Raw genomic sequence first — 277,906 nt, 5'->3', positions numbered from 1 at the left:
GAGATCCCCCCTACTTAAAGCCATGGGGTTTAGGGGAAATCCTAGAATCAGTTAGGTTGGAAAAGACCTTTAAGATCATCAGGTCCAACTTCTACCCCAGGACTGCCAAGACCATCCACTAAAACATGTAACTGAGGGCCTCATCTACACGGTTTTGAACACTTCCAGGGACAGTGACTCCCTGGGCAGCCTGCTCCAATGCCTGATCACACTTTCTGTGAAGAAATCTTTCCTAATATCCAATCTAAATCTCCCCTGGGGCAGCTTGAGGCCGTTACCTCTTGTCCTGTCACTTGTCCTCTGAGAGACCGACCCCCACCTTGCTGCAACCTCCTTTCAGTAGTTGTAGAAAGAGGTAAGGCCCCCCCCCGAGCCTTCTCCAGACTAAACACCCCCAGTTCCCTCAGCCGCTGCTCATCACACTTGTGCTCCAGACCCTTCACCAGCTTCATTGCCTTTCTCTGGACCTGCTTCAGCACCTCAACGTCTATCTTGTAATAAGGGGCCCAGAACTGTGTTCGAGGTATGGCCTCACCAACACCAAGTCCAGAGCATGGTCACTTCCCCAGTCCTGCTGGCCACACTGTTGCTGATACAGGCCTGGATGCCGCCGGCTTTCTTGGCTGCCTGGGTTCAGTTCTGTCAATACCCCCATCAAGTGCTGCCAGAGGCCTGACACCTGCAAAGAACACCCCCACCCCGGGAGCTAGGCCCAGCGGCACGGCCCCGGGGGAGCCGGGTCGGTTTGGCGGTGCCGGGGGTGAGGGGTGACTCGGCTGCCCTCGTGTGCCGGGCTCGGAGAAGATCGGACTCCGGTACCGCAGCCCCTCGTCAACTCCTCCCCGGCAAAGGCGGGTCGGTGGCGGCCCTGCCCGGTGTCTCCGCCCCGTTTCCGGTGTCATGGCGGCCGGAACGCGGCGGCGGCTGGTGCCGGGGACGGTGGCGATCGCGCTTCAGCGGCGGGGCAGCGGGAGCGGCGGGGGGGCGATGTGAGGCGGGACCGCGCCATGTCGGGGTGCGTGTGGAGCACGGCGCCGCTGCTGGAGGCGCTGGGCCGGCTCTGGGAGGTGCAGGCGCCGCTGGGCAGCGGCTCCTCGGCCTCCGTGTACCGGGTGCGCTGCTGCGGAGACCCGCGGGCCCCCCCGGGCGCTGTCAAGGAGTTCGTGCCCCCCCCGCCGCGGCCCGCGCGCCGCCCCGGCGCCCGCCCGCCCGCCGCCGACTGCGCCGAGTACGGCTTCCGCAAGGAGCGCGCCGCGCTCGAGCACCTCCGCGGGCACCGCAACATCGGTAACGGCACCTCCGGTATCTCCTCCCCAAACCCCTTTCTCAGGGCACCCCGCGGGCACCCCTGTTCCCGGGGGTCCCCCCATTACAGTCTCCCTCAGGGCAAACTGGTGGCCCCAAGCCACCCCCAGTCCCTTGGGGAATATGAGTGCACTCGTCCTCAAGCTGGCCCCCACAGGTAGGGCTAGGGACCCCCAAACCAATGTCCCCTTTGGGTTGACACCCCTGGGCGAGCAGGTGTGAATGCCCCTCGCCTGGATACCCCAAAGCAGCATCCCTGCAGTGGGTGCTTCTTGGTGCATGCTCCTGGGTACATCCCCTTTCCCTGGGCTGGGGCCTGTGGGCCACCTCCACAGTGCAGGCAGGAGCAGGCAGGTGGATGGTGTCACCCTGTGGGCGGGCAGAGTAGGTCCTGCAGGCAGGGCACCCCAGAGTCCCACTTTGGGCAGGGCTGCCTGAGCTGCACTGCCTGCCTGGCAGTGGTGGGTGCTGTCTGCCTGCCGGCTCTGGCTGCTGTATGGGTAGGAAAGGGCCTGGCAAGGGAGAAAGTCTCCATATCAGAGTCGTCTGCTGGAAGTCCCGAGGTCCACCCACCACTGATTCTTTTTCTCAGTGTGATATGCTTTTTAATGCTGTAACATACCTAGACACCCAGACAGAGCTTAGGTTCCTATTATGCTAGGTTTGTTGCAGGAAGAGATTGACATATCCCCGAAAGAATGGTACTGCCTCCATTTTACCCACCGGGACATGATTATCCATGTCGCAGAGTTTGATCTGCTGAGCACTTGGCCCTGATGCTTTAGCAGAGCCTCCTGGCCTGTCCTCCAGAGCCCTTAGGGGTGACATGACAGGTTTTCCCTTGCTGTTTCCCTCTGAAGTCTGGTTCTACATCTCTCTGAACATCATGCTGCTCCCTGCAGCTTTTGTGGTGATCTGGGCAGTGGTGGAATGTGACTGTCTAATTGCTTGTTACCAATGCCAGTCACTGTGTCTGACTATAGTGACACTGTATGGTGTGTTCACCAACCACTACTCTGCAAATGGCCCATCTCGTTGTCTCCTGCTGGAGCTGCTGGACATCAGTGTGTCCGAGCTGCTGCTGCACTCCAGCAACCAGGGCTGCTCCATGTGGATGATCCAGCACTGCGCCCGAGACGTTCTCGAAGCCCTGGCTTTCCTGCACCACAAAGGCTACGTGCATGCAGACCTCAAGCCACGCAACATCCTGTGGAGCGCAGAGGAGGAGTGCTTTAAGCTCATTGACTTTGGACTTAGCTTCAAAGAGGGGAATCAGGTTTGGAACATGCTTCTGTCTAAGCGGTTGGCTCTGTGTTGAGTTCTGTGTGTCTGTGATGCCTTTAGCTCATTGAGTGTAGGAATTGACATGACCTGATCGATACAGTAGCTGAGCTGGTGCTGAGGGTTTCCTGGAAAAGGATGAAATGTGTTCCCATTCTCCTTGCCTGTCTTTGCGGATGTCTTAAGCCTTTGTGCTACATATGACCCTGAATTCCAAAGGTAATGATGCACTGAAAGAAGTGGTGTGTCAGCTTCCTGGAAGGTTTGCTAGTTTTAATGTGGTCAGACACATGGGAGCACCCAGATCTGTAGAACTTCCTTTTATCATCCCTTATCGCGTGTAGTAGTAATCCAGGTTTCACCATCAACCTCCCAGTCAACTGCATTATATCTGGCAGTATCCTTGTGCTTATCTTTACTTTCATCCTGTCTTCAGCAGCTTCCCTTTCTCGGAAAGTCTGGATGTTTCCCGTGTCATTGTGTTGACGAAAGCATATACTCAGGTTGTGGGTAGGCTAGTGCCCGTTCTTTACTGACACAGACAGATCTCTGCCTGTTCTGCTCTGCTTTTCCCTTTTGTTGGGCTTTCACTCCCTCTTCATGCTGTCACTTTTTTTGTTTTGGTAATTCTGGATTTTGTAAGTTTGTCTTTGCTCTTTTTATTCTCTTCTGTGGCCTCTTAATGAAAGCAGAGAGCCTCAGGAGGTTCTGCTGTTGGCTTGATAGAGCTGCCTTTTATCCCTCCCTCTCCCAGTAATAGCCTGCGAGGGGTGTCAGTAAAGCTTTTTCATCAGGTAGCTTCTTAGCAAATTCACCTTTAATGACTGGGTGATGGGCAGTAGGTTTAGTAAACGAATTATTTTTTCCATGCAGACATTGCCCTGGCTTGTCCCTGTTCCCTGCACTCTGCTCATTTAGAGGTTTCAGATTCATATACTTTTTCTACTGGTTTACGTGGTATTGACAGTACAGCCCACTGTGGATATCAGGACTGTGTGGGTGATCTGTCTGCATCCTTTGGTACAGGAGTTGTTTTTAATGTTTGCACTTCTTAACTCCTCCATGTTGTCTTCAGTTCTCCCACATTCTTGGCTGAATGCTGGCTTATGCTGGTAATCTGTTCAAGTCAATCAGCAAAAAACATTCTCCTGGTGTCCCATGTCTAATGGGACATATATATCGGGATATATATACTTTTTTTTTTAAATTCAGATCTGTGTTTTGCTGCTTGCTCTGAGACTTGCCTCACAATAGTTGACCAGGTGTTTTACTTGCTTCTGTGGTTCTTTCCTATCTGCTTTGTTTGGCTCAGTTTCCTTTTCCAGTTCTCAGAAATATGCTGGCTCTATGGGTGAACCTTCTCACCCTGCTTTGAATGTGCACTGGGTACAATGGGTGGGCTTCCCCTCACCACCCTTACCTTGGGCGGTAGCATATGTACGTGATTTCCTTATATGAGTCAAGACTATGCTACTTTTATTTGTGACAGCTCTGCCAAGCTTATCCTTGCATAACTTTTCCTGCTGTTACTGTTTAACTGAGAATGGCTGTACACAGATCAAGGTCTCAACGACTTGCATCTCTCAAAATGCCGTAGATGGTAGGAGTGAAATTCCATCTTGCCCTGTGGCAAATGATCAGTGTTTTCTCTATCTCTAAATGCTACTTGATGGGGTTGCTAAATTGCTGCTTTTGCCATGCTAGAGGTTCTGCTCTTTGCCCACAGGAGGAGGGACACTGGTTTGTATATCAATTTTTTTTAAGTTATAAACTTCTTTGGCAGCCTCTGTTGCCTGAAAGCATCTTCTGTAAACGTTGTTTGCAATCAGAGAATCAGATAATTTTTGGTTTGAATATATTCCCCTGGTAAGAATTCCCAATCTTGCACCTTACCCAGGAAGTAGGCTTGTCTGTTCTTGTTTCATTCTTTGAGTTGCAACAGCGTTTCTAAAATGAGCCCTCTTGCATTAAAAAGACAAAGCATGCGGTTTGTCTTTGGACACTTACAAAACTTGGCTACACAAAGCCACAGCTGACTGATCAGATATTTGGCTGTGAGCAGGAGACTGGATTGGAGACCTTCAGAGCAGCCACTCCAGCCAGCACTTTTGTGATTCTGGAATTTCCCTGTTTCTTTTAAGCAGGTGGTGTGTGGGCATTTTGGTTTAATGTGCCAGCCGCAGCAGCTGGGCAGGTATTCATTGCTACAGCACTTCTGGCTGCAAGGGGGAGAAGGAAAAGGAGCGTGGGAAGTGCCTTTGATAATTTTCTTGCCCGAGTGTTAGGTGCTTGCCTCATTCTTCTAATGTTTTGTTCCACAGAACATCAGTACTTGAATAATGGCAGCTGTAACTGATCCTCACTGTTCTGACTGGGCTGTTTGTGCTCTCATGCACCTGATGTGGGAGCATATTGTGGGTGTTCGAGCCTTATCCTGAAACTTCTAGCATCTTCTGTGCCAATGAGAGGCTAATGGGTCAGTCTGCAGTGACATCCAGCCTCTTCCTCCCAGCAGAGCTGTCTTTCAGAGAGATTAGATGTTACTAGGATGCCTGCTGTTTTGCTAGGAGATGTTCCCTCTTCCAGACAGTCTTGGGTTTTTTCCTAATCAACACAGCAGTATAGCAAGTTGAATTGCCAGCCTACAACACTCTGTCAATTTAGCAATATTTTGGTGATCTATTTGGAAAGATACCCGATTTAAGGATGGGGTGGAGAACCTGAATCTGAAAAAATAACTTTTTCTATGTGTTTGATCTTCTGTAGGATGTGAAGTATATTCAAACAGACGGGTATCGGGCTCCAGAGGCAGAACTGCAGAACTGCCTGGCACAGGCAGGGCTCCAGAGTGAGACGGAGTGTACCTCTGCTGTGGATCTATGGAGTCTGGGAATCGTTTTACTGGAAATGTTCTCAGGAATGAAACTGAAACATACAGTCCAATCTCAGGAATGGAAGGTAAGAGAGCTGCTGCAGGTGTACTTGCCTGCACCAGATGAGTCCTCCTGCTTCTTGTTTGTAATCTGGATTTGTGAGGTAGCACCTGGCAACTAGAGTATGTTTCCAGGACGTTTCTCTCATCCTATTGCCTTGAAAATGAAGGTTTCAGAGCCTTAAAGACCTCCCTGCCCTGTGGGACTGCAATGTCTGAATGCTGTGTATGTTCAGGTTACTGGAGTAACTGGTTACTGCTGGGGGTTTCAGGAGTCTCTGGAGCCTGTGTCTTGTCAAGATTTGGGTGGTCAGTTACACTGGCTGTAGTATGGCACAGAAGGAAGAACAAAATGACTGACTGATGTCTGCCAGCTAGTTCAGCAGCACAGTGACAGAGGAATTACTTGCTGGTTTTAGTCTAACATGAGCTCTAATGTGGGGTTCTTCTTGTAAGTGTATCCTGAGAGAACAAGAGGAAGACTGTATGTTGTGAGCCAGGAGCCTGCTGCTGTCCTCAGTTCTGTATGAAATAGTTTTGGTTTATGTTTCCCTTCCCAGTAAGAGTATTCTTTCAGCATCCTAACATCCACAGTAACTGCAAATTTGCCTATGTATGGAAATTTCTAGGTTTTGCATAGGCAAATGAGAAAAACTTCATCTGATGTGGGCCTGAGGGTTTAACATGTGAGGCTTCAGCATTGGGGATCTCTTACAGAATGCCACCAGAGCCCTCAGCATTCAGTCTAGAAGATGATGGGATATTATAAGCTTTGCACTGGTCTTTTTCCTTCTTAAGCACTGTTCCTTGTTCTTTCCAGACAAACAGTTCTGCCATCATTGATCGCATATTTGCCAGTGAAGGGGTGGTTAATTCAGCCATTCCAGCTTATCACCTCAGAGACCTTATCAAAAGGTATCTTGTCATATTGACTAACTTGCTTAAAGATGTGCTCTGTAAGTCTCCTGCCCTGCTCTTGGTAACTTAGAGCCCACACCTTTTACTTTCTTTTTCTTTTTTTTTTCTTTTTTCTTAAATTTTATTTCTAAAATCTCCCAGCCACTATGCTAGTAAGAAGTGCAAGTGTTAGCAGACATCCTTCAGCTCCTGATTTTGGCACAGTATGGAGTAAGCACATAAAGAATATCAGTCATGACATTAATCAATTGCTGTTACAGTGCTTTGTACTTCCTGCCAATGAGGTTATATTTGGAGAAAACTGGAAACTTTGCTGCTTTAGGGGAGTGTAGTCAGAAACGATGGAGGGGGGCAGACAGTGCTGCTTCTCCCTTGCTGTCAAGATTCAGGTGCACTTGTGTTGCTCCCTATTGAGAGGTCTGCCAAGGGGATTGTTTCTGCAGTCCTGTGACTCTGTTCTGAGGCTGCAGAGTGAATGAGGACGCAACTTGACAGAAGTAGCATTGGGAGCAACTGGTAAAGCTGAGTAAAGGAAGTTCTCAGGCAAGCACTGGTCTATTAGCTGCTTTGAGTCCCATTTGTGGAAAGATGCTGGAGCTGCTTGGAGTGTGATTAGATAAATACGGAAGTAAAATAAATCTTTTGTAAGACTTCATGTGTGCCTGAGACATGAGTTGAATGGTCTGGGAAAGTGGAGCTGGAACATGCCATGTTGAACTTCCCTGTGAACTTGTTAAGTGGGCAGCTTCCATCATTTGGTGCCAAGAGTCATCGAGAAGTAAAACTTACTGTTCTGTGTACCCAGAATGCTTTCAGGGGATGCTTTCAGGGGATACTTCCAGTGTGCTTCAGCTGTGAATTGAAAGACATGCTTCTCATTCTTCTCTTTGATCCATAAACAACCCAAAACATAGGGCATTTCTCAGTACTGGCTTCCAGCCTGTGTTTAATATGTCAATGCAGGAATGTTACATGAAAGAGCATAAGGGTGTCTTCTCTTCCAGCATGCTTCATTGTGACCAAGGAAAGCGAGCCTCTGCTGAGAAGGCTTTATGCAGCCCGTTCTTCAGCATTCCCTTTGGTAAGTTGTGCATGTCACCCCTGCTCATGGCTTTCTCAGCTCTGTGGTGGAAACACCACAGAGCACAGTTAAATTTTACTGTTTCTGGTTCTGGTCCCATTGCTGCTCCTTTGCTCATAGCAGCACTTGCCAGCCCTCCACAGTATCACAAGTAGGCAGGCCAGAGCGATGCCTGTGCTCTCATTGCTGCCGTGCCCCTCTAGCGCCCTGGGCTCTTGCTTTACCCTGGTTGGATTCCCATTAAATTCTGCCCTGATCAAACTGTGCATTAGCAGCAGCATTCATCTGAGAGGACAGAAATAACAAAGGTATTTACCTAATACTGTGCCTGGTAAGGTGCTTTTGAAGAGTACTGTGCTATTTATGATAGTGAATTGTTCTTCATATGCCAAGCATTTCCCATTTCAGAAGCCAGGGATGTGAGTGACTAGGGCAGTGGCTGGTGATTGCATCTGCTGCCTCTGCATCCTCTGAACAGGCCAAATAGTCCCAGTGTATTCTTGTGGTGAAAGCCTGTTTTTGCAGTGGCTAGCCTGCCTTTCCTGGTGCCAGTGTGGCAGGTCACAGCAGGTGTCAATGGCACTTTCATCTGTCAGTTTCTCTTCAATCTATTGAAAGTTTCCCCAGGACCACCCCCACCTTCCTTCCTCCTCATGTGGGTTGCAGGCTGTTAGCAAAAGATGGGCTGCTAACTAACTACCCTAAACACTACCCTTTTTAGGCTCATATCCCTCCCTGATTTCTGTTCCAAAATAATTGCAGCATCCTCCAAAGCTTGTCTGCTTTCAGGAACACCAGTGAAGAGCTCTGCATCCAGCTTTTCTGCAACATAAATTGATGCTTCAGGCATCCAGCTTCTGGCTGAACTAGCATTTTCCTTGAATCTTTGCCCTGCTTTTCTTAAGTTTCTTGGTGTACTTTGCAGTGAAGGTTACGTATTGCCTCTTGTGGTCATGTCAAGATACTGGCATTCCTGTGTATTAGGCAAAGGCAACAGACTCTTTCCTGTTTTCAAACTTCCCTTGCATTTCAGAAACTGGAACTGTGGTAATCCACTACAGTTCCACCTTCAATGGCTGAACTTTGTAGCCAGTATTGCTTTAGCACAGAGGGGATAATATATTGGCAGCTTTCAGTTCTAGTTTTAAACACAGACCTCTAACTGTAGCTAGGAAGGTGCTTCTGTGGGTAGTGCTACAAGCTTATATAACGGCTTCTTTTTCCCTAGTTGTGTTTGCCAAACTTGTACATATGCTTGTCTCCACAATGAGAGAGCATTTACCGTTGCTTTCCTAGGGAGTCAGAAAATGGTCTGTCATTGCCTTTCACTTGGACAGTTTTTCCTCTTTAGAGCAAAGACAGCTGAGAATAGCTTTCTTTGTCATTTACAGCCAAGTCTTGACTCTCCAGTTCATCAACTTCTTTCCTGAGCTGCTTGCATGCTCTGTATTGTCAGTGTTGTAGGTATCTCCTGGCACTCTGAAGAGGAGCAGAGGGACTGGGCAGAAAGTACCTCCTACAGCAGAAACATATTGCAAGAAATGCATTTGTGACTTGGTTATGAGAAGAGCAGATGGCTCTGAGTCCTAGGGTTTGGTTTGTTTCCGTCTCTGAAAAAAGCCATGTGAAATGAATTACAGACTTTCTTCAATAAAAGGGGCAACATATAAGAATGAGGTGACACTTAAATATTCTTTCAGTTTCTGATTCATCTGACATTGCCTCTTGGTTGCCAAGAATCCTGTGGAGGAATGGTCCCAGATGTTTGCTTAGAGCTGGAACATGCCTGGTTATCTGGATGCAGCACCTTTCTTCAAAGGGCTGTCCCTGAGTGCTGTCTGGGCATCGTCTACACTGATAAGACCTTTCATACTCTAAGCTTTTCATAAGGACGCTTCCATGTCAGGAAGGAGTTGATTTATAGCTGTGTGTTCGTTCTGTCATCTCCTCTTGCAATATGAAATCAACATCTGTCTGTGCATGGCAGAGATGTCAGCTCCCTCACACATGTTGTGTGCCTAGCTTGGAAAAGTATTTTGAAGAAAATAATAACCCACTACCTTTGCAAACGTATACAGAAGGGTAAGACTGGAGAACTGAGGCCGTTTCTTCCCTTTTTTCTCCTCTCTCGCTGTCAAGTGGGAGGACTGTGAGGTACTGCTATTGTGTTCGGCAACCGTAGCTGCCAGTACAGATAAAAACATTAATGCTCTCCATGTACTGCAAGTTGGGCTTCCAGATCTTAAATTCATGACTGGTCTGCCAGTTCCCTTGAGGAACATGAAATCAAGCTTTTGTCCCTGGAGAGCTGACAGTGTCGCTGCTGCTCTGAGTTTCTAGAAGACTGGGTGTCTTCTTGGATGTGACTCGGTTTGGCATTAGTCTGTCCCCCTGGGTGGTTTTCTTCTTCCACAGTAGTCTCTATGCTACTTGAGTCTCTATACTCCTGCTTCTTCCAGGCCATCCTGGAGCTGCTTGTTTTGTTGGAGCCAAGTGCCCCATAGCAGCAGGCTTTATTTCTATTCCTGTAAAGTTCACAGGATCATTGCTCACACACCTTGTGGTCACCCTCCTGTAGTCATGTCATATTCTATAGCGCTGCATTGCTGAAGTAGCTAAGTAGCTTTTCTCATTTCTTTGCAAGATTGTGTGGTGGTCTTAAACACAGTGCATTGCAGTTGGATTTTGAAAGAGGGAAGGTTTAAATGGTGTTTAGGGAAGAACTGAAAGACATCCTGGAGAATAGTGAGGCTTGTGCTGTAGTATAGCTTAAGAATTGGAATTACACAAGCTGGCTGGCCTGTTTTCAGCTTGTAGCCATAACAGGAGAGGCAGGTTGCAGAGTAGTTATTTCATCTTCCCATATCTCCAAACATGCAGGGCAGTTTGCTGAACTTAGCATAGCTCTTGAGGTCACATCAGTTTCTGCATGTGACCTAAGTAGATATAACTCCAGTCTTAATTTCTGCTAGCTTTGTAATTTTAAAAGCAATTTCAGGTGCTGGTCCCAGTATAATTGCAGAGTGCACTGAACCCTTTGGAAGAGTAAGTGCACAGGTGAAGATAAGTAGGAAACAGGGAAATACAGGCTGTAACTGCAAAACAGTCCTGCAAACAGCAGGAAGTGCTGTGTATGATAGTGTATTTTGAGTTAACTTCCTGTTTCCTTGATCCTTTGGACTTTGGTTTATTTTATTCTTTGGGTGTCAAACAGCTCCCCATATTGAAGATTTGGTGATGCTCCCCACGCCTGTGCTGAGGCTGCTAAATGTCCTAAGTGATGCTTCTCTGCAGTGCGAAGAAGAATATGAAGGTCAGTGCAAGCTGTGCAATTCGTATATAGCAATGTGGTCTCATGGACTCTTTTGTTTGGCTTTAGGCATGTGAGAACAAGCAGAAGTACAACTAATAGGCACTAGAACAACAAACAAATTGCTGCTCAGCTGAGATGTGGAACCAAATGGGTCAACCGCACCAACAGAGAATAGACCAAGAGGTTGAGACAGAAAGCAGAGCTTGTAGTGAGTTCTTGAAGAATCCCAAATTAAAAATTATAACAGATTTAGATTTTCTTCTTTGGTTAAATGCCCACAGACCTCATAATACATTTGTGGCTCTGAGCTTCTACTGAGCATGTGCAAGACTCTGGAACCCAGTAGCAGAGATCTGTAAAAGTTTGCTGATGAACTTATCAAAGATCTCAGCAGAGAACTGAAATATCTCTTTGGAGTTCTTAAACTGTAGCAAAAATTCTGTGTGGTAGGTGGCAGGGCATGTTGGTAGAATATATGTTTCTGTCCTCAAATCCACATGAGTGGCAAAATCTAGAGCACTTTGGGGATATGAGTTTAAAAGGTTGGGTTTTTTGGCCACAAAGGAGGGTTTGTGGCAGCTACTTTAGTTACTCTCCTCCAAGTGCCATAACAAAGAATAGGCACTTATAATTCCCAGTGTTTTGGGTACTGGAAGGCCAGGCTTTGTATGCAAGGAAAAGCACTGTCCGTTTACTCCAAGCCCTGCTATCAGGGATTCACTGCCTGCAGGTCTGTGAGCCTCAGTTCAGACATTTTGTCTCGTTATATGTGCATTATGCAGCGTCAACTTCTGCTGTGGCACATCTTGATTATTTATTTTAAATTGAGAGGAAAAGCCATTTGTTGGCTGTTCCTTATTGTGTTCATGTGGCCTTAATTTGCTTCTTTGCTCATCTAGTTTACAAAGTGAAAGGCAACCAGCTCTTTCCTTTCTCAGATATCCTGGAAGACATAAGGGAGGAGTGTCAGAAATATGGACCGGTGGTTTCCTTGCTTATTCCAAAGGAGAATCCTGGTAAAGGCCAAGTAAGTGTATGGTGGGAAGAGGCTGTATATTCCCATGTGTGCTCCATGTGCTGCAGGACTGCTGCTCAGCTCCTGGATGACAGTGCTAAAAATAGGTTATCTTGAAGGACGGCACAGGTTCCTTCTTGGTTATGTACAGTTGCCTAACCTGGGAGGTGTCCAAATAGCCTTAGCAGGGAAGCCAGGATATGTCAGGGAAGTGGAGAAGCCAATGGGCAGGAGAGGAAACACCGACAGTGTAGAGCATCACCGTACATTCTCCCACCTTACCAAACACGCTCCCCTTAGAAATGATCAAGAGATGAAGAAACTCCAGTTCAGGCATGAAGGTTCTTTCTTTTTAGCTCCACTGCTCTGGGCTCTACCAAGGCTAAAAGGGAAAAACATGCTCAGGAACTGTTTCTCTGGTTGGAGGGTCGGGGGGTGGGAGGGGCAGGCATGTGGCATGCTGCACTGGAAGTCCTATTTCTCCCTTCTCTCTTTCAGGTCTTTGTTGAATATGCAAATGCTGGTGATTCCAAAGCTGCCCAAAAAATGCTGACTGGAAAGATTTTTGATGGCAAGTTTGTTGTGGCTACGTTTTACCCACTGAGTGCCTATAAGAGAGGGTATCTGTACCAAAATCTGCTGTAGGCAGTAGCAACAGTCAGGAGAGGTGTCTTGCTCCTCTTCCTCACATGTTTTACAGTTGAATGTGCAAAAGAGCTTCCTAGCCCTGCTTTTGAGTCATCTGTGAAGGAGAGATGCAAAGGACTTAACTGGGCTTTGAAACCTTTACTGCTGCTTTGTGATGTGCAGAGGAGGCCGGGATGGCTTTCAGCGTGTGCTTGTGTGTGTATTGTGCTTGCTCGTTTACACTGGGTGTGTGGCTTTGCCCCAGCAGGCGCTTGGGTGGCAGGAGTGGTGCCTGAGGGAGAGCCTGGGGGACCGAGCAGACCTTGTGACCGCTTATACGTGATTTGTAGCAAGACCATGCAAAGTCTTGGCCGTAGCACTTGACTTTGCTCTAGGGAGAGGATTATCTATATAATAATGAAGCAGAAAGACCATCCTCTTTAAACCAGGCCAGGAGGGCTTTCAAGTCTTCACATCACGTAGAGCAGAGGAGGCAGTGAAATCAGATCTGCTGAACGTTACCCTGTCACCACCTTGTGACCTGAGAAGAGCTGTCTGTCTGACATAGCATGGATGGCATACTGGGCTTAGCAAGGTGTGGGTGATGTTGGTGGTAAGCTGAACTTGCTTGTATGCCCCGGGTGGGCAGGGACTGATGGTGAATACATGTCATCAGGACAGTGCCAGCCTCGTTCCTGGCACAGCCTGTAAGCACTCTGTAGCCTGAGGTGGTGTGAAAACCCTGTCAGTGTGGAGTCATCTTTTCTAGCATATGCCCTGTGCTGGCCCTGATGCTCCCTAGCTCTAATGCCAAATCATCTGTGACACATAGGCGTCTTTAGGTGATAGGTTTTGAAAGGAGTGCTACAGCACACAGCATTCCTTGTGTCTCAGCAGGACTGCTGCCTTGCAGGTCTTATAAGAACAAATATTTGTCTGTCGTAGGTCCCACACTTGGCTGCTCTGTGTTGAGCATTTTGGTTTTGCATTAATCCATTAGACTTGTAGATAGAAGCACTGACACTTTTGGTCCTTCATAGGTTACACAAAGGGACTGAGGCAATCTGAGATCCTGTATAGAAAGGGCTCGTTCAGTCCCAGACCTCACTAGCCAGAAGAAGGTCTTTCCCGGTACAGGGGACAATAGCCACATGCTTTTGGAGAAAGAAACCTGGGCAAGCAGGTTTCCCCCTGGAGCATGCTCTCTGCTCATGTTGCTTCAGTGCACAGGCAGAAACTCACCTGCACAGCTGCTGGCATTGGGTAGGTAGTGGTATTTTCCAAGGGGTGTGCAAGCCCATACATAGAGTATCATGACTTCTGGCATGCATAGTGTGAAACAACCCAAATTAGAGGAGGACCAGCATATTCTGGCTTGTGGCCCTCTGGTACCAGTTTTAGTGAGGAAGAGAGCCCGTGTGCATCCTTTTCTCCAGCTGAAATGCTTGTGGGCAGCTGCCTGAGCCATCCCTGACCTTCCCTGGAGTAATACCTGAATTACTTTGCAGTTTACTTTTTGCATCCTGCTGATGCTGGAATTGCTGGAATCCTGCACTTCAGCTCCTCTTTTTTCTTTTTTTTGCCCTGTGTGTGTGCCGTGTGTCAGGAGATCCAGTGTCTCTAGCATTTCACAAGTCAGAGTTCCTCTCTGTGCTGGTGTACTGTCATATCTTCTGTGCCCCTTCCCAAACTCCTTCAGAAAGGACCAATCTCTGAATGTTTCTGTTGCCTTTGAGGTGATAGGTTTTCCATGAGAACATCAAACAATATTAAAAAGCCCACAATGAGTTTTAAGGTGAGATTTGCTGATCAGACTTTTTCTGGGAATGATGCTATTTTGGTGTATGCAGCAGCTTTGCATAGATGGGGTGTGTGATTTGTTGCTTTTAATTTAATTGTCCTTGCAGTGAATCACCTTTAGTGTAGGGTAGGAACTGGATGATTAACTGGGTGAGGATTTTTCCTATGTGAAGAACAGTGTTTACAAGTACTCTATTGGTAGGTATTGAGTGACCTCCTCAGCTCTGAGTTGTTGCTATCTCTGGTGGGTTGAGCCAGGGGTGAAAATACTTTGGCCCCAAAGTTCACATGTTGAATGCCATTGTGCCAGCAGCTTTAAGCTGGCTGTGTGAGTGACAGATAGGGAGATACCAGGGTGCAGGTGCAGAACTTCAGTGCATTTAAGTTCTCACATGCAGTCGTCCAGGACTGTGAACTGCTCTGTCTTCTTTAAAGCATATCTCTTTTTTTGGTCAGAATTATGCTTTGGATTTGTAACTAAAGATAGAGACCCATGCCAGCATGAATCTGTAGAGAGGAGCTACAGCCTGTTCCTGCAGCATGGTAAAGCTGTTCCACCAGAGTTTGGCTGGGGTTTTGTTCAGCTGCTTTAATAGGAGCTAAATAAATCTTCAAGGTGCAAACTCCTGCTGCCACATTTTCTCTCTGGATGCATATTGACCAGGCTTGAGGATGGAGCTGGGAAAAAATCTCACAGCTGCTGCTTTAAATTTTATTCCTATTAAGAGTTGAAGATGCTGATCTCTGTATTGTCACTGGATCCAGCCCCTGGCTTCCCTCTGTAGGCTCTGTGGTACAGGGAGTTTTAGAAGCTCCTCGGAGCAGAAGCGTTTTATCATTATCATGAACTCTCTGCCTTCAAAACCTTTTCTATCAAACTGAAGCCCACTCTGGTGTCTCAGTGATCTGTTGGTGGCTTTGCATAAGTTTCAGCCCTGCTAAAACCTGTCACTATCTGAAGTGCATTGTGATTCAATCCAAGGCATCTGTCGTGGTATGTGCCTGTATGGGCCTGGCTTTCCCATCTCCAAATTACTGCTTGCTTTAGTTGCAGAAGTGTTGAGGCTTTCTGCTTGGAGGCTTGCTGGGTCTCTTGGTCCATGTTGCTGATGCAGCTCCCTCTCAATAGCCCTTGGTGTAGCACCAACCTGTGTAATCTTGGCTAGGTGACAGCTACATATGAAACCTGCAAGCTGCCTTTGTGGGAGAGGTCTGATTTGAGGGAGAAAGGGATGAAAGATGAAGTCTCAAGACAAGCCAGGGGAGGCTGGTGCTGCTCTGGTGGGATGTCTTGGACCTGGCCTTCCTACCTGGAAGGAGGCAGTCCAAAGGGCTGTCCCTTCTTGGAGCATGTGTGTAAATGGGAAACACGGTGGCGCTGTTATTTCTTGGTGATGGTTGGGTTTCGTGGCTGATCTGACATGAATTGTCACTGCCAGTCAAAGAAAAGTAGTCCTCTGCCACCAGTGTCTGTGGGAGCAGTGAGGGAGAAAGTTCTTTGCACTTCCACCTATTTACTATATGCAAGGAGGGCAACTGGTTTTTAAATCACTGGCCAAAGCACAAGTCAGCTCTGATCTTAGCTATATTCCTAATTCTATTCTTGCTGGTCTCCAGCCTCCTAACACCTTAGCCTGAGCACCCTCTTGCACCCAGATTGTCTTTCCAGAGGGTACACTTCTTCCTGCTGTGACGGGTACTGTAACCACGTGCCTCCCTTCGGGTTAGATGTCAGCTGTTGTGTCCCATCATGCACCATTGCTGAGCAGATGTGTGCTTGATACAGGTGATTAATAAATGATGCTTCAGTATGGAGCCGTTGTCCAGCATGCTTTTCTTGTGGGACCCCTGGTGAAGTGGGTGTGGGGACATGGTTGCCTGCCCTAGCCTGACCTTTGCCCAGTCAGACGCGGCCGTGTTCCCTCCCTGTCACTTGGGGCTCGGGCTCCTGCGGCAGCAGCGCTTACTCACGCCGCACGGGGCTGCTTTCTCACTTGCTCTGGCGTAACGGTTTCCACAGTGATATTATCCCCGGATGGTAGCAGCCAGCGGAAAACCGCCCCTGCTGACGCGGAATGATCCACAGGGCGTACCGGGAGTTGCACAATGCTCTGCAGCCGCCAGCAGTGCGCGGATCCGGATCCACGAGGCCTGAGCGCGGGGGAGTGTTTGGCTGCCCCCAGCGATGACTTCACACGGGCCAAGGGAACGCTGCAGCGATGGACACTGCGGCTGACCCCGGCAGGTTCCCGAGCACGGCTGACGGGGAGGGCTGCTCCCTGCGGAGAGCTCTGCTGCCCGCCTGGGGTGGATTTTGGTGTTTGTTTTTCCCCTGCGCTGCCCTCCTCTCCAGCTGCAGGACGGACAGGGGCTGCAGCAGCCCCACCAGCGTGCGCACCCTGCCCGTGGGCCCGGCGCGGGCTGGCACAGCGGGAAGGGGCGGCTCTTACACAGATTCCCGGCCGGCGCTGGGGCACCGGGACCGGCCCCGCCCCTGCTCGCTACCGGGGCCGCGCGCTGACGTGGCGGGCGTTGTCATGGCAGCCGCCGGCGCGCGCGCCGCCGCAACGGCAATTCCGATTGGCTCCGCTGGGCGCAGCCGCCGCTGTGACGCCATGAGCAGCAGCCAGTGAGGGCGCGGGGCGTGCGGCCGCCGCCTGCCATTGGCGGCTCCGCGGTGGCGGGGGGCTATAAAGGGGTGATTGGGGGGGCGCGGTGGCTCCGAGGGGTGGGCGGGATGGAGCCAGCGGAGGACGCGGCCGGTGTGTCGGTGCTGGAGCGGCGGCTGGCGGAGGGCGGCCAGGACCATGTGCTGAGTTTCTGGCCCGAGCTGAGCTCCGAGGCCCGCCGGGCGCTGGCGGCGGAGCTGCGTGACATGGACGTGGCCGAGATCAACCGCTTCTTCCGCCGCGCCCGCGGGGACGGTGGCGGTGCGGCGACGGCGGCCGGGCTGGACGCGCGGATGCAGCCGGTGCCGCGGGATGTGCTGGGCAGTGCCTCCCGCGACCGTGAGCTGCTGCCGCGCTGGGAGAGCCGCGGTAGGTGCGGGGGGCGGCGGGGCCCGGCCCGGTGCGGTGCCGCTGCCGGCGCGGCGGGCCCCACGCGTGTGTGCTCTCCTTCCCGGGCGCAGGGCTGGCGGAGATCGCGGGGAGCCGCGTAGCTGCGCTGCTGCTGGCCGGCGGGCAGGGCACCCGCCTCGGCGTCCCCTACCCCAAGGGCATGTGCGACGTGGGGCTGCCTTCCCGCAAGACCCTCTTCCACCTCCAGGCCCAGCGCCTGCGGCGGCTGCAACAGCTGGCGGAGGAGCAGTATGGCACCCCTTGCAGCATCCCCTGGTGAGCACCCTGCTTTCGGTGGTCAGCACCCCTGGGGTGGCCTTGGGATGAAATGCGGGGTGGTGTTAGCAGTGTTCTGATAGCATTGGTGGGATGAGCTCTTATGGTTTGGTTTGGGCTCTACTGGCTTTAGCATGCCAAAGTGTCACGAGCCCATGGGTTGGTGCAGACCCCTATGACAGCCCAAGTGCCCATAGGTTTGCACAGACTCTCCTGATGCTGTGCTGTTGCCATTGGTATGGCTTGTGGAGTCAGTGGATCCAGGACCAGCAGATGGTATTGGTAAGCTCCACTGTGGGACCACTGGTAGGTGCCACATGATAGGCGCAACCCAACAGCCCTTGGACAGCAGCCACATGAGTCAGGGCTCTGGGAGGTGAGGGGCTGTGGTGGTGTATGAGCTGTAGGTTGGTGTCATAGCTGCATCTGACAGCTGCAGTTGGGTGTCCCCTTCTGCACAGGGTGTGGTAGCGTTTTGGAGATGTATGTTGCAAGGAACGTGAAATGTGAAGTCCTTCATTTGCTTGACAAATAGGCAGGATCACCACAGGTCAGATCCCTCTAAATGTTTGCTGGGGGTAGAAGACTGTCATGAGTGTTACAAACTGAAGCAGTTCCCCACATTTGGGTTAAGGAGTATGAGACCATGTCTCTCCTCCGTGCTCATCCGGTCTTTTCTGCACTGCAACAGGTACATCATGACAAGTGGCCGGACTATGGAGTCAACCAAAGAATTCTTTGTGAAGCATCACTATTTTGGCTTGAAGAAGGAAAATGTCATTTTCTTCCAGCAGGGCATGCTGCCTGCTCTGGGTTTTGATGGGAAAATCCTGCTGGAGGAGAAGGGCAAGATTGCTATGGCACCAGGTCAGTGATCAGGAGCTGGCAGGAGAGGTGCAGGGGGGTGAGACACAGTGCTGAGGACAAGATTTCGGAGCTGGAGCCTGCACAGGGCAGTCTCACAGCATGATGTGGCCTGGGGATGACGCAGTCTGGGAGGTGTCTGCCTTGGCCGGGAGAACGAGGGTGGGGTATGGCTGGGCTGGTGACCCTCCATGCTGGCTCCATAGGGAAAAGAGGATGAGTGTGGCTGGCAGATGAGACAGCCGGGTGTTGCTGCAGCCCCCAGCAGTTTGTTCCCTCTGCAGATGGCAATGGGGGCCTGTACCGGGCCCTGGGAGCACATGGCATTGTGGAGGACATGGAGCGGAGAGGCGTGCAGAGTGTCCATGTCTACTGTGTGGATAACATCCTGGTGAAGGTGGCTGACCCCAGGTTCATCGGGTTCTGCTTGGAGAAGGGAGCAGACTGTGGGGCCAAGGTATGGTTTTGGGGGCAGGCACCCCAGAGAATGTGTCACTCACCTCTGCTTGGTGCTGCTTCCCTCCTGTCTTGCATGGGGATGTAGCGCTGACAGGCCCAAGGCTCACTCGTCCCTTAGTTCCTGAGGCCAAGAGCTGCTGCAGAGCCCTGTGGGGCTGATCAGTCCCTACCCAGATACTGGGCAGTTGTTTGGGAGGCTGCAGGGAGCATGGGCATCCAGGATCCCTGCCACAGGCTGCCAGCTGTCCTGGGATGTAACATCCTGTGCACCAGACCAGACACAGTAGGTGCAGTTGACTGCTGAGTCCAGCCCTGTGTCTCCTGGGTGAGAGATTGCCCCCCCCCCAAACTTTATTTAAAGGCTGGATTAGCAGACAAAGGGGCTATGTGATTGTGTTTGCATTAGGCTTAGCTCTGCCAAACAGGTGAGAGGGCTTGCTGACCTTTAAGCTTTCAGAGAGCAAACTAAGAAAGGGAAAGCAGCTCCTCCTTCTGACTTATGTAAGAGAAGGAGGAAATAACCTTAGTATGCAGAAAGGAGGAAGTAAGTGACCTTGCATGCTGCCCTGCTGTGGCAGCAGTGACAGGTAGGGATTTGCTGGGAGGGTCCCATTGTCCACAGGGAGTTGTGCAAGAAGAGGAGGGAGGTCAGATGTAGGGGGATGGCTCTGCTGAGCCAGCAGCCTCCTTCTTGTGCACAGCAAGCTGGCTGCTCACATGTGGGCTGGGTGCTAAAATTATCCATGCCCTCTGCTAAACACATAAGGGCTTGGTGCCAGATCCTGCCTGCACCCTCTGGGTGTCCCTGCCACCCTATCACCCATCCCTGCCATCTCACCCTTCTCCAGGGAGGAGGAGTTCCACTATGCCTGTCCCTGCATTACCCATGCTGTCCTGCACAGAAAAAAACCTCCATGGGGATGCTAGATATAGGGCAGTATATTTGAAGTACAGGTCTCTGGGAAGCCTTCCCCTGACAGTGCTTCCCTTGGGCAGGTGGTGGAAAAGACCAACCCCACGGAACCCGTCGGCGTGGTGTGCAGAGTGGATGGTGTCTACCAGGTGGTGGAGTACAGTGAGATCTCTCTGGCCACTGCCCAGAAACGGGGCCCGGATGGGCGGCTGCTCTTCAATGCAGGCAACATCGCCAATCACTACTTCACCACTGCCTTCCTGAAAGATGTAGTCAAGTAAGGGTCTGCTGGGGTGCTGGAGAAGGAGTGCTGGTGCTGAGCATAACTGACAACCTGGCTACCTACACCTTGCTTTCTGCTGGTTGAACTCCAACTGTTTGCAAGTGTGCTGGGATGAGGACCTCACAGTCTGGTCCCTGGCCTCTCCCTGCATGGCCTGACCCCTGCCTCTCTGCACAGTCCTTTCCTTGAGATGATGTTTCCCCCAGCCATTGCTGGCTGCTGGTGCCAGGGCATGCAGGGCTGTCCTGCCTTGGCTGCTGTGGGGATGAGCAGCCCCTGCTTGGGGCTGGGGGTCAGGGCAGAGCAGCTGTCCTGCTGCAGCAGTGTCCGAGCTGGGGAGCTGGAGACTTGCCTTGCTCAGTTGTGTGACATCTCTTTCTTGGCCCATTACAGCACTTATGAACCACAGCTGCAGCACCATGTAGCTGAGAAGAAGATTCCACATGTGGACATCACTACAGGGCAGCTGATCCAGCCCGAGAAGCCCAATGGGATAAAGATGGAAAAGTTTGTCTTTGACATCTTCCAGTTTTCCAAGTATGCCATTTTTTCTCTGCTGGGAGCAGGCTGCTGGTTCTCATTTGGGCAGCTCTGAGAGTCTCTGGAGGGGAGGGGTTGCACCCAGGGCTGTGCTTATTGGCAGTCCCCTAGGATCAGGATAGGATGTCAGCTCCAATGCTGTTCAGTGGCAATGGACCATTGTGCCCTGACATGAGCAGGAGGAGAGACAGGTGCTGTGTGCCCCTAGGTTGGCAGCACCCTGCGGCTGGGCCAGAGGAGCATCTACCAACCCTGCAGCCCAGGTCTTCCCCTCTCTCTTTGGTGGCTGTGAGGACAGCCAGTGGGTGTTGGGGGCCATAGCCTTGGTTCAGCTACTGAGGCCCCAGCTCAGCCACCCTGGCAGGGAAGAAGCCAAAGTGACAGGGAAGAACATTTCCCAAACCTGACCCTCCTACCCCTGTTCCTCCACCAGGAAGTTTGTAGTGTACGAGGTGCTGCGTGAGGATGAGTTTTCTCCCCTGAAGAATGCAGACAGCCAGAATGGCAAGGACAACCCCACAACAGCCCGACATGCCTTGATGTCCCTGCACCACTGCTGGGTTCTCAATGCAGGGGGACACTTTGTGGATGAAAATGGCACTCGCATCCCCGCCATCCCTCGGTGAGTTGCTTCTCCCAGCACTCCTGCATCCTTTTTGGGTTCAGTATCAAACACTGGACAGTCTGCAGCCCTTCTCCATTTCAGTGCTTCTGAAACCAGCATTGCTGGAACAACCAGCTGTGGGTTCCTTCTTGTGGGTAGGCCAGGTGGTGGCCACCAGAGGGGCGCTCACTTGTTCAGCAAGAGCTTTCCTTCTTGATTCAGTGTCTGTGAACCAAATCCTGCTGGTCTCTGTTGCACAGCCAAGGTTGCCCATGCAGGGACAAAGTGGCTTCCTAAAGCCCAACCACACCAGCAGATCCGTGCAGCAGGCAGTATGGGGTCACAGCATCCCTTGACCAAGAGACCTCCCACAGCCCCTGTTTGGAGAACAGCAAACCCTATCTGCTTTGTGGTTTCCCACCTTTGCTAACCCATGTTTATTCTCACATAGTGTCACAAATGGAAGGTCAGATGCCACCCCAGCAGATGTCAATGACAAGTAACTATACCGTGCAGCTTGCATGGTGGTGGGGCTGTGCTTAGGTACTAACAGGCTGTAGGTGAAGCAGTGTGCCAGGCTGTGATTGCTGCGATGGGTGTCTGCTGGTGAGCAGGTGCCCATAGTGACTAATGGGGCAGGGTGCTTGGGCTGCATGCTGGGAGCGGGGCATGTCTCACTGCAGGACTCCGTGGATGCTGCATCTCGTGGTGGCGGGTCTTAAGCGGGCAGTGTCTGCTCGCTCCTGGTCTCTTTTCCAGAGAGGCAGCAGGCGGGGATAACTGGAAGGAGCTTGTGCCATTGGTACGGATGCTGCTGTCTGTGTGCAGCCCCCAGAGGTCACTCTGCAGGAGGGATGCTGCTGGGAAACACGCTGGCCTGTCCTTTCGATGACGCTCCCTGTTCATCATGCCGTGGTGCAGCACAGCCCAGACTCATCCTGGCCAGTCCTGTAGCTACAGACGGCTGCCGTCTCCCGGTGCCCGCCAGTTTGACGCGGAATTAAGAACACCAAGTAAACATCAAGCAGGCTTTGACGTAGCGTGTGCAGACCTCAGCATAGGCAGCCAGCTGCACTTTGTGTGGCTGCAGCTCTTGAGTTTTGTAGATCCAGACCCTGGCTCCTGAAAGTTCCCTGACTCTTGGAAGTTTATAGAAGTAAATAGGGAAGTTGGCAGGTGTTAAAGCAACTTCTCTAATAGCAGTGTGTTCTTCTGTGCCACAGGGCACATCTGTGGGGCTGGGACTTCAAGCTGGTAAGTAAATGACTTCCAGACTAGGAAAGCCTGCTGCTTTTTCTTCCCCTTCAGAAGTTGTATCTTCTGGTATTTTCTGGTGGGATACACCTAAGGTCTCTGTTTTTAATTCAAGACTCCAAGTGCTTTTGTGCTTATAACTAGGCTATCACACTAGTTATAATGTAGGATAAAGGATGCATTTTATCCTACGTTTGTCCTTCATTTCCAGTTAATGGTATTATTTTTTATTTTTATTTTTTTTTTATCTTGAGAGGAATCTGACTCCAAGGCAAGCACAAGTGCAGGGGCTGGGTTAGGGTGGGTGAGTTTTATTTACTTACAGCTGGGACAGGAAGCAACTGAGTGAGCATGTGGCAGCAGGGACAAGCTTTGTCCTGGGCAAGGAAGAGTTGCCACAGAAGATGTCCTGTGTTCTCTCTGGCTGTGGTGGGGAGCAGGTGCAAAACAGTACCCTGGTGTTCTCTGTTTGCTCCCCCTGGCCAGGCTTAAACACTTGTTGGATCCAGGGAGCATTTGGGGATGCTTGTGGCATCTACAGATGCTAGTGCATCTGCAGATCTACAGATGTTTGTGCTAGCAGGAGCAGGATCAGGGACACCATGTAGGCTTCTGCCCAGCAGTGCTGCTGTGGTTGTTTTGGGCCTAGGCTGTGGCAGGCAGTGCTGGCATGGGTCTGTTGTCATCCTCACCAGCTCAGGCTCATGTGCAGAACAGAGGAACCTGGACAGTTGATCTAAGAGGCAAAAGCAGAAGGAGAAGCTGGTGCCACAGATAGTGTTTCTGAGCAAGCCTTACCCTGTGTCTTCAAGTTGTGCTTTAAACAAGAAGTACTTTTTAAATAAGAGCTGTTGTGACCAACCAAACAGGTGCTGCACATGCATCTCATCACCCAAGGATGCAAGAGGAAGAAGGAGAAAGGGGTAACTAGCTTGCATGTATCAAATACAGTGGGGCTGGGATCCAGGCCAGAGGTGTAGGTGCTGCTGTACCTGCACACTTGGGAAGCATGTAAACCCTCAGTAAAGCTGCATCTAAAGCTCTCTTTCCTTTCAGTCGCTGCTGATATCTAGACTTTAGCTTGCAGCTCCACGGAGAGCACTCGAGCCTTGACTAACCCTGGGTAGCTCTGCACTGGTGAGATCTGCATGGGCCAGCAGCCACTGGTGCCCCAGACAGCGCTGACCCCTGTGCCAGTGCCTGTAAGACCTCTGGGCCCTGTCTGCTCCCCTGGCAGGATGTAGTTAACCCTCCTGACATTACTTTTCTCTGCAGCTTGAAGGATGCAAATGACCTGTCAATCCAGTGTGAAATTTCTCCCCTGGTCTCCTATGGAGGAGAGGTGAGTACTGGCTCCCCAGAGCTTGGGCACCCTTGCAGATTAACCAGGGGTGGGGAGGCTGGCAGGGCACTCTGGAGAAGGGGGTAAGCCACAAAAGCATGACTTGAATTCACAGTGGAGATTTGCAAGGCAGAGTCCCCCAAGCTGCTAGCATGGAAGGGGGCCAGAGCCACCTGCGGAACAGCTCAGCAGGTCCACAGAGCAAGTGACGTGTGTTCTCACAAGCTGCTTTGTCCTCCCTTAGGGTCTGGAAAAGTACGTGAAAGGCCGAGAGTTCTGCGCACCTTTAATTATTGATGAGGATGGGATCCACGAGCTAGTGAAGAACGGGGTGTAGCAGCAACACAGTGCCCATGTCAGGCTGCCCGTCCCTCCTGGTGGGCTGGGAATTCGGACACATGAAGGTTTATAGCTGTAACTGGTAGGGGCTGATCCTGCTTGCCCTGGCCCTGTGCAGAGGAGGATGTAACCCACTTGGTTCTTGGCATGTTGTATGCTTCTATTTATATTTTAATTTAAAAACCAAACACTTTATGGATTCCCCTGCCACAAAGCACAGCTACAGTACTGATCTTTGCACTCCAGGCTGTGAGCATTTATTTTTAAACATGTATATAGTAATATTCATTGTACATGCAGAGGATTTTTATGGTACAGGGCTGGGGTTAATCTTGAATTTTTATTTTTCTCAAATCTACATGATTATTTTTTTTAATAGGGTCCTTGTCATTGCCCCAGTCCTCCCTTTTGGTCATCCTTTGTATATTGCATAACTGGAAGCACCTGATTAAACTCTTGAGTCCCTCCTGTCTGTCATCTGGTGGTGTTTTAATGATGGTGACTTTTCACAGAGGATCTTCTTGTAGAGTAGAGGTCTGACTGTGTCATGCCAAGTGCCCCGCTCTGCCCAGCACACCAGGGGTTGCTGCAGGCAGATTCTCTGGCCTGCAGTGCTTCTTCAGGGTGTCTGGAAGAAGCAGAGCTTCATTTGTATCTTGAATTTCTGCAAACAGTGGCAAGTCTTAAGCAGGTATGAACAGGCATGTGTGCTGTGCTGCTGGAGTGCTCAGGGTACAACCAGCCCAGCTTGGTGTCCTCCAGCAGCACCACCTGCTTGCCTGGGGAGTGCTCCTCAGCTCCTGCCCTAGAGCATGGTGTCCTGATGCCCTCAGGCAGAGCAGCTCTTACTGCCTCACCTCCTGTCTGGGAGAGGAGATGGTGCTTGGCCAGATCTCTCCTGCTGGAGTCCTACCATAGCCTCTGGTGGGAGGGTGTGCAGACACCCACTGCCCTGTGGCTGCCTGGGGAGGAATTTACCCTTGCAGGGCTGGAACTGGGGTTCAGACTGCTCCCTGGTGGAGAAGTTGTCAAGTTGCTGAGTGGCACGGTGGCTGTTGGGCACTCTGCTATGTACACAATGTGTGCCTGGGAAGCTGGGGCCATGTGGGGGGTCCTGGCCAGTGCAGGTGGCTGCTGGTGGCTTGCTGTGGGCCAGCTGGGCTGTGTGTGGCCAAAGTAGGCTGGCAGCTGTGAGTCCCGGGGGAGACAGCCCGGGATGGAGGCCAGACTGAGGAGCTGGAGCAGAGTGCTGCTGCGGGTGGTCTTGTGGTCTGCACCACCTCCCCCTGCCCACCCGCTCTGACAGGCCCTGGGAGCAGCTGCTGTGAGGAAGGGACATCTCTGCTCCTTGGGGAGCTGCTCCTTCTTGGCATGCAGCAGGCAGTAGCTGGAGCACAGCATGGTCCACACTGGGGGAATGCTGAGCAGGAGCAAAGGGCTGCATGGTGAACCAGGGGGGATCACCACTCCTTTGGCTTTTTGGCTCTGTTTGCACACCAGCACCTTTGCATCAGGATTTCCTGGGATAGAGCAATGAAATACTGGGTGTTGCCAAGTTATCAGAGTGCCAGTTCCAGGTAGCAGGGGTGGAGGAGAGCTGGCCGGTGTTTGTGCCAGCGTGCACATAGGGCAGCAAGGACTTGGTGCAGAGCCCTGCAGCAGGCGCTGCACTAACCTGCCCCTGCCTGCCTTCCCTGCCAGGCTAGAGGTGCTGTGCCTTGCCTGCTCTGCCCTGTTGCCATGCCTCTCGTTGCGCCCATGACTGGGCTGGCATCGCAGCTGCTCTCTGCTGACAGCAGCAGTGGCACCAGTGCCTTTTTTTATTGCCTGGAGAGCAGGCAGGCCAGGAGTCTGTCAAGGAGGTTGTTTTAGCAACAAGACTACAGCCTTGGGGCTGTGGGGTGCCCTGCTCACAAGAGCACTTACTGGGAGCCACTGGCCTGCTGCTGGGGTGCAGCTTCCCTCCCACAGCAGTGTGGGTGCTGGCATAAAGTACAGCCAAAACACTGATGTGAAAGAAAAATAACTACCTTTCTAATTTGTTTTTAATTGCATTTAGCTATTGCACAAAAATCAACATGAACTGATTATGATGATGTTTGTTTTCTCCCTTCCGTGTTGCATAGTCCGTGGCCACGCTGCCAAGCTAGTGCCTGGAAGTGATGTAAAACCACGAGCTCAGCGTGCAGCCCGGCTTGCCAGAGCGCTGCTTCTGTGCCACGTGCCGGGGCCGGCCGGCACTCTGGACAGTAGCCTCGCCACATGTGCCCATGCAGGAACCCAGCTTCCTTCCCACCTGGGGCCCTGAGTGGGATATCCCGTGCAAGACCCTCCAGGCTAGCAATGGGGCCTTATGGAGTACCCCATCACTGGCATTTTGGGGGTGTCCTGCCTGGCCCCTACACCCTGTGGTGCAAGGGGATGGTCCCGGATGTGTGTGCCATCCCGTGACTGCCAGAAAGCGAAACACTGCCTTTTGCTTTAAGTTCCCTCGCCGGCCATGGGGAGTTTTTTATTTTTTCTCTCGCACTATGAATGGGTTTTGCTGTAAATTATAGCTTTGCACACATTCCCTCGGGCTGAGGAAAATAACCTCTGCTGAAAAGCCAGCCTGGATTGGTGACTGGCTCCCCCTCTCCGCTCCCTAATTGAAACCAAATGTGCAAGATGTAGGATTGTGGGATTTCTGGCCGGCTCCCAGGAATCCGCAGAATGCAAGCGCGCTCCCAGAGGCATCTTGCATCAGCCCGGGGAAGTTTGCTCCTCGCCTGGCTCCCCCTGCCAGGGTGAGGGGCGAGGAGCCCGCCCGCCACCGCTCCGGTGAGTCCCTCTGAGGTGTCTGGGGAGGCGTTTGCTGCCCCACGCTTGGGATTTTGGGGGCACACGGGGTTGGCCATGAGCCGCGGCGGAGCCTGGGCACAGGGGCTGGGGTATGGGTCTGCCTGGGAAGGGGCGGGGGCAGTTGCAGGGCAGCATCCCCACCTGGGGAGGTGACATTAGCCCCTTCTGTCCAGTTTTCTCCCCACTGCCAATGTTTTCCCCCTTGCCCCGTGCCAAACCAGTGTTTCCTGGTGTCTGTCGTCGGCTCCTGCCTCTGTGTCTATTGGCAGAGCCAGTGGCAGTGCTTCCAGCCAGAGAGGCCCTGCTGTCCCCAGGGTCCCCCAGGCAGGCACTAAGTCACACTGGAGAGCAGATGCAGGGACACCTGTCTGGTGCTCCTGAGCATTCTGCCCCCAGTCCTGGTGCTGAGGACCCACTTGTAGCTTCCCATCCCTGCACTGCAGAGGAGCGATGCTCTCAGCCCCGCACTGTGGCGGGATGACACTGTGGCACAGAGTTGGGAGGAGGAAGGGATGCAAGTTTTCCTCTGGTGGGGAGTATTTGCTGGGTGCAGGACCCACAGGACTTTGTCCCCATGGCCATGGGCTGTGCTGCTGGCAGGTTTCCACAGGGCAGCTGGCAGCCACAAGGATGTGCCGACCACTTCTTGCACCCTGTACGGCTGCAATGCCCGTGGCTGAGCCAGCCAGCCTGTGGCTGGGAAGGTGCTTGCTGCTGCAGAAAATGGGGCTGCATCCAGCCCAGAGAAGGTCTAAAATGGCATTTTTGGAGTGAAAGATGACTACGGATCCCGGCATGCTGCTCTGTGCTCCTGCCGAGGCTGCGCCTCCGGCACAGCATGCTGGGGGCTGTAGTGCCAGCTGGGGTAGGGGTCCCAGACCCCCTTACTGAAATTCTGCGTGCTTCGGGTTATGAGCCAGGGTCAGGGGGAGCCTCTTGCCTCTCAGGGACATTCCCTTCAGCATGGCTTCTGTGTGTCCCACTTGCCCGCCATCCCAGCAGGAGGGGAGACCCCAGCCCTGTGCAAGGATATGGACTCTGCAACAGGAGCCTTGGGAGACCCACATGCAGGACCTGGGATGTTCAGGGTATCGACTGCTGCCATCCAGCCCCTTTCAGATGGATGGTACTCCTCCAGTGCCCGTGAGGATGGCAGTGCCCACTTGGGAAGTGAGCTGGGCACTTCACCATCCGGCATGGGATGGCAGTGAGAGGGACCACAGCTTGGGTGTGATTTGTCTCTAAACAAATGTGGATTTCACTTTTTTTCCTGCTAATTTTTCCCTGGTGATTTCAGTAGAATAAGAAAGGGGAAAATAAGAAGGGGGGGCGGAAATAAAAGTAGTGGCTGAGGGAAGCTCCCAAGGCCGTGCGACGCCAGGGAGGAGCTCCAGAAACTCTCTGTGCTAAAAATTTCCAGTGATTGAGAGTTTTCAGCAAACATTTTCAGACAAAGCATTGCAAAGCCATCCCTTGCGCGGGGCCGGTGGAACAAAAAGCATTTCCAGCCGGGTTTCCAATGCTGCTTGGCCAGTTTGACCATGCAACCTTGGGCCCCAACCTCAGTGCCCGAGTCACCGTCTTCCTGGTGTCCCCCAGCCCTGCTCCCCCGAGGAGCCACAGGAAAATTTTCCCTATATTAGACTAAATGTAAATGCATTCCCTGCGGGAGATTGTGGCATCTGGTATCCTGATGCTGAAAGAGTTTACTCAGCCTGAAAGAATAGTGGGAAAAAATATCCTTGGATATTTTTTTTGGAATGCAGAAGGAAATTGAGATTTTTAATGTAACTGGTCATCATCAAACGCAGAGCCTTGAGTGCGCCTCTCAGCGATGCAGTTGAAATTCCCAGTTGCAGCTGAGTTAGTTGCAATTAACTAAACTTTCCCAGTTGGGAATAGAAAAGAAGCAAACTGCTTGCGTGCTTTAAAAAAAATAGGGAAAAAATCACCGAAAATCACCATAAGTCAGAGTGTTCATTTGTACCTCCTGATGTTTAGCAGAGACCCCCGGTGAAGCCAGCAGCAGGATGCAGGAGGCAGCTCCCAGTGCTTTGCACTCACCTGGGTGCTGGCATGGTCAGAGCAAGCCTGCCTCACTCCTGCAATGGCAAGCCCCAGCTTTGCCAGCAAGCAGGACCATATCCAGCACTTCCCACCTGGGCTGCGCGGGATGGGGACATTTGAAGTGTGGCAACAGGTTCAGGGTGGGTTTGGGTTTTCTCTTGGCAGTGGAGACAAGACTGTATGTTCCCACAAGCAGGCACTAACCTGCAGAGTCTCTGGTGCTGGGCCAACCTGGGGACCTGCCAGCTCAGCATTGCTGGTGTGATGGGCCTCAGATGGGATTTATCCCACCACTCAAATGCATCCAGGTCCCATTTGGCCAGGTCCTATGGTCTTTTTAACCCCCAGGTTAGTAAATTGTTCCTGCAAAGGTTAATCTGCATGCAAACAAGATAAAAATATCCTTTTTTAATAAAAAGAGGTCTAATCTGCATCTGGTGTTTGTGTCAAAGGCTATCCCAGGAGAACAAATGTCCCCTTGGCAAATAAGGGATGACAGAATTAACAGAGCCTTGGGTGACAAGGTTTAGTGTGAGATGTCTCTGCCCATGGCAGGGGGGTTGGAACTTGATGAACTTTAGGTCCTTTCCAACCCTAACTATTCTATGATTCTATGGCCCGCAGGTCCTCACAAGCCCCATCCCACACTGCCCTAGAGGCACCAGGTGCAAGCTGGCTCCCATGCCCATCCTTTGTGTCATGCACGTCCTTGAGATCTGCTCTGCTGCAGAGATCAGTCACAATAAAACTGGTGTAAATCTTAGTGCTATTACCTCTCCCAAGCCAGAAGGCAGGAAAACTGAGTGTTGTAATGTGCTATTATTTTGTGTCATGACGGGGTTGTGCAACGTCTTGCTTTCAAAGCCATCCAAAAGCGGGTGGCCCAGCTGGAGCCTTTCTGCCCATCCATGGAGCCAGACGGTGCCAACCCCAAGCAGAGCCCTGGAAGGTTCATGCATGTCCTGCGCTCAATTCATGTGGCCAGCTCCAGGGGTACGGCATGCCATGGCCCTTGGGGAGCTGGTGGCAGAGGGGATGGCCACTGGGAGCCCTCTGACCATCATGACAGATGTGAGGGTTGGGGCTCTGCTCTCCTCCAAGGCTGAGGTGGGGCACTCATGCTGGGGAAGCCCTCCCATCCTCAGCTGGCCACCCCAAGCAGGACCGGCATTTCTTGTGGCTCAGCTGCCTCAGTGTGACAAGCCCTTCCCTGTCTCTGCAGGACTGCCGACATGCCAGCCTGCCCCAGACCAGCCCTGCTGCTGCTGTGTGTCCTGCAGGCTGCGAGAGCCCAGGTCAACCCAGGTAAGTGAGATGGGAACCAGGCTGCAGGAGCTGTGAGGTCTGTTTCCCTATGTTGTGCTCTTCCCAGGGTGTCTGAGCTTGGGCTCACATTATCTGCACCATCTCTGGGAGCAGTGTGTGACAGCCCCCAAGCCCATGCCTGCCTGGGCTCTCTGCTGTCCTGCATGCAGCTCAGTCACCACCTGTGACCAAGAAAGCATCCTCTGTGTGCCACAGGCCTCTGTTCTGCCACTGGCAGGATGGAGGGACATTGAGGTATGGGCAAAGCCCTGCATCTGGATCCCTGGGCTCTGCATGGGGCCCTTCTCCATTAGGGGCTCATCAGGCCTGCTCAGTTTTGAGGCTGCAGCATGCAGAAGGAAGGCACCAGGGTATTGTTTGCTGCCTGGGATGTGCTTTCTTTGGTGGTTTCCCAACAAACCAAGGTTGGCTTCAGTGAAGCAGCTTAACTAGGTGCCTGGCTTCTGCTCAGAAACCACAACACTGCTCCAGACGTCAGCAAGAGAAGTGTATTTAAATGGTTGTTTTGGAAGGGCTCAGCCCCATCCTGTGTTGCAGGGGTGGACACGCAGCCCAGGCTCCTCCAGTGCGTCAGGGTTTCCCTGGGGTATCCCTGTAACAAGTCCCTTCAAAGGTTTCTTCCATCTGTGGGAAGTTTGCTGGGCCTTCCCCAGAGATTGCATGGTGTTTAGGGAAGCAATCCTGTTTCTTCTGCAGCCATCCAGGGCTGGCAGTATTGCCTTTGCCTGGACAGGGTTATTTTATACCTAGGGCAAAGGAGCTGGGCTTGGCTCTATGTTTGTCAAGAATTAAATGGGAAAATAGAGCTGCACTCTGCAGAGCCTCAGAAGAGTGTTGAGAGTGGTGGGAGAGATGGAGACAAGAGAAGATGCTCCCCACTGTGCTCATGCTGAAGGTGTGCCCATCCTTCTGTTGGATGTAGGATGGTCCCTCTCTGTTGTAGTGGCACAGGCACCTTGGGATGAGAGCTGGCTGCCGTGTGGCACCGCACACTGGAGCTCATTGCTGGTGTGGCAGGGGCAGCCCCAAGCCCACACCCTGGCCTGGCCCTGCCACCTTGGTGTGGGTGTTTGCTCGGGGAGGCGTGCAGGGGCAAGCGCTGCGGGCTGGAGCCAGTGGCCAGATGGTAAACACGGCCAAACAAGCCAGCCTTTCAGCAGCGCTCCTGGCAGCCAGGAGTGAGAAAATAACTCCTGGGAAGTGGTGTGGATGCGGTGCCGGGGGAACTGGCTGCCGCTCGGGGCTGCAGCCCACTCAACACCCTGGGTACTTTTCCACTCACAGCTGGGCAGGGAGCAGGACTGATGATGGGAGCCATGGGACCAGCAGGAAGGGTGAGTGCCCGCCTTTGTCATCCCCTTGGCAGATGGAGGGAGCAGCGAGGCAGCGCGACCAAGAACACGTTGCTGCAGCTGGTTTTCTGGGGCAAGTGGCCTCTGTAATGAACCCTCTGGGTAGCACCAGAATGCGTGTGGGGACAGCAGTGCCAATCCACAGGCTCTCCCTCCACCGCAGCTGAATGCTTGCCAGCAAGGCTGAAGGGATCTCTGGGGACAGGGACCAGGTGTATCCAAGCAAACCTTGGAGCACTGCTTACTCGTGCTCCCAGCTTTGCTTCAAGCTGCACTGGCATTCACTTGTGACCCTTGGATCCATCTACTTGGGCAATACCTGACTGTCCGGGACCATCCCATAGTGCTTTGTCCCCACTCTGTAAGACTGAGGCATGGAGAGCACTGTGCCTGAGCTGCCTGGTCTGTGATGCTGCAGCATTGCGGATGTGCCCAGCCCTGGCAGTGCCGGACCATGTTTCAGCACTTGTCTCTGCCGGGGAGGCAAGAAGGGATGCCTGCTCAGCACCCCGATGGTCTCATTGCAGCTGTCTGCCGATATCCCTTGGGAATGTCAAGTGGGCACATCCCCGATGAAGACATCTCAGCATCCAGCCAGTGGTCTGAGTCCACAGCTGCCAAGTATGGACGGTGAGTATGGGACTCTCCTGTGACAGCCACAACAGGGTCTTCTGGTTTTCATGGAGGGGCAGAAAGGGGACATGAGGCTGGCTTTGGCCACCTGTGAATGGCTCCTCTGCTCTTGGTTTGTAGGCTGGACTCAGAGGATGGCGATGGAGCCTGGTGTCCCGAGGTCCCGGTGGAGCCCGATGACCTGAAGGAGTTCCTGCAGATTGACCTGCATGCCCTGCACTTCATCACACTGGTGGGCACCCAGGGACGCCACGCTGGGGGCCATGGCAATGAGTTTGCTCCCATGTATAAAATCAACTACAGCAGGGATGGCACTCGCTGGATCTCCTGGAGGAACCGGCATGGGAAGCAGGTGAGGAAGTAGGACAGGGCTGCACAGGGTGGAAGGTGGTGTCTGCACCTGCCCATGCCCACCATGCTCCTCTGCCCCAGGTGCTGGATGGAAACTCCAACCCCTATGACATCGTTCTCAAGGACTTGGAGCCACCCCTTATCGCCCGTTTCATCCGCTTCATCCCCGTCACTGACCACTCCATGAATGTCTGCCTGCGTGTGGAGGTGTACGGCTGCGTCTGGCTGGGTGTGTGGTGCGGTCCTGCGCCTATGTCCCCAGAGCCCAGCTGGGGGGCTGTCTGTCCCACCGGGGGCTGTCCACCCCACTAGGGGCTGGCCTGGGCTCACCAGCAACTGGGTGTCTGGCATGGGCACCACTTACCCTCCCCTCCCTGCAGATGGGTTGGTGTCCTACAATGCACCGGCTGGGCAGCAGCTCATCCTTCCTGGGGGCACTGTCATCTACCTGAACGACTCGGTGTATGATGGGGCATTTGGGTACAGGTGAGGCTTGAGTGAGATTGTGCATGTCGTGGGTGCTGCAGTGGGCAGGAGTGGATGGGAGTGTTTCTTCCCTGTGTTGGCAGGCTTATGTGCTGATCCTCAGCAGAGCAAATACTTGGGGTCTCCCTGAAGCAGGGGACATGGCCAGCTCTGGGAGGCTGCACATCATGATGGGTTCAGCATGATGGGGAAAGCACCCCCATCCCTTCTCTTGGATTTACACTAACTGCACTGCATGTTCAGCGTCCCATAGCCTTTCCCAGAGAGAACATCAAAAAGAACAAAACTGCCTCCAGAGTTTCCCAGGGGCTGTGAGGAGCTGCTGGGGGTGATGCTGGGTGGGGGCAGATTTGTGGGGTTGGCGAGAGTCATGCTACCTTTCCCCCCTCACACACACCAGCATGACGGAGGGCCTGGGCCAGCTGACAGACGGGGTGTCGGGGCTGGATGACTTCACGCAGACCCATGAGTATCACGTCTGGCCGGGCTACGACTATGTTGGTTGGCGCAATGAAAGCATGGCTGGTGGCTACGTGGAGATCACCTTTGAGTTCGACCGCATCAGGAACTTCACCACCATGAAGGTCCGCATGCCCCCCACCTGCCCCTGTCCCTGTCCCCTGCCATGGCCACACTGACGGGCTGCCCCACAGGTCCACTGCAACAACATGTTTGCCAAAGGGGTGAAGATCTTCAAGGAGGTGCAGTGTTACTTCCGTGCTGATGCCAGTGAGTGGGAGCCCAGTGCCGTCTCCTCAGTGCTGGTGCTGGATGACGTGAACCCCAGCGCCCGCTTTGTCACCGTGCCTCTGCTCCACCGCATGGCCAGTGCCATCAAGTGCCAGTACTATTTTGCTGACGCCTGGATGATGTTCAGCGAGATCACCTTCCAGTCGGGTACCCGCCACCATGAGCCCCACAGGGACTGTCCCCTCCAGGGGGGATGTTCATGGAGGGAGTGGGGCTGTGGGGCACCCATGCATACCTCCCACCCTGATACTCCCCTCTTTTTCCTTGCTAGATGCAGCCATGTACAACAACTCATTGGTCCCCCCTGAGATGCCCATGGTTCCCACCACTTATGGTAGGGCATTGAAAAGCACATCACCCTGAGCTCAGTAGGGAGATCCTTGAGCGGGGGGGCTCTGCCTCATTTGATGGAGGAAAGGGGCATGGGCTCTCCCCAAACCCCAGCATGACTGACTCTTGTTGTCCCCTTCTCCTGCCAGACCCCATGCTCAAGGTGGACGACAGCAACACGCGCATCCTGATTGGGTGCCTGGTGGCGATCATCTTCATCCTGGTGGCCATCATTGTCATCATACTGTGGAGGCAGTTCTGGCAGAAGATGCTGGAGAAGGTGGGCAAGGATGGGGGGGCTGTTGAGGTGCCTGGGGCAGTGGACTCATCCTGGGCAAGTTCTGCTGGGAGCTCAGCATGGGGAAAGAAGACTCCATGTAGGGTTTGATGCTTCCTTCTTGTCCTAGGGAAGGCTGTGGTTTGCACCCATCTCCCAAGCAAGGGATTTAGCTTAGCAAAGCAGGGACTTTGGGACCTGCATGCTTTTCCATCCCTCTGTCCTGAAGTTGGGCTGAGAAAGAGGAACCCATGGGGGTCTCACTGCAGCCCTGGCTAACTGAGGGCAGTCACAGAAGTGACGAAACCAAAGTCTTTGCTATAGAGGCAGACAATAAAAGGGGGGTACACCAGGACAAATGTCTTTCCCAGACTGGTGCTGCAGCCCTGGAACAGGGCACTAGAGAGTGGAGCTTTGGGCTGGGCATAGCCATGATGCCATGTAGCACAGAAGACCCCATCCCACCAGTGCTGCAGGGAGCCCCTGTCCCAGCTCTCTCCTCCCTTACCCCCTCTCGCAGGCATCACGAAGGATGCTGGATGATGAAATGACGGTCAGCCTCTCCCTGCCCAGCGAATCCAGCATGTTCAACCACAACCGTTCCTCCTCCTCCAGCGAGCAGGAGTCCAGCTCCACCTATGACCGTATATTCCCCCTGGGACCCGACTACCAGGAGCCCTCCCGCCTGATCCGCAAGCTGCCTGAGTTCACAACGGGGGAGGAGGACACAGGTGAGAGCTGGGGCACACTTGTGCTTAGAGCCTGCATCAAGCCTGCTCCCCAGCAGCTCCCCAGTCTCCAAACATTTTGGCACAGATAAGTGAGGGGGCAGGCCACACAAACTCCTGCATGTCCCCCTCTCAGATGTCATACAAAGCCTGTGGCTGAGAGCCAACATCAGTGCCAGGTTGTGCTGTGTCGCCACCACGATCCTTGGGATGCTCTGGCCTGTCTTTCTCAGTGACCTGGAGGTCGGGCAGTGATCCCTGTTCTTGGGGCTGGCTTGGTGCATTTGTCAGTCATGGGGAAGGATAAGAGCATCCTGTGGTGTCTGCAGCAGCCCAGGCATGCAGGGGCAGTGCAGGGGCTCTGGGGAGGACTGGGATGGAGAAGCCAGTGGCTGGAGCATGAGCAGAGGGTGCAGGGCAGGACACTGATGGCAGGGCTGGCCCTGCTGTACCTCCCAGGCTGCAGTGGCCCTGTGAAACCATCTCAAGCCAGTGTCACAGAGGGTGTCCCCCACTACGCCGAGGCCGACATCGTGAACCTACAGGGTGTGACAGGTGGCAACACCTACTCGGTGCCAGCCCTCACCATGGACCTGCTCTCTGGTAAGGATGTGGCTGTTGAGGAGTTCCCCAGGAAGCTGCTGACCTTCAAGGAGAAGCTGGGGGAAGGCCAGTTTGGGGAGGTGAGTGTGTGCTGGTCCTGCCCTGAGCAGGGCTTGGGCAAGGCTCTTCCCAGTTTGTGGGGGCTGGCGAGACTGTCAGTCAGCGGAGGTAATGGCTGCCCCTTGTCACCCTCCAGGTGCACCTCTGTGAAGTGGAAGGGATGGACAAGTTCACGGGCAAGGACTTCGCCCTGGAGGGCTTGGATGTGAGCTCCAACTGCCCTGTGCTAGTGGCTGTGAAGATGCTGCGAGCAGATGCAAACAAGAATGCCAGGTATGAGGCTGGGGGTGCACACACCCCAGCATTCCCCCCCACTTAAAGCCCTCCAGGAAAGCCATTCCCTGCCTTCAGTGGTCACGAGCTCAGTGCAACTGTCAGGGCTACATGTCTGAGCTCTCTGGGGCTGCTTTGCTGCTGCAGTTCAGGACTCTTGGTCCTTGCTGGTCCTAACCAGCTCCCCATTGCCCCATCTACCCATCCCACAGCTGTGTGTGCGGATCAGTCCAGGGTCCCTCTTATGGCCCCAGTCCCAGGGGAGGGGACCCGCGGGGTTCCCCACGAGGCTTGGGTGGGTGGGTAGCATGCTCGGCTGGTCCATGCACACCTCTGTGCCTCTCTGGGTCTGTCTATCCGATCTGTGTGGTTTCTGTTCCGGAAAGGAATGATTTTCTGAAGGAAATCAAGATCATGTCACGGCTGAAGGACCCCAACATCATCCGGCTGCTGGCAGTGTGCATCACGGACGACCCTCTCTGCATGATCACTGAGTACATGGAGAATGGAGACCTCAACCAGTTCCTGTCCCGACAGCAATCAGGCAGCCCCCTCACCAGCCAAGTGCCAACTGTCAGGTAGTGCTGCCTGGGACAGGCGGGGAGGACAGGGCTGCATGCTCCAGGCACCCCGTGGGGCACCCCGCTTGCCATCCTGCCCACCACCTCAGTCTTCCCTTGTCCCTGCCACCTACAGTGACCTGCGGTTCATGGCCACCCAGATCGCCTCAGGCATGAAATACCTCTCCTCCCTGAACTTCGTGCACCGAGACTTGGCCACTCGCAACTGCCTGGTGGGGAAGCGGTACACCATCAAGATAGCTGACTTCGGCATGAGCAGGAACCTCTACAGTGGCGACTACTACCGCATCCAGGGGAGGGCAGTGCTCCCTATCCGGTGGATGTCCTGGGAGAGCATCCTGCTGGTACGTGGGGACTTAGCTCCTCTGATGGACACTGGGGCTAATCTCAGCTTCTTCCTCAGGCTGGCGGGTGCAGAATGGATGGGGAAGTCTCTCCTTCCTGGAGTCCAGCTTTGGGGTGAAGCATGCAGAAAGCAGGATTGGTAGCAGCTTTTTCTAGGTGGGATGGGGGGACTACACTGATCTTGGGTGTCCTGGTGCTCAGCTTTTGAGCAGAATGCTTGACATTTTCTACTGGCCATGGTCAGACCTGGAAGAGAGAGCAGGGTTACTTTTTATCTTTGAAGGGAACTGGGTCCTTACCAAGCCTCAGCTCTTAGAGCAGTTACTGCAAGCCAGACCCAGATCTCTCCAGGCTCTGGCCCCAGGCAGGGAGCAGGTCTGCGGGACCAAGCTGGACCACTCTGGGCACAGATCTGGAAGCTGAAGCATGCAGAAAGAGGTTTCAAAACCTGTGCCTGTCAGGCCTATGGAGCAGGATGGGATAATGCCAATGCCCAACCCTGCTCTGCTCCCTCTGGCAGGGCAAGTTCACAACAGCTAGTGATGTGTGGGCATTCGGTGTGACACTGTGGGAGACCTTCACACTCTGCCGTGAGCAGCCCTACTCCCAGTTCTCCGATGAGCAGGTCATTGAGAACACCGGCGAATTCTTCCGGGACCAGGGCAGGCAGGTAGGGACAGGATGGGATGGGATGTGACAGGATGGGATGGGATGGGACAAGACAGGACAGGATGTGACAGGATGGGTTGGGATGGAATGGGACAGGATGGGACAGGACAGGTAGCAGTGCATCTGGGACACCAGGGACCTGGAGAAAGACTTCAAGGTGACCAGATACTGACCTTGGCTATGGGGGAATTATGGGACAAGAGCTCCTCTGGGAAGGGCCCCGCATGGCAAACCCTGCATTTCACACAGCCCAAAGCACTGTTTGCCTGCTGACCCCTATAGGCTGGGAGGCATGAGCAGGTGTCCCCAGGCCTCACTATGCCATCTGGGGGTTCCCTTTCCCCTGAAGACACAGCAGCACAGCCCTCTCACCCTGGTGCATGGGGAAATGGGGCTCCCCAGGAGCAGTTTGCTTTTCTGTTTCCATGTCAGTAACTCTCTCCTTTTGTCACCTTTGCCTCTTGTTTTGAAGACCTACCTTCCCCAGCCTGCACTTTGCCCTGACTCAGTCTATAAGCTAATGCTGAGCTGCTGGAGACGGGACACTAAAGACCGTCCCTCCTTCCAGGACATCCATCGCCTCCTCCAAGAGTCAGCCAGTGAAGAATGACCCTTTGCTCCCCACCAGCCTGGTCTCCATCCCTCCCCATCCCCAGAGGAGCCCAATATGCAAACTGAAGCCACTTCACTTGGACTTAGCAATAAAACCCGGGCAGCTGGTCTTGTTCTCATTGTACAGTGAAGCCTCAGAGGAAAACCCCAAGGGCAGCAAGGAAGGACACAGCATGGGACAACTTGGACTTCCTGCTCACTTGCTGAGCTGAGCCTGGGAGCAACGTGGGCTATAATGAGGGTTATTTATTGACACTGTGTTCTTGGTGACAGTGATCAGGACAGAATGGCTTCTCTTCCCTGGTCAGAGGGGAGGAACATCAGCTGGACTTTCTCTGTGTGGAAGCTCCCAGCCAATCTGTTAGGCCTGGAAAACGAATGCATGTGGGTATATGCCTGCTGGAGCAGGGACTGTGTAGCAGCCACTACCTGCTTGAGGAGGAGTGGGCATTGCCACTGGCTCACAGCAGGCTGTGCAATTATAGGGCAAAACCAAAAACTCTCTGGACATTTTGGGCTTTGAACATGTCACATAGAGGGGCAGGAAGCTCTGTCCCTGCCAGCCAGACCCTGGTTGCACAGATGGAAGCCTGACAGCACTCCCAGCTCCTTGCTGCCTGCCCAGCACAAGGCGAGCCAAGAGGACATCCTCTTACTGACCTCTCACCTGCTCCCACCTGTTTGATGAGGTCATCAAAAATACAGCACTCCAGAGCTGCTCAACTGCCCATGAAATGCGTTTTGGATGCCCCACAGGTGCTGCACAGCAGCTGGCAGCAGGATGTTAGCACCTTTCACCTCCAAGGGGAAATCTACTGGTCCTCCTCTCCTGCATCTTCACCTTCCAGGAGAGGAATGCACATAGCAGAGCTTTCACTGATGCCCAAGCCTGCAACAGCTCGTGTGCATGGAGCAGTGGGCACCCCATTCCTCCATGGCTCTGGGCCCAGAGGTCACAGCTCAGCTGAAGCACTGGGGCTGGACTTTGCTGTCCTGAGCATCCTGCAGCAGTCAGGCACAAGTCCATGATCCTGAATCCGGCAGCTCCATGAGCAAATTGGGCAGGTGCCAGAGCCATGTGCCCTACAGGAGCCCCAGCAGGTTACCTGCCATGACCCAGAACTGGACCCTCCTGTGATCAGACAGGAGAAACGTTGTACTTAGAGGGTACATGAACCCCTCCATACTTTTGTATGCATTAGTTCAGCACCATCAATTCATGCGTGGCACAGTTTCCAGTATACTATTGCTAAGGCATGTATATATTCAGTAGATGCACCTACATATAGGGGCAAACCCGCTGAAGAAACACTTGCTACGTGAATCTGGTTGCATGGTTTCCTTGCGGCACTTCAGAAGGCAGCTCTCCTCCTCTGTAGGGACCCCTGGGAACCTAGCCAGTACCCACCTGGCAGAGGGCTTGTGGGCTGCACTGTGTGGGGAGAGCCTGGGTAGGTTACCTGCATGCAGGTAACAGCGTAAGAGATGGAGGAAGAATGCTCAAGAGACCCTCAAATTGACCCATACCAGTTGCCCATCTCTTTGGGCAACAGGGAGGGCAGTCTGAGGCTCAGCATCCATATCATGGACTGAGGTGGGACAGTGGGTCTGGGAGGGGAGGGGGCTGTGCTCTGCAGAGGGGTTAATTGGCTCCTCACGCATGAGCCTGCCAGCTGTGGCTGAGGAGGTCTCCCTCTTCCTCTCCTCCTTGCTGAGTACATAGCATGTGGCAGAATGGTGCTCTGTGGCTGAAGCAAGAGCAAGGGCAGGCTTTGGTCATGGCACGGAATTGGTACCCATCTGCCTCTGCCCTCAATGCCCTCTCCCTGCTCAGGGTGCATCATGGCCTCTCCCAGCCTGTCTCAGCAAGCCATCAGCTGGGAGCACCAGGCTGGATAGGGGCACGTGTGCCCTGTGGGCACTGCAGCTCCCACTGACCTGAGCACTGGGGCTCTGTGCCTGGGTGTTCTGTGCCTGGGTTTTCTGTACCTGGTCTGCACGGACCTGGGGCTAAATAGCATGTTAGAGTGCCGGGGAGCAGCTGGGGCTGCTGTGTCTGTCCTCTGCTCCAACTGGGACACCAGCCCCTCCACAAGCACGGCTGCAGCTGAGACCTCTGGCAGGATGAGTGCGCTCAGGACTCCGCAGCACCAGGAAACAGTGACCTGGTGGCATTTCTGTTCCTCTGTGGAATGTCCCTCTGGGGCAAAGGATGGGAGGGCAGAGGGCCAGCTTGTGCCCAGGCAGACAAGGCCAACAGCATCCTGGCCTGTATCAGCAATAGCATAGCCTGAAGGGCCAGGACAGTGATCATGCCCCATGTACTTGGTGCTGGTGAGGCTGCACCTTGAAACCTGAGCTCAGTTCTGGAGCCCTCACAAGAGACATTGAGGTGCTGGAGCGGGTCCAGAGAAGGGCAACAGAGCTGGTGAAGGGCCTGGAGCACAAGTCCTGTGAGGAATGGCTGAGGGAATGGGGGTTCTTTAGTCTGGAGACGAGAAGGCTCGGGGAGATATTATTACTCTCCGCAGCTGCGGTGGGGTCGGTCTCTCCTCTCAAGTAACAAGTGACAGGACAAGAGGCAATGGCCTCAAATTGCACCAGGGGAGATTTAGATCGGATATTAGGAAAGATTTCTTCAGAGAGTGTGATCAGGCATTGGAACAGGCTGCCCAGGGAGTCACTGCCCCTGGAAGTGTTCAAAACCGTGTAGATGAGGCCTTTAGTGATATGGTTTAGTGATGGTCTCGGCAGTGCTGAGGTAACGGTTGGACTTGAGGATCTTAAAGGTCTTTTCCAACTAAATAACCCCGTGATCCTATGATGCGATGACTAAATGCGGCAGCTCAGAGAAGTGGGCGTGGCCTGCACTGGGAGGCGTGGCCTGACTGGCGAGGAGTGCCAGTACGTCAGGGATTGTATGGGGGCGTGTCCAATCGCGGCCCGCCCCCCTCCGCTCTTCCCACCATCACGCCACCGTGGCCGCTGGCCCCGCCCCCTTGCCGCGTACCGATTGGCAGGAACTGCGGGGTGAGGCGGGGCGTCACGGGCGGGCAGCGTTTAAAGCGCGGGGGGGCGGCGGTGGGACCGGTTACGGGAGGACGCGATGGAGCGGGTGGTGCTGGTTACCGGTGCCAGCAGGTGAGCGGCGGGCACCGGATGATGGAGGAGCCGTAACAGTGCGGGATGGGGCGGGCCGGAACAGGCTTGGTTTGACCGGGCCCGGCCCGCCCTCGGCTCGTCCCTGCCTGCCAGCGTTGTATCTGACACCGTACTCTGTTGCAGCGGCGTGGGGTTGGCGTTGTGCCGGCGGCTGCTGGAGGAGGATGGCCGTATCCATCTCTGTATCGCCTGCCGCAACTCCCAGAAGAGCGAGGCCACGCGAGATCTTATCCTGGAAACCCACCCTGCCGCACAGGTTTCCACCGTGGACGTGGACCTGGGTAGCCTGGCTTCCGTGCTGCGTGTTGCCCGTGAGCTCCGCTGCAGGTATTGGGTCTCCATCCTCTGCCCCACCGGACCCCCCTGTCCACTCTCTGCCCCTCACTCCTCTGTTCTTTCCCGCTTAGGTTTCAGCGGCTGGACTTCATCTACCTCAATGCTGGGATAATGCCCAATCCACACGTGAACTTCAAGGCACTCTGGCATGGTCTCCTTACCGGGTAGGAGGAGTTGGGGGGTCTAGTTCTGGCTTGTGGGTGGTATGTGGTGCTGGCAGCATCATAGCCAAGGCATGCCTGTGGGTCCAGGGCTGAAGATGATCCTATCTCCCTTTCCCAGTGTGACACAGAGCACATTGCTGTGGGATGCGTAGGTTTGGCAGCTGGGTGAAGTGCTGGGGTACCCTGAGGCACCCAGTGCTGTTTCTGATCCCTAGTGTGAGGCCTGGTGCATGGGGGGAACAAGAGTTCACCCAAAGCCTGTAGCTCCTGGCATTAAGTACTGAGTGAGAAATACAGGTGTGTTGCTGGGGAGGTGTAGGTTGCTCTTACTGTGTCTCTTTTCTTGTGTTTTGGTTCCACTGTAGGTTTTTGTTGTTCTCAGCTGTACATCATGGTGTTTTGTGAAGCTAATACTTGATGCTGTAATCAAAGTGGGGAGGTTGAGTTAGGGAGCAAAGTGACTTGCATTGTGTCCAGAGCAGTTGGGGGTGTTGAATTTGGGTGTTAGATTGCTTTCCTTACCTGAATTAAGCGTGGCCCTAGGGCATAGTTCCACGGTGGAACTTGACTGCATTACCTAACTGTGAAATGGTAGAGCAAGAATTTTTTTTTTTTTTTTGGTACTTTGCTGTGATGAATTGAAAGAAGGGACAAGACTTTTCTGGTCTAGTCAGTATTGAGACACTTGCAAATAAAGGGGCTGAGATAAGCTTTTCCAAGCTATTTTTTTCATGCCTTAATAGATCCCTTTAAGGTGAAACCAAAGAGTCTGGCTAGACCTGTGAGGTGAGGGTGAGGGATACTTCTGAAGGGCTGAAGTGGGAGAGCAGTAGATGCTTCCTAGCAATGCTTATCTCCTGTCCTTGGTTTCCAGGAGGTTACTTCACATGCTGACCACTGCAGAAGGTGTAATGACCCAGACGGACAGGTTGAATGGAGATGGACTTCAGGAGGTGTTTGCTACCAACCTCTTTGGACACTTTATTCTGGTGAGACTGCATATGAAGACTCAGCCCTTGGCCTGGTGGTTGATGTTGGTAGAGATGGGTCCAGGCAGTAGTAATCAATCAATTCTATCTTACAGGTTTGGCTGCTGATGCAAGCTATAGCCTGTAATGAATGACAGGGCAATGGTCTCAGGCTTTGTTTAAATAGCAATAAATGATGGTAGTCAATTCAAGGGTTACTATAAGCTTGAGGTTGCTGTAGTTAGCCAGTGGATAGAGGTAAACCACATATAGTTCTCTCTGTCTATGTCTAGGGTGAATACCAGGGCTTTCTTGTATTAAATTCTAAAGTGCTTAAATGAGCTGTGCAGGAGAATGGTGGCTGCTTGTAAATGTTCCTTAGGCTGGAGCTGTACCTGAGCAGTAGCTGCTTCTGGCTACTGTAAGGAAGCCTGTCCAAGAAAGCTTAGATAGCTCACAGCTTTTAAGAACTATAAAGCTATACTGTAACAGTTGAAAATCGTGTTAAAGTTCACAATTCTTTTGCAGGTTCGTCAACTTGAATCTCTACTCTGTGGTAATGAAAAGCCTTCACGACTCATCTGGACCTCTTCCAGCAATGCTAGGGAGTCTGCCTTCAGCCTCTCTGACTATCAGCATGCCAAGGGGCAGGAATCATACAGTTCCTCCAAATATGCTACTGACCTGACAAGTGTGGTTCTGAACAGGAAATTTAATAAGCAGGTGATGATGGGGTTTGCATGTTTGAAGAAACCTAATGCGCTCCTACGATTTATAATTATCATTACATTGTTGTTACCTGGTTACATTCATTCACAGAAAACTGATATATTCCTTAATGCACATTTAAGAACTAAATGGAGGCCAAAGTTGAACTTCTGTTGTGTGTAGTGAAGAATCATAGAATATTTAGGGTTGGAAAAGAGTCTAAAATCATGTAGTTCCAACCCTCCTGCCATGGGCAGGGATGTCTCACACTAAGCCATGTCACCCAAGGCTCTGTCCAAACTGGTATTGAACACTGCCAGAAATGGAGCATTTACCACCTCCTTGGGCAACCTGTTCCAGTGCCTCAGCACCCTCACAGCAAAGAACTTCTTCCTTATGTTGCTTCTGGGGCTTTTGTCAGAAACTTCTGAAAGCAGAAGAATTTTAAGAGCGGTTCCTACCTTGCAAGTTCTAGCTGACTTTTTAGACCAGATAATTGGTCTTAAAGAGCAAAGAGCTGCTGCTCTTTTCAGGTGTACCTGCCTGTGGGAACAAGGCTGCTTTGGCAGCTTTGCCTGCAAGCACTTGATGTGCTTGGCTCTGCTGTCTGTCCTGATGGCTCCATGTCGCTATTCAAGTTCATCACACTACCATGTGTGAGCAACCCCCCCTACCTGTCATAGGGCATTGATGGATTCTGCTGCCAAGCTGCAGCCCTAGTCCAGTGATAGTGATTGCACTCTTGAAATACTTTAGGAGAAAATGTTTTGGTCCTAGAAGGCTGAACCCTTCTCTTAAAGGTGAGGTAATCTTTGATCTGTGGGCTGTAATTTCTGGGATGACTGCTGTTGTTGCTGTTGAGCTGCATGGAGACTGCAGCGTGAGGTTGTGAAGGCATGGCCTCCCAACACATCAGTCTCGTGGTCTTGAAATGGGCACAGATTTAACATAAACATCTCCAATTTGAGCCTTTCAGAAATAGCTACATCTAATTACTCACTAATGACTTTGGGGTGTATCTACTATTAACTGGTTTCTATAGTCACCATCAGCTTCTTGGTGAGAAGTATTAGGAGGCAAGGAGTATGTTCCGTTCTTTAACTGTTATGTATTTACACACTTGCATTTCTTCTCTGCAGGGTCTGTATTCCAGTGTTGTTTGTCCTGGTCTTGTTATGTCTAACATGACATACAGAATTTTACCAGTTTTTCTGTGGAAGCTGCTAATGCCTATCATGTGGTTGGTGAGTGGATCTCCTGGCTGGTTTTAGTGTTGAGGTAGCTCTGCTGTCATATACTTCTGCAAGTAATGTGCAGTGTGCTTCTGGCTCCTTGCTACCCATGCTGCTATAAAGCTCTTCCTTCTGTTGGATTAGGCAGGCTGACCCCTCTGCAAACCTTTCCTTTTGGCACCTTCGTGCCTGAATTCCCAAGCTGAGTTTAGAGGTTTGGTGCTGGACAGCACTGTACATAGAGCCAGGGCTTGGCTCTTCAGCCATAGCAGCATTTGTCAAGGCTCCCCTTAGGTTTCCCAGCCTGCTCAGGCTTGTGAAACTCTTGTCATTTTGGTGGTAGCAGAGCTCAGGACAAAACTTGGCCCCTGTGCTTTGAAATGCCATTTGTTTCTAGAACACAGGGTATTTTTCCATATTCCTTTCATCCCTCTAGAAGGCAGCATCTCTTGCTCTCTGTCTCTCTGGAAACCAAAGCCTCCTGTTCTTTGTTGCTGTTTCCCCTGCTTTCTTAAAGCTTTCCTTCCCTTTCTTCCTCTGGACTTCACCTTTTCAGGTTCACTACAGTTCTGTTCCCAAAAGCTGTTTGCTCAGAGCCTTGATGCTCTTGCTGCAAGATTGGCCTTTCTGCTTAAGCTGATCCTCATGGATCATGTTTCTCCTGGCAGTGGAGAGGCAATGCCTTCTCAGTTGTCCTCAGCACTGACAGTATTATAGATCCTCTCTGCCTTCTGTCATTTGTGCTCTTGAAACCATTCAAGAGGATGTGCCTGCAATGTATATGTGTGGCCTGTTGCCTCTTGCTTTGGGGGTGAGCTCAATGTGGGAGCATGGAGTGAGGCTTGCTGGTCTGTTGGGTGGCTCCAGAAAATAGTTTGTGGTTATAGAGGGATGCTTTAGTCATAAGCGTGCGATATTACCTGTAGTCAGCTTTTAGAAGCATTGCTACCTCTGGTAGATTATCTGGTGTGGCTGGGCTGTGGAGGGCTAGCCAGAGAAACTTTGGGCCACAATGCAGATTCTGTCATGTGCTTCTTTTCCCCTCAGATCCGCTTTTTTGCCAAAACTTATACTTTGACCCCGTATAATGGAGCAGAAGCTCATGTAAGTAGTTCACAACTTGATTTTGATATTCCTTTCAGGGTCTACTGGCCTGAACAGTGAGCCCTTCAATAAGGCTGGTGGGTGGGTGACTTATTTCAGCCCTGAATAGCACGCAGCAGTGAGTGTTGGGGGACCAGCTATGAATGGGGCTGATCTGGCAGGTGACGTTTTATACCTTCATTAAAATTATTTTTTTTTTGAAAAAGGCTTTTCCTTCCATCTAGTAGGGAGGACACTGCTCTCCCTGCTGGCAGACATGCAGGCACAGGGAATGGAGGCAGGTAACAGTGTGCCTCAAGTACAGCAGTGAGCAAGTTTAGCCATGTTGAACTCCTTTAGTGGTTTAGCACTGGGCCATAAATATGTTTTACTGTTGGTTTGGGCTGGTCACAGCTGAGGGGAGACAGCTCAGAACTATTTCTCTAGATAGCAAATCTTCCTCTGTGTGGTGAAAGCAATTGAGGTGTGTTCTCCTGTGTCCATTGGCAGTTGGGTCCTTGGTTGCAGGCTTGGTTGGGACAGTGTGCACTGGACTTGTACATGTTTGGGCTGTTTCTCCTAGGTGTGGCTCTTCAAACAGAAGCCAGAGCACCTGGATGCACTTGTCAAGTACCACAGCTGTACTTCTGGACTGGGGAAGAGCTATGTGGAGCCCAGAAAGGTACATGGAGCAGCAGCTTTCTGTTTTGGGGGTTGGGGCTTGGCTAGGGGTCTACCATCTGCCTTGCATGGAAGGGTTAGTGCCAAGGGTGTCCTGTGGCTGGAGTGGAAACAAAATGTTGAATGCTGAGCAGTAAGGAGGGATGTGGGGTTATCTGCAAGGCTTTTTAGAGTAATTCCTGGCTCAGGCTGGGGTTTGGAAGACCGTGAAGTGTGTAATGATGCTTCCCCAGAACATGTTCTGGCTTGTGACAGATGCCTTTAGTTGCCTCACTGTGATTGTGGAAGCTCTGGAGATGTACCTTGCCTATTCCCAGAGCTGACCTCTGTGTCTCTGCTAGCTGCTACCAAAGTGATGTCTCACAGTGCTGTTCTTATTGTCTTCCAGTTTGATGTGGATGAAGAAACTGCTGAGAAACTGTATGAAAAGCTCTTGGAACTGGAAAAGCAGACTCTAGAGAAATACAGTGATCTCCTAGATTAAGTAAAGCCAATTTAAGTGGAATAACAGTCTCAGATGTGTAATATGGGCTTTTTTCATTCTGGTGCTGCTTGTGTTGCCTGCTGTTCTGCAGGCATGTGGCTTCAGACCCCATCTTCCTTCTCAACAGAAGGTGAACAATTCCTGAAAATGGAAATGTGAAAACTGAAGAGCAACACTTAATCTTTTTGGTATGGGATTTTTTTCTAGCATAAAACTGGAGACCTAGAGTAGATGGAGACTGTCTTAACACAGTTGCAAAGAAGTGTCTTGCAACAGCATGACTGAACTGCACAGTTTGAGAACAGCCTCAAAACATGTGGTTTAAATCTGGCTTAACACACAAAAGGCGGCAGTCTGGGGTTCTGTCCTGTGTTTTGGCTCTACATGCATTACCCATGGCTGATCCTGAAGTACTTGAAGGCTCATCTTCAGAAGAACTCCTTTTACACTTGTACACCAAACCTGGGCCCAGCTTTCCAGGTGTGCTCACCAAGATTGGACCTTACTGGAAGTCAGGCTCTGCACATCATGTGAAGCCAAGCTCCTGAAGGACTGGCCTGAGAAGGACACCACTTGCCTCAGCTGTGAGGATAGATGCCTTGCTCTCCCCTGGGTGTGGGGCTGTAAAGGTTCTAACCACAACTGACTTCAGAAACTGAAGCTGTTGATCTTAACCTGTGCTTAGGACTGGTCTGCTCTGTTTGTAGCAAGAGTGAGAGGTTATGTTATTTTACACATTTAACTCTTTTTCTAGAAATTTACTGTACCAAGTATTCTTCCTGTTGTCTATCCTGGGGAACTTCAGGTACCTGGTGTACTTCAAATTCTGCAATGAATAAATTATTGTAACTCACTTGTCCTGGCTGCAGTGGTGTTTTTACTCCAATAGTGGCTGCTTTTGACTTGGAGGGCTGGAAGGGAGGTTTGTTTGTTGCCTTGCACAAGAAGCCTGTGTATACCTGGGAAGTGTGAGCTCTCTTCCTCTGTAGGAAAGCTGTCAGCCACCTCTTTGGTCTTGCCTCTCTTGTTCCTTCTAGTTAATGAAAGACATGAGTGACTTCTGAAAACTTCAGTGTGGTTTTGTGTGTTGAGCACCTGTGTGGTGTTTGAGACTATTTCCCAGCCTTAGGCACTTGGGAGACATGGATGTCTCTGGTGCTTGCTCATCCTCATGTGTCACATAATGACTGGTATTGCAGTATTCCTGGGCACTTTCTTGGGACCTGGCAGAGGCCAGGTGAGGTTAGCAGGGAGGCTGTGCTTGCTTTTATTCTCACCCTTCACTGGTTTTGAGCAGCTCTGCAAAGCAGAGAAGTATTGCTGATATAGTGTAGTTTGTAGTAGAAATAGCTCAGTCTTGACTTTAGGCTGTGCAACACTTCTAGCTCAGCCCTCGTGTGAGTACCTGTGTTACCAGCATTAGTGCAGATGGGAATGTACTGTTTTGCCCTGACAGTGGAACAGAATGAGGAGTTGGCCATTGTAGAGTGGAACTTCTCCTGGCTACGGCTGTAGCTGTTCAGAGTTGTGAAGAAGATTGGGATGTGCTTATGTGGAACTTTATTAAGCCTGGAATGAAGTGGCAAAATTCTAGGGTGGGCAGAGACTGATGACCATGAGAAGAACCTTTGAGGTTTTCATTGGTAGTTGTTTTTTCCACACTCAGGTATGTGTCTGTGGGCTGAAGCTAGGCATTTATCAGGGAAGTTGTGCCTGATGGGATGGGGTGAGTGCTTTTTCCCTATGGAGCATACAGAAACTGGTGAGGGGAGAGATCCTGTGATGCACTAGAACCAATCTTTGAGTTAGTTGTGATGCTGGTGTTGAGTAGAGCTATGAATGGATTTCTGGGCTCATCTTAAAAGCACCCTGTACCCTCTCCCTTTGAGGATTTGGAGCTCAGGGTTAGAGACCATGTGTTTCTGTCCTGCTGTGCCTGAGCTCAGCCCACTGCATGGTTTAGTTTCACCTTACATGTTGTGAAGGCACCTGGTGCATTGTGATGTATGTCACATACTGGGAGATGCAAGTGGGGGATCTGCTGCAGCATATGGTTATGGTAGGTGCAGATGAAAAATAGCCTTTGGGGATCTCTAGCTCAGCTTCCCACTCAAACAGAGTTATATGAAGAAGGAAGAAGAGGTGACAAAGCACAGGTTAAGTCCATAAGAGATTGGGCAACTTGGAAAGATGGGGTAATGTTTATGGTTTCCTGTGGGTATGGTGCTGCATGGAACTAGAGATGCATGGTCAACCTGAATGTCTCCAGAAGACTGCCATTCTATCGGATGAGGTGCTCTAGTGTCCTACAGCATTTGTGATTGGATGCCATCTCTCTGTAGGGCTATCTGCCTGCTTTTGTGACCACAGCCACAGCTGCCCATGCCCTTCTATAGAAGAAAACCTGGCTGTGCTTGACTTCATCTTCTGCTCCTCTCCTCCATGTTGTGAGAAGCTGGATATCTCTACATCCAGAGTAGGGCTGTTCTGTGGGATGGGAACCTTAACAACCTCTCAGGTTTTGTCTTTCACCCTGAAAGCGCAGATAGAACCTGGTGCTTGAAATGGAGACTGTCCAAAGGGCAGGAGGTGGCTCAGTTGCTTGTTGCCCTCTGTGAATCTTGCCTGACCCAAGGGATGCTGTGCCACCTGGTATGGCCTCCCACCACCCAGGTGACTGTGAGCAGAGCTGGCCAACACCCTGGAGCTGCCAGTCTGCAGGGAGGGATAATCCTTGTGCCCTGCTCTTGGCTAACAGTTCTGGTGTCCTCAACAAAAAAAGGACATGGAACTGTTAGAACAAGTCCAGAGGAGGCCACGAGGATGATCAGGGGACTGGAGCACCTCCCATATGAAGACAGGCTGAGAAAGTTGGGGCTGTTCAGCCTGGAGAAGAGAAGGCTGCATGGAGGCCTCATAGCAGCCTTCCAGTATCCGAAGGGGGCCTGTAAGAATGCTGAGGATAGACTCTTCATTAGGGACTGTAGTGATAGGACAAGGGGTAACAGGTTAAATCTTAAACAGGGGAAGTTTAGATTGGATATAAGGAAGAAATTCTTCACTGTTAGGGTGGTGAGGTACTGGAATGGGTTGCCCAGGGAGGTTGTGAATGCTCCGTCCCTGGCAGTGTTCCAGGCCAGGTTGGATGAAGCCTTTGGTGACATGGTTTAGTGTGAGGTGTCCCTGCCCATGGCAGGGGTTGGAACTAGATGATCTTAAGGTCCTTTCCAACCCTAACTATTCTATTCGAAGGTAGTGTAGACACTGCTGATGCCTTTGCATGAATTGGGTGCTTCCACTGAGGTTGTGCATATGGAGCTTCTGAGCCCTTTGTGCAATGTAAACAGGTCCTGCCCAGAGCACAGGGCCCTGTGGCAGGGCAGGGTGATGAGAAATGCCAGGCATGGGACTGGGCTAGAGCCAGAAGTGGCAGCCATGAGTCAGATCTGAGGTAGGAGCTTTCTGTTTGCATCCTCAGGTACAGAGCTTTCCAGACATGCTCTAGGGCAGGTCTTGAATGTGAAAACTCCTTGTGGTTGCTTTACGAGGTCTTGTGCAATAACTGTATCTAATCATTGTGCCTCATCCCAGGTCTTCGGTTTCTTATCTTCCTGGGTAACTGTGTTGCCTTGCAGCCTGAGTCCTACACTGCTTTGCAGCTCAGCTGGTTTTTAGCTACTTCATGGCACTGACAACAAGAGCATGGGTGGGAACTGCATCCCAAGATATGACTGTGGGAGAAGAAAGCTTGGGGTTGGTGTGGCAGGGCTGAAATCCCCATGTCTGTGTGGCCTCTGCCTCTCCCAGAGGGAAAGGTGACAGGATTGAAGGAAACAACAAGGACTAGTGTGTGTTCCTGTAAACAGGGGTGGATGTAGTACACCCAGCTTGTTTTGAAACACCTTTGAGCAGCAGCTTTGATGTTGAAAGTGCTTGGAGGGGAGCTGCCCAGAGGTGGGGGAAAGGAGAGAAGTAGCTATGAAGAGCTGGGTGAGAAATCTGGAACAGAAACCACTCTGGGAGTGCCTGTGTGGCACATGGCTGAGGAAATGAGAAAGTCCAAAGAGCCAAGACTGCCCTTACAGGGTGAGGAAGGCTTTTCAATGCTGCTTTGCAAAACAGGGAGCTGTGCCCAAAGGTGAGACCTTGAAGGGAACAGGTGGATGGGTTCAGGAACAGCTTGTGAGAATAAGCAGAATGTGTAGTAAATCCTTTTTCTAGCTCATCAGTAGGTGCTCCTGTGTGAGAGCAGAGTTTGGAGAGGCTGTGGTGCTCTAATTAACATTTTTGGCATCAGTGAGAGGAGCCTGGGGAGGTTGCCTTGCCAGAAACCCTCTTGCAGATGCAAGGATTTGTACTATACCAAAGTGCTAATAGGGGAGACTACAAGGCAGGCAGATGAACAAGCAGGGCTGGATGATGTTCATCTTCAAGCTGAACTGAAAACTCTGCATTCATTTATCTCTTACAACTGCCTCAGGCAAAGCAAAGAGGGGCAGCTGGCTGGATACTCAGCCTGGGGTCAAGCTGTGCAAGGTCTTGCTGTAAGACAGCACAGATGCTAAACACACAGGATCCTCTTTCTTGAAAGAGAGGCTATTAAAGATGCAGGGTGCTCTGGGCAGGCATGTCTCTGGTCTTGCCCTGCTATTTGTTTCTGTCTGTCTCAGCAGAAGCTTTGGTTGGTTTGGTTTGTTTCAGTCTACATCTGCCACCCTGGCTAAGCATTGCCCACCCTCAAGGGGCATCAGTGACCACAGGGGTGGTGGGGATCTAGCCAGTCTCTACAAGTGGCTGTGTGGGTCACAGCTAAGAGGACATCCATGCTTTGGAGCAACATGTTCAGCTATGAAGACCTAGGCATCCTTGCCCACAGCTCAGCTACTCCTAAGGCTCATCTCTGAAGTAGCTCTGAGTCACTGTGGCCTGCACTTCTCTGGGAAGCACAAGGCAGGTGCAGTGATATCTCGTGTCCTTGTCATCTGAATAGGTGGTGGCTCATCCATGGTGAGCCAGCAAAAGCCAGACCTGTGGAGATGGTTTGCATATGTCATTTCCAAGCAGTGGCACGTGGAGGTTGCAGGGATGCTGCTCTGCTCCTGCCTGTGTCACAGGCCCCAAGGACATGTGCTACATTGTCTCTGGGCACCGGTAAATGGTTTGTTAATAGCCTTAAAATGCAATTATACTACTCAGGTGTGGAGCAGATCCTCATGCTACCTACCCACACTCTGCCTGCCAGCAGCTGCCACAAGTTGGGGGTCAGGAGAGCTGCGTCACATACCTGTCTTTAATTTCCTGTATACTTTAGAGCAGGTCATGGCTTCCTTGGCCTTGGGCAGCTCTTGGGTTGACTCAGGATCTTCCTGTAGTGCTCAATATCCCCAAACAACTCATGATGAGTATTCTTGTCTGGAGAGGGATGTGTTGTCACCTGGATCTGCTCCACATGTATGGAAGTGGGCAAAACATGCTCTCAGGGGACACCGCTTGGGTCCATGTGCTAACAGAAGTGTTGGAGAGCAGAAAGGGCTGGAGACCAGCTGTGAGGATGGCAGAAATTGAGGTCAGTGAAGCTAGGGAGAGGAAACTGTAGCATGCGCATTGCCTCATGTTTAGGCTGTAAGGGAGCACCAGATCTAAGGTCAGAGAAATTAGATTGGCAGGGCAATGGCAGTCTGGGCATTTCTCTGTATACAGGCAGTGGATCATGTCTCTAGATGTTTTATTACAGGCTCACTGGAGTGTTGGTGTCATGGTTTCTGGAGATCCCTTGCTGAATATGTCCCTCTTGGAGAAACAGGACTAACACCAGCACTAATAATCTATCTCCCTGCTCCCTGCAGGGCCTCATGGAACTGGTCATGTCCCTGGGCTCTCCTGCTGCTCTGTCATGTTCTGAGTCATGAGGCTTTTGGATCCAAGGTTCTTACATGTCTTGTATTTCACATCTGAGCTAAGAGGTGCATCCTTGTGCCCAAACACCTCCTGTAGTGTGAGCTCTCTCTAAGGGGGAAGATGTGTCAGGGTAAAGTAGCCCCTGGATGCTTAACCACAGGTACATCCTTGGTGGAGATGCCTGCTCTGCATGGGGTGGGTGCATTGGCAGCTGCCTCATTGCAAAGTGAGCCTTTTGGGGACCGTCCTGCCATTTCCAGTGGGACCAGACATCAACAGAGGTTCCTGTGGCTGTGTTAGGGGCAGCCACTCACATGAGCAGTGCCCAGTTCAGCTCCCATGGCAGACACGGGGGTTGAACTTTCACCTCTCTGCAATGTGGCCCTTCAGCTGGTGAACCTTCAGCAGTGTGCCAGCCCAGCCAGCAGCTCGCCGGATGCCTGCCTCAGTCCTGTGGGTGCCAGTGGCTTCCTCCCACCCACGTAGTGATGGCTTTTGGCACTTCCGTCATCAACAAAGCCCTTGGCAGGTTTGGTGACTCCTGCCAGACCTGCTGGTGTCATGGGACCAGTGTTTAATGAGAAGGGACCACGAGGGTGGGACATCTCCTGCAGGAAATGTCCTGTGTGTGCACAGTCATTCTCTGTGGAGGTAAAGAGCTGGGTCCAGCTTCTTTTGCCAAACTCGAGGACAATGCAGTTGGGGTGTAGAGCAGTAGCACTGGTAGAGGGTACAGGGGAGAAGGGTGAGAACGTAAAGGTGGTGGCATTAGAAGAATTGTCTTCCCAAAATCCTCTTGGATCCCCCATGAGCCCACAGGATCTTCACTGAGGCATGGACACAGACTGCAGTGAAGCCAGTTCCTGTTGTCCCAGGGCAAACAGGGAGTGTGCTGGGACAGATTTGGTGATGCAGGGGCTGGTTCCATCTCTGGTTGAGCTGCCTGGGACACCTCACAGCATGTGATGGCTGTGTCCTGGAGAGACATGCCCCAGCACATCACCCTACCTGTTCTATCACCCTCCCTGAATGCTGCAGATAGGGCTGATGCTCACTGATCACTGCCTGAGCTGAACGTCATAATTAATTGCAATAGGACCTACCAACACTCCTTGTGACCCACACCTCTGCCAGGGAGAGGTCATGTCGATTAGCCCTTGTTAATCCTCATTTTCTCCCCATCTTTTTCTCTTAGCTGAGTCCATGTCTCCCTCTCTGAGGTGCTCAGCTGGGACACAATTGTTACATGGCCAAGTCTGGCTTTTTGTGGTGTTTGGCAGAACACTGATATCTGTGCTGTGTGTCCAACCACAGTGTCCTGGACACCACGGAAGTGCTGCTTGGAACAGGACAGGCAGTCCATCCTGTTCCTTACCCATGTTTGCTTTGCCAGCATTGCTGAATGCTGACCACCAGCAGTTTCTGCAGGGGCTACCTGGGGTTTGCCTGCACAGTTCAGGTCCCCTGGCCTCTCAGGTCCGCGATTCAGCTCAGGGGAGAGCACAGCAGAGCATTAACTAGAGGGACATCCCCAGGCAGGGGTGAGGGCACCTCGGAGCTGTGAAGGAGAGCCAGGCTGCTTTTTCCTGGAGCCAAAAGGACTGAAGACAACCAGTCCTCAGAGACCTACTTTTGCCCAAGCTGGAGGTTTCCCCATAAAATTCTAGTGTCATTTTCTGTCTGGGAGATAGAAACAGAAGGTTTTGCTTCTCTTCTTTTCCTATACGTGAGCAGTTTTATGGCACCCTCAAGTCCCTGCTTCCCCTGTGGTCCCCAGCCCCTGCCTTTGCAGGGCTGCTCTGAGCACAGCTGGGTCAGCACAAAGCAGGGGAACTGGAGCTTAGGGGAGGGAGGAAGGTATGAATGCAAGGTGCTGCAGTCAGAGCTGCATGGGGAGATAGTTATCCTTCTGTAACAGCTTGTTATGTCATGGCTTTTTTCTAAAATTACTAATTTTATGTTTTCATCTGAAAGTTCATCTCTAGAGGTTCTGCTTTCTGTGCCTGTGCCAGGTTTCATTGACAGCTTGTGCGATAGACTCTGCAGAGGGTGATGTGAGCATATGAGTGTGGTGCCTGGGGATGCTGTTGTGGTGAATCTATGGGCATCCCTTTCCATCACTGCCTGCCACCAAAGGATGGGATGTGCAGATGTGAGAGGGACAGGAGGGATGTTCTGATCCTTCTGCAATGGCCCAGAAGCTGAGGGGTGGCTCACATCCATGTGTGTATGGGTACTGATGGAGCAGCCCCGTCACTGTGTGGGAGTGCTGGCAGCGAGCCAATGCAACAGGGCATTGGCATTGCCTATGCAGCCTCAAAACCCAGGGGCAGTCTTGCCCAGCCCCATGCAGTGGAGAGGGCACGTTGTGCTACTGTGGTGTGTGGGCTGAAGGAGATTTTGAAACACAGCGATGTGGAACCTTGCCTTGATCACAGGGGCTCAGCCAGGTTTAATTACAGTGTGCAGTGGGGATGGGTTCAATCAGCTGGCATCTCAGGGAGGCAGGATGTATACAGCTGCATCCTTGCACAGGGGAGGAAGACTGGGTATGAGCTGGGGTCAGGGGGCAGACACTCACACACTCACACCCATTACCCTCTGGGTGTTTTTTGTCATCTTTTGTGCCACTAAAAGCTGGGCTCCTAGCTGGACCTGTTTTCCCACCATACCACACATGGGGTAACTATGGGGCAGAGGTTCTCATGGATGAGATCAGGGCTGCAAGGTGTCCAAGGCTGCCCTCCACAGAAGGTAACAGCATCAGCAGAGGCACCTGCAGTGTGCAGGAAACCCAGGCAAGTCCAAAAAGTCTCTGATGCTGATGTGAAACTTCCTGGAACTGTTTGGTGGATGGGAATAGGAAGCCATGAATTTCAGCATAACATGATTATAAGCAAAACTTGTATGAAGTCCCACTTTTCTCATACTACAGTAGTCTGTCCTGAGCTTTGCACTCACTGCCCATGCAGCTCAGCTTGGTGCACATTCTCCTCAACCCAGCTTTAAGCTGCCCTCATAAGCTCTTACCAGATCAAATAGACCTGTCTAGGAAGCCTGGGCCTCATCTGAGCCAGCTAACCCATCTGATATAGCACAACTCTCCTGACCTGCTCCAGGTTTTAAAAACACTGTTTCAAAGGTTTATTATTATTAAGACATATTTTTAACTACATCTTCTATTCTGGCTTGGACAGACCTCCTCTCTCTGCCCAGAGCTTGCTGAAGGAGGGATGCTGAAAGGCTTGATGCAGTTGTGCCTCCTGCAGATGACATGGGCTAGACAACCTTAAAAAAACATGGATTCCAGAGCATATCATATGCCTGTTCTCCCAGGTCTCGTTTGACTCACAGGCATAAACACAAGTGTCACTGCTGAGGTCAGGAGGGAAACCTCTCAATTTGCTGTACAGCTCAGGGTCACGTCATGCACTTTCCTGTCTAGTCAGTTTGCTCCATGAGATGGATTTTCTCCTTCAGTGGATGTAGGTAGGAGTGAGCTTTCCTCAACCTGGGCACCTGCAGTAAAGCTGCGTGACGGAGCTGATGCACAAGGCACTGTCACTGCTTGCTACAGCCCCTTGGCAGGCTGCATGGCCTCCTGTCATCCAACCATGTGCTGTTCCCAGATGAGTGAAGTCTATTGCGTTCCTGTCACTTCAAATGCTCCCATATCTCTCTGCTGGCACCTCTTACACAGGTACAGAAACATTGCCATCGTGAGGCCCTGGCAGCTATTGACAGCTGGCATGGAGCTGTAGAGCCCAGGGACAGGATGGCATACTCCACCAGCCTCTTTCGATATGTAACCCCTGGCAGGCACAGCTGGACTAACTTATATTGCCTTGTAAAATCCAGTTTGGGAATGCTAACAAGGAGACCTGCTTCCTGCAGCTTTGGTCTCTCTCAACAGGAACTAATGTTGGCACCTGAGGCCATGGGACCAAAAGCCACAGGAGCTGAGGCCACAGGGAGCTGAGAACTACAGCAAGTACCAGGAGTGTGCAAGGATCAAGCACAGCTTCTAGCTCACCTTGTTAACCTCTGAGCCAGACAACAAGGAATACATTGTGTGCCACCAGGGCTGCTAGTTATCATAGGGTCATAGAATAGTCAGGGTTGGAAAGGACCTTAAGATCACATGGTTCCCACCTCCTGCCATGGGCAGGGACATCTCACACTAAACCATGCCACCCAAGCCTCTCTCCAATCTGGCCTTGAACACTGCCAGGGATGAAGCATTCACAACTTCTTTGGGCAACCTGTTCCTAAATTAGCTAGAGGGTGTACTGAGCAGGTGTGTGTCCTTCCCACTCACACCACTGACACCAGACAGGAGTGGCTGACAGGACAGAAGGTTGTGCTGCCATTCAGAGAGAGGCTGGAGAAATGGGCTGACAGGGACCTTATGCAGTTCTACACAGGACAGTGCACAGTCCTGCACCTGGCCAGGAACAAGCCCATACACTAGGAAATGCTGGGGGCCACCCACTGAGAAAGTAGCTTGGCAGCAAAAGGCCCCGGGGGTGCTGGTGGACACCAAGTTGAACATGAGCCAGAAACGTGCCTTTGCAGCAAAGGTGGTGAATGCCCTGGGGTGCATTAGGGGGGAATGCTGTGATACTTCCCCTCTGCTCAGCACTGGTGAGGCCACGCCTGTATCCAGCTCTGCACTGCTCAGTACAAGAGAGACCTGGGTATACTGGAGAGAAACCAGCGGAGGGACACTCATGATGAAGGGACTGGAGCATCTCTCCTGTGAGGACATGCTGAGCGGGCTGAGACTGCTCACCCGCGGGAGGCTCAGGGTGGTCTCGGGCAGGCCAGCGCTGGCTCTGCCCCGGATATGAGGCATTTTAATTGCAAAGAACTTTAACGAGTGGCAGCCCCAAGCCCCGGGCTGGCTCAGCCGGGCGCTGCGCGGGACTGCGGGGCCACGCGGTGGTGCTGCGGCCCTGCGGAGCGGGACGGCCTCGGCGGGGATAGTCCTGGAGCGGCGGCTGCGCCGGGGGCCTGAGCGGGGTCACCCAGCCCCGGCACCGAGCATCCCGCGGGGAGCGGTGGCCTCGAGCTGTCCTGGAGCGCTGCGTCTTTGCCTCCCTAGGTCCTGCCCAGCTCTGCAGCCCCTGACATCACACCGAAGGGCACCCCGTGTCCAGCATCCAGGTCAGCCCAGGTCTTAAGCCTCCCCCTATGGCCTGACTTGACGTCCCTTGTGACAACGGTGCTCTCAACATGCTGTCCAGTCCTTCTGGGGGCCCAGATCAGCACAGGGGTGTGGAAGATGCTTTCAGACCTCCTTTCAGGGGTCTGAGGACACAGGTTTTTTCATCCACAGCTCCTGGCATGGAGATGCTCTGCAGATCTGTTAGATAAAGAACTGTCTGGATGGCCACATGCAAAGAGTCGTGGTCAACGGCTCAATGTCCGGCTGGAGACCAGTAACAATTGGTGTCCCTCAGGGATCAGTGTTGGGACTGGTCTTGTTCAACATCTTTGTCAGTGACATGGACAGTGGGATTGAATGTGCCCTCAGCAAGTTTGCTGATGACACCAAGCTGTGTGGCTTGGTTTATAAGCTGGAGGGAAGGAATGGCATCCAGAGGGACCTTGACACACTTGTGAGGTGGGCTGATGCCAACCTCATGAAGTTTAACCATGCCAAGTGCAAGGTCCTACACCTGGGTTGGAGCAATCCCAGGCACAGGTACAGGTTGGGCAGAGAAGAGATTCAGAGCAGCCCTGTGGAGAAGGACTTGGGGGTGTTGGTCAATGAGAAAACAAACACAAGCTGGCTTCAGTGTGTGCTTGCAGCCCAGAAAGCCAACTGTATCCTGGGCTGCATCAAAAGAAGCGTGACCAGGAGGTCAAAAGAGGTGATCCTGCCCCTCTACTCTGCTCTCGTGAGACCTCACTTGGAGTATTGTGTTCAGTTCTGGTGTCCTGAACATCAAAAGGACATGGAACTGTTAGAACAAGTCCAGAGGAGGGCCACGAGGATGATCAGGGGACTGGAGCACCTCCTATATGAAGACAGGCTGAGAAAGTTGGGGCTGTTCAGCCTGGAGAAGAGAAGGCTGTGTGGAGACCTCATAGCAGCCTTCCAGTATCTGAAGGGGGCCTACAGGGATGCTGGGGAGGGACTATTCATTAGGGACTGTAGTGACAGGACAAGGGGTAATGGGTTGAAACTTAAACAGCAGAAGTTTAAATTGGATATAAGGAAGAAATTCTTTACTGTTAGGGTGGTGAGGCACTGGAATGGGTTGCCCAGGGAAGCTGTGAATGCTCCATCCCTGGCAGTGTTCCAGGCCAGGTTGGATGAAGCCTTTGGTGACATGGTTTAGTGTGAGGTGTCCCTGCCCATGGCAGGGGGGTTGGAACTAGATGATCTTAAGGTCCTTTCCAACCCTATTCTATTCGATTCTATTCTATTCTATAGATTTTTTCCGCCTGGCTCTGCACTAGACCAGCTGCACAGAATGGGGTCAGGCATGGGGACACTGGCACCTCCTACTCAGGCTAAGAGCTGAGCCATCCTTCTTCAGCAAGACAGAAAGCCAGAGCCACACTTGATTGCTCCACTGTCCTTTGTCTGTGGGTTTGTCTTGTTTTTCTTCTTGAAGGGGGAATGCTGAGAGTTAGAAATGACCACAGTGATCCCAAAGTTCCTGCCACTGTCTCCTCTTGCCCCCAAAGGACAGCCTTAAACTTGTCTTTAACCCAAGCTAAATACCACCAGAAAGGCTTTCTTTCCCTTATTAAAAAACAAAAACAAAAAATCGAGAAAGGATGTCAATGATATGTGAATTCCTTCATTTCCATTTTGAAATACTGTGGCAAATTTGTTTTTCTCCTTTTTCCATCCTTTAAAAGTTGGGAAAAGGCTTCAAAAGTTTTAGGTGCTGCTTGCAGTGTGACCTCTTGGAGCTGCTCTCAGCTGCTAACCCTGACAGTGACACGACTGCCTGGGGCCCGATGCTCAAAGCCAGCTGGAGGCCCCACTGTGCACAGGCTGGGGCTCCAAAAGCCCTCCTCTTGAAGACTCAGGGCAGTCTGTGCTGACAGATGGAGCAGCTACCCCCGAGGAAGCTCAGCTGTTGTCATCAGGGAGCAATGGAAACAGAAGTGAAGGAGCTGGTGCCCAAGGGGCTTTTTATCCTTAAGAGAGCTTGATGGGGGAGTCTTACGGAAATGCCTTTCTTCAACTGTTCTTCAGTTGCCTGAAGGTTCACTGTCCCTGTCCTCCCACCCTCTCCAGTTGCTTCCTCTCCTGCTCTGTTCTTTTCAGCCTTGCTGCAGGGACTCACACATTCCTGTCCCCTTCTCCACAGGCTTCAGTTCCCAGGGAGGCTGAAGGAGAGGAAGGCACTGTGCCATGCCATACACAGCCTGCAGTCTTGGCCCTGGAGTCAGCAGCTTCTGCTGCCCCCCATGCCACAGCAGCTTCTTCTCTTACACAAAATGTTTTCTTTGTGTCTGGCAGCTCCATCCCCACAGACCATCCCTGGGAGACAGCAATGGGATGGGAGAGGTGGAGCCCCCCTAGAGAGGTGCCTGGTCCCAGGACTGCAAGCACCAGTTTTGGGGCAGTTTGGGGACATGTGTGCATTAAGGACTGGGGGTGCTTTGTTCACGCACAGCCTTGCTTCATCGAGAGCTTCACGTGGCCCCTCTTGCCACCTGCTCTGTCTGTGGCTTCTTCCTCTGACCCATGATCAGGTTTTGAGACAACTGTGAGCCTGTGCCATAACTGGGGCATGGTGCTGGTGTGTGTTTGATCTCCATCAGTACATTTATAAGGGCATCTCAGGTTTCCTCATATGTCAGCGAGGCCCAGACATCCTGAGGGCAGTGCATACACCTACGCAGTGGAGGATGCTGTGACTGTGCTTTCTGCGGGAACAGTGCGTCCAAGACGTTTCCGTTTGGCAGGAGGCACAGGAGGATACAAGACTGCCAGAGTGGGGCCGCTTCTCAGCGGCATCAGCCTAAATGTCAGTAAACACATGGAGGTCTGCACTCATGACTAGCAGCCTGTGTTTGAAACATGAACTGCTTGCGTGACCCCAGCACATACAGTGTTACCACATACAGGCGTGCTGTGCCGTGCCCTGCCATCAGCGTGGCTTCCTTGCGACCCAAAGTACATGGAGGATGAGAGCCCGGCTCTTACTGGAGATGGAAAAGGAGCCAGGCAGGCTGTAAGGTTTTCTGTCCCCCCTGGCAAGCTGCAGGGGTGGGATGCGCAGGTTTGCTTGGTGCAGACAGGCAATGTGGGTTATTCTGGGGAAGAAGGGTTGCAGCCCTCCAGAGAAGCCCCATGTGAAGGAGCAGGACATGCCCACGTGACCAGCAGCCTCCTCCTGTCCGCAGCCTGCCCCACTGGGGCAGCTTGAGCACAGACCCTGTTCCCTCCGGCTCAGGACTAGGCTGCCGGCAGCCCCCGCCGCAGGTGGGAAGCACCGCCCGGGGCGGCCCCGGTCCCGCCCCGCGGCCCGCTCGGCCCCGCCCGGCCCCGCCCGGGGCCTATCCCGCCGCGGAGGGAGGACGGGAGGGAGGGAGAACCGACCGACAGGGAGGGAGCCTGGCCCGACCCTGCCCGGCCCCGCCCGCCGCGCCGCACCTGAGCCAGCAGCGGCGGCTCCGCGCTGGCCCCGGCCCCTCCGCCGCCCTTCCATGGCTCGGCCGCTGCCGCTGCTGCTCTGCTTGGCCGCGCTGGGCGCCGGCTGCCGGGCAGGGTCCCCCCCCGCCGGTACGGCCGGGCCCTCCGCCGAGCCGCTGCAGGACGAGGCGGACAACCAGGAGAACATCCTCTCCCAGGTACCTGCTGGCGAGGGAGCGGGGCACCACGGGGAGCGCTGCGCACCCGCGGAGTGGGGCTGGGGGATGCTGTGTGCATCCAGGGCCGTGCTGGATGTGCTGGGGGATGCTGGATGTGCGTGCTCGGCGGTGCTGGGGGATGCTGTGCGCACCCCGGCGCTCATCGGCGGTGCTAAGGTGGATGTCCCTGCAGGGAGTTTCATTGCCCCGGGGTGCAGTGAACTCCCTGAAGCCCAGAGGGGAGCAGTTCACAGCCCCTATCCTATCGTTTCTGTGGGGGGAGCTCAAAAACCGGGGAGCTCTTGAGGAGGGGAATTGGTGGAGCCTCTTTGTGTGCAGAGGGGAGAGATCCAGGCTCTTTCCCTGCCAGTGGGATGTGGTGGAGGTTTCTATTAGATTTGGCAGATCAGACTGTGTGTTATTATCTGCCCTCGGAAATGGCTAATGTGGAGTCTATTGGAAATGTACCGTCAAAGCTATTTTTGTGCTTGGGCTTTCAGAAGCTCTGTCTGCAAATCTCTGTAAAGGAAATTCCTGGCATTGTATGGGGCTAATCAGAAATACTGCTTCACCACCAGGTTACGCTGCTCATAGGGTGGCTTTCAGTAACCCTTCCAGTGCACCCTTACCCCATTTGCCCATGTAAAAAAACCTTGTTCAGGGCGACAGGTGACTTAATGGGTTTATTGGACACAGAGCATTAAAAGACATCAGGATGGGGTTCATATTTAAAATTCCTGTATTTAAGAGTCTAAATGGCTAGGTCCACTGCATGCCAAGTGGAATAAAAAATACCCTGTTGGGAGAAGCCAGTTTTTATTCCCCTTGTAGGCAGGGACCAGAAAGCTCTGCACTCTCTAGAAAACTCATTGGATGTTGGAAGAGCTGGCCAGTTTCCTTGAGGTTTAGGGTGCACAAAGTGTCCTTGTTTGGACTGTGAAGTCCAGGGTGCCCTTGTCCCTTGCTGGGCAAGCAGAGGAGAAGATGTTTACTTACTGCTGGTGACTTGTACTCAGCTGTTAGGTGACTATGACAAGGTGAAGGCGGTGTCCGAAGGCTCCGACTGTCGGTGCAAATGCTTGGTCAGGCCCCTGGGCCGTGGTGCCTGCCAAAGGATTAATGAAGGCGCCTTCAAAGCGGAGGATTTTTACACGGTGGAAACCATCACGTCAGGACCCAGCTGCAAGTGTGCGTGCGTGGCCCCCCCCTCAGCACTCAACCCCTGCGAGGGCGACTTCAGGCTGAAGAAGCTGCGGGAGGCGGACAGCAGTGACCTGAAGGTAGGAGAGCACCCTGAATTTGGGATTCTTCTGGGAGGGGGAGATCTTCTGAAGCCTTTTCTTTTGGGGCTTTTTTAAAAAACAACTTTTCTCCTAAACTTTCTTTTATAAAACCTCTCCTAGTTACCTTTATGTCTGCATGTTTGATATAAAAATCAAGCTCAGCTTAAGAGATTGATGTCAGCAGCTGCAGATTCACCTCATTCACCCCATGCTGCCTGGGGTCCACTGTGGCTGCCTGTGCGGGAAGCCCAGGAGGGACTGGGCTACTCCCTGCCCTTTGTCCAGCACTGCATGTCCCTGGGGCACAGCTCTGCAGCTGCCAGGCCCGTTTCCTGCCACAGAAAGGGGATCCTAAGGACCCACGCAAAAAGCTGTTCTGGCTTCAGGGACGGAAAGCTGCTGATGCGTCAGTGTGAGGGTGTGTTACACAGCTGGCTGATGGCTGCATGGGTTTTGTTGGTTTAAATGCTGATACTTCTGTGCTGTTCAGTATTTTGTCTCTTTAGTAATATCTCCCTCTTTTCCAAATGTGACAGTGTCTGTTCTAGGTACTTGTGGCTTTGCGTGGATGCTTACTTTTGCTGGTATAGTGGGTGGCAGCAGTCTCTGCTGGGTTTTCCAGTTTGTTACCTGCACAGGGCAGCAGAAATCCTCCCCAAAGGGCCACTGGTCTGGTCCAGCCCTGGGGAGTCCCCAGAGAAAAAAGTTGAGCTCTGGGATGTACCCTGGGGCAATGCTGCTCATCCCAGCTCAGGTGGGAAAGCAGGCAGCATGCAAGGTGCTGTGGGGCAGCCTCCCACTGGAGCCACCATGATGGGCTTGCTCTAATTAACTTGGAGCTCAAGGATGTGTTTCGTCTTGTCCAACTGCAGACAGTTAGCAGCTTCTTGTCCAAGCTTCCCTGCAGCTAGGGAAGATAAACAGGCACAGGCAGACAATCCATCATTTCAGAGAAGGAGACCCAGGCTGGAGTTGTTTGGTGGTCCCTCGTCTGCAGAAGAAGCCAGGATGTCCCACTTGGCCTTAGATGAAGATCTGGGAGCTCCCTGTGGTTAGGGGTGGGGACACCCTCCGAGGTGACAGAGCCACCCCTGTAGTCCCTCACCGGGAAGCAGGCTCCTTCACCAGCAGCTCACAGCCCTCTCCCTGTCCTCTCCACAGCTGGTCAGCCTCCAGGAGGAGCAGAGCCGCATGGCTAGCTGCACCCTTGGCTCCGGCTGCCTCTTCCCACCAGGGAGCAGCTCACAGCCAGCTGTGGTGTGAAAGCTTGTCCTCTAGGAACTGGCCAGGCTCCCCCGCTCATTTCGCAAGGATTCGCGGCCAAACGTTTTCACAAGGTTTATCCAAATACACACACGTGGGGTTTTTCTGTGCTGCAGGAGTCAAACCCCAGGAGCTGTGAAAACAGGCTTGCATCCTCGCCAGGCACAGAGCCCCTCCTGGGGTCGAGCTCGCCGGGAACAGGCATCTCCTGTAGGAGACGACGGGAAGCAGGAGGGGATACAGCCTCGGTTCTTGTGTGATTCATGAGGAGCAGCTCCCACGCTCATCGGCAGGGGGGCCGGGAAACCCAGGCCTCCTCATTGCTCCTAACAGCCCCAGGGCTGGTCTCATGAGCGTTGTTCCTGCCCCCTGCAGCAGCGGGAAGCATGTAGAGTCGTGCTCTATGTCTGTTGTGTTTTATGAGGCTTTCTTATGATCCGACTCAAAAGCCCTGGGTACTCCACATGTGGGAGAGCCACGAAAAGCTCCCTAAAATTAGAGCCCTCCTTTATGAGGGATGAGCTGGAGGGTTTCCCCCTGAGGGAACAGTGAGAAAGGGAGTACATAAGCCCAGGCAGCAGGAACATACCCCTGAGCAACCCCAGCTCAGCTAAATGGCTGCACTGAGCATCCCAGGTAAAGGTTTCAGTCCCATCTGCGCCTTTAATAAGGCCCCATAGGACTTTATGGACCATCACGCCAGTGAGAGCAAAGTCCACAGCTGGTGAAGGAAAGGAAATGTCAAGTTGGTGTGCATCAGCATGATCTTTCTGGGAGGCTCAGCTTGGTATTGGCAGGGGTAGCTAAATCTAAGATCTATTTTTGTGAAGTGGCAGCATGCTGCTTCTCTGCTTGCAAGGCACAGCGTGTGTTCTGGGGTGCAGAGTCTTGCAAAGAGTCTGTGCTCAGGAACATTTGGAAGGTGGTTAATAAAGTCTGCGGCCTTTGTGCATTGATGGAAACTATCCAGCCTGGAGGGAAAGCTCATGTCTCCAGTGGCTGTCTGGCAAGTTGAGTGCATTGTATTGGTCGTCTCCGTCCAGTTCTTGGTGGAAAGTGGATGCGTAGCCATAAAACAGTCCTTGTCTCTTAATACTGCCATTTTATCTGGCCCAAAAAACTCTTTCCTTTGCTGTCAGCTCCACAGGGAGACTGCAGAGGCTGGGGTGGAAACTCAGAGTGCTGCCAGCAGTGCTGCCTGCACTTCTTCCATGTTTGGGGAGCTCTGCTGACCAGTTTGTAACTGCTGGGAGAAAGTGCCACCACCTTGTAGTAGTTCCCATGCCCTGAAAACACTTCTCAGCTATTGGGGCTGTAGGGTCTGCAGCACCATGCTGGGCATGTGGGTACAGGAGGTGGGTGCGTATGGGAGCCAAGGCAGGGAATGGCCCAGGAGCCCTCCTCACCAGCCTATGCCTTGCTCAGCACCATCCTCTGCAGACTGAGCACTGTGAGATGCAGGACAAGGGTATTTCTGTCTGTATCCCCAGGCTTGGTGAGCAAGGGCTGATTCTGGCTGATTGGGAACACAACCCTTCCTGCTGCAGGAAGGGGGTGAGTTAATGCAGAGCCTCTCTGAAATGGGTGGTTGAAGGTGAAGGCAGCATCCCTGTGGCAGAGCTGATCTCCAGGGAAGCAAGCTGTTACCAGGCTGGCACTGGATTTCAGTTGCTTCACTCTTGCATTTGTGAATATTTTTAAGTTTTTAAACAAGTTTCTTCTTGTTCCAGGAAAAAAAAAGCACAGGATGGCACGAACTCAGAGTGATCTCAGACTCACTTTTATTTGAGCTGCTGTTCTCTTGTGCTGTGCTGGTCATGTCACTGGTGGAGTAGCTAATCCTTTGTGCCTGTGACAGAACCTCCCCTAGTGCTGCCAAGGAGAGCAGTTTTTCTCCCTGCTCTGCTTGCTAATCCCCAGCACCCAAAACATGCTCCTGAAGCCCTGCAGAGATGGTATGTGTTGCTCTGCTTGCTGTGCTCTGCTTGCTGTGTAAGGAAATACTTGCTTTCTCACAAGTCTTGCACTCAGAGGGGTGCATTGCTCTTGCCTCTTGAGTTGTACAAACCATGCAGGCTCATGTACAGACCAGCAAGAGCCTCTGACTGATGGTGTACTCCCTTTGCCTTGCAGCTGTCCTCCATTGTCGAGATGCTGGAAAGTGCCTTTTATGGTTTAGACCTTTTGAAGCTGCACTCAGTCACAACCAAGCTGGTGGGTCGTGTGGAAAAGCTCGAGGAGGTAAGATGAGTCCCGCTCTCTCCTTCAAGGCTGTTGCCTTCAGTAGGACTTGCCTCAAGTCAAGTTCTTGGCACCTTTGGTGCTTTCAGAGCCTTGTTTCTTTGGAAGAAATGTTAGTTAACTATTAGGCTGAAACTAAACTTGACCAGATGAGGCTGTTCAGGCCAGACCAGACTCTTCCCTGTGTTCCTCACAGGCAGTGCCCAGTGCTTCACCACTCAGTTAACCTTCCTTGCCCCTCTCCAGTGTTCCCCCATCCCTTGTGGCTCAAACTGAAAGTAGGATCGCAGCTGAGGCCTCATAGGAACCAGTACCCCTCTGGGGTCATATGGGCACACTGTTAAGTTTTTCTTCTTCCAAGTTTTACGTCTGTGCTGGTGTGATAGTTGCTCTGAAGTGGCTGCTTTTGTGCTGCGGGCTGGTGTTGGGGTATGCTCACCAGGACTGCTGGTAGCCAAGGAGGTCAGATTCCTTAAGGACCAAGTTATATCTTGGCCTGTGTTAAGAAAGAGCTGAACCCTCACACTCCAAAAAAGATACATAAAGTACCTTCCTTTTCTTTTCTTTTTTTTCAGAGCAGACTTCCAGTGAAATAAATACTCTTCACTCCCATGCAGTTTAATATTTCTTTGGCTAGCACAGCATAGGGTTTGCAGTGTGTTAAGCTGTGCTCAGCTATGTAGTGACAGGTTGCCAGATTAAATACTGGAGTTTTCTCCCGTGGTCCATATCTGGGACAGTAATTCCACATTCTTGTCAGAGTGGAGCAGTCCTGTTCGTCTGCAGCCAGGAGCCAAAAGGCGATGATTTATAAAGCCAAAATTCCACTTGCAAAGTGTTTCGGGAAGGCACGGCGTGCTTCATCCTGGGGTCAGGAAGGAGCCAGCCGAGAGGAGCATGTTTGCCTGGGTGGCTCTGTGTTTCCAAGCACAGCAATTGACCCAGAAGGAGAAAAAAGGTTTTGAGGTCTAAAACTAACAAAGCACCAATGTTTTTGTTTGCAATCCCACCCTGTTCCTGTGGTTTAGCATATTCTCCAGTTGTTTCTTGGGTTCCTAATTAGGGGAGAGGAGCGAGGGAAGTGGGAGCTGTGCTGCCAGCTCTGTGCCGCACATCCCCATTGGGGAGCTTCACCCCTGTGACACTGATGGCCACAGATCTAATGGTGTGACCTGCCCCATGGCATGGTGAGCTGGTCTCCCCCAGAGCAGGGGATAGGAAGGCCCCCATCAGGACAGATTGATGGTCTATTGCTATTTAACATCCACAGTTCACTGGATTAGGGATGATGAAGAGAACAGGCCTGTTTTGGTATCATTTGTGGATCTGTGGTCTGTGAATTTGTCTCCCCTGAAACCAGATGACTGCGCTCTTCTTTGACACCAGAGTGGCCCTGTGTACCAGCCAGTTCCTGCACCGGAAATTGGTACAAGCAGTGCTGGTGGCAGTTGCATGTCTAAGCACATCAGAATGACCTTGCAGTGTGGCTGCTCTGCTCGCAGCCTGTTGCAGCAGTGCAGACAGGCAGGGAGCTTGGTCTGGCAGATGTACTTTGGCCAGAGAGGGAGTAATGAAGGTGTAGGAGGGGGGAATTCACAGATTTGGGTCTTTAATTTCCCAAAAGTAGGACAGTGGGAGCATGTAACAAACAGTTGAAGCTGCCTGCACTCAGATGGGATGGAGCAGGACAAGAGAGGTCTGGGCTGATGGAGAATCATGATCTGGTACATGGAGATTCCCCTGGTGCTGCTGGGGCAGGGCAGAGCTGATGCAGGCAGCGCAGGCAACAGGTGTGAAATGCCTCCTGCTGCTGGCTTAGCATGTCAGTTCCTGTTGGGAAGGTGAGGATGACACACTGCATTGATCATGGGATCTGATATGGACAGCTGAGATGCTGAACAAGAGCCTGGCATGGCTTTAAAGCATCGGCTTCGCAGGCGGGTGCGCTTTTGGCAGCTGCTCCTGAGAAAGCAGCTGAGTGGCCTTAAGCAGCATCACAGGCCAGGCTTTGGTGGTGCCTCCCCACTCAAGGGGAGGCAGATTTTATCCCTAAACAAGTCATAAGCCAAGCATTACACAGAATAAGTGATAAGGACACAGGGCTGTCAGGATCAGTCATCCTCCTGAGAGGAGGATGTTACCAAAGCTGCTTCTGCTCCTGTGCTGCTCCTAGGAGAGCATCATGAAATCCTCTGTTCCCTTTCTTACTACAGCAAAATGCTTGCTGAGAAGCCCCTGTGTTGTTGGACTCAGCCTCAGAAATTGCATGATAAATGCGTGTCTCACAGTTCCTGGGTAAAGACTGGTAATAAAGACGCACATGGAGGGGGATTGGGGGTTAACTGAGCTCAGGATGGTGGTGTTGCAGAGGTAAGAGGTTATTGCGAGTTGCCTGTAGTATAACAAGCCGTTTTACACAAATGGTGTTGGTAAAGGGAAGGAACCCTCAATACTTGTTCCAAAGAGCTAGAGCCTTCTCTAGGGAGGCAGCTTCTCTGCTTTGTCTTTAGCTTGCAGCTGTTGTATCAGCTGGTGATGTTGAGGTTGCAGATGGAGGTCACGGTGGGGTTTAGGGGAAATTAATGGTGGAACAGATTGATAATGAAGAGCTGGGGGAACCACCCTCAGTCCCTGCAAAAATGCTGTGATTGATGCACCATCTATTCAAAGCAGTAAAATACTAAGGAGTGATGAGCAGAGACTGCAGCAACCTCTTGGATACCAGGCATGCATATGGTTGGATACTGAGAAGGGCAAAAGGTTTGTCTGCCCTAGGCTGCCTGATGAGCTGCAGCCAGCCCCAGTTTCCTCCTGGTCCCAGGACAGCTCTCTGAGGGTCCATGGCTCTCCTCTCCTCCCCACATTCTCCCTCGTTGTGGAGTGGATGGTGGTGGAGAGGAGCAATCCTCAAGTGCGGCACTAAGCAGCCAAGCAGTGACACAGGACTGGGAGAAGAGAAACCAGGCAAGTGGGATGCGGACCTCAGGGATTTGCCTCGGGGGTCAGGCAGGCAGCAGCCAGTCAGGATGGGACCTTGGACCATCCCTTGTCTTTACACAGGATAAAGTCTCCTCTCTTGCTTTTGTAGGGCATGTCCAGGAACTTCACACAGCAAGGCCACCGCGCAGGAGCCAGCGTGGAGGAGGGTCTGCAGGATCCCCACCGCAGGGACCGGGAGAACTGCTCCAGCCTGCTCACCAACAGCCTTGCTGACATCGAGGGCTCGCTGCAGCGGGACGCCGAGGCTGCCTACATGCATGCAGAGGTAGGACCGCCCAGGCGGGTTGCACGGCTCGAGATCGCTGCTGCAGCGCGAGCCAGACCTGAGGCTGTCTCTGGATGTGGCCCCTGGCCCAGGGTTATTTTCTCCTTGGCTCAGCCGACCCCACTTCCGTGCCTCCGGCTCCAGCCGGGATGTAGGAGGGAGCAGGAGCGGGCAGCTCCCCGGGCCGCCCCCTTCCCTTGGGGCTGCTGGTGTGCGAGGTCAGCGGCGGTGTTGCTTGGAAAGCATGATGTCATTGCGGGCGGCTGGGAAACTCGGAGCCTTTGACTAGCAGGGCCTGGGGCTCGGTGCAGGGCAGCCTGCTGCTCTCCATCCCTCCAGGGCCATTACCCCTTCCCAGCCAGCCTCTGCTCCTGGCAGGCTCCAGGCAGAGCTTCCAACATCTGAGTGGCTCCAGCCCCAGACTATGGGGATCCCTGTGGGGACTGCCCCAGTGCAGCAGCATTCTGTGCTGGGGCAGTGGTTTCTGTGCAGCCCCAGAGAGAGTGCTGGGAAAAGGCCTGCCCAGGGTGTCCTGACCCCCCCTTGCTGTTTTGCTTTGCTGCTCTGATCCATGCTGGGTGGCTGCTGGAGCATCCTGCCTTTTGCAGGGCAAAAGGAGGTGTCTGGGAATGGGGGGTCTGTTGCTGCATCATTTCCAGCTCAACAAGGGGTGTTCAGCTCCAGGGAGTGAGAGCATCCTGCACATGGCCCCTGCGGGTCCTACACAAGGCAATGTTCCCTGAGCCTTCACAAGAAGGATGGGCTCCCACTGTGCACTGTGGGGCACTGACCCCGATGTGCTGTGCGCACTGCTCCAGGCAGAGCTCTGTGTCCGCAGCACTCCCAGCACCTTTCCGCTGCTCCCCAGGCCATACCTGGAGCACGGGCTCTGCTGCCTGCTGGAGGGAAGCCAGCCCAGGCCAGGCAGGAGAAGGAAGTGTGGGTCTTTTATTACCCCAGGTGACCTCATTTCCCAATGTTCCTCTTTTCTCACTGTTAATTGCAGCAGGGCTGTGAAGGAGAAATGTGCCTGTCTGCTCAGCCAAATGGGCACTGCTTCAACCTTTCAGCTGTCTTTCCAATTTCCTTTAATGAGATGAAATCCATCAAGCATGAGCTGTGGCAGCTGGTGGCTGCCTCAGTGCAGAGCTCCCGCTTCCTGTCCTGGCTGGCGAGTTCCCTCTCCCTGCCCTGGGGATGGTTCCTAGTCCCTGCCTGTCAGGACCTTCAGCCTCTGCTCTGCCAAAGCTCAATACACATTGCATGCTCTCCATGGATCAGGTGCTGACAGAGCAGGGAGTGGATGTGTGAGCAGTTGCAATGAGGGCTCTGCCCTGTGAATGCTGCCCCGGGGTCCCGTCCCCCCCTGCCCTCACATCCTCCATCCCACAGCCTGTGCCTTACTGAGCACCGGGTCCCAGTTTTGCAGGGTGGTACCAATGTCATGCAGAGACAATACTGATCTGCAACCCCTGCTGCCTCCTGGAGGGTTTCTCACAGTGGAGAAAGGACTGAAGATTACTCTGAGAAGGGAAGGAGGGCTGTGTCTTACCCAGTGCTCAGCTGGCCAGCCTGATCTACCGCATCTGCCAAAACATGGCTATTCTGGCACATCCACTAACAACCTCCTGTGTCTCTTCCAGGGAAAATATGAAGAAAGGTTCTTGAAAGAGGAAACCATATCCCAGCAGATCAACTCTGTTGAGTCCCTGCCGGAGCTGCACATCTCTCCGGATGATGAGAAGCCCGAACAGCTCTTGCAGAGGAAGCTACATGTGAGGAGCCGTCCTCCTTCCAAGCCCACCATCGTCCGAGGGGTCACCTACTACAAAGCCCAGTCCACTGAGTCAGAAAACGACATCGAGGAGCAACGTGAGTTGGCTTTGCAGCCACGTCCAGTGGGATGGTTGTATCCTGCTGCAAAACCAGTGTCCATGCCTGAGTCCTGCCTCATTCCCTGGGAGGCACATGGGGTCACCATAGGAGGGCTTGGAGGTGGGATGATGGGTAACCTCACCCCTGTGCAGCCTTTGAGCCCTGCACGGGGGACCACTACAGCACTGTTATTCCATGGAAAATCCTGGTAGCTAAAGAAATAGGTCTCTGCTTTAGTTTAAAATACCCAACACCAACACCTTTCCAAAAGTAAATGCAAGTTTATTACACGTTAGTCCTGCAAATGTCTCCCCAATGGCATCCAGGGAGGTTTGTGCAGTGGTTGGGGTGCTGGAAGGCAGCTCAGAGCTGCTGCTGGCTGCCTGACAGCTCAGCAGGGTGCTGCTCACTGCCCTGGCCATGGTGAGAGGAGGAACTGAGCCTCCTGGGACCAGCAGCATGGGCAAAAAGGCAAGTGTCCTTTCTCTGCAAAACTGGCTCAGCAGCAAGGCTGGCAGCACAGCCATGTGTGGTTCATGAGGTCCCAGAGATGAGGAGCAGCAGAGGGTACCTGCGATGGCTGGTACCCAAGTGGTAGCCCAAATGGTCCCCGTGCCCTGGGTGAGGCACCTGGTTTGGCAGGCTGGGTTAGGAGGGTGGGGTCTGGCTGGGTGCTGCAGTTGTGTCTCTGTCCTGTCCCAGGCAGCATGGAGCCCCTGCTGCACCTCTGTGAATGCGCAGACTGAATCACTGTCCATCACCTCCTGCTCTGCCCAGCCTGAGGTGGTGGATGTGGCTGTGATGGGGTCTCACTTACCGTCAGCCCCTGCAGTTCACACAGCCCTTCTCCAGCTGGAAATTAAGAGGGAAACCAGATGGATTTAGTACAGCCTGGACAAGTGGGCAGAGGAGCAAGAGCAGTGGGGTGGGTGCAGAGGGGCTGTACAGGACTTACTCCTGCTCTCTGTGGGGCTGACGCCCATGCCTGTATTTGCCAGCGGACGAGCTGTTCAGCGGGGACAACACGGTGGACCTACTGATCGAGGACCAGCTCCTAAGGCCCAGCAGCAGGGCGGGTGAGGACACAAGGAAGCCCGCCCCGGTGGGATGGCCGCCCACCCCTGCCAGCGACCCTACCACCTCCCCAGTCACAGACACTGCCACGATGGCCACAGTGCCCCTGTCCCCTGCCATGTCCACAGAGCCCACACTGGATGCCACCCTGGAGACCATGACTGCCCTGCCAGAGCTGGTGGAAGAGGAAACTCCACAGCTACTGGCAGCCTTGGCCAGCACAGTGGTGGCCACGGCCACTGAAAGCCCATTTACAGCCACCACTGCTGTCCCCAGCCCTGCCATGGCCACCACCACTGGCACCTCAAGGGCCATGGGGATGAGCTCTGCCCCAGAGAGCAGCCCGGGAGTTTGGGGACCTGCAAGCACCCCTCCGACACCAATCAGTCCCACCATCCCTGCCACTCCAAAGCAAGCGCTGGAGGAGGAGGACATCAGGAACATAATTGGTGAGTGCCTGCACTGTTCCAGCTGTGAGCATGAGGGCTGACTTGTGGCCACAGCGTGTTCTGCTAAGCACAGGACACCTGAATTCGGTCACGGGTGGGAGGTGCCATGGAGATGGTGGCTGGACAGCACTTTACTGCAGTGCCAGGTTTACTTGCTTGTTAATTCTGGAACCTATTGCAGTCTCCTCTCAGCCTGAGGGGCCAGGCAGGGAAGAAAGAGGCCTCCCTGGAGATGGACCCAAAGCAGGCAGCAGCCTCAAGCTGGGGCAGGAACATGGCTGAGGCTGTTGGGAACTGTTTGCAGGATCTGGCCAATGCTGCTGGGTCTCATAAGGCTGAGCCCAGGCTGAGGCAGTGGGGGTACCCACTGCGTGGGCAAAGGGCTGGAGGAGGGTGATGCCTGCAGACCCCAGCAGGAGCAGGGGGAGCATGGCTGCACTGCCTCTGGCCTCGTGAGCTTTTCTCTGCCTGCACAGGGCACTGCAAGGACACGCTATCCACCATTTCGGGGCCCACCACCCAGAACACCTACGGGCGCAATGAGGGTGCCTGGATGAAGGACCCCCTGGCCCAGGAGGAACGTATCTATGTCACCAACTACTACTATGGGAACACGCTGGTGGAGTTCAGGAACCTCGACAACTTCAAGCAAGGTGAGTTTGCACCACTTCCAGTGCTGCTTGACTGGTCCAAATGGTGTCCTTGTCCCTGGGATACTGCACCATGGGGGGGTTGTCTGGAAGGGTCCCTCCCCTCTTGGGTGCTAGCTCCTGGTGTGTGTAGTTCAGAGCACAGCACAGGTCAGGCTGCCCCTTGTGACCCTGGACTTGCCTGTCACTACACCAGGTGGCTGCTGGTGCCTGGGGAGGGAGTACAGCAGGGCTGTGGGCAAAGGGTGCTGCTGATGGGGCCACCAACCCCAAAGCAAAGGGTCTCACAAGCAAGGTGTCTCTGCCACACAGGTCGCTGGAGCAACTCCTACAAGCTCCCATACAGCTGGATTGGGACGGGGCATGTGGTCTACAATGGGTCCTTCTACTACAACCGGGCCTTCACACGCAACATCATCAAATATGACCTGAAGCAGCGGTATGTGGCTGCCTGGGCCATGCTGCATGATGTGGCCTATGAGGAATCAACCCCATGGCGGTGGCGTGGCCACTCAGATGTGGACTTTGCTGTGGATGAGAATGGCCTGTGGGTCATCTACCCAGCCATCAACTATGAGGGCTTCAACCAAGAGGTGATAGTGCTGAGCAAGCTGAATGCGGCCGACCTCAGCACCCAGAAGGAGACCACGTGGCGGACGGGGCTGCGGAAGAACTTCTATGGGAACTGCTTTGTCATCTGTGGGGTCCTGTACGCAGTCGACAGCTACAACAAGAGGAACGCCAACATCTCCTATGCCTTTGACACACACACCAACACACAGATCATCCCCCGGCTGCTCTTTGAGAATGAGTACGCCTACACCACACAGATAGACTATAACCCCAAGGACCGCCTGCTCTACGCCTGGGACAATGGGCACCAAGTCACCTACCACGTCATCTTTGCCTACTGAGACCCCCCCAGCACAGTGGGGCACTGCGAGCCAGGGGCCACCAGCACCTTTTGTTATTATTTTTATTGTTATTATTTTGTACAAAGAGTAAATGATGGCTTTTTAAGTTGTTTTTTTATGGTGGATTGTAGATCGATCCCCAGGCCAGAACCACCCTGTTTCTCTTTGCTGTAACCTTGCTTCTGGCTTTCCTTCCTGCAGGGAGGTCTTCCTTCAGGAGAGCAAACCCAGCTCTTCTGCCTGGGAGAAGAGGGGGCCTGGATGCAGTCCTCCTCAGAGGTTTCATCTAATAATGCTCACTGAGAGACCCACAGCCAGTGCAAAGGTGGCCTTCCTGCTGCAGGCACCAGGTCTCAGTGGGATGCTGATGTATGCCTGTCCTTGTGGAGGACGTGCATGTCCCATGGGCCTGTCCTGGCTCCCATGACCATCTTCCCAGCTGACGGTCAGCAGGCCCTTTGGCGATCCTGCTGTACAATGTGGCTGCGAGTGCAGCTCCGGCAGCCCCTGGTGCTGGCACTTAGGCTGAGGACTGTCCCCTCCAGCCTGGGCTCTGCCCTTTGCAACCTGCTCTGGGGCCTGGGTGTACCCTGAGCCCTGACTCACATCTGGAGTGAGCTGGCAGTGGGGAGGGGGACACTGTAAATACGTGTAGATGGCTTTTGTTTGTTCAGTTTGTAACCCAAAATAGTCCCCATTGCTGGTTGTTGGGCAACGGCTTTGCTCGGCCAGGTGCTAGGCTGCCTGGGTGGGGAGCTGCGTGACTGGAGGAGCCCTGGCTCCCTATGCCACTGCCGCTTCACTTCCCATGTGCCCTCTCACTGCCATGCTCGCCCTGGTCCTGGCTGCTGGCCAGCAGGAGCCCCTGCCCTTCTGCCCAGCAACATCTCGTATTTACCTGCTCTCAACAATAAAACATCCATACCTTTGCAGCTGTTTGAGGCTTTCTTTGGGACCGGTTCACCCTCTGGGTACATGGAAATGGAGGGGGATGCGTAGTTTTGGGGAATGCCCATTTACACATTAAGAGGCTCTAGGCTTCTTATGCCTGGCACCTGGGCAGGGCAGCATGGCTGTGCGCAGCTGTGAGAAGTGCTTGGCTCTGTCATGCCTGCAGACTGCGGTGGGCCCATCTTCCCCAGGCTCTGGGTGAGCAGCTCATGCACAGTGCCCCCTCCTCAGGGGCAGGAGGAGGGGTCTGGGTGCATATGCCTCTGACAGCAGCAGTGCTGTGCAGCCCAAGACAATGCTGACCTAATCATTTGCTTAAGCAAAGCAGTGTCAACAAGCAGAATAGTAATAATAAATAAAATAACCATTTTATTGCCTTCAGTGCTAGGGACACAGAGAACAGAACTACATGGGCCAAGAGGTGCTCTCCACTGCTGGAGCTCTGGGTGCTGGCTCAGGATGTGGCGCCACAGCCGTGCCCAAGCCCCCATTCCCCCAAGCAGCCCTTTCCAACGGGCTGGGCTGGGCTGTGCCAAGCTCATTCACCACGCCAGGTCCCTGCCCCAGTCACACAGCAGCACCCCCCCCAGAGGGTCACCCCTGTGCAGGGCTGTGGGGAGCTGCATGCTGCTGCCTGGGGCACTGCTGGGGTTTGGTTTTGACTATTGTGTGAGCTGGCCCACAGTCAGGTGGGGCCGGGCCAGGAAAGGAACTGGTGCAAGGAGCACAGCCAAAGCCCTCACCGGGCCCGGCTGCTTCCCAGCAGCACTAGCGCCGAGGGGACTGGGGGCCTGTGCAGCTCACACTGACTACGTGGCAAAGGGCAAAGCTTTTCCATAGTGTTGCAAGGCACATACTTTACAGGGGTGTATTGCTCCTCACCCTCCTCCTGGCCTTCCCCAAGCTGTTTGTTTTGCTACAGGATCAACCTTTATTTCCTAACAGCTGCACACACAAATAATATTAATAACAATAATAATGATACTAAAAACAACCCACATCAGTCAGCAGTTCAGACAATGAAGGCAGTTGGCTGGCAAACTGAAGCCCGTGATTTTATATGCTAACTGTAAAGGGGAAAAATATAATGTAACATGCTGAAGTCATTAGGAAAGGCCGATGCTCTTGCTGGGGTCTCATCCCAGCTGAACACAGCAGTGCACTGCGTGCTGGAGCTCCACGGCCCAACTCCAGCCTGGCAAACTTGGGGCCAGTTAAGAGAGCTCTGCAGCAGGCTGTGTAACGGCAGCACTCGGCTGCAGCAAGAGCCATCTATGGTCCTTCAGTGCTCAGGGACAAGCAGCAGCTGCTTTGCTGCATGATGGGTGGCTGTCAGTGCAAGGCAGAGAAGGGGTGTGCAAGTGTCTGCGTGTCAGGAGGGAGGTGCTGTTGTGTCCCACCGAACTGAAGCAGCTCTTCTGCCCCAGCAGATCCAACACTGCTTCATAGGCTGTTTGTTAGCAGTGAAAAGCATTAAATATAAAACAAACGGAAACCAAAGCCCAAAACCAAAACCAACCAAACACCCCCCCAACAAACAAATGCAAGAAAACACAAACCAAGCAAGAAACAGAAGGAAAAAACCAAACCAACCAACCAACCAAAAAAAAGAATAGCAGTACACTCTCCGCAAATACACGTGCTCCACTGAATCACCACCCCTGGGGCAAGCTCCAGCCTTTTACCACTCTGCATGTGTACACACTGCCTCACCCCTACCACCGTGGTAAGCTGTTCTGCTTGTAGTGCTCTGGCTGTAAGGGGGGGTTCCCACCATCCCGCAGGGCAGCTGGGGCTGGGCTGCCCCATGGCACTGCTGCCATCCTGGGCAGCAGCCCAGAGCTTCCCAGCAAGGGAGGCTGCATGGGCAGGGATTTGGGCAGGCATGTGGGGTTGAAGGGGAGCACGACTATCTGTCCAGGCCAAGCACAGCCACTCTGGCAGATGAGGGATGCTCCTGTCCCTGGGGTGTAGGGCCAGGGCTGGAGTGGCAGGCTCGGTGTGGGGTGCAGGGCTGTGGCTCTCCCTGTACTTGCAGGGAGAGCTTACTGAAAGCTTCCTCCTGCTGCCCTGAGTGCACGGCAGGGAGGGAAGCCTGAACTTGAGGGAAGCCTCTGCAGTGGTGTCTCTGGGCAGGACCCCAGCACCCCACCTAAGGGGGAGTTTAATGGGGACAAAAACAGCCAACAAAAAACCAACAAACCAAACAACTCAGTTCTGGACAGTGTGTAAGTAGCAAGGACAGCCTGGGTCCTTTGTCCTCCCTGTGCCAGTCCTGGGCACCAGTGGCTGATGCCAACACCAGGACTGTGGCAGAGTGCCCCACCCACACCTCTGGGACCAGGCATTGCATGCGGCATGGGTCCCGCAGGCCTGTCCCTGCCAAGGAGCCAGCTGAGCAGTATAATCCCTGGGCAGGATACGGCTGTTGGGAAGGGTCAGGCACAGGAATGGGCTAAGTGGAGTCCACCCTTGTGCTGATGTGCCAGGAGCCCTAGAGACTTGCTGGCAAAGGGGCTCAGTCTGGCAACAGGACCTGCTGTGTGCTGGGTGCTTCTGCTGCAGGAGCTACTGCAGAGATTTGACAATAGCCCTCAGGGCATGGGGTGTCTCTGGGACAGAGGGAGATGCACTGTAGAAGGTGTCAGTGTGGTTTCTGCGCTGCTCCCGGAGGTATGGTGGGACAGATGAACTTTTGATGTGGAGGATCCTGGTGTCCATCACTTCACAGTCGATCTGCATCATCACCTCGTAGTCCTGCCCGTTGATCACATTCTCTGCAAACGTAAATAAAAAGCCAAAGTTGAGACTTAGCCCTGCAAACTAGTGATCCCACAGCACCAAAACCAGAGCTTTCTTGACCTCTTTCTGTCTGGAGCAGAAGATGGAGAGGAAGACCCTGCTCGTTTTTGCAGCTCCACACATGGAGCTCCATCTCACACAGTGCAGCCCCACCCTGCTTGTGACACCTCAAATGGCCCAGGCCTCGCCAGGCATGTGCAGGCACACACAGAAATTAATGCAAGTCTTTTCTTTCCCCCTTCGTCATCTGCACATAATTACTGACGGAGTTTGTATTGTATAAATTTATTACCTAACTGTTGTTCCTGAGCCACTAAAGCATAGGGGTGAGTGAAGATAAAGTTTATTTAAGCAAACTGAGTGTTTCACTTTCTTTTTATTGGTTTAAGAATACTGTAACCCCCTTGATACTGAAGATCTAGAAGAATTTCTTCACCAGAGTATTAATAAAAAAAGTTAAAATGCCATCACTTGAAAGAATTAACTGTGCCCCATTACCACCCTGACCCAGCTGTTGTCACTTGCATGATGTTATGGTGACACTGGGCAAGGCCATTATCCTGCGACACATCCGGACATAAGGAGACCCAGGGCAGCAGATGGGATCCTGGCACAAGGGCTGAATCATCCCAGTGCAGTCCCAGGACAGGCACGTCTGCTGTTGCAGAAGCTCCTGGGCTTACACGCAGAGGCTGTCCACATGGCTAGCATCTGCTGCCTAGATTTAAAGGTGGGAGACTATTCCCTGCATAGACAGTGTGTCCAGGAATGAGAAAGTCAAGATCAGATTTCCAGGCACGACCAATCCTTGCCTTTCAGAGTCAGAAGACTGCCATTGGCAGGGTTTTCTTTCTGTGCTAAGGAGGATGGAAGATCACCTAATGGAAAGCGTATGGATTGGAGGAATGCAATACACATTACTAATTTTTACTGTTTTCCTGGATTAACTCTGACTCTGGATGACAGCTGACTAGCATGGCTGGACCCTCTTGCACCCCATGCCACCTGTGGAAGCTATTAGATCTAGTAGGTCTGGTATAGTAATGAAAAGCAGGAGCAACCCCTTGCTAAGGGGGCTGAGAGCCTGTAAGTGAAATCAAAGCTCCCACCTGCAGAAATGGAATGGAAAAAGGTCTGTATGTGCCACCAAGTGACCAAGGCTAGAAGCAGCTGTTGCATGTCTCTGTGCTGCTGACCCAAACATCACAACAAACACCTTGTCCCTGCTGGTTCCCAGCTGGGACCCTTTTAGACACCATCCCTCCAGGTCACTCCTTCTCTCATCCTCACAGCTCCTCAGCTCTCACGTTGCAGACAGCAGCTCAACAGGACCCTGGCTATGTAGGAATATATGCTCCAAAGCCACAAGAGGGTGAGGTAGGATGGGATGGCAGCCAAGCCCAGGAAATCCTCTTGGTAAGGCAGTAAGACTTTCCCGAGTCTGCCCGCAGTAGTCAGCACAGTGGGCTATCATTATGTTCCCTGGCATTGCACAACATGGAGAACAGCAATCCCTGGAGCAGTCCATGGAGGAAGAGAGCTGCGCTGTGTGGGTGGCAGCAGGGAGCATGGGAACCGGATCAGCACATCTCAGCCAGCTGGGATCCCACTTCTCCCAGAACAGACACAGGCTCCCCCTGGGAGTAAGTGGACCGTGATTAAGTAAGCCACAGGTCTGCTACCCTGTGCAAGAGGTGCTGTGTCTTCTGAGGCCACCACAACTGAGATAGCTGGGGGGAATCATGCTCCCAGTGAGCCTCTGGCCAGCAGGCATGGAAGGGACTCACACCCAACTCCGGCACTTGCAAAGTGCTCAAATCCTGTCCTCTGTATGTGAATTAGCATAGGAGTGACACTCAGGTTTAAAGGTGGATATCTGATTCTTTCCCGTTTTAGGCTGAAGGCATTGCAGATGAAGAACAACTGCAGGGAACCTCTGCAAAGGGACTTGTCTCACAGGGATAAAGACAGTAGTGGGAATGCCTCAATTCCCACTACAGACATTTTTGGCAGCCTTTCTCATTGCCATTAGCACCAAACTGACTTAGCAGAGGAGGTGAGATTTGCCACAGACAGCAGTCACTGCTTGATGATGCTGCTGGGGCTTGGACCCGCTGTGCTGAAAAGAGCAGTCTGAAGGCTGTGACAGCCCCAGGATGCGTGGCCATTACCAGAGACCCTCTCCAGCCCACCCCAGCCTGGAGGGTGGAGTGGCTGATGTTCTGTGTAAGCCCATGTGATGCTCTCAGCAAAACACCAGGCAAACGTGACCTGAATGCAGCCAGTGCAATCCAACATTTGGAAAGATTAGCTCACTGTCAAAGGGGCAGGCATTGCAAAAATGATTCCACATGGCTCTGTCCTGACCTCGATGCCATTAAACTGTTTCATGATCTGGATGAGGAATAGAGAGCATACTTGTAAGATTTCTGGAAGATGCTGAACTGGAGAAATTTCAACCACCTTGGAGTACTGGATTAGACTGCAGTTTTGATAAGAGAGGCTGTCCAAAAATCTTCAGGATGCATTTCAACCAAGGCCAGAGTGAAGTACAATGCTCAGGAGAATTGGAAAACATGAGTACAAAATGGGGCTGGGCAGAAGCATTGCAGAAAAAGCTTGAGAACTGCAGATCACTGTGGATAAGCCAACAGCATGACAGGACTAGAAATTATCAGTTCAATCTTAAGAAAAACAGATTTATGTTTGTAAAATTTCTAATCATAATGAACTACAAGCACTGTCTGAAGCTACCTCAGGAGACCAGAAGGTATCTGCAACTCTCAGTTTTTAAGGAAAGGCTTGATGGCCACATCTCAGACAAGACCAGGGTACCTGACTCTTACTCCCCACAGGCACAGGCACTTGCATTTGTTCCTGGTCCTTCTGGCCCAGCCTTTCTGTGAGCTGCCTGTTCATGACTGGAGCCCCTTAGGGTAGACTGCAACCAGTCATTGAAGAGCCCAGGTTCACAGAGAAGCCAGCATAACTCACTGAGCTGTGATGACCCTCTCTACTCTTTGCTCATGACAAAGACAAGGCAGTGCAACTTGGGCAAAGCCCTTGCAGTGAGATTTGAGCTGATGTTTCCCACAGGGGAGAGATGCACACCTCCAGCGCCTATGGTTCAGGCAGCGGTGAGAACTGTGACAATTTTCCTTGATGGCCAGTTTAAATCCAGTGGCTACATAGCTGGACACACTCAGTTGTGCTATTCCTAATCCCTTGTCACCAAGTGGCCAATATCTGAAGTAGAGTTGTGGATTCCCCACAGGACCCCGTGGCCTGTTCTGTGGATGAGGCCACAGAACAGGCCAACAATTTTGCCTGGTGATTCCTGCATTAGAACTTTTAAGAGTAGCCTGATCAAGCTTTTTTTCTTTCCCCTTCCATGAGGACATCCAGCATGATCAACATCTGGGAGACGCCAGTGGAGCACCAAGGCAGAGAGACCCCTGACAAGTGTTGAGCTCACCAGTTGCATACAGCTGATCTCTGGAGGCACCAGAGTATGTAACTGGTGCTTTCTCTCAACATTCAGGTCAGCATGTACTGCCCTGCCTAAGCATGCACCCATCACACCTCACAGAGAAGCGAAGGCAGGCAGGGCTGACTGCCTGAAGTTGCTGCCTGCTGCCGCTGCTCATTTGCTAGCTGGAAGGTAGCACTGCCAACATGCATTGCCCAGGGTGGCTTAATAGCCCAGAGCAACGCTTGACATGGAGTTATTTCTAAAGTTTATTGTCTTTAGTTACCTATGACTGATGTATTGTAGGATTACATAAGTGAAAACTCAGGAACAGATCTCCTGTAGAGGTGTCTGGATTTATAAATAGATTTATTTCTCCTCTTTGAAGTTCAGAACACACAGCCTCTCACATGGTACAGCCTCAGGCTTAAGAAGCTATCCTTCCCAGGCCAAGCGGCTGCGTTGCAGTTAATTATTTGTTAACAGGTTTAAAAGCCATGCTTCATGACTTTTCATGACAGATGACTTCAAATCAACAGCACAGGTTAGTTGTGCCAACATTGCTGTTCTCTGACTGCACCTTCTCAAAGAGGCTCACTGGCTTTCACAGCCAGTACCACACTCCCAGAACAAGCTTGGTCTAAAGAACAGAAATCTAATTCTGCAGTACTGCTCTCCAGGGTTTATGGCACTTCCTCTAAAAACCAAACATGTTGCTAGATGCCACTGATGAAAGCTGAAGTCTGCAGTCCAAACCAAAAACATTTAGCAAATAAGGCTGAGGGTAATAACTACTGTTACAAATTACAGGAGATGATGGAAGATTGTCTTCATATTTGAAACACTAAATTTTCAAAACTGGCTTAACAGAGAGACCATAAAACCAAAGCTCTCCTTCTCCCCTTAGTAGTACTGACATGTATCAGTAAGTTGAATGTTCAAATGTCCATCTTTAAGATCAGGCATCTACTTATATAAGATACGCTGTCCTAGAGAAAGGCAGAAGACAGCCAGGGAACTTCAGAGGTGAGCAATGAAAATCTTAAGTGTCTGTTCTGTAGTAAGTCAGAACAAATGGTGATGTCAATTGTCTCTAGATTTAAACTCTACACGTCAGTCGGCTGTTTGGCCCTATGGATGCAGTCATAAGCCAGAACCACATTATTCTGGTATTTTACCCCTTCCCACTTACATATACCTTCCCCAAAAAGCTTTGCTGCAGGAAAATGCTTGCCTTGAAAACTGCACAGTTTGCAGAGAGGCTGAAACAGAGCTCCCCTGAAATGCCACCCAACCTTGCTGAACTGTTTCAGGGCTGTAACCAAATACCATCAAAGAGCTTTCCAGCTTTCTGAAGATGTGCTTATCCCTTAGGTAAGCTTAGGACAGAGCTTTGTTCTACCATATCAACTATGAATTTTACCTTACCCCAGGCAGTTCCACAGGGGACTACCCAAAACATATTCTGTGAGACCAATGCTGTATAATTCAAGGCCTGTGGCACTTAATTTGACATCCCCAATTCTCAGCCTCTTCTCAAAGGCCCCAGGTGCTTTCGCAGTAGATAACCCACACACCTACTTCCTGGTTTCTTAGTAGGTGATTTGTAAAAGTGGTCAGAACCTATCTGGCTCTACTCCCACTGTGCTCACTGAATACACAGTTAAGCTAGTGTCAAGCACATAGAGCTGGACTATGTCCTTACTCCTTCTGGTAAGATACAAAGGAAAATCACTTACACCATCTTTACTTTAACTACCTGTCTTAGTCACTAAGGCTAGAGAATCATCCCCTCTTCATGGACAACAGTGCAGAGTGAAGTTGCTATCCATGTAACTAGTTCAGTTGACATGAAAATAGGTGTCAGAGAATTATCTCTGTGCAAGGTGATACAAAACCACCAAATCTGTTAAACCCATCTTTGCTGAACTCATTCCTGCTACAATGCCATTCCCATATCACCTTCTAACAAGAAAGTTTGCTTTGCTGCACCAGATTCTAAAGACAGTCTGTGTCAGCATTGATTTATGCTTGGAGCCGCTTCTGCAGCCCCATCTATCACACCAGCAGGAACCAAGGCAGCTTTTAAAGAGCCACCAGATGTATTCCACTACCTGGTTGCTTTGTGCTAGCTGCGCCAAGCTGACAATGATAAAGTTTGTTTTAAAGAATTACTTAGCCCCAAATTACCCAAATAATTTATACTGCAACCTGCCCTGGCCCAAAACAGAGCTTATGTTTATGGCAGCACAGAGTTCGAAAAGCACAAGCTTTGTAAGAAGATGAGGGTGCACAGCTCTGGGGCTGGCCTGTTGAACGGCTGCAGATGTCCCCTGACATAATTCAGGGCCTTCCTTTGCACCATCACTCCTGCAATCTTCCATCTCATCTCTGCTGAGCAGCCTGAACTGTCTTACCCAGCACATCTGGACAATGTTTCCATCTGAAGGGCTGCTATACACTACCAAATAAGTATATAACCGAAGCAGTGTTACTGTAACAGCTACACAGACTAAAAATACACTCACTGCAACAATGCAGTAGGGTTCCTAAAGCATTCACAGATTTGCTTGTTAGACAGGATTATTGGAGGCAAGGGAATTATATGGTGACCCAAATTACTTCTCTTTTAAAAAAGTAAATTCTCACTTGGAACTATGTCCAAACAAACCAGTTGCAATGGTCTCACCTCCGTGGACTCAGCTGTCCTCGGACTGTGACACAGGATAAGTGAGATCTTGGGCATTTCAGTTCTGCAGGTCTCCTAGCAAACTGTGAGCCAGGCTGTTGGGTGTATACGCATACAGGAACAGGGGCCATGTTAGAAACACTGGATACACACAATAATGGTCACTTTGACAAACTACAAGCCGACAGCAAGGAGATGGGGTCTCTCCCAAGTCTAAGCTGTTAGAGCGCTGGAGCTATCTAAGGGGGATATTTACAGGCAAGAGGGATGAGCAAGAAAGCCAAAGGAAACAGTCTGTCGCCTCCTAAGTAAATAAAGGGGCCACAGGAGAGATCAGCACTGACTGTGGATGCCCTTAGCGTACACCACTATGTGATTTTTGGAAAAGGACAGCATCTGTGGGCAACACAGTCAGTAGCAGATCTGTGTCAGATGGTGTTTTGTAGTACCTGGTCCAGACTAGAATGTCTTGGAATCAGGGAAAGAAAGTTGGCTCTTCCCGGGAACCACTTCCTACCTATCTCCCACCTCCCCTCTTTCATACTGAACAGTCATTTCCCTCTACAAGAAAGAGCATGAGGAGAGGGGCCAGTGTGGATCTACTGTGATAGCTCTTACTTGTTTTGGAGGGAGCTCATGACCATCTCAAGAAGAAAGGCTCAGAATCAGCAGTGTTGACCCTCCCAGGCACATCATTTAAAGCTCCCTCAGGTAGAGTATTTCTTGGAAACAGACATTTTTGACAGCACTGGCTGTGCATGTGCATGTTATTGGCAGGGTATCATTGCTGCAGGATGGCCATATTTGAAACATAACCAGCTGTGGCAATACTAATGACAACGGATAAAAAATAGAAGATGAAACAAAGCCAAGGGGCAAAGCAGTTCTGCTGCACAGAAAACTCTTGGGAGTGAAGAGGCTGGAGGAAGATCAACTCTGTCTGCTTGGGAGGCATAAAAATTACAAACAAACTCGCCACACAGCCCACAAATCCAGACATACCCACTTACAAGACAAATAACTGTACACAGGAGAGTAAGCTAGAAGCACATTCCAGTAAAGGCTTCTTTCAAGAATAAGGGCTGGAGGGCTTGTCACTGACAGCACACAAGAGGACTGCTCCCTCTCAGTGTAGCAGAGAGGGACTGGGAGGCATGGGCACGGTCTCTTCTGTCCCTGTCATGGGCCTACCATTCCACAGAGGCTGTTAGAGCTGGAAAACCTTTCTGACCTAATGCTACATTTTGTTTTAAATACCAGCAAGATACTCTGTTTCCTGCTGTGTTGCTGGACTAGCTGTTCTCCTCTAACCCTGATACTGCCTAAGGATGGCTTTTGTGCACAGGCAGGAGAGCAAAGTCCTGGTAGCAAAGTCCCATCCAACCTGTGCCTTTGACAGTGATCAGCAGCACAAGCAAAATTTAGGGCAAGCACATACTTTTGGTGATACGTGAAATAGTAAGTAACTGCTTCCTACCTACCTTATCTACAACATTCACGGCTCTTAGGGTTCTGTGATAATCTTACCCTTAGCCATCGCTGTCAAATTCAATAGTCGTTGGAGTAGGGAAGCTGATACACTTAATGTTCTTTTGCTTTTTTACTAAACCTCTATGACCAGAAATGTATAGTATTGAAGACAGAGATTCAACAGGGCTGTAAAGATGGTTCATGTTTTGTTTTCTGCTCCCTCTCTAATGGATTATAGTGCTTTTCTTCCTCAGCTAAGCCAGCACTGCAGGGAAGGATTTGCAGTGGCTCCTCTGGGCAGTAACAGCTCAGTTAGAATCTGCCATTTTGTCCAGGAACACTTTTTCTATGTAAGTTCTTTTGCATTTTTTTCACACCAAGTTTCACCTGCTGAACAGAGCTTCACTCCCTCCCAGGATCTTCCAGCCTGTGCCTGGAGATGCGTGGGCATGTCCCCAGCACAGACCTGCATGGGAGTCTACTGGTAACATCCTCCTCATTGCAAAATGTGACCTTCTGATTCCACAAATATTTACACATTTTAGAGAGATACTAACCTGTAAGTGAGGATTCCCTCTTGTCTCCAAAAGCTTGCTTTCTTCTAGCAGTCTCTGAAGAACTACCTTTTTCCAAGCTTTTTTAACACTCAGGTACTGCGCTGATGAGACCACCCTTATCCTCACACTCACTATCCCTCTGAGACCTCCAATGGAGCACTATGGTAGAACTTTACTCTGCAGAAGCTGCAATAGCTTTTCCCAGTTATATGTAGCAGGGCATGCTCAACTCTCACAGATTCAGGTTGTGCGAAAGTGAGACTTCATTTTTTTACAGTTCCTAAGGCCATTTTTAAAACAACTTTGCCTTATTTGTCATTTGCCATTCTCTTGATACATATATAACCTCAGTGGTTAACACTAGAACTTTTTCCTTCAACAGTGCTGATGTAAACTTGAAATGCTCTTTTACACCTTGGTTCTCTATGGGCACTAGAGATTCTCTGGCAGGCTTCCTCTGAGAAATGTTTCTATTATTTTTTTAAGCCTCAGGCATGCTGTTCCTCAGTATCTCTTTCTGGCTTGGCTTCTTATGGTTTGACATTTAGTCTGCAGAAATTGCCTTTGTTTTTCTATTCCCTCATTTGGCTACAATGTCTATTGTTTAAAAGATACCTTCTTCTGTGAATTGACTTTAATGTGTTACTTAAGCCCCTTGGATTTCTAGGGTCCTTTTAAAGACTTCTGCAGTGAGCTTTTAATCTTTAATTAATCTTCATCACATTTGCCAGCACTTTTTCCTATTGTTTTTTCTTTTAATATTTTTTCCTATTCTTATGTAGCCCTTAGCTGTGAACTGTAGTATACACTTCACCATTTCAACTTGTAGCACTTACTGATAAAATGAACTCTTTGGCTTATTTTTTTTTTCCAAGAGGCAGCTTCACTTTTTCATTGACATGGACCTTTTCTGCCACCCAATATCATTTGCGTCTTTGTGTTAAAAGTGTCTCACTGATTTAAGAGTGAGGGCTGGTGAGAGCCTGTATTCACTTACAGCTGAAATGTCTTTATAGTTTGGATGGTATCCAAAGAGTGAGCTGAATTTTCCACCTGTCTCGCTTGGATACATAAAATTACCTCATTTATTTAGATACTGTGATCAGCTCTTGCTCATAGAAGAGTATTTTTAACACCATCTTTGTGAAGCTTCTGTCTGTGTGGAGCAAGCACTTCACACAAGCTTCTCTGGGGCTTCTATAGAAGAAGACAGGGTGGAGGTAGATGATTTACAATGATGTGGATGACCAGAAATGTTCTTCAGATGCTCAGGACATATTTTTCAAATGCTTTCCTACAGCAACCTTGCTACAAATGATTAAGCCCAGATGACGCCTAGGAAGCACCAGAGGTAAGGCGGACTGTATTATGAGGGTGAGCAAAGTTGCATGAAGGTTAGACCTGGAGTATGAGAAGGTAAAAGCCTCCTGGCCCCACTGGCAGCAGTCTCCTATTAGAGACTGCAACCCAAATACTGAAAATGACCCTCTTGGACTGCTGTGTTTTTACTGATCTCTAAGTTGAGTTCAGTGATGTTCTCAAGACAGAACTCATAAATGTGAACCTCCTCTACCAGCTCTGTTGCAGTTTTTTTATGTTTTTACAGGGTGAGCTCACTATGGATAATTATGTTTCACATCACTGTAGAAATAGTGAGCTACCAGAGTTAGCCTATGCATCACCAACATAAAACTGTGTTTGCCGCCTATAAATTAACACCAGGCAGAATTATGTAAGCTTGAATTTACAACACTTGAAAATGTACTAAGGCAGATCAGCTGGGCTTGAGGTTAGAATTACAATATGCTGTGCAAACAGTTCCATGGAGCAGAGATGGTGATGGTAACCTCACAGATGAAGATGAAAATTTTCTCTTTGCTTTTCAGCACAGCTCTCAACACAGTGCTCTCTGTGAAGCTTGGTGGGAGAGTGTACCTATAGAGCAGTATCAGCATCTAGGGTTAATGAAAGTCTAGAAGACAGGATCTCTGAAGTGAGATACATACATGTTTAGTCCTAAACTGAATCTGGCTCCTTCTGTAAGCCCATACTGGCATCTATACTGGCAGCTAATGCCATGGGTTTCTTTCTTCTTCTATTTTGTGGATTTTATAGAAGCGTGTCTTTTATATGGAAAAAATAATCTGGTGTAATAACACTGGTATTGGAAACACTAAGTACAAAAAGTCCAATTAATTTATGACTCATTCTCTACCCCCTTCAGGAAGAGTGTGTTCCCAAGAAAATGCCATCTGTAGTATTTATCCTGTCCATACAGGGAAGACCAGTCACACTGGGGCTTGGCCTGCTCTACCACACAAAACCCAAGAGATATTATTTTTGTATTAATGAAAGGACAAAAAGACACAGAAGATCCTACAAAATCATCTTCCTGTTCTTTTGAATACATAAAAATAGATTGCTTATTTAGCAATTTAGGTAAACAGCTTGTTATGAAAAGTCACTGGGGAATAAGCCTTTATGATTTCATTTCTTGATCGTTTCCTGTCTAACTAAATAAACATGAACTCAAGTGACACTGACTCCATTACTTTTGTGCGCAGATTCTTGAATGATTTCTTTCATAATTTTTTGAGTAATTTAATCTTTTCCTTCCTGTCAAAGACAACATATATTAACAGACAATGGCTGGGGAGAGCAAAGTCTCTCAAATATAATAAAATATGTGGAAAATATCTATTTAAGACTGCATCTAAGAAATGGCTGATTCTGATGTTCAAAGAAATGTATGAAAGTTTGGGAGGGTATTCTGTTTGGATAAACTGTGCTTTTACATCACTTTGAAAAGAGAACAAGAATGATAAAAGCACCATCTTACAATATGATTAAAATCTGTCATTAAAATTCCTTGATAAAGTATCTTATGGCATGATTTCAATCCTGATCTCTACAGCACAGCTTTGTATAACCACACGAGCTGAAGTAACTCTGTGACGTTAACAAACCACCCCTAATTACAGCAGAACCACAGTAATTTAACATAATGCTTGTCCACGACTGCACAGAGAGCATAGCAGACTCTCCCTGTTTCTTAGGGCAGGCTCAGTAATCAGCTGCTGCAGTAAGGTCTAACTGACAGCTAACCACGGCTTTGATTTTTCCTGTTCAGGCTTCACTAAACTACTGCTATTCCTCAACTGGCAGCCCAAGAAGCAGAAGGGTGGCATTTTCAAAATGTGTTGTAGACTTACAACATGTAGATATTCTACATCCTGGTTTATATCTCCGTGCTTTGAAGGATCCTCAATAACCTTCTCAAAAAACTTAAGCAGACATCGTTCTTTCATCTCACAGATAGGTTGTAATCCTACATACACAACCTGCAGAGCCTTCTGTTTATACACTATAGCTTATAAGTTGCTGAGTTCTCAATGATTTCTGCTAAATCCAGACATAAGAGCAGCAACAGTGAGAGAAGTATCTCTACAGATCATGCTTGTGTAGCCAGGAGATGTGTCCTCTGTACCAACTAGAGTGGCATGAGCTTCTCAGTCTGGGGCCAAGGGCAGCAGCTGTGAGAAGGAGCCACAGGGACTAAGACTTGGCTTGTAAGCATGATGAGAAGAATGAAATGCCCTTGGCAGGGGGTTGGAACAAGATGATTTTTAAGGTCCTTTCCATTACAAACTATTCTGTGATTCTGTGAGCCGGCAACAGGTAGAGATATCTGGGGCCATCAGCCACCTGGAAACCGTTCTGAAGCTATTCAAAGTGAGAGAGAAGGCTATCCAAATGTTAAGCAATGATCTTCAGGGAAGTCCTCTGCCATTAAATGGTATGTATGGTTTTAGACCTTCCTCTTTCAAAGACTGACTGGGAATTCTGCTTCTCTCTCCAAAAGATGGAAATGGCATCTTTTGTTTGCTTGACCCTGAAAGGCAGAGGAAGTTGGAGACTTTATTTGTTCAACCCCAAGACATGGGAACTCATAGAACATTGTTACTTCCCAAAGAGCTTTTGTTTTTATTTTTCTTCTCAGCCTGTGTGGGTTCTGTTTGCCTTATGGATTTTTCGCAGCTTGCCACCAGCCTTGGACATCTGTGAGTGGCTTACACAAGGCTGTCCGTTGAAAGATGATTCTTTGTAACTGCATGCAAATAATCATGATGCTTGATGGCAGAAATCACTCCAGTTTTGATCAAAAAGCCTTAACACTAGATTTGTTATTGACTTTTTTATTTAGAATATGTATTATTTCGTAGCACTTCTGAAGTCTGTTACATGAGTACGATGGTGGATGCTAGCAAGGAAGGCTGAGGGAAGTGGTTGTGATCAGGGGCTGGCCAATGTAACAGAGCACATGGATTTCGCAAAACTCAGCATCTTGTTCACAGTTCATTTCTGCCTCTAGGAGACTATTTCCATGTTGTGCTTCATGACAAAAAGCAACCCTTAGGAGAACAGGGCTCCTTAAGAGGTCAGAAACATGCAAGTTACAGAGGGTCAGGCACACAGCTGTGTCAAAGGCAGACTGAAGACAAGTCCCACTGTGTGACATTAGACCAAAAACCTACTCAGAATATCTGTAAAAAATTCAAAACTGTCATGGCTGCCAATTCCCAGATAATGAGCCTCAGATCTCACCATGGGCTTTCTCATCAGGCCTCTCACTGTTGCATAGATACCAGCCCTCAAATGAGAGCAAATGATGGAAGGACTTTCACATATGGGGAATTGTTCTGCACAGGGATCCTAAGAATAAAACAAGACTGTTTGATCTTTGTGCTACTGCTTAGGGCACCAATACTCATGGTGAGTACACATCTGCATAGATGTTTACAGCTGCTCCTATGAAGTGCAAGCTGCAAGAGTACCTAACCTAATCCTAGGGAGAAATCTGTTAACGAAAGTGGTTTCTTGAGCTAAATATTGAATGCTGTCTCCTATACTGAAGGACTGTACATATGTTCTCACTTCTGTGTGCTGCAAGGAGAGGACTACTGGTAGTGTGGTATGCTGTGGGCATTCTGTAGAGACAAAAGGCTTGTGCCTGGGGTAGGGAGACTGGCTTGGCTGTGCTGTACTCTATAGATTATTTTGATACAAAGACTGATGTTATAACCCATTTTGTACATGTAACTTGCATTTTTTACAGCAATTAAGTAAATAGAAGGCTAATGGCAGATGTTTTCACTTAAACTTCAAGAAAGGCACTGCCTATATGTCAATCTGGAACTAGAGTAATGAGCCAACAAGACTCCAAATTACAATAAAAGCAAATTTAGGAATGAAATCTACTGGAGACTTAACTGGTCTCAAGTGCATAGTTAGATTTCTAAAATAATAGCTGCAATCCAGCATAACAAACATGACTTGGTTAAAAACAAAAGCTGGAGTTTAACTGTAAATTGCAGTTGCCTTCCATTCCCATGAGAAACAGAAAGATATTTCTTCCTGGAATAACTTCTCAGTAAAGGCACACCAATGGTGCCTCCAAAACCATATACAGTGTAACCAGGACTATCCAGTTGTGCTTTTTTCCTTCCAGGCTCACCAGCCCTAAGGTCCTTAGGTATCATCAGGCAGATTTTCTGTGAGTGACACTTTTTTGTGCGCAAATGCTCGGCTTTGTTGTTGGGCAGAATCAGGTCAAGACATGGGCATGGGTGGCCGTGGGGGCAAAATGGAGAGTTGTACCGAGGGACAGTAACCAGCAGGGGAATGGGAGAAGGCTAAATGGCTGGGAGGGCATCAGGGGAGGCAGAGATGGAGGAGCTCACAGCATGTACTGGCTATCAATTGGCAGGCGGTAGGCAGCCCAGCAAGCTTGGAAAGAGGGTGCAGAAGAAGGAAAAGAGGGTAAAAGAGAGAGGATTAACACATACCAATGCGTAACAAGTTATTATACTTAAAAAACTTAAACATATATTTAACATGTTATCATATTAAATATATTTAAATATTTAAACCTATTTCTGTGCATCTGTGCATAAGCCCTCAATGGGGTTTTTGCTGGCTTATCCTCATGCTCACATTTGTATGATTCACAGTCAATTCAGTCTTACCAGAAGCAGCACACAGGAGGAAGCTGCAAGGTAATGGCCATTTTTACTCCTTTCCAACATACAGCAACTGAATAGTTTTTATTAAGCTTTTGCCTTGAAAATTAGTAATGTACTATTCTTGGTTTGTACAAAATTGTTCTCAAACTTTCATCTTATTGAATGCATACATGCTCACATACCCACACCTGTCTACTACAAAATTTTCCATTGAGATTTGCCATTATCTTCAAAACACTCGGACTGCCACTATCTAGACTTACCCCCACTCTTCCCTCCAAGAAAAACTCTTCAAAGTATAAATTTGATTCTACTTTGCACACTGGTGAAAACTGCCAGACCAGTCATGCAGAATCATGTCATAAACATCCATGCAGAGTCATGTAGGACAGTGACTGACAACTCTTTTTGCTTCCTCATATTTGTCTGTACCTGTCCTTCGTCCCTACAGTGGTGGTGGGAGCAGCTCAAGCCAGCTATAGGCAGAGTCTGTAACTAAGCTCAGAAGGCACTCAAGTAATCAAAGTGCAGTCAGACAGTTCTGCTGGAAAGACGACTATCCAAGCAGTTCAAAGGGTTCTCGACTGAACTGTAAGCTGTTTCATGTTTGGAAACAGTGTCATGGGTAAACTTTACTACACAGACAAATAAAGATCCTGAAGAAGAAAGAAAGTGATGAAGTTCCGAAAGAGTTTCAAAGAAAAGGACATTCACTTTCATTCCCTTCATCTCCTCTGCCAGGTTTGTGGCAACAAAAAGCAAAGGCAAGTAGGTGGCAGTGGAAAAGGTTTCTGTTCTTCCACAGAGACCTGGCTGAGACATAAGAAAAGGCAGGAGGTGACAAGTTCTTCCATTGAAAGTTTTGCCAAATCCTCCCAGGGAGACCAATCCTCTTCTAGCAGCCAGCTCTCCACAGGTGGACAAAGAATTAAGGTGGGCTTCAAAGAACAGCTGGGAGGAAAGCTTTGTTGTCAGCTAGCTTCCAGATGCTTATTCAGGACACGTGTAGTCCCCATGGAGGAGGCAGAATAGGGTGGAGGAGCAATGTTCTGAAAGAAAAGAAAATGGGACCTTCTCCAGGCAGAACTTTTTAGGGAATCATCTCTTCCAGGTAATCTACTAATAACGAAATTAAAAATCAAGCCAGGTTACCTACTGCCTCTTGTGTACCTTGCAATTTACTTCCTAATACCTGGCTGCATGTCATAGACAAAGCATTGTTTGATGTCATTGTTTACTCAATGCTATCCTTGTGTTTCATCTGTTTCAACATCTCTGCCCAAATCCCTGGACATTTTTTTATTTCCTGGATTATGCTGATGTTCTGAAGAAAATTCCCAAAGAACCCAAGTAACTAAAATTTCACAATGTTTCATTATAAATCAAGGATAAGATTTGTCACTGGCTTCTGATGTGTATTTTCCAAAATATATTTACTCCAACAACTGAAAAGTTACTTCAAGTAAAACAAGACTCAGTAAGATTTTAAGAGGAAATACTCTGTATTTTAGAAATAGCGTTTGTTCTTTAAGTGACAAAATGCCTATTTGCACGTGATAATTCATGGCTCAGCCAGAAAAGGATTTTTGTAATGGACATGAAGAGGGAGTTTCAGGCAGATAAATGCCAAAAATAATACTGATTCATCTAATAAAAATTCCCCTAAAATAGCTAGTTATAGATTATCACACTGAACTTACTGTACTGCATGGGAAAATGTAATTATCAAAATGTTGAAAGCCTAAACTGATTTCACTTTTTTTCCTTAGTTTATGGAAATTTGCATCATAAAATAATGTTTTCAGCATGCCTGAATTTAACAATAACATTTGCATTTATGATTTGCTTGCACTGTTAAACACATAAGTTTTCTAGAAGCACTATGTGCACAGGTATTCAGAAAGTAAAGTTTATGATGACTGTGACAGTGACCCTGTGCCACAAGTATGTCCTAACTTGGCAGTCCCTCAACACATGAATTAATATTACATTTATATAGGTCATGTCTCTCATGTGGGACTAAAACACATATCAAGAGCATTTCTCTTTGCTGAGAAGCGTGTGCCCCTACTGCAAAGCTGTTTTCTCTGCTGTCCTGCAGACTGTAACATGATTATTATTAATCCTGATGAAGCTGTGCTGAGAGGTCCCACTCACACTGAGTGTTGTATAACAGTGGTAAACAGCTAAGAAAGCTGACGGAAGGCAGTTGGTATCCTAACAAGCTAGTAAGGCCAAGGAATTTGGCCTGCTAAGCAGATGCAGGATGAACCCGAATGTGAGGATGAGAACAGTCTCCACACTCGATGGGTTCTTTGTAGCCATCAAGTTAGAGAAGATAGAACACATTCAGTAACCTTTAATCAGCTGTGTATAAATCACTGAGACTGTGTATAAATCAGAGCTAGAATGAGATACCGCAGAACTGCTGGCCAAGTCAGGCAGCCATTCATTACAGTCTCGGTGACCAGGCACTGGTGATTTTACCAGTACCCCAGCTCTAGCAGGGACCCTGGCAACTAAGGCCCAGTAACAACCAGTCTGACGTCTTTTTCAAAGCTGTAACTATAGACATTCAGTCTAAATTTGGTTTCCACATACAAGTCAGTCACATCTCTTTGAAATTATTTTTCCTATCATTCTCTTTCATATTTTGGACTTACCATTGATGTTTACAGCTGGCAACACTATAGACATCTTTGGTCTTCTGGTCTTGTTATGTGCCGTGGCTGGCAATAACAGGTGGTCCTGGAAAACATGGGAAAAGATGTGTTAAATCTACCCTAGAAGTACAGAGCTGGGAAAATTCCTTTCCATTCTATCTTAGAGGCATTCCACATAAAACTATTTATGACAGCTTAGCAAATTCAAATTGTTCAGGGAGTCTTCCAAGAGTCACAGCAGTTGCTCAGGCTGTGTAACTAAGAAGAAATCCCTATCACATACAGCATAATATGAAAAAGCCTTGATCATGTGGAAAGAGATGGAAACTGCTATTAGGCCCTCTTTCAACAGAGTACTTATGTATATGATTAAAGTAATTTAACTTGACTTCAGTGATATTTAAACATGTGGTTATAGGCTTTGCTGAACTGGAGCCTCTACTTGCAGTTCTGTCTGCTTTATAAATAAATGCCATCTTGCTATATCTATCTCAAGCCCTACACCACATGCTTTGTGCAGTAGGACTGTATCAGACAGGGTTGTGACACGGTGTGAATTGTGAGCTCTGCTGACAAAACCTACCAGGGAAGTTTGATGGCAAAGCTGTGCTTTAGTAGCTTATTTCATCTGTGAAGTGGCTGGGTACTGATGTATGACAGCAGTGTTAAAACTAACTAGCCTGGGTTTAAGCAGTGGAAGCTGCATCTGCAGGAGACACTCTGGATATGGACCTGACCTGCAAGGAAAAAAGCAGCCTTTTTTTTTTCTGTTGCTGAACTCAAACTGTTCAACTTGTGGCCTGGGAAATATGGTTCTTCCTTTATCAACAGAAGTAACATATTATAAAGCGCCAATCCGAGTATACCCTATGTTACCGTGCTATGCTGATCTGGATGAACCAAAGAGGCTACTAACAATGAGGGAAGCTTCCCATGCCCTTCAAAGCTTAGTTAACCTGACAGAAGGTTTCTTCACTCACCATCTCATTACACAGTGAGAGTTGTGAGGGAGGAATATTTGCTCCCTCTTATTAATTAGGAACAAAAGACTGCATTTATATAATTGACAAACTGAGTTTAAATTTCTAACTCATGCTTTAAGTGAAAAAAACCCAAACTTTCCAATCACTATCTTTTTCCAGGTCCCAAACAACCTGGAAAGTTATTCTGGGCTGCATCAAAAGAAGCGTGACCAGCAGGTTGAAAGAGGTGATCCTGCCCCTCTACTCTGCTCTCATCAGACTTCACTTGGAGTACTGTGTGCAGTTCTGGTGCTCTCAACATAAAAAGGACATGGAACTGTTAGAACACGTCCAGAGGAGGGCCACGAGAATGATCAGAGGACTGGAGCACCTCCCATATGAAGACAGGCTGAGAAAGTTGGGGCTGTTCAGCCTGGAGAAGAGAAAGCTGTGTGGAGACCTCATAGCAGCCTTCCAGTATCTGAAGGGGGCCTACAGGGATGGTGGTGAGGGACGATTCATTAGGGACTGTAGTGAAAGGACAAGGGGTAACGGGTTAAAACTTAAACAACAGAGGTTTAGATTGGATATAAGGAAGAAATTTTTTACTGTTAGGGTAGTGAGGCACTGGAATGGGTTGCCCAGGGAGGTTGTGAATGCTCCATCCCTGGCAGTGTTCAAGTCCAGGTTGGATGAAGCCTTGGGTGATACGGTTTAGTGTGAGGTGTCCCTGCCCATGGCAGGGGTGTTGGAACTAGATGATCTTGAGGTCCTTTCCAACCCTAAGTATTCTATGATTCTATGATTTTCCTAGCCCCTAAGTTTGTCTCTCTCCCAGTCCAAGCAATGCCAAATACACTCCCAGTGTCTCTGAGAAGAACAAGGGCTGGCAGGTGCCACCATGTCAAACATGTGGAGACCAGCTCATTAATAAGTTTTTACAGCTATCCAAAGCCAGATCCCGACATCTGTCTTTCACTTTTCAAGAGTCAGTATCCATCTCGTGTGGTTAAAAAGCAGAAGCAGGTTTGATGCTCTCATCTCATTTTGTGCTTTCCCATTTGTAAAACTCCCATGGTACTTTACAAACTCAGGACTTGGAAACTTCACATGCAGCTTTTCGGCTCCCTGCTTAAGGGCAAAGAATGAGCACACAAACAACTCATGGTTTTCTCCAAGGTTATCTTTTTGGCATACTGAAGTAAGACTTCTTCCAGGACACTGTTGTTAACATCTTAATGTCAGGGTAACTGTAATTTCTCCATTTTAGTACCTAAACACTACATTGTTATGTCTAAGATTCGGGGAACTGAGTTACACAAAAAATAGGTGTTAAATATACCAAGATATTCTGTAGATACATTGCAGAAATATCGCTCTTTCTTTTTCCCACCAAAAAATCCCCCAGAATAACAAAGAACTGACCATAAGCAGAAAACATTACTTCAATATAAGACTGTAATTAAAAACATCTTGGTACCAAAATTATAAAACCACTGCTATAATTCTCAGACCACATATGTAATTCCTATTTCATTTTTGAACCACTGACATTAAGACAACACTCAGGCAATGAACTTTACAGAAAAACTGCTCTTGAAATTCAATGTTCCCAAGGGAAGAGGCTAAAGGTAAGATGCCCATTAAAACTAGATTTTGTAACAATGTCCTTGTCATGATTTGATGACTATTTTTAACATTGCTTTAAAAATGCTTATCCTGTTTTTTTTTTAATACTTCTGAGTCCATAGTATCATAACCCAGCAAAACACAAATAATTATATATTATAAAATATATTATATTATATAATTATGTATACTATATATTATATAATTATCTTGAATGATAATTCAAGAGCTGCAAAGAAGAAACAAGCAGTCCATGATTACATGCTGTCTTCATAATACTGACTTTAACAAAAACAGCAAGTAAATTTCTGCCAGATCAGTCAATTGAAGTGGGCAACTCCAGCAGGTATTTTGCTCCACACCAAGACAGCACTAGAGAAAACGGGAGCTCCAGAGGAGTCTGCTGCTGTTCAGTGACTCACGAGAACAGTCTAGTTCAGACTGGTCAACCAACATCCAAACACCTCAAGCTGTATTTAATGAAACCCACCCAGACAGTCTCTTTCCCTGCCTCAGAGAAACAAAATGAGCATTGTTTTCTAGACCACAGTTACTGACATTCAAAACCAAAGGAATATAAGGAGGACAGACATATAAAATGCCAATATTATAATCCAGGCTAGCCTAGTGAAGTGACCTTTTTTACACAGATCATGGCAGACCCAGCATATCCTGCTCAGCCACACAAAATCCTGTTAGTGAAAGAAACTGGTAAGATACCTATTACCTGTGCACTGCTACTAGCAATCTCTCCACACAAAACCTGACAAGATCAACTCACTGGATCTGAAACAAAGTACATAGGGAACCACAGTTGATGAAGGTGCTCTGTTACCGAACACGAGAATTAACTTCCCCTTAGTTTCCAGATTCTGAAATGTCTCCCAAAACTACACAGCAAAGTGGTATGCTCATGTATCAATACACCTGCTGCTCCTCTGTTTTACCGAAGCAGTTTGAACAGTGTGAAAGGGAAGGCCGAGAGAGTTCTGCTCCCACAGCAGATAGTGAGACAATGAAGTAATTTCCACTTGCCTTTGTGTATTCAAATGTAATCTGGAGTTGCCACACAACTCTTCAGTGTTCCAACACCAACTTTAGACAAGACAGCCATATAAAAAGCCAGTCAGCTCTAAGTCCAAACAGCAACCAGGAACTAATGTGCAAGATGTACAAGTAATCTAGAAGGTGGACAGTGCCGATCTCTACTACAGAGATCCGTATTTTAAAATCTGGAATTCGGGAAATTTATCCATCTTCCTAATAATCTTTACCTTTTATATGCAGGAGTGTCCCTCTGACAATCAGTCTTAACTGGCAAAGTTTCATAACTACCCTTATTCTACATTGAAAGCAAAGGTAGCAGTGGATATGCTACAGAACATCATAAATATTTTGCCTACTATTTAGCTTCCTACAACAATCTTGATCCCACAAGTCTTCAAACTGTCCACAACTTTAATTTGAAAGCAATACACAACTATTCACATGCAAGATAAATGAGTGTATGAATTAGTGACTAGGAAGAAATTAGACATATAGTAACATTGAATGCATCTCTGAAATATAAAAATATTCTCTCCTGTCCGACCCCATTCTTAAATATGCTGAATTGTGTCCCAGAGGGATGTGTGATGCTATTACTCATCCCTAAATTTAAAAACTAGACAAAAAAAAATTCTAAAATTAAAGTGCTGCTTGTGATATTAACGCATGGTACAAAACTGAAAATGAATAAAAGCAAATCTTGCAAATCAACATCTGGTCCATGAGCATGAATGTAAACCAGAGGCAGAATAAATCACAACTATTACCCAGCAACAGATGGCCTTGGCCTGGACCACGATTTGCACTTAGATGAGATAATTTAAATACACGATACAGACCTGAGACTGCTGGCAGAATGACTGGAAAAATATCAGCCTGGAAAGACAATATTTCAAATGAGATCCTAGCTTCAGCATTCTCATTTTTGCTTTTGATCATCTCTACAGTTCAGTGATATTGAAGCTAGATGAAATGGACAGATAGATTAATACAGAGATACTAAAAATCCAGCCACAAATGCATTACCATAATTTAGCATTTTGGGATACAGAAACATGTTTTCCTGGGGATAAGATCTGAAGCTGTTACTTGTTAAGCTTCTGATTAATAATCATATGTATTGAGTCCTTGCCACCACAAAACATTCAGGACACTGTATTATTAGAACATAATTATCCAGAGCTATAAACACTTGAAAATTAGGCATCCCTATAGTATTAATTTCCTCACTGAATCTTTTTACTGTGCTGGCTAATTCAGTGCCTGCTGATCTGCTTTTGGACTCAACAACGCACAGAACTGCAATAAAGATTTTAAGGGTTTTACAAAAGATCACTCTTGTCAGGGCTCTAACAGGGATTAAGCTTTGGAGTCTTGCATATCTCTAACACTCACAATCAACTGGCAATTGAAATCTGTTCCACAGTGCTAGGATATTCCGAAACTGGCTGCTCAGCTTCAGGATATGTGGTTTGGTTTTCAAAGTCCCCTTTAAGTAACTTCTGGGCATCTTAGTTTTCATTTAAGAAAAATAATTGCTTCTAACTCTCACAGTGAAAGAACGTAAACAGAACATCATCACTGCATACCATGAATTTTCATTAAACATCCTTGCAACATGTACTGGAGGAAAATATTACCAGTGCTATGGGGAACATTTAGAGATGTGCATGCAGTTTGAGGGATACCCAAGTGGCACAGGACGCAAAAAAATGGGATTTCCAAGCCCACCAAGGCTCTGCACTTTCAGCATGAGCTCTTTCCTCCTATCCCTGAGGTTACTTATCTGTCAAATGAATTTGCTTAGATCTTTCTTTGTTGAGCTGTTGTGCTTAGGGTTTGGATAAGTATTTGTCAAAATCCTTTTCTGGTGTCTTGGGCTAAAGCATTTCCTATCAGAAAATAACTAATGAAACTTGATTCAAATGGGCTTTGTTACAGTGTATTTAGCACATCAGCCTAAGTAAACCTTGTTTGTCATACTACTGAAGGGCAAGCCATGCCTCTGACTCTTCCCAGTGGTTCGGAGCATGTACCTGGAAAAGTACAGATGTGATCACTCCAGCAAGACAAACCCTATCTCACTTCTTACAAAGACTTCATCAGGGCATCTGAATAACCCTTGCTCTTCATTAGGATATTCATCTCCGGTTAACTAAGGATAATATTTTAGAAAACAAGTGACATTTGTTACTTTACAGGAATAAAAGCTCCAAGGAGATTGGATTAAAATACCAAAGGAAAACCTCAATGTGCTGTTCTCATAATTTGCCTTGATGATGAGATTTGATCTTTACCATTGCCTTGGAAACCAGCTGTGTGCTAGAATATTGCAACTAAACAGAGTTGCCAGAGCAGAGAGGGCAAATAAAGCCAGGCGCTTTGGTATGCCAAAGGCTACAGTGTCCAGGCAGCTTCAGAAGACTTCTTACAGTAAACAAACACTGCAACTGGCATTTTTTCATCTCTGTTTATGACTAAGAAGTCTCACAGGGAGTCATGCCTCAATTTCTTCATGCTGTGATTCTAGGACCACATTACAACCTCTGCTGATAGAGGCTGAGAAGCTTCCCACATCCCACTGAAGTGCTGGCAGCTTCCCAAAGCTGCTGGGGTCCATTTTTCTTTAACAGCACTACTTTTGGTAGTGTTCAACATGTCCTGACATCTTAAAAAAATAGCTATTAACTATCTGACCACATCTAGTGATCTCAAGATGAAGCAGATTGAAAGCAGGTATTTTTTTTATCATAAAACATTGTTCATCAAATCCATGTATTGTTTTTCAAACCTATCTTTCTGAACATCTTCAGGGATTTCAGGTCAGTGAGATCATGCTGGGCCTTCTTTAGAGGTATGCTTTCAGCCATACAGAGTGTGAAACAAAAGTGTGCTTTTACAGGCCCAAAAAGCTGTGCACAACTTCGGAGACTGCCCTGTACAGTGCTCTGAGAAGCTGGACTTTTTAAAACCCTGGGCTGACAGAGCTAATGAACCAGCATTTCTTTCACAAACCCCAGATTTTACACTTTTTGAAAATTTCAAAATAATTGTTTCAGGCTGTCTGGCTGTTGCCAGAGCTGTGATGTTTCTGTCTTCATCTCCTACACAGGCCACCGGACCTGCATTGAGCAGTACTGCAGCCTTTGGCTTGTGACTCCTGACCAGGAAACGGTACCCGTGATGCCAGAATTTCATTCTTAAAACAGCCAGAGATGAACTTCAGCAGCTTTCTGGACACCAAAGGCTGTTCTCCTGGGAAGAGAGCTTACTGCAGTACACTCAGGGCCTAAGGGCTGATTCTCATTTACCATGGCAGGCCCTGACACTGCAAAGCACACAGCACAGATCACGGTGTAAATGAGAATCAGGTCTTGGCGTATGTTTCTGGTTTCCTCTGTCAGTTCAAAGAGGAGGTGTATGAAAGTTTACAAATTTGTAGAGGAAACGGCTGTATAATTTCACTATTGATTCAGTTGGGTGATGGCAACCATATGGTGTCCTGACCACACTAGATAGAGTACTGGTCCATCTGAAAATGCCAGAAGTTCCTGCAACATTGTTTTTACTGTAAGTGGACATTAAACAGGACAGTAACTACAGAGGGGAGGGTGCCTCTGAAACTGCTGATATCCTACCATTTCATTTGAACACTTACATCTGAAAAGCATGGGGATGCTTTTAAGAGCAGAAAAGAGAGACGAAAGCAGCTAAAACCTTTACCCAAACTGTGACTCAGCCACAATACTTGCTCATTATACCATGAACTGTAAACTTGTTCAACTTGTTAAAGTTGACATGTTTTTGTTGTTTTTTGTTTTTTAAGGTAGACCTTATAAATCCAAGTAGATTTACTCACCCCACCATGGATCATCACAGAGAATCAATGACACACAAAGATGAGTACAGGAGCAAGTTAAAGATGGGATAACAGCTGCAAGGAATCCACAGAAAACCCACAATAAAAATTCACAAGGTCTCAGCCTTTCTGCACTGGCTCTTGACAGCCCACCCTAGAAGGCTCCAGTAGTTTTACTACTTTGAGTTTAACAATAACAATTTAACTTAATTTGAAAGAGCACCAGTTCTGCATATATTAAACTTGAGGTTAGCTAGCATGTATTAACACAGTTTGATTTTGCAGCATACTTTAAAAAGAGAGTTTGCAATCCAGAATTCAACTCCCAACCCCTAATCACAGAATTTAATTACTTTTCTAAGTTTTAAGCTTATCTGGGGGTGGGGGAAGGGGGAGATTGTCCCATAAAAGGAAAGCTCCCAGAAGTGGTGGGAATAGAGCTTCTTTTTATGCTTGTATTTTTGCCAAAAGTGCTCCTATTCACACCGATGCTGTTCCAACCCCAGTGTTTCTGTGCACAGGTGGTTTTTATGGCCTATATTTTGCACACAGCAATGAAGTGATGAGATATGCTTTTTATTTAAGTGTTTTACCAGAAATAGCTCAATCCCACAGTCAATAAAATGCCCTGTAGTGTAAGATTACACCTTTCTGATATTCCCAAATTTCTATAAGCAACACCTAATGGCATTCTGGACTGCTTTCTGGTCACTGTCCCTGTAGAAAAGGGAGTTGCTATCCAGTTTAGTTCCCACATGAGAGGGAACTTTTAATGAATTATTTTTTAGTGCCTTTTATTGTCAACTGAGCTACTGCCAGATGTGATACGGCCTGGGCTCCAAAACTAAACTAACTGGAAAGCACCTCACTGTGAGTCAGAGAGCCTTGTGAAAATCCCAGAGACCTCAGAGGAATGGAAAATACACTCTGTCACCAGCCTCCTTTGGAAGAAGTTTCCTCCACTCCCCTCTATGGTAGCACTGCTGCTTGTTTACAAGCCAGGCTCAGCTTTGGAGCATTTTCTTGGTGTAAAGCAGAACCAGTGGCAAAGAATCTCTTCTGATTTGCGAAATCAAAGGGTTATGGAATCTAATACAAATACGGAAACCTGCTGTGAGGTGTGTCCATTTGTGCAGTTCACAAACAGAAGACAGCAAATACCAGTAAAGCAAAGACTACTTTTTGGCCCATTTCCTTTTGGATTGCAATTATATTACATTGCCTTAAAGACCAAAAAGAACCTAAAAATCAAAGGCCAAATTAAAGTGATCTAGTTTAGATTTTTTAAAGGACTGCAAGTGTCTCAGGCATAGACATTAATCCAGATCACCTCTCTTTGATGTTGAGCCTTGAATCCCAAAAGATCCAAGACACAACAGCAGTCACATATGATTCTATTTTACAACAAAAAAAAAATCTCTCCAGGTGTAGAAGACTGAGTTTCATAATGACTTGAGGCAAATTAAGCTTTCCTGATGCTGAAGCTGTTCCTGATTTCCTCTTCCTGCCTGTCCTGGGCTGGACATTCCTGCTGCTGCCCGAGAACTGATGCTGTCCTCCTCTGACTCCAAGGAAAGCCAACTTATCATGCTAAGATGGAAACAAGCGGTGTGTACAGATGTGACACTTTTCCCTACCTGCTTTCCAGCCACTGACCACTTTCAATTATTGTTCTAGGGATCTTACAACAAAGGTGTGACTTCCATATATTTCGTAGCTATTATAAGATTTCTCTTCCATGAACTTTCTCAGTCATCCCTGGAATACATGTAAGCTTATAGCATCTATAATGCATTTTGACAAGAAGCTCCACATTTCCTTTGCTTGGTTTGAACTCATGTCTTCCTGGCTTAATTTGCTCCCCTTTGTTTCATTTAGTATCTTACTCAGTTCCCTCTAGGTAGAAGATCAAGGTTACAATTGAGAAAGCAAGAATAAAAATGAAAGAGAATCTCATTACACCATCAAGGTTTGAGAAGAATAACGCAACAACTTTCTAATACACAACAGACCATAATGCAAAGTATTACTCTGACACACCAAAAGCAGCTGTAAAGCAGATGTCATATAAAGGTGGAAAATATTTATATACTATACAGTTTTTCTATCTTTCAGGGTTTACATTTCCTCTATTCAATTTCCAAGGCCAAAGAGGAAGAATTATGCCTTAAGATAACACTGAAATATGCTGGTAATTAGGTATCTATTAGTCAAGCAGTAAACTACCCAGTAGCCTCTGAGAAGGACTCCTGGTCTCCCTTCAGAAATCAGACTGCAAGCATACTTCAGAAGACAGGCCCGCTAACCTTCCATTCCATCTATCTTTACCCTGTTAACAAAGTAACACCAGCTGCGAATTACCCAAGATGAACTTGCCTCATTTCCATCCAAGCTTTCTGAATCTCATTTTTAACTTGCAACACATCCTAAATAAGAGGCACTAAATACCATCAGCCTTCCCCTGTGTATAAGAAATACTGCAGGAAATCAGTTTACTTGTGTGTACACATTAATCAGGAACACCATGAGGCACAGCAGAGCCAGTCCAATTGCAATGGAGAATGATGTGAAAGCACCCCATTTGGACTTTATTTCTATCGTAAACGTACTCTTCCTTCTAATTTTGTCTTTTACCTCTGTGTAGGAAAGAGAAAGAAAGGACATGTGAACAAGGAGGGCACAGGACAGAGACTGGACAGAAATCCAGCCAATTAAACTTGTCTGCAGAACTGCTTTGCAAGGCTCAGAAGTAAAGAACAATGCATGCATTTGCTATGATGTAATTTTGGTTTGGCAGCAGATAAAAAAAAAATTCCTAAAGGCAAAGTAAGAGGATGTGAAGAACAAAATTCTATGTTTAAATAAACAGTTTTGGTCAAAATCATATAGGAAGGTTTTTAAGGACTTGAAAATGTTTTCATAATTTGTGCATGTGTTATTTGTGGAAATTCATTGAATTTCAAGATAAACTAGAAAAGGTTTGTCTACATTAATAGTAGTTTAGTTCGGGGCTTTGGTGAAGACAAGAAAACATCCCAGCTTGTACTGGTGGAAAAGTTCTTCCTATAATGTTTGATAAGAATCAGATTTTCTTCTAAAGGCTCTTCCAATCAAATGAGCATCATAAAACTGAGACATGTTTGCTCCAAGTTATTTAAGAATAGTGTTTCTCTGACATTTTCCACCCTTCCCATAGGCTGTGTAAGCACAGAAATGCAGCTCACCTGTAACTCCAGTAGAGTCTGTCAATTATCCTTGTAGATTTTACAAAGTTTTAAGACCCAAAAGGAATTAATTGTTTTATTACTACTACCCATAAAAAGAAATTCCCCTCCTTCTCCAATTCACTGCAGCAGTCCTCTGCTTTTACATAGCATCTGCAGGCTATTAGTATTGCAACTGCAATCTGTAATTGCAAAAACATGTAATTTAGGTAGGGCTTGTGAATAAGGTCCAGTAAAACCAAAAAGGATATAATCCAGATTCTTTGCTTCTCTGACAAAACGTTAGCCCAGCGTTTCTATATTTGCTTGCAAGACCTCAGGTCTTCTACATAAGACAAATTTTTGATTCCCAGAATTACTGTGCAGCTGGAGATTGCCCCAAAAGAGCACACACAGCACAAACTGAATGAGGAATATTATGATCAATAAGCACCTTTTTCCACTTTTCTTTCCTGTCTCCCATCCTTTAGCCTCATACACTCAATGCACCTGAATATACCTCTTACCCTCTCTGATGGCAATTCAACTTCACTGAAATGGAGGTATCACCTCCCAGCAGTGGCAAGAAATGATGTTTTAGGTCACCCACAGAGGAGTGTTTTATAAATACAGGCAGTACTTTCACTGAACTGCTAGATCTTGTTTGCAATGTCAGTAGCTGAAGGGCAAAGTGGCTTTAGGAGCATCTCTCAAAGAAAACTGAAGAAATGGGTGCTCTTCCTCTGATTTCACTACAGAAAACAGTTTCCCCCACCTTCCACATTCTGCCACAGCTGAATAAAAGCAATGCTTTTATATAGCTTCCCACAATGCAAATGCCACTGTCAAAACTACAAAAATAAAGCAACATGAGAGATACAGAAAGAAACACAACCAGATAACAACGAAACAAACACTCTTCTCAGTCAGCATTAAGACTGCCTTTTTGCTTGAATCCCTGAAATTTACCCAGACCTCTGCAATGACTTCAGCTCAGACTTGGGTGGGTCTCTCTACGTCTTGGCAGCAGAAACAGGCAAAGTTCTCAGGCTGCCAATGGCTGGATGGTGGTCTGGCACACCTGGGCCAGGGCTGGTGCTCCAAATCCAAACTGCCTTTTGTTTTTCCCAAAATCTCACTTCAGAGACAACACGGTTTTAATATCAACATGTAGTGTGCTGAATCCAAATTTGACGGCAGCGCTTTAATCTGTGAAATGTGTATTGCATTACAGATGCCTGTTTGAAAGATGTTTCTCATTCTGCATATCCCAGGATATCTGTATGGCTGAGGATTTCATCAACTATTCAGTTTCTTCTAATTAAAGAGATATTCAATATAATAGTGTTAAAGAAACTGTTACCTCTGTTATTAATAATCTTACCTGAAACAAGATAGTGTGTAGATGAAGTTTCCTTTCATTTTTTTGTCTGTTGGTTCGCATAACTCATATTTACCCCAACCTGATGAGCTTCCTTCTCTTCACATTTGTAGCTAAGTTTCACTTCTAAATCTCAAGTCTGAGTACAGTTTTTTTGCCAAACATCTGCCCTATTTGAACTTCTAGTGTTGCTGAAGAAAATGCAAATCAGTTATAGAAACAGACTTCATTTTTTAAGGGAAAAAACATCTATAAACTTCTAATGTTTTCTTCCCCCCCAAAATAGAAAACCTCAAACCAAAATAAGGAAATATCTTGAGGAAAATGGTCTTCAAAGAAATAAATAAGTTACATGATTAACTCACATTTGGTGGTAAAAAGGATCCTGGATGCCTGGCATTGAGGATTTTTCCTTAATCACCGCTAACCTACCATACAGAAGTGCACTTCAGAATGGCTGGGCATATCCTACAGGTGGCTGAGAACAGCCACCAGAACAACAGGGTTCCTCCTCTGCCCCTCACCCTTCCGTGCCAGCCTCTGTGTCGTGGTTTAAACCGAGTCCACACACAGCTCGTTCACTCCTCCCCCCCTTGCTCCCCCAAATCCCAGAGAGTTAGGAAGGAGAATCCAAAGAATGTAGCCCCCATGGGTTGAGACAAGCACAGTTTAATAGCTAAGGTATAACATAAATCACTGCTGCTACTACTACTACAAATAATGATGATAAAGCAAATAACAAGTGAAGAGAATACAACACCTCACCAGGCACCGACCCATAACTCACTCCACCCTGCCCAACCGAGCACTGACCAATACCTCCTCCATCCCCCCAGAGCTCCAGCCCTTCCGGGTCTCTCCCAGTTACATCCTGGGTATGATGTGCTATGGTATGGAATGCCTCTTTGGCTAGCCTGGGTCAGGTGTCCTGTCTCTCCTTCCTCCCAGCCTCCCCTCCTCCCTGGCAGAGCATGAGCTCAGAAAAGGCCTTGGACAAACCAAACATTTGAGCAGTAACTCAAAACATACTTGCTATCAGCAACCGTTCTCAGCCCAAAAGTCAAAACACAGCACTGCACCAGCTACCAAGAAGGAGAAAAATGACTGCTACTGCTCAAACCAGGACACCTCTGGCAACTGCCAGACTCTCCTGCAAGTTCCCTGAACTTTAAGCTGTTTTTCTGCCAACATGATAAATTGCTCAAGGACAGATCTGACAAAGAGGCATAACCAAGGAACATACACTGATAACAGCAACTCTCCTTTTTGGTGGTGGTAAACTGTTTAATTACTCACTGGTTTATATCCTAAAAAAATCCTGGAAGCTGCTCATGTGTATCTAGGGAAGAGAAAAAATCATCCAATTTTGAACAGCATAAGAGCACAGCATTGTTTGATTTGTTTTTTTTTTTTACTGCAGTGTTGTGGGAATTCATACAAGCCATCAAAACTTACAGCACTGTGATGGAGGTGAGGCACTGTGCACTTTTCATGACCAAACCAGCAGTTTCCCTAGAAGAAAGCTTTCTCTCGTGACAACAGTTTACTTGGATCCTCGTCTGAAGCCTCACTGATGAAGGATAATCACAGGAGTATAAACTGGTGTAAAAACATCACACTCCTTGTCCATCTGTGTGTGTAACTGCCTGCCTGTCATAACAATTGAATTAGGAAGATCACAGGCACCAGATTAGATTAAAAAGAGTGTAAGATCAGCCTCAGGAAGATAAAAATGTAGAAAGATGCTTGCTTGCACGCTACTCAAAAGACAGATCAGAATACAGCTTTCAAGCTGGGACTGTCTTCCTGGAGAGCAATATGTTTTCTTCTATCAATACTTGCCAACTCTGAACCACATTTAAAACATAATGGCTGGAGCAAATAGAAGACTTTCATCTCCCCACTTAGGCTGAGATTAATTTTTTCCAGCTTTAGAAGTCTGATGAGCTGACTAGGCTTCCTTAATAGCTACAGAAGGAGAAAAGCACCTCCCGAAGGAAATTCATCCCATGCAATAGTAAGTGCTTTGAGATAGGTGGGAAAAATTTAAAGGAGCCTTGTGTGGTGCTTGAGAATTTGTGGTGCCTGGTAGTCCATAAAGCAGCAAAAGCAGTCTGTAAAACAATTTAAGAAATAAACCAGATGCAAAGAAGTTACAGAAGAAAACCAGAAGTATTAGAGGAACATGGCAAATCAAGCAAACCTAAGCCAAATTCAGGGAGTGTGGCCAGGGCACTGAGGAAAGTTTTGTGACCTTCTGCTCAGCACTTTGAAACTATAGCTGGAATACCATGTAAAGTCTGGGGTCCCCTTCTCCAAAGCAAAGACAGATGTGAGGAAACTGGAGTGGGGCTAGCAGAGGCTACCAAGATCAGGTTAGTGCCTGAGGGATGTGGTCTGTGAAGAGAGATGAAGGGAGCTAGGTTGGTTCAGTCTGCTTAAGAGGAGACAAAGCAGCCAATCTAGGAGCAACCTGCAACTACCTGAAGGTAGCTGCAGAGACAATGGAGCTAAGCTCCATAGTGGTGGATTTTTACAAAATCCTTTTCATTAATGATTATTTAGAAACTCTGGTGTACAGGGAGATGGTGCCAGTGACACCAAACAGAAATGCATGGGTGCAGTTCTGTGCCTTTATCTATGCACATCTCACCTGACATGTGCTGCTAACTTAAACATCTAGAACTACAATTAATGCTTTTTGCTTGTGAAAGAAAATTCAAGCTAATTTCAACATTTTCTGCCAATATTCTGCGAAGTATGATACAACCATATCACAGAACCACAGAAGCTGTGGATTTATGTGGATTTAAAAAATTAAATACCCCAATGCCAACATATCACCACGCCACTGGAGTTTCCAGGTTTTCTAACAATTTCAAAATACAGGGGACTTTCAGGTCAAAGAAAGGCTCTTTGGAAATCTAATCATAGAATAAAGATGTGAAGAATGATGTGTGAAGGTTTTTAGATAAGTAAGTACAACAGTGTACTCTTAAGACACTGAGACTATATAAATACTATAAAAAATCTGATTTCACCATATGGATAGCATCAATTGCATGAACACTTTTTTAATCATTTGAACTATACTCCCATATGAACCCTCCCCTCTTTTTCTTACTACTGCAGTGGTTTTAATTCTATGCAAGAAGATTAAACATCTTGGGCTCACTACAACTTCCACAAAACACAAGAGGTACTGAGCACCCTGATGGCCCTAACTCCTAATCTTCTCCTCCAACACAGCTGGAGGGCCACTCAGTTTGTCATCAACCAATTAATAGCTATATTCTTTATTTTTTCTATTAGCCAAAATCACCAATGCAAATACCTAAACAGGCCTTCAATGTGAGAGTATGCAGAAGAGCATGAGCCTGAGGCTACTTGAGCCTGGTGGATGCACTCCCTTTCATTGCCATTGCCTCTTGCTCTCTGAGCATCTCCTGGCTCTGTAGAAGCTACCCCTGACCTGCACAAAGCAATATGAACTCCAGGCAGTCCCTAAGCTGCAGATCATTTTCCTCTCCCCCTCTGATCACACAGAAATCTACTTCTAAGCATATCAAAAATGCACACAGCCCTGCAACAACTGCACATGCCGTTACTGGCAGGGAAACACACTAGCAGCACGACAGCACATTGTTTGATGGGTCATTCAATACTGTAACTTCATGCAAGCCCAAGCAGCTGTATCAAGGCTTTGTCAGAATGTTTTCAAACAGAAAAAGTACTGCAAGCAGATAAAGGTGATTTGAAACAGAATTGGATAAAAGGTGCCATAATTGAAATACAGGTTTCCAGGTTTATTTTCCTTCTTTTAGTCCAGACCAGTCTTGTTCTTCAACATCTACTTTCTATGAGAATTACGTTTCTGGAAGTGACTTCTATAACCAAACAGGTAAATTCTTAAATCAATTATTAAGATTTGGAGAGATTTATACAGTCCAATACAATTTGATCCATGTGAAGAGGTCTGCAGGAATAACCTGCAGGAAGATAATGCAGAGTGCTGGTTATAACTGCCAGGAAAACAGAGGAGGGACAGAAGTGCTGTAGAGAATCAAAAGCTAATTATTCGCAAACATACAGGACACCAGGCTGTTCTCTCTCACAAGGTCTGCAGTCGTACTCCCCTGTTTACTGACACACATGTGCCAGACAATGAGACTGAAGTACATACACACTTTTTACATGTATTTGTTATGTCCTTTTGACAAGTCACATGCTGTGGGTAAAATTCTCATCCTGAACTGCCATATGAAGCTGATACTAATCAATTCTACACTGAAACGGAAATATCATGTCATGACATTGCAACAGCTTACCCAGCTGGCTTAAAACTCCTTTTTTAGCGTTTATAGTATCACCTCTGTGCTTAGCCTGAAACTAAAGAGTTTCCTTCTGCTTGTGTAAATGTAGTTCTTTACAATTTTTCTTTATTTTCCTAGAGCCACAATTAAGTGTTTTTGTAAAAATTTTACATCAAGAAAACTGCTGCATCTGTCCTTTTTCTCGAAATGTTTATGCCCTGTTTTATTTTTGCCCACATTTCTCTACATGGGTGCTCAGGAAACTGAGCTTGAGAACTTAGGAAACTTCTTGCACCGTTGTTGCCTGCCGGAAACTTACAGCTTACAGCTGGTAAGCAAATTCCAACCAGATGGCTTAGCAAAAGCAAAGAGAAACCCAGTGTCCTTCCCTGATGCCAAAGAGATATCCTTCTGGAAATGCTGGCTCCAGACCACCTAAGGCAACACAATGGTTCCTTTTCAACCTTGTTTTCCAGTAGTCACCTGCCCAGTGACTACCTACTGAGTTCTTGATCTTGATGAAAAACTCCAGGTCCAAGCACTCAGGACTGTTCCTAGAAAGGAGGAAAGCTGCATGCTGATTTCCTGGAAAGGAGATTAAACAAGAGCCTCCCAGATGCTAACAAGTGATTCAATCCAGGGACTCCCACACTGGCCAAAGCTTCAGAGAAGGAACCAACATTGAAGAACAGCTTGGGAATGTCCACTTCTAGAGTCTCAGGGGAGAATATTGTTTAATGTGCAGGATCCTGACTGGACTAAGATCAAGAGAATAAGGCCTCTGTACCTTACTTACAGAGCGAGCTCTCAGTCTGAGCACAGCTTAAGACTGCTTTCCTCATACTGGGTATGACATCTCTTTGAGATAGCTGACACATCAAGCTTCATTTTGGATAGTCACAACACCAAGGAACGATAATGCAATGCTTAATGGAGCTTTGTCAACAGACCTCCAAGGGCAGTGGCCATATGGAATTTAACAGATAGGCCATTTCTACCTAGTACTCTCATGGTGTACCAGGCCGCTGAGTTGTTCACATGCCCCTCCCACATAGCTTTGCCTTCTGATCAGAAGTATTTACTAGTGCCAGCATGATTCATAGGCACATTTTAACATTTGCAATCAAAACACAAAGAGGATTTCCGGACCTGTGTTTCCAGCATGAAAGATCTCTCAGCTTAGCCCGAGATAGTCCAAATTCTTAATCACTGACCCAAAGACAGACAGTTTCTGTCAACTATGCTGGCAAAACTCCAATTTATCCAACTACATGGTGAGGAGCAAGCTATACCAGGCATGAAGCAAAATTATCTCATTCTTAGACCCATTTCTCTGCTTCAACTATCAGAAACAAAAGTCCACCCTACTGAGAGCTGGTATGGAAATACATTGTAAAAGAATTAAGCTGTGAGAAGCTGCTCTGGACACAGGCAGAACACACCTATATAGGAGTCTTTAAAAGAGCATTTAACCATACAGCATACACTTCAGCAGCAGACCCATCCTGATACTGTGATAAAGCACAGTGAAGAAAAAAAAAAAAGACTGCATTCTGGGGAAAAGGCCCCACTGCTTTCTAAGATTCATAGAGAGTAGATTTAGGTGCCAGAGAGTCTCCTAACATTTCTTAGCCCTTAATAAGGAGCAAGTGAATTTCTGCACCTACTGCATCCCAGTAAATAGGCCACAAGCAACCACGAGTCCCAGAGGTAGAAAACAAGTTTTAAGTTCCACTCTCAGTTTTAAAGTCAGTTACAAGTTTCAAATCCCAAAGTTCAACAGATGAAAATGTAGAGTTAATTTTATCACACTTCTTGTCCTAGGAGTGTGATTTAAAAATAAAACCTGGAAGCCACAAGTGTTCTGTTTGGTCCAATGGGAGGTGATGACGATCAGCACACAGTCGTAATAGCACCTGGGCTCTTACTTCATAAAACAAGCTTTGTATGCTGTCCAGCTAAAAACCTGGCAAAAGAACTAATTCAAACTGGAAGCAAATAACTTTCTCCGACCAGAATTAACTCTAAAAGCATGCCTAAGATTTTAAATGCCGTTCTCGATGCAATCGTATCGTAATTAACATTTGCTACAAGGTACGATTTCTATTGTGGCCACAAACACTACCTAATGAAACCAAGAGCATCTCAATTCTGCAAATTCTGCTTTTCTAAAGATTCTGTCTAGGGTTGTCAGAAATAAAATCTGGAAATTTAGTCTGAAAATCTAGTCTGAAGCTGTGAAGGTGTGAAGTGCAACTAAGAAAATAAACATGGGTATTTCAAAGTGTGCTCTGCATATACTTAATTCAAGGTAAATAAACTATCATGAAGGTCATTTTTTCGTTCAGAAGCTCATTCCTACCAAACACAAGTCAATGCCATAGTGGCTACTGCAGCTCCAGAGCTGAAGGTGTAATTTTTGTCTTTATACAGTTAGGGCTTGGTCAGCATCGGTTCCATAATTAAATATTGCTACAGATCACAAAGCAAGAGCCCATCATTCCCTTCTGGGAACTGTTCAGAATAATTAAAGCCAAATTTTCTTCAATGAATACTGTGCTATCACTAAATGAAAATGCATTATTACCTAGCATTATTAAAGTATTATGAATGCATTATTAAGCTTGTGTTATTTCCTGAAGGAAAGGAACTACTTCAGAGCTGCATTTCCACTGCCTGCTCTAATTGAATGCACATTACTTGTTTGTGGACAAACTTGTGTTTCTGTTCACTTTGATGTCAGCAGTTGTTTGTTCTCTACTCTTAATAAGTGAGATACCACTGTTACTTCCTTGCTGAGACAATTCCCATTTTATAATCACATCTTCCTCCCACACTTCCCAATTATACTTCTCTAGCCTATGTCCACACCAATTTCATAAGCAGTGGCTCTTTTACAGAGGCTTTCCAAAACCAACAATCTTCCTCTATTTCTTGCCCACAACTCTTTGTCTGTCAAGCATGCAACATATTTTAAATACATGTATACTATTACTGGTCACATCTGTCTGCAACCAGTTTGGGTTTTGGAGACATTTTTTGCAGTATGTTTTATTTTCACTATAATTATCTACAGTGTATGTTGTCCTTCCAAATACTAGTTTAAAAATAACAAAGTATTAGTTAGGCCTGGGACATATAAGGCTGAAAGTAGTTTAGTGACAGCATTAATATGATTCATGAAGTTCCAGCAACCATATAGAAGACAAACAAATCAAGACTATACACACAAATCCCAAGAGTATCTTTTGCTCCATGCCAGACATATTCAAAGAATTTTTCTGTCTGCTTATACATGTGTCCTCAACACCATACTCATTCTTGATTTTATTTGGAGGACAGTGGGGTTTAAAGGGATCCAAAGAGATAAAAATCAGAATGACTAAGACTTTGCTTCCAAAATCTCTTGGAGAGCTAGGAACAGACAAGACACTTCCAAAGGAAACAAAACCTCACTTGATGTGACAGGCATTACCTCCCTTCTCAGAAATGCGTTTTGCATTCTTGTTCAGGTCCGTCCTAATCACTGTTTGCATCAGGCTGAGCCAACCAGCTGCTGCCCGTGGAGACACTACACTGCAACTGGTACTTGCTGGCTGCTCCTCTTTGGTTCCACTCGCTGCACATCCAAGGCATCTCATTGCCTGGCTCCTTCTCTTTCTTCTTCACTCAGACTGCTTGCTAGAGCACATGCATAGCCCTTTGTTACTTCACTCTTGGAAGTATGTTCTTACATGGGAACACAACCTTTAGGCATTGCAGAGTAACAACAGAGAGAAATAATGAAGCAATCGGAGGTTTTGCTGGAAAATACTTGAAGACATTGATAGAAATTATTTTGAAGAACCAAGATCCTTTAGCCGAAAACCTACAAAAACTTCTTTGGAGCTTCCTATCAGTTAAACTTAGTGTTGTGTTGTTCTCGTACACATGTATTTTGATAATCCCAGGACTGTGGTAAAGCCATTTGTGCTCCACAGATCAACATAAATTTTCAGACTTAATTTTAGATTATTATATTTCTCTCTGGAGGTTTTTAGGCTAAGCTCTTAAGATGCTACCAAAAGCAACATCTTCCCCAGCTGAGTATCCAGAAGGCCATAGAGATACCTTCTCCACACCACTTCCCTTCAATAGTCATCTTTTCCTTCTCCTAACCTACCAGGAATATTCCACACGAGGAAGGACAACAGTTCAACAAAGATCAGAAAGCAAGCTTGCTTCACTGTTTTCATAGGAACAGCAAGGATTTGGGAGGAGAAAGTTCTCTCTGACACGGAAAAAATCCACAGTTTAGCCAGAAAAGAAGGAATTTGTAACAAAGAACGCAGCAGGCCAGACTTCATTTTTACTAGTGACATTTTGATGGAAACAGGAGGTTTTCATAACGGATTTTCAAATTTGAAAGTCAAATACATCCATAACTTGACAGAGGCTGGTTTGCAGAGCTTCAAGGCATGCTGAAGCACAATTACACACACCGTTTCTCAAATATTCCCAGGGAGGCAAGGGTTGGCCTCACAGAGAAGAGAGGCTAAAGGGTGACCTCTGCTCTGAAAAGGAGAGACAATCTTATCATAGATACTATGCCCTGAGCCTCAGTTCTTTCCACAAATATTATTCTCGGCATCTGTATACAATATAGGACAAGCTCTTACAATCTTGGGATAAAGTAATTTTTTCCTCTGAATAGCTAAGGTTAGGCTCCCCAGGAGAAAGGGGAGCTTGTAAAATCTTTAAAAAAAATGCATGTTAACTTGCAGCAGTTGCAAACCCACAGGACTCAAACGTATTAGATAGCTAACATGCCCTTCAGAGCAGTAGGACTGTGTGAGTCTAGTCAGTGCATTTTATCTGAATGAAAGACAAAATTATACATCCCAGTCCACAGAAATCCACAAACAAAATCAACAGCAGAAAACTTCATGTTCAGTGAAAACCACCCATTGTCAAGTGCAACAGAATAGGAGAAAAGTACATGTTAGGACTGAATTTCTGGCTATGAAACATCATCTGAAGCTAACTTCTTATAAAGCAGCTTTGCCTACAGGATGTAGATGGCATCAAGAGTGCAGTGAATGCGAACGTGTCTCACCCTTACTCTCTGAATCAATTCAGGCTATTGTCATTACTGTATGCACAGTACAGCAAACTACTGCAACACAAGCACGTCAAAGGTAGGCATTATAATTTTTTTGCTGCCTGAAAGTAATATATCATCCCAAATACAATTAATACAGCAAAGGCTTATTGCCAACAAAAGCAAACACAACGTAGGTATTTTTATTCCTAGCACACTGAGCATTCACACAAAGAAAGAACAAAAGTTCTGATTTAAATTTGGCTTAATCACTTCAGTGAAAAATTGTTTGTGGAACTTGAGAAATCCTTAAATGCTCACTGCAGATGCTGGCTTGTAGGACCAGAAATTCTCATCTATAATAATATGTTTCCCTGAAGCTCTATGGTTTATGGCACTGAAGCAGATATTTACAAAGTGGAATTCTGGTCCTAATTAAGTTGGTAAAGGCTTGCCATTGATTTTCATCGGGCCAGCATCACTCCTGCTCTAACCAGAATCACCTTTTAATATATTTTTTTTACTGCAATATACTGTAAGATACTGTATACGTGCTGCATTAACTGCAATTGGCAAACTTGGATATCAGGAGGTGTTGCACTTTGAAATCAATGAAGAAAGTAGCTAGAGGAAATGCTGGTAGCCTTCTAAATTTCCCAAGAGAATCAAACTTTAAACCACACTTTCTTTAAGAACAGTAATTACATTCTTAGTCTGAAAACGTCACTGTCCTTAATAAACCTGCAGAAATGTCATTACAGGGTCACTAACAGAATCTTCCAGGATGGGGAAATCTACTGTTTAATCACTGCAAGTTGTGGGGACTCTAATCCTAACCACACGAGTGGGATGATCTGGAGCAGCATACTTCAGGCCAAAATAAGTTGGAAAGGATTTGTTTTTTCCAATGATTTACTTTATTACCTTCTATTCAAGTAATTCTAGAAATAATCTCCAGGTCTGAATACTCCATGGCAAAACAGATGTGAGCTCTGAGAGAGAACTGTTTGGGTGCCAGGCTTGCAGGAGAACTGCAGGGGCAGCCAGGTGTCTATCTCCCTACTGACAGAGCACACTGTATCAACTAACTGGAATTTTGCAGCCATGCTCCACTGGAGTTTTGGAACATATCAAGCAGACTTGGTATCACAGACCTTAAAGGGGAGCAATCAAAGATGATGGCAGTGTAACAGACTCAGTTCTGCCTCTCACACCTGGGAGTAATGGAAGGAAGTTTCAGCACTCACTGTAGACTCCAGTGTGTTTCAGCAGAGCTTAAACTGCTGTACGCTTTTCACAGAAGCACTGTATCTTGGTTCCTGGTGCCCACTGCACAGACCTCTCAGCTCTGAATGTGCTCCCAAAGCCAATCCAAACCAGTACAATTTATAGACCCACTGGAAAGGCATAGCTTCTGAATGCTGGAGCACTTGGGGACAGCAGAGGGCTCAGTTGTGAACATATACAATGGGGAGTGCATATTTTTTACAGTGTTAGGTGCTGGTTTCTGCAATGCTATAAGACCACTGAAAAAATGGCTTCCTAAATGTAATGCAGCAAGAAAAGTTAACTTCCTAAAAGTTAAACATCTCAAGAAATAAATGGTGGTGAGCCCTGCCTACAAGAGATGCTGGCTGCTGCAGTCTGGCAGAGCTGGGAGATAGCATCATTGCTTTAGTTCAAGAATTCTTTTTTTTTTTTTTACACACTGTCAGCTACGTGTTTCTTGTTTAAAAATGGCATTACAGATTCCACTGGCAATAGCAGAAAATTAATTTCTCTAACGTCCTGGAGTGAAAGCTCTGCTTCTCATACAGACTCAGCTGATCCAAATACTACTTTATTTTCCTCTTTTCTCCTTATAAAAGAAAATAAAAGCAAACTCCAACTGTACATACGCAGACATGGAAGCCTTCTAAGGCAACAAGAGAGAGTAAAATTGATGAGATAATGAAAAATTCAGTCTTATAGGTAGATACAGGTACCAAGCATCATCAGAGAGAGGATGAGAAAGTGCATGGGAGATTTGCTCCCTTACCTTGCACCTTCTGAAGCCCTGGCTGAGTTCTATTAGATGAGAAGCATGGGCAGTCCTAGAAAATGCTGTTTTCTAGGAAGTCCAAGGAACTCAGGGCACAGCTTCTGTGGTGCAAGTGAAAACATGCAGAAAACACACAAAAATTGTGTCACATTTCATCACATGTACACAGGAGAGATGCTTGGTTATGTGACACTGCACAGAGCAGAAAGCATGCGGAATGAGGATCCCAGAGACATCAGGTGGAAGTGATCTCTGGGGATCCTCAGTCCCACCTCCCACTTGGAGCAGGACCATCATCATGCTCCATCCATTCCCTGGAAGTCTCAGCTGGATGATTCCTGGTTTTTTGTATATGGATTTTAACATCTTATTAAGTGCTTGGGAGTGTCTGTAGGGCAAACAGCCAGAAAGGAGAACAAAACAAGAAGAACATCTCCAGGCCTTGCCTTCCAGCTTGGACAACTGAGCAAGCAACAGGTGAGCAAGTTTCTATTCTGAAACACTGAGGAAGAAATCAGCCCCTCTCTCAGCTCCTAATCATCAGTGAAAAAGGAACTGTGGTGTGAAGAATATGAAGTTAGCAGTCCTAAGGGGAACATGAACAGGCGCTTCCCAGGCTGGGGCCCTGCTGATGGCAAGAATGCAATCCCTTGGGCTGCACAGGAGTCCCTTCTTCTGCACTCACAAAAGAACCCAAGCAAGGAATTTAAAAATGCCTCAGGGCAGAGCTTGTCGTTAGATTAGTTTCACCCTGCTGAAATAATAAATGAGGTAATGCATAAAACTGCCTTCGATTTGAAGATATTTCATTCATAAACAGACATGGCAGCAGCTTTGCTACAAAATAAATTTTCTATATGATTTTAAAAGTCCCCACACCTGTCCTTGCAAGAGAGCAGATCCAAGCAGTAGAGATTCTGTGGCACAGGACACTCTGTTTTGAGGGACAGCTCTGCAAGTGAAAATGAGAACTGGCAACTTTCAGGTCATTAATCTGACAGTATAAACAGAACCTATGTATCCAATGCATGCATTCACGTGGAGTAGAGCAACAGCTGCAGTTGAAGAACTAGACAAACACTACTTTGCTTTTTGTTTAGAGTTTCCAGAAAAAACTTTTATATCAATTCTCCACTCCCTTCTACTCATCCTCAGGATACGTGGAGCCTGGTGCTGGCTATATTTGTGTTGCTAGCTGAAAGAACAGCAGAACATGCCAAGCATTTAATAACAAAATTCCAACCTTGTGACACAACCCAGTAATCCCAAGACTAGAAACTAACCTCATATTTCTGCTCTGCATAAAACTCTAATCCTAACAAGAACACCACAATTTTATTTTGCCTGAACCTTTTCTAAAGAGGTGTATCTCACAAATTAAGACCAACTTGAACTGGGTTGTGCTACCTATATACATATGGCATCTACAGATTGCTAAAACTATGGCAACACAGAAACCACTAGAACTAGTTTTGAGTATCTGTGTGCTCTTACACAGATTTAGTTGCAGCTGTACAAGCTGTTGCAATGGCAACTACTGGCCCTCCACCACCATGGGACCCCTCTCAGGACACTCCTGTGATGAGGAAACAAATTGAATTACAGGGTCCTATGAAAACCATGGCTGGTCATGAGCACACATATAACAATTCCAATCTAATATTACAAATGCAAAATAGCAAGGCAGGAGACTTATCAAGTCAAGACTCCAGTTTCAGGCCAGGACAAAGATGCCTCATAGACATGTCTAAGGACTCATGAAGACCTCTGGAAAAGGGAGAGAATAAACCGTTACAACCACCAGCTGGCATTTCAACCACTGCTTGCCTTGATCATCTCCATCACCAGATTCCAAGAAGCTTCTCACTACTGCAGCTGTCCTGGCTTCAACATCACTCAGGCTTGCAGTACATAAAGTACCATCAAATACCTGGAATTCAATTTTAAACCAGCTTTTATGGTCACTAACTGAACTGCAATGTGAGGATGTGCCTGTGTGTGCAGCACAAACCTATGCTGTATCCCAGCATAGACAGCAGAATTGCTTATCTGTCTTGACTTGTAAGTCACAAAACAGCAGAAAAATGGTGCCACTGCATGCCATCCTGTACAGGTGCAACATGTGACACTCAAAACTGCAAATGTAGTTTTAGGGGAAGATAGATAGAAATAATATTCTGTTAAGCTAGCAGAAATAATATGTGCACAAGGTACATTTACTCCTATACCCAGAAGCACAAAAGATTTATACACCTAGGAATAAATATCTAGATAACTATTCCAATTTTTGAACTGCTAACATGTGTAAGTGTTTAACCACAGAGTTCATGCAATTTTGTGCTGTCTTGCCTTGGCACTACAATGTTTTCTGCAAAGCTCTATTTCCATCCCTAACTGTGACAGGCATATTTTGCAAAGACCATGATCTGGCCATACTACTGTAAAAGATATACAGAAGCATCACTTATGAAGAACCAAATTTAGATTCAACCTTGACTAGGTCATCATTTGTTAGAGGAAAATACACTCAGTGTGAGAAACAGTCTTATGGATACATATAAAAGGCCAACTACTACACTTACTCTGCGAAATGACACCACGTAGAATGTATCCTCCCTTCTACGAATAGCTTCGAAAAAATCTTGATAGCTCCTTGGAGAGGCATAATACACTTGCAGCTCATTCCCTGAGTTCCTGCTGAAATGAAGGAGGAGAGATGGTAATTACTTTAGGCAAGAAAGTTAACTTCAGTAAGACAATGACCTGCTTTTCAAAAGATCAATGGCTCTTCATCCATTGAGAAGCATGACAAACATCAAACACAGGTAAAGAAAGTTAAACTGATGGGTATTTTTTTAAAGTTAAAGGTGAATTAAAGGTCTTGCTGTGGGAAACTTTTCCCAGTTTTTCTTCATGTTTCTGAAACAATTTCAGCAAATTTTAGAACGAAATGTCATTCTGATATTATTTTTTTACTGTTGAAAATCCAAACCACTCAAAATGAAGGAAGTGCAAAGTTATGCATAAACAGAACTTTTCATTTACTGCCAAGTGACAAGATTTGCTCTTGATTTTCAATTTAGACAGTGGAGAAAAATAAGATATTTACATAATTCTGGATTATCTTTTTCACAGTTCTCATCTTACTATTATATTATAAACTATTCTAAGCAAAACACTGGCAAATCATACAATCATGGTACTTATCTACTGTTTATCTTGAAAAAGCAAGAAATCCCTAGCATATATTGCTATTATGTATATTTCCCCAATCCTATTAAAAAATAACATATTTCATTGAATCATGGAACTGACTAGGTTGGAAAAGACCTTTAAGATCATCAAGTCCAACCATTACCACAGGACTTCAAAGTCCACTATACCACTAAAGGCCTCATCTACATGGTTTTGAACACTTCCAGGGGCACTGACTCCCTGGGCAGCCTGTTCCTCTTTGTGAAGAATCTTTCCTAATATCCAATCTAAATCTCCCCTGGGGCAGCTTGAGGCCATTACCTCTTGTCCTATCGCTTGTTACTTGGGAGAAGAGACTGACCCCCACCTCACTCTATCCTCCTTTCAGGTAGTTGTAGAGAATGCTAAGGTTCCCCCTGAGCTTTCTCTTCTCCAGACTAAACAACCCCAGAATTTAATCAGATTGGAAAGTTGTACTTACACAAACTATTAGCTGGAACTTTAACCAGTCATTTTAATTTCTTCCCACTTTAATAACATACTGGTTGTTTGCAGTATTTGTGGCAAAAACACTGATCAGGCTATCCCTCCCAAGCTGTCTTCTGCTGACCCAGATTTTAAACCATGGTGGCTAATTTAGATTATTTTTGTATGTTTCTAAAATATATATAACTATGCACCCAAAACAAGGCACAAATCTATCATCAAGTGATTTTCTTTAGCAGCAGCAATAGCAGGCTGTCATTATCTCCTCTTCCACTGCTAATACAGTCCTGTTGTAACCAAAACACTGCAGCTGCCAAGCCAGTCACCCTTGAACAGGACTGGGGGTGTAAGTCCTGGGCAATCAAGAGCAGGCAGCTCTAACCTATGTACCCTCTTTAGCAGACCTATGCAAGTGAGGAATCAGATCATATCCTTCACACACAGGAAACAAAGACTGAAGCTAATTTGAGCTTGATGACTCTCTTCTAAAAACATGAAGGCCCACCAAACTGCCCCTGAGATTCAGCACTGAAATTTAACTGTGATAAAAGGCACTGCACCCACGCATTGCCCAGTAAAACACATCCTGAAAACTGAAACAGGTCCTGCAGATCCATTTGCTCACCCACATACAGCTAGACCTAAAAACCAGTCTTTTCATCTAGAAAAATGTTCCAAAACACTTGGAAACCACTGGGCCTTTACAAAGCTCTCCTGGCCTATGGAACAAATCTAACACTAGTCCCAGATTCCAAGTGATACTAGTAGATCACAGGCATTACACCACACCTACCATGGAGTATCTCAGGGTAACCACAATAGACTGCTCCGTGAAAGGAAGGAAGCAACTTAAGATCTAAAAATATGTGCAAAGCATCATGTTAAACTGTATAACCAAAACAATGATGCTGTGTCCCGCCATTTGTTGGGAAATAAACAAGCCTTATTTTGGTTTACATTTGAAGGGCACTCTGTTATGCATCACAGACATAGCTGTTTTAAGAAGGAATGTGGTTGTCAACACAGTACTTTATGCACCATGAAACACCATTTTAATAGTGGTAAATTCAGAAACAGGGAAATGGAGAGTCCCATTTTGATATGTGAAGCCACAAAAACACATTTGCAGAAAGTCTCATCAAAATCATCTCTGAAGAAAGCTAAAGAAACTATAAAGAGCTGAGGGGTTTTAATGATTTTCTTTGAAATCCCTTTAATTTTTATCTTCCTTCTTTGCTTTGATTACACTGCAATACTTCAATTCATCAACATTCTTCTGGAACCAAGGACCTCACAGTAAACCAGAAGTTAAACCTACTTTGGGTAGGAAGTTGGACCAGAGATCTCAGAGGTCCTTTAAAACATGAACTACTCTCTGATTCTATGAATTTAAGGAGCATCTAATACATGATGGCTCTGAGAGGAACTTGAAGTCTGTTCTATGCTCTTAGCAGTTCCAGGACAGTCACAGCATGCAGCTGCCATGACTCGCTGGTCTTTTTCATTTAAACATCAATCATCTGAAAAAAACACAACTTCCTTCTGAGTATGCAGAGCTGCATGATACTGCAGACTGTTTCTAATAAGAGTAATGCAAGCGTGTATAATAAACTACCTTATGCCATGAAGTCTGTTCATCCAGTCTTCAATTAAAACAGACATCCTTCATCAGTCTGTAGAACTAAAAAGCTTTATCTTTTTTTTTTTTTGTAAATCAAGATATCAAAATTTGGCAGGCTGGATTCCATAACATTTGTCTGCAACTCACTCCCTTCTGCAAGGGTGTTCCTGTTTTCAAAGCAGCAATACAAATAAAAAGCCATAGCTGCATTACTTTCAACAGTAATTATATCAGGTGTTCTCAACAGAAAGTCCCCTTCATACTCCAATCTGCTCTTATACTCCTCTTTGGTACCTCAAAGCAGAGAACCTTTTAAACAGTGTCACAGGAAATTCAGGAAATTTCATTTCCTTAAGTTTTTCTCTCCAGTTGTTCCTGTTGCCAGGGAAGAACAGCAGTATAGGTATGGTGGGGGGACAGGCAGAGAGCTTCAGAAAACTGTGAATTAGTGTGTTCTTATTATCAGCAGAGAAAATCAAGGAGATGGAGACAAACCATGCAAATAAAATGAAATGACTCTTTAACTTCATCATAATTTGGTGCTAGCTATAATGGCTCTACTCTTGAAGACAGTGAAAGAAACCTCCCTTTTACCTGACTTTGAAACTTTCATATAAACTAATGACATCCCAAGACAATTCTCCTTTCCCCCCTTACTCTCCCAAAGATTCAAATCTGTTTAGGAAGGGACTCTGCAGAGTAAAGAATTTCTTAACGCTCATTGATAGAAAGACCCTAGAAGAACAGAGCTGCGATACAAGGGTCCCTTCAAGTGTAGTTTAAATCATTAGAAGCATTTATTGCTAAGGAAGAGAAATTGGCCCAATAAAGGAATCTAGCCCCTTGCTTAAGAATCCTGATAAGGTGAAAATTAATTTTATTTATTTATTTTTTACAATCTGTTGGTGACAAATTAGGTCCTTAAAGTAGAAAAGAGTAGCAGGTGGTCTGTCTTACCTGAGGCTGGTGTCTGTGTAAGGCATAGCCATTAGCTGAGAATCTGCCTTCTTGCTGAGGGAGCTCTGAAAAGGGCCAGGGAGGAAGGCAGGGAATAAAAAGGTGACACAAAGTGAAAACAAAAAGCATTTTCTTGGTTTGGCACTACATACAATATGATGCACATCTGTAGCAAACAGTCAATATATAATGGGGTGCAGAGGTTAGTCAGTGTCCTCCACAACAAATGTACATTTTTCCCACTAGTGAAACATGAATAACTGAAATGGCCAGCAGTCAAGCTGTAACCACAAAAACCCCCAAGTGCTTTACTACAGCCAATCTGAAGTGACACACTCAGAGACAAGGAAGGAAAGCTGGCATCACACACAAGAGCTGCACATACTGTGTCATTCAACAGCAAAATTTGCTATCGCTGATGTCAGATTTGCAGAATTCTTCTGAGGTCAAATCACCTTTTACCACAGCCAAAATATACTGCACATAACACACTTCCTGGTGTTTGAAACACTAGAAGCACACAAACTTGGCCTATTTAATGTTCTACCATTCTCCTTTGGCCACCAGGGAGAAGAATGTGAAGTTTAATATTCAATACTTTCTCTCTAGAAAAGTATGGTATTTCCCACACTGTGAAGTTCAATTCTTTTTAAAGCTGTTTCTACCACTTAATCATACGAAACACTTTGAAAATTCATGGTCTTAATTTCAACCTCACTATTGATATACCATGTAGATTAAAAGAATCCTAAAAAATGGGAAGTATGAGCACAAATTTAATAATTCTGTAGTCTTACCAAAAAACGTATCCCTCTAGCAAAAAAATGAAAAAACAGAATAGAAATATTTCAACAAAACCAATCAGCTGCTCTCCTTAACAGTGAGCCAGACCAATGTGCTGTAGGTTGCATTTCTCTCTATTAACCAACTGTTATCATAGAATCATAGAATAGTTACGATTGGAAAGGACCTCAAGATCATCTAGTTCCAACCCCTCTGCCATGGGCAGGGACACCTCACACTAAACCATATCACCCAAGGCTTCAGCCAACCTGGTCTTGAACACTTCCCAGGAAACCCATTCCAGTACCTCACCATCCTAACAGGAAAGAATTTCTTCCTTATATCCAGTCTAAACCTCTGCTGTTTAAGTTTCAACCCGTTACCCCTTGTCCTATCACTACAGTCCCTAATGAATAGTCCCTCACCACCATCCCTGTAGGCCCCCTTCAGATACTGGAAGGCTGCTATGAGGTCTCCACACAGCCTTCTCTTCTCCAGGCTGAACAGCCCCAACTTTCTCAGCCTGTCTTCATATGGGAGGCGCTCCAGTCCCATGATCATCCTCGTGGCCCTCCTCTGGACTTGTTCTAACAGTTCCATGTCCTTTTTATGTTGAGGACACCAGAACTGCACACAATACTCCAAGTGAGGTCTCACGAGAGCAGAGTAGAGAGGCAGGATCACCTCCTTCAACCTGCTGGTCACGCTCCTATTGATGCAGCCCAGGATACAGTTGTTTTTCTGGGCTGCGAGTGCACACTGCTGGCTCATGTTCATTTTCTCATTGACCAACACCTCCAAGTCCTTCTCCGCAGGACTACCATGAATTTCCTTTTTGCCCAACCTGTAGCTGTGCCTGGGATTGCTCCAACCCAGGTGTAGGACCTTGCACTTGGCATGGTTAAACTTCATGAGGTTGGCATCAGCCCACCTCACAAGTGTGTCAAGGTCACTCTGAACGCCATTCCTTCCCTCTAGCATATCAACAGAACCACACAGCTTGGTGTCATTGGCAAACTTGCTGAGGGCACACTCAATTCCATTGTCCATGTCAGCAACAAAGATATTAAACAAGACCGGTCCCAACACCGATCCCTGAGGGACACCACTTGTTACTGGTCTCCAGCCGGACATTGAACTGTTGACCACAACTCTTTGAGTGCAACCATCCAGCCAGTTCTTTATCCACCAAGTGGTCCACCTATCAAATTGATGACACTCCAATTTAGAGACAAGGATGTCATGTGGGACAGTGTCGAACGTTTTGCACAAGTCCAGGTAGATGACGTCAACTACTCCACCCCCGTCCCTCACTTTTGTAGCCCCGTCATAGAAGGCCACCAAATTGGTCAGGCAGGATTTTCCCCTAGTAAAGCCATGCTGGCTGTCACCAAGCACCTTGTTGTTTTTCATGTGCCCTAGCATGCCTTCCAAGTGTTCATCCTTATACAGTCTTACAGAGAAGTCATGAAAAGGGTATTAATTTCATTTTAGACAACAACGAACATATTTTGATGACTGCTAAAAAAAATATAGAAACTTGTAGACTGAATCCAAGAGCAAGAATTAAAGAACTTTGACAACATAATAATCAACCAAATATAGCAATTCAAAATGGGAAGTGTAGGATACTCTATTTACAGGCACTATTTCTACTTTTATCTATAACAAGTGTGGACAAGTAAGAGAGAATATTTTGTTATGCAGTCTGAAATTATCTTGTCATGGTACTGAGTCACAAGTATAAACCTGCCTACCTGTGTAACTCGCGCTTTCTGCTGTTGGTTATTTGACAGTCTTCTAGATCTTGTTCGTTCCACTTCATGTCTATGAACCCATCCTCTAAGCTCATGATTCAGCCTAGAAAAACCCAGAGCATTAACAGACATTTTGAAGAACAGTGTCAGAATTGCTTAATTTTAGAAAACAGTTTAACTAGCTACTACAAGGTGCTGCAGATTACTACTCTTGTACCTTATAATAATTTATTTTTAATACCAGAATAAGAAAACTTAATTGTAAGATTAAATTTATGAGGGAATTCATAAGGGAATATCTGTGAAGTATTGGGATTACAGATGTTTCAACATAAAGCAGATACAATACTTTCTTTTGCCCAATGAACAGTAATTCTGAAATTACTGGAAGGACTACTGAAATTTAATATCAGAAGTTGATCCGTTCAAGACAAAAATATTAGCTAAGAAGGCAACAACATGGCAACTGAATTTGAGACAAGGAATGGACAAAGCAGAACAAGCAGAGCTAGCTGTTTTCTAACAGTGAATAAAGCACATCTGCCATGTCATGTTCAGTTTGCTTGCATCAGAAGCTGAGGAGCAGAAGACCATCTTTTATGTATTTCAGATGGAATAGGCTTTTAGATGGACTTGATTTTCATATTATGAACATTTCTACATACAAAATGATTTTTATTCTATTTCTATTGAGTCATGAAAAGACTCCAGGAAATCAGAAAATTGTTATCTGGTTATTACAAATGACCAGAATGAAAACTGAGTGAAAATCATCACCAAAACCATAAAAAGATTACAAAGATACAAGCTGATCTCCTGTCTCTATGGTAGTAGACATTGGACAGTGCAGGCACCTACAGAGGCACTGGTCACATACTAGATAAACACTGTGAATGGACAATAACATCATTCACAGTTGTCTACATAGTAGCACTCACTCCATTTATAACTAAACTCCTTATAAAAGCTTAAATGCTCAAAAAAGGCTGTTTGCTCACCTCAGTGACTCTGTCCGGTTAATCAAGGGCTGACAGGGGGGTGGGGGTGGTGAAATATATAACAGTGGTTCTTCTGAGACTATCATCAGTGCTTTGTTATCAGATACAGAACGACCAGACCTGGGGGAGAAGACACAAAGAAATCCCTTAAAATACTTTTTCCATGGACCTTTGACCAAATCCAGAGAGTATGCACTACCATCAGCAAACCCATAAAGGTTACAGCTGCTCAATGGGACCTTTGAAACAGGTGAATAACAATTCATAGCAAACATACAATGGACTCAGTCAGTTCCCCAAAGGGGTCTGATAGCACTCAACACAGGGAAGACAGATGAACATTAGCAGATGTTGGATCTCTTCCCAAACAGGCCAGATATTGACATAAAAAGTAGCCTGTAAAAATATTCCTCATAATATGAAAACCATAAGATCTCTGCAGAAGCAACTTTCTCTTTCATTTCAGGGCTGTGCACAATTTGCTACAGAAATACTAAATTTATTAGCCACTAAAGCCATACAGATGTAAAGACCATGAGCTATATGACAAGGTAACAGCCACAAACTGGATTACAACTGAGTGGAGAGGATTTACATAGAATAGAATCATAGAATAGTTACGATTGGAAAGGACCTCAAGATCATCTAGTTCCAACCCCTCTGCCATGGGCAGGGACACCTCACACTAAACCATATCACCCAAGGCTTCATCCAACCTGGTCTTGAACACTGCCACGGATGGAGCATTCACAACCTCTCCGAGCAACCCTTTCCAGTGCCTCACCACCCTCACAGTAAAGAATTTCTTCCTTATATCCAATCTAAACCTCTGCTGTTTAAGTTTCAACCTGTTACCCGTTGTCCTATCACTACAGTCCCTAATGAATAGTCCCTCACCACCATCCCTGTAGGCCCCCTTCAGATACTGGAAGGCTGCTATGAGGTCTCCACACAGCCTTCTCTTCTCCAGGCTGAACAGCCCCAACTTTCTCAGCCTGTCTTCATATGGGAGGCGCTCCAGTCCCATGATCATCCTCGTGGCCCTCCTCTGGACTTGTTCTAACAGTTCCATGTCCTTTTTATGTTGAGGACACCAGAACTGCACACAGTACTCCAAGTGAGGTCTCACTCCAGCAGTCTCCAGAAGCTAGCTTAGCTTTGATAAAAGGTGAAAAAGAGCATGTATTTCAACACAAAAATCCTCAGCACTTTCAGCAACAAATACTAATATTCCTTTTCCTGGTTATCTGTACCTCCTTAAGGGTTAATTACCTATCACCAAATACCTATTATAAGTTCCTTTCTTGATAGGGTATGAATATGACAGCCTTAGTCCTGGTTTTGACAAGAGACTTGTAGCTCCTAAACCTCAACTTCCTTCTGAAAAATCAAATATAAAAGCTTATGAAAACCTTACTCACATTCCCCTCCCTTTCCCAGCTTTCTCTCCATCTTTGTATCTGCTTCTCCTGTTTACTGCATCTAGAACTGATAAAGGAGAATATGTAGCAAAGAGCTCACAGCTTGCCAAAAAAAGGGAGAAAGAGCAAAAGAAAAGGAGGAGGTACACACACTAGAATATGTTCCTAAGAGAACCACCCTACTCCTATGTCACATAAGTCACGGTTTGAAAAGTGCCATGCAGGACGCAAAGCCCTCCCCATGGCTACAGCCTTAAAATGCTTTTGATTTATTGCCTTCTTTCTGCATGGTAAAATACATTAGAGCTTTCTGCACATCTGTGCCTGGCTTTGTTCAACCAGCCAAAACACTTTACTGGAAAGGGACAATCTGATAGGATAAATCTTGTAAGGGGAAAACATGAGCTGGATTAGCCAGACTTCAATCTGGAGACAATTATATGTTCACTGGTACACTGAATGCTAGAGACCTAGAAGCTTGAAAGCAACTATGCAATTAAATAATGGGTAATCATAAAGATGGACTCAGAGATTTCTAAAGAAGTAAAGTGCTAAGTTCAGAGTATATTCTTAATTGTGAATTTCCCCAGCCTTCTCCTGAACAACTAAGAAAATAAATACTCTGGCTTGAAAAGTAAGAAGAGATAGATAATATGACAAATGCCATAACTATGCAAGTTAAAATAAAGACCAGGGAAAAAAGTAGAGAGATGAAGAACTGAAGAAGGTCATTAAAATCTCCATGATATACACTTGTTTATATGCTCTCTTCCACCACACTGTTCCTAACACAATACAACACAGCCAGAAGTGTACGTTTCTAAGGTTGTATGTATTGAGTAATCTTGGAGATAAAATCATATTTGAAAAGCAACCCGGTAAGCTTTGTTAATAAAACAGTAAAAGAGACCAGCTTTCAAAATACTGTGTTTGTAAACCCAGTTGCTGCATAAGATCATAGAATCATAGAATAGTTAGGTTGGAAAGGACCTTAAGATCATCTAGTTCCAACCCCCCTGCTATGGGCAGGGACACCTCACACTAAACTATGTCACCAAAGGCTTTGACTAACCTGGCCTTGAACGCTGCCAGAGATGGAGCATTCACAACTTCCCTGGGCAACCCATTCCAGTGCCTCACCACCCTTACAGTAAAGAACTTCCTCCTTATATCTAATCTAAACTTTCCCTGTTTAAGTTTTAAGCCATCACCCCTTGTCCTATCACTACCGTCCCTAATGAAGAGTTTCTCCCCAGCATCCTTATCGGCCCCCTTCAGATACTGGAAGGCTGCTACGAGGTCTCCACGCAGCCTTCTCTTCTCCAGGCTGAACAGCCCAACTTTCTCAGCCCGTCTTCATACAGGAGGTACTCCAGTGATCATGCTCGTGCACAATACTCCAAATGAGGTCTCACAAGAGTGATAACACTGCCAAAAAGCTTACCAAATAGTAGAGTGATGAGGTCTGAAAGCACAGTTGTCCTCTACCACTAAAGATATGTTAAAAGTTTTCATCTTACCTATTACTCTTCTCGGGAATGATGTCCCCAGGTATTTTCTGAGCTGTGCTGAACTCCTGCCTAGCTGAGAACTCCAGAAGATTTCTGGTCCTGTGGTTGGAACTCGCAGTGGAATCAACTCCATTGGGATCCTTTTCAAATACACTGGAAGACATAATAACCATAGTAAAACATATCACATATATAAAGGGACTATAAGACACTTTACTGTAAGGTGTTAAATACTCAGGTGGGTAAGTTTCTGGCTGCTGCTATATTACAGGGATAAGCCTCATGCCATAGCTAATATAAAAATGCGAAGTGACATATTACTGTCATTCAAGCCATTAGTAGCAGAAAAGCTATTCTGTTGTCTTTCCCAGTTTTTTTTAAGGATTTTTATGCTCTTGTTTTCATGTTGCTCCATAAGCTTCACTTGATGAAACTGTGATCTGTTTGTATACTAGACCTGCAGGCATAAGAAAATTACTTACATTCAAATAACAGTACCTCTGAACTTTAACTTTCATGAGCCTCAAAGCTCAGCTGACATAGTTTATATGAATACAATATGCAAGAAAAATATAGCTACCAAATTCTGTGCAGCTGCAAGCCTGGAATATTAGGCCAGACAGCTAACAAAACTATACACAAACTTATATATGTTTAATTCTACTTAGATTTAGAAACATTGGCAGGTCCCACAACCTCATCTACATAGTGGCAGCAGGCCATGGTCCCAGATACCCTGTATGTGCTTGCACTGAATGATCTTCCCCTGGGGGATGCTCAGCCAGCCAGCACAAGAACGTCTGTGCTGCTCTCCATGCAAATCAAGGTAGCAGCATTTCCATGCAAGCTGAAAAAATGACCAGGTGACTGCTCTACAAGACTGACTGCATCTTTAGTTCAGAAGGGTGACTGAAATGAAAGATCTTAAAAGCACAAAAGCAAATCTTCAATATATTCTCTCTAGAGACTAGCTTTACTCTTTCATAAACATGGTTGCTTCCTGAAATATGTTCCTTTACAAAATCAAGCCCTAACCTTCTTAGCTGACAACAGCAGAGTATCACCAGCAGCAACACAGAGAAATATAAGCAACAAGACCCCAGCATGCTGATGAGATCTTTGTCATGCATGTTGATCACTGCCTACAGAGTACATTTTAATTCATGCCCCATCTCCCTTGTGTAGCAGAGCATAAACTCTGCAGGGAAAGACCTCATCTGTTACATGGCATCACTTTGCAGCAGGCAATGAATACAAATGGTAATAACAGAGAAAGGCAAGAACTACCACGAAGGTCAGATTAAATACTACACAACTAAGCAGAAGGCACACAGACATAGTTGCTTAGCAATCCCCTTGCTTTTGCCAAGATGGTTGTGCTCCTGTTAGGAGTAACACAGGTTTCCCCTCGAATAACTGTCACATTCTGCAGAACTGCTGGGGCCAGGGCAATCCCAGATCCAGGCTGACATCACTTTGACTGCCCCCTCTCCTTCAGGTTTTCAGACAGGAGCACAGAATCAGGGCAGCAGAAATGCTACAGGCTCTGTTTTCACTTAGTGACAGTGGGCAGAAAGGTACTTATAGTTTCCTTGCTGTATATGTACATTAGCATACAAATGTCTCATTGTTGTTGAACAACATGGAAAGCTGGATGGTTTCTTCACAGAGCAGGCAACACCAGGCTGTCCAATGTTACAGAAACAATGGCTACTATCTATTATATTTTATGAGATCATGTTTTGTCTCTTCCAATGAAAGCATCAGCACAGCTGACAGCATCTCAAGACCAGAACCAGAGCTCAAAACTAAGGCTGACGCTTAAACAAATGCTGTATGTTCCTGCTGGAAGTCACTTACCAGTGAAATGTCCCTGCTCTACCTAATTGGGAGCCATGACAGCTAAAAGTGGATGGAAGCTTACTGACGAAACCAAGAATATCCATCAAAAGATCTGAAAGTTGTAGCTCTCCTGCCAACCATTTCTACACAGCCTGAAGTGTATCAGCCTCCAGTGTGTTGATGAACCTACTGGGTCTGGCATTTCTTCCTATCCTACTTCTCTACTTTCTTGTTCAAAATGACACATCAAACCAGAGAAAATTTCCCTGTAATTATTTAGCTAAAGCTGACAAAAACTTAACCAGCAGAATTATAACAGATCTGAATTTTTCCATAATGACTTTTCCTTAACATTTGCTGTGTTCTGCAAAGGCAATTCTTGTTATTTCGGGTTCCAGCTTGCTGAAGCAACTAGTCTGAGGTGAACTGCTATATTCAATACATTACTATTCCAGTTAACCCTGAACTCTGAATAAAAGGAGAGAAATCCAAACCAAGTCCATCAGGGATAAAGATAAGCACCACTCTGCAATCACAGCTAATCCTCAGTTTTCGTAATTTAGTTGTTACAGCCACTCAAACCCACACACACTTCATTATATTTGCTTTAAATAGAAAGGAAATCATTATTTTTACTCTTCTCATGCTTAAAACACCTTAATCATGCAATCACAATTTAAATTTCACTTTTTGCAGCAGCTAAGTATGAGATGTTTTCAGATTGGATATAAGGAAGAAATTCTTTACTGATAAGAGTGATGAGGCACTAGAATGGGCTGCCCAAGGATGTTGTGAATGCTCCATCCCTGGCAGTGTTCAAGGCCAGGTTGAACAGAGCCTTGGGTGACATGGTTTAGTGTGAGGTGCCCCTGCCCATAGCAAGGGGGTTGGAACTAAATGATCTTAAGGCCTTTTCCAACCCTAACTATTCTATGATTCTATGTTTCAACCTGAGATATATTCAGCAGCAAAAAGACAAAGAAAGAGGTGAACAGATTACATTTTGCCACCCTTACAGGCAAAAACCATGGCTCCCACTTCTGAGAACATGGGCACCAATTTGAGGACAAAATTTATTTTGTAATATTTATTTATTTATTTATTTATTTATTGTATTTATTCCAATGCTCTTTCCTTTACCAGACTGTCATTTTCTACAGAATGTCTCCTTTGAAGCAGGGCCAGCAGCAATTTCTGCCTTAAGCTACACAGGCTACATTTGCCTTCCCTTTCCCATTATTTTTTAGGGCCCTGAGGAGGACCAAAAGCTTCCTTCTCAAATATGTCTTTAAAAAAATAACCAAAAAAAACCCTTCATTGCTCCTTTAGTTTGTGTCAATGACCCAAAACCAAATGAACTTTCATTCTGAATGAGGAAAAGCTCCACAACTTGAAATACTGCCTAATTCCACCTACTAGTTACTTAGGGAGTTTTGCCAGTTTCCCCCCATCTGAACAGATGACATTGTTGTTCTGTGGTATCATTTCTTCCCCTTCCTTACTCCCACAAGAGGTCACTTGTGGAGTTTGTCTGTAAATAGGGCTCCATCTTCAGGTAACAGATAGGAGAGGACATGTAGGTAACAACAGTCTATATCTTCTGACTTCTTATTCTCAAAGACCTTTCCTTGCCAAGTGAGTACATGAGGGTATGACACAGGGTATCAGATATATTACTCCGTTGACATCTCAAATTGACAAGGGGGAAAACCATGACTTTAGACCAAGAGAACCCTTAAGCAGGATGGACCCCTCCTGCAGAGGTGCATCTGGAAACACCTGCCCACCTGAGGCATACTGAGTTTTACAAGTGCTAGGCAGAACAGTTGCAATACAAGCTGGAACAGAAAGCATCTACAGAGCAGATCCTAACACAGTTACACTAAAGATTAAGTCAATATTGAGCATTTAAAAACATCAGGTAGAAGAGACTTCAGAAACAGCGACAAAGAAAGGTAGATGATCCCATTTTCCCATGGAGGGAAAAAAATCTTCAGAAGAACAGTATTTTCACCTAAGAGATCAACAGCTGCTTAGAAGAAGTTTTTATACGACAGATAGCAAAAGTATGGACAATATTTTCATTCTGCTAGGCTACAAGATGAGAATTTGGAAGAGAAAGAACATTTTGGTGTATCTGTCCCGAACAAGTCCTACTATTTGCAGGAACTGGAGTTGCTGTCCCGCATTAAAAGTCAGGAAAGACTGTAGCTGAGAAACAGCTCTACTTAACAAGATGCCCAGTTAGAAGTTGGAAGCTGTAAGCTTTTCTGTTTGGCCACACTTACACACCTGGGGCACCTACCGAGGCTTTGCAGTGTACATTTGGACATCCCAGATACGGCAAGCATTAAGGGTTTTCACAGAGCGACAAACACCCTGTCCAAGCTGGCTGAGCTATCAGCTTGTTTAAGATGCAAAACTTGATCCACGGAAAAAAGAAAGAACCACTAAATACTTCATGCAGATGTTTGTTCTAAAGTGTAGATAAATTTGATTATAGAAGGGAAAGAAAAGCAACACTCCTGTCATGGTTTCTCCAGGCGTTTAATGGCACCTGATATTTTAGCTGTATTTTTACTTCTTTGGTTTGAATGTCAGTGTGATAAATGTGAAAACAAGTCTTGCCAGGAGCCCAAACTAAATTTTATTTATACTTCTGGCTGAACAAACCCCATGCACTTCAAGTTTTTGAATACTGACATTTAAGTTGTACAGTAATTTGTAGATGAAAGCCAACAGTGATATCATAACAGAGTTTTCTGGGGATAGAACCATTTCTGAATACAAGCTGGGATGTTTCCAATGGGCTAAAAGTTGACATTGCAAGAAGACACCAACTAAGGACCTTGTCCTCATCTTAAGTGATTCCAGACAAGGTTGCCAGCATGCCAAACGCTCTCTGGAAAGTATTTCCGGTTTCTTATTCCCGGAGAGGGCACCATCTGCTGACAGCAAGGCACTACCTTTTCCTGCCAAGCTGCTCCAGACCTACCCTCTGTGAGTGCTCAGCTAGGAAAAGGAACCTGGCATCTCTCCTCTCCTGGGAAGATGAGGAAAGCAATCCACAGAGATTATCCCTCCAGTTTGGATTTTTGTGCTTTTCTTCCTTTAAAAAAGCAATTTATTTATCATAAAGCTGTTGGAAAAGAAAGGAAAAAAGCAAGTACTGGCACCCAGAGCATTTACTTTTGCTTAGAAAACTATATACAGTTATTTGGGAGTGAGTTCGATTTTACTGACAAAGCTTGGGCAGGCCTGATGCAAACTGTCTCAACTGCAATGTTCATTCAGGGCAAAAACTTTCTGCATTTTGCTCCCAGCCCAGCAGATGAACAGTGGAGCAGAGTAAGCTATCAAAGACTGCATCTGGCATTCTGTGCAGGCTCTGCAACAGCAGCAGCAGGACAAGGCAAGTGAGCACATCCAGGCGAGGCACAACTCTGCCAGGATGCACATGTGGCTGTGATCAGTAAAGGAAGGTGGAAGGAATCACTTCCAGCTCCTGCAGTTGTAGTTTGAAGAAAATCAAGGATATTCAATTTTATTCATGTACCAACCCATCAAAAGAGGTTCTGAAAGGTCTGGAACCTTAACCTAAATCAGAATTACTCAACCATTCTTTCCTCTCAATTTCTCTCTCCCCTCTCTCTTTCTTCAAGGAGAAACTACAGCAAAAGACCAAAGGTGTGCTGCAAAAACAGTTTTCCAGCTTTGAGACATCTTCAATAAAAATGTAAACTCAATTCAGCATTAAAACGTATTCTTTCAGTATCACAAACAACAAAGTTTCCCATATTAGAAGAGTTAAGAGCTACATATGTCTTTCAGAGAGAGCTTTTGCTAAAACACTCAGAGGGCTCTGTATTTCCTTGGCATCCAGAAGCAGCTGGCTAACATAGTACTGTTCTATCCCTTGTGCACTCATCTAATAATTTGCTGTTTACATTTCATCAGTTCCTCTTTATTAGTGTGTAAGACATTAGTAGCCCTTTGACTGTCATAATTAATATCTGTATGTATATTTGCATACTTTCAGGTTGCAAATACACAACATTTAAGTCTACTAACCTCTTAAAGATATATGAAAGGCTATCGAGGCTTGCAAAAAGCAGAGAAACAATCCTTTTCTATCCTTTACTGAGTGTAGGAAAGGATTGTATGAACTAACAGTAAGACACGCTATTGTATTGCCCATAATTTGTGAATCTCTATTCTCAGAACGTATTTCAGAGATGCTTAAAGCAATGAAAGTTTAGACAACACTATCCAGCCTACAGCTGAAGGAAATCGGGGGCCATGGTTAAAATGCTTAATGATCACCTGCTGATGAGCTCAAGTGCAAGATGAAGCATTGTCATGATGTGTTTGAAAATACCCCAAATGTCCTCTTGAATTAGGTGTGTGGACAAAGGAGCTAATCTTGTTACCGTAACACAGCAGCCAGTCCTGGGCCGAAGTCTCAGTATGGTCTGGATCTCAGTGCTGTGCTGCCCACACTGCTAATGCTCTTTCAAGGGAACTACAAAATTATTTCTTAAACCTTCTGACATACCACCATCACAGTACCCCTAAGCTCCTGCTTGCCATAAGATGAATCAGATTCTTTAATCAAGGAATTCAGCATTAAGGGTCAAACAATAGAAGACTTGTACAAAATCACTGCTAAATCCATCAAACTCCAAAATAAACCTGCTCTTCCACACACCAGTTCAAGATTGTTCAGCTTGAGTAAGGGCTCTAAACCATACTGACACCAACACAGGTATGCTCAATGGGTGGTGCCTTCAGCAGCTCAAATCACCCATGCTCCAAAAGCTCAGCAGGCTACATCAGTACTGATTTAGAAGACTGCAGACTAGATTGGATGCTAATCTGGGTGCTGGTGAAAGACTTATATTTTCTTACTTTATCCTTTAAGACCAGCAGATCATGGTAGCATGCAGCTGAACAATCCTTGAGCAATTTCATCATTTTTAGTAAAAGATGCTTAACCTTAGCACTTTGTGATTTTTATTCTAATATTTGTGCTACCAATCTAAGAAATGAATCACACACAGTCTTGCAGGAGTCAAAAAAGCACTGCTTCTTCATTTGTTGCAGTCTACAACAACAGTACACAAAGCCCACTTCTCAGCTACCCAGGCTGGTGTCTTTATTTGTAGATTGTTCAGCAGATGCAAATTTTTAATAGACCACTCAGTTTCCAAAGTAAAAGAAAACCTATCAGGATACTCTAGAGAGGAGCTGCAAGGAAGTCTCTACAGAAAAGCTAGCAATTCTAGTACAGCTGCTGTAGGTCAGCAGGACACAAGAGATTTTGAAGCAGCAGCTTAAGAATTTTTGGTTACATCATCAAGTCTGTTTTCTAGTTTGAAAGGGTTTCCAGCCATACAGAGGTGGCCAACTTGTAGAAAAAAAAAACAACACTCAAAATTAATTTAAAAAATCATACCACCTTCTCTTTGAAGATCTGCCTTTCCTCTCTACAACTTCATATTTTTCTGTTTTCTGTCCACTAAGTATCTGAAACAGTAGGACACATTCTGGCTGGCTGACATCTTTATAAATGCTTTAAGACTGTTGTTAGATGATGACCACCATGTAAGCTTGAACAGACTGATTAAAGGGGAAAATAACTGAACACTTTTCATAGCCATGAAAGTAACACTAGGACCACTAGCAAGTATGTGGCTTACATGCTTTGCTGCTGCTGCTTCAAGTACCAGAGATGCAGAAAAGTTACGCTTTGCATCTTCTGTGATCACTCTCCTTGCCTACTGTTTACACGTTAGGTTAGTTCCCTGAAAATACTTTACTACCACATATAGGACTTGCATTAAAAAAACCCCAAACACCCAAGAAAATTCATATTCAAATGGGAAAAAGGAAAAGAAACAAAAGGAAAAGAAACAAAAGGAAAATATTCCCAAAATAAATACATGGATTGTTTAGACTAGGACATGTTCTTAAGTTTCATTTGTTTCAGCACTGTTTGTGCTTGTTTAATCCATTTTCAGGTCTGGTTACTACCCAGGCACAGTCCAACACAAATGTGGAAATTAAACAAGAAAGAAAAAAAAAAGCATCTAGGAACTGTAATAGTTAGAAAATTTTCAGTTTGCGTGTTGAAAGCACTTAGAAATAAATAAATAAATGTACAGTTAATTGGATGTTTTTTAATACTACAAGTCAGCAATCTCAGGGGTACCACAACAGCTGAGAATGCAGCTGTGCTGACACACACTGGGTCTCACAGAAGGTAAGTCTGAAGGCAGGAGATGCTGCCTCCCAGATACCTGCCTCCAGACAGCATGGTTCCAGCTCCCAGCCCAGCTGCATGCTGAGGTTTGTGTTCACTGCCTTTTGTGCAAATACTGTGGGTTCTAATTTCTGTTCTATACCCCATGATATGCAAGACTGGAGCAAGGGGGTGACCTCTGCAAGGAACTGAATCAAAATGTTTTTAGCTTTTTCCTTTCATACACCTCACCAATCATTCTTAAATAATAATAAAAGGAAGCTTTTAAAGATGTTAAATCCAAATTCAAATAATTCACAAAGATTAGAGAATAGTTTGTGGACACACAGATGGGAAATTCCTTGGCACCTTTCTCCTTGTATAAAGCAAACAGATAAAATAGAAACTTAAACTAATGGAATTCCTGCTAAATTATTTTGGCTTTTCATAATTGAAAATTTCAGTTTTCTATACAAAATATCAACACACCCAGAAGAGTTTAGCACACAGGACAACATAATAAAGAGTTACCATTAATTTCATACAAGCCACTTTCACAACCAGAAAGTATTCAATTCATATTCATATTCCATTTATATTTCATTCAATCTACATTCCTTTCTCAGAGATAACATGGCACCATGTCTAACACTGCAAAATGTTCTTAAAAGCTTGTTGGCAATTAAACAGATGAGACTGGACTCTCCCTCCAATATTCTGAAACAGGTTTCTTAGGTCAATACACCAGCTTCCTTACCAGACTTTCAGCCCCATTCCCATAGTCACAAGTTCAATATTACAGGTTATCCACACACATAGCGTATTTGTCAGCATGAAAAAATGTGTCAGCAGAAATAGTTTTATCTGCTGTAGTTGTGTGCCAAGGGCTGCCACATCCTGAACTGCTTCCCATAACCTTAAAAAAGCAGAATAGCACAGCCTCAGTCCTCCATGAAATATTACAAACATCTCTCCACTTACATACACAGTCAGCAAGGCTTAAGACTAATGAACAAAATTATGTGTGAACCAGTGTTACTGCAATACACATCAAGGTAGAACAAAACATAGAACTAGCTACACAGCCAGCAATCCAGATGATTTTTTTCTTGTGGCATGCCAAGTGCTCCTCTACTGAAGTACTGAAGGCCACAGAGGGGTTTGCAGGACTCTCCATCCCTCAGCTTCACATCCCCATCCCAGAACAACACAGTCACTTTCCCTGCCTTCTGTGGTTTGAAGGAAATAAGCAAGTAAAGAGAAAACTCATGTATCTGCTCTTTCATATCACCTCTAGCCTTCAAAGAATCCTTTCATTTCTAATTAAGAATCAGAGAATCATCTCACAATACGGCCAGCTAAGGGAATTTCAAAGTCTGCTGCAGAATTTAGGGTGTGAATTTGCCATGATTTTGGTTTTTTTTGGATGTTATGCTCTCTCTGCAATGGTTAACTGGTTTTAAATAATAAAATATTCACTGCTAATATATTTTAATCAAAACATCCTATGCTTGAATGCTATCACACCTCCCTCCACACAGGTATGCAAGAGAAATTATTTCCTACATAGAAGAAATGGCAACACTGTCACAAAGTTTCAAATCATATTTATCTCCAGTTGACCACTGCATAGAAATTAGGTATTCCACAGTTAGCTGACTTGGGGGAGAAAGTACTTTTGCTGAACTGTAAGTTAGCATGGAAATTATAAAAAAAAAAAAAATTACTTATTTCTGTAAGAAGTTGCAGGGACTGAAAAACATCACGTACTGTAAGCTTCTGTTGTTAAAGTCTAAGCAGAACAAGAATTATGGCTATCACATTCATGGAGCTACCATTCAGTGACACCTCTACAAAAGGATGTAAATGCATATGAGAGTGAAATCTTAAGTAATGTTTTTCATATCCCATATTCTGGGCCATCCAAAGGGTATTGCACAACCAAGATTCACAGCACCTTGATACAGTCTGGTCTTTCAACTGAGTGTAAGCACTTACTCTGCTAAGGAAAAAAAAAGGCAAATCTGAAATTGCATTTCTCTTCACTCTCTAAAACCAGTACTGATGCAGACCACCTAGTTCAGGCACAGCAATTACACTGGCATGCTCAGCTACTACACCAGCCTGGAACAGCCAGACATCCAAGAATTTTCTTGCTTTATCTACTCTATTAAACACCAAATACATCAAGAAACTAACCCTGTCACATTTCTATAGTCACAAACTGTTCCAAAGATATGAACACAGTCCTTTCAGTCTAACAAGACAGCAGTTTCTTGCCATCAAGCTCAAAATCTTACTAATTCCTGGGGGTACTGAAGCTGACACAGGAGCTCTGGAGCACTGTGGTAAAATAATTCCACCACCTTCTCTATGTTTCCAAGCCTCTCAAAACTACAAAAGAGCTTTATACATTCCAACTCTTCACTGTAATGTGGAGGCAACTGAAATTTCTTTCAGCTTCAAAAAGATTAGTGGTTCTTATAGTTCTCATGAAGTGTCCCTCAAGTGAGTGGTAATGACTGCAAACGCAATTGGGATGTACAACTTAATCACTTAGTATCTGGAAGCTGATTTTTCTACCTGATAGCAAAAAATCCCAATACAAAACATGAATGCATTAATAAATAGTCTACCTTAAAAGCATTCACATCAAACTAAAATTATCAGCTGTATTTCACTGCCTGAGGTAAACAGTATGTGCAGTAAGTGCAAATACTTAAAAATTAATTTCAGCATTCTCAATTTTTCTAATATTATTAAAAATCCAAAACCAATATTGCAAAAAATTATTATAGTAATAAATAAAGTCTTCCTCCAGATTTATCCCACCCCATTCCTTTAGACTGACTGGGGTTTTGAGGACAAATGGAGACACTGCTGACTGGCAATATACTGAAATATCCTCCCCTTTTGAAAAAGTGAACAGCTTCCTATAAAAGTTTCTTCTTTATGTTCTAAATCCAGGTTAAATAGACAGATCTGTGCAAGGAGTATCCATCTTTAATCTCCTCTCTTCCATAGATTTCTTTATAAAGAGTCTGGGAAGAAATGCAGTATTTCCTCTCTGTTCTCTGGTTCCTATGCCATTCTGATACAGCTCAAACAAGAGAAGTTTTTGATTACCACTTCAACTAATTAAGGAGAGGGATCAACCTCTTCACCAGATCAAGAAGACAAGTAATACAGGGCTTACACTTTAATGAGGAAGATTGTGCCTAGACACATCTAATGGTCACAATTGCAAAGCACTGGAAAAAGAGTGGGATTTCCTGCACTGGGAGCTAGAAGCAGCTTAAGCTCATAGCTATTGGGAGTAGGATAGGTATAAACAAGCAGATGGGCTCTCAAAGTGTAGAATCCTCAGGCATAAATGGAGCAGACAAGCTGCTGTACACTGCATTGATTGACAAAATGCTGAGCCAGAAGAAATTAAAAGTACAAGATCTAGCTCTTTTTGCCAGAAGGATTCCAAAAGAGGAACCATTATACAGATGAGTCTTCCTCTGTGCAAGAGGAGAGTAAAGGACAGAAGCCAGGTTTTAAGCTCAAGGCTTTAAAACATAACACTTGCCTGTATTAAAGATTCAAGCAAAAATCACCAGACAGCAAACTTGCTATGTAAAGAGTAATTCCCAGGCAGCTCACCTCAATGGACCATAATTCAACATTATGAAAGCCAGTATAGCCATCACACACAGGGTCCTTCTCTTTGGAGATGATACTTTGAGTTTCTCATTCTAGATGAGAAAAAATAGAGAAGACATGCAATGAAAAAGGGGCACAAGCATGCAAACATATGTCAAAAGCTAAATACAGCAAAGTATGCTTGCTTTTTAGATTGATATTTGCCTAATTGTGTATGAATACACACCAGAACAACTTAAAAATAAAACTCTCTTGTTTGTACATTATACTCAACTTCCAGCCAGTCTACCTGTTCACTGAAATCTTCTGAAGAACCATGAAATAATGAATTAAAAGTCAACTAGATAGTGTGAGAGCTGTTCTGACCTGGAGTTGGTGAAAGTCCTGCTTGGAGTGGGAGGCTGGGCTAGAAATCCCCAAAGGTCTTCCAATCAACACTTCCATAATTCTTTTTACATGCAACTTCCATTAGAGCAACTTTCTATAAAGTCAGACCTTCACCACAGTCTCTTACCTCTGATACTATTTCATCCAGCTGCCTCTTCAGTGTGCTGTTTTCTTTCTTGAGTTTCTCGTTCTCCAACAAGGCTGCCTCCAGCCTCGCCTCCAGCCCCAACATGTATTCTTTCTTTTTTTTCCGTGACTGAAAGGCTGCCTCACGGTTTTTGATCATGCGCTGCTGCCGTCTCAAGACATTGACCTGGACAGAAAATACAGAAGCCTGGTAATGATCCACAAGTGCCTCTATTTCATGCATAATGTTTGCTCCTCTGCTTTGGCAAAAGTCTGCATAGATAGCTTTCTGCCCTCTGCTTTAAATGAGCTGAAATGTTCAGCACAGAAGCAACTAGGAATCACAGTACATCTCCAAAAGTTACAGTTCATAGAAAAAAACATGAAAAAACATGAAAAAACAGGTCCTACACTATCTGTTTTCTCCTGCATTTTTAAACACCTCTGTGTGGAGGACACAAAATGTATATTCAAGCAGCTGATCAAACAGGACAGAAAAATATGTATCTTCAGGTCTGCAAGGTAGCAAGAATGTCTTTCACATTCACTTTACCATTCATGAGTTTATAGGCTATATGAAGAAGTGAAAGATTTGTTGTAAAACCTTACTTCAAACAGTATTAACCACATTCAGATTGTCATCTGTCTTCAGTCTTCACAAACTCAGGCACTTTACAAATAAACTGCTACTTCACAGAATCACCTAGGTGGGACAAGACCTTTAAGACCATTGGTCCAACCATCACCCCAGGACTGCCAAGCCCACCACTAAGCCATGTCACTAAGGCCAAACTGATCTCCCCTCAAGAGCTCCCCTTATGGCTGCCCCGCATGACCTCCACGCAGCCGCTCCTCATCTGTGGCCCACACTGTGTAGGTACAGCTGCCACCCCTACTCCTCATGGCCACCCCTCACACCCCATGGCTGCCCCTTCTCTCCCATCATCATCTTCCCTCACATCTTATGGTTGCCTTTGCTGCCCCCTCACAAATGCCACTCACCCTTTCTGCCACCCCTCTTCTCCCCTCACAATCTCCCCTCATGGCCACCATTCCTTTCCCCTTACTATCTCCCCTCATGGCCACCCTTCCTCTTCCCTCATGGTCTCTCCTCATGGCTGCCCCGTGACTCTTCTCATGATCTCCCCCTATGGCCACCCTTCCTCCCACCTATCTCCCTCACAATCTCCCCTCATGGCCGCCCTTCCCTCACAATCTCCCCTCATGAGTGCCCCTTGTCTCCCCTCATGATCTCCCTCACAGCCTCCCCTCATGGCCACCCTTCCTCTCCCCTCATGATCTTCCCTCATGGCTGCCCTTTGTCTCTCACAGTTCTGAGCAAAATCTAACTTCCATTGCAAAACAAGCTGCATTTCTGGCACTAGGTGGTAGGAAGGTCTTTCACACTCCACGGATATTGGCACACACTTTGGGAAAGTTAAGAAACAGCTGAAAGTACAAACTATTTCAACTTTACATTGGCTGGCTTCTTAGCTTACCAGAACTGACATCTTCTACTATGTGTCTTAAATGCAGGGATACAAAACCTATGCAGTGTTTTCTCTGTTCTCATGAAAGATGTGGGTTTTCCTGTCTCTAACTCAACGGAACATAACTCAACTAATGAGTTTTATTTCATGTGAAAATTACCCAATATCATGGCTTGGCTTCGCGAACGAAGATTTGGGAAGGGTTTTACCCACGCTTACTACAAGCGCACTGATGACTAAAAAGGCCAATGTGGGACAGGCAAATCAGGTTGCAAAAAGAACAACAAAAGGTCTCCTTGGGTGGTATAGGAGGGGCACGATTCTTTCTATGCTGTCTTTTCTCCTCGAGACTAGTTCTGCGTGTGCTCGCAAAGGAGACAACAGCATTATGTAAGGTGTTATGGAGGCCAAGGTGGACCACTGATGGTAGTCAATATGGCCAAGGCTAAGGTATTGTTTCAGGGAGTCCTTGTATCTCTTCTTTGGGGCACTTCTCTTGCAGCAACCGGTGGCAAGCTCACCATAAAACACAATCTTAGGGAGGCAATGATCCTAATCCTAGAGATGTGCCCTGCCCAGTGCAGCTGTGATTTCAGCACTATGGCCTCAATACTGGTGACCCGTGCCTGATCAAGGACAGTAACGTTTGACACATGGTCAGTCCAATGGATACTTAGAATTGTATGGAGGCAGCACTGATGAAAGCATTCGAAGAGTTGCAGATGATGGCAGTAGATAACCCATGATTCAGACCCATATAGAAGAGTAGACAGTACAATGGCTCTATAGACACTAATATTTGTATGTTTCTTCAGGTGTTTATTGCACCAGACTCTTTTATGGAGTTTTCTGAAGGCTCTATAGGCCTTTGCTATTGTTGTTTATCTCTGTCAATTGTGGCATCTGAGGAAATAATGCTTCTCAGATAGCTGAACTGCTGAACTGACTTAAGCTCTGACTCGCCAATGGTAATGTGAGGATGATGATAATCTTCTTGTGGTGCAAGTTGGTAGAGAGATACTGTCTTCCTCAAGCTGACTTCCAGCCCAAAAAGCTGCCTTGGCAAAGCAAGATGTTAAACGCTGCAGAGCTGCTTCTGTGTGTGCAACAAGGGCAGCATCATCAGCAACAAGCAGTTCACGGACAAAATGATTTAAGGTCTTAGTGTGGGCCTTCAGTCACCTTAGATTGAATAGGCTCCCATCAGTAAGATATCAAATATAAATGCCATTTCGTTCGTTGAGGTCTGCCATGAATAAAGTTTGTGAGAGAATGCAACCTTGTTTCACACCACTGGTTATTGGGAAGGGTTCAGAGAGTGCATTGCCCTATCTGACATGGCCTTGCTGATGCTCATGTAACAGAATAATCATTTTTAAGAACTTGAGGGGAACAACCTAATTGTTCCAAGATCAGCCACACGCCTTTTTTACTCACAGTGTCAAAAGCTTTGGTGAGGTCAAGGAAAGTTACATAGAGCCCCTTATTCTGTTCTCTACACTTCTCTTGCAGTTGTCGGAGAACAAATACCGTGTCTGTGTTACTTCTATTAGATCTGAAACCACACTGACTTTCAGGTAGAAGTTATTCTGTGATAGCAGGTACTAATCTGTTCAATAGTATTGCAAGAATTTTTCCAGCACTGGAGAGCAATGTTGTACCTCGGTAACTTGAGCAGTCTGACTTCACACCTTTTTTCTTATAGAGAGTGATGATTGCATTCCAAAAAACTGATGGTAATTTACCTTGTTCCAAACAGCACACAACTAGCTCGTGAAATTTAGCATGAAGTGCTTGGCCTCCGTGCTCCCAGATTTCGGGTGGGATTCTGTTGACCCCAGCTGCCTTGCCAGTTTTCACCTGCTGTATAGCCTTGAGTCTCTCCCATGGTAGGGGCTATATCCATTTTTCACTGGATGTTGTAAAAAGTGATGGATTCTTTTGTCTTGGACTACATGGTTAGCACTAAAGAGTGTTTGAAAAATGTTCAGACCAACGATTCAGGATGGAGATTTTATCTGTAAGAAGCGTTTGGCCAACTGCACTAAGTAAAGGGCTTTGAACCTGGTATGTGGGTCCATACACTGCTTTCAGAGCCTCATAGAATCCTCTGTGGTCACCCAAATCCGCACATAATTGAGTCTTTTCTGCTAGGCTGAGCCACCACTTGTTCTGGATGTGTCAAAGTTTCTGCTGGAGTTTACAACATGCAAGATGAAAGGCTGCTTTTCTTACGTGGCAAAGTGGCTGAGCAAGGTTTGCTTGATGGGCAGATCTCTTCTTTGTCAGCAATTCCTGGACCTCCTGATTGTTATCGTCAAACCAGTCTTTGTTTTTCTTTAAGGAGAACCCAAAGGATTCTAAGGAGGACTGCAGGATGCCATTTTTAATATGGTGCCAAAGTGCGTCAGGAGAAGAATCTATAAGTTGGTCTTCAAGCCTAGTTTGAAGGTTAGCCTGAAAGCTGTCCCTCACTGCAGCTATTTGAAGATTATTAACATTGAGCCTCCTCCTCGGAATGCCGCCCCTCTTAGGTTTGAGCTTGAAGTGGAAGTTTGCAATGCACAAGGCAGTGGTCTGTTTGACATTCTGCACTAGGCACCACTCGGGTGTGACAGACATCATGAACATCTCTCTGGCGCACTAAGACATAATCAATAAGGTGCTAATGTTTAGATCGAGGATGTATCCAGGTTGTCTTCCAGCTGTCTTTCTGCTGGAAAATAGTGTTGGTGATGGTAAGTTGCTGCTCTGCATAAAACTCTACAAGAGGTGACCATTATCATTGCAGCTACCAATACTGTGCTTGCCTAGTACTCCTTTCCAAGCTTCAAAATTCTTATCTACTCAGGCTTTGAAGTCACCAAGGATTATGATCTTATTATCTATAGGAACCTTTTGAGTGAGGTGACACAGATCGGAGTAGAATTTGTCTTTTTCTGCAGTCAGCTTGCAGAGTTGGAGCATATATGCTGAAAAGAACACCACGTTGCTTATTGTGTAGTGGAAGACGGAAGGAGATAATACGATCGGAATGACCTGTTGGCAAATTTTCAAGTTTAGAGACGATGGAATTTTTAATCATGAAGCCAACTCCAGAAAGATGACTTTCAGTTTTGGATTTGCCTGACCAGTAAGTGTATAGCCAGCACCATGTTCTTTAAGGCTACCTTCCTCAAGAAGCTGAACTTCACTGAGAGCAGCAATATCGATGTTGAGTCGTGACAGTTTGTGGGCTATTAGTGCAGAATGGCACTCAGGAAGCCCACTGTTCGCTGTATCAAGCATGGTTCTGATGTTCCAACATGTGAGTGTCAATCTGGAAGCACCTTTGGAGGCAGGTGTATGCCTTTGTATCTTTGTCTTTAATCGACTGCAACAGAAGATGCCCGTTGGCCATGGCTAGCCAACCAGGTGGAGGGGGAGATGAGCTTTGTTTAGGCGACCTTTTCTAGGCCTCTCTCCATATGGAGCAAGCAGTGCTCTCCTTGAGAAAAAGGCTGCTTGGTCATTCAGGATGCTGCCAAACAAGACTGTCATCTCTTGGGTCAGTCTCAAGCGACCATGTCCTGAACCACCTGCATGCAGGGTTGGGTCTGTGACTTCCAGTGCACCTTATCACCTGCCGTTTCGTCCCTTGTCTGTTGCTACAGGGCTTTGCAAGTGTGAGTAAACACTTTGGGCCTGCACAGTGGATTTTTTAGGTGAGGCACAGCATGCACAGAACTGGCCCCACCCTTTACACCTGAGGTTTATCTTCCAGGGCTAGCAAGCTCGGATGGTTACAGCAAAGTACCTTGTACCAAAGTACTTTGCTGTCACCCGATGTACTGCAACAGAAAACAGGATTCTTTAATAGAAATCCACACCTATGTTGAAGTAATTTCCTATAATCCAATTTTTACCACATTTTCAGTATCTTTTTATCACCAGAACTGGGGGACAGAATTAAATCCTTCCTCCATGAGTGAGATCCATGAGTGGAAACATGACAGAAAGGCCCTATAATGACAGAGATAAACTGAATTCCCTCACACACCTACTGTTTATACCCTCATTATCACTCAATCACAATAGAAAGGCAGTCTGCTTTTTCAGTTAAGTGCCTCTTTCCTTCTACAGGAAGCATGGCTTGCTTAGGCAGCTTTTTATTTTTTTTTCCCAGTTTCTTAGTGAAAAGCTCTTAACCAGTTTCTTAGTGAAGAGTGACCCCACTGAAAGCCTGGCAATTCCCCACAGCTGGCAAGCTGCATAAACGTGTACCATCAGGATATGCAACACACAGGGCCTCACAGCTTGCTATCAGCCAATCTCAGCCTAATCCACTGGAAGGGCTGAGTGTTAAGATACCAGATCCCTCCTAAGCCCAAAAGAAAGTCCTGCAGTGTTTCTTCTTATCCTGCAATATCTGCTTAGATTAGCAAACAAAACCACATGTTATAGAGCTCAAATGACAGCTACATCTGTGCAGCTCTGACAGACACACATGGCATCTAAGACAGTCACAAGATGTTTTAACCCTGCTGGCACCATCTGTATCCCAAAACATTTGTTCCTTATCAAAGTGCTATTTGTCAGTATGTGCCAAAGAGCAGTCACAACTGTTCGTTCTGTTTCAATAAACACAGGTAAGATGTGCAGCATTTAGGCTAATACTAAGTCTGAAAACGGCCTCCCTAAAACAGCTTCATGATACATTACCATCACTCAAAACAAACAGCTATTCAGTATCCCAGCTACCCATTTTACTGCTGTCACAGATGTCTATATGAAGTGTGATGACAAGAAGGGGGTTTTGTCAATTAAACCTTATACCTCAGACAGTGGCAGGGTGCCATGCTAGTCTTGATAATGGGAGTCACAAACCTAATGACTATTGATGGGTCTCTAGTTTGGCTTTGCATGGCAGGCGATTATCATTTAAAACCGCAGCACTCTTACCTGGTCCATCTACTGATGGACACTTCTTAGTTTCTTGCAAATTCAAGATTAGGTTTCCATTGCAGTCTGGCTACTGAATTACTTGTAGCAAATATTTTTTCACTCAAAAATGCAGCACACAAACACGAATAGTGAAGAAAAATTAACATCCAAGCATTAATGGCAATTCTCAGACACCAGGAAACCATAGAACCACATCCCTCCAAAGAAGCCAGAAAGCACATGCCTTTGAGAAATCTAATAAGCAGGTGACTATACTGCAAAATTTCATGTGAATGGGCACCAGCATTTTCTCCCTTACAGAGAGATGTGTTAGGACCCTCAACTCATGACAACTGTGCTTGGATTACCACACTGAGGAACCCTGAGAACTTAAAAGCCTTAAAGAAGCTTCAGTACTTTCCACAACCATGCCTTCTTTTGGACAACAAAATCCAAACAAACCAGCTCCATATCTCTGTGGACTAAGTCAAGTTTAACACCCAGCTTGCTAGCTAGTTAAGACATCAAAGTTGAAGGGTGAAAAAAAGCCCATATATCTCAAAAGCTGTTTCTGTTTACATCTATTGCTTACTGTGAGCTACTGTGGAAAAACTTACCTGCACAGTGACTATTGAAATATTACCCTTTTTCTACTCAGTTCAGGATATGATCAAAAGGCAGCCTGAACAAATTAGGATCATATGAAACTCAATACCTGAATTTTCTTAAAACTGTGAGTAAACTCTGGGAAGGGGATGGAAAAAGAATCAAAGCTACTGCTGACATTCCCAATTCATCTACTTCCAAAAAAGTTGTTTTATTATATGCATTAGAAAATTAGTTTAGCACTAATCAAAAAACAGATACATCAAATCTTCCTCTATGTAAGAGAGCTCCAGTCACTGAGAGCTTGTTGAGAAAACAAGTGAAGGAAAAAATGTATCAGCACTGCCTCCTGCTACAATGCTTGCATACCTTATCTGCAACTCCAGACCGGCCAGCAAATATCAAATGATTCCTTCCCATCCTTTGCCAAGCTGCTGAACTCCCTGTTTACCGTTAGAAATATTAACAAGCCCAACCATAGCTAAGTCTTCCTAAGACTCTAAAGTGACCTGGTTTTCCCATTATATCCCACATGCAGGTAACTGAAAACTGCTTCCGAGCTTTGGTTATTAGCTATCTCATCCAGTCAGAACTTACATCCAGCCCCATTGTTGGTGTGGTGCTTTGAAGCAAGGGCTTTGTCACTGTTACTTTGCCAGTTGTTGAGCCATTTCCAGCAGCTGAAGGCAATGCATTCACAGTATGTTTGTGAAGTGGTGTGGTCCCTCCGGTGACAGCAATGACTGGCTGGGAGGCAGGAAGCACCCCAGAAGCTTGGAGCTGTACAACAGTGGGCTGGGGAAGCACCACAGATTGACCTAGAACACAAGAACAAACAGGAGTGCTCAGCATATGAAATGGATTTGTATGTGAATAATTTGTAGGGGAATACTTTATATATATATACATATAAAATATGAGTATAAAATATATGATAGATGAGTAGAAAGCTTTGCTTCCTCTCCTGCCCTGCACAAGTTCAATTCTATCATGTTAGTATATTCCACAGGCTAGGAGAAAAACAAAACAAAACAAACAAACAACACCACCACCCCACCCCCCAAAAAAAAAAACAAAACTAAAAAAAAAACCCCAAACACAACCCCCCATATCCATCCAAAACAAACCCCCCCCCAAAAAACCCAAAACCCACCAAAAGCTCAAACGTTTGTAGGGCTCTTTATCCATCCTGTAAACCAAAACCACGTATTAAGGAGATAAAAAAAAAAAAAATCAGGCTCTCTCCCAAAAGCTCTTCAAAGTTAATAAAACATGACACATGCAAGAAACATTACTCATTTCAGTATTGCTAACACTTGATGCACTTTGAGCCACTTTTTCAAAGAATTTAGTCAGCTTACCTCAATCCTCCTTCTCCCTTTTGTTTATCCTTAACTTATTGCTGTATTGAATTGAAACCTTAGTACACAGAAGTAAGTGTACATACTTACAAAGCAATTCAGAAATGGCATGGAGAAAGAAGATGAACAAGAACAAACAATGGAAGTTACACTTTCAAAAGACAAGTTACAGCCCCAATTCACACCAAGACAAGACTAATTTTTTAAAAATTGTCTTATGTAAGAAATTTTATACACAAACTGAACAGAGCTTAAAGAAAAGCAAGCGGAAAAAAATACGTAATTTTAAGAGTTTGAAATAGAATTAGAAATTCAATTCCAGAAAATTTCAGTCCAACAACTACATTTAACTCAAGCAGGTGCTTGAGTAGTATTTTGTTATCTGACAACACATGGACATGTCTCTAATCCTTTGAAACAGGATGACCTCGCCAGCTTTCAGAAACAGTACGTTCCAGCTGAGCATTCCAACCAAAATGCATAATGTATTACAGCATTTACCCAGCTTTCTGGAAGGTGACAAATGAAGTAATTCGCCTAGCACCAAGATCTTTTACATATGAGGTGTAGGATAAGATCTCTTTTTTTTTTTTTTGCAGAGATAATCTCAAAGACATCCTAAGTCAGTACCACCCTATTAAGAACATCAAATAGCGAATTTTAGATTTCAACATTCTTTTTTAGGCACAAAGTATGTAATGCTCTAAGATCATGCCTTCTTCTTTCAGCTTTTACAAAAGTGACTATAAAAATACCATTCCACATGCTCCTTTGAAGATAATGGCATATTTCAAACTCGTAGCTCCAACCTTACGGTTTTTGTTATGGAAGCAGCACAACAGAACTTTTAAACACAGGAGCAGTTAAAGTAAATAGATATCATGGAAATACTTTCCCAAAAGTATCTCCTCTATAGTGCCTCACAGAAACTATGCTCCTGAGTTTTCTTCAGGAAAAAGGAGAAGCTAGTCTTTGCAGTACTATACTTATGTCCAAGAAATCCATATCCCCAACATTCCTTATTCTAGACAGTATTTTATCAGCTGGAACATCAGAAGGAATAAGAATTAGGTCATCATGACTATGTTGACCTGTGTTTTAAGCAGTCTAACAATCTTAGGCATGCTGTAACAAAATGTCTGCTGCTACAGCTTTGGCTTAACTCCTGCTTGATGAGCAATTAGTAATGAAGACAAATTTTTCACTATTTCACTAATTTCTAGATACAGGCTCTTAGGTATTTGTCTCCTTTCCATTTCGCGCCTCAGTGCCTGTATGTCAACCACAAGCCATCAGCTGGTGAAAACGAGCAACTGCATTTAACTATTTCAGCAACGCAACTGCCTTAGCTGAAGAGTAGAATAGTGCTTTAGATTCAGAAATGAGGCTCAAGCTACTTCAAAAATCTGTTACAGGGCAACAGGAGGAATGAAGAATTATCAGTGGACAGGAAATCACTTGCTTCTTGCTTCTTGTTAACATCAGCTTGCAGCTATAAACAACTCTTCTAATCTCTGACATGATTCTCAACTTTTAGCAGATTTCAAAACATCCTAGATAATGCTGTTTGGCGAGATAAAAAGCCATAAACTCATGTTCCTACCATTCTGTGGCAAAATTTCATGTGTGTAAAAAAAAAAAATTATCACACCTCCCCAACTTACAAGTTTTATTCAAGCCATCCTGATTCTGATAGATCTTCCTTTGATTACAACAGGATAGCACTGCAATCACCTTCTGCACCACTCGCCATCACAAGCAGAGAAAAGGGCCTATAGGGATCTTTCCAAATCAGCAGTTTTATCTCCACACGTACCAGTGCTCAGCATAGCCTGTTTTGCTATACTGTCTTCCATTCCACATAACGCCCACGTGAATGCTGTTTCTCATTGGACTATGTGAAATCCATCTTCTCTATGGACTCATCTTGGACTATGAAGAAGGCCATCTTCTCAGTTGAAGCTTTTTCAGCAAAGCATGTTAGGAGCCCTCTGTTTTACTCCTATCCCTCCTATTTCACCTGCCAAACTTAACCATTCTAACAACCATCCCAAACACAGTTAATGCCCCAAGACCAGACTCAAGACAATTCACCTACCTTTAGGAGGTGCTGGCTGGACATTAACAACTGGCTGATGTTTTGGCAGTGACACAAGTGTGGGAAGAGTCTGAATAATGATGGTTTTAGCTGGGATGCCAACATTAGCCTGAGCTTCAGGTACAGCAGGCAAAAGGGGTTTGGGTTGTATCAAAGGCCTGGACACTGTCTGAGTACACCTCTTCAGGGTCCTTGCAGAGTTATTTGCTAGGAAAGAAAAAGGGTCAGAGTTGGACCAGAAGATACATAGAACTCAAGCAGTAATAACATGACTTTTGGTATGTTCTTTTTTTTTTACATATCTATAATATTTCTTAAAACCAGACATATATGGTCATAAATTCAAGTCACAAATGACAAGATATACAGGATACGTAACAGGTCTGTCAGTTAAAGATTCACATGCATAACAATACACATAATATCTATGGAATAAAAGTAACTTAATCTCATACTAGACCGAGAAGTGATGCTGATAGCAGGCTTCTTCCCTCCATCACCTTCAGGTGATGCAGGGCTTCTGCAACTCTTGCTGTAGAGAGAAAGTGGAGACATCTGGGAGCTACTGCTGAAGTCCACATCATCCTGCAGATAGAAATTGTATGAAATTAATGCTTCAGAAAAATCTGAAAGTGTCTACTAGCAGTTCAGAACATAACTGCCTTTTATAACATCTGTACTGCTGCTGCAGCAAAGAGGAGAAAGCTTTGATCAGAATAAATTTCCAGAACAAGACCTAAGTACTACAGAAAAGCAAACAACTAGCTCTCCTTATCAGCAGAATGATGGGAAGCAAAGGTCAGCAACTGGTAGACTCAGAAGCCTTTAGAAGGCATATTGTTTGGCAACCAGGCCAATAAACACAGCTGAGGAAACAGACCTGAACGTGCTCTTTTTAGAATGGGTCACAACAAGAGAGGAAAAACAAAACATCACTGAAGGAAATTTGCTTTTGCAGAGGTTAGAAAAATAAGCTGTTTCCTCTTATGCCATGAAGTTGCTCAGACAGTTAAATCACTGGGCTTTTTGTCTGTCACAGCTGGTTCTGCATGACTGCTGCTATCTGTGTTACATGGAAGTTTCTGCATACAGGCACATTCTGCACTGGAGAGTCCACAGATGATGGAGAAGGGACTGAACAATTTGAAGTGGCTGGTGATAAGGGTTCTGTCTTGATGCTTGCATCTGCAAGAGGCAAATAAGGAAATTTTACCGTGCAAGTTTTTAGCAATGGGAGATCAGTGAAGAACACACTGCCCTAGATCAGGTATTTAATTCCTGAAGCAAGGCACAGCAGAAAACACAGCAAGATTAAAGATACTAAACAGCTTAGCTTGTAGGGCAGTCCTCACCAGTTGTACCCATCCTACATAAACACAGCATGATTTCTTATCACAGAGATAAATGCTGTAAGGTATCAAATAGTTTCAACAAGTTACCAATATTCTTAAATTGCAATAGCTCACCCTTGTGGGATAGAGGGGAATAGTCACACTTGGCAAAATACAGAGGTTAATTACCTGTAAAAGCATGGCCTGTAATATTCCAAAGGTCTGAGTCCCAAGACATCAAATCCAAATCAAATTGAAAGTTATAGAGATCATTTTCCTGGAATGACAGTTCAGAAAAAGAAAGAATACAAAAAGGCAATACAAACTGAAGCTACCATCCATTATGTTCACATTCTCACAGCTCTGGAAAACAACACAACCATCACTTTAGTTGCCTTAACACACACAGAGATAAAAGCCCTTAAGGAGGCAATTCTCAACTGGAATACACAAGACAAGGCCATCGTAGATACATAAGAAAGAAGAATGTAATTTTAAGACTATCACTAATTATTGTACTGTTATCAGTAACTTGTAAAGCAAAAGTTCCAAGTCTAGTCATTGAATCATCTCTTACATAGCACAAGTTTTAGCCACTTGTTCCCATACTTCCCATCATCTGCATCCAATCACATCTCAACGCACTTCATAAGCAAAAGCATCAGCAACAGCAGGAAAAGCCACAAGGATGTATTTGCTCAGCATCTAATGAACAGCATATATAAGGTCTCCCTATACTTGAATAAACTGATGTCATAAACTTCTAAAGGCAGGGACACCGGTTTCATTTTCCATCAGAAGGTGGTGGGGGAAACACTAAAATCACTTTATACATATTATTTATTGAATGACCTTTAAGACAATGATCAGAAATGCTCCATCAGCATTTCTTCTGCTGATCCATCTGTAAGCCTCAGTTCCCTACTCAAATGTGACATTTTTATGAGCTCTTGCATGAAAAATACAAATATCACATACCCAACTTATACCAATATACAGCAAACATTTTATCTCTAAAAACTCTTCTGCAAATGTACCTTTCCTTACACTCTCAACCTGCCTTGTAAAGGGAGGCTCAGAAGGCGCTGACTGCATGGATATTAGTTTCATGCTAACGTGAAGAGAAAGCTCATCAGGCGCATTTAGAGGAAGAATGACCAAAAGCCATAGCCCAAGCTGTGCAATAAAAGGACATGGGTAACTGAAGCTGACTTGTTGATAGGAAATATCTATCCCTTGTACAGTCAAGCAGTTCTCACATTTTCTCTAGCACCTAGCTTTAGAACCTGTAAGAATGATCTTAGCACCTAAGGTTTATGTTGGATAACCCATGGGTTGTGCTGGAGGTGGGTTAGGACACAGCGAGCAAAGGCAAGGCAGTAGAACACAGAGAGGAGAGAATCCTTGCTCTGGGACAGAAAAAGCAGTAGGTACAATCAGACAGTGAAAAACATGGGGATAAATGCATAAGGTTGCAAACAAAGGTTTTAGGAGAAAACCCTACAATAGACAAGAAAACAAGAAGCTGTCATACAAGCAAGGTGATAAAGCACAGCACTGCTAGATGCAGGTGTAGTGTTTTCATGCTTCTCCATATGTCTCCTTTCACACAACCCAGAAACGTTCTCCCCACTAGCCCTGCCCTCATTACCTTCATTAGGTCAGCGACAATACAGCTCTTCCAGCTCTCTCACAACTCAGCACCTCAAACTTTCACCTTTAAACCTGGCTTTTAGATCTCTAGCATTGACACCGACAGTTTATTAAGGCACTGACAACTCAGCACCTCCACATCTAATGCACGGGTGAACGGCCTGCCCGCCACCTGCAGAGAGCAAGTGTCACCTGCCGACAGGCTCCGTGACACCCGCACCGCTGCTCCTCCGCACCCCGCAGTCCGCAGCCGGCAGTGCGGGTAGCCCGGCCTCCTGACACCCCCGTCCGATACTCACGTCGGGCTCGTCCCTCAGGGCCCGCCGTGGCTCCGCGGGGCCCAGTAGTTCACTCAGCTCCTCGCCCAGCACCGCCTCTGCGGGAGAGACAACAGCCTCAGCGCCGACCCGGCCAGGAACTCCCCACCTCCCGGCCCCCTACCCCGACAGCCGCGCTCACCCCAATCGAGACCGCTCCCCGGAGCCGACAGCAACCCCGCAGGCTCCCACTCGGCCTCAGCCGCCGCCATCGCTTCCGCCTTCCTCCCGAAACACACGTCTGCTTCCGGCAGCGCCGCGCCCCGCCCCTCGCCCCCTCTCCCCTCCAACGGCGGCCGCCGAAGGACATGCGGCTGCGGTACCGCCCCACCGCGCACAAGCACACAGACGGTTCCTTAGACACAGCAGTTTATTCAGGCCCCGCTCGCACGAGCCCGTCGCCAGAACCACGAACGGCGGGAGCACGGAGGCAACTCCGTGAGGGGACGGACCCGGCCCCAGAGGGCGGGCAGGGGCCCGGGTGCTGGTGCGCGGCGTTGCGGGAAGACAGCGCCGCTCTCTGGATATGTGTGTGTGTGTGTGCACGCAACGTGGGTGCTGCTTCCACGGGCAGCGCAGGTCGGAACTGCAGGCAAAGATGTAGGCCCTGGCAGCAGCTCCTGCTGGGTCTGCAGAACTGGGGAACACGGTGGGGTTTGGTCCAGGCCGGGCTGGAAGACAGAAAAGGGGGCCCGTGGTACAGCACCAAAAGCACCGGGTCTCCCCCTTCACCTTCTAAGGGATGTCCACACCTGGGAGCACCGCAGCCAGGAGGATAGCTGCCCAGGTGGAGTTTCCACAAGTGACTCCGCAGAAGCAGGTAGCAGCACTTCCAGCCCACTGCAGGAGCACGGGGTGCTATTAGCATCTCGCTGGTGCACGCCTTACAGGTTGGCATCATAGGCTGCATTGGTGAAGATGCCAGGCGAGCCTAGGTCACTGGAAGACAAATACAAGGATGTCACCGTTGAGGAGGGTGCAGGAGTGTGAAGGGCAGGGGTTTGCACAGGCCCATCAGCCCTGTATATAAAACCAGCCTCACACAGGCAGTGTATGATGGGGTGACTGCAGGGCTATGATGGGCACAGAGCAGAGGCATCCTCCTCCAGAACACAACTCTCACCTGGTAGGGTTCAAGAGCTTCTTCTTCTCTTCTGATAGTGGTGTTGAAATGTCCACAGGGATAGAGCAGATGGAAAAGAAATAACCAGATCTGTTTAGTGAAGGACATGAGAAGCTGCAGCAGCAGCAGCATCATCTGAAATTGAACTTTTTCATGTACAGGTTGAAGCAAGGGTGGGGTGCTGAAGCATTTCCCTTCTTTCCCTTCATAGTGAAGGTGTTTTTCTGGCTCTCCCTTCTAGACCTGGTTGCTGATGCTTTCAGTTGAACAAACTGCTAAGAACCCAACCAACTTGAAGCAAGTAAGACAAGTGGATTGAGGCAGTCACACTGTTAAACTCTTCTGATCATGCCACCCTCCCCTGGGACTCTGTAACCACCTTCCCTGGGAACCCCCACCCAAACTGACTGTGGGCTGCAGGTGTTTCTTTACCTCTGTCACTGAGCCGCTTGGCAATGAGGGCAATGAGCATCCCAGAGAGCATGACGCCAGCTACTGCCAGAGCTGTGCCACTGCTGTAAGCCAGGACTTGCTTTAAGAAGAGGGCACCATCCTCTGAAACAGATCCACAGACCCAGAGGTTAGAAAGTTGTTGGAAGGATTTCACAGTACCCAAGCTGCTAGAGTGCCCCCAACAATATTTAAGGTGTGCTTCAGGAAGCTGAACCCCCCACACTGCTTGAGGAGCATGGAGTCCCACCGTACCTGCACAGACAGGGGGTTGCCTAGTCCAGTTCCCTGTGGCTGCACACCAGAGCACCTCTTCTCCCATCCGAATAAACCCCTCCTCACAGGAAAAGGTGCATGTGGAATTGTATGTGAAGTTCCCATACATGTGAGAGCAGCTCAGGTGACTTCTGCTGGGGGGGTCCAGCTCTGGGCAGCTGATGGCTGGAGATAGAGCACAGCAGCAACATCAGTAGGACAGGACAGATATTGGTGGGATAAGGACATGTGTTCTGGGGAGCTGCCATGGACTGGGGTACTAAGGGGAATTTGATGCTGAGGAAAGTCTGCTACAACGAGATCTACCTTTGCATTGTGGAGTTTCGCTGGTCCAGGTCCCCATGGCCGTGCACTTGTGGCTCTCCAGCCCCATCAGTGCAAACCCTGTCTGGCAGGAGAAGACACATGTGGAGCCAAAGGCGAAGTCCCCGTGGAGGTGGGTGCAGTTCAACTCTCCCCAGTCTGGAGCACTGAGTGCTGGGCAGGTGATGGCTGCAGGGATAGAGGTGCATTTCAAGCAGGAGCCTGGGAACTACAAGGCTAAACTATTGGGATGAGAGGACCAAGATATCCAAGAACATCTTAGGATCAACCCAAGGCCTGTGATACCTTGAGCAGCAACTCTACCTTCACAGCGTGGGGAGTCCCCAGTCCAGGTCCCCGTGGCCATGCATTCAAGGCTTTCTGGCCCTATCAGTGTAAACCCCATCTGGCAGGAGAAGGCACAGGTAGAGCCAAAAGTGAAGTTTCCATGGAGGTGGGAGCAGTTCAGCTTTCCTTGGTCTGGAGCACTGAGCACTGGGCAGGCAACAGCTGCAGGGATAGAGATAAACTTCAAGCAGGAGCTTGGGAACAATGACACTAAACTGTTAGAATGACAGGACCAAGATACCCTAGAACATTCTAGGGTCAACCCAGGACATGTGACGCCTTGAGCACTAACTGTACCTTCACAGTGTGGGGAGTCCCCAGTCCAGGTCCCCATGGCTGTGCACTCACGGCTCTCTGGCCCCATCAGTGCAAACCCCGTCTTGCAGGAGAAGACACAAGTGGAGCCAAAAGCGAAGTCCTCATGGAGGTGGGAGCAGTTCAGCTTTCCCTGGTCTGGAGCACTGAGCACTGGGCAGGTGATGGCTGCAGGGTAAATAGGCACACTTCAAGTAGGAGCCTGTGGACTGTGATGCTAAACTGTTGGAATAAGATATCCAAGACACCAAAGAACATCCTATGATTACCCCAAGGCCTGTGACACATTGAGTAGCAACACTACCTTTGCACTGTGGGGTGTTCCCAGTCCAGGTTCCCATGGCTGTGCACTCACGGCTCTCTGACCCCATCAGTGCAAATCCCATCTGGCAGGAGAAGAGACATATGGAGCCAAAGGCGAAGTCTCCGTGGATGTGGGAGCAGTTCAGCTCTCCCTGGTCTGAAGCACTGAGCACTGGGCAGGTGATGGCTGCAGGGACAGAGATTCATTCCAAGCAGGAGCTTAGGGACTGGGAGACTAAACAGCTGGGAGAAAGAGGCTGGGGTGACACTAGAATGTTTCCCAAGATTAGTGACACCCTGAGCCCTAGCAGTGGCAATACCTGCACATCTTGGAGCATTCCCAGTCCAGGTCCCTGTAGCTGTGCAGTTACGGGTCTCTGGCCCCATCAGTGCAAACCCTGTCTGGCAGGAGAAGGCACATGTGGAGCTGAAGGCAAAGTCCCCGTGGAGGTGGGAGCAGTTCAGCTTTCCTTGGTCTGGAGCACTGAGTGCTGTACAGGTGATGGCTGCAGGGATAGATGCATTTTAGGCAGGAGCCTGGGGACTACAAGGCTCAACTATTTGGACAAGAGGACCAAGATACCTAAGAACATCCTAGGATAAACCCAAGGTCTGTGACACCTTACTTTTACCTTCACAGCGTGGGGCATCCCCAGTCCAGGTCCCCATGGCCGTGCACTCAAGGCTTTCTGGCCCCATCAGTGCAAACCCTGTCTGGCAGGAGAAGGCACATGTAGAGCCGAAGGTAAAGTCCCCATGGAGGTGGGAGCAGTTCAGCTCTCCCTGGTCTGGAGCACTGAGCACTGGGCAGGTGATAGCTGCAAGGTAAAGATGCACACTTCAAGGAGGAGCTTGGGGACTGGAAGACTAAACTGAAGGGATCAAGAGACTGGGAAATATCCTAGTGTCACCCCAAGACCAATCACATCCTGAGCTCTAGCAGCAACTCTACCTTCACAGTGTGGGGTATCCCCAGTCCAGGTTCCCATGGCCATACACTCACGGCTTTCCGACCCCATCAGTGCAAATCCTGTCTGGCAGGAGAAGGCACACGTAGAGCCAAAGGTGAAGTCCCCATGGAGGTGGGAGCAGTTCAGCTCTCCCCAGTCTGGAGAACTGAGCACTGGGCAGGTGATGGCTGCAATGGGAAAGCAGGTCTCAGAGACAGGATAGATGAGGTTAAGTCTAGGGATTAGGGCTAATTCCCAATCAAACAAAACCAAATCTATGTTGAAATGTCTTTGATTAACCTTTCTAACCCAGACAAGTCTCACCTCTTTAAAAACAGTAGTGATGTAGCTGGTACTGTGATTTTTCTGGCATATGATTTCCTAGGGGAAAAATTGTCTGCCCTGCCAGTGACCTGTTTATCCCATGCACTATCCCTGGTCACAGCCCCCAGGATGAAGGCCTGCAGCTGCTGCAGTCCTACTCGTTGACACAGGAAGTTGGAGCAGGGCTCTCACAGTTTCCCAAAAAGCCCAGCACCTCTGTGTGACACTTGGCTGCAAACCCTCAAGCCACTGGCATGAAGACTTTCCCTACCCCTGAAGCATAACATAACACAACTTTGTGTCCTTTGTGGCTTCCTGCTTGCTCTGTCCCTCCCACCTTATATCTAACCTCATCTCACAGATCCTCACCCCTACTCAATGTGGCCCAGCCCTGCCCTTTCCCTGGCAGCGGGACAGCAGCCCCTCTTCATTCCTCTCTGAGGACTCCCAAGATGCAGAGCACCTTCCAAGGTGGATTGGAGGGGCTTGGCAAGATGGAAATAGTACCAGCAGAGTGATGGAGGTGCCAAGACGCTGTTCTGCCCCTGAGTGTGGTGCACACAGGGTGCTGGCACCCGGGTAGGATTGAGGACAGTGAGTAAGAGCACTGGAACAGCCAGGGAGAGCAGGGGGCTTATCCAGAGCTCACAGCCACTCTGCCTATCACAGCTTCATTGGGAAACTGCTTCCCACATGTATCACCAGAAGCTACTTCCTTGACGGGTAAGGGGCCCAGTGAGCCCCTGCTTGCCATTGGGCATGCAGGGCTGGCCCTCTGAAAGTATCAATGCCACATCCCTGAGACCCCCAGCTGCTGACAGGCCATACCTGTGCACATGGGGGTGTCTGCTGACCACTGCTGGGAAGGCAGGCACCGCAGTGTGCTTGCCCCTTGCCGCTCAAACCCTTCCTGGCATGCAAACACACAGGTGGAGTTGTAGCTGAAGTGTCCATAGGGATGGCTGCAGTCCATTTGCACTCCCTTGGACTCAAGCTCAGTGCACTGCACAGCTGGGAGACACAAAGCACCACCAGCCCATTAGGAGCACAAATGAACTGGCCCACTTTGCTGCCAGGCTCAGGCTCTCTGGCAGGGAGGGAGGGACGGGAATGGATGGCTCACCATGCTCACACTCAGGGCCATGGAAGCCAGGGTAGCAGTCGCAGCGGTAGCTCCCGATGGTCTCCACACACTCGCCATGCTGGCTGCACGGGAAGGGCTGGCAGGAGGCTGTGCACACAGAGGACAGTCATCAGAAGCCACTGGCCACCCTGCTGAGGTCCCCAGCCAACCTGATCTGTGATCCCCCCAGCTCACCCCGGTAGCACAGTGCTTTTTTCCTCCGGTTGCAGGGCTCATCATTCCACTTGCCCGACTCAAACGGCCTCTTGATGTACATCTCCACACAGTCCTGGTTGGAGCGGCGATTGTTGGGCTCCCCAGCTGCCCAGTTCTCTGCCTCCTTTGTCAGCGCCTTCTTAGTGCCCACCCAGGTCCAGGTGCCTCTCAGTTTGCGGATGCCAATCCAGTAGTAGCGCCCATAGAAGGGCAGGCTCTTGTTGAGGTACTCAATCTCCTGCTTGTTCTGGATTGCCACCAGGTCAGTGAAGAAGGTCTGGCAGTAGTTCCTGGCCTGCTCCCATGTGTAGTCCCCTTGGTCACTGTAGTGGTAGGTCCAGGCACTCACCTCCAGTTGTGTTATCATGCCTGTGAGAGTGGATGAGGTCCAGGACTGACACAGAAAGGATGGAAACTAGGTCGGGGTCTGGGTCCCTTGGCATATGAGGGTGGGCTGGGCCAAGAGATGCCGATGACCAGCTGGGTGAGGGGATGTGGCAAAGGAGCGAGTGTGGGTGAGAATGGAAATGTGGGTGGATCAGGCATGGCAGAAGGAGCTGAGGTGGGACTGAGTGAGATGGCACAGAGATGAGGAAGGTGGGGAAGATGGGGTGAAGGCTGAGACAGAGGGCAGCATAGGATGGGGCAGGCAGAGCATGGGGAGCAGAAGAGCCCTGAGCAATGATGCCAACCTCTCCTCCAGCACAAGGGGTGAAAGCCCAACCCCACAGCCCTGCTCCCCTGCCCACAAAGGTTTCCCAAAGAGTAAAACCCAATATCAAGATGGTTCTTTAAACACAGTTCCTTCTTCAAGCACAGAGGTGTACCACTTCGATTTTCTTTCTTTACATTTCTACGCAAGAGTCAACTTGGAGCAAGGCAGAGCAACAAGCATGCCCTCACCCCCAAAAGCACTTGGATCCCAACCTACTCATCTGAGTCAGAGATGGTCTGAAGAGCCTTGTAAAATTCAGTATTGTAAAATAACATCTTGCGAAAGTCAAGTTCACATCCTGGTCATGCCCACCAGGCAAGACAAAACCAGAGATTAACTGGAACCCACACCCAGAAGTGAAGAGCACCCTGCTCTTGTTTACAGCATTTCACACTGCAACTTGATGCAATCAAAGGGTTTAGCCACAAAAAAAAGCTTCTTCCCTCCTCTCCAGAAGCAGGTATCTCCACGGTTGCAAAAAATCACATGGGAATCCTATCTCCATCTATGCAGAAAGTGAGATGGGGATCAGACTTTGCTCCAAACAACTGGCCTGGGGAACTCTGTGACTAGGAAAGCATATCAAACTGTGGTCGTGCATGCAGAGGTCTGGACATCGCAGATTAGATGTAAATCTAGGGCTTTTTGAGTCTAATTAGGGCTCTGGTTTGGTCAATAATTATGTTATTTTCTAAGTGAAATTTTTCTGTTTTTCCTTGTGACGAGCAAACTGTTCGCTTTGTTCAAGAAAACTGAAGCTGAGGAAATGGTGGCCTTCAGCTACAGCCCTCCACCACTTGGGAGTTTGGGGCTGCAGAAGAGAAGCCCAGGGCACCTCCTGAGAAACTGCTCCAACCTCAGCTCCCACCACCTACCTCCTGGCCCTTGCTGCCCTCCCGGCACAGCTTAGGGCAGCTGCCCTGCCACCCTCACACACCGCAGCCCCAAATGAAGAAGGACCAAGGGAGCCCATCTGCTGCATCTTCACGTGCTCTCCTACCTATTCCCTCCAGCTCCATCAGTAACACCCTCTCTGTAGCACAGCTCATCCCCACTCCTTCCACCCAGCCTTGTGTTACCTCTCCCTACTCACTTGGAGCTGAACCCCAGGTGGGTGCTGTTTGCCCCTCTAGCAGCCCCCAATGCCTACCCCCAGGGCAGGGTGTCAGCACCTGGGTGCCTTTGCACTTTGTTTTCCCCTCAGAGCTAAATCTCAGCCTCCTCCTGACACTTCTGCATTTGTCTCTCTTCCTTAGCTCAATAACAACAGGTCCTTTAGAAAATAACCCAGCTCATGGAGGATCCCTAGGGACAGAGCAGGCACCAGAAGGTTTTCCTCTGTGCAATCATGCAAAGGAAATATCCTACAGGCAACACAACCAAATTAGTTTCTGGTTTTATTTCTTCTCTTATGTCATTTAGCAGCTTTAGCTCTGCTTGGTTCTGCCCCAGCTGTGCTCCCAGCACTCGCACTTGTGGGTCCTGTGGCTACATCCATGCCCAGCTTTACAGCACAGGTATGGGCATAGGGGTGGAGCTGCTGCTGCCATTCTCCTGTCCATGGTACAACACACTGGCTGCCATGCTGCATTTGGAGAACCAGATGCCCTGCAGGGATCCCATGCATGTCCTGGCTCTCCCCAGGGGAGCACAGCCCTGCAATGGTCTGGCTGCAGGGAGGTAGCCCAGGCAGATGCAGCGCCCTCCCAGCCCAGAAAGATCAAGCCCTGGGCTGGCAGCTGTGGAGGTTGTGAGTGATAACCTCCCAAAATAACACTGCTGCCCTTCTTCAGTTTCCTGGGGCTGCAGGCTTCCTGGGAGCAGGGCCATACTGGGTGGCTGGAGAGTGGCTTACCCCATGCGATGGCAGCGATGCCCAGGTAGCAGATGCCATGAGGGCTCAGAGCCCACATCCTTCCAGCAGACCACAGTCCCGGAGCAGTGCCCTGTGTGCCAGGGAGAGAGGCATGAGCATGCATGGGGGCTTACAGGTGGGGCTGTGCACCCACATCACTGCCAGGTAGTCCTGGTAGCCACATGGGCACGTTGCTTACGCTGGCTCACACAGAGGCACACTGTGTGCAGGTACTGCTATGCTGTAGAATGGGCCTCTCTAGTGAGGCACAGTGTAGGGGCTGTGCCAATAGCACAGCTGGACAGTGGAGGAGCCCATGTGCAGTTCACTCCTGGGGAGCCCCCAGGTACAGGGCATGCCCTCCCCACAAACCAACGGCTGGCATCTGCCTTGGGCAGCAGCACCATTTCCTGGCATTACCTACCTATAGCCTTGTCCTCCCCTAATTCCGTTTTTTAAGCAGACCCCAACACATCCCCAAGGAAAAGAGAAGGACTTACCATGTCAGCACCACAGACACACCTTGCTGAGTGGCTGGCAGTGCCAGGCGCATCTGCCCCTCTGCATGCAGTGGTACTCGCACTTCCTCCAAGTGCGCAGAGCATTGCTCCCTGCTCTTGGCTTCTTCCCCTCCCACCCCAGCCCTGCTGCCAGCCCGCATCCTGCTCTGCACTCCCGCCTCCCCCAGCACAGGGCTCTCCCGTCTGCAGAGACCCCTCTCCCAGCCTGAAGCCAGAGGGGAGCAGTGGGGTCAGCCCTGGCTGCAGCCCTGGTAGGACTCAGCTCAATGTCTGCCCCATGGCACAGAAGCTGGGTGCATCCCCATGGGGACATGACAGCCACAGGAACAAACTGACAACAAGCTGGGCTTGCCAAGGCCCCCCAGGAGGTGGAGAAGGGTCCTGCAGGAGGGGTCCAGCCCATGGTGCCCAGGGCACGGAGACCTCTCTAACCCACCATGTCCATGTTCCTTCACTGGAGTTTGGAGGACAGAGGAGGGATGAGCTGTGATGAGCTCCCATGTGGGCTAAGTGGGAGCGTGGCTCACAGCCTGCCAGCTCCTGTGTTGGATGCTCTCCTTGCTTGCAGGCTTTTTGCTCTGGCTGTGAATCTTCATATACCATTTATAAATGGTTACTTGCACAATGAGTTTTCCCGTCTTTGCCTTTAAGTTTTTATGAGAAAGTTCCAAGAACATGCCAGAGGAATTTCCCCCGAGTTGTCAACATCCTTTAGGAACTTCCACTGGTGCTTCAGAAACATGCCTCATTGTGTTCACCTCCCATTGGATCACTCTTGAATCATCATAAATCTTTCCTTACCCCATTCTGCTTCTAAGTTAAATTGCCATGGCAGGGTTTTCTGCAGGAATTACTCTGCTCTCTTCCAGTTAAAGCCAAAGTGTGAGCCATGCAGGTCACATGCATTTTCCATTTCCAGAGAAATTGATGCTGCTCCACTGGGACTCATGCTAGACAAAAGCAGGAACCCATCCCACAAAATCTGTAACCCACTACCTGGCCAATGTAAATGAATCTTGGTTCCTGTCTCTGGGTATTTTCCTTGCAAAAATGTTCAATTTTACTGTAATTGTCTATTTTTATGGAATTGCTGAGGATGAGCTTGTGTGTCCAGTAATCCAGGAGCACTCACTTTCTAGCAGCTCATGTACAGAGGGTACAAATACAGCTAGGAAAGAAGCAGATGGGCAGGCAAAGAAGCTAAAGGGCAGCTGCTGGGGCAGGAGAGCAACTCCAAATGCTGAGGGTCACCTGGGGAGGGTTGGAGCTGTCTCTCCTAATGCTGTGAGACCTGCTGGGAGTCAGAGGGGTGCTCATAGGTGTATGGCCCTGGGAGGCAGCAGGCTATGCCCCTGCCAGTTTCACTTCTGCTGAAACTCAGCATGGTAGGGCAGAGCAGGAGAAAGAAAATACTCCCACCTTTATTTTTGTAGCTACAAATAGTTTCTGGTATTGTTTGAAAAACAGAATCAGAGTGGATGAGACCTAGAGGTTGCCAGCACAAAAACACAGCCAAGTTCAAAGTTCTTTGTGGGGACAGGTGCCCTGTGCCCACAGGTACCTGGGCTCAGAGAGGGCTAGTCGGAAAAGGTACACTTTGTGGGAGGGAGAGAAGACCTGAATTAGCTTTACAGCTCTGCTGGAGCTAGGTGATCACCAAGAACCCTTTCACATCTTGGGTGTTTTCCAAGGCTTGGCCCCCTAGGAAGGCTTCAGGATGCTGCAGGAATCTACAATGGAAATGTGCTTCCTTTGCTATGCCCCAGTCCTGAGCCATAGACAGAGGTGATCCTCCCTCTCATGTGAGAGCTCTGTTGTAGGTGGTATTTGTGGGGAGGGGGCATGGGTGCCCCCCTCCCACCTACAAACCACTGCCAGGGGTTGGGCAACCCACCTGCAGGCTGTGACCGCAGGGCTGGCCAGGGGAAAGTGGCTCAGCTGCTGCAGCCATTGCTGCCCGCCCAGGCTGATGCTCTGTGCCCTCTCAGCATGCTCAGCTGTGCTGCAGCAGGGTCTCACGGGCAGGCCAGGGTGCAATGCCTGCAGGAGTACCCAGACAGCACTGGGGACACCCAGATGTGGCTGGGACCAATGATGCCAGGGGTTTTATGTGCTATGTAGGGAGTGGCACTGGCAAAGGTGAGCAGATGGCCCAGGCCTTAGCTGCTGCAGAGCCCCAGGGCCAAGTCAAGGCTGTGCCACACAGCGTGTCCCCAAGGAGTGCCCAGAACCTGTAGCAGTGAGACCCCGGGGCACACATCACCACCATGCTACACACTCATACTCCCCATCTCCCCTCCCCCCCCCCCAGCACCCTCCCCCATGCAGAGGCTCTGGCCCCACTGTTCCCCTTCTTGTGCAATGTCCCCTGGCAAACCACAGAGGAACCGAGTCACCCTGACTAAGCCAGCCTGGTTCAGCTGCTGACCACGATATAGTGGGCATCTTCCTGGGAAGCCCCCCTCACTCCCAGGGAGGGATCAGCAACTCACCAGAGTGAGGAGGCACCCAATGGCACCCTGCAGGGTTGTGGTGTGGTACCAGCAGGGACCCAGACCATGCCAAGGTGTAGCCCTGCTGCTTCCATCACCAGCTCCACCATGGGGACAGAGGTGGCTCTCTCTGAGGCTTTAGAGGTACCTCCTGAGAGCGGGCAGGGGATGACTCTTTCCCACCTCAGGGTCAGCAGAGGGTGGTTGACCCAAAGAGTGTCCCTGAGCTGCAGGGTGTCTTTGGGCACATCTCCCAGTGCAAGACCTGGTTTGCAGCCTGAGTAGCCAGACTCTCTTCGCATGGCCCTGGAGGAAAGCAGTGCCTGATAAAATCTTTCTCATAATTTGAAAGCATTTGGCCACAGGAAGATATGTTATCCAAGTGCTGCCCTGGCTTGCAGTGGGGGAGATGGTTGCAAGCATTAGCTAGGGACAGAAGGACAGGGGTGCTTTAAGAAAGCCCAGGGGCTGTGGCACCCACAGGCACATCATGGTGCTGGGACAGCCCCAGCTACAGGATGCAGGGGTTGTTTTGGGCAAATTGCTCTTGCCCACTCCACCCAGTGCTTCTGAGAGACACTTCTTTGATCTCACACGTAGAATAGCTTTCTGCCTTGCACCTTCCCCTTCCATGCTGGTGATGGAGAGCCTTTTCATGAGGCACTACTGCCAGCTGGGTACCCCTGCCCATGCTGCCTGCTGGCTCCCTGGTGCCTGGCAGCAGCAACAAATTCATGGCACAGATAAGGGTTCATCAAACGGGATGCTGGGGGTGTAGAAAACACCTAAGTTACCTCACTGCTTGTGTGATAGGGAGGAAGCTAGTGGCTCTGCCCATTCTGCAAATGTACAGTGCCTCTACCCTGCCAGCGAATTGGGGCACAGGGTGGCTCCAGGGTGCTGGGGTGCAGCTCCACTGATGTGCCACAACTAGGGGCAGCCCCACACCCATGCAGGCAGCCCTTGCCATAAGTGACAGCAGAACCACCCAGCCTGCAGAGCTGCTTCTGGGAACAGCAATTGCTCTGCCTGCACCCTGCCCAGGCACCCTGCACCCTGCTCCCCACAACACTGTGGATTTCTGGAATGCCTGAACAGGCCAGCAACCCACATGGCCCTCCCTCAACACTTGTCTTCAGTCATGAGAGTGGTACCAAGAGCTGTCATGCCAGCTTGGCACAGCGGTGACCCAGGCAGAGGAGGTGCTGGCAGCAGATGGAGCAGGCAGCAGCACCCCAGACATCACCAATGCTTTAGTCACTTGTCTGGTTTAATGCAGAGATTTCAGTCTTTTTCTGTCTCACAAAGCAAGTCAAAAGACAGATTCCTCTGTCACCTCCACCACTTCCTGCATGCTATTGCCTGCTTCCCACCTGTGCGGCTCTTTGAAGCATGGGCTCTGTTGTCCCCTGCACCCTAAGGAGGGCTGTCAGGGACCAGCAGATGAACATATTCGCACCAAGGGCCATTTATCCAGCCAGGACCAGCCCCTTTGGAGCAAAAATGTTCTCTGCTCCAGCCAGGAAATCCTGCGGCATTCCCTCCGGCAGGCACTGTGCTCAGCTGTATTTTCCCCGAGGCAGGAGGATTCTTAAGGACGTTCTTCATCTTTTGTCAGGCTAGGGATGGGCTTTCCTCTTTCCCATCTCCCTGCTCCAGTGTCTTTCATCAGGCCAGGGATGAGCTTTTGTCTTTCTCACCTCCCTGCTTCAGTGCAGTCAGCAGTTTGATGCTTCTCCGCTGGGATCTCCACTGTCTTTCTGCTCCAAGAAGCTACTGTGTCCTGTGACTTGCCAATCTATTTAAATTGCTGATTTATTTTCTGCAGATAGGGCAGGCACTGGCATTATCTGCATTTCAAGGTCTTTTTTACATCTCGACCTCTTTATTTTTGTGGATCTGCAAACTGCCCTGTCCATGCTGCGCATGCTGTTGCAAACTGCTGGGCTTTGCCTTGTGCAGTGTCCCCCAGTTGTGTGTGACACCAGGGAAGAGGTAGCCCCATCCAAACTGCTACTATTGTGGCTGTCCAGCTTTCCATACACAGGGTCGGGTGGTGCTTGCTGAAGTTGCCTTTCTAAAAGTCCCGACTTCTGGGGCAAGCCCCTGAAAGAAAAAAATAACAGCTAAAATAATGAGGGGAAAGATAACCATTTGTTGTCACCTTTGAAGTGGAGTGACTTCCTCCTCCTCCCTCTTGCTGTTCTGCTTTCAGGGAAAGATGGTTACAAATGCCAATTAAACTGTGCTTGGGCCATGGGCAGAGTGGTACAGGCTTTTTCCCTATCTGAGCAGTAAAATCAAAAGGTATTTTCTGCACTTTTCTGCTTTGAAATGGCAAGGCAACATGGGGAGTGCTTTCCTAGGTTCTTTTTATTCACCCTTGAAAGGAAAAGGACTGTTTTGCAGAGAGGCATTTTGGGTAGACTCACCAGCCTGACAAGAGACAAGGCAGGGTCTGCTCCTTCCACTCATACCCGCTGCTCTGCCAGGGACTCAGCTGGCCAAGCCCTATGATGGGACTGTATCTGGCTCCTCTGCGGAGAGCTGCATGCAGGGGCAGCTCCCTGGGCTGCCCTCCTCCAACCACAGCTGCCAACCCTCCTCTTCTGCCTCTGGTAATCGAAGGCTTCCTGGTGCCCAACAGCTAGAAAACCCACTTCTGCTCTTAAAGGCACTCACTTCCTTCGGCAGAGGCGTGGGGCTGGGATCAGTGTCCATCCTGATGGGTACCGGTGTGGGCAGTGAGCGGAACTGTGCCGGCTGCTGTGCCTCTTCCCTCTGCTGTGGGGGTCCCACGAGGGTACTGTGGGGCTGCTGGGGGCCGCTGTAATGTGTCTGCTCGCCTGCAGACCATTGCTCTCCACAATGAGCCAGAGAAGGCCTGCCCCAGGAAAGTCCATGATGACCACCCCCCAGCACACAGGCTGTCCTCGCCGGTGCCACAGATACTGGTAGCAGCGTGGGTTAACAAAGCGGGCCACCTCCTCGGGGTAGGTGAAGAGCCCATTGCCAGAGCAGAAGGTGAGGTGCATGGTGGCAGGGTCCCCCCTGGCGGCCCTCTCCAGGTGCCGCCGTGCCTGCACCCACTTGCGCTCCAGAGAGAGCACATTCCAGGCATCACTGATGCTCAGCTGCTCATAGGGGATGCCCAGCACCTCCTGCGCTAGCGCCTCCAGCACCACAATCTTCCCTCGCACCTGGCCCAGCGTTGGCACCTTCTCCCGGCACCACACACAGCCCTGTGCCTCCTCCAGCAAGCAGCGCTTCAGCTGGGAGGCGAAGCCAGGCCGGGAGAAGATGGGCAGCTCCTCCTTGATGCGCATGAGCACAGTCTCGCCAGGGTGTGCGCGGAGGAAGCGCAGAGTGCGGCGCAGGACACCCCTCAGGCTGGCCCGCTGGAAGGTACAGAGGTGGTACACATGGAGCTCGCCCCGTGCCAGCTTGCACCGCACATCCAGGAAGCGGACACCGGCTGCCAGCTGAGCCTCCAGGCTCCAGCTCTGGCACCGCAGGCGCCGGCCACCGAACAGGCTGAGGGAGTCGTGGGTGCCAGGGATGGAGAGGCGGGAGAGGGGCAGGGAATCGGGGAGCCCCGCCATCCAGTCAGGGCAGCAGGCTGCTGGCTGGGGCGTGCAGTCAAATGCTGCGCTGCGCCAGCACTGTGCCTCCATGCCACTGGAAGAGTAGACACCCCAGTGCCTGTCCAGCTGTACAGAGGCCTGCTGTGGAGAAGCATAAGCAGTGGGAGCACCACATGGCTCCATGCATCCCAATCCCACTCCTCCCCAGAGGTGTCCCCACCATGCCATGAAACGCTATAGCATATCACGCAGCCCGTACATGTTGCTGCCAGTACTCTGCAGCATCACACTGTATAATTCCCAGTTCTCCCATTCTCAAGCACTCATCCCACTACTCTGGACCCCCACTACACCCCAGCCTTCCTGTACTGCACCTACCTGGGTTTGCCTGTGGCTGTGAGATGCAGGCCACCAGATGGGATGCACAGCCATGGGTGCCAGAGGCACACTGGCAGGTAGAGCGGGATGCCAGCCATTAACCCTGTGATGGTCATGACGTGCATCCTGCCTCACATGTGGCACGTGCGCCAGGGATTCATCCTCAGCCTTTGGCCAAGAGGAGCGCTCAGCAGACATGCTGGGCTGGAAAATCACCTGGCTAATCCCTAAAGCAGTCATTCAGGCCTTTGCACCTCCCTTCCCAGGAATCAGGATAAACAGGATTGGGATGGTGCAGGGCCCCTTAATGCTACCTGTGGGAGCAGCCATCTGTGCAGAGCCCCTGGGTGCCCACTGCAGAGCCATTTCCCAGGTTGGCTCTCAATGGCACCTGCTCTGCCCTGATGATGACTGCCATTGTACCTCTCATTGTCCCGGGAGCTGGTGCTTGGGGTGGGTAACTTGCCTGCTGCCTTGAGGACACAACTATGGGGCGCCCCGGCCAGCAGCGCCCTCTGAGCCAAATGGGTTTGAGGAGGTCACAGACGCCTCCAAGCATCCCACCAGGAACACATCCCCTCCGCCTGAGCAAGGAGGGCAGAGGACTCACAGGATCACAGACCTGTTAGGGTTGGAAGGAACCTCGGGAGATAACCCAGTCCAACCCCCCTGCTAAGGCAGGGACCCCCAGAGCAGGTTACACAGAAGGCATACAGGGAAGTTTAAAATGTCCCCAGAGACTCCATGACCCCCCGGCAGCCTGTTCCAGTGTTCTGCCACCCTCAGCATAAAGCGTTCTTCCTCATGTTGAGGTGAAACCTCCTGTGTTTTAGTTTTATTGTGCCTCCTCTCTGTCGCTAGGACCACTGAAAAGCATTTGGCACCATGCATCCTCCCAGGGCTGCTTTCTGCCATGGGCTCTGCCACTGCAAGGACACCAAGCGCAAGTACAGGAGGGGCAGCACTGGTATATATGTCCCTGCGCGCTGGGAGCAGCAGCAAGACTGAGGCGGGTTCGCTGGGGCAGCCCCTGCTCGGGAGCCCCGGCAGCCTCCCTGTGCTACCTCCCCTACGCGCCGAACACAGCCCCACGTTGAATTGCAGCAACTTGTGTCCGCCTCCCTGGCCCCGCTGCCAGCGCTGCCGGGAAGAGCCCGGCTCGCCGGCCGGTGAAGAGCGGGCAGGCGGAAGACGGCCCGCCCCACCTCGCTCGGCATGGCGGCGGAGGGCGGTAACGGCACCGACAGCGGCAGCGGCAGGTCCTGCTTCGTGCTGGGTGCCTCCGGCGAGACGGGCCGGGTGCTGCTAAGGGAGCTGCTGGCCCGGCAGCTCTTTGCCAGGGTGACGCTGATCGGGCGGCGCTGGCTGAGCCTGGGCGAGGAGACCGGTGCGGCCGTGGTGCGTTGGGCCGGGCGTCCCTGGGGGGTCCCGGGAGCCGGCACGGCCGCGCTGACCCTTGGGCCCCCCTCAGGAGCAGGTTGTGGTGGACTTCGAGCGTCTGAGCGAGCACGCTGCTGCCTTCCGCGGACACGACGTCGGCTTCTGCTGCCTGGGCACCACCAGGGCCAAGGCTGGCGTGGTGAGTGGGGCCCCGGGCTGAGCAGGGGTCCTGCCTGCCCTCTCCCTCCCATGCTGACCCTCCTCTGCCCTTTACCCACAGGATGGCTTCATCCGTGTGGACCGGGACTACGTTGGGCAGGCGGCAGAGCTGGCGCGGGCAGGGGGCTGCAAGCACTTCCTCCTGCAGTCCTCCCGAGGGGCAAACCAGCACAGCCGCTTTCTCTATCTCCGGGTGAAGGTGAGCAGGCGCATGGGGGGAGCTCCTGATGCCCTTGCAGGAGTCAGAAAATGCTGGGATGCTCAGGAATGAAGCAGGAGCTGAGGTCTCTAGAGATGAGAATGGGGGTCTTGCTAGGGGACAAGGGAACAAGGGAAGGGGGCTGGCTGGACAGCTGTGTCACTGGCTTTGTCCAAAACAGCACAACACTGGCATGCAGCACCTGTCTCCCTCTTCAAACCACAGAAAGACCTGCTTAGGTCTCCAGCCCAATCCTAGCTCCCCAAAGTGGGACAGCTTCACTGCGAGGTCAGGAGGCTCAGGGCTGTATCCAGGTGATATATGAACTATCCCAGGTTGTTGAACCCACAGGCTCCCCGTGTGGGACCATGATCATCATGAAGGTCTTTTGTGTGCTGCAGCCCCCAGCATCTACTGGACTTACTACTGTCTCCAGTGTCCTGTTCTGGGATCCCTGGGCTGGGCACTGTCCAGATGCTCTCAGGAGCATTCAGTTGCAGTTATCATGATGGTTGCAAGGGTGCACTGCTGATTAACAGTCCACCACCTTGAACACTCGCCCCCCACTGCCTTTTCCTGGGGAGCTGCTGGCTGCCCTGGCAGCGTCTGGCCTGTACCAGCTTTAAATTTGCTTTAGTGCAGTCCTGCACATGGCTTAGCAGCCCTTTCCTGCCAATTCACAGCATGGGGGGGATGGTGCTTGCAGTCATCCTTGTCTCCTTTCATCCTGCCCTGCTGCTGTGACAGGGAGAAGTGGAGAACCTGGTCCGAGCTGTTGGTTTTGATCGGTGTACCATTCTCCGGCCAGCGTGAGTAGCAGTGGAGGGAGGGTGGGCTCAGGACTTAGGTGGAGGGTTGCCAGGTCGGCGGGCTAGGAGGTGGAGAAAGAGAGAAAGGATGTGTAAGGAGAGGGCCGAGGAGAGAAATGGAAAAAGCCACCAGCTGCAGATGCAGCTCCTGGGCAAGCACACTGCTTCCCAATGCTGCAGAGAGCAAGCAAAGCAGTTTCCCATGGTGCCTATATACCAATGTCACTTGCCATGTAAGAAGAGGATTGGGTTGAAAGCAGAGGTTGGGGGACATAGATGCTTATCTCTGCACAGACCTTGACCTTCTGCAGGGGAGATACTTGCCTATATCTCTTCAGGTGTACTGTGCTCTTGCCACCTGGGAGTACTGGCATACTGGTTTTGACAGCACAGTGGGGAAAGCAGTTTTATGTCCCAGGACTCAGCATGGTCACGTTTTGGGACCCTGCCAAGGCTTCATGTGGGTTTAGCAAGCTGGGCTGGGCCTCTAGCACAGTTGGAAAACCCAGTCTCCAGCTTTCTCCTGAGGGATGGCTTCAGTCTGACCCACCTTACCTGCTCACTCTGCAGGGTGCTGCTGTGCAAACGCCAGGAGTCCCGGCCCATGGAGTGGATAGTCCAGCAGTTTCTGGGTGTTGTGGCTTGGGTCTTCCCAACTGCTTACTCAGTACCTGTGGAAATGGTTGCCAGGACTATGGTGTCCAGTGTGCTGCAGCCAGGCAAGGGGAAGGTGGAGGTGCTGGAGAATGAGGACATCCATAAGCTGGGAAAGGCGGTGCCACAGCAGGGCACATAGAGTAAAAGGGATGGGCAGGAAAGAGCTTGATTCACTGTTCAGATGCTCTTCTGGGCCAAGGATGAGTGCACATGCAGGAGAGGAGCAGGGTGCTTGCATGGCCAGTGTGGAGGTAGAGAAGCACTTCTTTGCATGTCAGCTGGTTCTGTCGACTGATAAAAAATGCAGGTGCTGGTTGGTGGGTGTCAAGAAACTATGTGCTCTTCTGCTGGGATCCAGCATGCAAACTTGGGTTAAAATGGTGTAATCTGAGCAAATTTTATTTCTTAAATAAAATCCTGTGACTGGTCTGTTTGTGCCATCTTTGGGTTGAAATTGTGTGTCACCTCATCAATTGAACTGTGTCTGTTCACAAATTGTGCCTTTGGTGACACTTCAAGGAGTACACACAGGCAGGAGGCCATGCTGTGGACAGCCACAGGAAAGCAGAGACAGTGCACAGCTGCCTGTGCTGAGGCTGCACTCCACAGAGCACATGGTGGCACCAGTGCCACTTGAATAGTGAAGCTCCTGGAAGCTCAACAATATTTGATGAGGTGCCTAGGGTGGTGGCTCTGCCTGCAGTAGGTCTCTTGACCTGCTTCTTTGTCCCCATTGATCTGCTGTGGGTGCAGAGGGACTGCTACAGGGATGCTGCTGTTCCAAACCAGGCTCTCACTTTAGTACCTGTAGGAGCATAAACACCATGCAAACACTTGCATTGACTTGAAAATGCCTGTACCCAGCAGGCTTCTCTGGGCTTTCCTTACAGACACAAGTGAACCAGAGCTCAGCCCTATGTTCCTGAGGGTGCTCTGCATGTGCCAGAGGTGAGGCCAGCCCCATGCACATCTTAGACTAGGTTTGCCCCTGCCCCATGCTGTCCTGCTGTCCCTGCTGTGGGCACAGAGCAGGCGCAAGGAACAGTGCCGTGTTCCAGCCTCATCCCTGACCGCTCTCAGGGTCGAGGAACTCAGTGGCTCTGCAGCTGGGACATGGGTCTTACGTGACTCCCGAATTCCCAGCTGGCCAGAGTCCCAGTGCTCTGGGTAGTGCTGCTTTCCAGGATTTTCTGTTCAACCTCACCCATGGCTCCTGTGTCAGTGACTTGGCTGTGGTGAGTGGAGTGAGCCTGACTCTCTTCTTGCTCTTACACAAGCACTTTACTCATTGAGCTGGGCCTCAGAAGCTTGGAGGCAGCTGGCTGGTATAGCCCCAAACTGTGTGTTAATGGGGAGTGCGTTAATGGACTCCTCAACAGGTGTAAGGCTTAGTCCAAAGGTAACAAATGAGGGGCCATGGAGCCATAATTACTGATGAGAGCAAACTCAATACTTTTAGAGTAATATTTAGTGTCAAAAGGGAAATACAAGGTAGGCTGATCAGGAGCATCACACAAGTATCTGAGGGTTGTTAAGCTTACACAGCACAAAGTCTGTGTAAGCATGCAGCACTGGATTACATAGGCATAAAAGCAAGCCAGCATTCAAAGAGATTCTTGAAAAAAGGTGATGTGCTTACACAGAGGAGTGAAAATGAATGCCTGAAGTGGCAGACCTTAAAGGAAGTGAAAAATGAAAGGCAAGCCACAGAAGATTTTAAGAAAGCATCCTAAAGGCATAAAAATTAATCATAACTATGTAAAAAGCACCAGGGATGGAACATCATCTGACTGTAAGAAGGAAAGAGACATCACAGAAAAGCTTGGTGAGTTACTTGCAGTGGCTTTTGCTTTGCGGGAGCTCACACCAGCATTATGCCTTAGGGGACAAAACACTTGGGGGGAAGGGGAAAGAATTGCTTTAAACCCCACTTTTAGAATACACGGTTAGAAATCTCCTGGAAGGAGTGCAGACAAACTGCCAAACACTTGCCTGGGTGGGAATTACAGCGATCCTTCAACCAGAGAGTCAGTGTTGTTACATATGATGCTAATTTTTAAGAAGTTCCAGTGGGAAGCAGGAAACCACAGAGCAGTGAGGCTGCCTTCTATAAAAGGCAAGTTGTTAGAAAGGATAATAAAGTTTTGAAATAGCATGGCCTAGGATAAATCTGGTGTAATGGGAGATTCCACATGGTTTTTTAGGGGGCAGTTGCACGGCACAAACCTAGATTGCGCTTGGGGGAAGCCAGCCATTGTGTACACAAGACAACTTGGTCCTCAGAGTGCACTCGGGTCTCCAAAAAGCTCTCCCAGAAGAGCTCTTAAAGAAATTCAGCTGTCGTGGGAAGAAAAGAAAGGTCTGGGTAGTTTCTTACTGGAAATATTTTCTTAGTGCTTTAAAGCCTTGAAACACACAAACCAAACATTTCGTACTAGACAAAGGTCCATGGAAAATACAAGCTATTTCTGTGTAACCCTTGTTTCTGCTCAGTGGTATACCGTTTCTTTTTCAGTGTTCCAGAAAAGTCTCTGCTAAAATGCACAACTGCAATCCCAGCACATTATATCCCAGTATAGCTTCTTTATCACCTTGCATGGAGTTTCATCAATCATTCTGGACCTCAGTTTCCACAGCTTGTTCTGTGCATTCATTAAACCCCCACCCTAGGGCTGTGGAAGAAATTACAGCACATCAGTCACAAGAGCAGGGGATTTGCCCATGCAGGGCTGAAAGAGGTATAAAGTAGGTAAAAGTCTTTAGGGGGTAGACCCAGTTCCTCTGTGGAGTCTGTCAGGGCAAAGCTCAGGGCTCCTCCGAGCAATGGGAGGTCTGCAGAGCTGGAGCCATGCCCCTGCACGCCTGGAGCAGCTGCCTGGTTTCCGAGGGCATGCAGCTCAGCCAGAGCTGGGAGGAGAGCACGTAGGAGTGTCTGTCTGCTGGACAGCATTTGCACAAACCGCCTAATCCCACAGATCCGAGCTCCCTTGGGATTTTGACACTGACTTTATTACTGAAGATAAATGAGAAAAAATAACTGTATTCCCAATGGCTCAGCAGCTGAGCGCGAGGCTGCGGGGGCTTCCCATGCGGTCCCATGGCCCTGCTGTCCTTCCCAGCCCTGGAGCTGTGAGAACCACCAGTACCTCTCACCCACCCGCCACTGCCACCCACTCCCCACACCAGGAGGTGCCCAGCCGGCTGGCAAAGCACCCTGCAAGCAGCACGTCTGTGTCAAAGGGGCTTTTCAGAGCAGCCATGGAGCTGGCAGGCACTGACCTGACACTCAGCAGAACACCCTGGTCACATCTCTGCTAGCAAATGAATGGTCTGGATGCACCCTCTGGCCCCGAGGGCAACTAGCACAGCCCACGAAAAGTGCTGAGCTTGCAAAGAGCAGGGCACTGCACCACATCTGCTGCGATATGGGGCAATCAGGCTCTGGGCTACCCCCAAATTCGGGTGAAGCATCTCCTTGCTAATTACAGAGCCTCCCCCCAGTTCCTTTGTGAAAAGCAGCCTGTGAAGGAGTAAAGTACCTCCATCCTCTGTGGCTGCTGCTGTTTCCTGCCCCCCTCAGTGGGGCTTCCAGGCAGTGGGAAGGAACCTGGCACCCATGCTCCCATCCATCCAGGAGTCTCTCATCAGCCCAAGTTCAGGCAAACATCATTCAATAATCTCATCCTTTGAAATTTTAGGCTGTACTTTCTTCATTCAATTTCTATTGCAAGCCAGTAAAAAACTAGCCCAAGCTTTGCAGGGATACACAGTTTCCAGCAGACTTGCAGCTTTCAGTTACTCACATGCTGAGATGCAGAAGCTGGTTTGCTGCATAATCCCAAGACAGGAGAAAACAGGTCAACAATACAAGCCCCAAGTGCATCTAGGAACAGGAACCAGAGCCAGGCACACCTCTGACATAGCTCAAGGGGGCAAGAAATAAGGCTCAGGGCTGAGCTTAAATGTAGCCCTGGGCTGAGGGAGCAGGTGGGGCTGGTCAGCACAGTTAAGGCCCTTGGGATGTGGACAGCCAGGAGAGGAGCAGGGTCTCCGATTCCCAGCTCTGAGCTGTGGGTGTTAAACAAGGCACCTAGATGCATATTTCCATAGTCACCCAGGCAGCCAAGATCAGGACAAGCAGGTGGCAGACTTTCAGGGTGAATCCTGAGCCTGCACCTCGGGCTGGATGCCCAGAGAATATCCCGGTTGGGGTGGAGCAGGAGGTGGGAGCAGAGTGGAGCCGCACACCTTCTGCACTGTACCTGTTCCAGCGTGGCTGTAATTGTACAGGCACCATTGTGGGGTGGCAGAGACCCATGCGGGTGCGAGCAAGTCATGCTACACAAACTGCGGAAGAGCTGGTGCTGAGGCTCTGCCTGTGTTTGAGGGTTTTCCCCTCATGCAGACCCAGGTGATGGGCCATGCCCCAGGTGACCCTGCTGAGGACAGGCTGTCACATTCCAGCTGACTGGCAGCAGGGAAAGACCCAGGGTGGCTGTGTTACTTTCTCCGCTCCAAGCACAGCTAAGGCGTGTTAAGAGTGACTCCATGATAGCTGCTGGTTGCAGCTCGTCGACCCCCTCAGTGGCACGGGAAGACACTGCGTGAGGGCTTTAACTATGGCATCACTCAGAGCCAGGCTGATCCCAGTGTTTGCCATGATTTGCTTGGCAGCAGGCAGCCTCACTTGCTGGGGTTCACTTACACTGTGCTGGGTGCCTGGCTGAGGCCGAAAGAAACTCATGCCACAGATGTCAGCACTATAAGGAGGCACTGGCTCTGTGGTTGCGAGTTAGTGGTGCAGTCAAAGAGATCTTACCCAAGCAAACAAATACCACAGCACTGTGCAGCACCCAAGCCTTAAGGAAGCAAGGGACTGCATCCAATGGGACAGTGATGGGACAGAGCCATACAGGGTGAGCCAGGGTCCCTGTTCAGGCCCTGCATCCCACAATGTGGCCACTCCAAGCTCTGGTGTCTGTTTTACTGCTCTGAAGTGGCATCAAAAAGGATCCAGATTTTGCACATAATAAAATTCTGGGTGTGATTTTTTTTTTTTGCCTTATCAAAGTGTCACTGTCAGATAAAACTGGAACATTTGCTACAATTAAAAGATTTTTTTTTAGGTTTATATTAAAATGAATTTGTTCTTGAACAACAGCCACTGTCACTCACCAGCTGATAACCACTGGTATTCTGATGTTAGCCACAGCCTTCAATTCAACAGCAAGACTTCTCATAAGCTGTTTTTTAGAAAGTGACATTTTGCACTGGAAAACACCCTTCTTGAATAACGTATCTCTGTCTGGCTTATCTAAATATTGGTATGTCATTAAAGAGAAACCCTATGGGCTTCTTGAAGTGCCCTAAGTAGCAGCCTGGCCCTTCCAGTTTGATAATCAGATCTAACCCCAGAAAAAACACATTTTTTTTCCCCTTGTGTGAGCTTAGGGAGGAGAAAACAGTATCCAGAAGCTGCTGTGCCGGGGCCAGCTGGGGAGGACAGACGGCATTGGTTACAGGGCTGGCGGGGGTCCAGCTCCCGGCACTATATAGGAGTGCGAGCAGGGAGCTAGGCTTCAGACTGAGCCACTGCCTGCTTTAGACATCGTTCACACCCTTCTCCTGGCCGAGGAAAGCTACAGCCTACCAAGATGTGCAAAGGACTAGCAGCGCTGCCCCACACATGCTTGGAGAGGTGAGAGTGGACAGCCCATGAGGAGATGTGGGGGGCCTGCCTCCCCACAGGGCTCTGCCACGGGTGGCTGTGGGCAGAGAGGCTCTTCCTATAGCACATCCCCATGATGGACATCTCCTGCTGGGGCTGGGGTGGCTCAGCTCTGAGGAGGGAGGGAAGGGAGGCTTGCTGGCAATTCCTCAGCAGGATGCTGCGAGTGGCTACAACCCCAGGGGGGTGAGTGCTGATACAGTCCAGAACTCACCCTCTCCAGCTTGGGAACCTTTCTGAGGGGTGAGTTTGGGCCCAGACCCACCCTCAACCTCAGCTGCTCCCCTGTGCGAGCCTGGAGCAGGAGTGTGTTGTCCTCAGATCCTAATTGCAAAACACAGGAGGCTGGGAAAGAGTAGGAAAGCATTTGCCTTTCTGAGGCACAAACAGCTTGGCTCCAAAGTGCCTCAAAATCCTCTTGACGTGCCTATGTCTCCCTCACAGACAGATCAGCCATCCCCAGCCCCTCTCAAGATGCTCTGCTCTGTGCAGAGCACCCACTCTGCCCCACTTGTGGCAATCATCCTCATCTTCGTACCCCTCCGCCCTGGCATCTGCCTCAACCTGCACTGGGTGGTGGTGGTGCTTCCCAGGCTGCTCTTGCCCCTTGGGAACCCAGGCAGGCTCCAGGCCCCAGCTATTTCCATGCTCAGCAAAAGCTGTGGAGCTGGAGGGGGTTTGGAGGGGCTCCGGGGAGAAGCAGAGATGCAAGGGAGGCCACTGCACAAGGCTGGGGTAAAACCTGATAAAAGAGTTTACATGTGAATTACCCAGTGAGGATTTCCTACAGCTACAGATGTGTTAGTACTGTTTTTAGATGAGAGTGAGGGTGGTGTTCCGTGTTCAGGAGGGAGCTTGGGAGAAGTCTCCATTTATCAGTGAAAGCTGTACCACTGGAAACTTGATGCGGCTTGCTCAAAAACAAGGCAAATTCCCATCACAGGCACAAACAGCAGCATAGGGCTGCCACAATTTCTTTGCTTGAAATGTGCTTTTTGGTCATCCTTCTGGTCCTGTGTGCACCTTGCTGGGTCTCCTGCAGCCTCTCACACCATGGGTGGCTCAGCAGCACTTCAAGATATGGGTGATCCACACATTTCTGACTCTGGTGTCATCTTTCTTGTCACTCTTCTGCTACTTTCTTATACTAAAATAAGTTTATTTCCACTGGTGCTAAGCTGATGCTTTCATTGACCTCCATTATATGCTCAGATCCCCACTCCTGAAGTCAGCTTCCCGTATGCTTTTATACATGGAGTTAGGACTGGGTTTATCCCATGTGCATCATTTTGTATTGCTCTACAGGCATTTCAACAGCTGCTTCATGAGACCCTCCTCCAGCTTCTCACAACTGCTCCCCAAGTGCTGCACCCGGGTACTCCAGTGTAATATCTGCTGCTTGGCCACTGTGTGTGGTGTGATATATTTAACAGCACAGTCCCAGCCTGCATTCCCCTAGGGCCATCCCCATGCAGGAAAACACACCATGTGCCCTGCATGTTTTGTACTACCTTTCCCATGCTGTTCCCCACAATGTCATCCACAGTCCCCTGCAGCTGCATGGGGTCTGGAGAGCCCATCCAGGGTCTCCTGCAGACCCAAGGGGCCAGTACCCCCTGACTCTTCACAAACCACGTGCTTGCTGGGCTCTTCAGAGAGGACCAATAAGTTTGGAGGAATCTCTTCCTACAGCCAGAGCTTCCTTGACTCCTCTCCAATAGACCATATTTGTCCATGTGTCCACCATGGCCCTCTGATACAGCTGCTGCTTACGTGCCTGTACAGCATCATGCTTGCAGCTTTATGGTTCCTCGAATCCCCCTGGCACCTTTTTCCACTCAAAGGGCATTCCCTCTGGCACCTCCCTGCAATAGCAGGAGCTTTAGTTTCCAGCTACAGCTTTAAGGTCTTTGAGCCTCTTTTTTTTCAGTTTGTGAAGCTGGAGTCTCTCCTGGCCCTCCCCAGCGCCCTTCGTGCCCTTGATGTGTTTGACAGAGCTGTTTTTTAAATAAAAAGATATTTTCTTTCAATGTTTCTTGGAAGCTGTTTCTCAGACTTTTTCTTGGCTTGCTCCCATATGTTCTCACACTTAACCTTCCACAGTTTACGGTTCTCCTGCTTTTTCTCACTTGGACATAACTGAGGGGGTTGAAGGATGCCTTTTTGTTTATAACTGCCTTTTTTACCCTGCTGTTTAGCCTTTGCTGAAGCCTTGCTTGAAAGCTTATGATACATCTGCTGGATGATGCCAGGATGATGTCTTTAAATAGTCCTTCCCTCCCCCCAGCCTGTAAGCACTCAGCTCCCTGCCTGTCCTTTTTCACTTCTTTTCAACAGGTTTCTTCATCTTTGCCATCTCCCTATATTTCACGAAGGTGCCATTGCCAAGGGCTTGCTCGTGGGCAGGAAGTTTCTTGTTGCTGTCCCCACACTAGGATCTGTGGGGCTTCAGCAGGGTGGGCAGCCACTGATGGTGCATCAACAGCACCATGGGATGGAGTGGGGATGGAGCCATCAAGGGAGCTCCACAGGGAGCAGCAGGGAGTGGGGCTACAGTAGAGGTCCAACACCAATCCAGCAGACCAGGCTGGGAAGAAGCCCGCCTACATGACAGCCCAAGGGAATGTGGCCCAGGGCTGAGCTGAAATGGAGTCCTCAGCCATTTGAAGGGTTTGGGGCTCAGGTGTCAGAGGGTGAGAACTGGAGAACAAGATTTTGAACCATGTGTAAGCATTATCCATTGCTGCTGCTTGAAGTCACCATCAATTACAGCCAAACCTTGTGTGTGCCCTGGCCTCAATGACACCAGGGTGTGGGGGTTACTGGATCTTGCTCAGGCAGTGGCAGAGTCCTGGTCTTGCCTTGCCACATCCTTAGGCTGTTGTACGTTAGATTCTGCTCCCAGTGCCCCTGCTCCCACACAGCCCATGTTTCCCTCCTGCCTGGGCCCCCCCGGCATGCACCATCCTTGCTTTGGAGGTGGGCAAGCCCCTTCCCCCTTGTTCTTCACCCCTGCTCCAGCCCCTGTGGTCAGGCACATGGTCTGATCACTTGAAGGGGACTGTCCCTGGTGCCCACACCAAGCACCACCAGTGGGTTGGCCATGGCAGCATTCCCAGCTCTGTCCTGAGCACTTCTGCTCAGCTGCTCTTTGATTGCTGCTCCCTGAGCCCATGTGTCCCCTTCATCAGGGGCCACAAACACAGCTGCCTGTGAAAGCAAAGCCAAAGGGATGGCCACCCTGCTCCATCAGCTTTCCTGTGGCACCTTCTGCACCAGCCCATTGCTTTGGTGCCAGTGGGGCTGTAGCTCCTGCTCACTTCACCTGCCCCCCTCGCTGCTGCTGTGTCATCCATGTGGGTCACAGCCATGACACAGGGGTCCTGGCACAGTAGTGTCAGTGGGATGCTGAGGAGCACCTGAGGCTCACAGGATAGCTTGCCTCAGCCTTTGTGTGTCAGGAGCCAGCTCCATCTTGGAGCATTTATTTGCATGTTATTTATTTATTAGAGGGGGTGGGATGAACAGTGCATAGCACCATCTCCATCCCAGAGACACCTTGGTGTGGGAGCTTGGGAACCTCATCACCCTTCACCCAATGTCCTGGTCCTTCCAGGCAACACTGAAGTTTTTTCAGAAGCACGAGCCATGGGATCTGTCCCTGCAGCTGCTGACATTTTCCATGAACACAGCCATGTTTCTGGGTCTGTGCTTACACCCACTGCAGGTGGTCCTTGCAGACCCCACTGAGCTGCTCGCCCCGCCACCTGCTCCCAGGCTAGGGTGGCTGTCAGAGCCAGGATTCTGCAGCAGAAGTGGGAGGCAGCTGATGGAGGAGAAGAGCCCATGTCGGGCCTCAAAAAGTCGCCTGTGGGGCTGATGTGTGGAAAACCAAAACACAGCATGAGCTTTAAAGGCAGGATAAAAGCTGAAGGAATGGAAATGAAATAGCAGACATAGCAAGGGAGTGAGCATCCACAGAGGACTTGTGAAAATAAACAGCAGAGAGAAGCACAGTGAGCCCTGAACCCAGGGAGCTGCAGCCCAGCTTCGACAGCCATGCCATGGAGAAGGCAACAAGCCCAGCTACCCTGTGGGGAAGCAGTGGGTCTCCTAGCTCTCATTCACCTCCTGTGCATATATAAGGCTTATTTATTATTTATATACACACTAGATATATATATTAGGGCACCCTGCTCTGAGTACTGATGGCAACGCAGGGCTGGCAGACCCAACATGGACAGGTGTGGGGCAGGCACTGCCATGCAGCCCAGCATGGCATCCTGCACAGCCTCCTCTCTGAAGACAGCTCCTGCATCTCCTCACCAGCATTTCCACTGGGCTCATCACTATAGAAACTAAGTGCTGCGCACATGTCCCCTAATTCATCCTCAGAGCAGCCAGCTCCACTGATGCAATTATCCTGGCCACAGATGGGGACAAAGCAAAGCCATCAAGATCAAGATCAAGCACTGATGCTAATTCAGAGTGAAATGCTTTAGCCAGGCACCTTTACAGCATTAGGGTCCATTTATTCATGTCTAGTTAATTACACAGCTTTGTACCTCACCAGTGGCTGTGCTAGGGTCCATGCAGGCGCAAGCAGGGACCATCCCCACTGTCCCATCCCTTCCACCTGACCTGTCTTTGCTCATCCCTTCTTGCAGGGCCAAGGAGATCAAGACCAAGCTGGGCACATTGCTCCAGAAACCTGACTCAGCCATTGACTTCATTATCCCCTATCCAGAGAAGCCGGAAAAGCCTTCCAAGGCCCAGAAGTGAGTACTGTGCTGAGGTGGGCTGTGGAGGCATTCATGCCTGGCTGGAGAGGTGGACAAGAAGGAGCTGAAGCCCCTGCTGCTAGTAGGCACAGCAGGCTTTACATGACAGGCAGCTCGTGATATGGTCCTCATGACCCATGCATTAGATGTGGGCTCAGACAGTTTTGTCAGGGCAACATGAGACGTGTCAGGCAATACAGCTTTATGAAAACCAGATTTCTCCTGGAAACTCAATTTACTTCTGATGAGATTTCACATTATTTGATAAGGGTTTGCCAGAGGCATTTGGCAATTGGACTTCTTTGAGTCACCCGCCTCAGCCCAGGGGTGCCAATTTTGCACAGTCTGCTGGCTTAAACATGGCAGTGTGTCCCTAACCTGTGTGCATGGCCCTGCAGTGTGATGCCTGGCTCTGGGCAGCTCTGTGATGATGGCACCTTCTCACTTACTGCCTTTGTCTCAAGCCTCTGCTCTCTGGCACTAAGCTGGGTTAATGACAAAGCAAAGAAGAAGAGAAGCTAGAGAACTGATGAGCTGTGTTGCAGGATTAACAGTTCAAAGGAGGCAAAAGAAACCTTGGAAAGAAATGTTAGCTTTAATCTAGAAGCAAGATGGCTTCCTGGCCATATGATGATGGCCTTGCCTGGGGTACCTCCAATACAGCCTCAGGTAGCTGAGCCAGGTGCCTGAGTTGCCCTGGCCACTTTTCTGGCACCCCTCAGCCCTGTCACCATCAGGTGTGTGTGACTGTCCTGGAGACCATAGCCCTGCCCTGGGGCTGCACAGACAGTGCTGGAGGACCCAGGTCTGACAGCACCCAGACTGACTTGCTGGAGGTAGGAGGCTGACTGGCCCAGCCAGCCTTGCTCTTGGCACCGGGAGCAAGAGCTCATCTTGAAGGGTCTGAGTGGCCATGTCACAATGAAAACCAGGAGAGGCTCGTGCCCACTCTTCATAAGGCCAGGTTTCTATTTCCTCCTTAAAATCACAACTTTTTGTTTTACACCTGTCCCCTTCAGCCCAGGTAATGTTACTCTAAACCAGTAACCCCCTGCCAAGGGATTGCTAAAAAACTCAAAACAAACCAAAAGGAACCCCCTAAACAACCCAAAGTGCAGATGAACAACCTGCTCACCCTGACAAGAGCCCACAAAGAACATGGGGACATTTGCCAGTGCTGTGCCTGTCTGCTGCAGCGCTGCCCAGTGAGAGCCGCCTGGGCCAGGCAGGTTAGGCAGAGCCCCGACAGACAGTGCACTTCACACTCTGTTGCTGGCATGCACTGGATGCCTGCAAAGGAGACACATTTGTCCCCATTAGCTGTCTGTGTAGAAAGCTGGAGCACATCTTCACTCCCCGCTGGCTGGAGGAGTTGTTTTCTCCTGCACTGTGGAGCCTCTATATCACTCATCCATCAGCATCTTGCTCAGAGTTAATTTCATCCCTGGGACATTCAGCTAATGGAAAAATGAATTTGGTAGTTTCCAGGAAATCTGGATTGTGTTGGATACCTGCAGTGATGCTCCCTCTCACGAGGGTGGGGAGGCGCCTGCCAGGAACACAGGGGTAGGAAGAGCTTTTCATCCTTGGTGGCAAGTGCAAATGCAATTTGAGGTGCAGAAAGTGAATGACCAGAGCCCCCGCCATGGTCTTTACTGTGGTTGCTGGTGGTTTGATGACGAGTGAGGGCTGGACACCCAACCCGAGAAAGTCTTGCATTTCTGCCACACTCCTCTCCCAGCTGAAGCCAGGGCAAGGTAGCTGAATGGGAGCATCTGCACTTACCCCAGAACCCCTGCCGAAGCACCAATGTCCCCAGGACCAGCAGGTTGTCCTGCCCACTGCTCCCTTCCAGCCTCAGGGTTGCTCTGCTCACCCAGAGGGGTTCAGCCCCAGTGCATAGCAAAACAAACAGCAAAACAAGCCTGAGTGCTGCATTGGCCGTGGGGAGTGGTGATGGCCTGTAGTGAATCCAGCACTCAGCAATTGTGGGGGTGGGTTCCCCTCCAACACTGGGCATCAGTGCACCCCAGGGCAGCGTGGTCAAACTCCTTGGGGCTTAAGAAAACCCCAACAAGACCCAGAACCACAAACAATCCCCCCCCCCCCCCCAAAGCTCTTTAGTCACACTGTCACATTTACATGAATTGCATCAAAAAAGAAGAAAAAAAAACAGAGGAAAACCCACGTACATGAAGAACACCGAAGGTTTTCACTGGGGAGGAAGGGAGCCAGGGCCGCATCCTTCCCTGCTGTGGGCCGTGGGAATGGGACAAGAGGGCTGTGGGAATTGAAGGCTGCTGACCCCCACCCGACAGTGCAGGGCTAGAATGATCCGGCCTTTCCACCCCCTCCAGCAGGAAGCATCCTTCCCCATCCCAGTGGAAAAACATAGCGACGCTTTCCAGCTGCCTGCAGAGACCCACTCTGCCCTCCCATCCATAGGTGCTGGGGAAAGGAAGGGAACCATGGCTGCTCGATTCGCAGTTCAACAGTATCTCTGCTCAGACACCAGGGAATTTGCCCATCCAGCCCCATCCTCACCTTCCCTGGCTCTTGGCTGGGCCTGGGAGGAGAGTACTATACTACAGCATAGTAGCATCCCTATTTCTCAACCATTGTTCTCACTCTGCAACAGTGTCCACAGCTTGTTACTTCTTTCCTCCTGATTTTTAAAAGAACTGTTTGAAAACCTGCAGCTCAGACCGGTGCTGTGCTGAGCATGGACCACCTGGGCTTTCTTTACTCCCTTCAGGCCATCACTGGAGGAGGCTCTGCAGTGGCGTGATTCCCTGGAGAAGCTCCTGCAAAACCCCTGTAAGTTCACATTCACCAGTGGTCATGTCCCCACCGGGTGCTCAACAAGGGATCAGTCCCTGGGACTACCAGTGCTCAGTCTGCTTGTCTCCCCCCACAGATGGGCTCGCCAGCTTCCACAGCTTCCTGCGCTCTGAGTTCAGTGAGGAGAACATTGAGTTCTGGATGGCCTGCGAGGACTACAAGAAAACCAAGTCCCCCATGAAGATGGCGGAGAAGGCCAAAAAGATCTATGAGGAGTTCATTCAGACTGAGGCACCCAAAGAGGTCAGTGGCCTTGGGGCAGGAGCTGGTACCAGAGGAATGAGGCTGCTGCCCCAGTTGCCTAATCCCAAGGAAAGCATTGGCTGCAGGGCACCTTGTACCATGGCTGACGGGCTTGGAGGGCAGTGCCCTCAGCCAAGGGCAGTCCTATCCCAATGTGCTGCCCTCCCACCCTTCACAGCCTCGGTGTCCCTGTTTGCATGCTCAGCCTCTGCTGGGCTGTTTCCTGCCATAGGCACCTCCAGCACATGCCTGTTCCCCTCTCCCCACAGAGGGCTTACATTGATCATAAGGGGTGAAAATTTACAGTCATCTCCCTCCCCGAGTTAGCTGTGCTGCTGGATAAACCTCATCCTTACAGATTTGCCACCAATAATCTTCCCAGATAAGTGAACCTACTTTGGTCCCTCCTCATAACCTTTGTATGGTTGTTGGTGGGAAAGAGCAGGGGATGGGAGATGCCATCACCCATCCCTTGCAAGGGCAGGGTCCCCATGTCTCTTACACTCAATCACAGGTGAACATCGACCACTTCACCAAGGCTGTGACCATGAAGAACCTGGTGGAGCCATCACCAAGCAGCTTTGACATGGCCCAGAAGAGGATTTTTGCCCTGATGGAGAAAGACTCACTACCCAGATTTGTGCGGTCGGAGTTCTATCAAGAGTTAATCAAGTAGCAATGTGGCAGGGCTGTGCGAGGCGTTCCCTGCGGGCGGCCCCTCTGCTTCTATCTAAACACCTGCCCCTTCTCCTCAGCCGCTTTACTTTCTTGATACCACCCTAGAGGAGCACCCAGGAGCATTGCTAAGCATCCCCGCCTGTGCTTTGGACTGTCAGATGTCCTGTTGTTTCCTCTCTTACAGTCTCTTTCCTCTCCCATGAAAGACCAGTTAGCAGAAACCCCTCTGATCCTCCCTGGGTTTGGGACCCAGAAGGGTGGGAGCAGCTCCAGCCCTGCAGTGACTGGGAGCTGGCAAGTTCCTAGCACTGTGGGTCTTGGCTTTAGTTGGAGGCTTAGAGGTTCCAGCTCTGCCTTCTCTAGGACATCTTAGGACGTGACAATTTTTCTTCCAGTTTTGCCAAAATCATTGGTCTAGCCCAGGCTTGCCCCCTTCTCCCAGCTTCCCAGGGTGTTGCTGTGGCTGCATAGGGTACCCTGTGGGTGCTGCCCTCCCTGGCTAAGTCCTGTAGTCCTGGGGTGCAGGCTGGGGCATGTCCATCAAGGGACTGGTGTCACCTGGTCTTCAGAAAGCAGATCATCAGCAGGAACAGTGACAGCTGTATGGCTGGGACAGCAGGGTGGCAGGGATGGTGGAATGGCAGGGCCAGCTGAGCCAGGAGCTGCATGGCCATGTGCTGCAGGGTGCACTGGGCTGGTATGAGGGGTGGCAGAGTGAGCCTGCACCACCACTTCCCCTGTGACTCCTCCTGGAGTCAGCTGTGAGGCAGTCTCTTTGCTTCACACTAAAGACAGTAAAGAGGAGAAAATGAGATCTGTTTGCTCAAAACACCAGGACTGTTTAGCAACCCAGACTTCCTGCTCGCTCCAACCACTTGCACGATGTACTGAGCTCATAGCCTGCAGCCTGTGGCCCTGTCCCCAGTGCCTGCGTGCAGCCCTATGCAGGACTGCAGCTTCAGGTGTTGCTGCAGTGATTTCTTGCTCCTGTTGCTTCTCTCTGCAGTAGGCATGCCGAAGCGATACTTCTGCACAAACCCAATTGAGGGGCATCGATTAGAGGAGGAAGGAAAATCATGTTGGGGCCGAAAAAGCTGCAATTGCAACCGTTTAGAGCTGATTAAAAAAACAACCCACCCCCCCTCCCCCACAAACACAAACACAATACCATTATTGGAGATATGAAAAATAAACCCCTGGCTTCTTGAACAGATGGCAAAATCTGCTGAGTTTGTGTAGCCTGCATCTCTCTCTTCTGCCTCCTCCAATCTGCCCAGGACATGTGTTTCTATAAGGCTGTCTCTTAAAAAGACCAGCTCTTTTGAAATGATTCAAAGCCAGCCCACTATTCACCACCACAAGAAATCACATATGAGGATAGGGCAAGGGCATATCTGAAAGGCAGCTGGGGTCTCATCTCAGCTTCGAGGCGAATGTGATGAACCCCTGGGCTCTGGGACATTTCATCCCCATGATGGTTTCCTGGTGAAGCATCCACAAGGCCATGGCTTGAAATGAGCTGCTTCAGCTGGCAACCTGACAAACGCCAGCAAAATAACAAGCACCCAAGCTCCCATCAGGCATCCCGGACCAGCCACCCCCTCAGGCCGCTCAACCTCAACTGCAGGTCATGAGACTCTGTATGAAATGCAGTAACATAAACAAGGGGTTTGCCAGCCTCTTCTAGACTTTCAAAATCTGATCAAATCCCCACCAGCCCCAAATATTTACACAGTGTCACTATGGTGATGAAGAAAAATACATCCCGAACTGCAGGAAGTGGGCCATGTTTTCCAGGCAGGGATGGGGAGGCAGGAGAAGAATGGAGGCCACACAAACGTGGTATTTTCTAACTCTGGAGCAAATGGCCTGGGAAAGTCAGTGCTGGAACTGCAGAGGGTGATGCTCACAGGGCATTCCCCTGGGGTGAGCGTGGGGAGCAGCTTGGGTGGCCCAAAGAGCCCAAGGGAACCCCAAGCAGCAGGAGGGATCCATCAAGAGGGTGCAGGTTCCCCCAGCAGTGCCCACTGCCCAGAGCTGGTGGGCAGCAAGGGGGAGGCAGGAGCAGAGCTGGGCACAGGCTGGGGACTTGGCCAACCTTTCTGCTGCAGGGTGCTCCCACCACCTCCTCCCATGTGTGCTCCCTGTACTCTCCTAATGCCTCCACAGACTGGTGTCAGTACAAGCAGGTTCAGCATGTTCAAGCTCCCTATTTACAGCATGACTCAGAAATGCAAATCCAGACAGGCTTCCCTGCATAAAGACCTAGATCATTCATTTTCACTTAAGCCTCTGGCTGCTATTTCCAGATACTGTTGCACATTTCGCAGTTTAAATGCCAACACCAGCGCCATAGAGGGTGGGATGCTGCTGGAGGCTGGCTTGCTGTATGCCATCAAAACCTGAGATGAGACCAGTTGCAACAGCGATGTGTGGGGCACGGAGAAGGTGTCTAGGTATGTTCTGCTGAAAAGAAGGGTGGAGGCTGGATTCAGGAGAGATGAAACAGCTCTATTGGAAATCCCTCCCCAGCTTGCTTTCTGCTGCAGTGCTGGAAGCCTTTTTTAGGGGGTGATTGAACAAGTGCCAGTGATCTGCTAGGTGGCCATAAAATGTGGCCCCTGAAGCATTTTGGAGCTCTCGGGAAGTTGTGTTTGTGTAGAAGGGTCATTTGGCTAATTACTCAAGCAGGCTCATCCCAGAAAGGCAACAATACCTGTACCTTTGCCACAGCAGAGCATTCCACAGGCCCAGTGGTATTTACTGTTGGGCTAATCCTAACCATCATATATCTTCATATATTTTATCACACTGGTCTTGTGATACTTGGCATATGTATGAGCACTATACACACAACATTGTGCATCTGTATCCATATACTCATATATAAATATACACACATACATATATGCAATACTCCTAACGTGGGCATCTGGATCCCTAGTGAGTCAGAGAGCCAAAAAGTAGTTTCTGGTTATTATGCTTGTGATCTGTCAGAGAGATGAGCATGGGCAGGTTGAGCACAGCCTCAGACCTTGTGCAGGGAAACCCTGGCCATCTGCCTGAGTGAACGCGAAGGTGCATCTTCCAAAACATCCTCCAGAATCACCCTGTGCTGTGGCTGCTGGTGCACCCTGGCACTGGAGCTGACACAGGAGGCAGGTCTTGTGCTCTCTGAAGGACCCCAACCCTGCTGTGGGGCAAGGTAACCCCATGCTGCAGCCAGGTCTTCAGACACCAGGTACTGCCTCAGTGCCTCCCTGGATCCCGCTTCCCACCATGGGGACATGTGGAGAAGGGCTCCCTGCAGCTGCATCACTTGGAATAATGCAAGGGGATCATTTGCTGTGTGTTTTCTGGTTGTTCCAGTGACCCAGACCTCACGCCCCCCCAGCCATGGTGTGATGCACCCAGCTCTCCCCCAACACAGTGACTGAGGACTGTGCTGGTGTTGCCTGGTCCCAACCTTGGGGACTGCCCAGGGGTGGCTGAGGGTGTCCCAGGGCTCGTCCAGGCTCCCCCCATTCCTTGGTCACTTCTTGGAGGGTGCTGAGTGCTGTGGCCAAGGGCTGAAATGAGATCAGGAGGGGCAATTGGCTCCTGACACAAGAAGCAGGTTTTCAGGCTGATGTTCTCTGTGTGCTTTCCACTACAGATCTTCATATGGGGAAGACATGGGCACAGGTGTGCACTGAGGAACTGATTGTGTTAACACATGTTCTTGTACTACTCGGTAATCCACACATAAACATGTTATTTCTGCTACTATCTTGATTGATGATTCATTTTATCTCTTTGCACTGAAGTTTCCTTACCCTCTACAGTGCTCTCCTGAAACTTGTGCCCAAAAGGCCTGGCAAGACCAAAGGCTTCTGAGAGCTTCTGCTGCAACAGATGTGTTGGTTTCTCAGGAAACTGAAAAAGCAAATAAAAACATCACCCCAGGAGGCTGGTCCAAAGGCAACTCACCAGCGTGGCACAGATACCCTCAGCCCCACTGCCTGGGTGCTTCCTCAGGCTTCAGCTCACACGCTCAGCTCAAACCCCGGGAGCTGCTGTGGTGCCTGTAGGGGCACAAGAGCCAGTCCTGCTCACTGCCAGCTGCACAGCCTTTGGGCAGCTCTGTGTCCACAAGGAACGGGGACAGGCTGAGCTCTGAGCTAAACATATGCCTCTCTAGAGCTGTGGGTGGGAAGACATCTTCAGTAAGGAGGTGTTCCTTTATGTTGCCCCCTCCAAGTCTGTCACAGGAGCCTCACACTCAGACCAGCCCCTCAGGAAGACAGGGTGGTCCCTGTGCTGTGCTCACTGTCAGGCACTGCACTGATCCCAAAAGCCCAGTACCCCCCACACTCATGATTCCAAAGGCATCTGAAGGATAAAATGGCTATTTCATCTTTCCGTAATTAAAACGTGTGTGAAGCCATTTGTAAAATGACTTCTTAGAGTAACCCTGGCAGTGAATTGGGTCTCTGTGCATTTTCTTTGGTTCACACAATGGCGTTTTAGAAAGGACTAGCACATTTTTTTAAATTCAGAATGAATTCATTATTATTTAAATATCAATACAGTTTTTATAATAGTTATCAAGAATTCCCAATACCAGGGGAAATAAACATAGCCACATGCTTGGCTATGTTCAGAGCTTTAGCAAGCCTCTCCATCTTTTAGCTGAACATGCTATGGTGGTATGTGTCAGTACAGGTGAATAAATACAAAATAAAGCAAATGCTAGAAGAGACGTTTCTCTGTGGGCCTGGAAGGGTCTACTGAAGAACCACAGCCTCCTCCTGCCATGTCAAAACCCCGGTGTGAGAACTGTTATCTGGGCTGGGATGCAGAGCAAGCAATACACGATTGTCAGAGTAGCGATATCCAACTAAGGAGAGACCAAGGGGCTGGGGGACAGTGCGATATGTGGTACTGCAGCCCAAGACAGCAAGCCCTGCTCTTATTTCTTGCCTTCAACTGCAGGTCAGTGTCAGTCCCAAAGCCCACAGTGAAGGCAATGTCTAACTGCAGTGACTAAAAATGAAGCTGCCTTCTTGCAAAGCCCAGGAGCAGTAATGAGCCTGACACATTCCTCCTACCATCTTCAGGAAAAAAAGTGAGCCATGCTACTACTGAAATATAAACTCACATAAATAACATTAAAAAAAGAAAAAAATTTTCAAGTACTCCCAAGCAGGGTCTTTCCTCCCCCAGCTGTTGTGACTGTGGTCCTATTCCCTCACAAACTGCTCCATACAAGCCAGGGCAAATAAACCTGAATCCAAATGGCACTCTCAGAGTCAGGAATATACACCTGTCAATCTGGGAGAGAAGGAACTTGTTTCTGTTCTGCTCTGCTACAGTGTTTTACCTGAGAGCATGAGGGACACAATAATATACAAAATAATGAACCATCTCCAAAACAGTAGCTCTGTACACCCCTAGGAAAGACCCTTGGCCAGAATAAACTAGATACTACAGAGGGAGAAGTGGCCAGAGGGAAGAGCTTCACATTGCTAAGGACCAGAGCAAGTCTTTTACATCTAATCTTTTGCCAATTAGAAAGGGGAGATCACAGTCCCCAACACTTCCCTTGGCTTCCTCATTCCCCTACTCTTTGCTAAGTGTCACACTGCAACATTGCAAGACTGGTCCCTTGGTAGGTAGTGCTGGGTCAGGATGAGTGCTCCCCAACACCCTTCTGGGCTTGCATGGCTCACCAGAAACACAGTGGACACACAATGACTGCACCCAGCTTTCCTGTCAGACACAGACTCCAGGGCTCCTACACCAACGGAGTCAGAGGAGGGTTTGCTACACAGACTGAGCCTGGCTTGGATTACAATGCTGGCTGTTGCATGACATGGGATACAACTGGGACATTAGATGGCTATTGGAGACAGCTCTGCTGCTTCATGCCAATGAATGCTTTTGCTGCCATATATTCTTGCAAGAGCCTTGCCTGCTCCTGCCTTGCTGCAGGTTCAGGCGCACTGGGAGATGATGTTAGAGTTACAGTCTAAGGTGTGAGTGTGGCTTCTTTTGCAGTTTTCGGGCGCACAGCCAGCAGCAGGTGGGCTGACCAAGTCCAGGTAGTAGGGGGACTTGAGGAAACGGCGGTACGAATCCTTTTCCATGAGGGTGAATATTTTTCTCTGAGCCTCATCAAAGCAGGACAGTGTAGGCTCCAGCATATTGTGGCTTGTCTTCTCCCGTGTGCATGAATCCAGGTTCACCTGTGGGCCAAAGGGACAGCGTAATTAGAATGTGTCCCAGAAGTGGCTAGCATAGGTAAGGGAAAATCCAAGCATCTCTCCACTAAATTGGTTTAGCTCTCCTTATTGGGCAGATGTCTGTAACGGCTGTTAGACACTCCACATCCTTGGCAGAATCTGCTCAGCTGAATACCAATGCATCCCTTCTGTCAGATGAACTGTCAGGGAGGACTGACACATACCCCTGTGGGATGTGACCAGCCAGGAAACTAAACTGCATGGGAGGAGCAGGAACACTGGGAATCAGAGTCCTCTTGGGCTTCTCCCATTTGAGTACGCCCACAGGGTGGTCACATGATTGTGACTAAATCCACTTTCTCTCTATCCAAGTTTAATATGGAAGCAATAAAAATGACACCATTTACTCGCTAACTAGCAGAGAAGCAGCACCCTTCAGCTCATGTGAAATTACCAATCTCTACCTCCCTGTGCTGCTGGCTAGTTCAGAATTCAGGCTGATACCTTTGCCCAATAAATGTTCCGTGCACATACCTCTTTTGTTGCCTGCACTGAGATGAACTCGTCATAGATCTTTCTGGCCTTGGGGCTGAGCTTGGCTGGTGACTTGGTTTTCTTGTAGTCCTCACAACTGACCCAGAACTCGATGTTTTCCTCACTGTACTCAGATTTGAGAAAGGCACGGAAAGCAGCCAGTCCTCCTATGGATTGTTTAGAGAAAGAACAGATCAGGCAAGAGTGTGGGTTCCTGGATAGTTGTACCTGTAAACCCTAGCAAACAGCAATTGTGGGATCTCCTTCCCAGAGCAGAATGAGCAGCTCCCCTGGGGCTAGCAGCAAGGATGGCTGCCTGCCTCCATGGCAGTTCCTCACGCAGCTTGTGCCTGTTGAGGGAGCCTGGAATTCAAACAGGCCCCATGGGGATGTCGCATATGGGTCCCCCAGCTGCCTGCTCCTCCACTGTGAGACTGCTCCAGTGTCTCAGCCAGGAGAACACAGGCAACTCACATGCTCCCAGGAGGCCCTGAGGAGACAGCCAACAGAAGTCTCAGGCCATGGGAACAGCACAAAGGAAACCTCAAGGACATCAGTGTAGCCCGGAACTGACAGGAAGTCTCCCATGGGCTCAGTTTCTCCACTTTTTGGTTCTTGTTTAATCCACTGTTAACTGTATGCTGTGGTCTTGCACTCCCCCTTGCAGAGGGGATAAACCAGTTGCATTTACAAAAAGGACAGCTCAGCAACAGGTCAAAGCCCCACTCTTGACATTTGTGATTGTCCCTGGGATTTCACCAAGGGGACACTTCACCACCTATCCCAGAGGCCTGTGTGGCCAAAAGAGGTACTGTGTGCTGCTAAGAGACATAAGATAACATCCCATGCTCACTCCAGGGACTGCTCACAGCACGCACACTCTGCAGGCAGCAGAAGGGCCCTCTTTACTTACTGTCATGATGGATCAAGTTTTCCAAAGAGTCTGCCCACTTTCTGACTTCTTCTTGGCTAACCCTAAAAGGAGACAAAGGGAGAAATATAGGGAAGATTTAAGGGCCATACAGAAGAGACAAATTTGTTCTTTTGCTCTGCACCATTAGAATATCTTTTTCTCTGATTGTTCTAAGAGCATACACAAAAGACCAAGAAGGAAATGTCAGGTTCCTTTAGAGAGACCCCTGAGTATCCCAGATACAATCTACAGAAATTCTGGTTTGCTATTCTGGCAATTATTGGAGATTTTGTGTTTATTTCGTGACTGGTTGCATCTCCTGCTGGAGCATGGAGCTGGGACCATTCTCACAGGTCACATCGGCAAACTCCAAAGAGCTGATTTCCTTAACCTGTCAGGGGAACAGCAGCTGGGTCTTGTGAAGGCGTTATTCCCCTGCACAAATCTTTCCTTGTGCATATGCATGTTGAATCACGGAAGTGCTGGCAGAAAGGGACATCTAGTTTAACTTTCCTCATGGAAAGGGACTATCAATACCTGAGAACTATTGCCCCACTAGATTCAAACACAGGTGTTCAGGAGTTATCAGGAGGCAGCAGCAGAAACACTAATGAAGTTCAGCTCAGTGAAGGAGTAAATAACTTGTTGCGGCCAGCCTGGCCTCAACTACATGGCAGCATCTGCTCTTACCTCTGGCTTGAAGATATTTTCTCCTTCTTGCCCTGAGAAGAGCCATAGTCACAGGAGTCTGACTTCTGCAGCAAGAAGCCCAGACGATGCTTCATGTCTTTGGCACTGAAAGAAACAATTCAAGAGCAAGATGAAGATAATGCATTACAATTCCTTCTGCAGTGTCCTCACCCACAACAAGCTCCTTTAGCTTCACTCATGACACAAATGCAAGTGGCTGCTAGTGACTCCAGTGCTGACTTTCCTCTCCCCACATAATGCACATTTCTGCTGCTGGACAAACACAACAAAGTCAAAGAAGTAATCTTTCGTGTTCAACAGCACCATTTTCTTGCTGAGAAGGTCATGTGCCTGGAGGTGGGCCTTGCAAAGGGGGAGAAGTTGCTGTTTTCCTACTGTTTACAATTACATTATTATGATAAAAAGGCATCACAGCACTGTAAATGCGTCACTTCTCCTTGACTGGTTTGCACAGCTACTAGTGTCTGGTTCTTACAACCTTACTAATCCTTTCTGGCAGCCCCTGCCATCTCCCTGCCTCATCATCAAGCTACAGAAACAGCAGGGCCATGCCAGGCCACACCATCAAGCAGCTGCCTGTGACACAGAGGGAAGTGAGGAAGCAAAGGGCTCAAAGCAGGACCAGGGGTGAAATCAGAAGCTGAGCCATGAGCTTCACCACAACCAGACCATACTAACTGCAGGCTAATCCCCTGCTCCACAGCAAGCTCCTCAAGGATTCATGTTTAATTTTGTTCTGCCTTCTAGCATGCTTAGGACAATCATTGCCTGATAGCAGATCTAGATATACAGCTGGTATTGCTCACAGCATCTCTCTGAATTTTCTTCCAATTTAAGAACTGAAGGAAGGGGTGGGTAAATCAGTCCTGCTTGCTCTGGGGCACAACCCCTGGCCTGCCGCAGGGTGCAATGATAGTGTAAGAAGAAAATTACTCTCCTGCTTCTCAGATCAGAGGCTGGAAAAGAGCAAGAGGCTGTGTAGGGGCTGAGCTCTGGTAGCTTCTCAGCCTCCCAGCAGTGCTCTTTGCACCCTGTCAGCACCCCCCCCCCCATCATAGATCATATCTTATCTCACTACTTTGCTGTGCTTGTAAATGTATCCTTAACAACCGCAGCCCTAGGGTGAGAGTGAAGGGACCTCAGAGCTTCCTTAGAGCAGGGTGTTTGTGATGAGGGCCAGCACCCAGGCCTTTCCTTGGCAGATATCGAGTACTCGGCACTGGCAGACTCGGCTGCCTCGTGCGGTCATGCTGCTTGCCCCCAGGAGACTGCTCAGGTCTGCGGGAAGGCGGCAGCAGCTGCTGCTTGCAGTGAGTGCCGCAGCTTTCTGGGAGAGAGGGATTTTCTTGGGAATCCTGAACAGAAAGGTTAAAAGATGTGAACTCTCTACTCCTCCTGTATTTTTTAATGTTCTTTTTTTTTTTTCCGATCACATGTTCCTGCAAACTCGGGGGGGGGGGGGGGGGGGGGGGGGGGGGGGTGTCAATATTTCTTCCGTGCATTTTCAGCACTTGTTTTCAAACCCACCATGAGTGGAAGCTTTTTTCTTCTAGATGGGAGCTGGCTGATTCTCAGTTTGTATTTTCCCAACCCTCTCCCACTGCACAGCCACTGGGAAGCAGCCTGAAGGCATGAGGGGCTGGAAAGCACTGCACCATCAGAGACCCATGCAAGTTTGCATGGGCTGGATGAGCAGGGACTTCTGTGGGACTGGTGCCATTCTGGGGACCTGGGCCACTCTGCTGGGGGTCTCAAGGCACCTGTAAGGGAGTAACACCTCTCCATGAGAGCTCATGGCCACCTTGTTCTCATAGAGACCCCTTCACACCGGGCTGCAGGGCAGGCTATGAAGCCAAGAGCGTGTCTGGGGGCACAGGGATGCCTGGCTGGCGCCGCACACAAGGGTGCAGCCAGATCATGCACCCATGGCAGGGGTACAGCTCAGCCCTTCCTGATCAGCACAGCACACTGGGAATGGCCAGCCCCACAGCACTGTGCACCAGGATACAGCCTGCCCTGGTCCCTCACCATCCCTACACACCCGGGGCTAACCCTGCACTGGCTGGTGCCGCATCCAGATCCCCGTTGCCCTGGGCTGGCTTGCAGCCCTTCCTTGTCCTGCCAGGCTGGTGTTCTGCATTTGGGATGCGTTTTGGAGAATGACTCTCAATTCTTTTTTTTTTTTTTTATATATTCTTCCTGCCTCCTTTTTCCCTCAAAAAATCAAGGAAAATTCAGCAGAGAAAGGATTCAAAGGAGAAAAGGGTGCAAAGCTTGTGGCAGAAACAGATGACAGGAATATCAATATGTAGCAGTGCTAAGAGCTGCTTGTTTTGCTGATGAGAGGGATGGCTTAGAGTTCGCACAGCTCAGTACAAAACCTTCATGTAATTCTGCTTCTGAATAACAGAAAAAGAAAAAATAGCCTGTAAGCAATCATTTATATCTCATCTTAGAAAAGCAGCAGAACCGAATCTGCCACTTGTACTTCAGACACCAAGTTCAATACATCAGCCTAACAAGACCATTAACAGACGCTCAGAAATAAACAGTACCTTTTTAAGCAAGTGGCTGGCAGCGCAGCGAGTCCCTTGCACATCTTGCTCTGGAGGTTGGTTCTGTATTCCAGGAAAAACAGCAACGCAGGAGGAGGCAGAGGCTGCGCGTGGGTCTCTCGCGTCTGCAGAATTCAGTCTGGTCTCTGAGCCAGCTGCGCTGCCTTGGCTCTGTTTTATAGCCTAGCCCAGACAGCCCAGCAGCACTGGGTGACCCAGTCAGGACTCAGCACAGCGGCAGCACCCATCCCCTTTTTGCCCACCCAAGAGGAACAGGCTGACGTATAAGCCAAGACAAAGGAGTGAGTGGGGTCGAAAACCTTAACAGAAATGAAGCTTGGTGTCTGGCTGCATAGGTGGATTCTTTTAAAAGGGCAGAAAGAGCTTCAGGGGCTTTCCTCTATTGCAAAAGGTGGAACGGTGTAGATAAAAGCTGTAGATTTTCAGAGGGGCACAGATGGTAAAAAGGTTCAGAGAATCAGTTCGGAGAAGTGAGATGAGCTTTGATGGTTCCTCAGTTTATTTTCTACTATTTAAAGTAACCTGGGGAAAACAAGGGACAAGAATTTTAAACACAAAAGGTTCCTATAATCCCAAAATATGCAGAAAACAGAGCTCTGAGGAAAGAAAATGTAAATTCAACAGGGAACAACCCAGGCAGAGAAGACTGTCCTGTTTTATTCTAGAGGCATGTGGATATATACTTTTGGTGGAGCTGAAAAAAAAGCTCTGAGGGGCATATCACTATTGGAACATAAAATGTGTGTGTCCTGGCACACATGCATTTGGGGACAGCTCATGCACATCTGTACAAATAAAGACAGGAGGAGGCTGGTCACACAGCTGCCTTAGATATACCATATTTGACCCTAATCAAAAGCTAGACCTTGGGAATCAGAACTCCCTGAATCTCCAAGGAAAGATGATTAATTAAAACAATAGGCATAACTGTGCCTGCCCAGAGAGGAATTTGCAGCAGTGTTGAGGCTGCTGTGTGCTAAAGGATGAAACCCCTGGCTGTGGAGATGTTTGGTGGTGACTACACTGCCTGTACTCACAAGGAAGAGCAGAATGAGCCTAGCTACATTACCTGTGCTCAGCCCATGGAGGGTGCAGAAAGCAGTTGTCTCTCTGGAGAGAGCTGGTTGATATTTATTGAGTTGCAGCTCAGCACAGCCTGTACCATCATTATGGAAGAGGGGAAAGCTCTGGGCAGACAGGCGTGCATATGGTCTCCCACACCTGAAGACTTGCTCCCGCTGTGAAATAAAGAAGGTTCATTTCAGGAGCAGGCTGTCTGCCCATGCCACCACTGCTGCACTTCCTCCTCCAGAAACCCTTAAATACTTTGCCCATGACCTGCAGAAGATGCAGGGTGAGATTTTCCTTCCTGCGTCTCTAGAGCCTACAGCCAGCAGCACAGACAGCCCAAACCCCAGGCTAGTTTACCTGCCTTGGCACACCGCATCCTCTCAGATTATTAACTGCTGAATTAACTATAAATGCTTTTGTAGGAATGTAACTATCCCGTTGCCAAACCTGAAGCAACACACCTGCAAGTTCTGCAGTGTCTGGACTGAAAATAAGTCCCAGCTCAGGGCAGTGTAAAACTTTAACTCAGTGAATCCCTTTTGGTTTTGGTGTTGCTTGCTGACAGCACCTGTACAGATCTGTAGGTAGCAGTTGAGCACTGGCAGAATTGATGCCAAAGCTCTGATATCTTCTGTTTGGGAAGGAGAGAAGCCAAAGGGCAGAATATGGCCTACATGAAAAAACTTAATTAACATGTATTTTTACTCTCAGACATGTGAAATGTGTTGCATGCATGTTAATCCCAAGGCACCATATATGCAGCACGTTTATTCAAGCAATTCAAGAGCTCAGCTGGCTGAAATGGCCAAGGTGTCTGTAAACTCTAACCCTGACCCTAATCTTGGCAGCCAGAGCCTGACCTCCCAGCTCAGGAGGGTCCCAAAGGCTGCTTGCTAAGGCAGGGAACCTCTGTGCAGAACACAAATCCTGCAGTTTCTCTGTAACTGGCATGTAATCAGATTTTGGAATGTCACACTTCTCTGTGGATTGTAAGCATGTTTGCTGCATGGCTCTAATCACATCCAAATGCTGTGTGGTGTTGCCAACATTAAGTCACCCTCTGCATTCCCCAACTTCTGTGTGAGAAGGCTGTACTAAGAAATTTCTAACACTGCCACCACAACAGCCAGCCCAGAGAGCTTTGCAACTAAGTCCATCCTCTCTGGACTAGGGCATGCAGACTCCTACAACTGCTGCAGTTGGAATTTCACTTTTTCCAGTTCATTAATACAGACTGGTTCAGTCAAGCCCCCATGAAATGAGTTTGGGTTTGCATACTGTTTCTCCTCTAAGCTGTGTTTCCCAGCTGTTGCGGTTTAATATTCTCTTAGCTGCTCCAGCTGGTCCCCAGTCAAAAGTACCCCCTTCCATCTCTCACCCTTCATAGTCAGCCTCTTCTCACAGGGCACAGACTGTGCTGTGCTCAACACCAGTCTCCTCCTTCTTGCCAGTTAGAAGCAGCAGCTCACGCCACTTATTACACCTATCATGTCACCTCTGGCTCACTTCATCTGCAGCGTAGAGAACTCAGTGATGAAGGCCTGGAGGTGCAAGGCTAGGGCTGGGGAATCCCTGGCCAAATGCATCTCTTGGCCATGTGGTGCTTTGGAGGCTCACAGGAGATGAAGGATAGCAAACACCTGCAATGCGCACTGTGGCATCCCTCATCCCCCATGCACTCATCCCTGCTGCATCCCCCACCCTGCCTCCCTAGGCAGCTAGAGACAAGGCTATGAAATGGAGGGAGCTTTCCCTCCCACCATCACTGCTGGGGAAAGACGTCACGCACACTGGCTCACCCCCATACACAAGCGTAAGTGGGATGCGTCCCTCGGCTCTGCTGCAGTCAAGCAGCAGGCCGTGGGAGGAGGCAGGGAGCACAGGAACGCTGCTTCCGCGGTTGTTGCCCAGAGCCAAGCTACTCCAGGCTGTTGCCCTCCTGACAGCATGGGGCTCTCCCACATCAGTCCCTTCCCATCTCAGAGCAGCATGCTGTGGGATGCATGAGCGCACAAGAAAGATGACTGCTTTGCGTCACTGAAACAGGGAAGGGCATGACATGGGAGCTGTGAGGACGTGCTGCTGGGCCACAGCCTCTCCTGTCACTGCAGCCTTCCTTCATGTGCCTTGCAGAGGCTAACAGTGTCCCACTCTTCCTCCTCTTCATGCCAGGCACCTTGGGATTGGGCTAGCAAATTGCCTGGGTGCACAGCAGGATGCTGGGCAGAACACTGTCCATCTTTCTCATGGGCACCCCCACCCCAATATGTGTCTGACTTCTGATCTGGTCTACAAGACAGCATTGGTGAAGAACCAGAGCAGCTTCCACACCCCTGAGAAATACTAACCAGGATGGCACTGGTGCCCAGGGCCCCAGAAGCCCTGGTGATGCTTAAACCCCTGTGAGCTGCCCCAGCACCAAACCCTGCTCTGGGGAGGGGGCCTGGAGCTGTGCTAAACTCCTGATTTGTTTCTCTCGTACCCCATCCCCAAGCACTCTTTGCACAAAATTCATTACAGCGAAGCCCCCAAGTAACCATTAACTTCTCTGGTACACCCATTAGCGGGTAAGATTTCCTTCCGGTCATGAAGGTTGTATCTTATCCACGTACCTGTGTGCTTTGATTGACTTACAGATAATGAGTTGGTAGGAGAGAGACCTGGAAGGACCATTTTGGTCTGAGTTTGGATGAATCATCTCAGCGTATGCCTGTGCCTGACACTGCATGCAGGCACGTTTCCAATCTCAGGGCCATGGCCTGACCTCTCTAAAAGACACATGGAGAGGACACACGTGTCCCCATAGAGTCCCCCAGCCAATGCTGGGATTCCCAGAAACGCTGTCCCACAACACAGTCTCAGGAAAATGTTCTTTTCCATGTCTCTCCAATGCACTGCCTGATTTCATGCATGACCACAGCCATGGCCCCCACAACCAGCCCCCAGAGGCATGCTTTGAGGAGGGGGCATCTCTTCCCAAACTAGCCCTGACCAGAGGCATAATTCACCATGCTATAACACTGCTTATTTCCCAATCACACAGAAACCTTCTCAAGTGGATGCACCTCCAGGCTGACCCAGTCACCTTTCTGCTTCTCTTGGATGAGGCAAAGATGAAAGGCAAAGCAGCCTTGCATGTTGCTGTAGTTTCTTTCTGAGCCTGCCCTTCTCTGACGTGATGCTCTGTAAATGTTAGCAAATTCATTCACATGTTCCTTAGCTCCAACTTCATACAATTCATACAACCAAACGTACAACCCATACAGTTTTCCCATGCTCTCAGCTTTTTTCTACTTATAGCTGCACCTGTAACATCAGTGGATTGTTATAATTTCTAAGTGCTTGGAAGTTCCTAATAATGGGGGGTGAGGGTGCTGGTTGGGTTTTTCTTTGCTTCAGCCCTCAGCTTTTGGGCTGCCTGCTTTTGCTGTTACTACCCAGAAGAAAACATTACTGGAAGGAAGAAATTTTTTCAGAGCAAATGGACTTTTTTATTCTGGTTTGGGTTTGCAAATGAAATAAGTGCTTGGTTTTGCGTTTTTGTTTTCCGTCTGGTCATTGTTGTTGTTTGTGAGCATCAGGCAACAGAAGAAGCTATAATTTGAGTAATTTGCCTTCCAATATTCAAAATCTCTGTCTCATCATTCATCTTGATTAACAGCCCTTAGACATTTCCTCTTAATCACTCAGAAAGTTTTGAATTACACTGAACCACAAATCAAGCCAACACAGGCCTGTCCACTAAAACCACTTTGAAATGTCTCAGCCACTTTTAGTCCATTTAATATGGATTTTATGACATTTTAAGCCAAATATTGATAGCAAGTCATATTCATTTATAAATCTATTTCACTACCATAAATCCCTCATAAAAGCACTATTAAGCTCATTAGAAAAGGTCTATTTTTCCATTAAATCACATCAGCTGATGCAAATTATATCACCACCTTTTCAAATGAGCCTGCTATCGTCCATACTAATAGTGGTTCTGCACTGATCAAAAGGTTAATTGCTCACCCCCTCTCAGAACATGGCTTGCTTCCAGTCTCCTTTTATTGTAAAATGTATGAAAAAGAACCACTCTTTGTTCTGAGAGATCTTTAGCCTGTTCCTCCAAGAATCTTAGTGCAAGGCAGTTGCACTTGGTTGATATAAAACTGTGCTGGTCTTTTGTAACGGACACTGAGCAGACCCTTGTGCTGTGCCCCAGCTCTGCCTGCAGCTCCTCTGGATGTCTCACAGTGCCAGATGCCAACACTGCCACTGCTTCTGTCCCTGGAACATGCCTGGGGGTGTGAAGCAGCTGTTTCTGTCCTGTCTGTGTGCTGCCACGCCCTCCTCAGCTCACACAGCCTGGCTAAAGCACAGCACCAAGAGCCAGGCACTGCTCCCACTGAGCAGAGGTGGCTCTGGCGAGACACGCATCATGGACTGCTCACAATGAGCAATTTCACCCTTCGCAGCAGTCCGGTCTAAGTATTTCCACTGTGTATTTTGACCAGATATAGTGTAATATGAATATAGTTGCTGTGATTTAAAGACACAGTTCTGTGTTCCTTCATGTTCTTTGTTTGAACTTGCTATTTGAAGCTTACAGAGAAATCCTCTGTTGAGACAGGAGCTGTGATGGGCGATGGTGGGACAGCTCAGATTGAGCCCTGTGGGCCCATCACCATGTTATCTTAAAGGCAGGGTTTCAGACACCTGGCCTGGGAACCTCTCATTCATGATTCACCTGAATGTGTCCTAAGGTACAAGAGACGAGGAGGAGGCGTGAAAGGAGGCAGGAAGAGAGTTGATGTGTCAGAAATGAAGACACCTTTATGTACAGTGTACAGCAAAACTACTGCACCTTAGCAACCCAGCTGTGCAGTCACTCCTTTTTCTACAGCTTTTAAAATTCCAGCTTTTTAATGTGATTGAGCTATCATCTGCCAGACAATTACTAGAGGATGTGAAGTACAGGCTACAAGGCTAAATCTTTTATTGCTAGTGGGATCTATTGTCTTAACCTTAGATGGACCTTTCTTCCTTCCTTTCCTCTTATCTTTCCAATGGCAGCTGAGCAGGATTAGAGCTGCCATACCACAAAGGCCCATGCCAGTGAACTGAGGCTAGAGCTTTATTCAGAAGTGCAAAGCCCATGGGACATTTTGTCAGTGGGGTCATGGCTCAGCATCCAAAGCACACTGCTTATTGCTCTGGTCACAGCTTAGCTGTTTAATTCTCTAAGCCTGCTTATAAAAGATAGCTAGGAAGCAGCAAGCATCTGTCAATGGTGTCTCAAGAGTATGCCAATTATTTAAAAGTGATGTTTGACAAGTCTGGAGTTGCAGAGCATCATGATTTCAGGCTAAATAAACACAAAAGCAAGCACAAGGACCTGCAGCAGAGAAACAGCATTCATTCAAAAGCTGTGATGACAGCCTGCTGCATATAATGGCTGAGTTGATTTGGGGTAGATGTAAGTGCTCTTGATGTGGCCTCAGCCTGAAGGGCAATTCTAAAGGGTGCCAAGTATTCAACAGATCAGTCAGCCCTGATGCACATGTAGCTTAGAAATCACAGAAAGGAAGCAGCAAAATGAAACTGCACTGAAAACAGTTGATCCTAGCCTGAAGTTCCTCAATCTGCGTGTTTGGGGTGAACTGGACAGAAAGAAACTGCAAGTGGCAAACATCCAATGTAGCAAAAACGTGGAATTGCTACACTGGGAAAAAGTCACTTGCTGCAGAAGCTGGTTTCATTGGAATTCATACAGTATATGATAGACATGCAAAGACTACTGGAAAACAATCACTGCTTGGTGAGCTCTGGTTTTGCACGATCTCTTGCTGTTTGAAAGTTACGTTGCTGCAATGCTGAAAATCAAGCAGAACTGAGCTTCACTGTGCCACAGAGGGAAAAGAAAAAGGCAGAAAGAGCTGTGAGTAAAATCTATGGCACATGGCCCATGGCTGTGCCCTGCAGCTGATGCTCACAGCATCATGCTGTGAGTGACAACATTTAACGCTTCATCATTTAGAAATTTCTCCTTTTTTCCAAAAAAGAAATAAATGCTCCATGTTGTTACATTTCATCCTTTTGAACTTCTCAGCAGGATGCACGTGGCTGAGATCTTACTGTCTCTTCTGAAACTGTGTTTGCCTGTCTTTCTGGTACTCTGGATGAAGGCTGGATGATAAAGACTGCAATTACCAGCTCAGCAGGCGGGACTCTCACAAGCTGCTATCCCAAAGCACATTTGTGCTTTGTTGTTCGAACTAGAAATAAGTTTCAACACAGAAGAAAAAAATATCGGCTTCTGCACCTGTTTTGAATCAAGCCTTCAGTTATGATCCATAACTGGCTCATCTAACACAGGATCACTTGGATCACACAGGAATCTGCCCAACACCTATTTTAACAGTCCTTGAACTGTCATCCACAGAGGATTTGTAGTCCCAACGATACAGTGCAAAAATCAAAGGAGATTCTGCCTTAGATAATCTCAGAGATGGAGGCGCAAAGTTACGTTATGGACCTGGACTTTCTCAGGTCAAGTGTTTTCACATCCAGGGTACTGTTTCTGATCAGTGGAGAGACAAGCTACCTCTAAACACAAGCATGGCTCTGAAAGGTGTTGTATTGTTTAGCATTATCATGGTATAAACTGACTGCCATCATGTACAAAGTGCTTTATATTCCATAAGTACAGCCCATTTATCTTACTTGTGCACCATAGGAAATTTCAGGCCTCTGATGTGACTAGTACTGACAAACTGCGTTTTCCCATTTTGTGAAATCATGCTGCAATCCCAGTTAGTCCTGCTAAACTTCACCCACGAAACCCCCACATGAGATTGCCACTCAGCCTGATTTCATGGGCTTGCCCCACCTGGAAAAGATTGCCAGGCACACACTCTTGTTTGTTACACAGAGCACTAGATGCCCCAAATAAACATGCCCAGTATTCTGTCAGCTAGCAAATCCTCCCCGGGCATTGCTTGTACAGCAAGGTGGATTCATGCCATGACCATGCTGCATTCTGTACTCACCTCTGCTCCGTGAGACATGTCCTACATCTTTGCTTTCTGCAGACCCCAGCTGTATTCCTCTCTTGCACCATGACCACCAGTGCCTTGGGGTGCCTGTGGAGAAAATGCCAGGCCAGGAAATAGGATGAAGCCATGGTGGACAGAAATAGGAATGGCTGGGGTCATGAGAGATGGAAAGGAAGAAAAGAGTGGTCAGTCATGTACAGAGGAGGCAGAAGCTATATAAGGAGAGTCCTCAGAGACGAGCCATGGGAGGGAGGAGTATATGACCTATGGCACCTAGACAACACAATCATTGGGAACACTATCCGGCAGCCAAGGGTCTACAGGGACACTCAGGTGTGCCTGGAGGGAGCTTGTGTGTGTGCTGAGTGGCCTTGCTTCGCTGCAAGGGAGGTCACTGAGAGCTGAAACCAGTGCCCCAGTGCTTTGGGACTGTGAGGTAGGACCTCTAGGGAAGCTGTGCAGGCACACTCAAAATTGATTTTGGAGTGAAAAGTTGGGAAAAATACCTTTTTACTTGTAAATGGAAGAACTTTTTCCTGTAGAAATTACAGTTCTGGAAATAGACAATGTCACAGCGCTGTCCTTACTGTCATTTTTAAACCTGCTGAATTCAAGCATGCAAATGCAGTGTATCTAACACTGCAGAAAAACAAAGACAAATGAGAAAATTTTGTAAATGGATACTCACCCTGGAAATGGTTTATTCTACAGCAGATCAATTTTAGAATTTCTGTATTTGCTTATATTAAAACAATGAATTCAGCATGAAGATGGCAAACAAAAATCATCAATCTGTGGTGTTTTTCAATCTAATAAGAAAATGCTTTATCCTGACTACTCTATACAGACTTCTCTTGCTCACAAGCTTGCCTTCTTTAAAACAATCCCTTTCCTTACATATTGATAAATAGCAAAAGCGTACACCATGAACAGGACAAAATGCACGCAGAATAATTTATTGCATAATCCCAAGAACGCAGTGTAAAAGAACTGAGGCAGGTTTATTTAAACTCCCTCTTCAGAGAGGGAAGGTAAATGTGTAAGTGTCCCAGTAGTCCTTCCCCAGCAATCCCCCAGCTTTACATTAACACATTTATGATAGCTACTGGCAGCACAAATTTCTTTTGGCTACCTTTTTAGCACGCGAATCAGCCCTTCAGCATGACCCTTCTGCTTGGCAACATCCCTGTCTTTATTGTTATCTTGTACTTGAGATTCCTAATGGAGAATCACTTCTGTTCTGAGTAAAAGCAGCTAAAAATAGTGCTGATATAACAAGGATAAGAGATGAATCTACAAAGTGGAGAAAGAAAGCCCAGAAGCCCCTCACAGTCATTATATCCTCCCACAGCTTTCAGATGTATTTTCAGCAGCAAATGCTCTTGCTGCTAGGCAAAGAAGAAAATTGCCCAAGACAGTGTTTGATGCCTAGAAGCCTTCATATTGGAGCGATTTCCTTTTGCCCCCTCTTCTGTCAACATACCTCACTGCTATCCACTGTGTAACCTTGCTTCCTTCAATTACCATATGAGGGGCTTAGCTGCCAGTAGAGGTGGAGAGCTTCTGGCAAACCACCATATCAAAACCTGCACTGGGAGAGAACAGACTGGGCATCTGTTATTTTCTAAGTCAGCATCAAGCTTCAGTGAAGAATTTCTTCCTTGTCAGAGACAGATGCTGCCAAAACCACATACGGCTTTTTTCAGTCTTACCCTCAGTTAGGGTGCTGCAATTTCTGCCCTGTGTGGAGTCTGCCCATTGTGGTGTGGCCTAGTACACCTGCAACTCAACCTTTGAATAAACACTATGGATTTGTAAAACTTTTAAGCACTCACTGATGAAAGACAAGCAGAAGACTCAAGAGGGGAAATAGCCAAGAGCTCAGACTACCACGATACCTGGGTCCCTGGTGTTCATCTCTTTGGATGGTGTGACAGGTATTGCTGGCTGCCCACTGGCCCAGCTTCAGAGGCATGGTGGGGCACAGAAAGAAACTTACTTTTACCACACCAGACTAGCTGCCTACACACCTCCCGGAAGGTGAAGGAGCTCTGACTGTAAGCCTTTTGTCAAGAACAAAAGCTATTTCCCTCTCAGTGATCAGCCATTTGAATCAAAGGGCCAGGGTGACAACCTGCCCTGCTGCTGTCTCTCACCTGTCTCTCAAACATGCTGGCTCTAGCCACACTGCTCAGCACAGAGCAATCCCTGTCTTGCTGTGAGGCTAATGCAGAGGAAGTGTCTCATTTAAACTCTTTGAATTGCTCGGGAGGCTTTTGGGGGTGCTTATTGTAATAGACAAGGGCTTGAGGGAAGCTACCTTTCTATCTGAGTGACAGGCATCTGAAGCAAAACAGGCTCAAAGGCAGTTTGGGAAAGATAAGTTAGGTAGAGAGAAGCCTGGCTTCCCCAAAGCCACAATAAAGCATTTGATGTGTCCCTTCTCTGCACTTGATCACGTTCCTGCTGCCTCTGTAATTCATATTATGCAACTGATTGACTTTACAAGATACAAGAACAAAGCGTCTTCTTGCTCTGCTCCCTGGTGCGCATTAACTGTACTAGATTGGAAGGCTGAGGCAAAAATCAAAACAAGCCCTCAAGCCCATTTTCTCTGCTAATCACTGGTGCTCACATCCTTGTTATGCTGAGGGACTCTGTGCTACAGTAATCTAAAGGCACCATCCCGGACATGCTTTCACCTGCCTGCAGAGCTTTTCTGATGCAGCTTCCCAGTGAAGACTGTGATGCTTTCTGTATCAAGCAAAAATTGTGTTCCAACAGGATTTTTTAATTTGAAGGTTAATGAGCAACTCCTGAAGTAGCCTCTGATCAATGAGAAGTGAAGGAAGCAAGCCAGGAGGCATAGGGATGAGCTGTCTTGCCAGCTGCACCCCAGTTACAAAAAGTAAAAGAAAAAATGAGGAGAAAGGACTGGGACTAAGGGCATCACCTGTTCAAGCAGTGCCACAGCCCAGTATGGCTCAAATATTTCTCATGAAAACTCGGGCTGCTCCCACTCAAGAACTCATTGCCCTAGGATCAGCATATTCAAGTTTAGCATCTTCAGCCTGGTGCCTGAAGATGCTAAGCTTCAGATGCTAAACTTTGACATCCCCAGGGCTGGTCTGTCAAAAGGACTTCACACATGATGGTCATACTAAGAGGGAACAGGCACTGTTGACAGATGACAACCACATCATGTACTCTCACAGCCAAGGTACATCAGCATGATAGTGCTGGGCTTAACAAAGCTACCGCACTAAGTGAAATCTAGTGTTAATAGGAGAGATTTTTGTTTCTTTTTTTCTCTATTTTCCAGCACCCAGCTGTGGATTACTTTTACATATGGCTCCCGGACAACAGAGGCTGAATCCTGCTGTGCTGTTTTATTGCTTTTAAAATTCTCTAACATAAACACATTTGTTCCAAAATCCATCAGTCTATTACGGGAGGCAGATTGGACCCTGCCAACGGCAGAGCCCAAAGTGTGCTCAAATTTTAAAGAAATTAGCTCAAAAATCCTGCTTGTCTCTGTTCTGTATGAGTCACACAAGGTAATGTGCTGCAGAGGATGGAAGAGGAATAAGGATACCTCTGAGAGTGGAAGGATTATTAATCTTTTTCCTCTTCAATTTCTTATGTTGCCTGATGCTGCTCATGAGAGAGCAGGGGGAGGATATGCTACACCCAGCCTGAGGTCAACAGCAAATCCTTCAATCTAATAGTATCTGCTTGATACCATAACAAAACAGTAACAGACCCTGAACCCCAAACTGCCCCATGGTACAAGATCAGGTGTTATTATATAGGGACATGGAAGGGATTTCTAGCCAAGAGTTCATCCATTTTTTATTCATCCCTATTCTCTGTTTTGCAGCTGCTAATGTATTTTCAGGAAACCTATTTTGGTACTGGTGCAGAAACATGACTATCTTAACCAGCCTCTACTGATGAGCTAGCTGGCCCAGTTACACAGAGTTTACAATTCAGTGAAGAAAATACTTTGTTTAGCTGAAAGTACATCAGATCAGACCTCTGAAGGGCTTCAGTAGAGACACCATTCCTCTTCTTAATCAGTCCAGAATCTCCAAATGTTCAGCTGTGGAAGAGCAGTACTGAACATAGCATGTAAGGGCTCAGAAGCAGTGTAAGTGCAAGACTTGGTAACGGGAAAAAGCATGGAGAATTAGAATGTGAGCCATCCTACACAGAAAATAAAGAGAAGGAGAGCAGAGTGTACTACACACACACAGTCTGCTGAAGGTCAGTACAGTGGATGAGATACAGCAGCTTTCCATCAACTACACAGCTAAGCAGATAAATGTTTTTCCCAGGAGGCAGAAGGCACCAGCCTGGGACTGCTGTGCACTGAGAAGCAAGACTAGGACTGTTCAAGCCAAAAGCACAAGACAGCTGGTAGCTGTGACCTTCTGACAGCTGGGGAGAAAACCAGGGGCAGCTGGGATACAGCAGCACAATGGAAGGTTTGCAAGACCAACAAGAAAGATGACAGGCTGCAGGGGAGGGAGAATGGAGACCAAAGAACAAATGACCTGAAAGTAGAGACAGGAGAACAGGAAAAGCTGAGACAGCCTACTGTTGCTGGAGGAATGGAAAGGAAAGGTTGCTGACAGCAGGGCAATATGTAGAAGGTGCAGAAAGCCAGGTATGCCAGCTTGAAGCTGTACACAGTGGCTTTCTTGCTACCAACAGCATGGGCTAAACTTTTCAGTTTTGAGAATGATCTGCTTCTCCTTGTCTGGACATGATTTTTTCCTCCTGGCCTCTCAGGGAAAGCAGTGGTATGTGAATTGCTGCAATCTCAATGTCGTTTTCCAGGCAGGATGCGAGGTCTTCTGCTGATGACTTGTTTGTGCTGTGACCTTGCCAGAGTGCAGGCCTTTTGGTCATGCCATAAACATATTCTTCAGTTTTACAACCAGGAATAGCACCCTAGGAACCCAGTTCTGGGGGCAGTGCTGATCATTCTTTTAACCCTAATTCTACTGTTTTTCTCCCATTGTTTACACACACATTTCAATTCAGACTTCACTTCAACCTTAGTATTTCTGTTATAAAAGTCTTACACATGAATACGTGGGATAATCAATATGCTCTGCCTCATTCAGACATTCAGTAAGAGGCTGGAAGATGGGTATTGCTCTTCAAGAAGGCTGTAGACCAACTGGAGAGAGTCCAGATCACAGACCTATAAGGCCAGATGGAAGAATGAGAGTTTGTTGAATCTAGAAGCGAGTAGACCAAAGGGACTCAGGGTAACAATACTTGAAGTACCTAAATGTCATATCCATAAAAGGCTGCAGTTTACAGAGAAGATGATGATAAACTGTTCAGTGTGCCCATGCTGGTTAAGGACAAGAAATGCTTGTCCTGAATTACAGCAAGTAAAGATTAGATTAGACAAACAGACAAGATTTTTTCCAGCTGTAAGATCATGAAATATTAGACTGTATCACCTGGGGAAGGGCTTATAACACCACTTGAAAAGCTCCTACTACAAATGTAATTTATTTGCCTTTTCTTGGGGAGGCTCTAAATGGCCTTTCTGCATTTCCTCAGTAGGAGCTTATTGAGGAGGTGATAAAACAGGTCCTAACAATCCTACCTGAGTGCCTCAGAGTCAAACATGAAACTGCTGTTCAACAGCAAGGATCCACTGATTCTATACAACCTGACTTCCAACACTTCAAGTGCAGTTGCCTTTCATAGTTCAGACTTTCCCATTCTTACTAAGATTTGCTACCCCTTGACCACTGCAGTAAAGCCAAGCCAGTCTGCACCATCAAACTCATAAGCTTTTTGGTTCTTTTGTTTTTGTAGCCGAATGGATTTCCACCTACTCTGGAACCCTAGGGAAAAGGAAGTTGATTTTCTGGCTGGAGAAAGCAGCTCACAGTGAAGAGTCCCAAGAGAAAAGATGATATCAGTGTTTCCGAGTTTCCAGTTAATTGTGTTTATTGAAGAATACATAACATTAGAGTGCCTTGAGCCCTGGCCAAGTTTGTAAAAGTAAATAAAGACAATTCCAGTCTAATGTTAGAAAGCTGACCCTTGGGTTATTTCTGAGCTCACTTCTTCCAGCAGCTAAAACAAACCCTGATGCATAGGATGCAAAATAGGGAGCATTGGACTCATACCTTATTATTTCAACAAATAAACTGTTCAACTGCTACAGCTAGAAGACATTTCTCCTGCAGAAGACAGGCCACAAGAAAGAAGATTGGCTTCTTCCTCATAGGGTTTATCTAGTGACCCCTCTGCAGCATATCAGACTTCCAGTCACCCATCTTCTCAGGAGGACCCACTTCAAAACATGCTTGTGTTAGGAAGCAGTAGGATTGGAGATGCTCCATAAAGGGGGACAAGCCAGAAGCTGGGGATGACCCCAGCATAGGCTATGCCCTTACTGAGAGGCACCATCCCACAGCACCCAAGCATGGCAGGGCAGGCTGCAGCACCATCCCACAGCACCCGAGCAGGGCAGGGCAGGCTGCACAGGGACCAACAAATGGTCCATCCACAGCCCTAGGATCAAGCAGGGCAGGGGACATGTAGGCAGCCTTGTAAGGTGCAGCAGGGAATAGGGTTGGGGATAGACCTACCTACAACACAGCTCAGAAGAGAGCTAAAGCCCCAGGCCTGAGTTTAAATAGAGTTCCTAGTCCATGAAGACTAGGGGTGTGGGACCAGGTGAGTATGATCAGGGTAGCTAAGGCCTATTAGTGCCCTTGGGGCTCTGACACCACGTCTGCCCTCTGAGCCTGCTCCTCAGATGGGCAGAGTCATCTTTGACCTCCCTGAGAAGAGCTGCACACCACATCCCAGAGACAAAGGCAACCATCAGGTGCTGCTCAGTTCATCTCTGACCCTTTCCAGCCTCACTCCTCTACCACCTTGCTTTCTGCCTGGCCACGTGGTGTTCAGCTGGGGTCCTGCTGACTCCTCCTGTGCTTTATGAGCACATCTTGCAAATTGCTCACAGCAATCTTAACACAGCCATTTCTGCTCAGTAGAGTCCCATTAGGCAGCAACTCTCATCAGTCTCCAATGATTCAAACCACAAAGCCATTTGTCATGCTATATCTTCTTTCCCAGTGAGTGAAAGTCAATTAGTGTTTTCAAATTTGCTCTGAAACAGCCCTGGCTCCCTCTTGCTGCTTTGTGCTACCAGGAAACCATCTACAATAATGACTTGTTTGGATGTCTAGTGCTGTGTTACAGTTCATTTCAAGCTATCTAAACTTTCCTCTCTGTGTACCAAACATCTTAAGCAGAAGGCATGTTTTGCTGCCAGAAATTCCGAGATTAATTAGGTTTTGAACCTGCCAAATGACCATCTAAAAATATGATTTTTTATGCTCAGTAAAATAATGGTGACTTTTGCTATGAGACCTTATTTCCTGCCTTAAACACCAAGATTTTCAGTAATCTTTCTCATTTTTTTAATCCTGTCTCAGTAAAGAAATAAACTCTTGAAAATCAAATGTTCTAACAGGTCTGCAGGATGAAACCTGGTGATCTCACAGTTGAAGCATGTGCAATGACCACAGGTGGTCAGTTAGTTCTGGTGGCCTGCTGTCCCCGGGGCCCCTGGCCAGCACCATGTGCTGTCACACTGCGCTGGGCCAGGCTCCCTGTTAAGTCACTGGCTGTAGTCATGCCCAGAGCCAGGTTTGCAAGGGACCTAAGCAAATCAGCTCCAAACACAAGCTGCTGAGAATCAAGGTGAATTTATTTTCCATTTGTCAGTGTTGGGATGTAATAAAGCATTAAAACTTGACTAATGTACATATTCACTCCTGGGCAGTTTGTATGCTATCAGCTGCCTCAAAGAACCCCTGGAATAATTCCTAGTCTGTGGCTCATCCACAAGCAGAGATGTGGGCTGGCCTTTGATTTCCATGGCATCTTCTTTGGTACCTTATGGGGTAAGCTGCAATGAATGCCAGGCTCCTGGTGCTCCAGTGAGTATCTACATCTCCTACTGTGTAGGGTTTGCTTTGGGAAGCAACACAGGGTTCACGGGTAAAAGCCTGAGTCAGTTTTTGGGGAGAACAGCTGCTGTTTAGATGCAACTGAACATGAATACAGTGAAGTGTTTGTGAGGGTTTTGCTCATCTCTGATTCAGCCTAGGAAGCAGCCATCAAAAGTCACCCAGCTTGGCTTCAGGCCCAGCTCACACAATTAGAAAAGTATTAGTTGAACTTAACAGGAAAATCAACATTAAGCAGATAGAAGCTGTTGCAGTTGTTAAAGACAATGCAGTGTTTTTCCTTGGCAGAAGCCCAGGCTAATGGAGGGCTTCCAGCATCCAGAGCTGCCTCCAAATGAAGGCTTAATTGCCCTCTGAAGCCACTCATATAATTACAAACACTTGTAATAAAGCATGAAAAATACAAGAGCCCAGGACTGTGACATGAAGAGAAGAAATAATCTCATCTATCTCAGAAAATAAATCAAAGCTGCTTTATTCTCTTTGTTATATTGAACCTTCTTCTCAGCTCCTCTCTGACCTGCAGACTCCATTCAGGTGCTAGTTTCCAGGGCACTGCTAAGACCAAGGGGAAATCTAGTTCCTAACAGAGGGCAAAACTGCCTTCCCCTGGCTGCTGGTGAGACCTCTCCAGCGCCCCACCCTGAGCGCAGGTTACTCTGGTTGGACTCTGGAATGGGCTTCGACTGCCCACTGCTGGTGTGCACAGCACAGCCCTGCCAGCAGCAAAACGTCTGCTATGGCGAAATGCTTTGTATTTTGATTCTGCTTTAACCGTAGCTGAATGACCCTGCGTGACTTCTGCTCCCTGGAACACGCGTCTCTCACACACAGTAGCAGCAGCAAACTGGTGAGGCATCCAAGGTACAACTCACCCAGTTACTATGATGGAGCCAAAAATCAGCAAAGATGTTTGTGCTGTTCATCGCCCTACAATTTTCTGGTTCAATGGAGACAATTTGGTGGCTTGTTTGTGTTGTGGGAAACTCTTGAGCTCCTTAGTGAGTTCAGAATCACAGAGTAACTGAGGCTGGAAGGGAGTCAGGGCCCATCTGGTCCAATACACAAAGCAAACCAAGGACAGCTTTGATGTCTTGTATTCTTTTTATGGACCAGGCAGCATGGGGTCCCACCAGAAGGAAATTGCAACCAGACATGTCAGGGAGGGCCTGGAACTAGTTTGACTTGGACCAAGAAGGCTTCATTCTAGCACATACTATCAAAACATCTGTACCAGCACCACACCCAGCCTTGTTCAACTAGCTGTGCCATCACTATTGCTAATTAGCCTACCCAGAGCTTTGCAAGGCCACAGCAATATTGCACATTCTTTCAAGGTCAGTCCAGATGAAACTGGACTGCTTCACCTTATACTTTTTCACAGTGTTGATCAGTAGGGACAGGAGCTGTGTGCATCCATCACTCACACCTCTATTCCCAAAGCTCACAGCAGGAAGTGAAAAATTTTAGGAGAAAAATTCCAGTGTCTCCTAAGGAAGTAGAAGGTAGGCACAGATAGACACGCCTGAGCATTGCTATCGTTCACACTGGTTTTCACCATACACTTATGATTTGAAGGCTCACTGCTCTACACACACCTTGGCTTTCTCTCTTGGACACTGCGTCCCTCCATCTGGGGAGCTCTGGTGCTCGTTTGTATGCCCACATGTGCCTGTACAGAGTCCATACAAAGCCATTAAGTTACTCCTACTGAGGACAAGAGATAAGAATTTTCCATCCTCTTCAAGAAACTAAGTTTGGCCGGACTTACTCAGCCTCCTGTTATCGCTGTAGCATTCAGCTGCAGTTAAACACTGAGCTGAACATCCGTCACTGGACAACCATTTTTTTTCATGTGACTAATGTCGTTTGTCAGCAGCTTCTGTCTAAAAGTTTGAGCCCTGCTTAGACGAGACTGTGTCAAGCAATACCGTAGGGTAGTCTCACTTCTAGCAATTGTGATCTTAGGGTGCACCAACTGGTCTGCTGAAACAGGGAGTATTCAAATAAAGGGAGAGCATCCTTTCCCATTCAAGATGGTGATTAACAAACTGTAGCTTCCCTGGCACAGCCTGGACAGACAGCCCCAAAGCCATGATTTTTTCCTTGCTTGTACTGAGTTTTGTATCATTTTACATCTGAAAAATGAACAGCTGAACAAAGCATGCATAGCTAGAGCAAAACCTAACATGAGCTTAGCTGCCCTCAAGTGATGACAAGCAGAATGTGCAGATAAAGAAGTCACCTGAAAAGAAGCACGTTTTGCAGGAGCCTGCGTGAGACTTCAAAGAGACTCTGTGCACAAGAGGCTTTCCCTCATGTGTCACAGGCTTGGGGCTGGGGTTTTATTTTGAATTGTCTGCTTTGGCTCTGCCCCAAGGGCTTGCTGGGGTTCCCTGTTTCCAGCTCAGCTCAGATAACCATCACAGTCACTCCAGCTAAATGAATACAGCACAGCAAGCACAGAGACAAAGCAGTCACAAATGGTTTTTCAGAAGCCAGAAAAGGTCCCCAGCTCACAGTCCACCTGTTTGTTGTGGGGTTTGTTTTGCAACTGAGATTATGCAGACTCCTGTGTGCACTTGGTTACTTAGATAATGACCCCAGGTGCAAACATCAAGAGAGCAGCTGTGTCATTTGCCACGTCTGCACAGCCCTGCTACGAAAATAGCAGAAAAAAAAACAACCAACCACCCAGGCAGGGTGTGTGCCCTCAACACAAACAGGGATTTCTTATTGATGGGGCTGTCACTGGAAGAGGGTGACCGGGAAACCAGCGCACGATGGCCCGTCTCTAGATACCAGATATCCATCAGAAGTGACAGTGTGTAGGTTGGGCAGGTGGTAAGAGCATCCTGGTCATTCTCAGCAGGGACAGAGTCAAGGGGGGAAAGTCTTTTGGCCCCCAGGCAGCTGACAGGTAAGTTCGCATGGTGGCATGCATCTGAGATGATTCCTTGTGAACCAGATAGCAAAAGCGAAGGCACACGAGAGGCCTGGCTTATATACAAGCTCTCCCATGGCTCACAGAGTAGGTCACCAGGGAACATGGGCTGTAAGCTCAAAGCTGAAGCCAGGCAAGAGTCTATGCACTCACATAGGCCACTCAACTATCCCACCAGGAGGCTCAGCAGGGCTCTGCTAGTGGAGTATCATGAACATACAGGCTGTACCTGCCTTGGCCATATGGAGACGTGGTTGTCTAGCTGCAGTATTCAGCCCTTCTGCTAGCTGCCGGTCTAGCTCTGCTCACAGAGTGAGCTCGAAATCTCGGGAAAACCTGACCAGGTCAGGATGTGCCTAAGTCACCTCCAGAAAAGGAGGTAACCAAACAGGGTAAACACGATGAGCAGTCAGGAAGCCCAGCTCACCTGCCCATGGCCACAGCCAGCCCAAGCCAGCACAACTGTGAACAGCAACATCTGATGGATCAGGGTTTCCACCACGCATTCGCCGTGGAAAACCCCGTGGGCAGAACAGTGCATATCCAGTGCATAACCCTGGTGCGACCCATGGCATCGCCACCCCCGAGGCGGGGTCTCCGCAGCCCGCGCTCCCCGCTGCCCCTTCAGTCTCCTCCGGGAGCCGAGAGCTGTGTGAGCCTGCCGGGTGTCCGCTCGCACCGACCGACGGCTGCGCCCCGCGGCTGGACCGGCAGCTCCGGCCGGCGACGGCTGCCCAGAGAGGTGCCGGGAGGTGTAGCCCCGGCGCCCACAAGCGGGGCGGAGCCGCCTGGTCGCCGTGTTGCGTCCGGGACACCGAGCCGATAACGTGACACCGAAGACCCTCCTAGGCAAAATTAAAGATAAAACTCTTTAACCGGTTCTTTTTTTTTTTTTAGTCCTCAAAAAATGTGTTGCTCTGTACAGTCTGACAGCAAACCGAACCGAACCGAGCCCCCTCAGCTAGGCCGTGTCAGACAAACCCCAGCGTTAGGTGGGAGGAAGGAAGAAGCCAGCGGCAGAGATGTGCACAGGTCTCACAGCTCTTCTGGATTTGACTGGAGAAACACCTGCGGCACTGATTTCCGAGCAGGGCCGCTCATGTCCCCTTTTCTGGAGAAGAGAAAGAGCATGTCAGAACTTTTCCAACAGAGGGAGCACTGGGACAGCTATGGCCATTGCGCGGTCAACCTGGGTTGCTTTATCTTGGCGCTGGAAGACCTGGGTGTTCGTACAGCTCTTCTCACCTTGCACCTTGGGAAGAAATACCAACACTGTCAGGATTGGGGTGTAATTTGGTCATCAGAAAGCAAAGATTTTAAACTTGGAGACCGTTCTGGGAAAACCCCCAACATAACAGAACCAACCCCCTCTTTCTTACCCTCAGTGATGATGTCTAAAGTTAGAATTTGGAGAGCACTTGTGAATCAAGCAAAGCAGTCTGCAGACCTTCCCTAGGAAGTGACTTGTGATCACTGCGAATTGGAATGGAAATTATTTCATACATGCCGCAAAGACATGTTTCAGACCAACACTTTTTATGCTCAATCTAGGCTGTTTGTTAACAGATTAAAAATTTGTATTAGGTTCGGTGACCATAGCAATATCAAAATTACTGCAAGTTTTATGTTTATTGAATTGACAGTGTAACCTGATAAACATCACTTGTTTTTACTCAACAGAGAGAGTAGAATAGCTTGCTTCCTGGTGTGCATACCAAAAGTGCAAATCTCACATTTCCTCCATACTGAGGAAGTATTTTTGGCAAACTTTGCAAAACTTAATTTTGTGATTCCAGTTATTCCATCAGAAACAAAAAATGTGGACAAGAAAGACAGGAGCAGCAGGTTGGATGAGAATCTGGTTTAGATGCTGGTATTAAAAACAGACATTGCCAAGGTCAAGATCTGCAAAAGCTGAGGACTGTGTAAAATGAAAACTGTAACAATAAAGCACACTGTGACTCGGGCTAAAAGCCGGAAAAGTTGAGAAATGGATAGTGCCCAAATGGCAAGGTCTTTTGTCAAAAACATGATGGCAGGGGTGACAGTGAGGAACCCATAAAATCCATACTGTTGCCTGGCGTCCAGAATGAAGAGTGAGTTTAATACTTTCTTAATTTGCTGCTGACTGAGGCTAATTTTTCAGGTTTTCGTACCAAGTTTTTTACTGCTCTGATGAGCTATCCACCATACTGCTTTGTAAACCCTACAACTATTTATGTCAGCTAAATCACAACATCAGGACAATGCACTATCAGGAGAATTAACAGTGAATAAATCATAGTATATAAGCTGAAGAAAGTATTATTGCAATAATCTTAGCTGTGCTTTAAGTAGGCAGAATTAGGTGTGTTCCTATCAGTGCAACTGAGGGAGCACATGATGCAGAACACTGCAGCCATCAAAGGTGGCTTTACAGTAGAACCTAAGCTTTTAAAGCCTGCCTTATCTAATCCTAACTACCTGGATGTGACATTCAAAACCTGTTTTGAGTGCTCCCCCAGCTCTGGGGTAGCCTTTTCCCCTGCAGAGCTCCCTTTAAATGTGAAACACTTGTTATGGCTTCTGCATTATAAAGGTTTGACAGTGCCTGCCCTTGTAGTTCAGCCTGTGCTGCAGCATCCCTGTGATATTCCTGAATCATTGACTGGAAAAGCAGAGTGAGGACATGCCTCACACCCAACATGAGGGCTCTGCTTAAACTACACAATAATCTGGTGATGGCAAACTCAGTTCTTATGTAAAACAGATTTTATCACCTTGTCTGCTGTAGGGACTTTGATTTTCTGACTCATATTTAGTGGGCCAGGAGTCACAGTCCTGTTGCATCATTAAGCAGTAGTCTTTCCATTCTGTCTCTCACATCTTTCACAGAAGGACCAGAGAGTGCTCAGCCAAATACTTGCTGTTGCTTGCACTGTTAGAATGGATTGATAAAATCTTTCTCTTTGAAAAATAAGCAGGGTGTCATGTGAGGAATCCTTCAGGGTTTCTGTAAGACAGAAATAAATCCAGTAGTGCGCAACTCCAGTAGGATATTTTGGTAAGGATTTAGAGTACATTCCTGCCTTCAGCATTTCCTGTGAATACTGGACTGAAAAAACACATTCTAAAGTGTGTGTGAGTGTCTTCCAGAGGCTGGTCATTAAAATGCAGTTTTCTAATGAGCACCCATGTCATTGCTGTACATTTATGGAGAGCTGGCTGTAAACACTAAGTGGTTCAACTAAGAAATCAGCTTCCTGTAGATTAATTGTGACAGTGATGTATGTAATATGTAAATAGAACTAATCAGAGATGCCAGCCCTATACCCATGGGACAGGCAGGAAATGAGTACAGCTGAGAACATTGCAGACTCACTTTCTTATTTTGACCTTTCAAAGACAAAATAAATGAATTTAGTTTAGCACAGATGTAAACATTTCCACAGCAGAAGTTCTGCTGGAACTACAAAGATTCCTAAGCCTGCAGCAAGCTTGAGTTTTCATCACAGGTGCCTTAACAAAACTGTTTTGAGATCTCTGTCTGACAGGACCTACAGACCCTGAGTGAGAAGTGTTACATTCTTCTTGTCAGTGATCCCTATCTGAAGCAATGCAATTTTGTTTCCTTCCCTCTAAACAGAAACAACAGAAGAAGGTTTTATAATGAGAACTATGTTTAGGCATTACAATATTTCTCTTCCACTAACTCTGAAGTATGCCACATGCCAAGTTGCTCTACTAGGATGAATCATGTAAATGCACCACTGAATTAGACTGCAAGCTCCTCTGCTTGAGATTTACAATAAAACTTTTCCCTTTGGTAGTCTTTGATGAAGCAAAAATGTTTTTTTTGTCTGAAGATAAGCAAAACAAACATATGTTGGATTATATGATTAAATTGTAGGTCCAATTGTGGTTCCCAATAAGGAATAAACAACATAAATATTGAGGAAGTGATAAATTGTTAGGGAGTTACTGAAGAATGGTAACAATTAAATTCATTAAAAACATGTAATTTTAATTTTCAACTCTTCAAGTCCTTTACAGGAAAAAGAAAAAAATGTGGAAATGCAGCTTTTCAGCCCATGCCTTCAGTAAAGTTTCTTTCCATGCTTGGTCTTCACAGCACAGTAGAGACTGTGTTGCTTTTTTTTTTATTCCTGCAAAGGTCAAAGCAGAAACAAACAAACATAACCCCACAAAAGTCATATCGGTAAAACTGGATTTGAATAAGAACAGTGGTGGAACTTGGTTGTGGAGGAGCCCAGGTAGTGCTAGAACATGAGCATGGACATGACACTTACCTGGCAAGTAACAAAAATAGCTTGGAGAGAGATGTTGCTGGATTGCCAACAAAGAATTTCTCATTGTGCTCTAGTTCTTTGTGCTGAGTTGAACACCTCAGTCAGGGCTTCACGTCAGTTGCACTGAAAGTCTGAATCTTTCAGTGCTAAACTTTAAAAAAGAAATTACATATTCAGTGTATAATACAACTTCCTTATTACTAATGGTATCAGCCAGTATTTCTTTCACAGGGTGCAGCTATTAGGTCTACACAAGTCAAGAATGACTTGATCGTCAACTTTATAGGACTTTATGAAACACTACAGAAGCCAGACACTTCTCACTTTTCACAAGAGGCCTAAAGAGATCAGGGCATCACCTCAAGGAACTTCATGATCTATCTCTCTTGCACTTCATGGTCAATTCAATTTTGCTTTTTTGTTGCATGAAGATTGTTTTGAAAACACATTTTCTATTCATCTATGAAAGCTCTAGAAGAAATATATTTATTCTTGTCTACAAGTAAAAAATCATTAAGTCAATATTGCTCTTGCTTTGCAGAGATGATCTTGATTTGAGGGCTTAAAAATCTCCCGAAAGAACTGTGAATACATTTCAGTGGTTAGAGAAGTGGTTGGGAATTAGAACATTTAGGTCTCATCCCAAATTTCTTTAGAACTTCCTAGGTCTCTAGTCATGTCATCAGCATAATATTTTGGGTCTGCTTTTTCTACCTTTAAATAACTTATGCATATTTCTATATCGTCATCTTGCAGTGTGCAAAATGGCTCAGAAGCATTTACAGGGTCATTAATACTGTTGCTATAACTACTGTAGCCTGCAGTGCAAACCAGAAATACTTATTAGCAGCAGCACCATTGCTGACAAAACACAGACTGACTGTGATGCAGTTTGGCTACTTCGGGGCTTGAATTTAAGATTAGCTTTCTATTAATGGGGCATGGGAAGTAGAAAATAGAAAAAGAGAGATTGTAATTATTCCAATTTCTGAATGAATTCTCAGGAGATGCACAGCACACTGCTGCATTTGGGACTGATGCTATTATCACAATATAGTACAGTAATATGTCAAGCATCTAAGACGTAACACCCATTGCTTTAGAGTCATTTAAGAGTGGATTGGACAAGCCATTCACACATATGCTGAGGAGAAGCCATCATTGGTGGGTGCTGAAAGAAATGACATAACAGGTCATTTTCATCTATAAGTTACATGATGCGGTGGCAAAGCCACAGTAACTCACTTCTGAGTGATCTTCCATGCTCCAAATCTTTCTTAAATAAGCTTATATGAAATACTGAGGCTACAATTAACAACATTTTTCAGAAACTGAAATCACCAGATAATAAAATTATGGTAAATGTAAACAGACAGTATTATAAACACATAATAGGAGGAAAAAAAAGCTCATGTGAATACCACTGTTGCAGAACAACAAAATAAAATCATTCATTCTATATTTACTTACTTATTAGTAAAAGGCAGAATACATTATTATAGACAGCTGTGGTTAAAGTCAGTTTAAAAGAAGCAGGATGTGATATATGTCTACTCTGAAACTGAAATTGAATGCTAAAACCATAACTCGGCTTCTTAAAGGTGCTTGGGTTACAAAATGCGGATTTGCACTGAGTATTTCCCACTTAGTCTGATTTTAAAATTTGTGTCACATATGTAATACATGTGAGTTTTCTTCATTTCTTTCTCTCTTAAAAATTTCACAATAGAGAACATCTTTTGTGTTATGTTTCTGGAATCTGTAATCCCAGCAGAGGTTTTTTCTGTAACTCATTTGAATGTTAATACCTCGTGTCCTTCTCATCTCTGGAAGCCACAAAGGCCATGGTGGGACAGTCACCTGAACTTACCCACCTTGCAGTAATTGTCAGAACTGAACAAAACCAACACAAATTGTACTTAAGAAACTTAACTGACACCAAGCTTGTATTTGAAGAGGTAATTTGTGCTGATCAGGCTAAAAAAATATACATTTTTGCATTATGCAAACCACAATGAGAAATTTTTGGTTATTTATTGTCAAAACAAACAAATGAAATTCCATTTTTTTAAATTTTTTTTGCTAAACTAAAGACTTTTTCTCTTATCTGGGAGACGGTAAATGAAAATAAAGCTGCAGATAGAAAAAGGAGGTGTTTGAAGTGGAGAAACTTGAAATTAGAGTAGGTGCCCATAATTTCTGAAAAATGGGGCAAAAATTTAATCTCTGCTTACAAAATATCTGCTCAACCACAGGTTCATTTGGCTTTTGCAGGAGACTCTGAGAAACCTTGAGTTGCAATTTTGCATGCTGCTGATAGAACTGAATTTATGTCTGGCATATGGCACTGCTGGAGGCTGTAGAGGGCAATTTAAGGTCAGTTAGAAGTTCTTCTAAGAGTTTAAGATAATGTTATATGTTGGTGGCATCCTAAGTCCAGTAAAATACCAGCTTCCGCAAGCAGAAACCTAGGAGGTGCTCCCTGCTGGTAGCCGTGTTTGTCTGGATGGTCAATGGCCATTTTGCAAAGTTGCAATCTCACTTCCCTATATGACGAGCGTAAAAGCAGAGCCCTACTTAAAATCCTGTGTACGTGCAGCTGCAGTGGCAGTGAAGGTGGAGAACCTTCTTCCTACTACCTGCTCTGGAAGCTGCTCAACGGCCAATTGGGGGCAACCAATAGAGCATGTGAGAGCCGTCCTGAGCACATCAGTCACGCCAGATGTAACTGCTGTGTGGAAGTAAAAGAAACATTTTCTGAAACTGGGAAGCCTTCTCAGAGGAAGATGGAGAATCCGCTTCTTTTATTCCCCCAACTAAATGTTTCTGCTTCAAAGGATAAATCCTATTACAAAGTCATGAAATCAACCATTAAGGAAGAGCCACATAAAGCAAACAAGCCTGGGTAAGTTTTAAGGCCATGCTGATTCTGAGTATTCTGTTTACATAGAGGTTTCTAACATAGCTTGTGGATATGAATTTAGGGCACAGATCTGGGTTTTTTTTTACATATTCATGAAAACTCAAGAACTGCAATCTTTGAAATCGTATACACAAAATACTCATCACAGATTTTTTTTTTCTTTTGTAAGAACAAGGAACAAATAATAAAGTAAGAAAATAGGGAAAGGAGGTTTCAGCACATTCTGAGAAATGCTTCTTCAAAGCCTGAATATGATCTGGTAAAGTTTCTTTTTAAAAATTTCAAATGACAGGAAATAATACTTCCTTTTTCTCTGCAAAACTTTAAAAGTGGAACAGCTGAGCCAGCTGTTTATGTTCTCTAATGTGAAATTTCACCCCTTCATTTCAAAATCAAGAGAGTGAAAATTAAAAGATTTCTATTTCTCTTTGCCAGTGCTTCCTATGTAAATCTGTGCTAAGCTATAATGAAAAAAACAGCTAATGTGAATAACATAAATAGGAGAAGTAACATCAACATTACTGGAAGTAAATATACGTGGATCTATGATGCAGAAAGAGATATTAGTCAAAGGAAATGTTTGAGAGGAAACCCCCCCTAATTGTCAGTAAAGTTGCTTGAAAAGCCACCCTAATTCTGTTGTAGAGCTAAGCAGAAGAGAAATAGGCTGAGCCTTCTCCTGCAGAAGCCTGAATTTCATGAAGGCGATCATCTCGCTAAACCTGAAAACTTGACAAAAGCAGCAAGGTAAGTGTTACAAAAGACTGAGTAGATGGGGATTCCTTTCAAGAAGTGCCTGTGTGAGTCAGAACATTTCCTGCATCTGTGTGTGTTCAGACTTGGCAGAGATAAGGCTTTCAAGTTCTATTTAATTTTAAAGCTAGCAGTCCAACTCAAGCATGCAAACTCTATAGAATTACCTGGTATGCACCAGGGTAGCTCACCACAAGTGTTTTTACAACACTAAGTGTAGACTGGTCCCCATACACTTGCAGATATGTTTAAACCCTTCCTCACGCCAACAGCATTTTTATTAGTCCACTGACTACATAAAGCAATAAGCAACTCAGAAATGTAGCCAACAAATTATTTCTTACAGGGAAATCATACAGCTACTTGGAAAGCACATTTCCCATAGAATTCTGTGGTGTACAAATGCCAGATAAATGTCAAATACTAAATGCATAGTTCCTCAATAATTCCAGTAATTATTGGAATGCATTTGTCTCCAAAATTCAGATACTGAAGTTTAAACACTGTTGTAATATTGTCCCTATTATACTATTTCTTATAAAGACGCAGGGTAAAATCTTGTTTTTGTTGGATTCAATAAGAGTTTAGTTTCTGACTTCAATGGGGTACCAAGATCTCACTGATACATAAGAATTGCATTTGTAGGTCATGACTGAAAAGAAGGAATTTGTGAAGTACTGCAACTCCATGGTCTAAACAAATTTGCTGCCCCTTTCTTTCCATTACAGATCACTTCAGAATATTTCAGTGCTTTCCATGCTCTTTTGTCTTGATAACGTGGTGAGCCTTCTTTAAGCAGTTACTGTCTTTGGGACCAAGATGGCTCTTTGACCAGAAAAAGGGCTTCTACAAGCCCTTACTAATTGTGAACACGTGGTAGAAATGGAATAGAGACTCATATGCTGTTTCCAGATCCCATGAAAAGGGGTCAAGAACATCTGCACCTATGCATCAGGGTAATTAGCCATTTGTTGCTCGTATGTCCAAATATCCTACCCATCCAAATGATAGGGTGCACTCAGAATCTGGAAGACTTTCCAGTCCACACCTGTGGGGTATTTCATTAATTTTTTTTTTCCTCTCTCCTTCTTGTTTTGCTGCTGGCAGAAGCCTTAATTCAGTGGTTTTACAGTTCACTCAGGAATACAAGACATTGCAATGACAAAGTTAAAGCAGTGCTGGGAACACCCTTTTTCCATTTCTCTTTTCCATACATGTAAAACTATGTGAGACTGCATCTAAAAACAGGAAGCACAGCCTCCATGCCAGCTATGTGCAGGCAGTGGTGGGTGTTTGATTATCCCAGGTATCTCAGAATACATGGCCATCAGTGCATTCTTATAATCTCTGAAAAGGCACTTTTAGAGCCAGATATTATAGCAATAAATAATTCTCTGAAGAATTTCCCCCTTTTAACAGACTATCACTTCCTTCTCAGCTGCCTTTTGCCATGTTATTCTCAGCTGGGTGCCTGACTAACAGGGATTCAACCCTTCTTGTGGTATAGAAGAGAAACTGGTAGATTTTTTGCTAATCTTTACATGTGGATTAGAGAGGGGTATTTTTTTATGAAAATAAAAGATAATTACTCTTTTTTGAATAGTAAAATGAGATGATAATTTGAGATTTATTACTTAAATAATTAACAGAGCTTTTATAATTTCCATTCTTCACACAGAGATACTGAATAACACAAGTATTAAAAAAATTAATGAAACACTGCAGTTGGCCAGTGGAAATGCCTCTCACCTATTAATTAGCTTTTTCTCATCTTCAGAAAGTGACATAGCTGAACAAATCTTGGTTTCCATCTATTGCAGCAACTCATTGCTGCACCCAAGTGTTGGGGATCTATGGCACTATTGGGTTGATGCAGTTTTTGAAGGAAAACCAGAAATCCACACCAAGTTTCCAAACCCAGCAAAGAACTTCTCACATTCTATGCAGTTGCAGATGACACAGGTTGTCTGAAGTCATCAGGGTTTTTCTTTCACTTTGACCAAATTAATTCCTGTAACCATATGAACCCACTGTTCCGAGACTTACAAGTCCACAGAGAACTGTGCTTTTTGTACTTTCATAACTAAAAACATCTGTAAGAGAGTGAGCTCTTGTTTTCTCTGACTCCAGAATCCCCCTACTTTATTGGTCTGTGCTCATTTCTTCAATTTCAGCTCTCCAGCATTTGTACCTCTGAAAAACTGTTTGTTTCTTTCTAGTTAAAAATTTCATACCTATAAACAATGATTAAGACACATGCATCACCTATTAAATAAATAAAAAATACTCCTTTTAGTTTTGTGCAAGACCAAGATTATTACTGGCTTAAATTCCTTCCCAAAATGAGTGGAATTTCTTTTCATCTAAACTTCACATGCCTACAGATTTTGCCAAGGCAACCCAAACTTCGTGAATCAGGCTATAGAACGTCAAGTTTCCATGAGGAAGGGGGAATCATATCCAAGAAATGTTCAGTCCATGAAGAGTTCTTCAAATCAACATCAGACAAGTCACCTACTGATACTTTCAGTGTACTGTGCTTTGCCTTTGAATGAAAATGGTTCTAAATATTAATATTCATAAAGCAGCTGATAAAAATTGACTTCAGCTTGAGGCTTGAAACTTAAGTCCTGCTCCTAGCATGATGAAATTAATCTCTGGGTTTACTCCATTTCTGGTCTGCTAAAAATCAAAGCACTGTTGAGGTGTGCATTTAGGGTTAATCTATGCAAAACAAAAAAAAGGGTTTCTCCAAAACTGTAATTGCATGAGTAATGTTGGCTGTTCTCCTTTATTTTCTTCATTGTTCTTTTAGGCAGAATATTTGAAATAGAAGTAAAATATGTGCAACTTGACATATTTGTTGGAGAATATGTTTTATAATTGGAGCATAATGTTGTGGAGAAAAAAACAGCCTATTTGTGCTATTACTCTGTAAGACTATCACCTAAACTATATTGCTACAACTTTGTCTTCAGGCTATAGAACTTCTCGTGGTAACACAGCCTCAGACCAAGTACATTCAAAACCAAACCTCTGCAAGAATGTTTTTTAAGTTTAAGTAGGTGACTGCCCTGCTTCCCTTATGAGTTTTACGGTACTGCATGATATCAATTTGCTTGATTAGTAGCACAACACAAAACACTGAAAGAAAAATCTCTGATTTTATGGATTTTTAGGCAGGGGAAAATGTGCAACTCTGCAGGAAAAGTGTCAGAAAAAATGAAACCAGATATTTCTGAAGTCCCTAAGAAAATTAGCTCCTTTAGTAATGCGATCTAATCAAAGACTTTGTGAAACAGTCTTAAGCAATAACAGTAACAGGTTACATAAGTTGCAGCAGTTTCATAAATACACAATATGCACAGTTCTTTAAAACCATTTTCTGTTTCTTAAGCAGTGTGTCTCCTGAGGAAGCAGTGAAATGGGGAGAGTCTTTTGACAAACTGCTTTCTGAGAAAGGTTTGTAGCTTTTCCCTCTCTGTGCAGACTGTTGGGATAGAAAAAATGGTAGAAAATCATAAAATCCAATGTGCACTTAAATGGGCCTGGCAGCTACCTAAACTAGATAGGATGGGTTATCTGTAGCGGCTTGTGTTTCTGCTCTCCTGTGCTTAGGCTATAGCATGCTGTCAACTATTGAAAATAGTTGAAAATAGCTTTTAAGTTTTGTATTTTATTGAACAAAGTAATGTAACAGACAGCAAGGAGTTCTTTCTATAAACAGTAGAATTTTATTTGAGTGTTGTTCAAATATTCCTGACCATAAGATCAAACCTTAAAAATGAAAACATGTTGTGTGTGTTTAAGAACAGACTTTGTCACTTCTGGTACAATTTGTTTCTAAAACAGTGATAGGATCAAAGCTGACCGTCACTTGAAAGGACTTGTTGCTTATGTAATTATCAAATGCACATATGCCCCTCCTTCCATTTTGGAGGGACACATGTATAACCCAGCTACAATGCTGGACCCTATGTGCTTTTCAGATCTGCCCCTTGAATAGCTGACATCAATACGATTGCATTACGTCTGCAGAGCAAGCATACTTGAAAATAAAATATCTTCAGCATGATAAAAATAAGATAAATCAAACAGTCAAGATGTTAAAAGACATTCATTTTAAATTGTTACTGGAGACAGACTACATAGGAACAACAATTCAAATAGTGTTTCAGTCAACCTAAGTTGACATTCAGCCAGAATAAAATCTGTCACTTCCACAAACTTCCACATGTTTTGATTATTTCTGTTTCTAAATTAACGAGATCTTCGTAGTGGAGTTTTACAGATGCTGAGGATTCTCTAACGGGAGTTACAGTAGTCAGGATCATAATGAATGAACTGCACTTATTTGAAAACCTTCATGTATTTTAAAGTAGTTATCTATAATGTGATGTAATTCAAAGGGAGCAGAACCTATTTTGTTGCCTTCCACAAACTGTGTGAAAAGAGTAACTGTTTGATAAGTATATATGTTGTTTTTTTTTTTTTTTTAACGCCATTCAACATTCCTTGCTGTAGCTGGACTGGATGCCTTTACAAAGTTTCTGAAAACTGAGTTCAGTGAGGAAAACATTGAGTTCTGGATAGCTTGTGAGGATTACAAGAAGAGCAAGACTGCACATGAACTTTTGCCAAAAGCTAAGACCATTTATGAAACATTCATACAGAAAGATGCTCCAAAAGAGGTACAGTAATAACATTCTTCATTGTATACAGTATTTGACACAACTGCATCTGATGAAATCCGCTTTTAAGAAGTGCGTGCATAGATGCAAAGGCAACAGTTAATCATGTAGTCACTGACATAAGAAGGCTGTACCTTAAATATCAAAGCTTTGGAAGAAAAAGTGAAAGCAACTGCATAGATTATTCTCACTGTCCCCCATATTCTTTTCAATACCCCATCCATGTTACTCTCTTAAGTGCAGAGCAAGAGTTTAAATGTTATATTATAGGACGCAGAGATTCCTAGTGGTCTGTAAAGCCAGCATGTGTATACACATATATGTGGTATATTTAAGAAAAAATAGTGATGTTAAATATTAAAGTTTCAATGAGACATACTAGCTAGAATTTGTGGAAGCATTGTCTGTCTATATTTAAAGCTACCTCCAGAACAACAGACCTATTGTCCCTTTCTTTTAAACCAGTAATCATCTATTGAATTATTACATAACTAAGGTATGAAGCTTTTATTTTAAATGAGCCAAAGGACTAAACGAGACTAGAATGAGCTATTAAAATTAAACATATCCTTTAAAAAATAACTGTTTTAAGCATTTACTTTTCTTGATTGATCCATCCCCCGACTGATCCTTCCACCCTTCTACTCCCCAGATCTAATTGTGTGTTCTTGGTACGTTACTGTCAGCTGGGAGTGGGGGAGGAAGAAGGGGGTGAGTGGCTGCATGGTTCTGGGTTACCAGTGGGGCTTAAACCACGACACACATACACAAAAATATGTTGGTACATCAATCCTCATCAACAGTAAGGCCTTTTTATTACTGTAATGGTGCAAGAAGTTTTCATATTTACAATTTCTTCATATTACTGAAACATGTAATGAAGAATTCAGAAATGAACAAAAGGAATATCTTTTGCCTGCTCTATGAAAGTGATGAACAGGTTGCAAAAAGATGAAGTCTCACTGAAATCACCATCAGCCTCTCCAATAGGTCTTTTGGACTTATATTTTCCTGTAATTCTATTGAGTTTGAGATCAAATTATGTTACTGGCCAATGCTCTTTTTTTCCTGTATTTCTTTCTTATTTGTCAGTATAGCAAAATTTACACACTAACTGCTGCTTCCCTGTAACAAGGGTGTAAAAAGTGTAATTCTTATTTTAAGAGAAAAATTGCAAAATGATGCATAGACTATATTTAAGATTCAGATCTGCTTTTCCTAGGAAATGCCCACTTTCAAAGGCTTATGTCCCATTTTATTTCCTTCCCTGCTGCATGTCTTTGGGGTGGACCTTATGTAAAAAGAGACTCCATAGCTGTTCAAGGTAAAACCTGTCACTGCCATTCGACCAGTCTCTGAGCAGTTATGGTGGGGTATCAAGTACAGGTACTGTCAGCACTTCCAAGGTTGACATAAGTGAAAAGGTGAGCAGTAGGAAAGCTAGGGAAAGGACAGGGTGTGGAAATCATACTTTAACTAACAGTAACACAACAATTTCTTTAACTGTCATACTTTTGATTTGGTACATGTGTGGATAGTGTTAGTGCTGTTCCCCTTAAGCAGTTGCCTATGGGGAGACTTCCTTCCTTGGGCTTAGCTGAGCAGCTGAGACCAGCCAACAGCATCTCATTTCACAACACACAGCTCTGGAACTTGCATTTTTTCTCTGACTTCCATCAGAGCAGAGCTCTTTTACACACACATTTCAGAGTGTACAGTTTTATGACAGGATCATAAAATTGTAGGTTTGATGAGTGGACTATTTTATAATCATTAACTGTCCTTCAGTTCTTGGATTTATTTTTTAACTAGCTTTATAGAAATGACAGATGTATCTTAGAGAGGAAAAAAAAGCATACTACAGAAGTTACTTTCTGACTGAATCAACAATTTTTAATATACATTCTACCTAATTTTTAAAAATATCTTGTTTAGGTAAGTGCCTGAGACTTTAATAAAATTCTCATGCTAATTAATTCTTTCCGGTAATTCTTTCTGGAATTAGTAATTAATTCTTTCCAGGATGAAGGCAATGACACATTTAATAAATGATCATTTTGATACCCCATTGAAAACTTCTAGAAACACATTTAAATAATTTTCATATGTTAATTATTAGAGTTTTCTCACCTTCCTACTACTAAAACTCTACACAGAAAACAGACATTTTAAATATCGACTAGCTGAGTCTAATGAGATGAAGTTCTACATGAATCCTAAATGAGAATGAAGTTCTGTATTAGTCCAGTGTTGCAAAGCTTGACAGCTGCAACTATACGAAGATTGCTATTAGAAAATTATTTTTAGTCAAACATCAAACTTTACCTTTCGTTTTGTCAGTTTTCCATTGTACCAATGACACATCTGTGCAGGCTTTCCGGCAGATGTTACATGAACATACTAACTATTTCTGTGATATAAATATCCCATTGTATCAGGGATTCAAGGTGCTTTAATCCGAAAAAACTCACCAAAATACAGTATCATTGCTATGGATAATTAACACAGGAAATGCATTAATATATATTAAAGAAATCCACTTTTCCTTATTCTCCAGGTGAATTTGGACTTTCAAACCAAAGAAGTCACAAGCCAGAATATTGGACAGCCCATCATCACCACCTTTGATAGAGCACAAAACACGGTCTACAGGCTGATGGAGCAAGACAGCTACCCACGGTTCCTGAGATCTGATCCTTATTTAAATTTGGTTAAGGGGAGAAGTCCCAGTCGTCCTACCTTTAGGAGACGGTCACGGTCTTTCACTGTCAATGATTTTAAAGGTGTACGACCAGACTTTACTGTTTGGTAACGGAAACAGAACCCTCATAAATTTTAGCTACTGCTGCAACTCATATGTATTTTACAGTCCAAATACTTAGCAGGTGTAAATGAGTGGAAAGCAAAGTTACATGCATTTACACCAGATCAGAGTTCTGTAGGCATTGATTAATCTCTTTTATTATAGAGAAGTAGGCAACATATTGTCAAGACATATCATGTAAAGCTTTCATACAGTATTTTTTTTTAACCCAGGTAAGAGCTGTAATCATATTTAGAAGAAAAACTTGAATTTCCTTCATAAAAACATTGTATAAGACGCCAGTTGATAATATCCACTGTGTATCATTGGCCTGTATTATTTAGGACAGAGTCTCATCACAGCTAGAATCTATATACCTAGCCTTTGCACATATTTATGATTTATGTTTCTGCAATATTTTCTACACTAAGCACAGAGTATTTGTGGTATTTTCTCATACTGCAAAACACATAGGAACTTTATTGGGTATAATGTAAAGTTGCAGGGATTTTTTTCTACAGCCACTGCATAATTAAAATTTAGCTATTGCATATTTTAAGAGGAACATATTATCTTCAATTTTTTGGGTACAATTTGTACTGTTTTGTTATTACATGTGTCTCTTCTCTGTATTTAAGTTATGCTGTATATATTAGTTTAGCCATCAAATACTTGTATTCTAGGTTTTTACACCCAAATGAGTAGAAACAGACACCCAAGAATGCTATTTTAACACAATGTGTGTCATTAAATATCAGGTCACATGGATGTGTATATGTATATATAATACTCCTATTTTTATTTGCAAATATTTATGGTATACCAACTTTGTTACTAAGCTTTGTTCTAAACTTTTTTCTGACTTTTATTTTGAAAAATAATAAAATTAACAGCTCTTGGACTCAGGCAGAATAACTTTCAATTCTACTGGTCATTACTGTACTCTCCATGGTTATAGAGGAGGAAGGAGAAATCTCCCTTTAACTTCAGTGGTAAACTGAAGTCAGATACATCATTTTCACAGTCAGTATACAGTGTCTTCTTTCAGAATTGATGCAGACATACTTTGAAGCATGGGAAAGCTTCTAAAATCTTAAACATTGCTTCAGTTTAACAAGTGGCTGTGGGATTTAGTTGTAACTATGACTTGTATATTCAGTTGCTTTTCATGGAGTTGAAGATTTTTCCCTTTTCTTCCCTCTTTGTAAGCTGTCAAAATGAAGAGGTGCAGTTCCTGAGGATGAAAAGTTATGTTCATTACTAATTCAGGGCATATACGAACTGCTTGATCTGAGGCTTTCCCTGTCTGCTTTACTAACTTTCAATAAATTCTAAGTGATCTACTTGAGAAGTTGTCAGGATTCAGTCTATCAACAGTACATTGATGAGTAAAACATGAAGACTTCACTTACAGTTCAATACCAGCTGTAATTGTTGCCATTTCAATCCAAAGTGTTATTGTGCACAGAGATTGAACTCACTAGGAAACATTGCTGAGCTGCAGTGTCCTGAGAACCATCTCCAAGCTCTCAGCTTTACCCTGGGAAGAAACAGGAAACACTTTTGCAGTTGTGAGGAGTATGATCCTTGCTGGTTTATTCCATTATCCTTCCCTGATCCCAAAACTCCAGACACATGCTATCTCTAACTGTTTAAGCAGTCAGAACCTGTGCACAGCGATTCAGGAATAGATCAAATGTTTTCAGTAACGTTGATAATGTGTTTCGGTCTCCGTATCAATATCAAATGCAGCTTTGGAGCTTCTCAGCACCAGTTTTTACAAACTGTCTGCACTCCTGTTGTCATATGTGTCACATGAATGAGTGAATACAGTGAAAAGCTAACAGAGTTTCATGACTTGAAGTCAGTATGTTCTTCTGCCACAAATGATCCTGTTTCAGATTAGGGAAATCTCTAATCATAGAATCGACTAGACTAATATGTCTGAATGCCAGGTTTTGTGGATATTTAAAATATGCATGTTCCTATATTCTATATTACTAACTTTGTTAGAGATAGGTTTGAAGATATCGGCAGCTAGATTCTCCCCTGGTGTGATTATGTTTCTTCATACCAGCTGAGAATCTGCACCTTTAACCTTGCTATTGATCAAATAATTAAAAAAAAAGTATATTTAATATTATTCTAAAACCCAAACAAATGACAAATCTAGTACCTTGAGTAAGACTTTTACTTCTTAGCAAAAAAACAGCTGTTATTCAAAAGGGTCTATAATGATAAATTTAGGTCAGCAGACACCCTTTGTTTCATTTCACTGACACATGGAAAGTTTTCTTTATCTCCAGGGAGGCCTTCCTCAAAACCATCAGTCTTGTGGTACTGACAGTGCTGGTCCCTCTTAGGAGTTCTATGTTGAAAACAAACAAGATATTCCTGGTAGCTATTTATGCATGTATGGTTTTCAAAGATAATTATGAACTGTAGCTGAATTTACAGCATACAAATGCCATGGGAACTGCTGTAAAAAGAAAGTCAAGATAAATTCAGAGAAAGGAAAGCAAAGGGCACAAAGATAAACTAAAATGACATATTTAGCTGGCAAAGGTTTTTTTCTAAAAGAGGGTCCTTTTAGTGGGAGAAAATGAGTGCTCTACTACTTAGTTCTCTACTGTAGTTCTGGAAGATGAACTAAGCATAGGTTTAGTACAAGTCTGTGATGCTTGTTGAGTTACATGGGATTGATCAGACTAAGGGCTACCCCTGCACAGGTGGCTTTATGGTATGAACCTTAGAGTAGTGCCAGAGGGCATAGTCAGGCTTCTCTAGTTTTGGCAGAATCAATGCCATAATTATGTAAATCTTGTTTAGCTGACCTAGTACAAATAGCACGTACACAAAACCAATCATCAAGAATTTTTATTGGGGATTATTTTTTGTAGCAGCTTTTTAAGATTTGTATGTGCCATTCAGCATCCAGTAAGAGTGCTCAAAATACTCAGTTCTCAAAATATTCTTCTTACCAACATAATAACTCACTGTACATACACACTTCACTTTACTCCTTATATACATGAAGCCACCATACCTAAAGTACAAGGGAAATAAGCTGCTTACTTGTATAACACAAAGGTTTGTCTCCTGCTTCAATACTTAAATCTTACTAGATGCTTTAAACCAGCTGAATTATTATCTGCTCTTCTGGTTTAACCGCAGAGAGATGGAAATTCACAGACACATTATCTTCTTTGGTTTTTGGAATTTAATATAGTGCAAAAGAAAACTTGAGTAATTTTTGATTTGACAAGAAACAAGAGGAATGCAATCTAAGATAAAGAATCTAAAAGAAACAGATTTCCATTGAAGTTGGCAATCAGTAATATGGCTCTTAGATGCCTTTACATGCTGCAGCTTACAAGAGGCTCACGAAAGTCAGATCATTTTTCTCTTTTTTCCCCAGCTGCTCAGCCTGCCTTAATTAGGTACTGCTTTGAATGCAGTTCCCTCTCTTTTCCACGCATACTGCCAAAAAACCTCAACTGAGAAAAAAAAAAGCATAAAATCATCATCCTCTCCTCAGTGATTCATATGCACATGAAGTTATGCCTGGCTTAGGTGCTTGTCCTGGATCCCGCTCTGTAATTTTCATTTTAGTCAAATACCTCAATCAAATGCCTGTGTGGCTCTATGCCAAAGATAAACATGTATTTCCTCTATACAGCATCCAGGTTGCTTCCATTCCTACTTTTTTCTTGCTAGTGTCTTGTTGTCATCTTCCACTTTTTGTATTCAGTTTGTTTAAGGTTGGACTTGAAAGCTCCCTCTGGTTTTATACTAAAGCTTTTCTCTCTCCTTTCCTAAATAGCATCTGTTTGCCTAACTTCCTCATAAATGCTACAACAAGTTATCTAGACACCAAGATTTACAGTCTAGCCTCTATCATTGCCTTCTCTATGAAAAGTAACTAAGATTAACTAGTATGAAATACAATTCCATGGAAGTCAATTTAGAGTTTTCAAACAGGACAGAAGATTAAGCTAAAGCCTAACGTAAGGACAACCCAGCTTTCCAGACTTGTTTTAGATTTCTGCAGTTAATGCTACTCCATATGAGCTTTCTGAGCATAGTGTCTACCTTTCACATATTCTTGCATTGATGCAATTTATACTTGTCTCATCATAAGGTCATAATATGATCCTATATGTTTGTGCTATATTGGCTTCTTGTATGAAGTTTTGGGAAGTGTGATGCTATGTGAAAACCAGTGTATTCATCCATAAACTGTGCCAAATAATCTGCTAGTTATTACTAAATGAGACTCTTCAAGGTTGTACATTTTCTTGAGAAATGTTTCCATTTCTTCTCTGATGTAGATTTGGGTTTGTATAGTGTTTGTATAGTATTTGGAAATCCAGTATATGAGGGGCCCATGATGCTGTAAAACATTTTGACAGATTGTTCTTGAAATCAAAACATTTTACCTGAAGGGCATACTTTGCTTGGGTGGAAAATAACAGCTCATTTTCTTACGCAAAACAACTCTGTGGCATACTGCAGACACAGTATGGAAGAAAAAATAGTGCTGTGATTAAAATGTATTTGCATCCCGTATGACAGGCTTTTCCATGTTACTTAGGATGCCAGCAGTGCTCAAATCATCTTGGCTTCTCCCAGCATAAGAAATGCAGCCAAGTCTCTGTGTACTTGAATTGCCCGAACTAGCAGAACGGTAACTTTATTTTTCTGCTGAGCTTGCGCTACACAAAACAACATTATCCAAGCAAACCTGGGTGTGGAATGGATTGAACAGAGACCACGTGCTGAAGGGCAGTAACATACTGAACGTGATCCAAGGGAAACACTAGCATACCACAACAGGTATTGGAGAGTGTGACCTTTTTTCTCATTTCAATCAGGTGAGTACGAGGCAACTGTTTTAGGAACATGTATAAATGAAAGTGATTTCGTAGGTTAATACACCAAGAATTTTAACATAAAGCATTTTATATGGTCTATTGACATTAATATCTAACTCCAATGTGGATCAGAGGAACAAAAAACATCACAACTTATTCCTCTAAACAGCCAATAGCTTTTCATACAGGAAGGTAACTCAGTGAAACTAGTGCCCAAAAATAGCTAAAGAATGAAAGATGACTATCAGTAAAAGGCCAAGCAGTAAGCTTAACAGTTGAGATTTAAATATTTAATGGATCTGTAGTCTTTAGCGAGTAATATTGGCAAAGGAGGCAATGTTCGATCAATAGATCCACGTTCCCTTTCCTACAGTTCTAACTCTCCTGTGGCCTGCCAAAGACAGGAGGCTCAAAACAGGAATCCATAGCACAGCTTTCAGAGTTTCAGAAATGTTAAGTCAGAGGCCTCATGGATAAAGTTTTTAAAATACACTGAAATCAGCTGAACAGATAAGGGTCTAAGCTACTTTGCAAGTCCAGTCTGAGTTATTATTTAACTGAGGATGCAGATATCAATGCTGTCAGCTGGATCCAGATTTCCAAAAACTTTACAAACAATTCTGCATGCAGTTTCTAGCCCATCTCTAGTACATATTCATATTTCTTTTTGTTTGTTGGATACTGTTCATTATGAACAGCCAATACATTTGCACAAGCAGCTGGTGCATTTGTTTTAATACTAAGATGACTTTTGCTCCTTATGAAATTTCAGTAAAATAATAATTTCTGGAAAGAAACTCTATTAAGTTTAAGCATCAGAAGTATATGACAATGCTATCAAATACTTTTTATGAGAAGAGATGCCTGACTTCTCTTACTGGACTTGTGGTATTTGTACTAAGATAATAATAACAGCCCTATTACCTGCTGTGTTCCTGGAATACAATCAGCTTACGTGCACTAAGTAGTCACTGAACAGCATGTTACATAGTGGTGAAAATCCCTCATAGTTTCTTTGTGGCTTTGTGAATTGTGATCAATACCCCATAATTGCATGAGCAATCAGATTGCATCATCCAGTTATTCTGTGTGCTGGTCAGAACACTCATAGGTTTTGGCACCTTTCTGTGACTGCTAGAATTGTCTTAAAAGTATCTGTCAGCACTGGAAATCTTCAAGAGACGCTTATGTCTGTGTCATTCGATATCAGGCAATTAGAAATATAAAAAAAAAAAGCATCTGTTGTAGTGTTTGGAACTGTTTTGTTGTTTTTTAAGTATACAACCACCTGATTATAAATAAAGTAGGGGCAGATTCTGCAGCCCTCCCTCTCATAAACAGTGTCACAGAAGTGAATGGGACTCTTTCATAATAAGAATGTTATTACCACTTCAAAAAATTAAAATAAGTTAATTTATGATCATAGTTCTAAGGTGAGTGAATAGTATAATCATTGGGACTAGACACAGGGTAAGCATCAAGAAATGAATGGAACTATCCAGGAATGTTGTGTTGCTCATAACTGTGTCATCTCTGTGCTTATAACTGCCCTGACTTTACTGGCATTGCAGCAAGAAATCTGGAGGAAACTTGCATCAGACATTTTATCTAGAATTTTGTCTCTTGGCTGAAATTCAATGCCTATTTTGAACTGCTCCTAAGTCTTTGCCAGTTTTCCCTGAGAACCTAGGGCACAGAAAAGCAAAGTCCTTTTTTTGTCTTTTTTCAAATAACAATACGTAGTAATACATGTAAATGCCTGCATGGATTTGCAGAAGAATCTCCTGATTGCTACATGAGAAATGTAGACCAGCAATCACAAAACATAACATTAGGAGAAAAAAATTACTATATCAGCATTAATTGAGAAAGAGGCAATCTCACTGTTAGAAAATTCAAGTTTTAGGTATTTACTGTCTACGAGGCCAGAAACTCTACAAATAAATATTGTTTCGATTTTATATCACATTTTTCCTCTTTACCAAATCTCAAACCTAGGACTGAATCAGTCACAAAGAATTCAAAGTACATGCAGATGTTGAGGGTTTTCTCTCCACCTTTAAGATGTTGAAATTAATCTAAATAGCGCAATGCATGGAAAGCTTTTGGTCCTGACAGTACGTACTCAGTGGAAATAAGAGAAAATAACTGATTATAGAAAATAAGAAACACTGCAAAGAATCAGGATGATAGTTCATATTTTTCTCCTTCTGTTATAAGTTTCAGAAGGAGGTGGATGCAAAGGTAAGAAACTGCAGAAAGGATTTGTATTTTGCTGCCAGGAGTCTTTTTCAGCATTATGTAGGAGGGGAAGGGGTACCTTGGATCATCATTTCTAGTTTCCTATTTCAAAGCCAACAATTTAAAATAATCTATTTCATAAATATGTGAAGCTCTACCTTTGAAGTACAGAGGAATAGAGAGGCCAAAAATTCTACTGGGAGACTTTAAAATTTTTTCTGAAGCCTTCTTGATTTTCAGTCTAAATTTATTTACTGGCAGTTTATATACGTTTTTTCTTTTGCCAATATGATCCTTAAGCTAAAATAATTTTTTTTTTCTCTCTGGGTTACCTCTCTACATTGACAGAGAGTGATCATAGCTCCTCTTTGCTTTCATTTTACAGGCAAGCTCAAGTCATTTATTCTTCTCCTGCAAGACAGTTCAGTTCTACCAATCATCACAGTACCACACTTCTTTTTTATCTGTTCCCATCTTATTTCAGTTTTCTGAAGCACCATTGACCAGATTCACTATTTTTTTGTCCCATGTGAAGTTCATCAAATAGTTGGCCTGAAACTTCTTTACAGATCCACAACAGGTGTGGATGAGGAATAACTCCATAACATTACTAAGGTCAAGATGTGGTGTGTGGTGGTGCTTGGGTTTTTCTTTCTCACCTTAGAAGACAGAAAAAAACTGAACACAGGATTTGAGGTGCAGCCTCACCAGTGCTGAGTACAGGGGGTTCATCACCCCGTACTCCTGCTGGCCACACTATTTCTAATATAAGGCAAGATGCCCTTGGCCTTCTCGGCTACCTGGGCACAAGCTGGCTTATGTTCAGCAGCTGTCAACCAGCACCCTCAGGTTCTTTTCCAGGCACTCTTCCCTAAGCCTATAGCATTGCGTAGGGCTGTTGTGACTCAAGTGCAGGACCCTGCACTTTTCCTTGTTCAGCCTCATACAGTTGGCCTTGGTCCATTGATCCAGCCTGTCCAGATTGTGCTGGAGAGGCTCTCGCTCAAGCAGATCACACTCCCTCCCAGCTTGGTGTCATCTGCAAACTTCTTGAGGATACAGTCTATCCTCTCATCCAAAACATTGAGAAATACATTAAACAGAACTGGCCCCAATACTGAGCCCTGGGGAGCACCGCTTTGCACTGGCTGCTGACTGGATTGCGCTCCATTCACCACCACACTTTGAACCTGGGCATACAGCCAGTTTTTTTGCCCAGCAAAGAGTACACATGTCCAAGCCCTGAGCAGCCAGTTTCTCCAGAATGCTGTGGGAAACAGTGTTAAAGGTTTTAGTAAAGTCTAGGTAGAGAACATCCACAGCCATTCCCCTATCCACTAATCAGAACACCTGCATTCATTTTACTAAAATAAAATAAAATAAAACCTACTAAGTCTGTTCCAAGTAGATAATGGGGTATCAGCTCATTGAAATTCTTCATCTTTTACTACCTGTCACTAGGGGTTACAAGAAGAACTGATTAACACTTGAAATTTCTAGCTCAAAAATCTTGGCTGAGGACATTTGTAAGAAAAAATTTCTTTAAAAAAACAAACTATTTAAAAAATGTAGCTACAAACCACTGAACCAGGGTTTATTGGTTTATTTTAAAACACATGAAAAATATGAGCTAGATGACCAACAAGATTTATTCCTAGTGTTTTGGTTTTGGGTTTATTTTAATTATAAGCATTACTACTGCCTCCTGGATGAAGAATCAAGTTGCCAATGTAAAAGAATGTATTTTATGAGTCTGTATGACTCTCCACACCCTAAAAAAACCGTGTTGTACTTTTTGTTGACTTTCTGTTATTCAGTGCATAGGGTAACAGGAATTACTCGCTCTGCTCCTTCAAGGAGATAGCCAAACAATAGACCAGCTGCCACAGACTGCACAAGCAAAAGATCCCAATGCTATTTTCAAGGATAGATGTTATTTCCACAGGTCAAACGCTGAGGAAATCATGGCGTGGTCTGAGTCTGTGGATACAATACTAGCTAATAAAGGTAAGCAGTGAAAAATATGTTTTTTTAAAACATGCATCAACCCAGTTCACAAACGTTCCCATAAGGTTTTCACACTGCTTTCCAACTGGACTCTCCACATGCTTTGAACTACAGCAATACTGGAGGCATGCAACCTGCCATGCTGAAAGGCAGACAGGGCATGTTTCTCCAAGCTGAAAACACGATATACCTCTGGTCAGTGCTAAAGGGACATTTAAGAAGGCAAAAGCCTCTGAAAGTGTTTTGGTTTAAGATACTGTGTTAACTCTCCATGCAATGGTTCTCTTTCTCCTCTTTCTTAATTAAAAAACACCCTCAAACCCCACCAAACCAAACATATAAACCTTTTCTTAGGTATTCCTGTTACAACAAAATATATATGCTGTGCACTGGCTTTCAGTCAAACAAAAAATAATTTTTAATTTATCCAAAGTCACTCCTCTAATAGATTACATTCCTACTGACCTGAAACCTCAAACCACATGTAACTTTAAAATTTCCTTGCCCCTGCCCCATTTTCTACAGTAAATTTGTGACCTGGACCCTGGGGTGCCTCCACACTGTATCTTAATAGCATTAACTTGACTAACAGAACTTAATTTGGGTGCTGTCAGCTTTCTTTTCTAAGAGGTTGCACCTTGGATTAAGTTTAAATCAATTTAGTCCAAACAAACCTTTTTTATTTCATTTTTTCCTGTTAAAAGTGTTAAAAATGCTGAACAAAGAAATAACAAATAGTCCATGTCTTTGTCCAAGTCTCTATCTGAAAGAAGATGGAAGGGCTATTCAAGCAGGGTAACCTCAGCTCTGAGAGGAGCACAGTACTGCTATATAACTTAGATTTCTCATTGCTTTGTAGAGCAGCAGTGAGCTTCAAATCCCTAATCTTGTAGTCACTAAAAACCCTCTTGAAGGCCAAGTTCTCTAGGATCCCCTTTTAACTAGTGTATCAGTGTTAGAGGCCAGACAGTAGCAGGGAGTTTTCCTCAGTTAGTAACTCTCTGAAAGAACTCTTAGTCATTTATCATTGCTATAGTTTCATCTCCTATTTATTTCTCCCACAACAACCTCTGAAGACTAATTGCTGGCTGACAGGCCAAACAACATCAGACACATAAGTTACACCATATAAAATGCACATATATGTATATGCACACGTGTGTGTATGTATGTATATATGATCTGTATTCGTCTTTCAGTTTTCCTCTACCCATCATGTCATGCATTTTTTCTCCAGATGGCCTGGCAGCTTTTAGGACATTTTTAAAGTCAGAGTTCAGTGAGGAGAATGTGGAGTTCTGGCTCGCCTGTGAGGACTTCAAGAAAACCAAGTCCTCTGCTAAGATCGCCTCAAAAGCCCAAAAGATTTATTCTGACTTTATACAAGCTGATGCTCCAAAGGAGGTAAATAGTTTTCTGTGTGTATTTTGAGTACTGAGGATGGGAATCAATTGGAAAGTTCAGATGTAGACTTCGAGGAATAACAGAAAATACAGTTCAATGTGGCTGTTTTGCATTTTCACATCAATTATTTACCAGGTAGGAAACACTGCATGGGACTCTGTAAAGCAAAATAAGACCTTTTATGGCATATATATTTTTCACAGAGGGCATGGGTTTATCTCACCTTCTGAAAATTCTACCTTAAAATTTAATGAAATATATACTTGGTATAGTTTGCTTTCTCTAACCTTTTAATAATACGATAAGCACCATTTCCTCCATATTTTAGGTACCAGTATATTGGAATATTAGTGGTTGTATTTGTCCTTTCATACAGGTATTTTGACATGATAAAAATTAAAATGGAAACTTGCAAAACATTTCCATCACAACATTTAATGTTATCATTACTTAAAAAATGCTTATGATAAAGGAAGAAATTACTACTTGATTATTGTTCACATTCTACTCCCTAACAAATTTTTACACTTGTGTTTTTTGCCTCTGACAGTGAGTGTGCTTTGAGTGTCTCCATGTCTTAATATGATTGAAATCCATTTTATTATGTTAAAAACAAAAAAAAATACTAATAAAATACATAAGGCCAAAACCTAAACTGGTGCTGAGTACCTTCATTGCTAATTTACCCATTGGTAATCGATACTTCAAAGGATTTGTATTGGCAAAAAATGAGATAAATAGAAGCAAGTTTTTCCCCTTCTTTTTTGCAGTGATGCCATCTCCTTAAGAGTAAAATAAAATTAAAAAATCAGTATATTAGAAAATTGATGGATAACCTTCCTGTTTATTTGCATCAGCCAGGATATTTGGGGGGAAATTCAGATGCAGACTGTTGTCCTTTACAGGAACAAACCTCAGCTTTCCAACCAAACTGACATTGGTTTTATGCTTCCTTTCTTCCTACAGATTAATATTGACTTCCAGACTAAAACCCACATCTCTCAGAACATCTCTGAACCCACTCTCAGCTGCTTTGATGATGCTCAGAGGTTAGTCTATAGTCTCATGGCAAAGGACTCTTTTCCCAGGTTTCTAAGGTCAGAAGTTTACAAGGAATTGGTAAAGAAGCAACAGAATGGAAATCAGAAGAGATGGTTCCCATTTCTGTGAGAAAATGCCCAGGGGATTATGAATTTGTAAATGTCTCCCATTGCAAGTCAGTACAATTAATATTTTATTAAACTGATTGTATAAACCAGATCTGAACTGCCTTTGCCAGCTTGTTTTTAAGTACAATAGGCACATGATACTTTCTAATAACAGTGGAGAAATTGTCAAGAAACAGGATGGAATATGCCAAGACATTTGAGCTTCCTTTTTAGGAAACAAGTTTGCCATTGATAATTTTGCCAGTGCTTGCTTTATCTGTCAAAGTGTTTTCACATTAAGCAGAATGTTTTGGGTTTTCTGATTTGTTATTGATTTTTCTGTAGAAATATGACCTCAAAAATAAATTTCAGGGGACTTGGATGCATTTATTAATTCATCATCTCATTTATAATATGTAAAAAAAAAATAAAAACATCTTCCCTTAAGCATATTTTATACCAACTCAAAACAGGAGAAGTAGAAATATGGTAGATAACACAGTATGATAATATTTAATAGGCAGATGCTTTATGACAAATGTCCCTGGCATTCAGAGCAAATTACTGTTTCATAATGCAGCTGTCTTCAATATGATTCTATCCAATTTTCTTTGTGTTTATTTAATTTGAATTTTTATTGAGAAGTCTCATTTATTAATTGTGTAGGCATTTGGAAAAAAGCCCCAAACCCTGAGTAAATATTCCTTTGTACATTTTCAATTAATACTTCCTTTTCTTTGCTTTTCCAAGTGTATCAGTGATACTGTCCCCATGCACTCATGAAATGAGTTATTAGAATTTTTCAATGAAATACAGGCAAGCAGAAAAGTAAACACCAGAGGAACAGTTCAGGCAAGTGAGCATGTAGCTCAGAATTTAGTCATGGTGTTATTTTTCAAGCAAGCAAGATGCAGTAGGATTCTAGTGCAGTTGTCATGTTTGCACACACTGGTCTCGTTCATTGCTGTTGGAGAGTTTATTGCATATATTTTGATGAAAGAAGGAGCTGTTCTATAGTACTGAAATAAAAATATTTAAACCATATTGGACCATGAAGAATCTTCACTATGGAAATAATACTAAATACAAGAGGCAGCAGTAAGATTTTTCTTAAAAAAAAAATAGAAAAATTCACCCCCAAAAAACTTTCATTTGATATTAATTTGATTGTTTTGATTCTTTTGCTTTTGAGCTGCTCTGAATCTCTAGGAATCTCTCATTCTCTGTTCATGCCTTCTACACACCATCACATATTCTATGCAAAAGATCCTCTCTGGTATCAAACTACATTAAAGAACTAATTCATATAGGAAATAAAGGATATTAAGTAGTTTGAAAGCCCCAGTACACTGTCTTGAGTTGCATACTTAGATTAAAGTCCTGCCACAGCTTGTGTATGTAGGTAGTTAGGTAGGGTGTAAAATACCTCTTCTTTGACACCCACCATCTTTCCTATCACCTACTTTTTCTTGCTGTCTGCATTTCATTTTCATTTCTTTCTTCCCCAGTACTAGTGGTTAACAGAGAAACAAACCCGGTCACTGAGGTTGAGCTGAAAAGAGGATGTGGGTCTGTTTTGCAGTTCCACAGCTACCATACATTTTGCAATGATATTTCTGTGGAAAACTGCAAGTTCTGCCTGCAGTGCAGCCTTGGTCTCATTTCTGCCCTGGGGGATTTCTGCTGCTTATGATCAGCGAAGGCTGCAGTCAGGATTGCTGAAATTTACTCAAAAATGCAGCAAGTAATTTTCTCTTCTTACAAATCCAGTTCTCATTTTCAGAAGAGAAACTTGCCACATGTTGGAAGAAGTGGGATCACATCAACTTTCTTATGTTAGGGAAATAGAAAAAAAAAAATTACCTTGAAAATAGTTGTGTGATCATGAAACCTCACAACTCACTCCTTTGAAACTTGCACACTTTTGACTTTACACCATCAGAGACAGAGCTAGAAGCTGGTAAAAAGATGGCTGCCAGGGGTCTCCAATTCCTGTCTGCTTGAAAACACAGCATAAGGAGAAGTTAAAAATATACATAAAACAGTCAGGTTGCGTGGAATCATATGAATGAAGCCACATAAGCCAGTGGGAGGGCCCGTGCTCACTTTTGTGTGAGTTAGATCAGATGTGAGATAATACAATCTGCTATCTGAACTAGAAATACAAAATTTCTAGAATTTCTGAAGCCTAGAGACTAAAAATAGCTGTTTTTTTACCATAAAGACTCTGAATTCTGGGGAAGACTACCTGTTATATCTGGACTTCACTGCTATGCCTAAGAAAGGGAAAGCTACCATATATAATTTGGCTCCTGCAAAGAAAACAAAGTGCAGGTAGATTAAATTAATAGCACCAGTATAAAATCATATTTCATTAATTAATTTTTATGTTCATTTTGAGAGAAAACACCTCCCAGAAAAGTTTCTTTTCCATTTTTTCCCAGCTTTTCAACTTCTATAATACTTGGCTATGGAAATTAGACTCTGTATTCTTACACATTTCAGAGGAGGTCCTGACTGCTTTGATCTTTAGTGAGAAAAATGAGACAGTACTAAAGCAAATGATTCCCTGTCTTATTTTTTTATATTGCTGCTGTGGTTTAGCTGTCCTAAGTAAGACATTAGCTTGCATTATTTTTTCTTCTATGGGTTTTCTTCTCATGCGTTTGGTTATTTGCATATAAAATGAGTAGAGCTGGATTTGTCTCTCAATCCATATCTGTTTCCATTCAGGTTTGCATGTAGGCTATTTTTAGTTCTATTAATATTTTGCCTACTATGCATAACAGTCCTGGAAAAGTAAACAAAGGCATATACTCAGTAAAAACTGTATGGAAACGGTGTTTTTCCTAATACAGTGGTTATAACTTAAAAGCTCATAAACCAGAGAAGAAAGGAAAAAATAAATCTTTAAATAAATTGTATTTTTTGAATAATTTCAAATGTAGTATGCTATCATATAAATATATTGTTTTAGCTGAGAGAAAAGGGCAGAAGAGAAGACATAAGAAAGATGTAGGATTTACTACTTTGGATAAAAGACTTACCTGTGTTGGCAGCAACATCTTCATGACTGCACAGCATAAAGAATGTCGCAAGGCAGAGAGATTACCTTACACTGGTCAATCACACCTAGGTTGGAGCTTCAGTTCTGCACCAAGTTCCAGTGGCAAAGAACTCCTCTTATTAATAATGTATTACTTTCCTCTCCCTCTGAAATGTAGAGTAATTGTGTGATGTTAACTTCAGGTTACAGGTTCTCTAGTCTTTAAACTACCACCACACATAAATAATATTATTAATAGTTCTTATGGTCTAATTACAGATAATTCTGCCACTAACCTAAGCAAATACCCAACATTCAGGGCTCAAGGGGCATTTGCTTCCAAATAAAAATTAAAGAATGCAAAGAAGTATAAACATCACAAACTCAGGAATGCTCATTCTTCACCTAATGTAACATGGGAAGCTGCCTTGAAAGGCTGAACTAGTTTGGTATTTAAAATACTATATTCAATAGTAAGATGCATAGGCAAATTCAGGCTAAAAGGGCCAACATTTCATCTTTGAAATGCTCTTGACACTGTAAAATGACACTACATAAACTAGGAGATAAGAGATAAAATGCCATGGACTGACACTGACACTACTGCTTGTACTGCTAATATTTTTGTAAGTTCTGCACTCTGTCCACCTGGTCTTTCATGCAAGCTCTTCACCACAAAGGAGCTTCTGCTTCAAGCTCCGTCTAAATTTGTACAGTGCTATCACTTGTCTTCTACTTGAACTTGCATTCATATTGTATAGTTGGACTATCAGCAACTATACAATATGAATAGTTTCAAATTGATCTGAATTTAATTTCCAGAACAAATTGACTGGATTTTGATCTAAATGCAATCATTTTGCCTGTCATAATGAGATAAAATGGCACAGTCGAAAGCCCTTGTATTTATTGAATTCCTTACCAGAGCCAAGCCTTTTAGAAGAAAAAAATTAAAAATGTGGCTTGTTAAATGGCATAAAAGGGGGGGCTTTGATATGATCTCTTTTCAAGTCAAATGCTAAATGCAACATATTCCAATCTAGAATATGACAGAGTCATTAATATTACACCTTTTACAGTCTCAATGTCTTTCACTGTTAATAGTGAGTCAGTACTGGAAATTCTATATTTTGAGACCAGAATTATTAGAACAACCTGTAGTTGGATCATACTTAATATTTTGTGATACTTATGCTGTATTGCAGTTACTCTCACCCTTTATGTAGCTCTCTGCAGTGACAATGACATACCCCATTGGAGCTGAATTCTGTTGCTGGGAGTACATGGGTTCTCTTAGCAAAACTGGGTTTCTGCATAAATTTTAAATCAGGAAAATTGGATATTTAAAAAATATGCCTAAGTTGGTTCTGTCAGTTTTAATGACAGATCTCCAAGCTGCGTCCAACATTTTTATTAGGAATATTTTTTTTTTCCATGCATAACTAGGTAGTACGTCTGTATTTTAAACTGAAATTAGAATTGGAGGAATGGTAAAAATTGGTAAGTGAAGGCCATCAGGCAATTCCTATAAGTTGTTGCTTACCAAAGTGCTTACAGAAGCATTGTGGTGTATGCTACAAAATTATCTGTTTTTTTTTTTTTTTTTTTAAGAAAATTGTATCTCACATCTTACTTTTGTAATACATTTCAATATGATTTTGGTGTTATTATTAATTTTTATGTTAATTGTGTATTTAAAATTATTCCAGGAATTGATCTTTTGTTGGAAGTCCATATGAAAAAAGAGAAATAACAAAAAGAATTACAGCTCATTAGAGATCTCCTTTCACTTCTCAATTATATAAAAGTGAGGGGAATTCATGTGCAAATGAAATCTGCAGGCATTAAAAGGGGGTGTAGTACAATGTAATTGAAGAGAAACTGCACAGAGGCAGCAGAATAATGACAAAAAAGTGATTAAATTCAGCTTCATAAATGTTAATCTAATACATTTAGGGGAAGACAGCTTGAAATGCAGCCTGCTGGGCAGGTGGTATCTAGCAGTATTGTTGAAGGGCATTCTGCACCCTTGGTTTAAGGGCTTGTTTATTCAGATGTATGCATTATCTCTTATAAAAAATATCTTTCAAAGATCTGAACTAGCAGATAATGTTTAAACAATGCCGCTTTTGGTTTTGGCTACCATGGGGAGTATGGAAATATAATTCCAAGTGTATAGCCTTGCATTAAGGACAACCTTTGCTTCAGGAATTGAAAGCAGCTCATATGGATCTGAATGTACTAGGTCCAAACGCAGTCCTAGAAGTCAATACGCATCTTGAATGTACACAGTCTTGAACTATTTAGGGTTCATTTCTTTTTCAAAATATTGTTGGTGTCACAGGGCAGAGAACTGCTGCTCTCCAAAATTTTCATACATTGACATTTTGAAATTGGAAGCACCTCATTTATCTGAAAGATATCCGTGGACCAGCAGGAATCCAGTGACTAGGAAATTAGGGCAACAGATGTTTATGAAAAACCATTATGACCAGAGGTGACCATAAATACAGTGTCTCAGCCAAGGAAATGTTAAGCAGGTCTGGTAAAGCAGCATAAAAGCCGAAAACATGGAACACGGTTCAAGGAACCAGAGTGATGGGACTACAGCTCCATGATACAGATGGAGGATTTTTTAGGAATTTTTCCTTCTTTTCCTGAGGGAAAGGGTAGAATTCCCAGGAGATAGGATACTCACTGGAATAATAAGTAGATAATGGACCACAGAAGAAATTCTCACTGGCACAGCAGATGGGCTTCACCACTAAATTATTTTCTGCCCATATTTCACTTCAGTTGGACACTGACTCCACCCCTACAGCAGGCAGTGAACACAAGGCTGGTGCTCAATTCCCATAGCACAAAACTACCCAGGTTTCTTGTTCCCTTGAATCCTAAGCATCCTGGTATTTTCCAGGAAACATCTTTATACAATTCAGGGACAGTTCTATTTACCTATTGACTACCTGAATCCATTGTGATATGCTCTTTCAGTCACTGATATTTAAGATAAAAAGAGCAATACAGTAAAAAGCAAGGTGTGGGAATAAAAAGGAATGGGTCAATGTTAAAATTTGAAAAGATACAGGAGAACAAGAAGTGTTACTAATGTGAGTTGTCTGTTAAATTCATGAATGTTGAAGAGAAAAATCCACCTGTGAATAACCCTTTTCACAGTCACATTTCTGCCCAGTGGTGCAATAGCATGTTTTCATATGTTTGTGTGAAAGCACTTCTGTATGTTTGAGTCTGACACACTGGTATGAATATATGCAGAAAATAAGCACATGGACTTCAGCCCATACCAGTTCATCGGCTACTCTGGGTGGAGAACACAAAAAATTCCAAGAGCTGTGGAAACTGTTTTGTCCAAAGTGGCTTTTTTTTTGTATACTTCTTCCTTCTTACCTTTTGTTTCCCTTGTATTTTCTATTGCCCACTGACAGCAGTCCCAGGTCTTTTGCAAATGGCCCTTTTATCTCAGCTACTTGAGTAATGACGTAGTACACACATGTGGCATAGCTCCCTTCATGAGGAAAAGGGGAAGAAACCAATCCACAAGGCAAGCTACCCAATTCCAAACCATCAAACTGACAAGGAACTAAGTCTGGTTTATAATTCCACATATAATAGGCTTTACTAACTTAAAAAATGGCTTTGCTGAAAAGACTAGGACTGAGTTTGGTACAGAGGATAGCAAAGCTGTAGTGACACCTATGTTCAATAATATGAACAACATACTTCAAAATAGCCATCATGGTTCTCATTATTATTCCTACTTCATAACATTTTAAGCATCTTCTACAAATAAACAACCATTCACTTAAACCAAGAATAAGGAGAACTCTTTGTCAGACTGCAGGATGAAAGCCATCTACAACTTAGCTGCTTTTAACTCTGCTTTTCCACAGTCCTGCAATTCAGAGCAAAAGCATTTCTCTTCCAGTTTAATTCAAACCAACACATTTGTGTATAACAGAAAACCACCACGAGAGGGCAGACCATTTCTTTCTTCAGATATCTCTGCATTTTCAAATAGAACCTTCTTTCTGTACTAATTTGTGCCCTGGTATTTTGATTTTGATACCGTCTCATTTTTTCCCAAGTAAACAAATGTTATATGAAACCTCAAATCAAGCAATTTGGCATTCATAATGTTCAAAGAGCATCTGAAACTAAAGCTGTTAGACCTACCAGAGCAGAAACAAATGCAGAAGGGTTGGGGGGGGAGGGGGGGGAGGAAGGGAAGGCAGAGACCCATCAGCACTGCACTGAAAAATAAGCTGTATTTTACGAGGAAACACTACACGCATTTCACTCATTGTAAAAATACTCAACACATTTAAACAAGTCAGCTTCATATTACTATGTTTATCACACAAACAAAGCATCCCAGTCCTACATCAATTTCAAGGCAACAAGATCTCAAACAGCATTCCTTAAAGCAGAACCTTTATTTCTGCTCTATCATTTGATTAAGCTGTGCAACTTCACAGATCAGTGTTTCGCAGTTGGTAGTTCTAATTCATTGATGCACCCCTATAGAACCCACCACATAAGGGCTGGAAAACGGGTGGATCTAGAATATGTGCCCAATACGCAGAGGTTCCTTCAGCACACATATGAACAGTCACCAAAATAAACAAGTAACAAGAAAACTTCATTTTCTTATCGTCATCAGGTCACTACAGATTCTGATGAGGTGTCCTCATTGTCTGACTCACTTTTCTGCACAGGCTTCACAGTCTTTGCTGGAATCCAATACGGTCCTGTTGGAAGAGACACACATGCAAACCCCTGTCCCCATCTAAACAAAGGGACAGGCCCTTCCCATTGCTTTGTCTGCAGTTCCTTCTAAAAAGCCTCAGGATACATTTCTGGAACCGACTTTGGTGAAAAATGCCTGTCCTTTGCAGTATAGTTCTGAGACCCTGACAAATTTAAAACATTTAACACACAGGTAGCTTTATCCAATTGCTCCTGCGGGCCCACACCCGGGGTATTCCCCCTTTTTGGTTTGTCAAGCATAGCTTTCAGGATGCCATGCGCACGTTCTACAATTGCTTGACCATTTGGAGAGTGAGGAGCACCAGTAAGGTGTGTGATGTCCCAGGTTTGTAAAAACAATTCCAGATGATGAGAACTATAAGCAGGACCACTGTCAGTTGTTAGTTGCAGAGGAACTCCCATGGTGGCAAAACAATGACGCAGATGCTTAATAATATCTTTGGTTTTCTCACCTGTATGAGCTGTGGCAACTAAAAATCCTGAAAGGTGTCAATTGAAACATGAACATATTTATGGTGGCCAAATGAAGGGATATGAGTAATAACCATTTGCCAGATTTCATTAGCTTTTAGTCCCTAAGTGTTTACCCCCGCAATAAGGGTAGAGGAGCTAAATGCTGACAGCCTGGACATGCACGGACGATGTCCTTTGCTTGTTCTAGGCTAAGAGGAAACTGCTTATGCAATGAATGGACATTTTGGTGAAAAAAGTGGTGGGATAATTTAGCCTGCTCGCACCACTGTGGCAAAACCACCGTCAAAGTCATCTTGTCAGCCACAGCATTGCCCTGTGTTATTGGGCCTGGTAAACGAGTGTGTGAACAAACATGCATTATAAAGTAAGGATGTTGTCACTGTTTAAGCAAATAGGCAAAATTTAATAACAGCTGAAAAAGTTGTTTGTTTGAAACTTCCTTGACAAAGACTGTTTGTAGATGCTGAACTATTCCTACCACATATGCAGAATCTGCAACAAAGAGGTTAAAGAATTAAGCAATTTTTGCCAAGGTAACGTGTGAGAAATGTCACTTACATAATCTGCCAAGGCACTCTGTAATGATGGGCTTTCTCTGAATGCAGCTGGATATTCAAGAGGTTGCAAAGGCAGATGGATAACATTAGGATCTTGTCCCAGCAGTTGCTGACAACACACCCTGCCCTGAGAAATTAGACAGATAATAATTTCTAATGCACTTACCAGGGTTTTTGCAAATGAATATGGTGAAAATAACCATTCAACTACGATACGTGTTTTCTTTTTGTCAGAGGAATTTGCATCCCATTGACCTATTAGTCTATAAGGCTGAAAATCATTAAACACAATAAAAAGGCATACTGACAAGGCAGGCTTTACACGATGTGCAAAGGCAGTGCTTATCTTAAATGTCACTTTAATGAGAGACACAGTTGCCTGAGGAGTGAGCTTTCGTGTGGATGCTAAGTCAGGATTGCCTTTTAACAGGTTAGACAAAGGAGACAGTTCTTCTATGGTGATGGCCAAAAGCGGATGAAGCCAATTAATTGTTCCAAGCCGCCTTTGCAGATTGTTTGAAGTAGCAATATTATTAACAATGCGCATTTGTTGCAGGAACACACAGGAATTGTACAGCTTCCAGCCAAGATATTGCCAAGGAGGAAGCCATTGTACCTTCTCTAGAGCAATTTGGAAACCATAATGTTGCAATTCCAGAGAAATACAAAAAGCTGCTTGTTTCAATGGCACTTCTGTCTCAGATGCCAGCAAAGTGTCATCCATGTAGTGATACAACTTGATCTGGTTATGAGAATTTTGCACATTAGGTAATGCTTCATCAACTACAAGTTGACATGTTGCAGAACTATTTTTCATGCTTTGTGGTAACACAGTCCAGTGATACCGTGACATTGGTCTATCCTTATTGATACTTGGTACTTGGGACCATCTGGATACATGGTACTTGGGACCATCATCTGGATGTAAATGAATGGTGAAAAAACAATCTTTCAAGTCAATAATTTTCAAAAACCAGCTGTCTGGTATACACATAGGGTTAGGGATGCCATGTTGCAGGGCACCCATAGGTGCCATAACAGCAATAACAGTTTGTATATCTTACAAAAGCTGCCACCTTCCTCACTTTTTAGGTATAACAAAAACAGGAGTGTTCCATGGACTGGCAGGTGGAACGATATGTCCCAGAGAAAGCTGTTCCTGAACCAATTCTTGAGCTTTGTGAAGCTGCTTTCCTTTTGAGGGCCATTGATCTACCCAGACCGGTTTTTCTGTCAACCAGGTTAATTTTAGGTGCAGCTGAGCATCAATGGCCCTTATTGAAATTTTGTCATAATTGCCATGTTAAACTGTTTCAACAAATCTTGTGTCCAAAGGGTATAAGGCAAATCCAGAACATATGGTTGCAAGATTGCTACCTTTTTCTCCGACCCTTCAACATATAACAATACAGCACTTTGCCCAGGGACTTGAGTTCCTTCAATTCCTGAGACTAAGGCTGTTGCATGTGTCAAAGACCACTCAGGGGGCCATATAGATTGATAATTGAAACATCTGCACCTGTGTTAATTAAACCAGTAAAAGGAGATCCCTGTATCTTGCTTGACTAGTAGTCACCTTCTGCATTCAGAAGACACACAGAGGTCTGGAGCTGCCAAACCCAGCTGATCCCCTGTAGGACAGTTACTGCTGCCCTGCATTAGATGTGCTGAGGGGAAGTAGAATTAATTGTGATATAGGCACTGTACAAGGAGGCATAGGTGTTCATGCCATAATTTTGATTTCCCCCATATAGTCTGAATCAATTACCCCTGGAAGTATAAAAAACCCCGCTCTGGAACTGGAGGTTCTACAGTTTAGCAAAGCAAACAGACCCATAGGCAATGGCCTGAACACTCCTGTGGGTATCAAATATACACTCTGGTCTATGACTGTGGTACATTGGCTTGTGGCCAAATCCAACCCGGCACTCGCTGCTGTGGTGGGCTGGAGTTGACCGACAGTGGTCCCTGGTTGCACCCCATCGTGGGTTTGTTGTTTTGCAAGGTGATCACCTAGACTGGGGGTTGTAAGCTTTGCCAACTGGCCCTGTTGGTAGCTTTTGGGGCACCGGACCTCGCGCCCCTTCAGCCGTTTCCTGGACTCTACAAAACATTACCAGATTTGTCCATTTTTGACTGACATCGATTGCCCCAGTGATAGCCCTTTTGACATTGAGGACAAAGCTGGGTAGAAGCCCTAATCTGGGCTCCCCCTCGTGATCCCTTGCCTCTTCCATTCTGATGGGGGCAATCCTTCTTAATGTGATCCTCTTGCCCACAAATAAAGCATTTCACTGCCGCCTTAGCAACAGTCAGCTGCTGAGATAAGGGTGCCACGAGAAGCACAGCTTTGTATTGATCCAATCTAACATTTTGACAAGCTGTTATGAGATCAGTTACTGTTTTAACGTGATTCCACAATGGGTATATCGCCCGTCTACAGTCAGTATTAGCAATTTCAATAGCAAGTTAAAAAAATAACAAGTCAGCTGCCTGTGGGGAATCAATCTGTCTCTGTATAGCTGTTTGCAACCAATCAGGGAACTGTACATAGGGTTCTTGCACTCCCTGCCAGATCATTGCAAAAGAAGTCTCCCTTTTACCCAGATCTGGTACTCTATGGAGTGTTCTGATGGTAAGGCTAGTGGCTTGAGTGAAAACATCATGGTTTAAAGCCGCTTGAGCTGCTCCTATTGCATACTGACCCTCCCCCATTAACTCCAGCAAGCAATAAAGGAGCCGATGAGGAGAGGTGCCCTGCTTGACCTCGTGCTCACCAACAGGGAAGGACCCGTTGGAAATGTGACTCTCCAGGGAAGTCTTGGATGCAGTGATCATGAGATGGTCGAATTCGAGGTCCTCAAGACAATGAGAAGAGCATGCAGCAAGCTCACTGCCCTGGACTTCAAGAGAGCAGACTTTGGCCTCTTCAGGAAGCTGCTTAGCAAGGTTCCATGGGAAACAGCCCTAGAGGGCAAGGGGGCCCAAGACTCTTGGTTAACATTCAAAGATCACATGCTACAAGCTCAGGAGTGTTGCATCCCAACTAGAAGGAAGTGCAGCAGGAGGGCCAGGAGACCTCCTTGGATGGATAAGGAGCTGCTGAGAAAAAATCACAAGAAAAAAGAGGCTTATAAAAGGTGGAAGCAAGGACAGGTGGCCTGGGATGAATACAGGGATGTTGTCTGGGAAGTTAGGGACCAAGTTAGGAAAGCTAAGGCCCAATTGGAGCTAAACTTGGCAAGGGATGTTAAAGAAGGGATTTTATAGGTATGTAGCGGCTAAAAAACAGACTAGGGACAATGTAGGCCCCTCCGGAAACTTTCGGGAGAACTGGCTACACAGGACTTGGAGAAGGCTGAGGTTCTGAATGGCTTCTTTGCCTCGGTCTTCACTGGCAAAGGCTCTGACCACACCACCCAAGTCTTCAAGGCGGACTCAGGGACTGTGAAAACCTAGACCTTGGGCCCACTGTACATGAGGATCTGGTTTCAGACCATCTTAAGAACCTGAATGTATACAAGTCCATGGGACCTGATGAAATCCATCCGCGGGTCCTGAAGGAGCTGGCAAATGAAGTTGCAAAGTCACTGGCTATCATATTTGAAAAATCATGGCAGTCAGGTGAAGTTCCCAATGACTGTGAAAAGGGAAATATAACCCCCGTTTTCAAGAAGGGGAAAATGGATGACGCGGGGAATTACAGACCAGTCAGTCTCACCTCTGTGCCTGGAAAAATCTGGGAGCAGATTCTCCTGGAAGGCATGCTAGGGCACATGAAAAACAACAAGGTGCTTGGTGACAGCCAGCATGGCTTTACTAGGAGGAAATCCTGCCTGACCGATTTGGTGGCCTTCTATGATGGGGCTACGGAAATGATGGACAGGGGTAGAGCAGTTGATGTCATCTACCTGGGACTGTCCAAAGCGTTCGACACTGTCCCACATGACATCCTTGTCTCTAAATTGGAGAGACATTAATTTGATAGGTGGACCACTCGGTGGATAAAGAACTGGCTGGATGGTTGCACTCAAAGAGTTGTGGTCAACGGTTCAATGTCTGGCTGGAGATCAGTAACGAGTGGTGTCCCTCAGGGATTGGTGTTGGGACCAGTCTTGTTCAACATCTTTGTCAGTGACATGGACAGTGGGATTGACTGTGGCCTCAGCAAGTTTGCCGATGACACCAAGCTGTGTGGTTCGGTTGATACGCTAGAGGGAAGGAATGCCATCCAGAGGGACCTTGACACACTTGTGAGGTGGGCTGATGCCAACCTCATGAAGTTTAACCATGCCAAGTGCAAGGTCCTACACCTGGGTCGGAGCAATCCCAGGCACAGCTGCAGGTTGGGCAAAAAGGAAATTCAGAGCAGCCCTGCAGAGAAGGACTTGGGGGTGTTGGTCAATGAGAAAATGAACATGAGCCAGCTGCAGTGTGTGCTTGCAGCCCAGAAAGCCAACCGTATCCTGGACTGCATCCAAAGAAGTGTGACCAGCAGGTCAAAGGAAGTGATCCTGCCCCTCTACTCTGCTCTCATTAGACCTCCCTTGGAGTATTGTGTTCAGTTCTGGTGTCCTCAACATAAAAAGGACATGGTGCTGTTAGAACATGTCCAGAGGAGGGCCACGAGGATGATCAAGGGACTGAAGCACCTCCCATATGAAGACAGGCTGAGAAAGTTGGGCTGTTCAGCCTGGAGAAGGCTGCATGGAGACCTCATAGCAGCCTTCCAGTATTTGAAGAGGGCTTACAGGGATGCTGGGGAGGGACTATTCATTAGGGACTGTAGTGATAGGACAAGGGGTAACAGGTTAAATCTTAAACAGGGGAAGTTTAGATTGGATATAAGGAAGAAATTCTTTACTGTAAGGGTGGTGAGGCACTGGAATGTGCTGGCCAGGGAGGTAGTGAATGCTCCATTCCTGGCAGTGTTCAAGGCCAGGTTGGATGAAGCCTTGGGTGATATGGTTTAGTGTGAGGTGTCCCTGCCCATGGCAGGGGGGTTGGAACTAGATGTTCTTAAGGTCCTTTCCAACCCTAACTATTTTATGGTTCTACATTGCATGTATGCCTTTGCTGGCCCTGCTACAACATGCTTAAACAGTATAAATCTCTGTTGACTATGAGGATTTTAATCTCTTTAGTTTTGATTCTAGTCTCTTTTTACAATAGTCCTTTGAAAAAGAAATTGTTTTTTTCCTCCCCTAGAAGTCTGTAACACTTGTGTGTCCTTTCAGCCAAGCACTCCCCAGAGGACTCTGGCCTTAATAATTATGTCACACTGCCTACTGGTTGCAATACTGGGCGTCCTCCCACTCTACCTGGGGCCTCCTGTTCCTCTGAGCAGAGTTTTGCCAGCTAGCTCTGCATTTGTATCTAAGTAGTTCAAAGCCTAAGGACTGTGTCCCTCCCACCCACTGAGTTATAATCAGATGGCATGGCTTAAGTTTGACTCATTAACTTCATGCATACATAGTTTCCAGGAAGAGTAAATGAACTTTCAATTTAAATGCTGTGCCTACAACAAATCCTAGGAATAACATTTTCAGTAGCATTATGTATGTTCCAGATCATGATTAAAATGTCCAAAACTAACTCCACCACTTAGATTTCAAACATGAGGAAAATCTGCAGAAAGCAATCTTCTGAAGTGAGAATCCCAAAACAAAGTATGTAATTTCTGAGCATGGTGCATAAAGACAACACTCTTAACCTCCAAGAGGTCTTTAAAGTAACAGAGATAAATTAATTATAAATCCTTGCATTACTATCATAGTTGATCTTATTTCTTCTTTGGGTTTCTGAGTTTTGCTTTTTCTTTTTATTCTAAATGACCCATATTAAACTTGCAAACTATTTCCCCATTTATTGTGGGACGTACTTCAAACGACTCAGAAATTCCTAGACCTAATGTCAAGCAGCCTGCTGAATACCAGTCATATAGGAGAAGTCTTCTGGCTGCTGAAGACTGTTGAACACCATGGACAGATTTCTCAGCCAGATCTAAAACAAATTTTTGCATATTGGGATAGGCAGATGGGCACTCTGTGAGATTCTCTGCTCCCAGATCACAATGCTGTTAAGCCAAGCCAACAAAGGCTTCCCGCTAGCGTAACGGAATGTAGGTTTCAGTTCAGTTCAGAGCAAAGACATGAAAAACAATCTTATTTTCCAGTTGCCTTGGGCTACTGACTTTGGTTTCAGCACTGCTGTACTGCTCCATGTCATGGAACTTCAGAAGAAATGGATATGAGAAAAATCTCAGGGTACTTAGAAAATAGTTTAAAATACCAACCTGGATACTACATCAAACCAAGTTCTTGCCTTTGATCCCAAAGAAATTACATAAACATTAACTAAATAATAATGAAAGCTACAGCTGCTTCCTGAAGATCTGGGTCAAACTGCCACAGTGGCACCTATTCCAAAGAAGTGAGGACATTGTATATCAGCTGGGGACTTGGCCTATGAAGGTAAAGTCACTTAGCAGCACGCCACATTCAGTGTGTGTGCATTTAAGCTTGTTTTACTTACTGCTGAAGCCGTCTGCATGTGCTTTAAAATACATCTTAGAGAAACAGCACAGAGCTGTAACTCTTGCAGAAATGCAGACCCTTAATTTCTTATCCAGCTGAGAAAGCAATGCAAAACTAAAATACCCAAACCTATATTCACTCAACTTTTGAGGAGCTTTCAGCAAACTTTTGAGATCCCTTCATGTCGAAGGAACCCAGAATCAAGAGGACGACTCGATACCAGTTACACATCTTGTTCCACTTTATTGATCACAATCGCCTACATTTATACAGTTACTGATAGCCCAGGCGCTACTAAACACTCTTTCATTGGTTACATTAGTTTGTCCACCTGCATATCTATACATAGCTATTGGCTAAGCTAGAATTTCCATGTCAGTCTCTGCGTCTGCTTACAATGGCTGTATTAGTGGATACATGTACAGTGTAGCACACTGCAACTAAGATACAATTGGTTACATTAGGCGGATGAGAGCCTGGTCTCCAAAACTTGCTAACAGTTCACTATTGTGTCTTAACACATCCCAGTTTCCTCTCATCTTGCTTGCACTGCTGCTTTTGCTTCTTTACCCACAGCTTTCTTCATCCTCGGTTCATGTCAAGCTCCACATAGGCACTTGCTGATTTAGGACTGTGGCCTGCACTCTCCATAAACACCATTTTCTAATGCTAAAACATCGGGATTGGGCACAATATGCCCACTGCCTTGCAGCCAGTCCACAACAGTTCACTGTCATTCACTCAGTTTCAAGCCTGGGTTGTGCAAGTTAGAATCAGAGATTATTCAGCCCTTCATAATTCGTGTGCCCACACTCCATCAGCCATTGTTCCACACCTACATTAGTCAAAATACCATGATTATTTTTTTGGGAGACCCAAGACAAGTTCCCAACAGCAGAAAATAAACCATGGCACAGCCTGAAATAACTGTTAGATATTCAGCTTCCCAGGCCATGAGCTAAGATCCTTATTTCTGGACTAAGAATCATCTGATCCATGGCTACAACTGGTGAAATCCTATTTACCCATGAAGAAAAGAGGAGTCAGCACAAGGAGAGAGTTATTTCATATGATCCAAGAAGACAACTTCAGCATTTTGGTGGGTTTTAAATAGCGAGAGCAGTCAGTGCTAGAAGTTAATATGCTAACAATGCACGTGAAATTCAGCTCCTTGGAGGAGACTTCCAGATCCATGAGCAGCTTTCTAAAGGCCACTGTGCCATCTACACAGTGATGGTGTTTCTTCTTCGGAAGCACTCTCAATCTATGCTCTTTCCAGGCTGTCAATTGATAGAGTGCCTTCTTCATCCTCTTCCTGAATAGTGCTCTGTCAGGAGAAGAGGAAAGAAAGAAAAATAAGGGGAAAGAATGTTTCCCCTCTTCTGCTAACCACAGTCTATCCCAAAGAAATTATAGAAACATAACAATATTGAGAGTTACAGCCACCCCCTGTAGATCTGCCTCGAACTTCTACAGCAGCACCGATTCTGGGGAAGAGATGACAGAATCCCTGAATGATCATGGTTGAAATGACCTGAAGATCATGCAGTTCCAAGCCTCCCTGCCACAGGCAGGGACACCACATGCTAGACCATGTCACCTGAGGCAGAGAAAAAAAAAAAAAAGTGGCTTTCAGATTGCGGTTAAACAATAAAAGATGTTACGAGAGCTCAGTGAAAAACAATGAAAGACTTTCCCTTGGCTTCTCTGGATGCAGGTTTTGAGTGTGCTGCCTGATGTGACATCAGGCCCAGTAGTGCTGCAGTTATAGCTGATTGTGAGCAGCCCCTCTGTCAGTCAGGGAACAGTGTTTTGCTGATCACAGGTTCCTGGGACATTGCCAGTGAACAAGCTCAGCAGTGGGTGGGTCTCTCTTGCAAAGGCATCTGCTCTGAGGAGAGACTTTCCATCTTCTCTTTGTTTTCCCACCTTCAGATTCAGCTCCTTGAACAAGCAACTGCAGAAGCTTTTGAGTGGAAAGATGTTGTATCATGACCTCTTTTTGAAAGCATCTTTGTCCTTGCTGGTGTCTCTCTCTGGGATATTCCTGTAATGTTCAGGGCACAGTACAAACTAGGCCTGGAAATGAAAGGGCGGTGTTCGGTGGCAGCTTGGCACTTCCAAGATGGCCATCATATATATTCCTCAAAGTCTCTTGCCAGCACAGGTGCAAACATACTATCTTATTTTGTAGCCAAAGCAATCAGAAGCAGGAAGATGCCTGACTGCAAAACTCAGCCTGAATCCCTTGCTAGGCTAGGAACAGACACTGCAGCTATCCTGATGCCTTGGGCCTTGTGACTCCATCCATGTGGTCCCAGGGGAGCTGAGTGCCTGGGCCCATATTTGACCTACTGTGCATTGTTGGAGCTAGGCATTAGACTTGGCTTCTCCACCCTGGAAGAGTCATTCCATATTTACTGTGATCTGACAGAGACTCCTTGCAAAGTGCAGACAAAAGCTTCCATCACCCCTGAGCACGCTGGGTTTGTTTGAACCTTTCCCTCTCTGAGGCTGCCTGCTCTGCTAGACCTGCACCCCTCTGTGCCCAGGTGCAAGGCAGGGCCTCCTCTCCTGCAGGAGGACTGCTTCCCTTTCATCTGAAACACCTCATCCCTTGCAGGTGTGTTAGGTGTTGTGGCCTGCAATGCAGCCTTCCTTTGCTCAAGGGTGAGTCCTGCTGTGGGGAGTGAAGGCAAACAGTCTGGGAGTGAGCTCTGAGGCCTTAGCACGTAACAAGCCCTGGGTCGATCAGCGGGGCTGTTGAAGGACAGGGACAGTTGAAGAGCAAGCCTCGGGTGGATGGGCCTGGATGGAGTTGTGGAGGGAATCTCAGATGGAGGCCAGAGGATGCGGGGGTTGTGAGATGGTCTGCAACATTGTGGTTGGTCTGTTTTCCTGGAGGGTTTTACAGGGGCCAAGGAAATTGAACGTGGTAGGTATGTGCAGGTTGGAAAGTACTGAACAAGGGGATAAAAAGGGCTTTGTGATAATAAACGAGGATTTGAGTCCGCATTAACTTGAGTCCGTGTCCTGAAATGCCACATCCTGCCTGCCCACTCATGAGTAAAAATGCCTCCACCCTTCACTGTGAACTTTGAAACCTGTGTGTTTCCCCTACCTTTGAGCCCCATTTATAAAATCATAGACTGATTTGTGTTGTAAGGGACCTTAAAGATCCATTTGGTTGCAACCCCCCTGGCATGGGCAGGGACATCAGGTTGCTCAAAGCCCCGTCCAGCCTGGCCTTAAACATTTCCAGGGATGGGGCACCCACAGCTACCCTGAGCACCCTGTGGCAGTATCTCACCACCTTCATAGTAAAGAACTTCCTAGTGCCTAAATCTCCTTTCTTTCACGTTAATGTTATTCCTACTTGTCCTGTCACATTCCTACCACATCCCCTGTTTGGAGGCTGTTGCCGAGCCCTGGATGCGTGCAGAGAGAGAGAGACCCCATGTCCTAGGATTGCTCCTGCATCTCCTTCATCACATCTGCAGATGGATGCCCATTGCATCACTTGAGGCTGGCTTACTCAGAGGCTGAAAACGTGTTGCTGCTTTTGGCTCTGGGTTTATGAAGGGATTGTCAGGTGAGGTGCCAGGTCTGAGCAGAGCAGCTGGGGTTTTGGGGATGGGGGGGTTCCTGTGGTATTCCCCAGGTACCTGCAGGAGTCACACACAGAATCACAGAATCCCAAGGGTTGGAAGGGACCTCGAAAGATCATCTAGTCCAACCCCCCTGCAAGAGCAGAGTAACCTAGAGTACATCACACAGGAACTTGTCCAGGGGGGCCTTGAATATCTCCAGCATAGGAGACTCCACAACCCCCCCAAGTCCTGCTGTATGTGTCTGTGTATCAGACACTGCTTCTGCTAAGGAGCAGTTATACTTTTGCTGTATGCTTGGTTTTGTAGTGTGAAGGCAAAGGCTGAAAAAGACCCTTTACCTGTTCTCAGAGAAGTGTTTCCAGTCTCTCCTAGAGGGAAACTGATTGCAGGGTAAAAGTACCTGCTGTTAGAGAGCAAGTAAAAATTGATTTCATAGGAGAGGTCACTTGCTGCTGGCCAAATAAGCTGGAAAATGGCACTGTGGTGTTTTTTGATTGATTGCTTATGAAGCAGACCTTCTTGGGACTGAGGTCCTGGCATAAAGCTAGGTTGTGGTGACGTAGCAACAAAGCAGTGAAATCTGCTGGTAAAGGTCTGATTCTAATTTTCTTTTTTGTATGATCTCCAGGAATATAGATGTTCATCTGCAACTGTGAACACTATGGTTTCCTCCCCATGCCCCTGAAATCACAGCAGACACTGCAAGAAGAAACTGAGAACTTTGGGCAAATGCTAATCGAGGCTATAAGTAAGTTGCTGTGCCCTGCCATGATGGACACCCCAGAAGCCAGCCCTCACTCCCAGTACCCCCAGTTAATGTTTGTGGAGCTCTCTTGCCAGCAGCCCAGCTTTCTTCCCCTTGGGAACCTGCATCCTGATCTGATTGTTCTCATGCAGTTTTGATATGCGGTTTTCTATTTTCTCCCCGGGGATGTAATTCCTTCACAACCAGGTGAACCTTATTCACAAAATCCCTCAACTTCCCAGATCAAAAGCAAAGATGCATCTTTCAGGTGGAGCAGATGCTGCAGTTTTTTGTCATGATGTCTGTCTGGCACATGGCTGCTGGCTTCTGCTTTGTATCGTGAATGCTTTCTGCTGTACCCGCTCCTGGCCTGAGTTCACATGCCAGCTCCCTGGGGCTTTCAGCCCAGTGATGAAAACATGTGGTGATACCTTGTACCAATGCAACATGTACGTGAAGGTGATGCTTGGGATCTCTCCTCTCCTTCAGTCGATTGTCCATTCATCACCTAGAGGACCTGGGTTCTCCCTGCTGGTGAGCTTCTAGCCATTTCCCTCAGAGTATATTATCTTTTCACATATTTAGCTCTTTCCTGATCCCTCATCTTTTGGTTTTAAATCTTTTGCAAGGAGAAAATAGCCATTTGTTATGTGGGGAGAAATGCTGAGCTCAGGGAGCAGAACAGAAAGGGCTCAGGACGTGCTCTTTGCCTCTGCTGTTTGCTGTAGAGACACAAGGCCAGTCAGGTCTGTGGGCACTTAGTACCTGCTATGAGAGCCATGTTTAGAAGTGTACCTACTATGAGAGCCATGTTTAGAAGTGTAGACTTGTGTGCAAGGGCAGTGCTCAGCAAATCTTTGGGCTTTCTGTCTTGAGGGTATGAATGTTTGAATCCAGCCAGGAGGAGATGGAGAAGTTGGGCTGAAAAGCAGGTTATTTCCCCAGTTCTCATGTGTCTCCTCTACATCAGACTCTTCAGAGCAGCTTGGCAGTCCTTCCATTCTGTGCCAAAACCAGGTCTTTTGGGAAAACTCTCCTGCTTTCCAGTGACAGAAGGGAGTAATTTCTCTGGCCTGAGAGAAACACTGGAGCTCTGGAGCAGCTGTGTGATGCAGGCTGTCTGCTGGATTCTAGCCCAATTTGGGTATGATCAGGAGTGATGAAAAGCATGCACACTGTCTCTTTACTGGGGCAGCTCCTCCCCCTGCCCTTCTTGATTGCCACATTTTTCTGCTATGACCCTAAGTAGTAGTGAACTACAAATATGGCTGCTGACACTGGTAGTGCCCCAAGAAGCTGTAGAAATTCCTCTCCCAGCTCTGCCTCATGCTGTGAAGAGGGCAGGCATTGAGAATAGAAGATTGGATAGGGCTGTGCTGTGCTTTAATTAACCAGTGCCCGTGTTACTCACAGAGCCAGCAGCCCCCTGTGTATGCTTCTTGCAGGGTGTCAGCGGCACCGTGACCCAGGGAGTTGTGGTGATCAGGGGAACCTTTGTTTTCCTGGTGTATCCTGCTCCATCTGTTTATAGGAATTGTAAAGTCTGAACCTGATTTAGCTCTGTGTGTTTGAGTGTCTGTGTTGAGGACAGAGCTGGTGTTGTTTTTTCCATGTTGTCCTTTGTGGCTGCACTTTATTTATTGAATTTCTTATTTTTGCATTTGTACTGAGCTGGAACTCAATCTGCTCCTTACTGGGCTGCACTTGCTTGCTGGGGACTGAAAAATATCCCTGACCCTCTGCAGTGTACCTGCAAATGAGGGTTTAAGTCCTCTGTCCTCCACCAGAGAGTCTGTCTCCTCAAGGCCTAGGTGGGCCCTGCCCAGACATCTCTATCCCCATTGTTGGCTCTCTGCCAGGCTTTCTGCTCTGGCAGGGGTAGCAGTGGACATTCAGTGCCTGAAGTAATGACAAAAATCCTTCCTTTACTGTGTCCTTGTACTTGAATGGGGGCCCCACTGATAATATTCGACAGAGGCAGTGGCAGCATTGTGGAGGAATATATGGGTCAGTGTTCCTCTAGGACTGAAGCTAGAGATGGCCATGGTACTCTGTGTTTAATATAAATCTAAGCATCCTATATATTTGTAAATTACAGACTTTGCTGGGCCTGGTCTCCCCTCACCTTTATTGACCCTCAAAGATCAAGTTTCCCTTGTGAGCATCCCTAAAAAATGGTTTTAAGATCGAGAACTTGCCTCTAAACTTTCAACTCAAAACCAACTCATTTTTTTTGGCCAAATTCTAAGTAACCTGAATGAAAATACCCCCAATATTTTCAAAAGATGTGCTTTTCCAATGGGGCTGCTGGAGAAGAGTGGATGAGGACTCCCTTTTCTTAATCAGTCCCAAACTGGGAGGCTGATGGCTTTCTCTTCTATCCAGATTTTCATGATCAATATGAAGCATCGGAAAGACAGGCAGGATTGGATGCTGTGGACTCTCTATGAGCAGGAGATTGCAGTCAAGATAGTGGAGGCTGTGCATGGAAAGTGAGCTTACGCTGCAGTTGCTGTTTGCAAGGAGTGGGTTGTGCAGTAATGCTTAACACCACCTCCTTGGATGCCCTGACCTCCCTTCTGGTGGGGAAGGCTGGGCTGAGAGGAGAGGTGAGTATCACTTATATCTACCTAACAGTCTGTTTCAGGCAGTTTTGCTTTCTTTCTTTCTTCTGCAATTTTCCAGTTTCCATGAGAGAACTGGGGCAGGGTGGTTCAGACTAAGGTGAAAATGGGGTTAAAATCATGCTAGTTTTTGTGAACTGTAACACTTGCACACGGTTCAAAGGAGTCAGCAGTAAAAGTGAGAGCAGTTACCTCCTGGGAAGGCTGCCCACCCTAGTGCTGCAGAGCTGTTATGTTACAGTGTTAACCCTGACACGGCCCTTTCCAAGTTTACTTTAAGGTATGTTAAGGCTTTTTTATAATGAGAAATCAAAGCAGAAACTTTTGGTCTGGGAGCTGCAAAAGGCGTCGGGGAGATAGGAACCCACGTGCCATCTAGAGGTCGTGAAGACTTTGGCACCCGTCAAGACCTCTTAGGAAAACAATCTGAGCCAAGCACCTGCCACATTGATGGTTTCACAAGAAGCTGTTAGCAGAGTTAAGGCTATGATTTGTCAGCTGGATTTAGAAATGTAAATCAGTAAGTTATTTTTTCTCAGGGTTTTTGAGTTAAACCAGTACAGGCATTTCTCAAGATGAGGTTTTCTTTGAACATTAGCAGCGTTTCCTGTGTTGTGTCCGTGTCTGACTTGAATTCACTTTTCTTTTAAATGGTGATAGGTGTTTTCCCTTTTCTCAGAGCACTTAACACAAGTTAAGCTGTCAGCATCCATACGCTTCTGGGATCCTGGACCCATCATCTTCCAGGCCACTGACCAGAGGAGAGATTGGCTGCTTCCCTAGTCACTATTGCATCTGGAAGGAGATAAGGAGTTGCAGGTGTCTTGGTGCTCCTGCAGGAAGGTGCTGTGGGGTAGGTGCAGGAGGAGGGCACACAGCCAGTCCTAGGGCAGAGCATCAAGTACGATGCTGGTTTCTGGAATTGTAGGATAGAACCATTTTCTTTGGTTTGTAAGGGGTCAGGCATGGGCATTTTCTTGAATATAGTATTCAGCTTTCTCATCTCTGCTTTCCATTTTCCAACAGAGACGAATGATTTTTATCAGAGTATTTTCATGACTCTGTTTGCAAACCATCCAGTAGCCTGCTTGGTGCAAGTTTGTTTAGGAGAAAGGCAAGAAGGTTTTGAAGAACAAATGGTGTTTCAAAAACTTCCTCTTTTTATCTCTTGTTCTGCATGTAGACTGAAGCAAGTTCCAGTGACTGAGTGGCTTTTTTGAGTTGGCATGTCATGAAGATGCTTAATAGCAGGCACCTCTGTTACCTGAGCTAAGAGATCTTGTTTGGGTGGTAAAAGCTTCTGTCTGTCCCTGGTCACATGGGGAGCAACACTTGAGAGGATCTGGTCTGTGCCGGCCGTAGATGCTGCAGTTACACAGGCCAACATCAGCGGGAGGGATTATTTCATGTACGGTGTGGCGGAGACAGGGAGAAAGACTTGGTACTGAAAGAATACTGGGCAATGGCAGTGGTTACTCAGATGAAGACAGCCTTCTGCCCTGGGAGGTGTTAGTTGCAGCACTTATCAGCAGGGCAGAGCACTGCTCTAAAGAGCATAAAACCAGCAGGGGTGATTTCAGTGCTGAGAAGTTGGGCAATGCAGCAATCAGATGATAATGTGGGAACCCACATACAGGATGTCTTTGTGCATGTGTTCCTCAAGTTGTGAGAGCCAGACTCTGGATATGCTAGATTGTCCTCCTTCACAGACTTCACAAACACTTTCTCCTAAGAAGGAGTGCTTTCTGAACAGCAGCTTTGGCATCGAAGGCTGCTGTGTGTTCCTTTGAAGAGGTGGTTTCTGTGCTCACACAAGATGATAGCTTTCGGCTTCTAGATGGTGCGACTTCAGATGGTGATGTGCCACTGTGATCACTTCTGAACCTTTTGTTTCAGGGGGTGAACAGAGAACTGGAGAAGATGCTTGTTATTGAGGATGATGTGCGCTTTGAGCATCAGTTTAAGAGGAAGCTTACAAAGCTGTGATGTTCAACATGAAGGTGAATGTTCAACAAGCCCTGCTAGATTGGGAGCTTATGTAAGTAACTGTCCTGCAGCCACCTGGGAACTGCTGGGCACACAGGGGGAGGTCAGCAGCGCCTGCTGTGTCATGGTGGAGGTGTAGGGGAAAGTGGCAGAGACTTCTCTTGCAGTCAGGACAGATCTGCCTTCTGGGGCAGGCTGATGGTTCAGTCCTGAGGTTTGGACCATGTCATCTTTGCTCCCTTATGAAGTGTTTCAGTTTTACCACCCAGTGGGTTAAGGTTTGGATGTCTGAGAGTGGTGCAGGATAGAAATCTGTGAGCCTGGTCAGGGATTACGTCTTGGATTGCCCCTTTGCCCTACCTTGGTTGACATGAATAGTCTTGTGGTCTTAGTTGCTTCAGATTCACTTTGGTTTTGGTTTCCTTAGGTTTTTTCAGCCTTTAAGCTACATTGGCCAGAAAAGGGTGTGGGTGCAAGAGCCTGAGAAAGCAGTTCCCAGTGTCATGAATCTGGTGGAAGCTGATTATGCGTATTAGGCCCTAGGGTACGATTCTCTTCCCAAGGGGCTCAGAAACTCATCAGAGCTGACCCTTTCAGCAAGATGCTGCCTGTAGATGAATTTCTGCCAGTTATGTACAACAAGCACCCTGTGTAAGTAGTAAGCCTTTGTTGCTTAATTTGACGTAAGCTGGATCTTGCTAATGTCCTTAAGCCAGATCGTGTTGGTGTGTCTCACTTCTGTAGCCCAGTTGGTGTGAGACAGGGCTACTCACACTTTTTGGCTCTCTAGAGCAGAGCTCCGGACACGCGTCAAAGGAGGTGACAGACTTGCTGCAGAGGGGTTATTGTCCATAGGCCCTGAACCAAGTAGGGACTGGTCCTGAGACACTTGGCTATCTCTGGTAATGGTGGTGCTGGTTGTACAGATTGTGTGGGGTTGTAAAACAGGAGGCTCTAGCTGTAGAGAGTCAGAACTCTGTACTGGAACTCCACCCAGCGACTTCCTCCGCTCCCTGGGATCTGTTTGTTTGGTGGGTTGGCTTGTATTTCTGTTATAAGCAGTGGCACTGGTGAACATTCACTCTGTCACTGAGGCGATTTTTCTCTCCTCTTTAGAGTGAAGTACACGGAGTACTATGAGTCCAGAGACTTGAAAGCCTTTTCAGCAGAACCCTTCCTTGTTTACCCTATGTACTCCACTGGGCAGCCAGGCTACCTCAGTGACACAGAAACCTCTGCAGTCTGGGACAAGGAGACTGTGTCAACAGACTGGGACAGAACACACTCCTGGAAATCCCGTCAGCAGGGCAAGATACACAGCGATGCCCAGAACCACAGCAATGCTCTGCCTTCCCAGTCACCTCTCAATGAGCCATCCTCCAGGTATGAGCTATGACTACCTACTTCCCCTGGGACTCTGTTGACAGCTGAACCTGTCTCACACTTTAGCTTTTCACTTTTGAAAGTTGTGGCCTCCTTCTTCACGTGGCCTTCTTCCCACTGCTTTGAATGGCAAAGCAAAGAGGTTGGACCTGTCAACTAGCCGAGCTGCTTAGGATTGGGTGGGAGATGAAGGAGGAGAAAGAACAAGTGTTTCCAAGCGGCAGAAAAAAGGCAGAGATGTGAACAAAAGCCCTCACAAGCTTTTGTAAAAATCCCCAGCCTTGAATGACATCTTTCTATAGTTCTTCATGTAGAATGCTGTATTTATAAAGATTAATATATAGAGGTGTACCGATACCTGGGAATAAAGGTATTAAGCAGTCATTGTGCTTGGTGAAGCAGAACCATAGGAGTTAAAGTTGCTGAATTGTGAAGCAGAATTGTAGGATTTACAGCTGCTAGCCAGAATTGTGGTAGATAAGATTCATAGCTTGTGTAGTGAACATTTAAGACATTGTTGTTTAAATAGTATCCACAGAAAGGAACAAAAGATAACCAGAGTAGCAAAATTTGCAAACTTAACAAGTTTCTGCTTTAAGATACATAAAAGCAGCTTGTACCCAACCTGAGGTTTGGATAGGAGCTGAAACCCTATTGAGTCTGGGTGAAAGCATTCTCGGTCAGTTGCTGAGGTATCTTGAGAGAGGACGCCTGCAACACCAGAGCGGAGCGGGGGGAGATCAACGTTCAGGAGCCTCACCACAGAGCGACAAGAGCCACTGAGGAGGGAGCCTCAAGTCCTCGACAGGACTTGCCCAGGAGCCGGCAGCTCAGCTCACACGAGGAGCTGATTCACTGGGGGCAGAGCTAGGAGGAGTGGCACCAGCTGTGAGTGCTTAAAAACCTACCCAGGGAGCGCGGCGAACAGAGCGGGCAAAGAGAGCGGGCAAAGAGAGCGGGTCGAGGCAGTTCACGCAGGCACTGAGTGCTCTGGAGCAGTGCTCCTCTGTAGCCTCTTCTCCCTCATCGCATCTCAAAAGAAAGCTTTTGCTAGCTTCCCCTCTGCAGACTTCAAAACTTGCTAGATCCCATCAAAACAGGCCTCTCAGCCAAGAACTGATGTCTTGACATGTCTAAAATCTTGGAAGCTGAATGGGAAAGTGGAGGGTTTATCTCTGCACTGCCTGAACGGCGCACAGGTGGAGCTAGTCTGTGTCATGTCTTGCTTCCTTCCGCCATCTCAATTTATTTCTTCAGGAAAACAAAGCCTGATTAATTAGGCCATAAAGCCAACCTCTAGGAGCTTAAAATATAAACAGTTTGTTTACAACATCCTCATAAAAACATTTATCTTCATAAAAACAAACCAACCTACAGAAATGTTAGTGTTGTCAACTGTACTGTTCTCAACCGCCATGACAGAATTGTGCACTACAGCTCTATTATGCACAGACCTCAAGCTACAAACTGCTGTTGCAGTGGCTGGGTTGGTTGGTTTTTGGTGGTGATGGTGCTGGTGTTTGGTTTTTTTATGTTTCAAATAATTAGTGATCAGTGTTGTGCTTTCTGCTAAAGAAGACATGTTATTAGCCGGTCTGATAATACATAGAACCTGGTGCAAGATGAGCAGCTGTGTATATTCTTCATTGGGTGGGAATAGGCGTGGCAGGGAAGGCCAGCTCAAGAGTTTTGCATCTGTGTCACTCTACCATGGAGTCACAGGCTGTAAAAATGTGCCTGCTCCACAGCTACCACTTGGAAGCCACGTTCCTTCTGCTGTCCAGGCTGGAGCAGGTGCCCATGTGCCATGGTGAGTACAAAGAGCAGGTCTGCTGTGGGCCACCACAGACAGCCTGGGCCTTTCCTTTCTGACAAGCCCTCTTGCTTCCTCCTCCAATCTTGTTTTACAAGTGCCAAGTCTGACCTGCTCGGAGCACAGTGGCCATCCCAGAGATGCTGGTGAGAAGCTTGGTGTAGCCTTCAGAAGCAGGACTTCTGTGAAATGGTAAGCATCTAGCATGCTGTCAGGTGTCAATGTGGATATGAGTATAATGTTACTAAGTTGGTCCATCACACCATGCTTCCCTTGGGATTGGGGCCTGTGGCCGATTTTGCAGTGTAGCTGTTTCTCCAGGGTTTTAGTAACACTATTTTGAAGGCTGGCAGCTGCTGGAGCTGTGTTGGGAAGGGTGCATGAGAGAAGAAGGGCCTCAGCTTGGCACAGCACCTGGGTACGTTCACGTGCATCTGAGTCTGAACAGGAAGGATGAGCCAGCATGGGTGGGTGAGCCCCTTTGGCCTGGAGTAATTTCTCCGATCCAGTATTGTGGCTGCCTTTGAGTATGTGGCTTAGAAGAGATGAGTATATCTTTATGAACTATGTATACACAGAAGAATAAGTAGCTTGGCTTTTTCTTTTTTTCTTTTACCTTAGAGATTTGGTAATGCCCATGGACCGACTCTCAGACACAGAGGTAAAGCAGGTGCTAGCAATACGGTTAGTAAGTTCCTACTCACACTGACAGCTGCAGGAAAAAAGGAAAATAATTTATGACATGAGCACAAAAATATGAAAAGGAAGGAAAAGATACCTTTTGTTGTAACTGATATGCATCTTTGGCCATCTAAACAATATGAAGAATCTGACCCTTCTGAGCCTTTGCAAATTTTGCTCCAGATTTTCCTTAAATTCCCCAGTCTGGGTTCCTCACCACTGCCCTGCTCATAGTGGAAGGCCACTGTGGCTCAAAGAGCTATCATGCTCTTTATCATAGCCAGTACAGAAAAGATAGAGCTGCTGTAAATTCTCCACTGAAGGTCCACAATGATTAAGGGATGGGAGCATCTCTTACATGAGGCTAGGCTGAGAGAGCTGGGACGGTTTACCCCAAGGAAGGGAAGGCTCAGGGGGAATCTCATCAATGCATACCAGTACCTGAAGGGAGGGCGTAAATAAAAGGAACCTCTTCACTGATGCCTAATGACAGGTGAAGAGGCAGTAGGCACAAGAGGTGGAAACATAGGAGGTTTCACCTGAACAGAAGGAAATATCCACTTTTGTTTGTTTTTTTACTGTGAGGATGACTGAGGTTGGGGGGTCTGGACTCCTGGAGATACTCAAAAGTTGTCTGAACACAGATACACTGCAGTGTTATAAGGTTATTAATTCCTGTTGGAGTTCTGGAGAAGTTTTGTTAACAGCAAAGTATATGTATGTTTAAAGTAACTGCAATGGTCTGTCTGCATTTCCCCTAGAAACACAAAAAGTTACCTGTTAAATTTCATGTAACATTGTTTTTTCTTCAAAGGAAAGACAAAACCATGCAGGAAGAGCAACAACTGGAAAATAGGTGCCTCCACTCTACTACATGCACATAGGTGTGATTGTTCAAACTGTTATAAATTGGATGCCACAAGAATATGACTATACAGATGAGCATATTTCCTGGCACCTAACTTAACTCATTTACTTCAGGGAATTAACCTCCAGATCTACTTGAAACTTCAAGCAGATGCTTATTAGTTGACCAGCGACCAAAAGTCCACAAAATCAGTGCCTTTTTGCTGCTCTGAAAAAAAAAGTTAAGCTAGAAGTCTGGAAAACAGCTGCAATATCCATTAATATCTGGGATCTCAATGCTTCTTTAAGCCTAACAAGTGAGAAATCCACCCAAATATTCATGTCCTCCAATTCATGGCTGCATCTCAAAACCTCTTCAACAGTCATAGAATCATAGAATAGTTAAGATTGGAAAGGACCTTAAGATCATCTAGTTCCAACCCCCCTGCCATGGGCAGGGACACCTCACACTAAACCATGTCACCCAAGGCTCTGTCCAACCTGGCCTTGAACACTGCCATGGATTCACAACCTCCCTGGGCAAACCATTCCAGTACCTCACCACCCTAACAGTAAAGAATTTCTTCCTTATATCCAGTCTAAACCTCTGCTGTTTAAGTTTCAACCCATTACCCCTTGTCCTATCACTATAGTCCCTAATGAATAGTCCCTCACCAGCATCCCTATAGGCCCGCTTCAGATACTGGAAGGCTGCTATGAGGTCTCCACGCAGCCTTCTCTTCTCCAGGCTGAACAGCCCCAACTTTCTCAGCCTGTCTTCATATGGGAGGTGCTTCAGTCCCTTGATCATCCTCATGGCCCTCCTCTGGACTTGTTCTAACAGTTCCATGTCCTTTTTATGTTGAGGGCACCAGAACTGCACAGGGGATCTTTCTGCACAAGGA

At 46.6% G+C, this 277,906-nt stretch overlaps 13 protein-coding genes and 1 pseudogene across 21 annotated transcripts; 10 read left to right on the top strand and 4 right to left on the bottom strand.

The window, feature by feature from the left end:
- Positions 1–901: 901 nt before the first annotated feature.
- UHMK1 (U2AF homology motif kinase 1) lies at positions 902–16,087 on the top strand. The gene is made up of 8 exons (XM_034063772.1): positions 902–1,287; positions 2,289–2,581; positions 5,353–5,544; positions 6,339–6,433; positions 7,441–7,517; positions 10,732–10,830; positions 11,769–11,857; positions 12,344–16,087. The coding sequence occupies exons 1-8, from the start codon at positions 1,008–1,010 to the stop codon at positions 12,488–12,490; spliced, it is 1,272 nt and encodes a 423-aa protein (XP_033919663.1). The 5' UTR covers positions 902–1,007; the 3' UTR covers positions 12,491–16,087.
- A 921-nt stretch (positions 16,088–17,008) lies between these two features.
- Positions 17,009–24,675, top strand: UAP1 (UDP-N-acetylglucosamine pyrophosphorylase 1). Of its 2 annotated transcripts, XM_034064193.1 has the most exons (10): positions 17,009–17,310; positions 17,403–17,607; positions 18,299–18,474; positions 18,756–18,928; positions 19,927–20,120; positions 20,520–20,663; positions 21,100–21,288; positions 21,722–21,769; positions 23,800–23,866; positions 24,111–24,675. In XM_034064193.1, the coding sequence occupies exons 1-10, from the start codon at positions 17,010–17,012 to the stop codon at positions 24,201–24,203; spliced, it is 1,590 nt and encodes a 529-aa protein (XP_033920084.1). In that variant the 5' UTR covers position 17,009; the 3' UTR covers positions 24,204–24,675. The 2 variants fall into 2 exon arrangements, with proteins under 2 accessions (XP_033920084.1, XP_033920085.1); XM_034064194.1 differs by lacking the exon at positions 21,722–21,769.
- A 2,200-nt stretch (positions 24,676–26,875) lies between these two features.
- On the top strand, positions 26,876–39,813 carry DDR2 (discoidin domain receptor tyrosine kinase 2). The gene is made up of 17 exons (XM_031047236.2): positions 26,876–27,025; positions 30,336–30,418; positions 32,319–32,421; positions 32,545–32,776; positions 32,857–33,004; positions 33,156–33,261; positions 33,662–33,845; positions 33,915–34,158; positions 34,283–34,345; positions 34,491–34,621; positions 35,139–35,349; positions 35,806–36,029; positions 36,146–36,282; positions 36,669–36,860; positions 36,979–37,207; positions 37,729–37,878; positions 38,350–39,813. Exons 2-17 carry the CDS (start codon positions 30,346–30,348, stop codon positions 38,485–38,487), a joined length of 2,565 nt encoding a protein of 854 aa, XP_030903096.2. The 5' UTR covers positions 26,876–27,025; positions 30,336–30,345; the 3' UTR covers positions 38,488–39,813.
- Positions 39,814–41,569: 1,756 nt separating this feature from the next.
- HSD17B7 (hydroxysteroid 17-beta dehydrogenase 7) lies at positions 41,570–48,160 on the top strand. The gene is made up of 9 exons (XM_005147099.4): positions 41,570–41,630; positions 41,775–41,978; positions 42,059–42,151; positions 43,026–43,140; positions 43,648–43,842; positions 44,967–45,071; positions 46,107–46,163; positions 46,726–46,824; positions 47,212–48,160. The coding sequence occupies exons 1-9, from the start codon at positions 41,596–41,598 to the stop codon at positions 47,305–47,307; spliced, it is 999 nt and encodes a 332-aa protein (XP_005147156.1). The 5' UTR covers positions 41,570–41,595; the 3' UTR covers positions 47,308–48,160.
- A 13,674-nt stretch (positions 48,161–61,834) lies between these two features.
- OLFML2B (olfactomedin like 2B) lies at positions 61,835–75,974 on the top strand. 2 transcript variants are annotated; one of them, XM_034063863.1, is made up of 9 exons: positions 61,835–62,028; positions 63,045–63,308; positions 66,708–66,815; positions 69,904–70,080; positions 71,724–71,952; positions 72,954–73,031; positions 73,158–73,478; positions 73,955–74,131; positions 74,441–75,974. In XM_034063863.1, exons 1-9 carry the CDS (start codon positions 61,885–61,887, stop codon positions 75,040–75,042), a joined length of 2,100 nt encoding a protein of 699 aa, XP_033919754.1. In that variant the 5' UTR covers positions 61,835–61,884; the 3' UTR covers positions 75,043–75,974. The 2 variants fall into 2 exon arrangements, with proteins under 2 accessions (XP_033919754.1, XP_012983980.2); XM_013128526.3 differs by having other exon boundaries at positions 72,954–73,478.
- A 2,412-nt stretch (positions 75,975–78,386) lies between these two features.
- On the bottom strand, positions 78,387–158,185 carry ATF6 (activating transcription factor 6). 3 transcript variants are annotated; one of them, XM_034063879.1, is made up of 16 exons: positions 158,076–158,185; positions 157,916–157,992; positions 156,153–156,240; positions 155,723–155,817; positions 155,088–155,217; positions 154,633–154,839; positions 151,771–151,991; positions 144,156–144,341; positions 143,642–143,733; positions 131,920–132,063; positions 128,979–129,098; positions 127,981–128,083; positions 125,441–125,505; positions 121,764–121,878; positions 95,667–95,751; positions 78,387–78,770 (listed from the first exon to the last, which is right to left on the bottom strand). In XM_034063879.1, the coding sequence occupies exons 1-16, from the start codon at positions 158,143–158,145 to the stop codon at positions 78,562–78,564; spliced, it is 2,007 nt and encodes a 668-aa protein (XP_033919770.1). In that variant the 5' UTR covers positions 158,146–158,185; the 3' UTR covers positions 78,387–78,561. The 3 variants fall into 3 exon arrangements, with proteins under 3 accessions (XP_033919770.1, XP_033919771.1, XP_033919772.1); XM_034063880.1 differs by having other exon boundaries at positions 121,764–121,875; XM_034063881.1 differs by lacking the exon at positions 78,387–78,770 and adding an exon at positions 91,206–94,052.
- Positions 158,186–158,318: 133 nt separating this feature from the next.
- On the bottom strand, positions 158,319–166,812 carry LOC101874752 (P-selectin). The gene is made up of 15 exons (XM_034063939.1): positions 166,235–166,812; positions 163,644–164,033; positions 163,449–163,556; positions 163,154–163,336; positions 162,004–162,189; positions 161,684–161,869; positions 161,372–161,557; positions 161,053–161,238; positions 160,731–160,916; positions 160,410–160,595; positions 160,089–160,274; positions 159,762–159,947; positions 159,489–159,611; positions 159,057–159,087; positions 158,319–158,872 (listed from the first exon to the last, which is right to left on the bottom strand). Exons 1-15 carry the CDS (start codon positions 166,356–166,358, stop codon positions 158,818–158,820), a joined length of 2,502 nt encoding a protein of 833 aa, XP_033919830.1. The 5' UTR covers positions 166,359–166,812; the 3' UTR covers positions 158,319–158,817.
- A 3,687-nt stretch (positions 166,813–170,499) lies between these two features.
- LOC106023421 (1-phosphatidylinositol phosphodiesterase-like) lies at positions 170,500–173,387 on the bottom strand. 3 transcript variants are annotated; one of them, XM_031047237.2, is made up of 3 exons: positions 173,210–173,387; positions 171,930–172,972; positions 170,500–171,353 (listed from the first exon to the last, which is right to left on the bottom strand). In XM_031047237.2, exons 1-3 carry the CDS (start codon positions 173,261–173,263, stop codon positions 171,050–171,052), a joined length of 1,401 nt encoding a protein of 466 aa, XP_030903097.2. In that variant the 5' UTR covers positions 173,264–173,387; the 3' UTR covers positions 170,500–171,049. The 3 variants fall into 3 exon arrangements, 2 of the variants coding, with proteins under 2 accessions (XP_030903097.2, XP_012983982.3); XM_013128528.3 differs by having other exon boundaries at positions 171,930–172,969; XR_004080302.1 differs by lacking the exon at positions 171,930–172,972 and having other exon boundaries at positions 171,219–171,353.
- An 840-nt stretch (positions 173,388–174,227) lies between these two features.
- On the top strand, positions 174,228–176,902 carry HTATIP2 (HIV-1 Tat interactive protein 2). Its single transcript, XM_005147165.3, has 5 exons — positions 174,228–174,607; positions 174,681–174,788; positions 174,870–175,007; positions 175,755–175,816; positions 176,387–176,902. The coding sequence occupies exons 1-5, from the start codon at positions 174,425–174,427 to the stop codon at positions 176,610–176,612; spliced, it is 717 nt and encodes a 238-aa protein (XP_005147222.2). The 5' UTR covers positions 174,228–174,424; the 3' UTR covers positions 176,613–176,902.
- Positions 176,903–182,053: 5,151 nt separating this feature from the next.
- On the top strand, positions 182,054–194,512 carry RGS5 (regulator of G protein signaling 5). Its single transcript, XM_005147101.3, has 5 exons — positions 182,054–182,171; positions 186,869–186,979; positions 189,738–189,799; positions 189,900–190,066; positions 190,581–194,512. The coding sequence occupies exons 1-5, from the start codon at positions 182,128–182,130 to the stop codon at positions 190,740–190,742; spliced, it is 546 nt and encodes a 181-aa protein (XP_005147158.1). The 5' UTR covers positions 182,054–182,127; the 3' UTR covers positions 190,743–194,512.
- Positions 194,513–195,267: 755 nt separating this feature from the next.
- On the bottom strand, positions 195,268–201,833 carry RGS4 (regulator of G protein signaling 4). Of its 2 annotated transcripts, XM_005147103.4 has the most exons (5): positions 201,682–201,833; positions 199,106–199,210; positions 198,416–198,477; positions 197,503–197,669; positions 195,268–196,971 (listed from the first exon to the last, which is right to left on the bottom strand). In XM_005147103.4, the coding sequence occupies exons 1-5, from the start codon at positions 201,723–201,725 to the stop codon at positions 196,720–196,722; spliced, it is 630 nt and encodes a 209-aa protein (XP_005147160.1). In that variant the 5' UTR covers positions 201,726–201,833; the 3' UTR covers positions 195,268–196,719. The 2 variants fall into 2 exon arrangements, with proteins under 2 accessions (XP_005147160.1, XP_030903146.1); XM_031047286.2 differs by lacking the exon at positions 197,503–197,669 and having other exon boundaries at positions 196,901–196,971; positions 201,682–201,815.
- Positions 201,834–227,681: 25,848 nt separating this feature from the next.
- RGS18 (regulator of G protein signaling 18) lies at positions 227,682–237,585 on the top strand. 2 transcript variants are annotated; one of them, XM_005147104.4, is made up of 5 exons: positions 227,682–227,972; positions 228,636–228,737; positions 232,144–232,205; positions 233,268–233,434; positions 235,992–237,585. In XM_005147104.4, the coding sequence occupies exons 1-5, from the start codon at positions 227,854–227,856 to the stop codon at positions 236,244–236,246; spliced, it is 705 nt and encodes a 234-aa protein (XP_005147161.1). In that variant the 5' UTR covers positions 227,682–227,853; the 3' UTR covers positions 236,247–237,585. The 2 variants fall into 2 exon arrangements, with proteins under 2 accessions (XP_005147161.1, XP_030903093.1); XM_031047233.2 differs by having other exon boundaries at positions 232,141–232,205.
- A 7,704-nt stretch (positions 237,586–245,289) lies between these two features.
- RGS21 (regulator of G protein signaling 21) lies at positions 245,290–247,933 on the top strand. The gene is made up of 3 exons (XM_013128545.3): positions 245,290–245,359; positions 246,597–246,763; positions 247,730–247,933. Exons 1-3 carry the CDS (start codon positions 245,317–245,319, stop codon positions 247,931–247,933), a joined length of 414 nt encoding a protein of 137 aa, XP_012983999.1. The 5' UTR covers positions 245,290–245,316.
- Positions 247,934–268,115: 20,182 nt separating this feature from the next.
- On the top strand, positions 268,116–273,674 carry LOC106023422 (procollagen galactosyltransferase 2-like; annotated as a pseudogene).
- Positions 273,675–277,906: the final 4,232 nt, after the last annotated feature.

The sequence above is a fragment of the Melopsittacus undulatus genome, chromosome 6 (assembly GCF_012275295.1).
Source record: "Melopsittacus undulatus isolate bMelUnd1 chromosome 6, bMelUnd1.mat.Z, whole genome shotgun sequence".
Lineage (NCBI taxonomy): Eukaryota > Metazoa > Chordata > Aves > Psittaciformes > Psittaculidae > Melopsittacus > Melopsittacus undulatus.
The sequence above is the reverse complement of the archived record's forward strand: the minus strand, read 5'-3'. Positions and strand labels throughout refer to the sequence as shown.

What these genes read in the sequence shown, in the direction of transcription:
- UHMK1 (XM_034063772.1), top strand. Translation starts at nt 1,008, where the DNA reads ATGTCGGGGTGCGTGTGGAGCACGGCGCCGCTGCTGGAGGCGCTGGGC. An exon ending in CCGCGGGCACCGCAACATCG is followed by an intron (nt 1,288 to 2,288) that starts GTAACGGCACCT and finishes GTCTGACTATAG; the next exon opens with TGACACTGTATGGTGTGTTC. An exon ending in GTTCTTCAGCATTCCCTTTG is followed by an intron (nt 7,518 to 10,731) that starts GTAAGTTGTGCA and finishes GGTGTCAAACAG; the next exon opens with CTCCCCATATTGAAGATTTG.
- UAP1 (XM_034064193.1), top strand. Translation starts at nt 17,010, where the DNA reads ATGGAGCCAGCGGAGGACGCGGCCGGTGTGTCGGTGCTGGAGCGGCGG. An exon ending in GCCGCGCTGGGAGAGCCGCG is followed by an intron (nt 17,311 to 17,402) that starts GTAGGTGCGGGG and finishes TCCCGGGCGCAG; the next exon opens with GGCTGGCGGAGATCGCGGGG. An exon ending in GACATCTTCCAGTTTTCCAA is followed by an intron (nt 20,664 to 21,099) that starts GTATGCCATTTT and finishes TTCCTCCACCAG; the next exon opens with GAAGTTTGTAGTGTACGAGG.
- DDR2 (XM_031047236.2), top strand. Translation starts at nt 30,346, where the DNA reads ATGCCAGCCTGCCCCAGACCAGCCCTGCTGCTGCTGTGTGTCCTGCAG. An exon ending in GTACGGCTGCGTCTGGCTGG is followed by an intron (nt 33,005 to 33,155) that starts GTGTGTGGTGCG and finishes CCCTCCCTGCAG; the next exon opens with ATGGGTTGGTGTCCTACAAT. An exon ending in CCTGGGAGAGCATCCTGCTG is followed by an intron (nt 37,208 to 37,728) that starts GTACGTGGGGAC and finishes TCCCTCTGGCAG; the next exon opens with GGCAAGTTCACAACAGCTAG.
- HSD17B7 (XM_005147099.4), top strand. Translation starts at nt 41,596, where the DNA reads ATGGAGCGGGTGGTGCTGGTTACCGGTGCCAGCAG. An exon ending in GCCCGTGAGCTCCGCTGCAG is followed by an intron (nt 41,979 to 42,058) that starts GTATTGGGTCTC and finishes TTTCCCGCTTAG; the next exon opens with GTTTCAGCGGCTGGACTTCA. An exon ending in ACAGGAAATTTAATAAGCAG is followed by an intron (nt 43,843 to 44,966) that starts GTGATGATGGGG and finishes TCTTCTCTGCAG; the next exon opens with GGTCTGTATTCCAGTGTTGT.
- OLFML2B (XM_013128526.3), top strand. Translation starts at nt 61,885, where the DNA reads ATGGCTCGGCCGCTGCCGCTGCTGCTCTGCTTGGCCGCGCTGGGCGCC. An exon ending in CTGCCTACATGCATGCAGAG is followed by an intron (nt 70,081 to 71,723) that starts GTAGGACCGCCC and finishes TGTCTCTTCCAG; the next exon opens with GGAAAATATGAAGAAAGGTT. An exon ending in AAACGACATCGAGGAGCAAC is followed by an intron (nt 71,953 to 72,953) that starts GTGAGTTGGCTT and finishes TGTATTTGCCAG; the next exon opens with CGGACGAGCTGTTCAGCGGG.
- ATF6 (XM_034063879.1), bottom strand. Translation starts at nt 158,145, where the DNA reads ATGGCGGCGGCTGAGGCCGAGTGGGAGCCTGCGGGGTTGCTGTCGGCT. An exon ending in GGGGAGCGGTCTCGATTGGG is followed by an intron (nt 157,993 to 158,075) that starts GTGAGCGCGGCT and finishes TCTCTCCCGCAG; the next exon opens with AGGCGGTGCTGGGCGAGGAG. An exon ending in CAGCATCACTTCTCGGTCTA is followed by an intron (nt 154,840 to 155,087) that starts GTATGAGATTAA and finishes TTTCTTTCCTAG; the next exon opens with CAAATAACTCTGCAAGGACC.
- LOC101874752 (XM_034063939.1), bottom strand. Translation starts at nt 166,358, where the DNA reads ATGCATGCTCATGCCTCTCTCCCTGGCACACAGGGCACTGCTCCGGGA. An exon ending in AGACACCCCCATGTGCACAG is followed by an intron (nt 162,190 to 163,153) that starts GTATGGCCTGTC and finishes TTCCCATTGCAG; the next exon opens with CCATCACCTGCCCAGTGCTC. An exon ending in GGATGCCCCACGCTGTGAAG is followed by an intron (nt 161,558 to 161,683) that starts GTAAAAGTAAGG and finishes CTATCCCTGCAG; the next exon opens with CCATCACCTGTACAGCACTC.
- LOC106023421 (XM_031047237.2), bottom strand. Translation starts at nt 173,263, where the DNA reads ATGGCTGTGCATCCCATCTGGTGGCCTGCATCTCACAGCCACAGGCAA. An exon ending in ACAGCCACAGGCAAACCCAG is followed by an intron (nt 172,973 to 173,209) that starts GTAGGTGCAGTA and finishes GCTTCTCCACAG; the next exon opens with CAGGCCTCTGTACAGCTGGA. An exon ending in CCACGCCTCTGCCGAAGGAA is followed by an intron (nt 171,354 to 171,929) that starts GTGAGTGCCTTT and finishes TTTTTCTTTCAG; the next exon opens with GGGCTTGCCCCAGAAGTCGG.
- HTATIP2 (XM_005147165.3), top strand. Translation starts at nt 174,425, where the DNA reads ATGGCGGCGGAGGGCGGTAACGGCACCGACAGCGGCAGCGGCAGGTCC. An exon ending in CCAGGGCCAAGGCTGGCGTG is followed by an intron (nt 174,789 to 174,869) that starts GTGAGTGGGGCC and finishes CTTTACCCACAG; the next exon opens with GATGGCTTCATCCGTGTGGA. An exon ending in TGTACCATTCTCCGGCCAGC is followed by an intron (nt 175,817 to 176,386) that starts GTGAGTAGCAGT and finishes CTCACTCTGCAG; the next exon opens with GGTGCTGCTGTGCAAACGCC.
- RGS5 (XM_005147101.3), top strand. Translation starts at nt 182,128, where the DNA reads ATGTGCAAAGGACTAGCAGCGCTGCCCCACACATGCTTGGAGAG. An exon ending in CCCCACACATGCTTGGAGAG is followed by an intron (nt 182,172 to 186,868) that starts GTGAGAGTGGAC and finishes CCCTTCTTGCAG; the next exon opens with GGCCAAGGAGATCAAGACCA. An exon ending in GAAGCTCCTGCAAAACCCCT is followed by an intron (nt 189,800 to 189,899) that starts GTAAGTTCACAT and finishes CTCCCCCCACAG; the next exon opens with ATGGGCTCGCCAGCTTCCAC.
- RGS4 (XM_005147103.4), bottom strand. Translation starts at nt 201,725, where the DNA reads ATGTGCAAGGGACTCGCTGCGCTGCCAGCCACTTGCTTAAAAAG. An exon ending in AAACTTGATCCATCATGACA is followed by an intron (nt 197,670 to 198,415) that starts GTAAGTAAAGAG and finishes AACAATCCATAG; the next exon opens with GAGGACTGGCTGCTTTCCGT. An exon ending in CAGTGCAGGCAACAAAAGAG is followed by an intron (nt 196,972 to 197,502) that starts GTATGTGCACGG and finishes TTTGGCCCACAG; the next exon opens with GTGAACCTGGATTCATGCAC.
- RGS18 (XM_031047233.2), top strand. Translation starts at nt 227,854, where the DNA reads ATGGAGAATCCGCTTCTTTTATTCCCCCAACTAAATGTTTCTGCTTCA. An exon ending in AACTTGACAAAAGCAGCAAG is followed by an intron (nt 228,738 to 232,140) that starts GTAAGTGTTACA and finishes CTGTTTCTTAAG; the next exon opens with CAGTGTGTCTCCTGAGGAAG. An exon ending in AGAAAGATGCTCCAAAAGAG is followed by an intron (nt 233,435 to 235,991) that starts GTACAGTAATAA and finishes CTTATTCTCCAG; the next exon opens with GTGAATTTGGACTTTCAAAC.
- RGS21 (XM_013128545.3), top strand. Translation starts at nt 245,317, where the DNA reads ATGGCGTGGTCTGAGTCTGTGGATACAATACTAGCTAATAAAG. An exon ending in TACAATACTAGCTAATAAAG is followed by an intron (nt 245,360 to 246,596) that starts GTAAGCAGTGAA and finishes TTTTTTCTCCAG; the next exon opens with ATGGCCTGGCAGCTTTTAGG. An exon ending in AAGCTGATGCTCCAAAGGAG is followed by an intron (nt 246,764 to 247,729) that starts GTAAATAGTTTT and finishes TTCTTCCTACAG; the next exon opens with ATTAATATTGACTTCCAGAC.